The sequence below is a fragment of the Panthera pardus genome, unplaced genomic scaffold, assembly GCF_024362965.1.
Source record: "Panthera pardus isolate Hobbes unplaced genomic scaffold, ASM2436296v1 HiC_scaffold_21, whole genome shotgun sequence".
Classification (NCBI taxonomy): domain Eukaryota; kingdom Metazoa; phylum Chordata; class Mammalia; order Carnivora; family Felidae; genus Panthera; species Panthera pardus.
The window spans coordinates 48091615-48378486 of NW_026526777.1; the positions used below are offsets into that span (position 1 = coordinate 48091615).

Below are 286872 nucleotides of genomic sequence, written 5' to 3' on the forward strand. Positions count from 1 at the left end.
AGCACGAGCCAGAAGCGTTTACCATGGGATACTTTAATGCTTTGTAAACTATACTAGATAAGGAGACAGTGAGATATGTGAAATGATGGGACAATTAAGAAATTTAAAAGGGAACTTCAGGGGCACCTGGATGGCTTAGTTAAGCGTCAGACTTCGGATCAGGTCATGATCTCACGGTTGGTGGGTTTGTGACAGAGGCACCTGGGTGGCTTAGTCAGTTACGTGTCACACCAGATCAGGTTATGATCTCACGGTTGGTGGGTGCGTGGGTTCGAGCTCCGTGTTGGGCTCTGTGCTAACAGCTCAGAGACTGGAACCTGCTTTGGATTCTGTGTCTCCCTCTCTCTACCCCTTCCCTGCTCACACTGTGTCTCTCTCGGAAACAAACATTAAAAAAATTTTTTTAAAGGGAACTGCATAATCAAAAGAAAGCTAATGGTGCAGAGAGATTTAGGATGTAGATTAGATGCAAAGGTTAATCAGACTGTTTTGCAAAGGCAGAGGAATTTAGAGTAAAGGTAGGTGACAAGGGAATACCGAGAGCATTAGACACCAGGGCCACGCTCAGAGCCTGCAAACCAATAGGAGCCAACCCAGCCTGCCTAATGACTTTGAACCACTCCAAACAAGTTGAGAGGGTCACCCATGACCCTGTCAAGCTACTCTGATCAAATGGATAGGGCTTCCTGGAAGTGACTATTCTGTGAACGTTTAAACCAAGAGGACTTGTACAAGTCGCCCTTGCCACCAATGCAGGGCTTGTGCTAACTGTGAGATCATGACCTGACCCGAAGTCTGACACTTAACAAACTGAGCCACCAGGCACCCCAATAAATGATAATCTTAATGATAATTATTTCTAATAATTAATGGTTTTGTTCAAATAATAGCAAGATAAATGTTACAGAATAAATACATAATGGAATATGAATTACGTGTGTTTTAATTTTACCCTTATCCAAACATCATTAGATCACCAGTCAAAAATCTAGACAAATGGAATGTTTAAATTGTCATTTTTTACTGTTTATTTATTATTGAGAGAGAGAGAGAGTGTGTGTGTGTGAGAGAGAGAGAGAGAGAGAGAGAGAGAGCAGGGGAAGGGCAGAGAGAGAGAGACAGAGACAGAATTTGAAGCAAGCTCCAGGCTCTGAGCCATCAGTGCAGAGACCGACACAAGGCTCAAACTCACAAACTGCAAGATCATGACCTGAGCCAAAGTGGGATGCTTACCTGACTGAGCCACCTAGGCGCCCCTTAAATTTTCATTTTTGACCTTTCACTTCATAATAAAAACAATAGCATTGCTGGTATTTTCCCATTTGATTCTTATAAATGTTTATTTATTGAAGTAGAAGGATATGTTTTATTTGATAGTCTGTGTAAACTTGATTCATAAATTTTATTTTATTTAAAGATTTCATTTTTAAGTAATCTCTACACCCATCATGGGGCTCTAACTCACAACCTTGAGATCAAGAATCACATATTTCACAGACTAAGCCAGTCAGGTGCCCCTGATTTATAACTTTTAAAGGATTAAACTTAAGGCATGTGAGCTTTAATTTGTTCTTTGGTCCTCAATCCCACAAATGTTACCAGTGATCCTATACAGCATATGTCTTCTGCCTTGTTTACAGTATATAGATAACTGTAAACCACCTTCTCCAACTTCCCACATATACCGCACACACGCACAAATACACACATAACATTCTGTATTGCTTCTGAAGAACAGAGATGGTCTTACTGATTCTTGATTCCCCTATATAGTATCCATCACAGCGATTGTAGGCACCAATAAATAGGTTTTGAATTTAACTGAATCACGTGTATAGGAAGTAGGAGGTATACTTCAAGTGGTTTTCTTTAGATATGGTAGATTTAAGAAATCCAAAAGCAGGGATAGTTATGAAGAGTCAAGTCTTTTGTACTCAGGACATGTAAAGCATAAGTAATAGAGAACAAGTTTACTCAGTCTGCATCACTAATATGCATTCTTTGGCACAGTGAATAACTTCTATAGGTGAAAGTTTCACTGACTCGGAGTTGGGCTGGCCAGTGAGTGGTAATGAGACTTATGCCTTCTTGGTATGTTACTTAGAAAGAGGGGCAGGAAAACGTTAAACCTCATGCTCAGGGATAAAATCAACTCTCTAAAACTATATAAGATCCTCTATATAATATTCTAACTGTCCAGCTTTTATTTTCACTGGGAATCTAACTTTATAGAAATTATCAGTCAAAATTCAAGTAATAACTGCGGTGATTTTAGCCACCCACTAGGAATTTGACTAAGATTTCCTAATAGGTTCTTGGGGCTGAATTAATTTTAAATAATAAAAATAATATGAAACAACAACAAATTTCACTCATCAGCTATCAGTGCATGCTGTTACAGGATCAATATGAAACAATGGACGCAGGTCTTTACATTTCCTGTCAGAAGGCAGACTTGCACAAACAGAGGATTATCTCCCTTCTGCGGGAACAGAGAATGTAAATTAACATTGTGCTGGGTCTGGGCAAGAACAAATTGGCTTGTCATCTCCTCCATCTTACCAAGTCAATTTTTGGACTTGAAAGGTTTATATTGGAGATAATGGCAGGAGCAAAAGCATAGAATTCTGAAAACACACTATGTGTTGAAATAATGAGTAATCAAATAATGAGTAATCAAGATTCAGGGCTTCTCAACCTTTTCTGCCAAAAAAATCTCTTGACAGAGAAAGAATAAACTTGTATGCCCCACTCACCAAGAAATCTAGGCGTTTGTCCCCATATCCTCACCCAATGTCTTTGATGTCTCATGTGTCATCTTTAAAATTAATGAGAATTGTGCATTGCATACCAGTCTATCATACCAGTGGTTTCCTATAAAATAATGTTTTAAAGATCTGTTGTCAGAGGAGAAAACAGGTTTCCTTTCTATCCTTGGCCAATAGACTTTCTTGGAAAAATAGGTTCCTACTGGTTTTACTCTGCCTTACACAATGACAAAGGCTTTATATAAATGCATATTTTTCTAATTTTGTGAGAATTATCATAATTACAAAAGTACCTATTCAATATAGGCATATGTTTTAAAGATTAATAATAAACTAAACGCTAAGTAACTAGCACTCAACGTAAGACATCCCAGAATCTTAAAGCTTCCAATATGCCCCTTCCAATATGCCTCTTTCTGCTTTATTCTCCACTCCTGAAGCCACTATCTTGACTTTTATATTAGCCATTTCTTTGTTTTTCTCTGTAATTTGCTGGTTTACCACAAATATAGATATTCCTAAACAGTATAACAAAGTAGCACAAACAGCTTCGTTTATTTGTGACTTTAATATAATATCAATAACATGTATTCTAGAATTTGCTTTTTCAGTTCCACATTGTTTTTGTGATTAGTCCATGTCAATGGTGTGGCTAAAGTTCATTCATTTTCTTTTTTTATGTATCTATTCCAGTGTTATTTTCAGTTTTATGTAATTACAAAGTGATGTGTCTCCAGATGCTCCGGGGAAAGAATTTCCCTAGGGTAAATATCCAGAGGCGAAATTGTGAGTCACAAGGTATACACATCTTCTATCTTAGTAAATAGTGCCTAGGGCAGATACTATTTTCTAAAGGTGGCCACAAAAATATCTTCCGTCTGGGGTTCAGTTGGTGGAGTGTGCAACTCTTGATGTCAGGGTTGTGAGTTTGAGCCCCACGTTGGGTGTAGAGATTACTTAAAAAGAAAATCTTTAGGAATCTGGGGTCTCAGTGGGTTGCGTGTCTGACTTCGGCTCAGGTCACGATCTCACAGTTGTTGAGCTGGAGCCCCGCATCAGACTCACTGCTGACAGTGTGGAGGCTGCTTGGGATTCTTGCCTGCTTGGGATTCTCCCTCTCGCTCACTCTCTCTCTCTCTCTGCCCCTCCCCTGCTCACGCTCACTCCCTTTCTCTCTCAAAAATAAATAAACATTAAAAAAATTATTTTTAGGGGCACCTGGGTGGCTCAGTCAGTTAAGTGTCCGACTTCAGCTCAGGTCATGATCTCATGGTTCATGGTTCGAACCCCACATCAGGCTCTGTGCTGACAGCTCAGAGCCTGGGGCCTGCTTCGGAGTCCGTGTCTCCCTCACTCTCTGCCCCTGTCCCGCTCTCACTTCATCTGTCTCTCCCAAAAACAAATAAACATTAAATTTTTAAAAATTTTAATAAAATAATTTTTTTTTTTAAATCTTCCATGCTTTTTTTATAATGTGACCTTGACACACTTCCCATTAAGAAGTGGAGCCCATGTTCCCTTCCTGTGATAGTGGGTAAGCTTTTTCGCTGTTTCAACCAATAGAATATGGCAGAAGTAACAAGTCTAGTTCATAAAAGGCCACGCATCTTCTACATTGTTAACTCAGATACTTGCTCTTAAAAGACTTTAGCTTCTTGGGGTGCCTAGGTGGCTCAGTCAGTTAAGCTTCCAACTATTGGTTTCAGCTCAGGTCATGATCTCACATTTGGCGGGTTAAAGCCCTGCATCAGGCTCTCCGTGACAATGCATAGCCTGTTTAGGATTCTGTCTCTCCCTCTCTCTCTGCCCCTCTCTGTCCAAATACATAAATTTTAAAAAATAATAAAGAAGCTAAATTCTTTTTTTGTTTGTTTGTTTATTTTGAGAGAGACAGAGACAGGGAGCGGGAGAGGGGCAGAAAGAGACGGAGAGAGACAGAATTCCAAGCAGGCTCCTCACTGTCAGCACAGAGCCCGATGTGGGGCTTAAACGCAAGAAATCGTGAGATAATGACCTGAACCAAAATTGAGAGTCAAGAGTCGGACGCTTAACTAAGCCGCCCAGGCACCTTGAATGTAGCTTCTTTTTTTTTTTTTTTTTTTTTTTATTTTTGGGACAGAGAGAGACAGAGCATGAACGGGGGAGGGGCAGAGAGAGAGGGAGACACAGAATCGGAAACAGGCTCCAGGCTCCGAGCCATCAGCCCAGAGCCTGACGCGGGGCTCGAACTCACGGACCGCGAGATCGTGACCTGGCTGAAGTCGGACGCTTAACCGACTGCGCCACCCAGGCGCCCCGAATGTAGCTTCTTTACAAGCACTGTAGCCACCCTGAGGCCAGAGGCCACTATGCTCTGAGCTCAACCTAGCTACCCAGGAGTAGAGATCACAAGGAGGGGCCCTGTGACACCATGAAGAGAGATCCTAGCCAGCTCCCAGGGGCCCCACCCCCCAGATGTCCCACTGTAACTAAAAGAATGATTCCAGAGCTGTCCAGCCAAGACTTCCAATTTGCTGACCCATAGAACCTTTGGAATGTTATTGTCAGTCCCTAACTTTGGGGTGGTTCCTATGCAGCAACAGAATACCAGAAAAACAACAAATTATCTTCCAAAGTGGTTGTACCAATTTACGCTAGTAGTTAATGAGAGCACCTGTTCTGTGTCTTCACTACCCTTTAGTTTTTGCATGTCTGATACATGTGATATGAAATATGATTAGGGTTTAGTTTAAATTTCTCTGATTACTAGTGAATTTGAGCGTTTTCATATACTTAGTGGCCATCTGTGTTTTTTCTATCATAATATCAAGGCTTTTGCTTATCTTTCTGTTAGATTTTCTTTGTAAGAGTTAAAAATATTATGAGTACTAGAAACTATCAACAAGACTAAGGCAATCTACTGAATAGTAGATATTTGCAAATTACATATCCAATAAAAGATTAGTATCCAAAATATACAAAGAATTTCTACAACTCAACACCCAAAAAATAAGTAATCTAATTAAAATGGGCAGAAGACATGAACAGACATCTCTCCAAAGAAGATATGTAGATGGCCAACAGGCACATGAAAAGATGCTCAACATCACTCATCATCAGGGAAATGCAAATCGAAACCACAATGAGGTATCACCTCAAACCTGTCAGAATGACCCAGATCAAAAATACAAGCAACAACAAATGTTGATGAGGATGTGGAGAAAAAGGAACCCTTGTGCACTGTTGGTGGTAATGCAAATTAGTGCAATCTCTATAGAAGACAGTATGAAGGTTCCTCAAAAAGCTAGAAATAGAACTACCCTAAGATCCAATAATTGCACTACTGGGTATTTACCCCCGAATACAAAACACTAATTCAAAGGGATACATGCACCCTTACGTTTATTGCAGCAATATTTACAATAACCAAATATGGAAGCAGCCCGAGTATCCATCAACTGATGAAAGGATAAAGAAGATGTTGTGTGGGGCGCCTGGGTGGCTCAGTCAGTTAAGTGGCTGACTTCGGCTCAGGTCATGATCTCACAGCTTGTGAGTTCAAGCCCCGCATCGGGCTCTGTGCTGACAGCTTGGAGCCTGGAGCCTGCTTTGGATTCTGTGTCTCCCTCTCTCTCTCTCTGCCCCTCCCCTGCTCACACTCTGTCTCTCTCTCTCTCAAAAAATAAACATTAAAACATTAAAAAAAAAAAAGAAGATGTGTGTGTGTATACATATGTATATACACACACACACACACACACACACACACACACACACACACACACACAGGAATATTATTCAGCCATGAAAAAGGAATGAAATCTTGTAATTTGCAATGACACGGATGGAGCTAGAGACTATAATGCTAAGGGAAATAACTCAGAGATTTCACTTATATGTGGAATATAAGAAACAAAACATTCAAACAAAGGAAAAAAGAGAAAGAGAGAGATTGACAAACCCAGGAATAGACTCATAACTATAGAGAACAAATTGATGCTTGCCAGAGAGGAAGTAGGTAGGGTGATGGGTGAAATAGGTGATGGGAATTAAAGAGGACACTTATCATGGTGTTCACTGAGTAAAGTATACAATTGCTGAATCACTAAATTATATACCTGAAACTAATATAACACTGTATGTTAACTATATTAGAATTAAAATAAAAAACTTAATAAAAAATATTATGACTACTAATACTTTGTCAGTTATATACATTACAAATATCACTTCTGGTTGTTTCTTGCCTTTTGTGCTCTTCTTATAGTGTATTTTGATGAACAGAAGCAAGAAATATTTTCCTTAATGGTTTGAGTATTTTGTCTTAAATTCTTCCATCATGACATCACAGAGAGCTTCTGTAATTTATTTTAGGAGTTTTACAAGTTTTGTTTTTCACATTTAAGTGTTAAATCATCCATTCGGAATTTATTTTTGTTTGTTCAATATGAGGTATATATTTTATTTTTTTATTTTAAGTAAACTCTATGCCACCCATGGGGCTCAAACTCACAACCCCAAGATCAAGAGTCACATGCTCTACTGATTGAACCAGCCAGGTATCCCAACATGAGGTAAATTTTTAAAAATAAGTCCCATTGAGCATCTTTTCTCAACCAAAAGCCCTGTTGTACATCAAGGTGCCATAAAATGATCTGTTTCTGTGCTTACTTCTTTTTTTTTAATATACTCTTTTTTTTTCTAGGTAATCTCCACACCCAATGTGGGGCTGGAACTCATGACCCCAAGATGAAGACTCACATGCTCCACCGACTGAACCTGCCAGGTGTCCCTGTTTCTGGACTCTCTTGGCAGTTCCATTAAGTTTATTTGTTAATCCTTTTGTCAATACCACACTATTTCAACTATTACAACTGAATAATAAGGTTTTTCTTAATCTAGTAGGGCATGACGCTATTGCCTGATTTTTCTTATTTGTTTTTTGTTTTTTTATGTTCACTGATTTTCAGAGAGACAGACAGAGCATGAGCAGGGGAGGGGCAGAGAGAGGGAGACACAGAATTCAAAGCAGGCTCCAAGCTCTGAGCTATCAGCACAGAGCCTGATGTGGGGTTCGAACCCATCAACCGTGAGATCATGACCTGAGCTGAAGTCAGACGTTTAACCGAATGAGCCACCCAGGTGCCCCTGATTTTTCTTGTTCATGATAGGCTATATCTCCCTATTTATTTAGTTTTCCTTAATGTCTTTCAGTAAACTTCTATAAATTTCTCTACCAAGATCTTGTACATTTTTGCCATATTTATTCCTGAATGTTTTACACTTTTTTGTTGCTACAATAAGGCTATCATTTTAAAATAAATGCTCTTATTTGTTGCTGGTATCATCTTATATCTGAGATCTTAATAATTGCTCTTATTAAGTTATCCATGGATTCTTTTCCAGTTTTTCACGTAGAAAATCATATTATCTCCAAAGAATTTCAGTCATAGCTTCCTTTCAAATTGTTACATATTTTATTTTTTATTTCTTGCCTTAACTTACTACACTGGCTAGAGCCTATAATACATTGGGGAGAAGAATGGGCATAGTGGGCATTTCTGCCTTGTTCCTGGATTTAAAGGGAACACTTTTTTTTTTTTTTTAAGTTTTTTAAATTTATTTTGAGAGACAGAGAGAGCCCAAGAAGGCGAGAGGCAGAGAGAATCCCAAGCGGGCTCCGACTGTCAACTCAGAGCCCAACAGGGGGCTCAAACCCATAAACCATGAGATCATGACTTGAGCTGAAATCAAGAGTCAGATGCTTGGGGCGCCTGGGTGGCTCAGTTGGTTGAGCGTCCGACTTCAGCTCAGGTCACGATCTCACGGTCCGTGAGTTCGAGCCCCACGTCGGGCTCTGGGCTGATGGCTCAGACCCTGGAGCCTGCTTCCGATTCTGTGTCTCCCTCTCTCTCTGCCCCTCCCCGGTTCATGCTCTGTCTCTCTCTGTCTCAAAAATAAATAAATGTTAAAAAAAAAAAAGAAAAAGAGTCAGATGCTTAACCACCTGAGCTACCCAGGTTCCCCTAAAGGGAACACTTTTATAATGACATTTCTTTTACTTCTTTGAAGGACAGAGAGAGGGTGCATCATGTGCAAAGGAGGGGCAGAAGAGAGGGGGAGAATTCCAAGCAGGCTCTGCCCTGTCAGGGCAGAGCCCTATGAGGGACTTGATCTCACAACTGTGAGATCATGACCTGAGCCAAAATCAAGAGTCAGACGTTTAACTGACTTTTCAGGCTTCATTAAAGGAAACACTTTTAATGTTTCACCATTAAACATGATGTTGAGGGTTCTGAAAGTAACCTTTATCATATTTTGAACTCCTTTTGTATTATTAAATTACTAAGAGCATATTTTTATGTATATTATATCATTATTATGTGGTATTTAGCCTCCAAACTGGCTCCAAATCATTCTTGCCTCCTACTTTTCACACCCTTAGGTAGTTTTTCCTGTATTGCACCAGGGATGACCCACGTAATCAATAGAACATGACAGAAGTGATAATACGCCACTAGATTACGTTATTAAAAATATTATGACATAAATTTAGACATAAAGGTCAATGGAATAAAATTGAGAGTCCATAAAAAAAACCCTTGGAGAAGGGTGCCAAATCATTTAAATGAGAAAGGAATACTCTCTTTCTTTTCTTTTTTAAAAAACTTTATCATTAAACATTCTTTTTTACATTTATTTTATTTCATTATTATTTTTTTAACTTGTTTTATTTTTTATTTTTTTAAATTTACATCCAAATTAGTTAGCATATAGTGCAACAATGATTTCAGGAGTAGATTCCTTAGTGCCCCTTACCCATTTAGCCCATCCCCCCTCCCACACCCCCTCCCGTAACCCTCAGCTTGTTCTCCATATTTATGAGTCTCTTCTGTTTTGTCCCCCTCCCTGTTTTTATATTATTTTTGTTTCCCTTCCCTTATGTTTGTTTTGTTTCTTAGAGTCCTCATCATATGAGTGAAGTCATATGATTTTTGTCTTTCTCTGACTAATTTCACTTAGCATAATACCCTCCAGTTCCATTGACATAGTTGCGAATGGCAAGATTTCATTCTTTTTGATTGCTGAGTAATACTCCATTGTATATACATACCACATCTTTATCCATTCATCCATCGATGGACATTTGGGCTCTTTCCATACTTTGGCTATTGTCGATAGTGCTGCTATAAACATTGGGGTGCATGTGTCCCTTCAGAACAGCACACCTGTATCCCTTGAATAAATGCCTAGTAGTGCAATTGCTGAGTTGTAGGGTAGTTCTATTTTTAGTTTTTTGAAGAACCTCCATACTGTTTTCCAGAGTGGCTGTACCAGCTTACCTTCCCATATTATTGTTTTTTTATTAAGCAATCTCTACACCCCACACAGGGCTCAAACTCATGACTCTGAGATCACGAGCTGGATGCTCTATCAACTGAGCCAGACAGGCACCCAAAGGAATGATGTTTTTCAACAAATGATGCTGAGACAACTGGACATCCACATGCAGAAGAATGAACTTGAACATCTACCTCACATCACATACAAAAACTCAATATAGATTAACTCAGTATAGACCAAAACCTAAACATAAGAGCTGAAACTATAAAACTCTTAGAAATAAACACAGGCCTAAATCTCTGTGAACTTCGGGGCTCCTGGCTGGCTCATTTAGAAGAGCATGTAACTCCAGGCACCTGGGTGGCTCAGTCGGTTAAGCGTCCGACTTTGGCTCAGGTCATGATCTCACAGTTCTTGAGTTCAAGCTCTGTATCAGGCTCTGTGCTGGCAGCTCAGAGCCTGCAGCCTGCTTCAGATTCTGTGTCTCCCTCTCTCTCTGTCCCTCCCCACCTCACACTCTGTCTATCTGTGTGTGTGTCTCTCTCTCTCTCAAAAATAAATAAACATTAAAAAAAATTTTTTTTAAAGAAGAGCATGTGACTCTTGATCTTGGAGTCGGAAGCTCAAGCCCCATGTCGGGTGCAGAGATTACTTAAATAAACAAAAGTTAAAAAAGTAAATCTCTGTGACTTTACATCCAGCCATGGTTTCTTAGGGAGCCAAAGCACAAGCAGCAATAGAAAAAAGTAGATAAATTGTGCTTTTTCAGAAAGTAATAGTATTTAGAATATATAAAGAACCTTCAATGCAACAATAAAAAGAAAAATAACCCAATAAAAATGGGCTAGGGATTTGAATAGACATTTCCCCGAAGCCAAATAAATAGCAGGTAACACATGAAAAGATGCTCAACATCATTAGTCATTATGGAAATGCAAATCAAAACCACCAAGCAATACTATTTCACACTGACTAGGATGTTTACAATAGAAAAGACAAATAATAAATATTGGCAAAGATGTAGAGAAATTGACGTCCTCCTACCTTATTGGTAGCAATGTAAAATGGAGTAGCCCCTTTGGAAAAGAGCTTGGAAGTTCCTCAAAAACTTAAAGTTACCATACGTACGCTCATATTCTTTGGGAAGTCTCCCAGACCGAGGTTTAAAGTGCATCCTTCCTGAGCGTATTTCAATTTGTTCTGCCCAGGGTTGCTCCCAGGTGGAGCCGGAAGAGTTCAAGGCCACTTTATTTTCTTTCCTTTTTTTTCAAGACCACCTTAAACTCCACGATTAGCTAGAGCCTTTTGTTTATTTTGTTTTTTGAATCGTTGGGAAATTCACAAGAGTCATTTTCCTCCAACAAAGCTCGGGTTGAGTCAGACAAAAGTCACTGGCAAATCCTGTGGAGTAAGTATTTCTTTTCCTAGTGTATATGCTGAAGAAAAGTACCTTTTGGGGGATTTCCAGAGTCACGTAGGAGTTTCTGTCCAGTGTTCCACTATAACAGGGCAAGTCTTCATTTTCTCCCCTGCTCACTACACCTTTTAGAACTCAAGCACTAGGCCACCCATGTAGACAGATGCCTCCAGTTGCTGTCTGTATTTAAGAGACTCTTGTGGTTTGCCTCCCTCTCTGTTTTTTTTTAGTGTGTTCTCCCTTCCCTTCCCCTATGTTCATCTGTTGTGTTTCTCAAATTTCACATATGAGTGAAATCATATATTTGTCTTTCTCCGACGGACTTATTTCGCTTAGCATAATATATTCTAGTTCTATCCATGTTGCTGCAAATGGCAACATTTCATTCTTTTTGATTGCTGAGTAATATTCCATTGTGTATATACACCACATCTTCTTTATCCATTCACCAGTCAATGGACATTTGGGTTCTTTCCATACTTTGGCTATTATTGATAGCACTGCTATAAACTTTGTGGTGCACGTGTCCCTTAGAAGAAGCATTTTTGTATCCTTTGGTTAAATACCTAATAATACAATTGCTGAGTTGTAGGGTAGTTCTATTTTTAATTTTTTGAGGAACTTCCATACTGTTTTCCAGAGTGGCGGCACCAGTTTGCATTCCCGCCAACAGTGCAAATGTGTTCCTTGCCAAGATCTGCATGCATCCTCACCAATATCTGTTGTTTCCTGAGGTATTAATTTTAGCCATTCTGACAGGTGTGAGGTAGTATCTCATTGTAGTTTTGATTTGTATTTCTCTGATGATGAGGGATGTTGAGCATCTTTTAATGTGTCTGTTGGCCATCTAGATACCTTCTTTTGAAAAGTGTCTGTTCATATCGTTTGGCCAATTCTTCACTGGGTTATTCGTTCTCTAGGTATGACACATTCTCGATAGATTTAGGATATTAACCCTTTATCCCATATATCACTTGCAAATATCTTCTCCCATTCCATCAGTTGCTTTTTACTTTTGTTGATGTTTCCTTTCTTGTGCAAAAGCTTTTTATCTTGATGAGGTCCCAATAGTTCATTTTTGCTTCTGTTTCCCTTGCCTCCAGAGACATGCTTGGTAAGAAGTTGCTGCAGCCAAGGTCAATGCTGCCTGTTTTTTCCTGTAGGATTTTGATGGTTTCCTGTCTCCCATTTAGGTCTTTCATCCATTTTGAATTTATGATTATGTATGGTGTAAGAAAGTGGTCCAGGTTCATTCTTGTGCATGTTGCTATCCAGTTTTAGCAACACCATTTGCTAAAAGGGACTGTCTTTTTTCCATCGGATATTCTTTCCTCCTTTGTCGAAGATTAGTTGGTCATACATCTGTGGGTCCATTTCTGGGTTCTCTATTCTGTTCCATTTATCTATGTGTCTGTTTTTGTGCCAATACCATACTGTCTTGATGATTACAGCTTTGTAATGCAGGTTAAAGTCTGGGATTATGATGCCTCCGGCTTTGATTTTCTTGTTGAACATTACGTTGGCTATTCGGAGTCTTTTCTGGTTCCATACAAATTTTAGAATTCTTTGTTCCAGCTCTGTGAAGAATGCTGGTGTTATTTTGTTAGGCATTGCATTGAATGTGTAGATTACTTTAGTAGTATACACATTTTAACAATATTTGTTCTTCTAATCCATGAGAATGGAATGTTTTTCTCTTTCTTTGTGTCTTCTTCAATTGCTTGCATAAGCTTTCTATATTTTTAAGTGTACAGATCTTTTACCTCTTTGGTTAGGTTTATTCCTAGATATCTTATGGGTTTTGGTACAATTATAAATGGAATCAATTCCTTGATTTCTCTTTCTGCTGCTTCATTATTGGTGTATAGAAATGCCATAGATTTCCATACATTGATTTTATATTCTGTGACTTTGCTGAATTCATGTATCAGTTCTAGAACTTTTTTAGTGGAGTCTTTCAGGTTTCCCACATAGAGTGTCATGTTGTCTGTGAAGAGTGAAAGTTTTACTTCTTCCATGCCAATTTGTATGCCTTTTATCTCTCTCTCTCTCTCTCTCTCTCTCTCTCTCTCTCTCTCTCTCTCGCCTTTTATCTCTTTTTGTTGTCTGATTGCTTAGGCTAGGACTTCCAGTACTCTATTGAACAACAGCGGTGAGAGTGGACATCTCTGTCATTTCCTGACCTTAGGGGGAAAGCTCTCAGTTTTTCCTTACTGAGGATGATATTAGCTATGGGTCTTTTGTATATGGCCTTTGTGATGTTGAGGTAGGTTCCTTCTATCCCCACTTTCATGAGGATTTTTATCAAGAAAGGATGCTGTATTTTGTCAAATGCTTTTTCTTCATCTATGTAGAGGATCATATGGTTCTTATCCTCTCTTCTTTCAATGTGGTGTATCACATTGATTGATTTGCAAATATTGAACCAGCGCTGCAGCCCAGGAATAAATCACACTTGATCATGGTGAATAATTCTTTTTTTTAAGGTTATTTATTTATTTCGAGAGAGAGAGAGCATGAGGAGGGAGGGGAAGAAAGAGAGGGAGAGAGAGAGAACTCACGAACTGTGAGATCATTATCTGAACTGAAAGCAAGAGTCGGACGCTTAACCAACTGAGCCACCTAGGCGACCTGTGAAGAATTCTTTTAATATACTGTTGAATTCAATTTGCTAGTATCTTGTTGAGAATTTTTGCATCCAATTTCATCAGGAACATTGGCCTGTAATTCTTCTTTTTAGTGGAGTCTCTGTCTGGTTTTGAAATCCTGGTAATATTGGCTTCAGAGAATGAGTCTGGCTTCATAGAATGAAATCACGGTAATACTGGCTTCATAATACTGGCTTCCATTTCTATATTTTGGGACAGCTTGAGAACAATAGGTATTAACTCTTCTTTAAATGTCTGGTAGAATTCCCCTGGGAAGCCATCTGGCCAAGGACTCTTGTTCGTTGGGAGATTTTTGATAAGTAATTCAATTTCTTTGCTGGTTATGGGCCTGCTCAAATTTTCTATTTCTTCCTGTTTCAGTTTTGGCAGTGTGTGAGTTTCTAGGAATTTGTCCATTTCCTCCAGATTGCCCGGTGTGTTGGCATATAATTTTTCATAGTATTCTCTTATAATTGCTTGTACTTCTGTGCTGTTGGTTGTGAGTTTTCCTCTTTCATTCGTGATTTTATCTATTTGGGTCCTTTGCCTTTTCTTTTTGATAAGTCTGGCTCAGGGTTTATCAATTTTGTTAATTCTTTCAAAGAACCAGCATTTAGTTTCATTGATCTGTTCTTTTTGTTTGTTTCTATAGAATTTATTTCTGCTCTAATCTTTATTGTGTCCCTTCTTCTGCTGGCTTTAGTCTTTATTTGCTGCCTGCTTTTCCAGCTCCTTTCGGTGTAAGAATAGATTGTGTATTTGTGACCTTTCTTACCTCTTGAGAAAGGCCTGAATTGCCATTTTCCTCTTAGGACTGCCTTTGCTGCATCTGAAAGGGTTTGGACTGTTGTGTTTTCACTTTCATTTGCTTCCATGTATTTTTTTTTATTTCTTCTGTAATTTTCTGGTTAACCCATTCAATCTTAAGTAGGATGTTCTTTCACCTCCAGGTATTTGAGGGCTTTCCAAAATTTTTCTTGTGACCATTGCACTGTGGCCTGAAAATATGCATGGCATGATCTCAATCTTTTTGTACCTATTGAAGTCTGATGTGTGACCCAGTATGTGATCTATTCTGGAGAATGTTCCATGTGCACTTGAGAAGAATGTGTATTCTGCTGCTTTAGGATGAAATGTTCTGAATATATCTGTTAAGTCCAACTGGTCCAGTGGGTCATGCAGAGCTATTGTTTCCTTGTTGATATTCTGCTTACATGATTGGTCATTGCTATAAGTGGAGTATTAAAGTCCCCTACTATTATGATATTATTGCCAATGAGTTTCTTTATGTTTGTTTTTAATTGATTTATATATTTGGGTGTTTCCACATTGGGGACATAAATATTTATAATTGTTAGACATTCTTGATGGGTACACCCCTTAATTATGATATAATGCTCTTCTTCATCTTTTGTTACGGTCTCTGTTTTAAAATCTAATTCGTCTGGGGTGCCTGGGTGGCTCAGTCAGTCAAACATCCGGCTCTTGATTTCGGTTCAGATCATGATCTTGCTGTTGTTAGTGGGTTTGAGCCCTGCATCGGGCTCTCGCTGATGGTGAAGAGCCTGCCTGGGATCCTCTCTCTTTCTCGCTCTCTGTCTCTACCCCTGCTAACTCATGTTGTCCCTCTTTCTCTCTCAAAAATAAACTTGAAAACATAAATATCTAAAAAAAATAAAATCTAGTTTGTTGGATATAAGTACAGATATTCTAGCTTTCTTTTGACCTCCATTAGCATGATAGATAATTCCCACCCCTTCACTTTCAATCTGCAGGTGTCTTTAGGTCTAAAATGAGTCTTTCGTAGGTAGCATATAGATGGATCTTGGTCTTTTTGTGCATCCAGATACCCTATGTCTCTTGATTGGAGCATTTAGTCCATTTACATTCAGAGTGGTTATTGAAAAATATGAATTTAATGCCATTGTGTGTAGACTTGGTGTTTCTGGTGGTGTTCTTTGGTCCTTTGTAGTCTTAGTTGCTTTGGTCTTGTTTGTTAATTTCCTCTACTCAGAGAGTCCTCCTTAAAATTTCTTGCTGGGCTGGTTTAGAGGTCATGAACTCCTTCAGTTTTTGTTTGTCCAGGTAATGCTTTATCTCTCCTTCTATTCTGAATGACAGTCTTGCTGGATAAAGGATTCTTGGCTGCAGATTTTTCCCATTCAGCACATTGAATACTTCCTGCCACTCTCTTCTGACCTGCCAAGTTTCAGTGGCTAGGTCTGCTACTAACCTTACGTGCCTAGCCTTGTAGGTTAATGACCTTTTATCCCTAGCTGCTTTCAGAATTCTCTTTATCTTTGCATTTTGCCAGTTTCACTATATGTCATGGTATTGACCTGTTTTTGATGATTTTGATGGGAGTTCTCTGTGCCTCTTGGACTTGGATGCCTGTTTCCTTCCCCATATTAGGGAAGTTCTCCACTATAATTTGTTCAAATAAACCTTCTGCCCTTTTTTTCTGCTCTTCTCCTTCTCGAACTTCTATGATATGGATATTATTTCGTTTTATGGAATTACTAAGCTCTCTAAGTCTCCCCTCATGATCTAATATTTTCCTCTCCTTCTTTTCACCTTCATTATTTTCCATAGTTTTATCTTCCATATCCCTTATTATCTCTTATCCTTCTCCAATCCTCATTGTGACTGTATCCAGTCAGTTTTGCATTTCAGTTGTAGCATTTTTTATTTCAGCCTGATTAAGTTTTAGGTCTTTGATCTCTACAACAAGCGTTTCTTCTAGGCTTTTTTTCAAGCCCGGCTAGCAGCCTTATGACTGTTGTTTTAAATTCCTATTCAGATACAGTGCTTACATCTGTTTTTTTTTTACAATTTTTTTTAACGTTTATTTATTTTTGAGACAGAGAGAGACAGAGCATGAATGGGGGAGGGGCAGAGAGAGAGGGAGACACAGAATCAGAAGCAGGCTCCAGGCTCTGAGCCGTCAGCCCAGAGCCCGACACGGGGCTCGAACTCACGGACCACGAGATCGCGACCTGAGCTGAAGTCGGATGCTTAACCGACTGAGCCACCCAGGCGCCCCTGCTTACATCTGTTTTGAGCAAGTCCCTGGTTGTGATTTCTTCTTGACTTTGCCTTTGGGGAAAATTCCTCTGTCTTGTCATTTTGGTTCAGTTTCTATCTTTTGCGTGTTTTAAAAGCTTGTTATGTTTCTTGTACCTGAGAGTAATGCTATGTTAAAAAGAGGTCGTACACTGTCCAGGGCCTGGCACTCGAGGAAGTGTTTCTGGTGCATGCTGTGTGCACTCTGCTGTTGCCTTTTAGCTACTCTTTCCCACTGGTCAGGCCTCTGCAGAGCTCCTCCTTGCCTGCAGTGAGGGAGTGTTTGGACCATTAACTAGGCATGCTTTGATTTGTGGTTGAAGTTAGCCTCCTAGCTGCCATGCGGTCTCCCTCAAACTGTGGAGATCCTTCTGTCATATTGCAGATTGACTTTTGGGTGTTCCAAGTGACCTGACCTCAATACAGCTGTGCAGGGGACAAGGAAATCCCAGGGTCCCCCTACATCTCTGCCATCTTAATTCCTCCCCTCTGAGAGTCCGAGAATCTTAAGCAGGCTCCACACTCGGTACAGGGCCCAACACAGACTTGATCCCACTACCCTGGGATCATGACCTGAGCCAAAATCAAGGGTTGGATGCTCAACTGACCGAGCCACCCAGGTGGCCCAGCCATACATTTGAAAGCTATACGTACACAGACACACACACACACACACACACACACACACATCCATGCATTTATGCACATATGTCTCTATGTGTGTATGCGTGTGTGTGTGTTTTAGCATTTTTAGATATTCTATACCTAGAGGATTTGTCTAGACGCTTAATCCGCCATAACACCCAATATGAAAAATCTGACAAAACCTATTTGTCCACAAGTTCACACTCCCCATTCCACCCCCATTCTAAAAAAAAGAAAGAAAGAAAGAAAAGAAAAGAGAAGAAAAACACTTTTTAAAAAAAATTTTTTTAACATTTATTTATTTTTGAGACCGAGAGAGACACAGCATGAACAGGGGAGGGTCAGAGAGAGGGAGATACAGAATCTGAAACAGGCTCCAGGCTCTGAGCCGTCAGCACAGAGCCCGACGCGGGGCTTGAACTCACGGACCGCGAGATCATGACCTGAGCCGAAGTTGGCTGCTTAACCAACTGAGCCACCCAGGCGCCCCAAGAAGAAAAACACTTTAAATAAACACTAGTCTCTGGGAAAATGTACCATATTCATTCTGTGATTTCATTTACCCCTGGACATTCTTGCATCAATCATGGATGAAAGAACACAGAGGAGTGAAAGATAAGATTTAAAAGTTAAGCTGCAGTCACATTCAAAGCAGTCTTAAATGCAGACGTAAGAATATTTGCCCTTCTAAATTGTCACTTTTGTGATTCCATAGATTGAAATTCACTGCCAGCTGTGCTTCGAAGTGGCAATAGTTGTTGACATTGTTGTTGTTGTTGTTGTTGTTGTTTCAAATAGTTTCTTTCACTCAAAATGTTAAGTGGTTCCTGTGCATCTGACACTAGCTTCATGCTGTGAGTAGAGTGAAAGAAATTATAAAAGACAAGTTTTGCCCTTAGGTAATTCATAAGGAGCTCTGGGAAACTTTTCTTGTACACAAAAAATTAACTGTGAAAAGCAAAACATGGCAGGTGCCGAATAAATGGTGAGAGTTGAGCAAGTTAAAGAAGTTCAAAGCAGGGAACCGAACGGCTAGCGTGGAGTGGGGGCAGGGTGACCAACGGTCCTGCTTTGCTGGAAGCTGGGGGGCTTTCTGGGATGCCGAACCCTCAGAGAGAAAACAGGATAGTGCTGGGCGAACAGGACAGTTGGTCACCTTAACAAAGGCAATGTCGTAGGACGAGTCAGAGAAGGTCTCGTAGAGAACGAGAGACGAAAGTGGAAAAGGACCCTGTAAAGTTAGTTGGGTTGGATTGGCTACCCTCATAAAGTAACACCTGTAGCACAAATAGAGCTAACCCTCTTCTCCACTCTAGACAATAGGAGTTCCAGCAATCGTGTAGTGACTGTTTTCTTGTGAATACTTTGTTTTGATTGTCACGGGGATCAAAACCTTTCAGTCAACCATTGGCTTCCACTTTTGCTACTCCAACTTGAGTATCCTACATGGTTTCCTGATTTCTGGTTGCTATACCTCCCTCCGAAGCTGTATGAAATGAGAGCTTTTTGTAATGCCTACTCCTCTCCAAATGTAGTCAGTCGCGGTGGAAAATTATTTGTGGCGGCAATGTCCTTGGGTCAACAATCTGAAGGAAGGCTGCTTAGAAGCATAAAATGGATCTCCTTTGGAACACCGATTCTCATAAGCAACAGGTGGCCGGCTTTAAACTACAGAGGGGAGAAGGTATTCACCTATGTGGAATCCTGTAAACCGGTGTTTCTCAAACTGCGCTATGCATCTGAACAAGTCCCCTTCTCTTGTTAAAAATGCAGGTTCTGACTAGTAGGGCTGAGAGGGCCTGAGATTCTACGTTTCCAACAAACTCCCGGTGGATTCTGTTGCTGCTAGTCCTAGGATCGTACTTCGAGTAAGAAGGTCCCTGCTGCTGCTTGTACTTTCTGAAATTTCCCTCCATTCCCTAAAACTCTTTTACTTTGCCGCTGAATCTGAAATGTCACCAACTATCCTTTTCTGAAACGAGCTGCAGATTTGTTTATAACTTAATATTGACCCTTTCAATCCTACAGTTTTCCTCAATGTATCTGCTGAATTGGGAACTTTAAGAAGAGACATCGGTTTTTGTAAGCATGACAGAAGTTTTACAATGAGGGACCCTATCAAAGGATGAACACAAAGCCTGGGGCATGAGAAAGTTAGGAAAAGGAGGTGAGGTAGGCGTTGGGCAGCTGCGGGGTATTGAGAAAGCAGGGTCAGCTGGGATCAGACCAAAGGCAACATTAGGAGTAGGAGGAGGTGAAGAAAGAGGCGAGAGGCTACCCTGAACAAACCTCATGGTTTTAAAAGCCCCACCCGCCTCAGGCCAGTCTGAGGAAACTTGATCCTAATACAGTCCATAAATCTAATCCTTACTCTTCATAGAAAGATAACGTGTATAGGTCAGTACGATTCATGGTCACTTCTTAATTTGTGAATGCGGTGACATGCAAGGAGTCGTTTCGGTAAATGCCCACGCCAGCTGAGACTGTCGGAAAGGTCTTTAATCAATATCAAAGATTCTGGGGTAGAATTTAGAGCAAAAGGTATGACGTGTGACTGACAACCCAGGATAATAGTGCTTAAATGAGTCAGAGATCACTCAGACCTTTTATTCTAGGAGGAAACTGAAAACTAGCAGGTTTAATTAGATTGCTCAATTTCATTCAGGTTGCTAATGAAAGAGCCTGGTTTTGAATACCAGGATTTTTGTTTCTCAATCAAGCGCTTTCTATAATACTATGTAAGAGTTGAAAACTCAGGTGAACATTTCCCTAACGGCTTCACATTAAAAAAGAAAAAAAATTTTTCGGGGCGCCTGGGTGGCGCAGTCGGTTAAGCGTCCGACTTCGGCCAGGTCGCGATCTCGCGGTCCGTGAGTTCGAGCCCCGCGTCAGGCTCTGGGCTGACGGCTCGGAGCCTGGAGCCTGTTTCCGATTCTGTGTCTCCCTCTCTCTCTGCCCCTCCCCCGTTCATGCTCTGTCTCTCTCTGTCCCAAAAATAAATAAAAAAACGTTGGAAAAAAAATTAAAAAAAGAAAAAAAATTTTTAATGGTTATTTATTTTTGAGAGAGAAAGACAGAGCACAAGCAGGGGAGGGGCAGAGGGAGAGGGAGACACAGAATCGGAAGCAGGCTCCAGGCTCTTAGCTGTCAGCACAGAGCACGACACGGGGCTCAAACTCACAAACCACGAGATCATGACCTGAGCCACCCAGGTGACCCTAACAGCTTCACATTTTAATTTCAGTTAAGTTCTGTTTTTTAATGTCAAGATGCATTTTTGTGTTTAATGATCTTGTATTTAACACTTCAATTAATTCTGACTAACTTCCTTCTTTCTTTACTTTTTCATTTGTCTTTCATTTTTTCCCTTCCTTTCCTTCTTGCTTGTTTCTTGACACAAATCAAGAAAGAATCAAGAAACCTTGGCTCCATTTTTTAAAAATGGGGTCTGTTTTCATTTCTAGGAAACCCATACAATTCATTCTATTTTTCAATTTCTATTTATTCAATTGATCAATTCTCAATTTCTATTTATTCTATTTATTAAATTTATCCCAACTGAGATAAATCTGTTTATTTTCTGAACATATTCCATGGTGCCGAGAGCCCTCCTTTTGATAAAACAATAAAACCTACTTTCCTGTCCTGAAAATAAGCCCGGTTTTCTGCTGAAGTTTCCCCACCTGCTGTATACATACTCCATATCTGGATTTGAACAGCCAAAGGTAGACGTGAAACAGTAGAGCCAAACGAGATAACTTGCGAGTCCTGACCTCTGACATCACTCCGCCTACCCCTTTGGCCTACTTGACCAGAAATGTTCACACCTGGAAACATTTGGAAGGTAAACACTAAACAAATGAAAGGTAATACCACTTCACCACGAAGGTTGTCAAACAGTGAAATTTACTCCCAGAAAGGACACAAACTAATATGTTACCTTCCATATTCCCTCTTATCAAAAAGACATTACGATAATCAGACTCTTACACTCCCACATGAAGTTTACCCCAACTTACTGCATTTTCTAAAACAATTGGGATCTTACACCTCGGTGCTGCTCTGAGTAAGAGTGAGCAAAAGTGAGGTCTCCAGTCTTACCTGTTGCTGCCATTGGTTTAGGGCAAGAAAGCATTGTTTTAACAGAAAAGCTTTCCAGAACCCCTGAAATCACATTGGGTGGAGACAGACTACGCTGGCATTACAGTTATAGTTCGTAGAAATCTTAGGAAGATTTACCATTTCACAGAAGATTTGTCACTTCGTGTCCTTAGGAAAATCTGTCACTTCTTTTCTCTCTTTGATTAGCTTTCTCCCTTTAATTAGCTTTCAAATAGTGCTTATAGTTCAGAGAGTCCAACCCCCAGGAATCCTCTACTTCAGACACAGGGTTCAAATGGAAAAGAAAAATGCAGAATTCTTGCCAATTTCCAGGTAAACTTTCAGTTTTGCTTTCTAGGTATGATGAAAACGGTTCAAGTTGGCTCAGGGAGCTATTTTATGTTGATTAAAGAAATTGGATTTATTATAAAGAATTTTCTTGACTAACTTAAAAGAAAATTTACTTCGTGATACTTTAAAGACTTGTTAAGATAATTAGAATCTCACAATTAGAATCTCATTACCTTCTTGTAGTTGAAGTTAGGAAAGAAATCTGCTCACAAAACATCCTTTGGTGTCAATATTAGAATCAAAGCCAGCCTAAATGAGTCAGAAATGTTTCCATGATGGCAAATAAAATCATAGAATCATAGAGATTACCTAGTATAAACTTTTTTATAGATGATAAAGTTAACCCTTATGTTCTTGTGTACTTAATGTCCTACCATTAATGAAATAAAGAGGGGAAAATTAAATCTACACAAACCATAACAGAGAAAAAGAAGTCAGAACCCAGAGAAGTCAGAACCCAGAACGTTGTTATAGTCCACGTTTATTACATCTCTGTAATGCTTTTCACCCTATAAATTTCCAGGTAATTTTATAACCATTTAATTGCAAAGACCATTTTCAGTCTTTTTTGGAATTCAGCTTCAGCTGAGTTAATACACCTTAAAACCAAATTTGCTACACAGGACTCAGTAGTGCCTTACCGTAGCTTAAGGGGAATATAAATAAAGAAAATAATAGGGGCGCCTGGGTGGCTCAGTCGGTTGAGGTTCCGACTTCACCTCAGGTCACGGTCTCGCACTTCATGGGTTCGAGCCCTGTGTCGGGCTCTGTGCTGACAGCTCAGAGCCTGGAGTCTGCTTGGGATTCTGTGTCTCCTTCTCTCTCTGTCCCTCCCCCACTCGCTCTCTGTCTCTCAAAAATGAATAAATGTTAAAAAAATAAAAAGAAAATGATCATATGTACCTGCCGAGGCTGGGACGAGTAAGAAGAGAAGCTATAAATATTATTTACATTGAAATTCATCAGCATCTCAATACGATCACATGTATTCCCTAAGAAATCGCAAAGCATAGGATGAGCCAAAGTGTTCAATAAAAAGTGAAAAAGAATAGATCTGAGGAAAATCCATTATGTTTAAAAATCCACACTTTTTCCCAAAGCATAAGAGACTCTTAAAAAATGAGAACTGAGGGCTGAGGGGGGGTGGGAGGGAGGAGAGGGTGGGTGGTGGGTATTGAGGGGGGCATCTTTTGGGATGAGCCCTGGGTGTTGTATAGAAACCAATCTGACAATAAATTTCATATATTAAAAAAAAAAATCCACGCTCTTTTTGCCTCATAAAGGATAAAAATCACTTTTCTCTCATTGATAAGGGCTCCCTGTAATTAGTGTTAAAAAATTTTTTTTAGTGTTTTATTTATTTTTGAGACAGAGAGAGACAGAGCATGAGCAGGGGAGGGACAGAGAGAGAGGGAGACACAGAATCTGAAGCAGGCTCCAGGCTCTGAGCGGTCAGCACAGAGCCCAACGCGGGGCTCGAACTCACGGACCGCGAGATCATGACCTGAGCCGAAGTTGGACACTCAACCACTGAGCCACCCAGGCGCCCCTTAATTAGTGTTTAAACAGTGTTTATAGTTCAGAGAGTTAAATCCCCAGGAATCCTACACTTCAGACAGAGTTCAGATGGAAAAGAAAAATGCAGGGTTTTTGGCAATTTCTGGATGCACTTCCAGTTTTGCTTTCCAGGTACATCGGAAAACAGTTCAGGTTGGCTCAGGAATATATTTTGTGCAGACTGAAGAAAAGGGATTTATTATAAAATTTTCCTGAATGGTTGAAAAGGAAAAAAAAAAAAGAGTTGCTAATTTCTAAAGATTATTTTCTCTTTATTTAATCAAATCTCTATGTAGCAAAATAATTTGTGCTCCCAACCGTGTAGAGCATTATAATAATGACAACCAAGAGTGTCACGAGCCCCTGTTTTCACAGTCTTTGGCAATGCATTGTTACCTCTCCTTCCATCAAAACACAGAGTCCATCATTCTACTCTCTAGAATTGGAATAGGTCTTGTGACTTGCTCTGACCAACAGAACATGCTGGAAGTGACTTGTGCATTCTGAAGCCTCTGCCTTTAGATGCTTGCTGCTTCTGCCTTCATTCTTCTGGATCAAGGCTGCCATGGAAAGAAGCTTAAGCTGGCTACTGAATAATGAGAAACGACTGGAAGAGAAATGTTCCAGCCTTCCTGCTACCCCCTCAAGGTCAAGGAACAAATCCTATAATGAACCATGATCATGCATGATCTTTATGTTACATTTCTTGCTAAATGTGAAACAAATATATTGTAGAATACATATGTAAATAGAGAATAGATTTTTTTCCCACTCTCTTCTAGAGAATATCCGTAGTATGTTAATAAGCCCGGAAGTTTTTCTGTAAAATGACCAGAGAGTAAAAGTCAATATTGTAACACCATCACTTAAAACTGGTTAATTTAGGGGCGCTTAGGTGGCTCAGTTGGTTAGGTGTCCAACTTTGGTTCAGGTTATGATCTTGTGGTTCATGGGTTCGAGTCCTGCATTGGGCTCTGTGCTGACAGCTCAGAGTCTGGAGCCTGCTTGGGATTCTGTGTCTCCCTCTCTCTCTGCCCCTCCCCCCACTTGCGCTCTGCCTCTCTGTCTCTCTCTCTCTGTCTCTCTCTCTCTCAAAAATAAACATTAAAAAAAACTGGTTAATTTAATACAGATATGGTATAGCCAGGCATTAAAGAACTACTGACTTTTGACAACTCCAAAAAGAGACCAGAAAAGCCAGTTAGAGAGCAGGGGTTATGATTGTGCATGTAAGTGATGTAAGAAGCTAGTTTCTAAATAACATCTAAACTGAAGAGTCCCAGTAAAGAGAAAAGAGAAAATCAGTCTTTCTTAAGTTATGGTACTTGTTTTCTGGATATATTTAACTATTTTGTTTGGATATCAATGTTTATGAGAATAAAATATTGGAAAATCAGATCATATGGATAAAGCCATGCCAAAGTAAAAATTAAAGAATACAGCCACTTGATGTTGGTGACATTCTCATGTACCTATTTCTTGCAAGGTTTGGATATAAACCAAGTACCTGTACCTGAAGGTTAGTTCTTGGGTAATCAAGCACAGAGTTCACTACAGTTCACCTATAAGGTGAACGTGAAATATTAGGTGTTCTTTTCTGAAGACAATGTATCTTTTTACAGGAGTTACTCAAATATAATAGTGAGGTTTATGCTATACCAACAGGACTTTCTTTTCAGTACCTTATTCAATGGAATTTTATTTGGAATACTTCTGGATGGTAATTTATAATGCCTTTAGGATTTATGTTTGAACTGCATATTTTTAGATAGATTACCTTAGAGGCTGATGAGTTGGAATAAGAGAAATACGTAATTCATTTTTGTAAAAAATTTTTTAACGTTTACTTATTATTGAGAGAGAGACACACAGAGCATGAGCAGGGAAGGGGCAGAGAGAGGGGGAGACACAGAAGTTGAAGCAGGCTCCAGGCTCCAAGCTGTCAGCATGGAGCCTGACGCGGGGCTCAAACTCACAAACTGTGAGATCATGACCTGAGCCGAAGTCGCTCACTCAACCAACTGAGCCACCCAGGCGCCCCAGGTACATTCATTTTTTCAGAGGAAGGGTATTCGGTAAACCTAGAGTAATGTTCTTGTTGTTGTTTTTTTTTTTTTAAGCTTGCTTTTTCTCTTCCTGGCTCAAGAAAACATATTTTATAACTTTCTGAATCTCTGTGAAAGTTTGGGTATCATTTCTCTATATTGAAATTTTAAGTCAGTTTTATTGAAATGTAATTTATATACAGCAAAACTGGCCCTTTTGGGGTGTACAGCTTGATGAGGCATAATAAATACAAAGGATAATCACCACGACAATAGAAATACAAAAGAGTTCAACAGGGGCACCTGGGTGGCTCGGTCGCTTAAGTGTTCGACTCTTGATTTCAGCTCAGGTCATGATCTCACTGTGCGTGAGATGGAGCCTTGCATCAGGCTCTGGGTTGGCAGCACAGAGCCTACTTGGGGTTCTCTGTCTCTCCCTCTCTTTCAGCCCCTTCCCTGCTCGTGCTCTCTCTTTCTCTCGAAAATAAAATAAAACTTAAAAAAAAAAATTGAAAACAGCCCTACAACTTCAAAAAGGTCCCTCGTTCTCTTTTGCAGTCAATCTCCTACCCCAAGCCCTGGCCGTTGCTGGTCTGATGTCTTTATCTATAGTTTCCCTTTCTCTAGAATGCCTTATAAATGACATGGCTTTTTTTTTTTAACATTATAAAATACTCTTGAGATTAACCTATATTGTTTCATACATCAGTTCATTCCATTTTATTGCCCAGTATGTATTTTTTTGTGCAAATATGTCCCAGTTTGTTCAACCATTTACAGGTTGATAGATTACTCTTTTTTTTTTATTGTGGTAAATATACGTAGCATGAAATTTTGACCATTTTATTTTTTTTAATGTTTATTTATTTTGAGAGAAAGAGAGAGCATGCATGGTCAAGAACGCGAGCAGGGGATGAGGCGAGACTCCCAAGCAGATTCCGCGATGTCAGCACTGAGCCCAATGCGCAAACCCATGAACTGCGAGATCATGACCTAAGCCAAAATCAAGAGTTGGATGCTTAATTGACTGATCCACCCAGGCACCCCTTAACCATTTTATTTATTTACATATTTAACCTTTTTTTAAATGTTTTTTTATTTTTGAGAGAGAGACAGAGTGTGAGCAAGGGAGGGGCAGAGAGAGAGGGAGACACAGAATCTGAAGCAGGCTCCAGACTCCGAACTGTCAGCACAGAGCCCTACATGGGGCTTGAACTCATGAACCGTGAGATCGTGACCCGAGCCGAAGTCAGACACGTAACCGACATAGCCACCCAGGTGCCCCTTAACCATTTTAAAGTGTACCATTCAAGGGCCCTGGGTGGCTCAGTCAGTTACACATCTGACTTTGGTTCAGGTCATGATCTAGCAGCAGTTTGTGAGCTTGAGCCCCGCATCAGGCTTTCTGTGGTCAGCACAGAACCTGCTTCAGATCCTCTGTCCCCCTCTCTCTCTGCCCCTCCCTTGCGTGTGGTCTCTCTGTCTCTCGAAAATAAAAATTAAAAAAAAAATAAGTGTGCAATTCAGTGCCACTTAACACATTCACAATGCCGTGCAACAATCACTCTCTACTTCCAGAGTATTTTCATCGCCACAGAAGGAAACCCTCTATCATTAAGCAATCACTCCCCATTCCTTGCTCTACTTAGCCCCTCATAATCACTAATCTGCCTTGTGTTTCGTGAATTTGCCTGTTTTTGATATTTTACATAAATGAAATCATACATTATGTGACTTCTTGTGTGTGGGTTATTTCACTTAGTATAATTTTCAAGGTCTGTCTATGTTGTAGCATGTGTCATTACCTCATTCCTTTTTTATGGCTAAATAATATTCCGTTATATGGAGATATTTAGTTTATCTATTCATCAGGTGACAGACCCTTGTTTATTTCCCCCTTTTGACTACTGTGAATGGTGCTATGATGAATGTTCTTATGTCAGCTTTTGTTGGAACACCTGGTTTCAATTCTTTTGGATAAATTACTGGGATGGAATGGGCGTATCACGTGTAATTCAGTGTTCAGCTTATTGAGGAATTGCCAAACTGTTTTCCACAGAAGTTGCACCATTTTACCTTCCCACCAGGAATGTGTGAAGATTTCTCCACATCCTCACCAACACTTCTTATTTTCCCTTGTTTTGTTGTTGTCATCGTTGTCTTCAAGCGATCCTAGTGGTCTGAAGTAGTATGTCAATGTGGTCGTGGTTTGTGTTTTCCTAATGACATCGAGGACATTGAGAATCTTTCCGCGTGCTTATTAGCCATTTGTGTATCTTCTTTAGGAAAATATCTATTCAAGTCTCGCTCAGCTTTAAGCTGAGCTGTTTCTCTTTGTTTTGGAGTTGTGAGTGTTCTTTACGTATCCTGAATACAAACAAATTCTTTACAAGGTGTGTGATTCAAAACACTTTCCTTGGGGTACCTGGCTGGCTCAGTGGATAGAGCATGCAACTCTTGATCTCAGGGCTGTGAGTTTGAGTCCCACATTGGGTGTGGAGATTACTTGAAAATAAAATCGTTAAGGGAGCCTGGGTGGCTCAGTCATGATCCCACAGTTTGTGGGTTCAAGCCCTATGTCGGGCTCTGTGCCGATAGCTTAGAGCCTGGAGCCCACTTCAGATTCTGTGTCTCCCTTTTTCTCTGCCCCTCCCCCACTCATGCTCTGTCTCTCTCTCCTTCAAAAATAAATAAACATTAAAGATTTTTAATAAAAAAATAAATAAAATCTTTTAAAACAACAACAACAAAAAAGAGGGCGCCTGGGTGGCTCAATTGGTCAAGCATCTAACTCCTGATTCCAGCTCAGGTCATGATCTTATATTTGGGCTCCATGCTGACAGCACAGATCCTACCTGGCATTCTCTCTCATCTCTTTCTCTGTGCCTACTCTCTCTCTCTCTCTCTCTCTCTCTCAAAAAATAAGTAAATACACATTAAAAGAAAAAAGAAAATATTTTCTACCCTTTTCTGGATTGTCTTTTCACTCTTTTTGATAGTACCCTTTGATACACAAATGTTTCTAATTTTGACAAAATCCAATTTATCTATTTCTTTTCTTTTGCCGCATGTGTTTTTGGCGTCAAATCTAAGAAGCTATTGCCAAATGCATGGTCACGAAGATGTACTTCTATGTTTTTTCTAAGAGTTTATAGTTTTAGCTGGTATATTTAGGCCTTTGATCCATTCTGAATTCATTTTTTTTTTCTGTGGCGTGAGGTAAAAGGTCCAACTTCATTTTTTTGCTTGTGCCCATCCAGTTGTCCCAGCAAATGCTTTGTTTGTTTATATATTTATTCTTATTCATTCATTCATGCTATTAAGTGAATAATTTATGGTAATTTATGTCAAAAATATATTAATTAACAGTAATAATATATACAAATGGAAGTAGAAAGTCAAGACAAAAACAACGAACACATATACATTGTAGTAACCAGTGTAGTTATCATCCCTGAAAATAAAATTTGACTTCAAACTCGCGGGCAGTCAAGTACAAAAGAAAAAGTAATCTTCTTAATGTCAATAATTCACTTAAACCACATTTTAACCCATCCGTTCATTCAGGGCTTAAAATATCTTTTGCTATAGTTATTTAGAAAAAAGAAGTAAGGGCAAAAGATGTATTTTTCCATTCACTCAAAGCCCTTACAGACCGGGGGGGGGAAAAAAATCAACCCAAGTTTAAAATACTGCTTCATTGCAAAAAAAGACCATTTAAGGAAATAATTCTTTGTAAGGTTTACAGAGCGCCTTTGCCTCTTCTGTAATGGAACATCCCCAAACCAAACCATGAAGTAGATGTGATTGATTTGTCTTTAGAATCTCCTCTCACCTGTCTGGGTTCCTCCTCCTAAGAAGCAAAAGCTTCCCCAAGAGTCCCTCATTCTCCTAACCCAGCACTTCAGAGATGTTAGCTGTCTTGCAAATTGACCTGATAAACCAATCATTGCTAATGTTTTAACACGTCTGGATTTATCAATATGTTCCCTAATAGAATTTCGCTCTGGGAACTTTTTGAAACATTACCTCATCCGGAGTCAAGATTCTCCTAGAAGTGACTCCAAGGACATTGGCAGATCTGGGATCGGGGTATTTTAGAGACAACAGTTCTCAAAGAACTCTTACCACACAGACACTTAATTGCCCCTATGAAAAATTTCCCCGTAATAATAGAGGTAAGTGAGAATTCCCCTTTCTCATAACATAAGACCTTTTTATAGGTCAAGAATGAAATAGCATAAAACAAATCCCTTCAGTGTGAGAGCTGGACCATAGCATGTTGAAATCTGTTGAGTTTTCCTTTTTTAAAATAAGCCGCATATATTTTTACCAGAATATTTTCAAATACAATCATTTGGTAAATGCATGGATATTAACTGAGTACTTACTATGTGTCCAATACTGTACTATGTAGTTTCAAATGTGTAAGAGCATATTTCCTTATTCTTACTGTACCCATTTCTCCTTCTTATGAAGCCAATCCAGTGTTTACAGGATTCATAATCAAAACTCTAAATTTCATACATGTAAATATAGATAAAATGGTTGTATGATATATATCCATTAGACTGTACGCCTTGAGGAAAAAACTACCTGTTCACTTTTCTACCCTCTGAGCCTCTGAACTGCTCCAATGCCTGGAATTTAGTACATAGAATCTTGTTAAATCTTTTTTGAATAATTTTTTTAAGTTGTGTTTATTTAAGTAATCTGTACACCTAACATGGGGCTCGAACTCATGACCCTGAAACCAAGAGCCCTGTGCTCTTCTGACTGAGCCAGGCAGGTGTCCCATCTGTTTTGAATAATTCTTAAAGAAAATATGGAATGATTATTTGGACAGATCATTGTGATTAGTACTTCAGTGAGTGGATCTTCTAATAGTATCAGTGTTCTGAGTTACTAGGATAAAAGGGATTAATATGTGAACTTGACCTCCCCCAAAAGTGCTTTGTACATAATAGGCATTCAGTAACGATTTAATTAAATGAAAAAATTTTAAAAGCATTGTGAGGGATACAGAGCTATATATGACAAACTTTTATAAAGATAGATGTAACCAGAGGCTCCACTCCCCTAGTCTCCAAGATTGGGGTTGACTCATGCCCTACTCTTTCCTCAGAGTATACACACTGGATCCCTGTAGTCTAGGACTCTTGGAGAATCCAGGGCACTCAGTACACAGAATTTATTGTGGACCCTGCTTGGGATTCTCTCTCTCTCTCCCTCCCTCTCTCTCTGCCCCTCCCCCTCTCATTTTCTCTCTCTCTCTCTCTCTCTCTTTCGCTCTCTCTCTCTCGCTCTCTCTCTCAAAATAAATAAACTTAAGACACACACACACACACACACACACACACACACACACACACACACAAAGGCAGCTGGCCTGTACAGAGTGCTGGGCTTTGTTCCGGCTTCTGCCAAGGCACTGGTAGGATGCCTGTTATTAAAAATCTCCTCCAACCATATGCACTGCTGCCTTATGGACCATAACCTGGCCCTGGACCCAGAATCAGGATGTGTTTAGGTATTTGCCACCTCATGGACCCAAAGCTCTGGTTAATTTTTCTCTTTTCCTCTTTGGGGACCTGGCACATTACTTTCAAATTCAGCTGTAAACAAAAAGACATGTTGATTTTCTAGCCTGAATATCCAGCCAAGTCTTCTTCATCCTCAGTTATCATCATCCCCTAAGTCTCTGAGCTCCACAGAAGGGAAGAAACAGCTCCTTATTTATACTTATGGGCCCTCCTTCCCATAATTTCCTTGGTTCCTGCCATGGGATTCAAAAAATGGACAATAACTACCTCTCAGGCGGCCAAATGGGAGGGGGTCTAGCTTGGATATGGCCAGTCCCCATATTTTTTATTGTTTTGTGAACATTCCAGCCTCTGTCTTCTCTGTCTTGGATCCTTTGCTACCCATGAAGGGAGGGAGAGCTGGTATCAGCCTTGCGATCCTCTTTTCTCTGGGTTTACCCTTGTTTTCTGAAAACTCCATAACATACCCTTTGCTTCCATGTTCTTCTTTGTGCAGCCCCCTATAAAGACCCATCTTATCCAGAGTGAATAAACACATGGACATAGCTGGAAAGTTCCTTCTGGCCTTAAGAGTCTTCGATGCTTACTCTCAAAGTTCTGAGCTGTATTTAACTGTTCCTAATTAGCTGCTAAGACCCTAGGGTGGGCCTTGAAGTCTCTTTCAAAAGGATTAGATCTTCTTTTCCTCTTTTAGAATTAGACTCCTTAATTCCAGAAATCTTAGAGGCAGTTTTTATAGCTTTAACCTTCATCTCTGTCCTTCATTGAGAGCAGTGTCTGTAATGACTATTTTTCTATGACATCCATTGAGGATAAGTTTTTGGAGCAAAGCCTCTAAATGTGGGTATTGTCTTAATATGCTTTAATTTGGGAATTCTCCTTTCTCTGGAGTCTAGTCTTAAATTTTTTTTTTTAAATGTTAATTTATTTTGAGAGAGAGAGAGAGAGAGAGAGACAGAGCACGAGCAGGAGAGGAGCAGACAGAGAGGGGGACACAGAATCCGCAGCAGGCTCCAGGCTCTGAGCCATCAGCACAGAGCCCGATGCGGGGCTCGAAGTTATGAACGGTGAAATCATGCCCTGAGCCGAAGTTGGCCACTTAACTGACTGAGCCATGCAGGCACCCCTTAACGTTTTTGACTAGAGGTCTGATGATTCTCTGTACTCTGAGAAAAAAATTTAAGTTAAGGCCCCAAGTCCTAATACATGCAACAACATGAAAGAATCTCAAAAACATTCTCTAAGTGGAACAAGTCGCACTCACAACATTCCATACTATATGATTCCATCAATGTGACATTCTGAAAAAGGCAACGCCAGAGGGACTGAAAACATATCAGTGGATGCCAGAGAGTTGGTTTGGGGGGAGGGGGTGATTACAAAGGGACAGGGTAGTTTTTCGGGGAGATGGAACTGTTTCATGTCTTGCTTTTGATTTTTAAATGACTCAAAAACTCAAAGAACTATATTTAATGTATAATTTTAGTAAAGGGGGACTTTTAGTAAAGGGGGACTATATGTAATCATAGTTTTTAAAAAATGGAAAATATGGGGCACCTCAGTGGCTCAGTCGGTTAAATGCCCGACTCTTGATCTCAGCTCAAGTCTTGATCTCAAGGTCTTGAGTTCGAGCCCCATGCTGGGCTCCATGCTGGGCGTGATGCCTACTTAAAAAAAAAAATTGGAAAAAACTATTTTGCCCCAACTCTTTTAAGGACCTACAAACACTTCATAAAGGTATTTTCTAGCAAAGAGTCATTGATCACCTTTAGGTCACCACCACTAGAGCACTATGTCGATATCTGCCTTTTTTGCAGGACTTCCACAATTTGTCTGAACTTCTATTATCTTCTATTATCTGCCTCTTTTATAGGACTTCAGCAATACGTCCCAATTAAAATGTTATTTGTTTCTTTCCTGGGGATGAGAAGGTCATTCCAGATAATACCCTCAGGTTCGGGAAAACATTATTTCCATCAGAGGCTGAATGGCCTTTCCCACAGACTATTGCAATATTACATGTTGGGCATGTCTCTCTCTGATGGGCTTGCCCAGGATTGAGATAATTGGGATTTTCTTGTGCACCAAGACTTGCTGCAGTCCATGTTTTAAGAAGAGTGCTGGTGTTTTTAGAAACTTCTAGAGTCTGAGTTAGTAATTTTGGAAACTATCTTCTCTATATCTACCTTATGCAAAATTCTCCAGGGATAGGGCTTACAAAAAAGAAGTTAATATTGTCATGTCTTCTCTCCTGCATCTTCTTCCAACCACTCTCTATCTACCTGGTTTTAAAGCATAGCATAGAATCTTTCAAACTCAAGCTCACCAGAGACCGCTAGTGTCTAGCGCCCGCATTAGCAGAGACTTTTGAGTATCTACAACCCCCCTTGTGTTCTAGCCTGTCTACAGCATCATAGCCTTTGTCTAAAAAATACCAAATACTTCCCATCTGAGCAGTTTGACTGGTCCATAATACAAGGATGTGCTAAATGGAAATTTATGCGTATCATAAATAAGACCCCTGGTCATGTAACGTATCGCCTCCATGAATACATGATACAGATATTGTCCCATCTCTTTATCTTCACGAATAAATTGCTCTAGTCCCAATCCCCCTCATCAGGAAATCTAGAATATCCCCCTAGAGGCTTCCTTCTCCCCCTGAATTTGCAATCAACTCAAGGCCTTAAACAACTCCAAAGGGTCAGTCAGTGACAGAGACTCTTAGCTGATCAGCAAAGTAGGATTGCTAGAGTTAGCATATGAAAACACAGGATATCCAAATATTATATGGGACATACTTATACTACAAGATGCGTTGTTGTTTATCTGAGATTTAAATTTAACTGGTGTCTTATATTTTGTCTGGCAGCTCCTACATCAAACTCATTTCTTCTCTCTGGGCATACAGCTGTACTATACTTCCCAGCTCCTCTTACAGTTGAGTGGAATCACGTGACTGAGTTCTAGCCATAAAAATCTCTCAAACACATTCTTCCTTGCACTTTTTCTTGCTAGCCAGCTGGGGAATCTGTGTGCTAAGGATGAAGGAGTCACAAGATGGAAGGAACCTGGATACCTAGATTACTACCTGAGTGGGACTGCCCAGGAGATAACCCGTGAGAGCCATGTACCATGAACCCTGCATAAACTTATTTGAATAAGAAATAAGATTTCATTGTGGCAAGTCACTAGGTTAGGGGTTTATTTATTCTGGCAGGTAGCTTTGCCTTAACCAATACAGAACATTAATATCTTGAAATAGAGTGCCTTAGTCCATTTGGGCTGCTATAACAGAGTACCAGAGACTGGGTGGATTATAAACAACAAAAATTTATTTCTCACAATTCCGGAGGCTGGGAAGTCCAAGGTCAAGCCTCTAGCAGATACAATGTCTGGTGAGGGGCTGCTTCCAGGTGCATAGATGGCCATCTTTTTTGCTGTGTCTTCAAATAGCAGAAGGGACAAGGGATTTCTCTGGGGACTCTTGGTAGGGGGACAAATCTCTTCCATGAGGGCTCCACTCTCATGACTTAATCACCTCTCATGGGTCTGATCTCCAAATACCATCACACTGGAGATTAGATTTCAACATATGAATTGTGGGAGGGACACAAATATTCAGTGGATAGCAGCTACCTGACAAAAACCTAAAATTTGTGACATCAGCTTAGTGGATCAGCAGGGGGAGGTAAGGAAACAGATCTCCAAACCTAGAGAAATGGAGACATGTAGTATGCAAAACACTTGATAAGATGTCACCTGAAATAACTTAGAAGGATGATAATGTGTCTAAATGAATTTACAGTTCTAGGGAAGACAGGTTAAACTTTTCTTTCTTCCTTCCTTTCTTTTCTTTCTTTTTGGTGCCATGTACCCCTTTGGCAGTTTGATGAAGTGTATGGACCCCATTTCAGAGTAATGTGCTTAAATGTATAAAATAAAATATATAAGACTACAAGGGAAACAACTGTATCAACAAATGCTTAGTAATATACTTTTAAAAAGCAAACACATGAGGGGCGCCTGGGTGGCTCAGTCGGTTAAGCATCCGACTTCAGCTGGGGTCATGATCTCTCAGTTCATGAGTTCGAGCCCCACATCAGGCCCTGTGCTGACAGCTTGAAGCCTGGAGCCTGCTTCAGATTCTGTGTCTCCCTCTGTCTCTGCCCCTTTCCTACTCATGCTCCGTCTCTCTCTCTCAAAAATAAACATTAAATAAATAAATAAATAAGGGCACCTGGGTGGCTCAGTTGGATAAGCATCTGACTTCAGCTCAGGTCATGATCTCATAGTTCATGGGTTTGAGCCCCATGTCAGGCTCTGTGCTGTCAGCTCGGAGCCTGGAGCCTGCTTCCAATTCTGTGTCTCCTTCTCTCTCTGCCCCTCCCTTGCTCATACTCTCTCTCTCTCTCTCTCTCTCTCTCAAAAATAAACGTTAAAATTTTTTTTGTTTTAATGATGAAAATTTCTACCTGTCTTCAAGCTGGAACATTGGATCTTCTGATCTGGGACTCAGACCAAGACTGGAACTTTAGGTCACTGGCTCTCCTGGGTCTCAGGCCATCAAACTGAGACTAGAACTAAACCATCAGCTCTCCTGGGTCTCCAGTTTGCTGATTATAGACCTTGGGATTATCATAATTCCAAAGTAGTGATGTGGGTATGAGCATAAATGATATCTTGAGATATGTTGCAGTATGTGTGCAACTATAATATGCAAAATTGAGTGGAATCATTTTATAATATGCAAAAATATCTGTGACTTGTAATTCACAGGAACTGCTGGTACTACTATGATTTGCTGCCTACACTCAAAACTGAATGAAGTAAATGCTAAGTTTCAGCTGGGGGTTAGTAAAAATAAAGATGTAATTCATCCTCACTGTTGGTAGTCTGCCTGATCCTGTCTGATCCTTTCTAGGGCTTCATGTGCCAATCGTATGGCTTCTATTACCATTTCTTTACCAGCTCTCACCTGAGACTTACTTCAGAGGCCTGGCCCTGGGCTACTGTAGCTCTTTGTCTACTGATAAGAAAGTTTGAAAAGCATGGGTGTTTATGTCCTCAGAGGGCAGCCCATAGCCAATGACTGACTGGTGAGCATGTATGAAAACCCAGCTTCTTTGCCTTGGAATGAGGCCGAGCTTGGGAATTCGCCTAGAATTGCATCCTATCATTATTCTGCTTATCCCTTATTCCTGGTTACTCCTTGATAAATCACTTGCACAGGAGTCCTCATTTCAGAGTCTTTTTCCAGAAAACTTGACTTAATCCATGCTCCAAGTTATAGAACCCTTTCATCAAAACTCCTCGTGCTAGGGGCACCCTGGTAGCTTAGTTGGTTGAGTATCTGACTCTTGATTCTGGCTCAGGTCATGGGATTGAGACCCACGTTAGGCTCTGTACTAAGCATGGAACATGCTTAGGATTCCGTCTCTCTCTAAAATAAAAAACAGAAAGAATCCCTGTTCTAGGGGAAGTAGCTGGAAAGAGTTTGAGTGCTAGTGTGCTTGAGGTTTAAATTTCTGCTTTTAGCAAGTTATTACTAAGAGAAAGATAAATGTAGGCTACAGGTGAGCTGGACTCAATTGAAGCAGAGATTAGAAGGGATGAAGAAAACCCAGAGATCATGAGTTTTATAGGGCTGGAAAATCCTACTGCTTCTAGATTCCAAATTAAACAATTAGACAGAAAAAGCCTTGAGTGACAAAGGCTCATTAAGACTACTAAGTAAACAAAATCATAGCTATGTGGCAATTAGATTAAGGATATTCCCTTCTCTGCCAAGCCTTAAAGTAACCATCTTTTAGGTGAAACAGTAAATCGTGGGGTCAAGAAGCAAAGAAGTAAGACAGTCTTGAGAACCAGAACTAGACATGATTATCAAGTTTAGCAAATAAAAATATGGAACACTCAATATTTTATCTGGTAATTTTAGGTGAAAATATTTTGGGGCAGGGGGGTGCTTGGGTAGCTTAAGTAGGTTAAGCATTTTGACTCTTGATCTCAGCTCAGGTCATGATCTCATGGTTCATGAATTTGAGCCCCTAGTGGGACTCTGCTAACAACCCAGAGCTTGCTTGGGATTCTCTCCCTCCCTCTCTCTCTGCCCCTCCCATGACCGCATGCATTCTCTTTCTCTCTCTCTCTCTTTCTCTCTCTCAAAATCAATGTAAAAATACATATATTTTTGGCAGTAATTCCTGGCATTTGAATCTTTCGAAAGAAAACAAATAGGTGAGAAGCATCTGAGTTTTTCTGAGGGAATGGCATTGACAAAGAAGCCACAAGCCTAGTCTGTACAAACTTTTGCGTGTCCAGGGAACAAAAAAACAACCATCAAGCTGTGAAGCGGTGACGAGCACTGGGTGTTGTATGGAAGTGTCGAATCACTATATTACACACCTGAAGCTAATGTTACACCGTATGTTAACAACTGGAATTTAAATAAAAACTTTATTATATTTTATTTTATTTTTTTAATGTTTATTTTTGAGAGAGAGATTGCGAGCGGGGGAGGGACATAGAAAGAGAAGGACAGAGGATATGAAGCAGGCTCTGTGCTGGCAGCAGAGAGCCTGACATGGGGTTCAAACTCACTCGCTGTGAGATCATGACCTGAGCCGAAGTTGGACACTTAACTGACTGAGCTACCCAGGTGCCCATTAAATGAAAACAAAAACAAAACAAAACAAACAAACAAACAAAACAAAACAAAACAAAAAAAACCCAAACCAAACCAAAACAAAACAAAAAAACACAAAAAACATGGGGCGCCTGGGTGGCTCAGTCGGTTAAGCGTCCAACTTCAGCTCAGGACACGATCTCACGGCTCGTGGGTTCGAGCCCCACATCAGGCTCTGTGCTGACAGCTCGGAGCCTGGAGCCTGCTTCCCATTCTGTGTCTCCCTCTCTCTCTGCCCCTAACCCACTCGCATTCTGTCTCTGTCTCTCTCAAAAATAAATAAACATTAAAAACAAAACAAAACAAAACTAACCTCAATCCTCCAAATTTGCGTGGGCAGGAAGCACACTACGGAAAGTCACCAAAGAAGACATGCTCTACAATGCCAACTTCAGATGGGGCCATGAAGGATAATGAAAAAGGAAGAGCCTCCGAGAAGTTGGAGCCAGGGTCTCCAGAGACAATGGTAACAGGAATTCTTCCCAAAGGGCGGGACCGGGTCTAATAAAGGAGATTCTCCCATCTCAAGACAGAGGTCGTCACAATGCCTGCCCAGCTGTTTTTCACAATTGCTACGGACTAGCAACTGTGTTATTTCTCTTGTTCTCCCTTTTCCTAACACGGAGTTTTGTTTCGTTGTTTCGTTGTCGATAGTGTGTCCTAGCTCTACCATTGTATGTGCAAGAGGGGAGATGGACAATTTACAGAAAACATTTTTTCCTAACTCCAAAGTGATCAGACCACTAGGCACTATCTCCAGACCTAATGCAGAAGACTATGTCGCCCAGAGATCCTAGGTTTTGAGCTTGATGTGACGACTGAAAAAGACTGCAGGGTGTTTCTTTTGGTGGAGAAAGAGTATTGTGTTCTATGTGTGGTAAAAAGGATGAGATGTATATCTGATGACCAGGAGAGTGGGCTATGGCAGAGAACAAGCCCATGTTCTCTTTTTCCTGGGCACATGGCCGAACGGCATTTTCTAGCCTCCTTTGTCGTTAGGTCTGGCCACGTGTCTCAGTGATATAGTGACTTCTAGACCTGGTCCATAAAAACTTCCCAGGAGTGACCCTTTATACTTCTCCCCCTTTTGAATGACTAGACGATGATGATTCCCATAGCCACCTTGGGGACACATATTGAAGACGGCAGAACCAACATGATGGAAGCTGGGTACGTGAATCACCACTCAGAGAAGAGCTGCCTAAGAGAAGCACCAACCACAAACATACGCTTTGGACATTGGGTGAATGCTGATTACGTCAAACCACGGAGGTTTTGAGGGTTCACATGAGACAGTGGTTCTCAAAGTGTGGCCCCAGAGCAGCAGCATCAGTATCACCCGGCAACTTGTTAGAAATCCAAATTTTCAGTCTCTACCCCAGATCAGAACTCTGAGAGTGGGGCCCAGCAAGCCCTCCGGGTGATCCAGACACATAGTGAAGTTTGAGAACCACTGATCTAAGGAAACAGCTAGTGTTAACGGAACTAATAAAACAATTGAGTGGGGGAGCCCCTAAAGTTGACCAGTTTACCGTTCCTATTGTTTTTTACTGATAAAAGGTGATGCTGTTGACCTCTGGTCTAATTCTACCAACAGAAGATACCAACAGACTCCTGACCCTGATCTCCACACAGGCCATGATAGAACCTTGAGGGTGGATAACCCTTTTCACTTAGTGATAAGCTCATATGAGGTTGCTTTTCCAAGGGGTTCTGTTGGTGCCTGGTTTTATCAGATCCATCACGTCACCGGACACCACGGGAGCACTGTGTCAGTTGAGATAATCTACTTGTCTCAGTCTGTCCGGGACTTTTCTAGTTTTAGCACTGAAAGTCCCTCTTCCTAGTCCCAGGCCAGTCTGAGACATTTGGTCAACTTAGTGTGGGTTGAAATGTTCATCACTTGTGACCTTTTCTCTCACAAGGGTAATCCACAGCTCGACGGGTTAGGCAACTTTTTATTCCCAACTCCCAAACACAAAAGTCCTGATTACACTATCTATTCCAGATAATTGACCTACTCACCTTTGAAGCCAGATGCCCTGATTGCCTCCTGGTGTCTTCCCTTTTATGGACGTACGATGGAGGGTGAGGGAGGTCACTTTCAGGATCAATGGATAAAGGTGACCGAGGTAATTTTCTAGCACTTACTTCAGTAAAGGAAGGGAAAAGGGCCAGAGGCCCACATTTTCTGGTTAAACATTTACATATTTAAGGCTAAATAAAATGTTACCCTTGGTATGAATAATACACAGTAAAAGTTCAGGAAAAGGAAAGAGAAGGATTTCTTCTTTCCTTAATTTCCTTAGGACTCCTTCAGAGCACTGATTTTCAAAGGTGGGCCTGGGTGCCTATCTAAAGTGGGCAAAATTTTTGTTTTTTGAGGTATAAATCTCCCATTGATATATCCTGGGTGGGGGAGGGGTAATGATGTATATTTTGAGAAAAAACCTCTCAGGTGATTTTGAGCCTTTTCTTTCGGAAACCATCATTTCAGAGCAGGGTTTCTCAACTTCAGCACTGTTGACATTTCAGGCCCAATAATTCTGTGTTTGGGGGGCTAATCCATGTGTTGTAGGATGTTTAGCAGCATCCCTGGCCTCTACCCACCAGATGCCAATAGCACACCCCTCCCCCCCCAAGTGATGACAGCCAAAAATGTCTCCAGGCATTATAAAATGTGGAGGTGAGGTTGCCAGAAAAACTACAACATGTAGGACGCATGCAGGGTGCGGGGCGTACTTCTACTAAAGAAAATCATGATTTGCCTGAAATCAAAATGAACTGGACAGCCTGTATTCCTATTGCTAAATCTGGCAACCCTACCTGGAAGACCGTATTTGTCCTAGCAAAGGAGCACTACATTGGAACAAGGCTGGAAATGGTTATGAAAGCCACACGTAAAAATGAAACCAAGTACAATTTAATATCATCTCACTAGAGACACATTTTAGACACAGGCTTTAAGAAAGACACATTTCCCTTGGGGCACCCGGGTGGCACAGTCGGTTCAGCATCAAACTCTTGATTTTGGCTCAGGTCATGGTTTCATGGTTCATGGGATCGAGCCCCATCTTGGGCTCTGCACTGACAGCGTGGAGCCTGCTTGGGATTCTCTCTCTCTCTCTCTCTCTCTCTCTCTCTCTCTCTTTCTCTGCCTCTCCCCTTTTTGTGCGTTCTCTCTCTCTCTCTGTCTCAAAAATAAACTTTATTTTTTTATGTTTATTTATTTTTGAGAGAAAGAGAGAAATAGAGTGCATACACGCATGAGCAGAGGAGGGGCAGAGAGAGAAGGAGACAGAGGATCTCAAGTGGGCTCTGTGTTGACAGCAGTGAGCCCGACGCAGGACTTGAACTGAAAACCTGCGAGATCATGACCTGAGCCAAAGTCAGACACTTAACTGACTGAGCCACCCAGGTGCCCCAATAAATAAACTTTAAAAAAAGAAAGAAAGACGTATTTTCCATATGCATTCTAAATAAACAACCAGAGAAAAATTGAATGTTAGAGACTCAAGAATGTAACCAGAGCCCATGAAACAACATATAGATTCTGTGAATGCAGGGATCATTGTTTTGTTTACTGTCGTATCCCAGTTACCTTGAACACTGCCTGGCATGTAGTAACCAAACAATAAATATTTGTTCATTCAGAATGACTGAATGAAAGCATTGGTAGTGTTAGGTTTGGGATAAAAATGTCCATATGACTACATACTTCCCTGTAAATAATGGACACAGACATCCTTTCTCCAAGAAAAAGATGATTTTGTGTCATGTTCAGATGTTCTAGAAACAAACCAAAAGGACCATCATCTATTAGAACTGATCCAATCCTGGAGGGTACCTATCCTCTTTTTCTCTAAAACACAAATAGAGATCAAAGTAATTTGTTTTACTGTGATTTTAAGGAAAATAAATATAACTTTTACTTTGGGACTTTAGAATATTTTCATCAGCAAGGGAAAGAATTCAGGCAGGTAAATGACAGTTCAACCAACTCTGCCTCATTGCAAGCCCCTTCCTTCCTACTTCTCTGGAGTCCTCCCCCTTAGTGAGCTAGTACAGAGCACTGACTGGGTCTTAGATCCTGTCTTCTTCAAACTCATTAAAAAGCTGGGGCTGGTTTCCAAATGAGCTTCAGATTTGGGGATCAACTATACTTCAAATGAGAATCTTAATGTCCAAGTTTATATACAGTGACATGACATTTTGCCAATTTAAGAAAGGAAATTCTGAAAGGTGCCTGGGTGTGTCAGTTGGTTAAGTGTCCGACTCTTGATCTTGGCTCAGGTCTTAATCTCAGGATTGTGAGTTCAAGTTCCATGTTGGGCTTTGCGCTGGGCATGAAGTCTACTTAAAAAAAAAAAAAAAAAAAAAGAGGCACTCAAATGGATTGGATTTATCCACCACTTAAAGATTTAGTGACCTCCCACACCATTCTATTCCTGTATTATGACTCTGTTATTCTAAGCATACCTTTACAGAAAAAAAAAAAATGATGCCATTTGAAGGTGAGCTCCTCACTTTGTAATGGCCTGGTAAGCATCATTACGAACTGGTCAAGTCCATGGACTCTAGAGCCAAAGTAGTGTGTTCAAATCTCAGCTCTGCTACTTACTAGGTATATGACCTTTGAGCAAGTAATTTAATCTCTCTGTGCCTCCATTTCCTTACCTGTAAAATAGGGATAACAATAGTACTACCTTGCAGGTTTATGACAAAGATTAAATAAATTAATATTTGTAAAAGACTGAACACTGCCTGGCAGCTAGTAAGCCCTATATAAATTCTTATTAAATGACAAAGCTAAAAATTAAAATCACTAAAGTGTATTAAATACACTTTTGTGAGTATTTTTAGAAGCAGGATAGAAAACTTTAAGTTCCTAATAATTTAGATGAGAGAGATCATGAAGGAGGGGATGGGTACAGGAAGGTCGGGAGTCACTCTATCACCTCAGGAGTTCTCTTACAACTTGTGATTCTGTTCCATGACCATCCCACACTTGTAAAGGCATCTATAGCTAAAGGACTCAAAACTTTGTTGGGTCCCCTGGGGGGATCAGTCGTTGAGCATCTGACTCTTGATTTTGCCTCAGGTCACGATCTCACAGTTCACGAATTTGAGCCCTGCTAGGGCTCTGCACTTCCAGTGTGGGGCCTGCTTGGGATTTTCTGTCTCTCTCTCTGTCTCTGTCTCTCTCAAAATAAATCAAAATAAATCAAGAAGTAAAATCTTAAGAGAAAAAGAGCTCAAAACATTTTTTACACATAACCATTAGGTAGAGGGAGATTGTCAATAAAAATCATTCTTAAAAATGTATAATACTTCTGGGCATGTGGGTGGCTCAGTCAGTTAAGTGTCTGACTCTAGATTTCATCTCGGGTCATGATCTCATGGTTTGTGGGATCAAGCCTCCAATTGGGCTCCACGCTCCCAACGTGGAACCTGCTTGGGATTTTCTCTCTCCCTTTCTCTCTGGCCCTCCTACTTGCTATCTCTCTCAAAATAAATAAATAAAACATTTAAAAGAAATTTATAATACTTCCAATGACTGATTATTGGCATATAATTAACAGAAAAGAAAAATGTGTGCTTCCTCAGCCAATAGAAATGAGGGAAACAGGTAGTAACACTATGTGACGGGTACTCCTCTCCTTGTCCAAAGTCTCTTCCTTTCCCCAAGGACCGGGGAGCCTCGAATAGAGGTAACAGAGCAGATAGAACACGAGAATTCAAGGATGCGGAGAGCAACCAAAAAAGAAAAAGTGATATTTAAGGATGCTTTTTCAAGAGAGATGGGGTAGCACAAAATAATCATCTGTAAGGTCTCCGGAGCCAGACCTCAGCTCACATCTCAGCTCCAGCACTGCCCAGTTGTCTCATCTTGGGCCAAGGGGCCTCCTACATCTGGTAGCCAGCATGTAATGCATTATCTCACATTTCCTCACATTTTCACTTTCTCTTCTTCTGCCCTTGGCTGCCCCGGCTTTCCTTCTCCCAGGGAGAGCATGGGCGCTTAATCCTTCCCTTTGACTGCTTTCCAGGGATCCCAGGGTAAAATCAGGGCCACGGAGAAAAATAAAGCAGGGGTGCGGGGATACAGACAGCTTGATCTCTCTGGGTTTCAATTTGCTAATCTGTTGTGGGAATTACAGGATGTAATAAGCACAACCTCCTAGAACAGTGCCCGGCACGGGGCAGGAACAGTGTGCATTTTTATCATTATTAAAGATCTGGGAGGCTCTTGTTTCTGTTCTTGTAGAGGAGCTGGCCTACTTGAGGACTCTGCCCTCAGTCAGGCAGAGACTTGGGCTTGACCTGGGTTTGTGATGAGCAAAGAGTCAACTTCACTCTGATTTCATGGATTTCGCTCATGGATTTCATGCATCCCTACACTGGGCCTGTTAGTTTCCCTTCACTGCCGAAACAAATTTTAGAGGCCGTGGGGGAGAATCTGTTCTGGTCTTTTCCATCTTCTAGAGGCTACCCAAATTCTTTGCTTGTAGCTCTGCATTTTCCAACCTCTGCTTCCATCATCACATCTGTGACTCTCCTGCTGCTCCCTTATAAGACCTTTGTGATTATTTGGGGCCCTTTTGGATAATCTAGGAAAATTGCCAACCTCAGTACCCTTAATTTAATCACATCTGCAAAATCCTTTTTGCCGTGTGAGGTAACATATTCACAGGTTCCAGGGACTATGACATGGCCATCTTTGGGGAGGGGTAGGGATTATTTGCTTACCATGCTGAGCAAGGAATTTATTCCTTTTGTGGTGAGCACATTTCTCTGAATCATACATGGAGATGTAGGCCATTTTCTCACTGATGCTTTTTCCCAGAAAAGAACGGTGGGCAATCTAAAGTGCCTTGCTTTTGAGAGACAGAGGGTGGAGAGGAGAGGGAGGGAGAGGGAAGGAAAGGGAGGAAGAGAGATTGCTGGGGGGGGGGGGCAGTATACTGTGATGTCTTATATGAATGAGGAAGGGGTGACAGGAATGGCCATCTTCTAAGAACATGTAAGGACTTCCTAAAATCCTGCAAATGTTAAGGACTTAATGGCATGGAAGTCACAGTGGCAACTCCTGAGACAAATAGAATTTTGGCAAGCAGGGACCCAGATGCTAGAAGCGGGCTGCATGGCTACTTCATGCTTTCGCGCGTGCATATGCACACAGCAGTGACAAATGACCCATGTTGTAGCAGAACACAGAAGAACACGGGTTCTGCAGTTAGAAAAGCCCAGAATTCTGGCTCTGCTGATTCTGCCATTGACTAACTACAGGAACTTGGATGATTTGCTTAACTTCCTTAAGCGTCAGTGCTCTTATCTGTAAATTGGGGTTATAATAGTTCACAAGTTTGTTACTAGGATTATGTGAGATAATGTGTCCCAAATGTTTGGCATGTGCCCGACACACAGTATTTGGTTTTCATTAACTAAGTAATATTATAATAAGTAACTCTTACTATAATAAATGCAATACATCTGAGAAAGATGTGAAAGTGGAATCACACCATCTGGGACGTAACAAAACACATTACAATACCATACAAATTTCTCCCCAAAGTCTTACTCATCATAGCAGCTACCCCTCAAGTTACTCTTTCTATCTCTTCAGAAACTCCCACCTTTTCTTGGTCCTTTCTCCTCTCCTCCTTAATCACTCCTGACGGTCATCTCCCCTATGGCTCTTTTTTGTTTGGTTGTTTTTTTTAAGATTTTTATTTTTAAGTAATCTCTACACCCAACGTGAGCCTTGAACTCATGACCCAGGGATCAAGAGTTGCAAGCTCTTCTGACTGAGCCAGCCAGGTGTCCCTCTCCTATGGCTTCTTATTGAGACCCATTCTGTTCTATTTCTCTCCCCATCTAACTGAGGAGTATAACAAAGGCACAATACTGAGCAATAAAAAGGTCCTTTTAAAAAAAGGCATGGGGGTGCCTGAGTGGCTCAGTCCGTTGGGCCTCTGACTTCAGCTCAAGTCATGATCTTGCCGTTCATGAGTTCGAGCCCTGTTTCGGGCTCTGTGCTGACAGCTCAGAGCCTGGAGCCTGCTTTGGGTTCTGGGTCTCCTTCTCTCTCTGCCCCTCCCCTGCTCAAACTCTGTCTTTCTCTCTCTCTCTCTCTCTCTCACAAAAATAAACAATAAAAAAAATTGAAAAGACATGGAAGTAGGGAAAACATGTCTGTCACTACTTAACCTGGTTTATTTTTGCTCTGTCACTTTATTAACCTCACTCTCCCAGTTTGCTACCCAGTTCAGGTGTGCCCAATGTCGGGAGAACCAGATGAAGTGAGTTTATTTATGTGCTGTTTAGAATTCTGACACATTTATGAGACTCGTTGATCTACATTGACTAGAGACCAAGGAATCTCTTCAAATAGTGGCTGCTCCGGAAAAGTCTTCTGTAGAAACTAGCTACAGGTTTCCTCTGTCCAACGAGGACACCTAGAGGCTACCTGCGATGTGGTAGCCTACCCTGACATACTTTCCAAATTGTTTTCTTCACAGATCCCGAAGTTCAAGTAGAATGAATGTTAATGTATGGCTAATCACTAAGGAGAGGAAACAGACCTACAGAGGTTATGTTCATTTTCTAGGCACAGAAGTACATCATAAGTACAGGAGAACTTTAAAAGATTTTCTTTAATGTTTACTCATTTTTAAAAAAAAATTTTTTTTAACGTTTTATTTATTTTTGAGACAGAGAGAGACAGAGCATGAACGGGGGAGGGGCAGAGAGAGAGGGAGACACCGAATCGGAGGCAGGCTCCAGGCTCTGAGCCGTCAGCCCAGAGCCCGACACGGGGCTCGGACTCACAGACTGCGAGATCGTGACCTGAGCTGAAGTCGGACGCTCAACCGACTGAGCCACCCAGGCGCCCCAATGTTTACTCATTTTTGAGAGAGAGAGAGAGAGAGAGCATGAGCAGGGAAGGGGCAGAGACACAGGGAGACACAGAATCTGAAGAAGGCTCCAGGCTCCGAGCTGTCAGCACAGAGCCCGATGTGGGCCTCAAACCCGCGAACCACGAGATCATGACCTGAGCCAAGGTCGGACACTCAACCGACTAAGCCACCCAGGCACCCCAGTACAGGAGACGTTTTAAATGTGATAGGTGGGTGGAACATTCACAAAGGACATTTTAGGGACAGTTGGGGACATTTGAGTGTTGACCAAATGTTGTTTGATGTGATTGAGTTTGTGTTGATTTTCTTAGGTGTTAAGGCATTGTGCTTGTGTAGGAGATTCAGGCTAACATATAAGGATGATATATATATAGGACGATGTTCTGGCAAAAGGAAAGTGTGTATACATACGGAGAGAGACAAGTAAGATGTTAACAGTGGGTGCATCTAGGTGGGGAGGAATATAAATTTTTTTAAAATAAACAAGTTAGAATGTGAAAGCATTAAACCAAGTCATGCATAACCTTAACTGAATTTGTATCTCAACCGTTGTGATGTCTCTTGTGCTGTGATGTTGTTATGCTGAAATGTAACTTTTTTTTATATATAAATGATTTTATTTATGTTTGAGAGAGAGAGACAGACAGACAGAGACAGAGAGTGAGCTGGGAAGGGGCAGAGAGGGATAGGGAGATACAGAATTGAAAGCAGGCCCCAGGCTCCAAGCTGTCAGCACAGAGCCCGTCGCGGGCTTGAATCCACGGACCGTGAGATCATGACCTGAGCTGAAGTCGGACGCTCAACTGACTGAGCCACACAGGCGCCCCAAAATGTAACTTTTTGTACCTTACATTCCCGCCATGTTGTAATCCCTCCCATGAGTATTTGCTCCTCTTTGCATTTCTCATGGGGCACACAGTGAACACAAATATTTGCTGATGCTAGATTTAAAAAAAAAAAATGATAGAAAGCTTTGTAGCTCCCTGGTTGTGCTGTGATCTCACTGGCCTTACTCAGGGCCTGAAGGATGTTTCCTTGAGCCCTTTCCCCAACCCCCAGCTTCCCCTGGCTGACTCATATTCATCTTCCAGCTTCCCATCCTAGGAGAGGCCTTCCTTGACCTGCCTCTGTGCTCTTAGATCATTTCCCCTGCCTTAACACTTACCACACAGTGTATTGTAATATCTGTTATCTCAACTGAATACCCCATGAGACTATAGAGTTTTCTTGAGAAGGGAGTTTTCTTCTCCTTTTTATAGCTGTAAACTTAGTCCTTGATATAGTCTCTGGCACAGATAAGAACTTAGCAAGTATTTAGTGAATGAATGCCCAGTACTAGGGTGACCAACTTTTTTTTAACGTTTATTTTTGAGAGAGAGAGACAGAGCACAAGTTGGGGGGGGGGGGGGCAGAGAGAGAGGGAGACACAGAATCTGAAACAGGCTCCAGGCTCCTACCTGTCAGCACAGAGCCTGACACAGGGCTTGAACTCACGAACCATGAGATCATGACCTGAGGTGAAGTCAGCTACTTAACCGACTGAGCCACCCAGGTGCCCCAAGGGTGACCGAATTTTTAGAGAGCCAAACTGGAATATGGCCATACCAGACTCCCCCTGTCCCCAGATATATGTATATATATAATACATACTTAAAAATTATATATATATATATACATGCTGTTAGATATAAAATATGAAAAATAGGTGTTTATTTTATATCAAAGGATTTTTGTTAGGATTGTGGTAAACCAATTTCTTAGAAGTTATAATTTTGTAATATTCTTTCTCCCCAGGAAGAACTCTCTACATATTAATCTATGTATTAATCTTTTTTATAATTAATCTTTTTATATTAATCCATTATAGAGAAACATTTATTGTTTATAATATTTATATCCTTTTCATTTTTAAAGAAAAAAAATTTTAAGTAACTCTATGCCCAATGTGGGTCTTGAACTCATGACTCTAAGATCAGGAGTCACATGCTCTACTGACTGAAACACCAGGCACCCCTTTATATTCTTTTTGTTTTTTAATATGAAATTTATTGTCAAATTGGTTTCCATACAACACCCAGTGCTCATCCCAACAGGTGCCCTCCTCAATGCCCATCACCCACCGTCCCTTCCCTCCCACCCCCCCATGAACCCTCAGTTTATTCTCAGTTTTTAAGAGTCTCTTATGTTTTGGCTCCCTCCCTCTCTAACCTCTTTTTTTTTTTCTTCCCCTCCCCCATGGTCTTCTGTTAAGTTTCTCAGGATCCACATAAGAGTGAAGACATATGGTATCTGTCTTTCTCTGTATGGCTTATTTCACTTAGCATAACACTCTCCAGTTCCATCCACGTTGCTACAAAATTATATTCTTAATTATAGTTTTCCACTTATTTCCCACTTCACACATTTTGAATCAACGTATTTCATACACATATATATGTGAATGTATATATTTCTCTATTTATCTGCAATTCTATTTTGAACTTGTTGTTACTCCTGTTAAGGCAAGTTGCTAAGTCTGTAAACCCCTACTTATCCGTAGCCATTTTAACTTACTGCATCAATTCTAAAACTCTTTCATGGAACACCTTAGGTTTTCTAAGGTTATAATTATAGGTGCAAATAATCAGTTTCCCAATATTTACGCCATTCCATTTTCCTATTACATTATCCAGAAGAATGGTCTTCAAAGCGACATACACAAACCTTGGGCGTAGGCAAAGACTGCCCGTGGCATACAGGCCGGGCAGCTTTATCAGTCTCTAAATCCTCAGCTTAGGTCGTTCTTTTCCCTAAAGCTGATGATCTTGTATTTCCTGTTACCATACTTGGAAAGGTACTTTTTGGTATTGATAATCAGGATTGTAGTTAAATGTTCCAATCGTATATATATTCTAGCTGTCTAACCCATCTCATTTATAGTGCAAGAAACTGAGTCCCAGCAAGGCTGACATCTAACAGGTCATACAATTTCACATCACCTTCCTTTTATTTGGTGGAAGAATGTATGCATAATTTTTTCCAGCTTTACTGAGCTATAATTAACAAATAAAAATTATATATATTTAAGGTGTACAACATGATGTTTTGACATATGTTTGCATTACAAAATAGTTCCCACAGTCAAGTTAATTAACATGTCAGAAAAACTAAATGATTCTAGTTTTAAATCTGTAATTGGAATCAAGGAAATAAAATGAATGATTAGCATTCAGTAATCCCTTTTTCTTTGCTGTCTAACTTACCTAACTTTTTAGGATTATGGCATTTATTTCCTTATCACTGTCTTCATTCTATCTTATATTTCGATATGAGATTTCCATATTTTAATGTAGGTTATTATGCTAATCGTAGTAATTACTTAAGGAAATAATTGTGAAACTGATGGCCAATTTTCCCTTCCTAAGTTTTACAATTGACCTTTTCTGGTTTTTAAAAAAAATTTTTAATGTTTTTATCTATTTTTGAGACAGAGAGAGACAGCATGAGCAGGGGAGGGGCAGAGGGAGAGGGAGACAGAGAATCTGAAGCAGGCTCTGAACTGTCAGCACAGAGCCTGATGTGGGGCTTGAACTCACAAACCATGAAATCACGACCTGAGCCCAAGTCAGACGCATAACTGACTGAGCTACCCAGGAGCCCCAAGTACAGAGGTACTTTGAACATGTCAAATCAAAGTTGGATTTCAAATGGGTTACAGTTTTAGTAGTGAAATTGACAGTCTTGTTTAACTTGGCTATCCTTTTCTGGTGACTTTTGTTGTTGTTGTTCTGAAGCAGTCTTATTTCCAAAAATGAGTTTTTTCGTTCTTGTTGTCATTACAACTTAACACATAACAGTGAACAACTCAGAATAGTCCATTTATTATCTTTTTTTTTTTTTTAAGGCTCCTATGGCCTCTTTAAAAATCATCAAACAGAGGTGCCTGGGTGACCTAATTTCGGTTCAGGTCATTATCTCATGGTTGTGAGGTGGAACCCTACATGGCGGTCTGTGCCAAACGTGGAACCTGCTTAAGATTCTGTTTCCCTCTCTCGATCTCTCAAAAAAAAAAAAAAAAAAAAAAAAAAAAAAAAAAAAAAAAAATCATCAGTTTTGGAGAAACAGCATATAAATCTCTGTTTTACTATAATCCCTTTCTCCATTCTCATCCTTAATATATTTGCAAATTACAGGAGGACATTCCTCTTGTCCCACACTTTGAAAACACGATAACAGGCCACCATCTTTTCAATGGCAAGCAACAATGATAGTCATCTTTTTAATTTTTTTTTTTTTTGAGAGAGAATGCAAGTCAGCGAGGGGCAGAGAGAGAATCCCACAAGGGGCAGAGAGAGAGAGAGAGAGAACCAGGGCTCCCTCAAAGTGGGGCTCAAGCTCACGAACCACAAGATCATGACCTGAGTCTGATGCTTAACCAACTGAGCCACCCAGGTGTCCCACAATGATAGTCATCTTGAAGGCATTTGTTCAAGGACACTATCTCTTTACATTTCTGTAAAGCAAATATCTCATATATCTCATTAAGTGCTTCTGCATGTTTTAAAGAAACTGAAAAGTCACCAGACACTTTTACAACAAAAGCCTCAACAACACATGAAAACAAATCACTTTTTTTGTGTGTGTTGGGTACAAAGTATGCAATGAGGACACTTAGCAGGTGAACTTCTCTTCATTTTCTTTGGTAAGAAGTTTATAAACTGGGGCGCCTGGGTGATTCAGTCATTAAGTACCTGACTTCAGCTCTGGTCATGATCTCACAGTTTGTGAATTTGAGTCTCACATCTGGTGAGCACAAGCCCTGCTTCAGGTGAGTATGAGCCCCACTTCGGGTAAACAATGAGCCCTGGGGGAGCCCTGCTTCTCTCTCTCTCTCTGCCCCTGATTCGCTTATGTCCTCTCTGTCTCAAAAAAAAAAAAAAAAAAAAAAAAAAAAAAAAAATATATATATATATATATATATATATATATATATATATATATATATATAAACGAAATGGAATTTGCCAACATTTGCATTTACACTGTCTGCTGAAGATGCAGATACATGACCAAAGTGTAGTTTGCATTTAGACAAGATATAAACAATCTTTGATTTTATGTACTACACTGCTTCATTAAAATCTTCATCCAAATCGGGATGATCTTTTGAAACTCCTTGCTACAAACCAAAATGCCTAGCGGTGCCTGGCTGGCTTAGTCGGAAGAGCATGGGAATCTTGATCTCAGGGTCATCGGTTCAAGTCCCACGTGGGGGGTAGAGATGACTTAAATAAATAAGTATTGTAAAAACTCAAGATGCCTAAGAGCTAGAGAGAACATTTTTGTTGTTGCTCTGATTTGAGGCATCACTTGATAACTCTGGAGAAAGCATGACTGTTGGTAGGACCTGTCAGAATCAGCTGTACACTGAAAGGTTCCAACATATCTGTCATCAAAATTTCCCCTTGGTTTGCCAACAAGACATTTTAGTTGTAACCTCTGAATGGGAAATATGTATTTATTCAGTTTCATGAAACAATCAAAGAAAGATAGAGTAATGCATGCTAATCCAAGTTGGTTTGGGGTACCAATGCTAATTAAACATCAACTATTTTACACTGAATAATGGTGTCTTTTGAGGAGATGAAAAACTGTTAGATTTAGAAATACTTGCCTTTCTTATCCTGGGTCTGTGAGATTCTCCAAGCCATTACTTTCACTTGCTCTTCTCCAGGTTCAATCCCAAATTCTTTTCTGCAAATTGTGCAGTAGCCCTGATTTGGTTCTTCACCTCCTTAATCCTATTGTAATGGGTTCTCCTATCTGCTTCTCCTTAAAATAGTACAGGTGGTGAGCTTTCTTTTTCAACGATGTGTAGGTCTTGCTGGTGTAGGTACTATAACTGTTCTTTTTCACTATCTGAATTATTAGAAAATATAGTCACAGTATTCACAATGTTAAAAATCAAACTAGCGCTATATTGATACAAAGCACAATAGTTAATCCATAGGCAAAACCAAAACCAGATTGTTACAAGGCATTTAAATTTTCCATTTAAATTGAATCACTAGGAATAAGGCAACAATGGATGATCTGTTACTGTGAATAGCTAATCAAGGTTGCCAACACCAGCCTCAGGGAAAAAACAGCAACCAGAGCTCCAGAAAGTGGATAACTTGTGTCCGAGCCCTTAGACACTAAAAACACTGTTGCTTTCAGCCTCTACGTTTGTGGGTTGCCTCATGGCTTTTGCACCTCTCCCTAAACCTACTGCAAGAGTGGGGAACAACCGGACTTTTCATGTGTCCATGAGGGGTTTCTCATAAAGTGGGACTTTCAGTGCTAGAATCAGGACATTCCCCAGCAAACCGGGAAGGTTGATCTCTGTAGCACTGGCAGCAATCTCTAAAATATCAGAGACATAAGCAGAGACTGGCAATGATAAATTTTTAGAAATATGTCCCTTGGAGACTGATATCTCAATCCCCAACCAAAAGCTAATTAATAAACTGTCAATATACATATGTGTGTTTATATATACAGTATATATACAGTCTTTAGTAGCCACGAAAATCATGATGAGGGATGGAAGCAAAAAAATGTTCACCTTTAGCCCAGAAGGCTGAACTATAGCCTGAGCAGTTTCGATAAGGATCAAATACATGCTGGTTGCTACATTCTTAAAGGGTCTCATGACTGCCTGTATGTGTCACCCGTAGTTAATATCGAGCTGAATGATAAGCACCAGAGAAATCTTGCAAAAGTAGTTTATATATATATATATATATATATATATATATGTATATATATATATATATATATATATATATATATATATATATACATAGAGAGAGAGAGAGAGAGAGAGAACCAGCAGAGAAGAGGGACAGAGAATCCTAAGCAGGCTCCACACTCAGCACAGAGCCCTATGCGTGGCTCAATGGGGGGGTTGGAAGCAGGGCTCAACACAGGGCTTGACGAGGCCTCGATCTCTCGCCCCTGGGATCACAAGCTGAGACGAAATTGAGTCTGTTGTTCAACTTACTGAGCCACCCAGGCACCCCCCCCCCCCCCAGTGGACACAGTTATTTGTTTGTTTGTTTGTTTGTTTGTTTGTTTGTTTAAAGGAATCTCTGCCCCCCGTGTGGGACTAGAACTCATTACCCCAAGACCAAGAGTTACATGCTCTACTGAGCCAGCCAGGCACCCTGCAAAAGTAGTTTTATGAGTAGAAATTTGAAGGAACATTTATGACCACATCATAAATGCACATCTCCCCCATGAGCACTAAGCATATAACCCACCAGCTTCATAGAGCAAAAGTGCAGCCCTTTCTACCCATGGGTCCTGGCCCTTTGCTGCTTAAATAGAGGTACTAAGTTGCACTTCAACAACCTGAAGACATTTTTGGTGACCCCACAGGGGGATTACAGAGTGAATCCATGAGGCTTGGTGTGACTTGGTAAGTCTCTTATTTCCTCAGCCTCTATTTCTTACTTGTTCTTTTCTGGAGATGTCCTGAATAGTATGATCCTTCAGACATATCTTGCCTGAGTGCTCAGGAGAGAACCTCTTGCCCGTGGGTACACTATGGGAGGGATTGATTCCTGCCACATGGTTACACCACTGTTACCTTGGCCCAAGCAGCATTGGGCTCAGAAATCAGACTTTCCTTAATTTTACTGTTCTTTAAACGTGTATATTCTTGTCAGGCACAGGATGGCCACATATGTCTTTAGGACAGCCACTGATCTTAAGACTCCTATGTAAGGTTTCCTTCTAAATAACCCAGTGTGATCCTTCAATGAACATAGAATCCAAGATAGGTCTGACAACGTGCTTCCTGAAAAGGACTGAGGAGGTGGGGGGGACTATTACCCCATCGGGGCACTCACCCAACGGGGGACTGCTCCCTTGGGACTGGATCATGGATAAAGCTCAGGAGAAAGTTGCCCGGATTGGATAGGAGCTCCATACTTCATTTTCCATGTCTCTCATTTGTCCTTACCTGTGTGGGCTATTTTTGGCATTCCTGGTCTTGCTCTCAGATTGAAAGCACTTCTGGTTTAGATATATGACACTTAATATGATATAAAAGAGCTGCCCCTTCTTAACAAAGGCCGGGACCTCTGCCCCATCCATTACTATGAGGTACAGAGGCTTACAAAGGGTTTTGTTATGGGTCGTCAAATACATCAACTCCCTCAAAGTGTAAAGAGACAGCCCCAATCTCTGCCACGATTCAGTCCATTCACCAGCTCCTAAGGTAATCTGGAATGCATGAGGGAAGATGAGGGAGGTCGAGTCCCTTCCCAGGTAGTACAAAGGTGTCAGAGCAGTTGAGAAGAGGGACGCCTCCCCCTACTCTGAGCCCCAGGAAGCTTGGGCAATATTCTGATGGGACACCATTCAGAAGCTGAAGGGGATTTTGGTAACGGACTCCCAGTTAATGTACTCTCCTCATTTTGTAGGCATTAACTATGGGATCAGTTTCATCAATCCCAGAGGATTCCCTCTTGGGCTATCTTCTAATATACTGGATTCAATTTGGATTTAGAGAAAAAGCACCAGGGGTGCCTGAGTGGCTCAGGCAGTTAAGTGTCCGACTTCGGCTCAGGTCATGATCTCATGGTTCATGAGTTCAAGCCTTGCGTTGAGCTCTGTGCTGACAGCTCGGAGCCTGGAGCCTGCAGCCTGCTTTGGATTCTGTGTCTCCCTTCCTCTCTCTCTCTGTTCCTCCCCTGCTCTCGCTGTCTCTCTCTGTCTCTCAAAAATAAATAAACGTTGAAAAAAAATTTTTTGTAATTTAAAGAAAAAGCACTAAAGCTCACCTCCAACCCAAATAATAAATATTCTGCCCCCTAGTTAACAACTGTCAATAAAAGATAGAAACCCACCCCCCAGGGTGTACAGCTCTCTCTCTTCTTGAGCTCACCCATTCTCAGACCTTGAGGGTGTATTTTTTGCTTTAACAAACTTTCCTGCTTGTTACTCTTCTACTGTGCTGCCTGTCTTTTCTTGAATTTCTTCTCGTGACAAAAACAAGAACCTTCAGTGACTCCTTTGGGTCTGTCTGGGAAGAGGCTCCAGGGCCCGGGATCTTCCTGGTTCACTTAGCAACATCTTTTTGGCAGTCACAAAGGAACAAGGCAATCCATTGAGCGACCCTCTTCATCGGTAAGTCTCCAACTCCTGCTTTCTAAGAGTCGGACGTTCAACCAACTGAGCCACCCCCAGGCGCCCCTAGACTTTTTAAATTGACAATGTTGCATTAGTTCCAGGTGTATAACATACTGATTCAACAACTCTACATTATGCCGTGCTCACCACAAGTCACCATACAATGTTATTACAATAGCACTGACTTATTCCCTGTGCTGTACCTTTCGTCCCTGTGACTCATTCATTCAATAACTGGAAGCCTGTACCTCCCACTCCCCTTCACCCATTGTGTCCATTCCCTCACCCCCTTCCCCTCCGGCAATCATAAGTTTGTTCTCTGTATATAGGGGTCTGTTTCTGCTTGCTTGTTTGCTCAATTGATTTGTTTTTTCAGATTCCACAGATAAGTGAAACCATACAGTATTTGTCTTTCTCTGACTTATCTCACTTAGCTTTGTACCCTCCATATTGTATGTGTGCACACACACATACATGTTGCCACTTTTTTATCCATTCATCTATCAATGGACACTTAGGTTGCTTCCATATCTTGGCTATTGTAAATAATGCTAATGTGCATGTGTCTCTTTGAATTAGTGTTTTCATTTTCTGTGGGTAAATACCCAGCAGTGGAATTACTGGATTGTATGGTATTTCTATTTAAAAAAAAAAAAAAATTTTTTTTAAGAGGGAGAGAGCACAAGAGGAGGAGAGGGGCAGAGGGAAAGAGAGAATCCCAAGCAGTCTCCATGCTCAGCACAGAGCCTGACATGGGGCTCAATCCCATGACCCTGGGATCACGACCTGAGCCAAAAACAAGAGTCAGACCATTAATTGACTGAGCCACAGGGCATCCCTCTATTTTTATTTTTTATTTTTTTTGAGGTAATTCCACACTGTTTTTCACAGTGCTACACCAATTTACATTCCCATCAACAGGCGCAAGGGTTCCCTTTTCTCAACATCCTCGCCAACACTTGTCATTTCTTATCATTTTCATTCCGACAGGTGTGAGGTGATAACTCATTGGGTGGCTTTGATTTGCATTTCCCTGATAATGAGTGATGTGGAGCATTTTTTCATGTGTCTGCTGGCCATCTGGATGTCTTCTTTGGAAAAATATCTATTTATGTCCTTTGCCCATTTTATTTATTTTTTAAAAAAAATTTTTTAACGTTTATTTATTTTTGAGACAGAGAGAGACAGAGCATGAACAGGGGAGGGGCAGAGAGAGAGGAAGACACAGAATCTGAAGCAGGCTCCAGGCTCTGAGCTGTCAGCACAGAGCCCGACACGGGGCTCGAACTCACGGACCGCAGATCATGACCTGAGCCGAAGTCGGACGCTTAACCGACAAAGCCACCCAGGCGCTCCTCCTTTGCCCATTTTAAATAAGATGATGATGAGGATGATGGTGATTCTTATTTTGGAGTTGAGTTGTAGAAGTTCCTTATACATTTTGGATATTAACCCCATATAAGATATATCATTTGCAAATATCTTCTGTCATTCAGTAGGTTACCTTTTAGTTTTGTGGATGATTTCTTTCACTGTGGAAAAGCTTTTTATTTTGGTGTAGTTGATGTAGTCCCAGTAGTTTATGCTTACTTTTGTTTCCTTTGCCTGAGGAGACATATCCACAATTATGTTGCTAAGGATGACCATCTTGAAATTCTTTTTTATTTTTTTAATGTTTTCATTCATTTTTGAGAGACAGAGAGAGACAGAGCACTAGCGAGGGAGGGGCAGAGAGAGAGGGAGACACAGAATCTGAAACAGGCTCCAGGCTCCGAGCTGTCAGCACAGAGCCCAACGCAGGGCTCGAACCCACGAACCATGAGATCATGACCTGAGCCGAAGTTGGACACTTAACTGACTGAGACAACCAGGCGCCCCAACCATCTTGAATTTTTTTTTTAATTTGTAAAATTATTATTATCATTATTACTTTTGAGAGAGAGGGACAGAGTGTGAGCAGGAGAGGGGCAAAGAGAGAGAGAGGGAGACACAGAATCCGAAGCAGATTCCGGGCTTGAACTCACAAACTGCAAGATCATCCGACCTGAAGTCAGATGCCCAACTGACTGAACCACCCAGGTGCCCCAATGTTGCCTTTAAGAAAGGAACACACAGGGGCGCCTGGGTGGCTCAGTGGGTTAAGCGTCCAACTTCAGCTCAGGTCACGATCTCGCGGTCCGTGAGTTCGAGCCCCGCGTCGGGCTCTGGGCTGATGGCTCAGAGCCTGGAGCCTGCTTCCGATTCTGTGTCTGCCTCTCTCTCTGCCCCTCCCCCGTTCATGCTCTCTCTCTGTCTCAAAAATAAATAAACATTTAAAAAAATAAAATAAATTAAATAAAAAAATAATAAAAAATTTTTTAAAAAAGAAAGGAACACACACCCACACCCCCCCCCCCAACGGACCTATGTGAGGTGACAGATGTGTTAAGTTACTGTGCCAATCATTTCACAATATATACATATATCATCAAATCATCACTTTTAACAATTGGGAGGAGAGTTAAAGGACAACTTTCACTTTTTGATCTATGTCTTATGTTACTTTAATTCTTAAGACAGAGTAAGTTGTGTAATTTTTTTTTAATAACAAAAACTCAAATAAATGCATACGTATATATGCATAAAAGAAAAAAACTGAGAGGCAAACCACCAGAAATATTTATGGCTGAATGGTGAGATTATAGACAACATTATCATTCTTCTGGGTAATTTTCTGCATTTTTGAAATCTCCTAAAATGAGAATTTATTACTGTGATCGCTTTCCACTTAAATTTGCAAAAGAAATATTTTTGAAAAATTATTTGTAGGAAAGGTAGAAAGGAGAGATTCCTAATGTTCTATATTATTTAATAAATATTTAATGAGCACTTCGCGCATGCTAGACCTTGTACTCATTGCTGGCGTTACACTGGTGAATGAGACAGACACTTGCCCTGCCCTCATAGAGCTTAGAATCTAGTGAGGAAGACAGATACTCAACAAGGAATTACAGGAATGTGGGACATCGGTAGGGGATAATGAGTTGCTATGGAAGCTCTGTGAAGATGAGGCAATCTAACCTAGGCTAGGGGTTGGGAAGTCCTCCCAAGGACTAAGGCTAAAAGCTATTCACTTATTGGTAAAGCTTTCTCTTTAACTGTGAGGAAGGTTATTACTGATCACTTCAAAACATTTAACATGCTGGGAAAGGTCCGAATGAGGTTGCTCAGCTTATTTGCTCTACTGATAACCTTCTCCAAGTTACTGGTCATGCATGAGTAATTTGCATTAAGTAAACATGGTTATAGCAGAGCATTTACATTGATTGTATTGATTGTATCAGTAAGGATTATGAAAGTCAGCTCCAGCCAGCTGAAGCAAAAAATAGATTGCAAATATAAATACTTGGTTTTCTCCCTGCATACCCTTTTTCTCTACTCCAAATGAGGGGAAACATGGCTGCCAAAAGATTTTCTTCTTTATATCTCATGGTCTAAGTTCTTGAAGAGGGGCTGGCCCCTCTCAATATCAATGCCAAAATGTTTAGGGAGGGAAGGACTGTAATTTGTCAAACTTGGGTCATCTGGCCACCCCTAGACCAATCTCTTATGGCTGTTCTAAGAGCTTCACATGTATTAACTCCTCATACAACCCTTGAGAGTAGATGTTATTATTATTTTTTTTTTTATTTTTTTTTTAACGTTTATTTATTTTTGAGACAGGGAGAGACAGCATGAACGGGGGAGGGTCAGAGAGAGAGGGAGACACAGAATCTGAAACAGGCTCCAGGCTCTAAGCTGTCAGCACAGAGCCCGACGCGGGGCTTGAACTCACGGACCGTGAGATCAAGACCTGAGCCGAAGTCGGACGCTTAACCGACTGAGCCACCCAGGCGCCCCGTAGATGTTATTATTAACCTCATATGAAATGCGGTGGAAATGATGCTGTGAGTCTTGGAGCCTCGGCCTCAAGAAATCTTGCCCCTTCTACTGTTGCTGTCTTAAAATCTTGAGACCACCGTGCCATGAGGAAGTTCAACATTATGGGTTGAATGTTTCCCACGGATCCTTATGTTGAAGTCTTAATTCCCAGTACCTCAGAATATGAACTTATTTGGAAACAGGGTTTTTAGGGAGGTAATCAGGTTAACATCAGGTCATCAGGGTAGGCCCTAGCCCAATATGACTCACACCCTTAGAAAGGGGGGAAATGTAGATGTAGACACACACAGAAAGAACACCTCGTGAAGTTGCAGGCAGAACTGGGATGATGAAACACCAAAGATTACCAGCAAACCGCCAGAAGCTAGGAGAGAGGCAGAGAACAGATTCTTCCTCACAGTCTTCAGAAAGATTCAACCCTGCTGACACTGTGACCTTGGAGTTCTAGCCTCAAGAACTGTGAGCAAATGAATTTCTGTTGTGTAAGTCACCTGGCTGTGGCATGTTGAATACATCTCTTATTCTCCAATAGATTAGATTGTATTAGTTTGCTAGTGTTGCCATAACAAAGTACAGAAGACTGGGTGAGTTAAACAACAGATGTTAATTTCCCTAAGGTATGGAAGGCTGGAAATATGAGATCAAGGTATCAGCAAGGTTGGGTCCTTGGTTTGTAGATGGCTGTCTTCTCCCTATGTCTTCACATGATCTTCCTCTGTGTGGTTTTTGTCCAAACTTTCTCTTCTTATAAGGACACCTTATAAGGTCGTGTCGGAATAGGGTTTACCCTAATAACCTCATTTTAACCTAATCACCTCTTTAAAGATCATACCTTTGAATACAGTCATGAGCCTCAACATATGAAGTTGGGGGAGGACATAGTTCAGCCCACAAGAGGCTGCACGGAGGAGAACAGAGATACTAACGGACGACAGCACCAACTGCCAGATATGTGAATGAGGCCATTGTGAACCTTCCAACTCAGCTGCCCCTCCCTCTGTCACATGAGTGAGCCTAGGTGCCATCAGGAGCAGAATCATCCAGCAAGCCATAGAATTGCAAGAAGTAGTAAATGACTCTTGTTTTAAGTAGTAGGTTTGGGGGTGGTATGTTATGCAATGGAAACAACCCCAGTACACGTGAATTCTAAACCAGGCTCAATTTCTCTACACTATAGTTACTGATAGGCTACATGTTAAGTGGATTGCTTAGTCAGTGATTTCATTATTACCACAGAAAAGGAGTAAATACTAATATATTAATTTACAACGAATGGATGTTATTATTGCTTCTCATAACATTTATATAGCACTTTGCTAATTGTTTGAAATAGTCTCAATAATTTATAAAGTTTTTTAATCAAAGAAACATTGAATCATAGACCCTTGGGGCTAAAAGGAATCCAAGAGGTCATTTAATCCAACTCCTTATCTTCAAAGAGAATGACTTTATCCCATCTAGATAAGAATACTCCTCCTCTTCATCATCATCCAAAAAAACTCTTAAAGTGTGGATCTATAAATGGAACTGTATTTGGCACTCTATAGCCCTTTAAAAATTTAATACAAGAATGAGGCAGAGACAAACCACACATAAACAAATCCAAAGTATTGTGTGCACATACAGCTTAAAAATAATGGGTAAAGAAGATGTGACACACACATACACACACACGAATATTATTCAGCCATGAGAAAGAATAAAATCCTGCCATTTGCAACAACATAAATTGACCTGAGGGAATTATTATTATTATTTTTTTCTTGAGGGCATTGTTAAAGTGAAATAAGTCAGACAGAGAAAGACAAATACTGTATGTCACTTAAATGTGAAATCTAAAAAAGCCAAACTCACAGAAACAGAGATGAGAGGTGCACCTGGGTGGCTCAGTCGGTTAAGTGTCCTACACTTGGTTTCGGCTCAGATCTGATCTCACGGCTTGTGAGCTCAAGTCCCACATCAGGCTCTGTGCTGACAGCGCAGAGCCTGCTTGGGATTCATTCTCTCTCTCTCTCTCTCTCTCTCTCCCCCCTCTCTCTGCCCCTTCCCTGCTTGCTCTCTGTCTCTCTCAAAATAAATAAATAAACTTAAAAAGAAAAAAAAGAAATAGTCTTTTTTCTTTTTTCTAGAATGGTGGTTAGCAGAGGCGGGGGTGGGGAAAATGGGGAGATGTTTGACCAAGGGTACATATCTAGTTTGGGGATAAGCTCTGGGGATCTAATACATAGCATGGTGATTATACCTAATAATACTGTACTATATACTTCAAAGTTGCGGAAAGAGTAGATCTTAAATGTTCTCAACACAAAAAAGAAATGGTTATCATGTGACTTGATGGAAGTGTTAACTAAATCTATGTTGGTAATCATTCTGCAATATGTGTCTCAAATCAACATCTTGTACAACTTAAAGTATGTTGTATGTCAATTACATCTCAATAAAGCTGGGGAAAAAAGGAAAAAATGCTACATATAAAATGACATTTTTTTTCTTCCACTTTATCTACATAAACATTTTCTGCCCAGGTAGATGAAACCAATAGAGATAAACATAACTATACAAGCATATACATGTATACAAGTGGTAAAAGAAAAATTGGGGGAAACGAGACAGCTCTCAAATATTTGAAGGGCGGTTATGTAGAAGAAGAAAGATTTATTCTGTTCAGCTACTGCGTAGAATTAGGACCAGGGTGAAGCAGGTAGAAGTTCAAGGATGCGTGTGTCAGTTTAACTTTTGGATGAAATTTTCAACAATTAGAACTCCTCAAAATAAATGAGTTCCCTCACTGGAGTTATTGTAGAGGGAATTCCAGATTAGCCTAGGTGACTTCTAAGGGTCTTTCCCAAACCCTGTGATGCTGAGCCACATGTCAAAATTAAACACATTTATCAGCCTGGAAATGCACACTGGTAAACACAGGGATCAGTGGAGCATTGCAACACCTGCCCCCACCCCGTCACCCCCACCCTCTCCCCTACCCCCTTCTGATTACCTTAGAGGAAGGCAATTGAATGTTATAGGCAAAGAATTGTTACCAGCTGTGGTTGTTTTAGGTAGGGACTGCGAAGGGTCCAGGGAAACTGCTAAGTCTGTGGATGAGTGTGAGATTCTCTTATGAAGGAGAGGCAGGATCTGAGTAGTCCTGAGTACTGTAAGAGGCGTCACTTGGGAGCCATATTGGGGAGAATATGATTATTGGCAAAGTCATAGCTAAGAAAGAATACACCGTGAATTAGGCTAATTGGATAAAACACACATGCCTACAATAGGAGGAACAAGAGATGATGCCCATTAAGCAATTATAATCCAGGGTGTCCTGGAAAAATAATTTTGAAACATTAGGTGAAAAATGTTAACATTGTACACAATGAAGGGGAGCGGGAAGCACAGTCGGCAAAGTGATGAGAGGAAGAAACGTTTTTGTTTTAGTGAGTTGCTTGGTGCTGAAGGTCAGGAAGCTAGGCAAGAAAGGCTAATAGGAGAATCCAGCAGACATGACCTGAGTCGAAAGGAACACCGCGTTCATACAGATGTAGAGAAAGAAGTAGATATGAAAGACAATGTGAGAATGTGGCAATGGCCTGGAAATGCAGACTGGTAAAGACCGGGATCAGTGAAGCGTTGCTCCTGAGTCCCTTGCTTCTGGAAACAGTGGTATTGCTCCTATTACAGGGAAGGTAAAGATAATAAGCATCTGTCTTCAGTGTGCCTTGGTGATATGTCTGTCTGATCTTTCGTGCCAGCCCCTGGCTATTGGCTGGTTGAGGCTGGCCCTGTGCTACTATGTACCAGCCCTGCTGCTTTTTTTCACCTGGTTATTGCCCCCACCTGGAGCTCCCAGCTGCCCTCAGTTCGGTTTGAGACAGTACTACAGTACTACTTGGGATTGTTTTTAATGTTTAAAAAAAATGTTTTTTAGTGTTTATTTATTTTTGAGAGAGACAGAGAGTGAGCGGGAGAGGCGTAGAGACAGAGGGACAGCCAGACTCCAAAGCAGGCTCCAGGCTCTGAGCGGTCAGCACAGAGCCCGACGCAGGGCTCAAACCCACAAACAGTGAGATCATGACCCGAGCGGAGGTCATGGCTCAATCGACTGAGCTACCCAGGCAGTCCACAAATGTTTTAAATGTTTAAATGTAATTGTCAGTCAAGTCACTTGGCTTTTGTTATATTGAGATGAAATAATTTCCCACACCTGATGAACTAGGTTTCTCCCTAGTCTTATCACCATCCGCATTCTTAAAATTCCCATTTCACTTTGAAAATTAAAGAAAGGCAAATATCCACAAAATAAATGCCCATATCCTAAGTCTCCACTTACAGGATACTTTAGTTTAGATAGGATCTTAAGAATCAATGGTAGAGGAATCTTCATATGCAAAACAAAGGTATTACATAACAGTGCCCATGTGCAAAACCACGTAGGAATGACTAATACAGTGATATATGATTCTACATGCTTTTTGGGGAGGGGTTTGTGTGTGTTTTTGTGGCTGGTGGCAAGTGGGGGTGTGGGGGGGCTCATCTGAACAAATACTGTAGAATTTGTTTCATAACCTAAGTTATACAACTTGAAAAAATTAGGTTTGGGAAAATCTTACGGACTTTGAAAACATTCTTTTTTTTTGTACAAATAGTAAACGCTTATATGACACTTAATAAATGTCAAATACTGTTTTAAGTGTTTTATGTCGACCAATTTAATTCTAACCACATCCCTGTAAGATAGGTATTATTGTTATCATCACTTCACCGATGAGGAACTGGTGCACAAAAGGTGAAGTATTTGCCCAAGATTAAATAATTAATAAGTATCAGAGTCCAGTTTTGAACTCAGTCTGGCTTCAGAGTTCCTGCCCTTAACCACTGTACTATACTGTACTCATCTATTATGGAACATGCATGAATTAGCAGAGAGGCCATACCATTATCCTCAAATTAAAATTCTCTCAGATAGCAAAATCCAAACAAACCAAATTCTACTCTATGATAACCTTTATCCTGTGTCAATGATTTTTCCCCCTGTAGTTGCAAACACTTTGGGAATTAAAAGAAAAAAAAAGTATTTTAAACACAGGAAAACTTTGATACAAATGGAAAATTCACATTCTATCCAGTGCTAAAGCATAGTGCTTCTGTTCCCATTTGGGGGAGCAATTTCAGTCATTTCTGGTTACACCCTGGATGGCAATGGGATAATTCCATAGTGTTCTTATAGTGGTATCAGTGTCAGGGGATGGTTCATCTAAGGTCATCCTGGTTCTCCGGAAGATGCAATAAGGAAAGCTGCATCCGCCTTTCCCTCCAAACCTATCTTCCCAGTGGTTGTTCTGTTGCTTCTTTGCAATGCTTCCCATCCTGTCTGTTTTAATTTTAAGCAAAATTTCAGGGTGGTACCTGCAATAACTGACACTTTTTATCAAGGAAATACGGAAGTGAAGGGAATGGTAAGAGGGTAGTTATCAAGTTCTTTGAGAATTTAAAAAAACTGGATCAATATTAAGATGCAAGAATGTGCAGGGGCAGAATGATTAGTGGATATTTATACATACGTTGTGTGTGTGCATGGATAAAAAACACTGCTGTTTTGCGTCACCCTCTTTAGACAATATAAGCTAATGATGAGTAAGTTCTGACTCAGAAACAGGGTCAAAGAGAAACATTTTTTTCCCCCTTTGTCATCAAAAGGAGACCTGACCACGTGCACGGTATATAAAGCATACCGGTGGGAAGATTAGCTTTACTGTCAAGCATTGTTAAGGGTAACAGGAACACACATGTGGTTAGACGGTAAAGGAGCTCAAGAGGAATTCATGGTAATATGAGGAGTGGGGCCACAACTGCTTCTCCAGTGAGAGACTTCAAAGTGCAGACAACCGAGGCGAGTGCAACTTAACATCATGAAATAATTTCAAAACACTACAATAAAATAATAATGTACCTTTTTTAGTATCTTCACGTAAATTTTGTATAATCTTAGACTCTAGGCCTGCTGCTGACAGTGGTGTTGAAAGGGAATCTCCTGGGCGTTTTAGGGAGCCTCACCTGGATGGCAAGCAGCAAAAGCCTCGTGCGTTTCTGTCCCGACTGTGCCTGCTAAAGAGCCATGCACCTGGGGCGCTCACCGCAACTGATTGATTTGACAGGTGGAGGTGGGACAGGGATGGCTTTAGACCGTCCATCCCCCAAAGGAGGTAGCATGTAGAGCCGAACTTGGGAGGGATCGCTAAGGAGGATTCAGACCTGGGAGGCCCAGGTGGCGCGGAGGCCCACCAAAAGACCCGAAGGAGCTGTGGACGTGCCAGCGAGGTGGGCTCTGGGGGGACCCACCCCGCGAGGAGGCGGGGGCGGGGCGGGCGGGGCGGGGCCGCCGGGAAGCCCTCCCTCCGAGTAGCGGAGGTGACTGGTCGGGCTGGGGGCGGGAGACGCTCTGTCCCACGCTCGCCCAGTGCTCGGTGGTTTAAAGATGGCGGCGGCGGCGACGGCGGCGTTGGGGGCGCGGAGCCGCGGGAGGAGGAGGGAGGAGAATCTGTGAGTCGCCCAGAGGCAGCGCAGCGGCTGCTGTGAGGAGTCCGCGTGCGGAGCCGCCGGCGGCCCGACCGCTCGGGGCCGGGGCCTGGTCTGGGAAGGAGAGGCCGGGGCAGCGCCGGGAGCCTGAGGCCGGAGCCGAGGAGGAATGTGACCTGGGGTCGGCGGGGGCGCGGGAGTACGCGAGCGCAGGGATGGGGCAGCAGGTGGGCCGCGTCGGGGAGGCTCCGGGGCTTCAGCAGCCGCAGCCTCGCGGGATCCGGGGCAGCAGTGCAGCCAGGCCCTCCGGCCGCAGGCGGGACCTGGCGGGGCGCACCACAGAGGCCGGCTTCAATATCTTCACCCAGCATGGTGAGTGTCCGGGAGCCGGCGTGAGGGCGTGGGGGAGGCTGGGGGTGGGGTTGGGGCGGGGTGGGAGGCAGACAGGCAGCTCTAGGGGGTCGAGGGGTGGCGGGGTGCCTGAGACTGGGGGCGGAATCCGCTGCCATCTGGGCCAGTCACGGGAGGCGAGTCACACCCCTCCCCCCCTCCCGTCTCCAGCCTGGCTGGCAGCTCCTGGGGGCGGAGAAGGAAAGAGAAGTGGTCTTAGGGACCGTGGATGGACTGTGCTGTATCTTGGGACACTGTGTGGCTCGGTGAAGACGGTGGATAGTATCCCCAGGGGAGGGAAGGATGCTGGGAGGTGTGGGCTCGATCCAGTAGGTGTTAGTGTAAATCGGTCGTTAGCGAAGGGAACGGGTTGTGCCTCAAGGGATTTGGAAATAGGAACTGAATCTCAGGAGATAGTGGCGTATAAAGTGTATATGTACGTATAAGTCAGACTAAGAGCAGTGTCAGAATAGTGAGCTGTGACCTGAAATACTATTCCGTGGCAAAGATAAGGGTAGTGTCTCAGTACTTTTGACGTCCCCACCCTCCCCACCCCCGCCCCAAACTGCACATGAAGGGCTTTGCTAGACCCTCCTATGTTCTGCTTTTTTTTGAGTAGGATACACTTCTGAGAAGCTGGTAGGGGTTAGAGGTTGGTGGTCATGGTTAGGACTTTGGATGTGAACAAGAGTTTTCTTCCTTGTTCATATGCACATGTGTAACATGTATCCTGCGCTAGTCTGGAACCTATTGCTTTGGCTTCATTATCCAGGTATTTTTAGAATGGTTGTCTCCCAACTCTTTTGATCATACCCTCTTATCAGTAAAAGAGCATATACTCCAGGAACTTATGTATCTGTTAATTATATATGTACTTGTTCTGCTGTACCGATATGTTATGTAACTTGTAAATGCACACAGAAATAGAATTTAAGAAAGGATGAGATGAGAAAACAAGTATAATGAGAATTCTGATATTTTTCTACCCTGCAGCCCACTGGATCCATTTGCACTTCCTCTGAGCTGCACCCACACCACTTTTGAGACCACTTTTCTAGAGGAAGGAAGAGTGGCGAAGGGGGAAAAACAATTGAGCTTCATGGGTTATCGTGAGATATCACAAGACCTTAGGCTGAAGAGATAGATGTCACATGGATAGATGTGACAAGGACTGCATAGTTGAGGTTGGATGAGAGGTTGGAATTTCATTAAGGAGGCGTATAGAAAATAATAAAGGATAAAAGATACAGGGTGTCTAAATTGAACAATATAGGGAGGAGAAGGAAGGAAAGGAAGTGTGACTGTTAGAAATGGAGTTTTGGAGGAAATAATGATTGTATGCATAGCATTATGCAAAGAAAAGAGATGAACCTGGGGAGCTGTGGCTGCTAGCTGAGTTGTATCACAGAGCTCTGGGTTTGGACTTTGTGAGCATGCTGAGTTGTTTCTCAGTGGAGGAGATACAAATTATTTTGGGCCATTCAAGTGTTACATGTCTACTATTAAAGATGTGAGTCAGCTTCTCTTCCAGGTATATGAACATTTTTATGAAAGTGCTATATATGAGTTAGCTTTTATTGAAATCACTTTCTAAAACACAGGAGGAAAGAATGGATGAATAGTTTTCAAGGAAGATCATTCAAGTAGCCTCACTTTGTGGGAAGTGTTAGTAGGCATTAAACTTGGCCCAGTAGGGCAGCAGTGATTCTCTTCCTTTAGCATCTTACTGAGGACAGAAACTTTTCAGAGAAGGAGGAATGTCATGGAATGGGAAGAGATTTTGAAGGATGGATAGGACTTGGATCTATGGATCAAGAAAAAGAAGACAGGCTGGGCAGGAGAAAAGACTTGAGCATGAACAATGGGAATTAACATAATTTGCTGATGGGATAGTGAGGAGACACCTGTTTGGAGTGAAGCAAGTCCTCCAGGAGTAAATCTTAGAGCAAAAATGGCAAGAATCAAATTCTGGCCCTGGCTCCACCTGGCTGTGTGATTTAGTCACTTATCATCTTTGGGGTTCTCTATCTGCAAGATGTTGGATTGGATGAATGCTGAGGTACCTTCTGACTCTAAGATTTTATGATTCTAATTGAAGCAGTGGGAAGAAAGCTTTGAATATATTTGATTGGGCCTGGGTAATGGAAAATGTGGCAGAGGAGTTGATATCAGTTTACCTGATTGGCTAATTCATAGACTATATCATCAAGCCCAAGTGTGAAATGCTGAACAGTTGGCCTTAAGTGGATGCAATGGAAATGGGTGGGGGTGGGGGGGTGAGGGTGGGTAAGTTTGAGGGATATTTCATTCATTGAATAAACAAAAATTTTTTTGAGTACCTATTATGTAACTGGGCTCTGGGGATCTTGCTGTGAGCATAACAAGAGTCTCTGCCCTTGTAAAACTTAGAGGACTTCATGATTCAATATGGAGGATGAACAAGAGATCACTTTGGAATATTTATAGAGGCCATTAACTCTGGGGCCATTCTGCCTGGATTTGAAACCTGGCTCAGATGCTTATTATATATGTGACCCCTGGGCAAGTTATTTAACGTTTTTGTGCCTTGGATTCTCCTTTTGTAAAATGAGGATAAGAGCACCTAATAATAATAGTATGTAGATTAAATTAGTTAATATATGTAATGCATGATAAGAGCTAAATTTGTGTCAGCTGCTGCCATTACTACTATTATAAAAATAGGGGTGAGTCGAAGACTGTAAGGTTTTGAAATTGGCTGAGATGATGATTATTGACAAGTTTGGAAGTGAGAAGCTAATTGAAAGGTTGGGAATAGGGTAAGTTTGTTGCCAAAGTCTAGTATGAAAAGAATGTCATTAGCAAATAATACAGGAAACAAAGGTGAAGTGAGTACTGTTTCTAGACAGATCAGTGTTTATAAACTTTTCTGTAGATCGGAGTTTCTCAGCCTTGGCAGTGTCGACATTTTGGGGTGGATGGTTCTTTGTTGTAGGGGGCTGTCATGTGCTTTGTAAGACATTTGGCAGCACACTGGCCTCTACTCACTAGATGCCAGTAGCAACACTGGCCTCCAGTTGGGACAACCAGAAAGGTTTACAGACATTACTAAATGGCCCCTGAGGCAGGGGGTAAAATTGCTCCTAGTTAAGAACTGCTTAGAAATACATGACACATTCTGAATTGAACGAATGAATGAATGAGATTCAAAAGCTCCTCAATCTATCATTTGACATTTACACAAAAAATTTGGATCCTGGAACGAGTATACAAATGGTGAGTTTCACGAGATATTAGCACATCATTTCATAGATGGAGTTGAAGTCTGGCAGGCTATTGAGTTTACATGTAGGTTTAAAGGTAGATCAAATGTTGTTTTGTAGTTAATCAGTAAAAATGTACAGATGTTATAGAAATGGCTTAATCGGAGTCCATGATTTTTCTTCTGTAGGAAGAAATATTTTCTCGTTTAAAATGAGAATGGTATTTTTATTGTTTTTTCTTTTTTTATTGTTAATGTATGGGTAAGTTGTTATAACTTGTCAAAAGTGATTTTTATGAAAATAATTTAGAAGGAATAAAAATAATAGGGCTGTTTTTGGTGTGAAAGGGGTGAGTGATATATGACTTTCCTGAACTCTGCTATTGGACCTTTTTGGTGAGCTGATGTTTTGTGACTAGCGATATGGGGTTGGATACTTACTTGTCTTTTTTTTTTTTTTTTTTTGGTATATTCTCCATTTATTTTTTAAATTTACATCCAAGTTAGCATATAGTGCAACGATGATTTCAGGAGTAGATTCCTTAATGCCCCTTACCCATTTAGCCCACAACCCCTCCAGTAATCCTCTGTTTGTTCTCCATATTTAAGAGTCTCTTATGTTTTGTCCCCCTCCCTGTTTTTATATTATTTTTGTTTCCCTTCCTTTATGTTCATCTGTTTTGTCTCCTAAAGTCCTCATATGAGTGAAGTCATATTTGTCTTTCTTTGACTAATTTCGCTTAGCATAATTCCACCCATGTAGTTGAAAATGGCAAGATCTCATTGTTTTTGATTGCCGAGTAATACTCCATTGTATATATATACCACATCTTCTTTATCCATTCATCTGTCGATGGACATTTGGGCTCTTTCCACACTTCGGTTATTGTTGATAGTGCTGCTATAAACATTGGGTGCATGTGTCCCTTTGAAACAGCATCCCTGTATCCTTGGATAAATACCTAGTAGTGCATTGCTGGGTTGTAGGGTAGTTCTGTTTTTAGTTTTTTGAGGAACCTCCATACTGTTTTCCAGAGTGGATGCACCAGCTTGCATTCCCACCAACAATGCAAAAGAGATCCTCTTTCTCTGCATCCTCACCAACATCTGTTGTTGCCTCAGTTGTTAGTGTTAGCCATTCTGACAGGGGTGAGGTGGTAGCTCACTGTGGTTTTGATTTGTATTTCCCTGATGATGAGTGATATGGAGCATTTTTTCATATGTCGGTTGGCCATCTGGATGTCTTCTTTGAAGAAGTGTCTATTCATGTCTTTTGCCCATTTCTTCGCTGGATTATTTGTTTTTTGGATGTTGAGTTTGAAAAGTTCTTTATAGATTTTGGATACTAACCCTTTATCTGATAGGTCGTTTGCAAATATCTTCTCCCATTCTGTCGGTTGCCTTGTAGTGTTGCTGATTGTTTCCTTTGCTGTGCAGAAGCTTTTTATTTTGATGAGGTCCCAATAGTTCATTTTTGCTTTGATTTCCCTTGCCTCTGGAGACATGTTGAGTAAGAAGTTGCCGCGGCCAAGGTCAAAGGTTTTTGCCTGCTTTTCTCCTTGAGGATTTTGATGGCTTCCTCTTATTACATTTAGGTCTTTCATCCATTTGAGTTTATTTTTGTGTATGGTGTAAGAAAGCGGTCCAGGTTCATTTTTCTGCATGTCGCTGTCCAGTTTTCCCAGCACCACTTGCTGAAGAGACTGTCTTTTCTCCATTGGATATTCTTTCTTTCCTGCTTTGTCAAAGATTAGTTGGCCGTATGTTTGTGGGTCTGTTTCTGGGTTCTCTATTCTGTTCCATTGATCTGAGTGTTTTTGTGCCACTTATTGTCTTTTTAATATCTGACAGACCTTGGAATAGTTGAGGATTTCACTTCAGCTTTACTTTTCTCATTTGCTGAAAATACTATTAAAAATTAACCTGGGGCACCTGGGTGGCTCAGTCGGTTAAGCGTCCGACTTCAGCTCAGGTCACGATCTCGCGGTCCGTGGGTTCGAGCCCCGCGTCAGGCTCTGGGCTGATGGCTCAGAGCCTGGAGCCTGCTTCCGATTCTGTGTCTCCCTCTCTCTCTGCCCCTCCCCCATTCATGCTCTGTCTCTCTCTGTCTCAAAAATAAATAAACGTTAAAAAAAAAAAAATTAAAAAAAAAAATTAACCTTAAATTGTGACATTTTGAATAATAAAAATTTTCCCTTAAACTCATCAGTTTAAGTGAGCTGATTTGCTTATTTATTTTGGATCTGTACTTCATGTTTTAATGTTTGCAGAATGAAAGATTAGGCACCCCAGGTTGAAAATGATACTGTAGAAAGAATAGGAAGGCTGTTAAAAGGGAATTTTAATTATAGTGGCCTAGTCACTGATTGCTTGTGTATGTGTGTGTGTGTGGGGGGGGGGGGGGGGGGTCACTGATTTTTTTTTTTTTTTTTTTTTTTTTTAAAGTAATCTCTATACTCTTCCTGGGGCTCAAAGTCATGACCCTCAGATAAAGAGTTGCATGCTCCAGGTGCCTGGGTGGCTCAGTTGGTTAAGCAAGCATCTGACTCTTGATTTTGGCTCTGGTCATGATCTCATGGTTCCTGAGGTTGAGCCTAGCCTTGGGCTCTGCACTTTGGGATTCTTTTTCTGCCTCACCCTGACTTGTCCTCTCTCTCTCAAAATAAATAAACATTTTGAAAAAAGAGTTGCATGCTCTTCTGACTGAGCCAGCCAGGTGCCCACTGTTGTGGCCACTGATTCTTAAGGGAACTAAACTTTTCCAAAGAAATAAACTGTTACATTTTTGTTAATCTCCAAATCTGCAGAAGTTACAGATGCATAACTGTGACTCTGCTTATAGCAAAATGACAAAATAAGTTGTGGTACAGATTCTCTTCTCACAGCCCAATTGACAGTAAGGTCCCAGGTAAATTGTGAAGTCTGAAGTTCCTTATTTTATTTATTTATTTTTTAAGTTTGTTTTTGAAAGAAAAAGGATACAAGCAGGGCTGGTAGAGAGAGAGAGAGAGAGAGAGACAGAGACAGAACCTGAAGCAGGCTCCAAGCTCTGAGTTGTCAGTACAGAGCCCGACCTGGGGCTCAAACTCACAAACTGCGGGATCATGACCTGAGCTGAAGTCAGACTCTTAACCGAGTGAGCCACCAGGGCTCCCCAGTCTGAGGTTCCTTCTTAAACGTCTTCAGCATGCTTAAAAAGAAGGCAAAAGCCAAACAACAGAAAAACCAGCGTCTTGCCCCCTCTAACCTCCTTTCAGTGTTTTTTTTTTTTTTTTTTCCTCATGTTCATTCTTTAATCGGGAATGATGATAATTATATTTGCATAGTTTTAGAGTTTATGAAGACATTTTATGTCCTTTATCTCATTTGAACTTTATAGCTACTCTGAAATAGGTGGGAGCAGGTATTGATCTTCCCATTTTACAGATGAAGAGTTAAAAGAATTAAATGACTTCCTAAGGTCAAGTAGCAGTGAAGTTATGGGATTGAAACTCAAGCTTTTGCCTCCAAATCTTTGTTCTAGTGTAGAGATTTAGAGAACATGTGTTTTAGAATTAGAATTGGATTAGTTTTATGTCTGACATTAGTAAAGTGTTTACAGCTCCCAACCTATAAAATTATATACTAAGTACTCAATAAGTAGCAGTGGGGTTATTTACCTGGAGATGGTTGTAGAGATTATATGAGTTGTGTGTGAAAATGTTTGTTTTGTAACCCATGTAAAACACTGCTCTTGTCTTTTTTTTTTTTTTTTGCTCGTGTCGTCTTGAGGGTATGCTAAAATATAGAATTGTCTTACCATTTATATTTTAAGTCTCTGTGTTCTCTCTGTAAGTTCCTTCCCCCCCCCCCCCAATGTTTTTTGATTATTAAAGAACTTTGAGAAAGCATCAAAAAGGTAGGGAAATTTTGGGGACTTGAAGTCACATTAGGCCTTCCTTTTTCTGAAAGTAAATGTCCTCTTCCCCTCCACACCGCGCCCCCCCCCCCCCCCCATTTGAATGTAGTTCACACACAACTATGAATTAGTTTCAGGTGTACAACATACTGATTCAACAATTTTAAACATTATGCTCTGTTCACCACAAGTGTAGCTACCATCTGTCACCATGCAGTACTATTGTGATACCAGTGAATATATTCCCTGTGCTGTGTTTTTTATTCCTGTGACTTACTCACTGCAAACTGGAAGTCTGGCTCTCCCACTGTCCTTCACTCATTTTGCTCATCCCTCCTCCTACTTCCCTCTGTTGTGGCAATATCAGTTCTCTGTTTATAGGTGTGATTCTACTTTTTGTTCATTTTTTTGTTTTTAGATTCCACATATAAGTGAAATCATATGGTATTTGTTTGACTTCTTTCACTTAGCATAATAGCGGCTAGGTCTGTCCTTGTTGCAAATGACAAGATCTTCTCTTTTTTTTTATGGCCGAATAATATTCTGTTGTTTGTGTATGTGTGTGTAATGTATATATGTGTACATCTGTATACACACCCCCACATAGTTATCCATTAATTTATTGATGGACACTTATATTGCTTCTGTTTCTTGGCTATTGTAAATAATGCTGCAGTAAACATAGGGGTGCATATATATTTTTGAATTAGTGTTTTAAATGTTACCCTCTTAGAATGATTTGTCTTAGAGGTTGGTTCTCAGAGGACCCACAGTCCATGGTTATTTTTCACTCACTCTTTTCATAGGGTTGACGTTTTTTCTTCAGAGAAATTGAACCAGAAACACAGGCCAATGCAAATGTAACGTTTAGGTAGACATCTCCTAAGCTGGCACAGTTGTTTGCTGGTTAATATTTAATGACTTATCATAATGCAGCCTCCTTCATCTGATATCCTTTGAGACTTTTTTGTGCCTCTCTGTATTATTTTTACCTCTGGTTATAAAGTTTCTTATTAAAAGCATGTTTTAGTAGGACTTTTATATTGATTTTGTGAGTCATATGGGCTTTTTGTCATATACGTGAAATTTCAAAATACTTAAGAATGTTAACCTCATTAATATTAATAGGTTTCTTCTGGAATAGGTAAATTTGGAGTTTCACTGTAGATTCTTCACCAAATTATATAGAACAGATGTTCACAAACTTTAGTTTGCAGAGTTTGTTAAAACACAGGTTGCTGGGTCCCATCCCCACTGGTTCTGATTCAGGTCTGAGGTGGGGTTTAAGAATTTGCATTTCTGACAAATTTCCAGTTGTTGCTGACGCTGCTGGTTGAGGGGCACACTTTAAGAACTGTGAGAACACTTTGGGTAATGTGAGATTAAGAAGAGTAATGGATCAGCGTTATTCAAAGATTGTCAGTTGAGTCAGAAAACATAATGTATTGACTCTGTTTTACTTAAAACTGGTTCAAAAGACCATTTGTTCCAAGTCGAGTGTCCACATGCAGGTGTCCACTGTCTTTTACCATCTTTTGGTGGCAGGAAGAGAGGTCTTTTTGCTTTGGCCTTAACTTTTTTTAATCTCTGAGAGTTCATAGTTTAGAGGTCTGTTAAGAGATGCACTTTTGAAAGAACCTAGTGTGTGAGGGAAAAGAGAGGTAGGGCTAGGGTTTTGCTGACAGATTTAGGGCAGGCCTCAGTTACTGGAAGAAGTGGTGAAGAAATAGTTGCCATCTATTGAGTGAGGTGTGCCAGGCATGTTCTAGGCACTTAATATCTGTTTTTTCATTTAAACCCATAAAACCCTACTTGCCCAATTGAAAAATATTAGAGACCAAAGAAATTGTGTGTGTGTGTGTGTGTGTGTGTGTGTGTGTGCGTGCGCGTGCATACAGAGATTTTTAGGCTTTTAAATCTCTCTTGAGACCAGTGATGCAGTTTTCAGAATGGTAGGCAAGAGTTGATCTGTATACTCTGTGGCTGTGGATTGAGACTTGGATATTGTCTAACAAAGGGAGCAGTAGGCACTCATGCTATTTGGAATCTCATGGCAATGTTGAACTACTGTCCTAACTTCTAGACTTAGTGTTATTAATATTTCATCCTTAAAATTTATATTTTATATAATTTAACATATAAGTATATTAATAAATACATGTCTTATATATTTGTATAATTTTATACTTTCACCCTCTGATAGATTATAGCTCTCTTCTCTTGGCTTTTTAGACATGAAGAAGATTTAACAGGTATCAGTGATTGCCTATTAAAGGATGAATGCATTAAGCCCTGTTTCTCTATGAATGTGGAAGAGTATAAAATATTAGTCACATATACTCTCTGATATTTATAGTGGATTTAATTAAACCATACTGGTAGAAGTTCTTTAAAAAAACTACCAACTGACAATATTGTATACCAATTGCATAAATATTTGTGTAGATGACTCTTAGGTTCTAAGATACTAGGTTGTAAGAATTAATTCTTCTGCCACATAGTAGATGTCCTTGAGTAATTGTGGAATAATTTTTCTTATTCTACATTCTTTTATATATTTTTATAACAGTCATTGTCAATGAAAAACATTTTAAATGACAGTATGTCTAATTAGTAATAATTTTACTGATAAAACTATGTAGGTAACTATTTTTTTCTCTGTATCCAGATATACCCCTAGATATATAGAATATCCATATGTAAGAGCTAATACGCTAGGGTGTTTGAGTGTAAACAAATAATTTTAGGGGTGTATTATCTTACAAAATGTTAATGTTAAAAATGAAGTACTCCAGTGTTGTGGTATTGGAATATATATAGCCACTTAAAGTCATATATTTAAAATTTTTTTTTAATATTTATTATTTGTTTTTGAGAGAGATACAGAGTGTGAGCAGGGAACGGGCAGAGAGAGAGAGGGACACACAGAATCCGAAGCAACTCCAGGCTCCGAGTTTGTTAGCGCAGAGCCCAATGCAGGGCTTGAAGTCACGTACTGTGAGATCATGACCTGAGCCAAAGTCGGATGCTCAACAGACTGAGCCACCTAGGTGCCCCTAAAGTCATATATTTCATTTATAGTTGGAATATGCAATTTATAAGGAGACTTTTTTTTTCTTTGTAGGTAATATGGCAGAATTAAGAAAAAAATTTAATCCTCCAGAGTACTTTCTGTTTCTTTACTCAATTCTATGGTAATTACCTATGTTAATGACTCAATTGTTAGGTATTATTTAGAACTGCTGCCCAAAAGAATGATGTTGCTTAAATAGATGTTGATGAACATCCTAATGAAAAAAAACTATAAAACTAGTTTTGTGTGTCCGCATGTATGGAAGTGTGATATTTTGCACAATAACTCTTGGCTACTAATCGCTGCCTTTTGGGATTGGGTGCATGATTTCAGTATATAAATTTATGGTTATAACACTAATTAGAACAGTTTCTCTGTATTGTTTGTGCTTGAACTTCCACTCAAATTCATAGGTTGATACACATTAAATATAATACTATGCCAACTTTAATATTGGTTGCTAAAAACCTAGGAACCTATATTAAGCTCTCCCCCGCCCCTTTGCTTCATGTTGTGAATGTGCTGAGTCTCTGGTGGTGGGACTGCTGGCTTCTCCACAGTGAACTCTGCCAGTATTGGTTTTTGATCCAGCAGAACACAAAGCTCAGCAGGCCCAGGCGATTTATATTTCCTGGTTTGCTTTCCAAGGAGAGGGAGGGTTTAGAAACCTTTCACTTGATGTGGTCAAGGTCAAAGAAAATGATCTGTGGCTTAATATATTATGCAGTATGTACACATACAATTTGTTAACATGTTCCTCTCTCTACGCTAATTCCAGCAAATTAAAATAACAATATTGAGCCAGGACTAAAGATTGCTACTTAGCATTTTGTGGTTCTAGATAATTACTAAGACAACGTTTTCCTAAAACTAGCAGTACTAACAGGCACAGTTAGTATCACCCATCTGTTTCTTATAGGAAAGAAAGGATACATGAAGGCTTTTGTATGTGTATAACAAAACACACAAGCTTTCTTTTATTAATTTTGAAATTTGTATTTTTTAATTGTATAAAAATTTATGAAGAGATATCTCAATGTAAAAAAAAAAGTCAGTACAGAAGCATATAGACAAGACGTGAAAGTCCCCTTTGATATTCCTGCCCATGATCCTATATTCCCTTGTTGGAGGTAACTAATGTTTATGGTTTGATGTGTATTTTCCCAGAACTTTCTATATATTTACATATATATGAGTATATGTATTAATAGTTCTCTTGTTATTATAAATAGCATTGTACTATGTGAATTTTTTTCTCCCAAATTTGTTTTTTGTACTTAGTGTATCTGGAAGACCCTTCTATACCAAATGTATAGATTTCTCATTCTTTTCTGTTTTTTTTAAATGCTTTTTAAAATTTTTTTAAGTTTGTTTGTTTATTTATTTATTTATTTATTTTGAGACAGAGAGAGAGAGAGAGAGTGAGCAGAGGAGGGGCAGACAGAGAAGAAGGATAGAGAGTCCCAAGCAGACTCTGTCTTTGCTGTTGGTGCAGAACCCAATGGTGAGGCTCGAACTCCCGAACTGTGAGATCATGGCCTGAGCTGAAATCAAGAGTCGGGCACTTAATCGACTGAACCACCCAGGCACCCCTTTCTCATTCTTTTCAACAGCTCTATTGTGTTTCATGCTTCAGATATATCTATTAAGCATTTCATTTGGATATTAACCATTTTTTTTTATTGAGGAATATTTGTTTACAAGATTATCAAAGATTTCCTTTTTTCTTTTGGTATTTTTTCCCTTTCTATTACCAAATTGAACCTATGTGAAATATTCATTCATTCATTCACTGATGGTTGGAACCAATTTAATTTTCCATTGTGGAGCCCAAGGTGAGGCTTGTTCTCACGACCCTGGGATTATGACCTGAGCCAAAATCAAGAGTCGGACGCTCAACTGACTTAGCCACTCAGGCGCCCCAGTAATTTTTCCTTTAATTCTCTTCTAGGGAGGCAGTTATAATTTTTACATTAGTATCTTTCTACCAACAATTTTATTCTCTTAAAAATTTTTTTTAAGTTTGAAAAATTTTTTAAGTTTATTTATTTATTTTGAGAGAGAGACAGCGTGAGCAGGGGAAGGGTAGAGGTGGGGGGGAGGGAGAGAGAGAAAGAGAGCGAGCGAGCGCGAGAGAGGGAAAGAAAGAGAAAGAATCCCAAGCAGCCTCTGCACCGTCAGCACAGAGCCGGAAGCAGGGCTCAATCTCCCAAAACCGTGAAATCATGACCTCAGCCGAAACCGAGGGTCGGACACTTAACCAACTGAGCCACCCGGGCGCCCCGTAAAGTTTTTTTAAATTTTGATGGGGGGGTACAGAGAGAGGGAGAGACAATCCCAAGCAGGCTTTGTGCTGTCAGAGCAGAGCCCAACGTGGGGCTCAAACTCCCTAACCATGAGATCATGACCCAAGCTGAAATCAGGAGTTGGATGCTTAACCATCCCAGCCACACATGTGCTCCCTGCCCATTTTTTAATAGAATTTTTTGTACTATTGGTTTGTATAAAATTCTTCTTAAAGCTAAAGAACTTGATAGGTCTTTAAGAAGTCTGTCTTAAAAGATTATTTCTGAATTTTTTCATAATGTACCACTTACATCTTTGGATTTTGGTTTTCTTGCTAGTTTAGGAAGTTTTGACTATTTTCCTGGCTTTCACATTATTTGTCTTCTCTATTTCCTCTGATGTCCTTATATTTACATATTAGCATTCATTGATCTTTTTTCTATACCTCACCATTTTTATTATAAAATTTCACTGAATTTCTGATTTATTTACTAATTTATTTCAGATTTAATAGTGTTGAACTATTACATTACTGTAGTTGAATCTTTTACATTAGCAGTTTTCTGTGAGTGATCTGTATGAGTAGGACTCTTGGTTAAAAGTAATTAGAGACTGGGGCGCCTGGGTGGCTTGGTCGGTTGAGCGTCTGACTTTGGCTCAGGTCATGATCTCACGGTCCGTGAGTTCGAGCCCCGCGTCGGGCTCTGTGCTGACAGCTCAGAGCCTGGAGCCTGTTTCAGATTCTGTGTCTCCCTCTCTCTCTGCTCCTCCCCTGTTCATGCTCTCTCTCTGTCTCAAAAAAAATAAACGTTAAAAAAAAAAAAAAAAAAAAAGTAATTAGAGACTCCAGATTATGTAATCTATAGAAAATATTTATGGGGATAGTGGAGGCTCAAGGACAGGAATGCAGCTAGGCTGGCCTAGACAAAAGACAGGGAAGGTTGCTAGAAACTCAGGAAATATTTATTTTTTGACTTTTGTTTTGGCTGTTTGCTCACGTGATTCTTCTCTCTTAGACATTCAATTCATATCATACTTCCCATTTTTTAATGTCTTTTCTGATCAAGAGAATGGTTTATAGTAAACTTTCATTTCTTAGTTCCAAATTCTCAGGACAGTCATTGTGATTGATGCTCAGATCACCTATAACAGGGTTTCTCACGCTCCATAATATTGACATTTTAGGCTGGATGTTTTTTTGTTGTGGGGCTGGTATGTGCCTTGTAGGATGTTTAGGGGCATTTCTTGCTCCTACTAACTAAATGGTGACAACCAAAAAACTAACTAGTTGTGACAACCAAAAAATGTCTGTAGATAGTGCCAGTTTCTTCTTGGGGGTAGAATTACCCCTGGTTGAGAACGAGTGACTTAGAATGTGTTTGGCTGTTCGGGGCATACCATTGTGTGAGAAGGACTTTTTAGGAGAGGCATTGTGAGCTAGATAGGTACTCAAGACTCCTGATAAATATTTTTATGGTTTTTTTGGTAGTAATTTTAAATTAAGTGCTGTTTTCCATTATTGTTAGTCATTCCTTTTAAAAATATTTTTAGGGGCGCCTGGGTGGCTCAGTCGGTTGGGCGTCCGACTTTGGCTCAGGTCACGATCTCGCGGTCCGTGAGTTCGAGCCCTGCGTCAGGCTCTGGGCTGATGGCTCAGAGCCTGGAGCCTGCTTCCGATTCTGTGTCTCCCTCTCTCTCTGCCCCTCCCCCGTTCATGCTCTGTCTCTCTCTGTCTCAAAAATAAATAAAACGTTAAAAAAAAAAATATTTTTAAAGTATTTGGCATGAACATGTTTCTTGTTAAAATCTTCAATTGGGGGACACCTGGGTGGCTCAGTTGGTTAAGTGTCTCTCTGACTCCTGGCTTCGGCTCAGGTCATGATCCTGTGAGTTTGTGAGTTCGAGCCTTGAGGCAGTCTCTGTGCTGACAATGCAGAGCCTGTTTGGGATTCTCTCTCTCCCCCTCTCTTTCTGCCCTACCCCGCTCATGATCTCTCTCTCACTTTCTTTCCCTCTCTCTCTCGCAAAATAATAGAAAAGTCAATCTTCAACTGGAGTTGTAGAACTTGCCATTTTTGGCCATTTCTCTGAATCTCAATTTCTCAATCTCCTGCTGATATGTTTTTCTTTTCCGTGAGAGTGTGTGTATATGTATGAGGGTGTTGGTTGTTACAAGATAAAATTTATGATTTTGGTAGCCAGACAGACATAGGTATGAAAATTTAGAACTGGGAGAGACCTGGGCGCCTGGGTGGCTCAGTAGGTTGAGCATCTGGCTTCGGCTCAGGTCATGATGTCATGGTCCATGAGTTTGGGCCCTGCGTCGGGCTCTGTGCTGACAGCTCAGAGCCTGGAGCCTGCTTCGGATTCTGTGTCTCCCTCTCTCTCTGCCCCTCCCCCACTCAAGCTCTGTCTCTCTCTCTCTCTCTCTCTCTCTCTGTCAAAAATAAACTTAAAAAAAAAATTTAGAACTGGGAGAGACCTTAGAAATCCTGTATTCTAATACACTTGGTTTACAGGTGGGTAAACTATGCTTTGAGAGATGAAACAAGTTGATTGTGGACACATAGTTTAGCAGTAGAGCACAGAAAGATTCAGGTCTAACTTATTTTTCTAGGTTTAATTTCTAGTTATCTTTTGTTGGCACTTAGTTTTTGCTTTTGGTATTATTATTTATATAGTATTTAGCATTTGTATGCCAAACTCTGCTGTAAGAATCTCATTTAATCTTAATCCAGTAAATGATGAAAACGGGTCTCAAAATAAGGCATGTCTAACCCGAAAAGTTATGCTCTTAACCATTTTGCCTTAATACTAGCATAGTAGCATTGGGAGAGAATCAGGTGCTTGTGTGCCAGACACTGTATTCTGCTGTCTCACTTAATCCTCAAACAACCCTGAGAAAAAAATAAATAATCCAATTAAAAATGGGCAGAAGACATGAACAGACATTTCTCCAGAGACATCCAGATGGCCAACAGACACGTGAAAAGATGCTCAACATCACTCATCAGGGAGATACAAATCAAGACCACAATTAGATATCACCTCACACTGTCAGAGTGGCTAAAATCAAAAACATAAGAAACAAGTGTTGGTGAAGATGTGGAGAAAAAAAAAATTCTCATGCACTAATTGTGGGAATACAAACTGGTGCAGCTACTGTGGAAAACTGCATGGAAGTTCCTCAAAAAGGTAAAACTAGAACTACCCAATGATCCAGTAATTGCATTACCAGGTATTTACCCAAAGAATACAAAAGCACTAATTCAAAGGAATATACACACCCCTATGCTTATTGAAGCATTATTTACAATAGCCAAATTATGGAAGCAGCCCAAGTGTCCATCAATAGATGAATGGATAAAAAAGGTGTGGGTTGTGTTTGCACACATACACACACAGAATGGAATATTATTCAGCCATAAAAAAGAAATGAAGTCTTGCCATTTGCAACCACAGAGATGGAGCTAGAGAGTATTATGCTAAGTGAAATAAGTCAGACAAAGACAAATAGCATATGATGTCACACATAAGTGGACTTTAAGATTAACAAATGAACAGAGGGGGGAAAAAAAGACAAATCAAGAAACAGACTCTTAACTATAGAGAACAAACTGATGGTTACCAGAGGGGCATTGGTAGGGGGGATGGTGAATTGAGTGATGGGGATTAATGAGTACACTTATCATGATGGGCCCTGAGTAATGTGTAGAGTTGTGGAATCACTATATTGTACATCTGAAAGTTATATAACTAACACTGTATGTTAGCTGGAATTATGTATACTGGAATTGAAAAACAATAAAAAATAAGTATGCAATGCATGGAAAAAAAACCCTGAGAGCTATACATACTTAATAGTTTTAGCTATGATGAAGATGATATTTAGTTGAGTTAGAGAGGTTAAGTCTCCTTTAAGACCACAGAGCTAGTAGGAAGCAGAGCTTGGGTTAAGTTTTATGGTTTTCCCGATTCTCTGTTGCACCTAGCAGGAGATATCCTGTACTCGTGCTCCACTGTCTTCCTAAAGCCCTCATGATAATGTAATAAAAAGAAAAAGAAAATATAATAAGTATAATTCACTTTAATAAATATTAATAAATATTACTATTTTGCTCATTTTGTGACTAACCTTTATCTACTGTTTTTATTTCTCAGGTATTTTTTGGAATTGATTTTGAAAGAAATAATAACAAAAGAAAGCTAGATAATTACTATTAGCAGGAAAATATTTCTTTAAAAAGTTTATATTTAAGAAGGGTACCTGGCTGGCTCAGTTGGAAGAGCATGTGACTCTTGGTCTCAGAGTTATGAGTTTGAGCCCCACATTGGGTGTAGAGATTACTTAAAATAAATATGTTAAAGTTATATGAGATATTGATCTACCAAGAATGAGATTGTGTTTGCTCTCTCATCTTGATGTAAACAGTTTTTTTATACTTGGAATTCTTGAAGCATTTGGGTTTTCTAGTTGAGTGTTTTCAATTTTAAACATCTGTCAGAGCTGCAACCATTTATAAGTATGCAGTTAATAGCATAGGATTCTGGTGTTAAACTATGTGGGTTTAGAGCCTAGATTAAATTTGTGATTTTAGTATCTTGACATAGGTATGAAAAATTTAGAACTGTAAGAGACCTTAGAAATTAAGTATTTCTGGGCAAGTTACTTCTTTTCTGTGTGTTTCTTCATCTGTGAGATAGTCATGCTAACGGTACATACCTTAAAGAGTTGTGAAAATTAATTATTACATGTAAAATTCCCAGAGAGTGTATAGTGGATGATAAAAGTGTTCAAAAAGTGATTGATAAGTAACAGAGCGATAGAAAAAAGTGATAGAAAAAAAGCAACTTAAAAAAAAATAGAGAACATTTTTATTGGTTAATATATTTAAGTTTCAAAAGTTCTAAATATATTTAGTATTTAAATATATTGTATTTACGCTTGTTCTGTGCCTAGCTTCAATTACCAGATTTCATTGCTTCTGGATATATAGATAAGCATAATGTGTAGTTTTATTCTGTTTTGATACAATTATTACTTACGTTCTGACTGGACTTTTTTTTTTCTGATTGGATATTTCTAGCACTTAGGTAAATCATAATCTTTCCTCTTTCACAAAGGCACTTGGAAGTCAAACTAAAGTACTTTCCTGTTGATCTACTATGTAGATAGAAAAGCTAGCCGAAGGTGCTGTAAGAAAAAAAGAAATGGCGAACCGATGGAGCTAACTCCATAAGGTGGTGGAAAGGAGCGTTGTATGTATGTATGCTGGTGATCATGACACTCCATAGATAGGAATCATCGTACAGCGGGGCCTTAGGGAAACTGGAGCTGGTAAGCAATTAGAAATTAAGACTGCATGCTCCGTCTTTCTCTTTCAGAGGCTGCAAGGTTTTGGCATCTTTTTTTGCTGTGTACATCTGTTCGGTTTTCCTTTCTTCCAGCTGGCTTTCTCAGTTTTAGCTTGTATATGGAACATAATGGCTGTTCAGCTTCTCTTTATCATGAAAAGTCAGTATATTCTTTTGGTATATATCCCTGTTGCTAAATGGCTCAGTCTTTCTCTCTTAAAATTTAAATCATTTGTCTATTGAATGGTCAGTAACTTTACATAGTTTAAAATTCATATGGTACAGAAGTGTTTCTGCCACTTCCTTTCCCCTGGCCACTCAGATTTTGGCAATCCATTCACCAGTTTCTTGTGTCTACTTAAGAGATACATAGAGTGTGTGTGTGTGCGCGCATGGGCTATATATCTCCCCAGTCCTGTGGTTTTTTTTGTTTTTTTTTTTTTTTTGTTTTTTTTAAGACCCATCGAAGCATATTATATGCACTGTTTTTTCACCTTGCCCTTTTCACTTAATTTAGCTTGGAAATTCCTCATGTTAGTAAATAAAGAACTTGTCTTTTTAAAAATTTTATTTATTTTTTTTTAATTTTATTTATTTTATTTTTTTTGAGACAGAGAGGGACAGAGCATGAGCAGGGCAGAAGCAGAGAGAGAGAGAGGGAGATACAGAATCCAAAGCAGGCTCCAGGCTCTGATCTGTCAGCACAGAGCCCGACGCAGGGCTTAAACTCTTAGACCGTGAGATCATGACCTGAGCCGAAGTCAGATGCTTAACCGACTGAGCGACCCAGGCACCCCATTTTTTTTTTTTTTTAAATGCATAGCATTTCTTTTTAAAAAAAAAATTTTTTTTTAAAAATTTTTTTAAACGTTTATTTATTTTTGGGACAGAGAGAGACAGAGCATGAACGGGGGAGGGGCAGAGAGAGAGGGAGACACAGAATCGGAAGCAGGCTCCAGGCTCTGAGCCGTCAGCCCAGAGCCCGACGCGGGGCTCGAACGTTCCACCGAACGCGAGATCGTGACCTGAGCTGAAGTCGGACGCTCAACCGACTGAGCCACCCAGGCGCCCCCCCAAAATTTTTTTTTTAACGTTTATTTATTTTTGAGACAGAGACAGAGCATGAACGGGGGAGGGTCAGAGAGAGGGAGACACAGAATCTGAAACAGGCTCCAGGCTCTGAGCTGTCAGCACAGAGCCCGCTTTTTTTTTTTTTTTTTTTAATTTTTTTTTTAACGTTTATTTATTTTTGAGACAGAGAGAGAGCATAAAATGCATAGCATTTCGTTGTAGGGATGAATTCTATAATTAGGTTGTTTTCAAACAGTGAAAAACCTTATGTTTCATTTCAAATGTTTCATTCGTATTCAAACATATATGTAGTATAGGATAAATGCCCTAAATTGGGCTTGATGACAAGAAAGGATATAGGGATTTCAAATAACTATTTGTTGAATAAATCTCTTTTATTCACCTTTTTGTATACTAAAATCTTGTGTATGTTTAATTCTATTTGAGTTTTTTGTTCTGCTGATTTGCCTAAGTATGCGCTGGTATCATGCTGTTTTAATTTTGGTACTTTTTATAATGTTCAGGATAGCATGATGGTTAAGAATATGGACTTGTGCTAAACTGCCTTGCTTTGAAATCTTTTCTGTACCACTTTCTCAGCCGTATGACTTTTGCCAAGTTGCTTAAAATGTCTGTAATTTAGTGTCCTCATTTGTAAATTGGAGATGATAACACCTATCAAATAAAGTTGTTAGGAAGATTAAGTGAGTTTATTTATATAAAGTGTTTAGAACAGTGTTTAATGTTTAATTAATGTTATAGTTGTTGTATTAGTTTATTGTTGCTGCTATCCAGTAGGGCTAGTTCTTCATTATTCTTTATTTTCAGAATATTCCTGGCTATTCTTGCTTGCCTATTTTTTTACATTAACTTCACGGTCAGTTGGTCTGTCTGGTTAGGGTAGAGTAGGTTATGGGTTGGTAACAATAGCCCCCTCCCCATCTCAGTGGAATAACACATTAAAGGTTTGTCACTCACACTACATGTTCAGAGTGGATCATTTGTGTGTATGTTGGAGGAGCTTGGGAGGAGGTGCGAGAGGGGCTGTGCCCATCTTTTGTCATGAAGAACCCAAAACTGATAGTCTTCGACTATGTAATGTTGGCAGATGGCCATTGCAGGGGGAAAGGGAGTGAGAAATCAAGTACTAGTGGAAACTTTAAAAGTTGGAAGAGACATACATCACTTCTGCTTATTTTTTATTGGCCAAAGCAAGTTGTATGGCCTCAAATCATGACAAGGGGATGGGAAAGGTGCAGTTTTGCCATGCGCCTAGAAAGGCAGCTAGAAATATTTGATGGAGAGCAGTAATGACTACCATGGTTGGCTCTACTGTTTTGCTATATATTAATTCTGTGTTCTGTGTAACACACTAATCCCCCCCCCCCATCCCCTGTGCCCACCCTTAGCCCAAATTTCTTTCTAGTAACTGTGTTGAGTTCAAATTCTAGAATCTCTGAGTGATGTTCAGAGTCTGTTCAATTCAGAGGAGATTCATCTTGGTCCAGACAGCTGTGAGTGAAACAGGTCAATTAGCTGGCCTATTAAAAGCATCCTATTAATGTTTTCTCAGGCTCCTTGGTGGGTGGTATGAGTGGAAATGTAAAGGGAACTTGTGCTTTTAACACTACACACTGTCTATATTATTTGAATTTCTTTTTTACAGTGAGCATGTATTTTGTAGAGAGATGTTAACACAACCTACCGTAAAAGGATCCTCTTATTTCAAATTGATAATAATTAAATCATGTATAATAAGTGGTATGGCCCGACCTGGAATGTAACTTAAGACTAACACACTGTGCTTTCTAGTATACCAAGATGCTTCCTTTAATGCATGGGCTTCTGTGTATAGCTTTCTAAAAACAGTGTAAGTGTAGTTTTTTGTTATTTGCAATGAACATTAAAAAAAAACAAACTTTACTTTGAAGAGGATGATCTTTGGGAAAATAACAGAAATGAAGAATGATCTAAAAGTTACCTTAAGGACCTCAGTGAGAAGCTGCGTGATCTCTACTAATAGGATAATAGTGTGACAAAACTGGTTTCTCACTTGAAGATCTTTCCTGGAATATTTAGCTTTATTTATTTTTGACTGACTTTTAAGGGACGGCTTACAAAGCCACAGGAGACTGACCAAGTGTAATATGTTTGTATTTTATATTATTATTTGTCCAAGTATAGCATGTTTATTAAAAATAAATCCCTTCCTTCATCTTTTAAACTAGAAAAAAGGAAAAAAAGCTGTATATTTAGTACTCCTTCCTTTATTTCTTCAAAGGGAAAGGAAAAATAATTTTTTGTTATTACAAAGCATATATTTCATTACAGGTAAAAAAAGAACATTAAAAAAGTAAAAAAAACAAACCCCAAAAGCCACCTTCCTCTTTGGAGAATCATTAAAGTTTTGGTGTATATCCTTTTAAACCCTCTTTTATGCATATAGTTTATATTCTTAACCAAAACGTATACAAAACTTACATGCAATTTTTTGTTACTTTCTTCACTTTACGTTTGACCCTTGAACAATGTGGGGGTTAGGGGTACCAATCGCCCTACAGTTGAAAATCCATGTATAACTTTTGACTTCCCCAAAACTTAACTTCTAATAGCCTACTGTTGACCGGAAGCCTTACTGATTTGAGATAACACTGGTGGACCTAGAGGGTGTTGTGCTAAGTGAAATAAGTCAGACTGAGAAAGATAAATATCATATTATTTGACTCAATGTGGAATCTAAAAACCAAAAGAAATGAACAGACAAGAAGCAGAATCAGACCTATAAATACAGAGAACAATCTCATGGTTGCCAGAGCGGAGGGGAGATGGGAGGATTGTCAGAATGGGTGAGGGGGAGTGGGAGGTACTGCTCTCAGCTATGGAATGAATAATTGCTGGAATAGAAGGCACAGCATAGAGAATATAGTCAGTGATATTGTAATAGCATTACATGGTGACAAGTGGTAGCTGCACTTGTGAGCACAGCATAATGTGTAGACTTGTAAAATCACTGAGACTAACATTGTGCTCCAACTATACTCAAAAAATTAAGGAAAATATATTTACAGTACTGTTCTGTATTTATTGGAAAGAATCCACATATAAGTGCATCTATGCAGTTCAATCCCATGTGGTTCAAAGGTCAACTGTATATATTTTGAACCTTATAAATCTTAAAGGAGAAAGGGTTTTTTGGGCCCTCTTTTTAGGACTTTTGTATTTACTTCTCTATTTAACATCCACACTTTTGTCGTACAATTTTTATTGTTTTTTCCTGTTTCCTCAGTTAAGTTCCTTGGAGGCTTCTGTATTCTTCATTCTGCTGAGCACATATTTTTATTTAAGGACAGGACGTACATTAATAGAAGAGATTGTAGGGAAACAAGTAGAAGACATTTCAGCAATTATTGCAGGGTAAAGATCAATCACTAATTCACTTAGAGTCCAGCATTGTTCAATTTGCTGACATAACCAAATAAGTACAAATTTGTCTACATATATTTAAAATCCTTTCCTTTTTTTTTAAGCCGGAGTAGAATATTCCTGTGATTACAGTTTTTTACATGACCCTTTGAACAGAACGTACTTAGTCTGAAGCATTAACTCTTTTGAAAATGAAATGTGGAGGAGGACAGCAAGGTTATATTCCGTTCCTTTTAAATGTCATGAGTTGTTTAATTTCTTTTAAGAAGAAGGAACAGTGGGTTTACTGCTAGTTTTTAGGTGGTGATTTAAAAAAGACTATCGTTCTCACAATGTTAACAGCTAATTTGTAAATGTGCGTATTAACTGGTAATACGTAGAAATCTTAGGGGACTGAGGCCTACTTAAAACTTTTTTAAAAGATATTAACAGTTATTGATTCTGTTACAGTATAGATCAATAATATGTATTGCATCAAATGATGTATATGCCATTGTGCTAAGATTATTTTTTGTTGTCTTTAAATCTTAAAAGGATTTTACCACCCACAGGTATTCTCCCAAAGGATAGAATTTAAGCATACCATAGTGTGTGGCTTTTCAAACTTGGGCATAAGTAGCTGATAAGTTAGAAAAAACGTAAAATCTCAGAAAAGGAAATCTTGATTAAAATGATGAGAAATGGGGACCCATTTTGTATAGCAAATACAGATTGCTAAAAACAAAATGTTATTTCTAAAGGGAGCATCTCAGTTGTGCAGAAAAGAGTTACCTAGTGGGCTTGAGACTGTTACCTTAGAATGGCCTGCTTAATGGGGTTGGCTCTTGGCTGATATTTGGGAACTTGGGTTTTAGGAGGGTTCCCACCATTCCCACAACAGTGGCTCACTGTGCCTAAACTGTACAATGTGGTTTATGTGAAACACCTGCTTTCTATCTAGCAATCTGGAATTTTGGTATATGGTAGGCAGAGGGTACCTGCCTAACCAGCTCCCGAGAAAAACCTTGCCAAATCTCTAATGAGCTTACTTGTACACAACATTTTACGCATGTTGTTTTAATTCATTGCTAGAGGAATTAAGTGTGTCCTGTGTGACTACCCTGGGAAAAGACTTTTTGGAAGGGTATGTCTGATTTCCTCTAGACTTTGCCCCATCTGCCTTTTCTTTTTGCTGCTTTTGCTTTGTATCCTTTTGCTTTAATAATGAGTATGACAATGTAGAGAGTCCTCCGAATCTGCCTAGTGAATCATCGAAGCTGGGGGTGGAATGGGACCACCCCTCCTCAACACAACAGTGGATTGGATAAATTTATAACTGGAGTCACCATGCTCCTATAAAGCCGGTAGACGCAGAAGTACCCAATAGGTAGATGACATTTTTTAGTTTAAGTTGTGTCTAAGTTGGATATAGATTGAACAAGTGAAACTAAAAGTGAGTTTGGGGTCTGTAGGAAAGGGAAAAAAACTCTGAATTTGTGACTGAGAAACTTCTCTCTAAGGTTCTGTTTTTGTGAAACTGGATCTTGGTGTCGGGCAGTGTGCTAAGGTTCTGTACTGTATGGAACTACGTTATGCTGAGCGGAGAACTGAAAATGGTACAGATGGGACTCCAGAATGCACTGTGATGGAGAAGGACACGGTTTTGGAACTTAGGCAGATTTGGGTTAGAATTCCGGTTTCGGGGCACCTGGGTGGCTTAGTCGGTTAAGTGTCCAACTTCGGCTCAGGTCATGATCTCACAGTATGTGAATTCAAGCCCTGAGTCAGGCTCCATGCTGACAGCTCAGAGCCTGGAGCCTGCTTCAGATTCTGTGTCTCCCTCTCTCTCTCTGCTCCTCCCCCACTTGCACTCTTGTCTCTTTCTCTGTCTCTCTCAAAAATAAATAATAAACATTAAGAAAAAAAGAATTCCGGTTTAACTGTGATTGAGCTTATTTTATTTCCTCATTATAAAATGAGGATAATACCTGCTGTATAGGGTAATTTGAGAATTAAATAAGATAATATATATAAAGTTTCTGCCATTATGTCTTATGCTTGATGACTAAAAAATTATTAGTATTTCTTTTTCTGCTCTTCAAGATATAAAGAGATTGGAGAAGTTTAAAGGGGAAAAAGAGAAGGTGAAGTTTGTGTTTCTCTTTTTATTGGTTTGATGTGAGATTGTGTAGGAAGGTTAGGAAAGAAGAGGAAGTTTTAGACGTTTAGAAGTTTAAAGGTTAGAGCATTAAGTTTTGGAAAATGGAATTTTAAATTTATCTCTAAAATTGCCCAGCGGAACTTTGCCTGATTTATTTTAAGAGCTATGAATATTTTAACTAAGAATACTGGGTGATGAGCACCAGGTAATGTATTAAACTATGAAATTACCATATTATACACATGAAACTAATATAATACTGTATGTTAACTAAGTGAAATTAAAATAAAAACTTTAAAAAAAGCCCTAAGAATATTGAAAGAACAAAATCAAGAAGGAGGTGCGGGACATAGAACCTTTATGAATGTTTTCCATACCTTCTGGTGAGGTTGTCATGAATTAGCTGACAGTTTTGTGTTTTAGTAACTGACCACATCTAACATCTATTCTTTTATCATGAATACTTCCAGGTAATGGACAACTTGAATTAATTTATGGGCATTTTATCTAATTAGAATTTTTAGAATCAGTGTTTAGAAAGAGAGTGGATTTTATTTTTATTTTTAATGTTTACTTATTTTGAGAAAGCGCGTCTCTGTCTCTCTGTCACACCCACGCGCACACACACACATGTAAGAGCAGAGGAGGGACAGAGAGAAAGAGGGAAAGAGAGATTCCTAAGCAGGCTCTGTACTGTCAGTGCAGAACCCAACACAGGGCTTGATCCCATGAACTTTGAGATCATGATCTGAGTCGAAATCAGGAGTTGGGCACCTAACTGAGCCACCCATGCATCCCCAGTATAATGGCATTTTAAAACAGAATTGTGTAATTCTGGTGTGTGTGTGTGCGTGTGTGTGTGTGTGTGTGTGTTTGTGTTTAAAAATAATTTTTAGAGGTGCCTTGCTGGCTCGGTAGAGCATGTGACTCTTGATATCAGGGTTGTGAACTCAAGCCCCATGTTAGTGGGTGTAGAGTTTACTTTAAAAATAATTTAAAAGTGGCACCTGCATGGCTCAGTCGGTTAAGCGTCTGACTCTTGGTTTTGGCTCAGGTCTTTCTCATGATTTCGTGAGTTCGAACCCTGCATCGGGCTCTGTGCTGACAGGACAGAGCCAGCTTGGAATTCTCTCTCTCTCCCTCTCTGCCCCTCCCCTACTCACACTGTCTCTGTCTCTCTCAAAATAAACTCTAAAAAAAATAATTAAAAATAAAATATCTTTTATTTTGAAAGTTTCAAGATTATAGAACAGTTGCAAGAAAAACATTAAGAATCTCATTTGCTCTTTGCCCAGATTCCCCCATTGTTAATACTTTGCCTCATTTGTTTTATCATATTTCCTTCCTCTCCTTCTCTCCCTCCACCTCTCCTTCTCTCCTTAACCAGAGCGTGCATCAAAATCATCTCTAGAACATTAAAAAAAATGTTGCTACTGAACCAAATAGGTATATTCTGAAGAAAAAAACACCCTCCCTTGGGATTTGGATATGCACATCAGGTGAAGAATTACAGATGGTCTCTGACTTATGATGGTTTGACTTAGAATTTTTCAACTTCACCATGGTGCAAAAGCGATACCATTCAATAGAAACCATACTGTGAATTTTGAATTCGATACACAATATGATACTCTTGTGATGCTGGGCAGTGGCAGTGAGCCACAGGGTTCTATCAGCGATATGGCACAAGGGTAAGCAGTTGATACACACACAGCCATCTGTACCCATACAACCAATCTGTTTTTCACTTTCAGTATGTTATTCAATGAATTACATGAGTTATTCAGTACTTTATTATAAAATAGGCTTTGTGTTTGATGATTTTTTCTAACTGTAGCTAAAGTAAAGTAAGTGTTCTGAGCACCTTTAAGGTAGGCTAGGCTAAGCTACGATGTTCAGTAGGTTAAGTGCATTAAGTGCATTTTTATTTTACAATATTTCTACTTAACTGTGGGTTTATTGGGACATAACCCCATTGCAGTTGAGAGTTCATTATAACATGATGAGAGTTTATTCTCTTTTCGTGAGCGCATAGGGGCCCTTAAAGTCATAGTAGGCTAAATTGCACAGCTGTGAGGTCTATCCGATTTAGTGTTCAGCCTTTTCAGTACATTATTTTATTATCCTCTGGGTTTCATTATTGCTATTGAGAAGTTAGTTGTCAGTGTAATTATCCTTCTTGGACACGGTCTGTCATTTCTATGTACCGGTTTTACCAATCTTTTTGTCTTTAGTACTCTGCATTTTCACTACAAAGTATCTAGGTGTAGATTTCTTCCTGTTTATCCAGTAGTGATTATTTGTGCTTCCTGAAACTTCAGTTCTGGAAAAGTCTCAACAATTGCATCTTCAAATATTGCCTCTTTCCCATTTTCTCTGCTCTTTTCTTGAACATTGTTTAGACATATGTTGGACCTTTTGTTCTGTCCTCATGTTGCTTAACTGCTGTTCCGTGTTTTCATTTGCTGTATGACTGTGCTACATTTTGTGTGTTTCTTTAGTGTGGTCTTTAGCTGGTCTAATCTGCTGTTTATCAATTTAACTTCTGATTTCAGTTGCTATATTTTTCATTTCTGCATGTTCCATTTGATTCTCTTTAAAATGTCTGGTCTTTTTTAAAAAAAATTGTGAAATACACAGAATATAAAATTTACCATTTTAACCATTTAAAAATATACGGTTGAGGGGTGCCTGGGTGACTCAGTTAAGTGTCCGACTTTGGCTCAGGTCATGATCTCTTGGTTTGTGAGTTCGAGCCCTGCATCAGGCTCTGTGATGACAGCTTGGAGAATGGAGCCTGCTTTGGATTCTGTGTGTTTCTCTTTCTCTCTACCCCTACCCCGCTTCTATGCTCTTTCCCTCTCTCTCTCTGTCTCTCTCTCTCTCTGTCTCTCTCTCTCTCTGTCTCTCTCTCTCTCTGTCTCTCTCTCTCTCTGTCTCTCTCTTTCTCTCTCTCAAAAATAAACATTAAAAATAAATAAAAATATATACTTGAGTGGCATTAGTGTATTCACATTGTATATCCATCACCACCATCCATCCCCAGAACTCTTTTCATCTTGTAAAATTGAAACCCTGTACCTATTAAACAAACTAGTTCCCCATTTCCCCTTCCCCTGGCAACCATCATTCTACTTTCTGTCTCTATGAATTTGACGACACTAAGTACAGTATTTGTCTATTTATGATTGGCTTATTCCATTTAACATGATGACCTCAAGGTTCATCTATGTTGTAGCTTATGACAGAATTTCCTTCCTTTTTAAGGCTGAATGATATTTCATTGTATGTGTGTACCACATTTTATTTACTCATCTGTCAATGGACCATTTGGGTTACTTGCACATTTTGACTATTGTGAATAATGTTGCTATGAACTTAACGTTACACAGATATCTCTTTGAGCCCTGCTTTAATTTCTTTGGGGTATATATCCAGAAGTGGAATTATTGGGTCATATGGCAATTCTCTTTTTTTGTAAATTTTTTTTTTTAACATTTATTTATTTTTGAGACAGAGAGAGACAGAGCATGAATAGGGGAGGGTCAGAGAGAGAGGGAGACACAGAATCGGAAGCAGGCTCCAGGCTCTGAGCCGTCAGCACAGAGCCCGACGCAGGGCTCGAACTCACGGACCGTGAGATCATGACCTGAGCCGAAGTCGGACGCTTAACCGACCAAGCCACCCAGGCGCCCCATATGGCAATTCTCTTTTAATCTTTTGAGGAACTGCCATACTTTTTTCTATAGTGGTTGCACCATTTTACATTCCTACGATTAGTGCACAAGGATTCCAATTTTACCACATCCTCATTAACACTTATTTTTTGTTTTTTTGATGGTAGCTTGGTGGGTGGGAGGTGGTATCTGATTGTGGGATTGATTTCCATTTCCCTGATGACTAGCGATGTTGAGCATCTCTGCATGTGCTTGTTGGCCATTGGTACATCCAGTTTGAAGAAATGTCTATTCAAATCCCTTGCCCATTTTTGAATTGGATTTATTTTGTTGTTGTTGGTCTTTTTTAGTAGTATCTGTTTCCTTTACTATCATTATTCCCTTTTTTTCCTTTACTATCATTATTCCCTTTTTTTTCTTTTTTTTTTAGAGTTTATTTTGAGAGAGAATGAGAATGAGCATGAGGGGGAGGGGCAGAGAGAGGGAATCCCAGACAGGGTCTGTACTGTGAGAGGGGCTCGATGCCACAGACTGTAAGACCACGACCTTATCCAAAATCAAGAGTCAGGTGCTAACCCACTGAGGCACCCAGGTGCCCCTCTCTTTTTTCTTTAAACATATTAAATACAATATATTTATTGGTGAGTAACTAGTTACCCTGAAGTTTAACAGCTTAAAATAACCGGTATTTATAATCTCACATGATTTCTCAGTGTAAGAAATCTGGAAGTTTCAGGGTGCCTGGGTGGGTCAGTCGGTTAAGCCTTTGACTGATTTCAGCTAGGTCATGATCTCATGGTCCATGAGGTTGAGCTCCATCTCGGGCTCTGCACTGGCAGTACGGAGTCTGCTTGAGATTCTCTCCCTCTTTCTCTCTCTGCCCCTCCTCCGTGTGTGTGCGCGCGTGCTCTCTCGCTCTCAAAAATAAATAAACATGAAAAAAAAATGAAATCCGGAAGTTTCTTATCTCAGTGATTGTGGCTCAGGGTGTCTTGGGAGGTTCCACTGAACCTGCCAACTGGAGCTGCAGTCATCTGAAGGCTTGTCTGGGGATGGAAGATCTGTTTTCAGGATGGTTGCCAGTGGGAGGTCTCAGTTCCTTGTCCCATGGATCGCTCTGATAGCACTGTTTGAGTACCCTCACAATATGGCAGCTGGCTTCCCCCAGAGCAAATAATTCTAGAGAGAGAGTGAACAGAATGCCACAGTACCTTTTAGGACCTAATCCCTAAGTCACACAAGTTTTCTTCCACCTTATTCTTTTTGTGAGAAGCAAGTTGCTAATTCTACTCACAGGGTAGGGAATTAAGCTCTACCGCTTGAAGAGAGGGATATCAAAGAATTTGACAATAAAGTAGAACTACTCTAGTACTGTGTTAATGCTGATAATAAAGGGATTTTTAACAACGAAACAAAACTGAAGAATAATCTTAGATGGCAGAAGCACTATCTCGGACCAGTTTAATGGGGCCACTAATAGCATTTACATGGTGGCTGGTATTATTAAAAGGTGGTTTATACAGGTATCACTTATTTGTCACAACAACCGGGTAAGATCATAGAACTCTGTAAATAACCCGGTGATAAAATGAGCAGACATTTCTTAAATAAATCAGTAAAAATTGAGGTACATAATGCCATTAGAAGCAGAATAGTAGAATTGTACCTAGTTGGGGAAGTTAGTGTTGATTTAGTTGAGATTTGAAGGATGGGTAGGAATTAAATGGGTCAGTGGATAGGAGTGCGAAGAGTGTTTTAGATAGGGGGAACAGAAGGTGTTCTGTTCAGATGGTGTGGATGGAAGAAACAGGGTAGCATTGTTTTCAATGTGTTCAAGTATGATTGAGAAGATTTTGTATACTTTGTATTCAGTAGATTTTGCTTGATTGCAAAACATGAAATAGTCATTATTTTGTTTTCATTTGTGTATAGGGTGTTGATGCCTTAAAAATGGTTTTTTAGTCATTCTTCATATTCCGCATGTTGTCAGAAATTATATGGTATGTTGGGGCATCTGGGTGGCTCAGTTAAGTGTTCACCTCCTGGTTTCGGCTCAGGTCATGATCGCACAGTTCGTGGGTTCGGGCTGCGCTGACATTGTGGGACCTGCTTGGGATTCTCCCTCCCTCTGTCTGCCTCTCTTCTGCTTGTGTGTGCATGTGCTCTCTTTCAAAATAAATAAAAAAAAGAAAAGAAAAGAAATTACATGATATGTAAAAGAATCATTTTCAGGCCCTTTTCATAGTTTCTCAAATTCATTTTTGGCAGCTCCTGGCTCTTTAGGAAGCACTCTCCTTAATACTCATAATTTCATTGTTGACATTTAGATCAGTGAGGTAGTTTGAGTAATTTCCGTAATGACTTCCCTTATTTTAAATTATATCATCAGGATATTATTAAAGAAGATTGGAAAATACATACTTTTTGGGTTAGTATTGTTAGTGAATCTGTTAAGATCTGAGACTTAACAAAGTTGAACTTAATAAGCACAAAAACCTGTTCCTTACCAGTCCACTAGGGGATACTCCAGTACTTACAAAATCCACTTGCCACTATATGTAGTTTTAAAATTATCTCCCACTTAAATAAAATTATTACTCCCACTTGCTTACATGAAAAAAAGACTTTTAGGTCTGGTTTGATCTATTAATTTGACAATAATAGTCACGTGTGGAAGAACTTGCAGCATTTTTTTCAGCTTTTTAAAGGTATAGTTGACAAATTGGAATTGTATACAGTTGATTAGAACATCAGGTTGTATATTTATATTTTGATGTATGCTGACAGATACCTGATGTTTTGGTATACATATGCAACATAATGTTTTGATATATGTATTGTGAAGTGAATACAATCAAGCTAATCAACATTTTCTTTTTTTGGTATGGGAAAAACTCTTAAGATCTACTCTCAGCAGATTTCAGGTACACAACACTATTATTAACTGTAGTCACCATGCTGTTCATTAGGTCTCCAGAATTCATCTTGCCTGAGTGAAACTCTGTACTGTTTGACCAGCATCTCTTCATTTCCTCTCCCTCCCCAGCACAACCATCATTCTACACTCTCTCTGAGTTTGACTATTTTAGACTCCACAAATAAAGGAGGTCATGGGATTTGCTGCATTTTTAAAGTGTGGAAATTCACAGTGTGATTTTTTTGGCCAGTTTTTCTGACGGTGATGCCTTAAGCTTATTTATGTGAGCCTGTTAGAAAAACTGGTTATTTTTGTTTCTTAGTATGGGAAAGTAAGGATTCCCATTTATTTTCTCAGTTGTGTTTTTCCTTGGAAAGTCAGAGAGGCTGATATATGGTTTGAGTTTGTTAAAATTTTCTCCATTGTATCATGTGTGTTCTTTTAGACCTTTAACTTAGAAATATGAACTATGATCTTAGGTACACATAACAGGATCATTCATGCTGCTTCTAAAGGTAGTCAAGAGTTTAATATTATCTTGATTTCTTCCTGGTAATTTAAGTAGACAAAGTGCCATTAAATAATGCTTTAAAGAAAAATATATTAAAGTGACTTCTGTTTTTTAATTTTTTTTTAATGTTTATTTATTTTTGAGAGAGAGACACACTGCGAGCAGGGGAGGGGCAGAGAGGAAGACACAGAATGTGAAGTAGCTCCAGGCTCCGAGCTGTCAGCACAGAGCCCAACGCGGGGCTCGAACTCACCGTGAGATCATGACCTGAACCAAAGTCGGACATTCAACCAACTGAGCCACCCAGGCACCCCGAGTTCTATTTTTAAAATAGCCAAGTTTCAAGAAATTTAGTCTTAGGAAAAAATTCAGTCTTTTGTATTAGGAAAAGGTTATCAGACTTAATGTTTCAGAAAATACTTTGGTTGACCAAAAATTTATTCTTTATTCTAGATAAATTCCTCATTAAAAAGTTTTTGTCTACTATATGAATGTACGAATTTTCTGCATAGCATATATTTAATATCTCTCTGCACATTACTTACAGATTGGCTTATCAGATTTAACTCCTCAATTCACCTGATTTCTGCTATTTATACATACAACAAATGGCTGAAATCCTGTGCCATTGCGACAACATAATTTGGACAATGGAGAGTCAGGCAGTCTGGGATAAGAATAAGTATTTTATTGTTCATTGAAAATAAAGGTGGCATAAGAGTTACTCAGAATTTGTTTTAATTAGCGTTTAGGTGATAACTTTACAGGATATTATAGAGATAACCGTGTTGGGTGGAAAGATTCCATCTGACATTCTAATAATACATTTTTTCATCTCTGTCTCCCTAGCGAAATGGGGAAAGAGTAAAGAGTGTGTTGTGATAATTAGCTTTTTGGTTGTGCATTTGGATTGGGGGACTGGCATGACTAGGATGCTAGCTGTACATACCTGTGGTGTAGTGAGAGCCAGAATAGTCCTCTCTGCCATTTTTCATAACTAGTTCTATGACTACTGAGTCTGGTTAAGTTCCCTTCTGTATACAATACAATGACTAAATCAATAAATGAACGATGACTGGTTTGTGTTTTGTTATATTTTGACTATAGAGGAAAGGCAGAATTTCTGGTCCATAGAGTTATCACAGTTGCTGTTTTGTTTTTATACCTTTTGTGTTTGCGATAAATTATTTTTTTCTTTTAAAGAAAAGAAACAAAACAGAAGACCATTTATGGTGCTTTTGTGTAGGTCCAAACTGAATTTTATTTACTTACTTAAAGTATAGTTGAGCTTAATTTTTATATGATGGATTCCAATTGACTGTCAATTTTTTTTCTAATTTCAGTTTAGGGAGTAATTAATTGTAATTTCAGGGGAGAAGTCGTGTGTGTGTGTGTGTGTGTGTGTGTGTGTGTGTGTGTGTGTTGTGTGTGTTTGTGTGTTCGTTCAGGAGGCTCCACGCCCAGTGTGGGGCTCGAACTCATGACCCTGAGATCAAGAGTTGCATGCTCTACTGACTGAGCCAGCCAGGCACCCCTGTGTTTTGTTTTTTTTTTTATCTTCATACTAGTAGAGATGATTTAAATGATGGGGGAATATGTGTATATGGTTAAAATGATTTCATACAGAAGATTCAGCTTGTCTCATATTTTTAATATATAGGAGTTGGAAAAGTATGCAGCATTATCTGAACTTGAAAATTAAGAAGTACAGTAGTCTGTTACCTTACAGCTGGCAGAAATCAGTGCTTAGTTTTTCAAGTTGGTTTTATAATTCTCATCCTTTGTGATACAAGTATAAAATAGGAAGGGCTTTAAGTCTAGTATTGGTTCATGAAGGAGTTCATTACTATCATGCTGGCTCCCCCCTCCCTGCTTTTTTTAAGTAAGCTCTATGTCCAATGTAGGGCATGAACTCATGACCCTGACATCTATAGGAGTCACATGCTATATGGACTGAGCCAGCCAGGCGCCCCTGGGTTTCCACTTTTGAAAGTGACCTTCTTCATGTGTCCTTCATGCCCTGTTGAGAGGAGCACTGTTTTCCAGAGAACTGGGAGTGACTTCCTGGCTAAATAGGGGATTGGCTGTGATGATAAGGGATAATGGAAAGTGACTGAAGAGCTACTTCCACTTTTCCTTTTCCAGTGCTCTTCCCACCCATTCCCATTACCAGAGCTGGGACCTTAAATTCTGGATGTACTAGAGCCTCTCCTGGAATATTTGTTAGTAACAAAGTTTCTGATAACCTTGTGCTTGGCACACAACTCTGTAATTAGTTAAAGGCATTATCATACTTACTGTTTGGCTCTTTTATCTTATGTGAATGAACTAGTGAATGTAGTTAACAACTTCCTAGTGACAAGGTGATTGCTATTTAATAGAAGACTATGGGAACATTAAAGAAGGAACATATAACTTCTTCTGCCCTGAGAAATTCCTGAAGAATCTTATTAAAACATCCCAGAACAACATAAAGAAAATCATATTTTTGCTACTAGTGTTCTATATCTTGAAAATGCAGGATTGGACTGGAACATTTTTGTAAATCCAGCAGTGATATTACTATTAAATTTTAAAATTTTATTAAAATTAAGAAAAAGCACATTAGTACAGTTCAGGATTTAAGTTAGCACGTTAATACAGTTAATGAAGTTATTAGCACATTAATATAGTGTTAACGCATTAATATAGCTCAAGATTTAAGAGGTATCTATTAAATTGCCCTACACCTCTCTCCCTTCAGCCACCCACTTCTCTTCCTTAGAGTCAAACGATATTCCCGGTTTAAATGACACTTTTAACATATATTATTTAAAGGATTTCTTTAGTATTTATGAATAATTAAAGTTGACAGCATGGCTTCTAGAGTCGTACATTTCGAATTTTCATTTACTTAGCAGTTAATGAGCACCAACCAGACACTTTGTTGGCACTGGGAATATGTTAGTGAACAAATGAAACTCCCTGCCTTCGTGGAGATTACATTGTAGTGGTGGAGACAGGCACTCAGTGTTTATTTATTTACTACATCATGTGGAGAGGACTTATTTTTTTAATTAATAAGTTTATTTTTAAATTTACATCCAAGTTAGCATATAGCACAACAACGATTTCAGGAGTAGATTCCAGTGATTGATCCCCTATATACCCAATCCTCAACCCAACAACTGTCTTCTTTAATGCCCCTCACCCATTTAGCCCATCCCCCCTCCTACAACCCCTCCAACAACTCTCTGCTCTCTGTGTTTAAGAGTCTCTTATGTTTTGTCTCCCACCCTGGTTTTATATTATTTTTTCTTCCCTTCCCTTATGTTCATCTGCTTTGTGTCTTAAATTCCTCATATGAGTGAAGTCATATGGTATTTGTTTTTCTCTAATTTCACTTAGCATAATATCCTCTAGTTACATCCATGTAGTTGTAAATGGTGATGACTTCTAGGACAGACCAATAGGGGAGGTGCTGTTTTAGATAGAATGGTCAGAGAAATCCTCTGGTAGGGTAACATTTCAGCAGAGAATTGAATGATCTGAAGAAATGAGACTTAAGGCTTTCAGAACAGCATTCTAGGAACAGGATCATCAAGGACAAAGTTTTGGAGAATATTTTCAAGGCAGAAGTATCCTTCTGGAGTGGCAGAGGTTAGACTGGCTAGAGAGGACTGACCTGGTGGGAGAATGTTGGGAGATAATATATAGAAGGTAAAAGAAGGTAAAAGTTGCGGGGGGGATGAGGGAGACTGCTGAGGGCCAATTTATGGAAGGCTTGCATACCATCATAAGGAATTAGGACTTTATTCTGAGCAGGATGGGAATCTTGGACTGTGGGGGTTATATTTAAAAGGTTCAGTCTGACTTCTTTGTGGAGAATAAACTCTTGGGGACAAAGATGAAAGCAGAGAGACAAGTTATGAGTCTAAAATAGCCATAGACTATGTAGCACTGTACTAGATACAGTGAGTTTTTATCAAATCTAGTTAAGAATCATTTCTCTCTGGGATTTGACTTCTACCACTGAAGAAAGGAGTAAAAAAGTGAATTGATAGTATTTATATTTACAATTTTTTAAGATTTTATTTTTTCAATTAATCTCTATACCCAACCTGGGGCTCAAACTCATGACCCCGATATTGAGTCACATGTTCTTCCTACTTCGCCAATCACTTCAAGTATTTATATTTTTAAATGATAACTTTAGGGGGACACTTGGGTGGCTCATTTGGTTAATTGTCCCACTCTTGCATTCAGGTCATGATCTCATGGTTTGTGGGTTCAAGCCCTGCATCAGGCTCTGTGCTGGCAGCACAGAAGCCTGCTTGAGATTAATATTTATTTTCTCTCTCCCCCTCTCTCCCCCTCTCTCCCCCTCCCCCCCCTCCCTCCCCCATCTGCCCCTCCCCTGAGTGCACCCTCGCTCTCTCAAAATAAATAAACTAAAAAAAAGAAAAGAAAAAAATTGTAACTTGAGGACTTAGAGTTAAATTCTGTAATCATTTAAATTTGTTTGTATAGATCCCCTAAGTATCACTTGCATCTTAAAGAAATGTGGTAAGATCCCAAAAGAAACTTCAATACCTTTTATAGTTATAGTATGCAATGAATTTTTTTCTTAGGCCTACCAAAAAAGACTGAGTGGCAGAGTTTTGACAAATTAAATATTGGGTGCTATTTTTTCCTCTCCACTTTTACTAGGTGACATTTTGAATTTGAAACTGGTTTGGTTTCTCCAGCATGTATCAATATTCTAAAAAGTATTTAAAAGTCAAAATTCTTAGACTTTAAGCAAGCAGGTTGCTAGTGGTGAAAACACATGGAATATAAAAAATGTCAACATGTAAAATTTAAGTTTTGAATGACTGAATAATATGTGTGAATTTGCTAGCAAACGTCCTGTGTCTCTGATAGTGTGGAAATGAGTTGCATCATAGAAAATAAATCTGAAATTTGAGGATCTCAGAACTCTTAATATCTAATTAGGTGAATAGAGGCACATTTTTTTTTTTTTTGGATTAGAGGCACTTCAAATCAAAAATGAAATCATGGATAGGGAAGACATAAAAACCAGATGTAGTAAAGGTGTAGGAAATAGGCAAAATGATCACTGTGAAAGCATACTAAAATATAAATAGTGTTGGAAGGAGAAGAGGAATAGAAAATGAAAGATAAAAGGAAAGCCTAGCACACTGAGAGCTTAGGAAAACTTTTAAATAAGGAATTGCTGGATCCAGTCAAGTTTAGGGAGTGCATTAAAATGACTAACGTACTCGAAAAGAACTCTGAAAATTAGTTCTAAAGCAATTTTACACATTGTGTAGTTGTATACTAGAAGGGCATCAATAATTTACTCTTAATTTCTATTAATTTGATCTGCTTGTCTAGAGTTCCTAAAATATGAAAACAAAATATGATATGCCTCAGTTATGATTCATGGAATCATAAGACTTTTGAGCTGAAAATAACTTTAGAGTGATCTCTTCCCCGGCCCTTTAATTTTATAGGTTGGAGAAATGGGAGCACAGTAGTAAATTCACCTATCTAGTTATGATGGAGGAAAGATTAGAACTTAGGTCTTCTGACTTCCAGTTCAGTACTCTTCCACAGTGTTTTTGCCTTAGGTTTGTTTTTTGTTGTAGTTTTTTGATTATTTAAGTTATATATTAACAAAGACAGCAGCTTTTTGTTGTTGAATTCCTGTTTTGTGATTAATCAACTTGAGTGAGTGCTTTACACATTCATATAAAGATGCTCTTCTCCTTATATTGAGAAGGTAACAGCCCTGTGATTATCTGCTTCTAAGTGAAAGTCGACCTGTTATCTAAACTTTTCTTTTTTTTTTCTTTAAGGTAAAATAATATGTTTATTCGTTCCTGTTGATTATTTTAGTTCAAATTCAGGTCCACAGAGTTTGTGCGTGTGTGTGTGTGTGTGTGTGTGTGTGTGTTTTATGAAATTTATTGTCAAATTGGTTTCCATACAATACCCAGTGCTCATCCCAACAGGTGCCCTCCTCAATACCCATCACCCACCCGCCCCTCCCTCCTACCCCCCATAAACCCTCAGTTTGTTCTCAGTTTTTAGGAGTCTCTTATGTTTTGGCTCCCTCCCTCTCTAACCATTTTTTTTTTTCTTCCCCTCCCCCATGGTCTTCTGTTAAGTTTCTCAGGATCCACATAGGAGTGAAAACATATGGAATCTGTCCTTCTCTGTATGGCTTATTTCACTTAGCATCACACTCTCCAGTTCCACCCACGTTGCTACAAAGGGCCATATTTCATTTTTTCTCATTGCCACGTAGTACTCCATTGTGTATTTAAACCACAATTTCTTTATCCATTCATCAGTTGATGGACATTTAGGCTCTTTCCATACTTTGGCTATTGTTGAGAGTGCTGCTGTAAACATTGGGGTACAAGTGCCCCTATGCATCAGTACTCCTGTATCCCTTGGGTAAATTCCTAGCAGTGCTACTGCTGGGTCATAGGGTAGATCTATTTTTAATTTTTTGAGGAACCTCCACACTGTTTTCCAGAGTGGCTGCACCAGTTTGCATTCCCACCAACAGTGCAAGAGGGTTCCTGTTTCTCCACCTCCTCTCCAGCATCTATAGTCTCCTGATTTGTTCATTTTGGCCACTCTGACTGGCGTGAGGTGATAGCTGAGTGTGGTTTTGATTTGTATTTCCCTGTTATCTAAACTTTTCAAACTTAATTGCCAGCCTTATGGTTGTGTTTATTGCTTCCTTATTTATTTTGTTTTGAATTCATATTTTGCATAGTTAAATTTATTTAGAAGTGAAGTATGCAAAGTGTAAGTGGAAATTTATCTGTTAAAAGCTTATAGAACCCGGGAGCCTGGGTGGCACAGTTAAGCTCCCAGGCTCTTGATTTCACCTCAGGTCATGATCTCAAGGTAGGTAAGACCGATATTGGGCTGTACGCTGACAGCAAGGAGTTTGCTTGGGATTCTCTCCCTTTCTCTCTGCCCCAACCCTGCACGCGTGTGTGTGTTTTCTCTCTCTCTCAAAATAAGTAAAAACAAACATTAAAAAAATAATAAAGCTTATTTTTGTAAGAAGTTCCAGTTTGGTTATATAGGCTATCTGATTTATGGAATATTTTACGACTTCCATTGATATTTTTTTGAGGTACAAATAACTGGAAGTAGATGATCATGGTTTTGCTGATAAAAATCTTTGGGACACTTGGTTTTAACATATAGCTAAGGATGTTTTTAGTACCATTTTAATTTGCTTAAGAGTTTAAATTAAATAGAGAAAATGGCTTTACAACTAACTTTTAAATTTTATATAACTTTATCCCTAAAATCTTGTTGACATTATTATTTAGCAAGTGAAATTTTTACAGATGTGTAGACACAAATTTTATTAATTCATAACAAGCTACTTAGTTTCCAAAGCTTTGAGGTTATGAGGCTGTTAAAAATGGCTAAATTTTGATGCAGTAAATTTTCTTGTAAAAGCATACTTAAGAAAAAGATGACTGTAGTGGCCCCTGGGTGGCTCAGCTGGTTGAGCGCAGGACTCTTGATTTCAGCCAGGTCATGATCTGAGGGTCGTGAAATTGAGCCCCAAGTGGGGCTCCATGCTGCTCATAGAGCCTGCTTAAGATTCTCTCTGCCCTTTTCCCCCCGCTGGTGTGTGTGCGCTCTCTCTCAAAAACAAACCCCAAAAAACTATAAATGTAATATATATCCTGTGTATCTTTTTGTTTTGTAAGTTTTACCTCAATTCTGAACTTAGTGTAGTTGTTTAAAAATACATTTTGGGGGCACCTGGCAGGCTCAATTGGTTAAGTGTCCCACTCTTGATTTTGACTCCGGTCATGATCTCACAGTTTGTGAGATCGAGCTCTGAGTTGGGCTCTGTGCTGACAATGAGGAGCCTGCTTGGGATTCTCTCCCTCCCTCTCTGCCGGCCCCTCTCTCAAAAGAAAGAAAAAAAAATTTTTTGTGTGTGTGGATGTGTTTTAAATCACTGAATATATCAGTTTCCCCTTTTGTAAACTGGGAATAATACTAACACTTAAGTTACAGCATTGTAAAGATTAAACAAGATAACATGTGTAAAGTGCTTGGCACGTGGTAGATACTGCTTAAGAATGTAGATTTTCTCTTCAAGAAAACACCAAATGGTGGATGACACTCGTGCTGCAGGAGGGCCCTAAGGCCCAGGTCTCTGCATTGGGAGGTCGGGACAGGGTATCTGGGGTAGAGGCGGGCACGTGGGGCTCCTGCAGTCAAGGCCGATGACAAGGAGTCAAGGACATGAAGATAAAGTCCTTGGAGGAGATCTCTTCTCCCTGCCCATCAGGGAATCTGAGATCATTGACTTTTTCCTGGGGACATCCTCAGGATGAGGTTTTGAAGATTATGCCTGTGCAAAAGCAGATCCCTGCTGGCCAGTGGGCCAGCTTCAAGGCATTTGTTGTTATCGGAGATTACGATGAATGTGTCGGCCCAGATGTTAACGTGCTCCAAGGGGGTAGCCACTGCCATCCATGGGGCCCTGATCCTGGCTAAGCATTCCATCATACCAGTGCAGCGAGGCTCCCAGGAGAGCAAGATCGGCAAGGCCCACACTGTCCCATGTGGGGGTGACGAGCTGCTGTAGCTCTGTGCTTGTGCACCTCGTTCCTGCCCCTAGAGGCAAGGGCTTTGTCTTAGCCTCTTTGCCCAAGAAGCTGCTGCTGATGGCCGGTGTGGATGACTGCTGCACCTCGGGCAGGGGTTGCACTGCCACCCTAGGCAACTTTGCCAAGGCCCGCTTTTTTTTTTTTTTCTTTTCTTTTTTGGCCAAGACCGCTTGTGATGCCATTTCCAAGACCTGCAGCTATCTCACCCCAGACCTCTGGAAAGAAACTGTGTTCACCAAGTCTCCCTATCAGGGATTTATTGTCTTGTAAAGACCCATACCAGCATCTCCGTGCAGATGACCCAGACTCCAGCTGTGGCCACCACATAGTTTTATATAAGAAAAATCAGTGAATTAAAGCCTGGAAAGAAACGAAACAAAACAAGAATGTAGACTTTCTGAGTTAATATCCCAATTTTGCCACTTACTTAATTGTATGACCTTGTAAAAGTTATGTAGCCCTTCTTAGCTTCCTTTGTGCCGTCTTCTTGAGTCTTCCATACAGGAAGCTTATGTTTGCAGCAGAATCATCTTTTTTTTTAAGCCCGTTTCCTGTTCAGAGATGTGGGGATCCAAAGGGCAGTTTTCATTTTGCGTTGTATCTGTCTTTTTAGTTCAACCTGGCAGTATTTCTGCTAGTACAGTTTTTGTGATAGGAGTTCTAGTATTTTCATATGTATTTCATATGCTCAGGAAGTGATGTAGTAGAGACGGGGAGAAGGGAAGGAAAGAAGCTGATGATACGGTAGAGAAGAGGAGAATTTCTGGAGCTCATATCATTGAGTTGGTGGTAGGGATTGGAGCTCGTGCACGAGGGAAGGGATTGGATGGTGAAAAGAACAGATAGTTCATTTATTATAACAGGAAGGAAGGCAGAGCACATAGGTGCAGATAGATTCTGATACTGTTGGTGGATGTGATAATTCCTGGAAATCCTCTTCTGATGGCTTTAATTTTCTAGCAAGTCGTCAGCTGAGAGTGAGAAGGGGCATGGAAGAAGGCGTTAGAAGTTTGAGAAGAGAGGAGAGAACGTGTCATTGTTAAGAGAAGTGGGAGAGTGAATGGGCTTGGGAAATAGAATACCAGGCCGAATTCGGGACTCATTTGAGGTTAAAGGTCATGAGTTAAAAGTGGGGGCAGTCAGCTTGGTTGTGTGCCCTCTCCTTTAGTAGTAGGGGAATGGACAGAGAATTGAATTTAAGCAGGATTGTGGTTTTGCAAAGTGAGTATCTACGAGTGAGACAGGAGCGAGTGATGATAATGATGGATCATGGAACTTAAACTGGGTAAGGAGAGAAGAGAGGACTTCCAGGGGTGAGGGAGAGTGAAAAGATTGTTAGGTTAGTAGATTTAAGGTTCTGGTGGGATCAACTGTGATGGCAGAAGTTCATGTATGAAAAGGAAGGAGCTGCTAGTAGGATAGAACATATATTCAAAAGTGGTTGCATAAAATTGAGATTATTGAGAAAGGGGCATTGTAGTGTGTGGCTGGGGTAGGGTTACATTTATTTCTTTGATCTTCACAAAGTTCATTTAGTTCTTTGATCATACAGCAACTGTGTGATGTAAATAGTGTAAGCATCATCATTCATGTTTTATGGATGAAAAAAACTGAAACTCAGAGAGGTTGGACAGTTGCCCCAAGATCACAAAGCTAGGACTCAGACTCTATTACTCTAATTCTCAATATTCACTCCTATACCATACTATATCAATTTTCTGAAAGTTAGTGACCTGTTACCCTCTCTTTGAAACTAAAGAGCAACCTCAAATCAAGACTTTTAAGAAATGTACAAGAACAAAACTGTTTGCTCTTCAGAAATCTTTGGAGACTTTGGGATAGGGGTGATGTTGAGGAGTTCATTGCTTCTGTTATTATCTAACTGACCTTATTAAACACACATACAAACACACACACTAGAGGCTTAAATATGACAGTTTTGTTTAAAATCCCGTATATAAGGAGACTGAAGGTGGGTGGGGGACAGGACAAATAGGAATGTACTATTCTTTCAGCAGCATGCCTGGACAGACAGCTGTGCTGTCAAATGTGTCTGCTCAAATCCATGTACATTCTTTATGGTGGCAATTTGCACCATTGCAAGTCTCTAGGAAAGCAGAGCTGGCTATTGGATAATGTCCATTTGGATAGGATTGTCTCCTCTCCCCCAGCAAGATAGTAATTACGCTTTTTCTTTGTGTCCTTATACATTTGGCTTTATGTTTGTGGTAGACTTTGAAGAGTTCTTCAAATGTGAAGGAAGAATGAAGGAATTATAATTCAATATAATATGAACTTATATTTACCATTTTGAATGTTTGCCAGAGTACAAAAATAGGATGTCTAAATTTCAGATTATTTATTTATTTATTTTTTAATTTACATCCAAGTTAGCATATAGTGCAACAATGATTTCAGGAGTAGATTCCAGTGATTCATCCCCTATGTATAACGCCCAGTGCTCATCCCAAGTGTCTTCCTTAATACCCCTTCCCCATTTAGCCCATCCCCCCACCCACAACCCTTCCATCAACTCTGTTCTCTATATTTAAGAGTCTCTTATGTTTTCTCCTCCTCCCTGTTTTTATATTATTTTTGCTTCGCTTCCATTATGTTATCTGTTTTGTGTCTTAAATTTCTCATATGAATAAAGTCATATAATATTTGTCTTTTTCTGACTAATTTCACTTAGCATAATACCCTCTAGTTCCATCCATGTAGTTGCAAATGGCAAGATATCTTTTTTTTTTAATTGCCGAGTAACATTCCATTGTGTGTATATATATATATATATATATATACCACATCATTGGGGTGCATGTGCCCCTTCAAAACAGCACACCTGTATCCCTTGGGTAAATACCTAGTAGTGCAATTGCTGGGTTGTAGGGTAGTTCTATTTTTAATTTTTTGAGGAACCTCCATACTGTTTTCCAGAGTGGCTACACCAGTTTGCATTCCCAGATTAATGTTGTTTTCATGCTTTCTGTTCCTAATTTTTCTTTCTTTTTTTTTTTTTTTTAAGTTGTTTTCAATTGTGGCAAAATATACACAACATCAAACTCCTTGTCTTCTCAGATAATGCTTTAATATACTCAGGTATATTTTGTTCATATAATATTCTGTTTAAAGTAGGACTAGTTTTTTGCAACTACGTGGATGGAACTGGAGGGTATTATGCTAACTGAAATTAGAGACAAAAATCCTATGACTTCACTCATATGAGGACTTTAAGAGACAAAACAGATGAACATAAGGGAAGGGAAACAAAAATAATATAAAAACGGAGGGGGACAAAACAAAAGAGACTCATAAATATGGAGAACAAACTGAGGGTTGCTGGAGGGGTTGTGGAAGGGGGGATGGGCTAAGTGGGTAAGGGGGAATAAGGAATCTACTCCTGAAATCATTGCTTCACCGTATACTAATTAATTTGGATGTAAATTTAAAAAAAAGTTAAATTATAAAAAAAATAAAATAAAAAAAAGAAACCTGATTTAGTAACTAAAAAAAAAATTAAAATAAATTAAAAAAATAAAGTAGGAGTAGTTTCCTGCGGATGACCCTTACACCCTTCGGCCAGCAGAACTTCCCTTTCCTATCTGTTACCAATCTTCTATCTCCTACGTGCTACTCTACTGAAACCTTTTACCCCAGTAGAATGGAGTCTCATGACAGAACAGGAGGTGGAGAAGTGGTAGACCTTCGCAGCTGATGCTCCCTCCTACAGTATCTGTGAAATGTGGGTCGTATCTGTTCCTTTCTTCCTTTCGCTCTAGAGCGTTCATGCCAGCTCCTCAGGGAGAATGTGTAGGAAAGCCTTTGGCTTGAGTGATACAGCTCTGATCTTGTGACTTCCTTAAGAGATTTCATTCATTTCTTACCATCTTCAGGGTGAGGTCTAAAGTCATTAGCAGAGCATCATTCAAGGCTTTCATGGTCTGGTGCCTGCCTAATCTCATACATGTTCTCTAGGTTCCAGACATACTAAATAAAACACATGCAGTTCCCTAAATACGGTTTGTGCCTGGCACATAGTAGATAGTCCAGAAATATTTCTGGAGAGAGAGAGCGTGCGTGAGTGAGCGTGTGCGTGTGTGTGTGTGTGTGTGTGTGTGTGTGTGTGTCGGTGTATATAAGTTGTACTCTTTTACATGCTAACTTTTATTCCACAGCTACCTCTTTAAGACTCAGGCCAAGAATCCTCTATCAGTAGGCCTCTGCTTTTGTCTATACTAGTAAGCACTCCTGCTCTGTGATGTCAAAACATTCAGGCCACATCACTGTATATGATAGCTGATTGACTTCTTGGTTTCTCTCGTTAGCATGTGAGATGCTTGAGGGCCAGGGACCATGTGTTATTTACCTTAGTACCCTGTAACTCTTCTATTCTTCATAGAGTTTCATATTCATATTCTTCATTTTTTGTTACTAAAAGCCTTTAAGTTAGCTGTTGCTCTTGTTTTCTGATGTTTACATTATATAATGTTATGTATTCAATATTTCTGACCTTTTAATTTCATTTCTTAGCCTTCCCCAGTGAAAATTACATGGACGCTTAACTTGTGAAATAATCAGTATTTTATTTATTTTTTTAATCAGTGTTTTAACAAGCGTATATCATACATCATAATTACCATAATGCTTATTATAGGATTGGGATGTTGGGTAGGAAAATTAGAATTGCACACTTCATTTCCTGCAGAGGAATTATCTGAGCGCTTTGAATAGTTAAGATTATATAAGCCTTATCCTTCTAGATCAGTACATTTGAGTTTGCATGTTTTAAATTGGTGACTTATTAAATTGTTGTTACTTAAGATGTAACTATTGTTAGTGCATTTGTGTTTCCTAATTTCCACTCTTTTATCAGTGTTGCTTTTCTTTCTCAATCTTAATGTCAACAGTTGTGTCATTCCTTAGAATTAATGACTTAGTGGGTGACACATTATTTGTTTATAGGAGAAGGCTTTATTTTAGATGTTCTTCCTTTTTAGAGTCCAGAATCTTAATCATTTTACCAGAAGGTTTACTCTCTCTCATTTGGGTGAAACAGTAGATAAAGAGACTGTAAGCATACTAAATAAACATGGGTTGAATTTTTTGGGGGCATGAACCTAAGTACAATAAAGATTTATCATATAGGGGCAACTGGGTGGCTCAGTCAGTTAAGCATCCAAGTCTTGATTTTGGTTCAGGTCATGTTCTCTCACAGTTTGTGAGATCGAGTCCCATGTTGGGTTCTGTGCTGACAGCATGGAGCCTGCTTGGGATTCTCTTTCTTTCTCTCTCTCTCTCTCTCTCAAAATAAATAAATAAACTTAAAAAAATATTATATAAACACTGTGAAACCCCAAGTTAATTAATTAAAAAAAATTTTTTTTTTAAGTAGGCCCCACACCCAGTGTGGAGCCCAGCGTGGGGCTTGAACTCACAACCCTGAAATCAAGACCTGAGCTGAGATCAAGAGTTGGACACTTAACCAACTGAGTCACCCATTTTATTTAGTTGTATTAAATTAAAACCAATTGAGTCACCCATTTTATTTGGTTGTATTAAATTAAAAAAAATTTTTTTAACATTTATTTGAGAGAACGAGTGAGCAGGGGAGGGGCAGAGAGAGATGGAGACACAGAATCCAAAGCAGGCTCCAGGCTCTGAGCCGTCAGTACAGAGCCCGACATGGGGCTCGAACTTACAAACTGTGAGATCATGACCTGAGCTGAAGTGAGACGCTTAACCAGCTTAGCCACCCAGGTACCCTAAGGCCTTTCTAACAATAATTTTTTTTCCTGTTGTAGGCCGACTTTTCCATGGCAGACCTACCTGCCTGCAGCAGATAAGTTTTTATGGGATCACTCTTCTAAAACATTTTTGTATTGTTGGAACATTTATGTAACATAAAATCTGTCATTTTAATCATTTTAGAGTGTACAATTCAGTGGCATCAAGTACATTTACAGTGTAATGCAGCTATCACCACTATCTACTTGCGAACCTTTTTAAACAACTCAAACAGAAAATGTGTCCCCATTCCTCTCTCCTCAGTCTCTGGTTACCTCTAATCTACTTTCCTTCTTTAAGAATTTGCCTATTCTAGATATTTCACATAAGTGTATTTAGTTTATTCCACTAGCACAGTGTTTTCAAGGTTCACTGTGTTATAGCATGTATCAGACCTTTGTTCCTTTTTTTTTTTTAATTTAAAGTTTTATTTACTTAAGTAATCTCTGCACTCAACAAGGGGTTTGAACTCACGACCCCAAGATGAAGTCAGCATGCTCTTCTGACTGAGCCAGCCAGGCGCCCCAGAACTTCATTCTCCCTGAGGTTAACTGTAGTTGGAAGGGGATGGTATGTCATGACTATTCTTGGAACTTGATTTGGCTGTTAACTGTGCTTCTCTGGCAGAAGCCAGAAGGGTTGGGTTGGATCTCAGGGCATCTTTGGAATAATCAAGATGCTTAGGGTGGCAGCTCGGCTTGCAACCAGAGTTCATTCCTCTTACAGTGTTTTTGTTTGTTTGTTTGTATGATTGATTGATTGATTTTTAATCTCTTACAGTGTTTTCAATCCTTTTCTTCTTGTCAGGAACAGAAATCTCCTTACTAGTCTCTCTCTTCCCCTGGCCTAGGCTATGGTGTGAAATTAAAGCTTATTTTTTCTATTGGCATGCTGACTCCTAAGCTTGGCTTATCAAAATCAGAGTTTTACTTCTAAAAAATGCTCACCTGCTTGTATTTTTCTTAGGACAGGAACATGTAACAACAGTAAAAATTAAAATTGGCTGCTGTTAATAACAGCCTTATTACTTCTGTTTTTTTGAATAGCGCTTCACTCTACCACATACTTGCCCTCATTTCCCAAGTGGAATACTCTCAGGATTTTAAAAAACTCTTATGCATATAATTAAAAAGGAGTGATTATTGATCTTGATTAATTTGTTATAACTTCTTTTGATTGTAGAGACTGTGGTAGGGGTTTGTGTAGCCTGGGATCTCCTTTATTAATTTACTTCATCATTCCCTTTCGTCAGCGTGTATTTGTTACTGCCTGGGGCATGAGCTCACATTCCCACTTACTGGACTTACAAGACCGTGGCATGCCAGACAGTAGTAAAACTTCCTAGCATATCTGTCTGCTAGGAGACTAAAATTAAGAGCTAGTTGTTTATTCCTTTAGGACATCCATTTAAGGAGAATAGTTCCTGCCATTCTAGCCCACTCCTCAAATAGCTAATTCATTTCTTTTAGGTAGCTTCACACTTGTCTGTGTTAATATTCTAAATACGCCACCAAATATTTATTAAGTTTCTGCTATTGTGAAACAGTCTTAGCAGTGGAAGTCTGGTTTCTACCAGCTTCAAGTGACTGCTGATGGCTTTTCTTCTTCTGAGTTGGACAGGGCACAGGAGGCCAATTCAGCGGGGTCCAGGGAATAGGGTCAAGAAGCTAGGTGAACACCTTGCAGCCTGGACTCACATCCTGTCCCTCTTTATTTTCTCTCTCTGGCTTTGACATCCTTCATTTTCTTGCTGCTGTGGCCACGTAGGCTTTCAACTTTGCCAGTCTGTGCCCAAAACAAACCAATACAAATCCATCTCCTATCCTTTTTCATCTTCCTGAGATAAAAAATGCTCTAGAAATTTCACAGGGAGTAACAAAAGTTTCAGGCACTAACATGACAGGGATAATCTAAGAAGGTTCTAAGCCTCCTTTCTCCTTTTTGCTTAGAACTGGTAGACAAGTTGAAGGGTATGAAGTTAGAGAAGGTTTTAAGACTGCACTGTGGACTGAATGAAATGATATTCATATATGAAAGTATTTCAGACCAGTTTTCAAGTGTACATACGGATGTGGAAATTTCCGGAGACAATATCAAAGAGGAACTATAGTATTGGAAAGGCTTTGCATCTCATCTGTCTGTAAGTATAGTGATAGGGTAAACTTTTTCCTGATCCAAGGTGAGGAGGTAGGAGAAGGGGAGGGAATCCTATGTTGCCAGGGCATGCAGGGAGGGAGAGGGAAAGTCAGAGGGAAACAAAGGAAGAGAAACCGTTAGGGGTGAAGGGAGGCTCTGCGACTGTTTTTACGGCATATACATAGGTCAGTCTGTACAGAATGTGAATTTTTTTTTTCCTCACATAAAATTTGAGATGCACATACACACACACAATAAGGGGAAACTGTAATAAAAATGCTTGTTTGCCAGTACGTTTTTTTTTCTCACAGGTAACAGTATGCTTCAGGGTTTTTTTTGAGAGCGTCATTGTAGTTTATACTTAAAAAAAAAAACCATTTATTTGTTTTGCTTTTATGTAGTCACATTCACTTAGTGTTCAAATGTCATTCTTTGTCAGTTAATTTGGATTGATATCCAGGTAAGACCTATTTGTTACAATGATATATTTAATAATCGATATAATTATTTAATGATAAACTGTCTAATAGAACTAATACGTATCTCATATCTCTGATCTGTAGGTTCTTTACCTTCATTCTTTGTTTTGCACAAAGGAAAGGGTTATTATTTCTAAAAAGCCATTAAAGCCTTTTGTAGCTTTAAAATTTGTTACTCTAATTATATCAGCTGTTTCCTAGAACATGCTTTCAAAGTATTTCCTAATGGTTTTGGAAGGATGCACATGGAAATTTTTCTTAAACTTTTCTTTATAATTTATGATTTTTAATAGTTTCTAAATGTCCAAATGGGGCTTGCTATATGCATATTTTACACTACAAATTTCCTCATAATATTCTGGGTAGACATTTGTCTACCCTGTTAATTTAGTATCTTCAATGGAGATTTGTTTGCTATATGGCTAGAGTTAAAACAGAGTTAGCAGGGCACCTGGGTGGCTCAATCGGTTAAGCGTCCGACTTCAACCCAGGTCATGATCTCAGTTGTTCGTGAGTTTGAGCCCTGTTTCAGACTCTGTCCTGACAGCTCAGAACTGGGAGCCTCCTTCGAATTTTGTGTCTCCCTCCCTCTCTCTCTGCCACTCCCCCACTTGTGCTCTCTCTCTTTCTCAAAAATAAAGAAACATAAAAAGAAAATAAAACAGCTAGCCTGTATGTCTGTCTAATCGGAAAAGAATATGCTTTATGACATGATTGGAAGAAAACCAGCAGTGTTTTTCTGCCTCCTTGTTAACGCTTAAAATTCTTTGGGGAAATTTCTTTTATTTTTAACTGTGTAACCTGTTAAAACATAAATATTACTATGTAGCTTTTGGGCAGGGTGGGATTCAGTGCCATTATTCTTTGTAAATGTTATTTATCAGGTTATCTTTAAATTTCATAGATTATCTTTAAATTCTAAGGCTCTAGAGCACAGTTGTTTGGCAGACCTTGCTTAGAGGAGTAAACACCTTTAGCTCTTTATTTATTAAAATAAGTGGAATCTAGTCTCTTCCTCCTATTACTACCTTCCAATCAGAGATAAAATAACTTCAGCTCTTTGGATAGAAAAAGACTGATTTGGGACAGTCTGTATGTGCATTCATGTATATGTGCACACAGAGTAGTTACATCGTGAGGGGTTAATTAAAGTCCTTGGCAGCTGGGAAGACAGGTCGGGAAAGGAGGGTACCTGCCTGTCAAGGCCTGCTTCACCATCTTCTCTAGGATAAGACCTGGTTAAGGAGTTAACCGTGTCTTGAAGTGTAGCATATACCAGCTTTTAATTCTCATCTATTTGAAAATGCAGATTACCTATTATTATTTTTAAGTTGAATTTGTTTTTCACTTTGCCATGAAATCTTTTGAGTTTTAACTCTGTGATCGGTTTTAGTGAGGAGAAAAGTGTTTGTGGTCTCTGTTGGGATTTTTTTCTTGGGGAAATAACAGCAATCAATAAGGGGCATTTGTGACCAGTGGTACTTAGGCTGATGATTTTATTGTTCCTTTTTTAGAAATGAGAGAATAAATTATGCAGGACTTGTCTGGGCACATGAAAACATGAACATGAAAACTCATTCTTTGAAGTTTCACAGAGTTCCTTCCTGAATTTTATTTCTCTTTCATTGTAGGTAAGGTGTAGCATAATTAAGTACGTGTTGTACTTCCTAACTGTGAAATGAACTTAGTCTGTATCATCCTCTATGAGTGTTGTGGAGAAACTTAAGTCTTGATTGCAGTAAACTATGAGTCAAGGAGTTTATTAACCAGCTCAAGATTGATCGACTTGAATATATTATTTGGCCCACAGAGTAGATTTTACTATTGTTTATTGGATATTTTGGGCATTATTAGTATTACTAAATGAACTTGAATTTGGCTAAAAATTTGAAGCCTCCATAACTGGGGTAGTAAGTCATGCTAGTTAGTGTCATAGTGGTTTTCTTCAAACTTTGGTGTTCACATATTTCCTCAAAGGCTTATGAAAGATCTAGGTGAGAAGAGGATGTGGCCATGAAGGGATAGCATGAGGGGGATGATTGTTCTGTATCTTGTGTGTGTGTTCTGTATCTTATAGAAACAGGTGTTGATTACATGAATTTGTACATGTATTAAGATTCATAGAACTATACACCAAGAGAAAGAAAGTAGCTGCTCTCTTGCACGTGTTTTGGGTCATATCAGAAACCAGTTTCATCATAAGTTTAAATAATTGCAAATTATATAATTTTTTGTATTTTATAAATAGCTACATTTTAAAATAAAACATCATTATTTATTACTTATTAGTTACTTATGTTTCAGAGAGAGAGAGAGAGAGAGAGAGAGAGAGAGCATGTGAGTGAGCACGTGCATGGGAGAGGGGTAAAGGGAGGGAGTGAGAGAATCCCAAACAGGCTCCATGCTCAGTGCTGAGTCTGATGGGGGGCTCGATCCCACAACCCTGGGATCACGATCTGAGCCAAAATCAAGAGTCAGATTATCAACCAACTGAGCCACCTAGGTGCCCCTAAAGCAAAACATCATTTTAAAAAATGTATCTAGGAATCTAAATACTGTAGTGATTCATCATTACCATTATCCATTATTAGCATTATTTTATGAAGTATATAAACAGGCTCTTTTTTAACAGCTGAAAGTTGGAAATTATTCCTGTTGTTCTTTGAATTTGTGTTTCTATTCCACTTTCCTCATGGAAGTTTATCCTAATGTATTTTGACCACCTAAATACCATGTCCTAGTTCTCTTCACCTACGACAGATACATAAATTGAAATTATTTTCTTTTTAGTTTCTCTGTTTAAAACTTTTTATGATTGATTTAGGATTTTAACCTACTGGCACATAACCACAAAACAATGTAAGTATATATTTTGATAATTAAAAGTAAAATTTGGTTGGAAATACATTATATCAGTCATTGCTGCAAAAATGCTATGTAATAAATAATCTGGATCTCAGTAGCTTAAAAACGGCATTTCCTTTTTTTCCTTCTCATCAGTGTCTGGGTCAGCTGGGATTTTGTTGATCCCAGCTGAGCTTGCCTAGGTTCAGTGAGATTTGGCTCTGTGCCCACAGGTCTGCTCTGCATGTCCCACAGTCATCTAGTGCAGACAGCAGGAACACAAGAAGGGTGAGAAACAAACACACATGAAGGCTATTAAAGTCCCAGCTCCAAATTGGCATACTGCCCACACTGTTGGGCAGAGAAGGTTACATGACCAAGCCCAGCATCAGTGGGGAAGGGAGATCTACTTTGCCTATTCCAGTGGTAGGTAACCGCAAAGTCTTTAGCCAAGGATATGCATTATAATTCTATAATAGTGAGGAACTGAAAAATTTGGAACAATAATCAACTTCTTTTGTGCATTTTTTAATGAGATGTTTTTCTTGTGTCTGTGGATGTTATTTACTGGAACGAGACACTGGATTGAGATCTGAAGCAGTTGGAGTTAGCCAGGCAAAGTGGGAGTGGGGACAATGGGCAGAAAATATTTGGGGTCAAGGGAATAGTATTTGCCAAAATAAGAGACAATCTGTGAAACTAGAGTTGAGTATGTCCAAAGCATAGTGTGAGAGGCCAGGTGTTTATCAAAAAAGAGAATGGGCAGGAGAGGTAAGGCCTCAGTCACTGTGAAAGAGCCTTTTATGCCATGTGAGGGAAATTAGGCTTTAACTTGAATGCAATGGAGAAATCATTGGAATCTTTTAAACAGAGTATGTTGTGATCAGATTTTCTTGTGCTCAAGAAAAAAAAATCATCTTGGTTGTTTATGCATACTATAATGATGTTAGAGAAGTCCAGAGGTGGAGAGACCAGTGAGGAAACCATTGCAAAGACCTACGTGAAAAATGAAGATGGCCTAAACAAAAGGAGTGGAGTTAGGGCTGGAAAGAGATGGTAAGCCATAGAAGAACTAATTTGAAGTATTTTCAGCCAGTGAGTACATTGGTCACATTCTCTCATCTATATATAATTTTGATGTTAGAACAAGGGCAATGTTTCAATTAACCTATGTCATCATTTTTTAGTTTATGAAACAGTGAATGTTAGCAATTTTTGTTTAAAATAATGTGTAGGGGCACCTGGTGGCTCAGTCAGTTAAGCGTCCGATTCGTGATTTCTGCTCAGGTAATGATCTCATCACGGTTGTGAGATCGAGTCCCATATTGGTCTTCCTGTTGGACACAGGGTTCCACGTTGGGTGTTGGGCTTAGCCTGGGCATGGAGCCTGCTTAAGATTCTCTCTCTCTTTTTTCCTCTGCCCCTCCCACGCTCTCTCAAAAAAATAATAAAATTTAAAATGATTTGTAAATAGTAAAGTTACAAATCCCAATTATTAATATTATGCAGGATGTTCTTTGAATAAGAACAGTATTTTGGGTTTTTTAAAGGGGGAGGGAAGGGTAGAGGGATAGAGAAAGAGAATATCCCAAGCAGGCTCTGCATGGACAGCGTGGAGCGCCACATGGGGCTTGAACCCACGAACCATGAGATCATGACCTTAGCCGAAACCAAGAGTTGGACCCTTAACTGACTTGAGCCCTTAGGTGCTCTGATAATATTGTTTTATTGAGGCTAGAGAAGCACTATTTATTATCTCTGACCTAGTGTGTGTAGTGTTTTTTTTAATTTCCTTGGTTTAACTATTTTCCCCCTCCCCCATAATCTGGAAAACTCAAAACACCTATTTGTCTGAAAGAAAAACTCTGGAAATTGTTACTCTTCAATGGTTTCTAATTGCCAGCAAGATAAATCTGAATTTTTTGTCATGGCATTCAAACTTCTCTAAGATCTGGTCCTTGCTTACCTCTCCTACTTTAATTTTCTTAGCACTTCATTTTATGCACATGTCCCCTCCGTTCAAAAAAAAACAAACCTTGGGCCATAATCCTTTTTTTTCAGTTTGTAGAATGTACTATGCATCTTATTATCATTAATCACACTTTACTTGGAATGTCTTCATCTCATTCACTTCACCTGCTTCAGATGGTTGATATAAAAATGACTTGTCTTTAAACTGGAGGTGATCGTGAGCACCAGATTTCTGAGGTGTATACATCTGAGCCAGATTTCATCTTTCCACTTTACTGATCTATTCCTGGTGCTTGTTACTAGTACTTGGTACAAAGTGGATGTTCAGTAAAGATTTCAATAGTAATTCATCAATGTATTAGTTACTTGGAGTTAGGCATTTCAGAATTTCTTGTGGATTGCGTTATTTTGTTCCTTTATGGGTACACAGACACATTCATAAACATTCCGTGCACAGAAAAGTGTGTGTGTGTTTGTGTGCATGCGTGCGTGAGCAGTTGTTGCATACTTCTAGTCTCGAACAGCTGACTGCTTGGATTACAGAGGATTGTATTGTAGATCTTTAGGAATGATGTAGGTTTATTTGTGAGTCCCTTCCTAGGAATGTCAGCTCTGAGCTTGCACTGAAGTCACTGTACCAGGTGCCAGCTACATGGACTTTGAGAATTCCACGAGGGAAAGAGGATTGGCACATTCCTTTCATCCCTGAGATATTTCATTATCTTTTGCCTTAACAACATAGGCAATGATGTGTTTCTGCTAAGATGCAAAGATCTTGGAATTCTAAATTCCACAAATCTTATGTGTTTAGGAAGGCCCTTTCCTCTCAACTTGTGTCACGATTATGAACAAAAGGATATTTTTATCTAAAAATAAGTGTGGAAATTTTAAGTTCTTAAGCTGCAAATTCTTATCTGTAGGTATTGCTAAATTTTAGTGTTCTGTACATGTGGGAATGTATATGTGGCATGGTTATGATTGTTTTCATTTAACTGGTGTGAAATGTGTATCAACCTATGTTTTGCCTTTTTTCTCTTTATTTTTAAAATTACCATACAGTAAAATTGTTTTTTTTTTGTTTGTACAGTTGTATGCATTTTAACTTCTGTAGTTTTGTGTAAGCTCACAATCAGCAGAGCAATTACATTATCCCAACAAACTTTATTGTGCGTTCCCTCTGTATTCTCATCTTCTCCCCACCTTTTTAAAAATTATTTTGAGAGAGAGAAAGCGTGTGCATGCACACATGCGTGTGCAAGCAGGAGAGGGGCAGAGAGAGGAAGAGAGAGAATCCCAGGCAGGCTCCACTCTCAGCACAGAGCCCGACACGGGGCTCGATCCCATGACCCTGGGATCATGACCTGAGCTGAAATCGGCTCATTCAACCAACTGAACCACCCAGGTGCCCCTGCAGCATGTAACTTCTTGAGACTGGCTTCTCTTGGAAACTAAGAATATAATATCTTTGAGACTTATGCAAGTTGTTGTGTATATTAATAGTTCATTCTTTTTTTATTGCTACTTGTATTCCATTGTGTGGATGTACCATAGTTTGTTTATCCGCTCGTCTATTGAAGGACATTTAGGTTGTTTGCAGTTTGGGACAGTTAGAAATAGACCTGCCGTAAACATTTCTGTACAGGTCTTTGTGACTATAAGTTTTCATTTCTCCAGGGTAGATACCCACTAGTGGGATTGGTGGGTCATATGGTAATTGTGTGTTTTATTTTATAAGAAACTGCCGAACTGTTGACCACAGTGACTGTATCACTTTGTGTTCTGCCTAGCAAAGTATGGGAGTTCCAGTTGGTCAACATCCTTGTCAGTGTTTTTTTATATTAGCCATTCTCATAAGCATGTAGTGGTATCTCGTGGTTGTAATTTGTATTTCCTTAATGTTTGTTGTCGTTGAGCATCTTTTCACGTACCTGTTTGCCATTCATATAACCTCTTTGGTGAAGTATTCAAGTTTTACCTTTTTTTTTTTTTTTTTTTTTTGTTTTAAGTGTGTTGTTTTCTTCGCGTCTCCTCCCATTTTTGTTGGGCCTTTTTATAACCTCATAAGTAATGTTTCTTGTTTTCCCGTCATTTTTCTTATTTTCTCATTAAAAGACTGTGTCACAGGACTTTGGAGACAGACCAGCACCTGGGTTTTAAATGTGGGTTACTCTGCAGGTCTCCTTGTGATCTTGGACACATTATTTACCTGACAGGATTATTATGAAATTAGAAGATTCAGTTGATGTGCATGAAGTGCTCAACATGTAGCTATATCCATGCCTTTCTTTCCCCTCTCAACTCACATCTCTGCGTGCATTCCCTAGAATACTAGTCTTTGAGATGCTCAGTGAAAAATCTGAGATCTGCTATGTGATGTCGCTGCTTTTTGGAGGGCTACTGTGAACGTGAGTGTATTACTTGCTCTAATAAGACATTTCTTGTAGAACTAGTTTTATTTAGTATTTTCCAATCTTATTTAACTATAGAAATATTTGTCCTATGACATCTACTTAACCTACTCTGATGGAGCATGGTTCAGGAAATACTGACTTAGCATGTTATCCCAGAGTGTGGCACATATTAAATATTCATTATTTATCAACTACACACACACACACACACACACACACACACACACACACACACACACATACCTACACATAATTCATTTAGTTTTAAGTCTTGAAATCAGTATTTAAAAATATATTAATCTTAGGTTGGGTTATGTAGATTATCATATCCTCTTTTTAAAATATTCTGTTTATGACTCCTTATACCCATTTCTTTTTTTTAATTCCAGCATAATTAATACACAGTGTTAAATTAGTTTCAGGTGTACAACAGTGATTCAACAATTCTGTACATTCAGTGCTCACCATGAAGGTGTACTCTTAATTGCCTTCACCAATTTCACCTATCTCCTTATCCCCGTTTCTTTTTTTTTTTTTTTTTTAATGTTTTTATTTATTTTAGAGAGAGAGAGAGAGACAGAGCACAAGCAGGGGAGGGGCAGACAGAGAGAGAGAGAGAGAAACATACACACACAGAATCTGAAGTAGGCTTCAGGCTCTGAGCTGTCAGCACGGAGCCCAATGTGGGCTCAGACCTGTGAATTGCGAGATCATGACCGGAGCTGAAGTTGGACGCTCAACTGACTGAGCCATCCGGGTGCCTCTCCTTATCCCAGTTCTGAGAAAGTTCTGGGAAATGGTTTGAAAGTTTGATTCATAGACCATTAGTATCAATATTACTTCTGGGTGATATCAGAAATGCATATTCTCAGGTACCCACCCTTGGCCAGCTGAATCAGAAACTCAAGAATTATGCCCTATAATCTGTGTTTTCCAGCTTGTCCTTCAGGTGATTTTCGTGTATGCTTACGTTGTAGAACCCACTCTAGGGAATCATTCAGTTTGGGTTTTTGTTGCAGAGCAACAAAATCTGAGAAAAGATTCAGATAGATCATCTAGATGGGACTTGGATTAACTAGAGCACCTTATTGTACTATCTCTTAATGTTGAAAAACTTTATAAAACACAGTAGAACACTAATACAACAGATTGGCTCATTTTATTGCCTTGGATAGTAGTTTTCCGATTGTAGGTTGTGAAATCAATTCACTGGGAAGCCACCAGCAGTTGAGAAGGTAGACAGGGAAGGGAGACCGAACATAAAAATGCATCACCTGTAGTAAAAATGTTTTATGACTCTGTCACTTGTACATGTTTGTATGCAGGGTCACACTATCACATATTTTCTTTACTGTTGGTTATGGGTGGGTGGATTTTCTTTACTGTGGAAGGGGAAGCAGATGTGGTATAGAGAAGGGTACATTGGCTTCAGAGTCTGAAAACTTGGGTTTGTATACGACTCAGTTGCTACTTTTGTCAAAGGTTTGTGTATCATACAAAGTTTTGTGTAAAGGTAAAATCAGTGGTTCTCAACTTGCCCTCCATGAGACTTTTGATAACCTTTGGAGACATTTTTGGTTGTCACAACTGAGGATAGAGTAGAACTGATGTTCAGTGAGTAGAGGCCAGGGATGCTGCTAAACATTCTACAATGCACAGGACAGCTTTCCAAAACAAAGAATTAGCTGACCCAGATGTCAGTAGTGTCATGGTTGAGAAATGCTGGATTAAGTGATTACATTTAAAAAATTGTGAATTGTCACATAAGGTACCTAGTACTTTTTTTTTTTTTTTTTAATTTTATTGTTTGTTTATTTTTGAGAGAGACAGAGACAGAATGTGAGTGGGGTGGGGCGGGGCAGAGAGAGAGGGAGACACAGAATCTGAAGCAGGCTCCAGGGTCTGAGCTGTCAGCACAGAGCCTGATGCAGGGCTCGAACTCAGGAGCTGTGAGATCATGACCTGAGCCGAAGTTGGATGCTCAACCTACTGAGCCACCCAGGCGCCCCCCTAGTACTTTTTATTAAGAATACATTTAAGTATTTAAAAAAAAAATTTTTTTTTTAATGTTTTATTTATTTTTGAGACAGAGACAGACAGAACATGAACGGGGGAGGGTCAGAGAGAGGGAGACACAGAATCTGAAGCAGGCTCTAGGCTCTGAGCTGTCAGCACAGAGCCCGACGCGGGGCTTGAACTCACGGACCGCGAGATCATGACCTGAGCCGAAGTCGGCCACTCAACCGACTGAGCCACCCAGGCACCCCAAGAATACATTTAAGTATTTTTAAAGACCTGTATCTCAGTATTATCTTTCAAAGATGAATTTTTATAATGAAATATAGCGTGTAGGGAAGATGGAGGAAATTGGAGCAAATCTGTGTAATCTTGGCTCTTTACCTGGTAAGATTATTATGAGAATTTGACAATTAGATATATATCAATTAGATACACATTAATATGATAATTAGATATATACTGGTACATGTTTCAAAGCCTCATAATTGATTTTTAAATTTAATTAAATTTAATTTATTTTCATATTTAATTTATTTTCATATTTCATAATTTAATTTATTTCATATTTTCATATTTCAAATATTTTCATATTTGATTTAAGTAATGTTTATATAGGAGTGGTGCAGAAGGTAGAGTACTTGTATAAGAAGTGATTTTGTATCAATACAAGCAACTTCAGAGAAGCCTACATTTAAACATATTACATCAATTCAATTTAGATAATTTGAGAGATTAATATAACTCTGTGTTACTCTATGTTAGCCAAGTATTAAAAAGTGTAACTACCTGTGGCTTTTAATCAGATTTCCAGGAAGGCTGCAAGGTAATGATACAGAAAAAACCAATAACAGCAAATTTTGAAGGGATAGACATCGTTCCTGCTGTATTTTCTAGCACTTTCTAAAACAAATTAGTCTCTTGGGGTGCCTGGGTGGCTCAGCTGGTTAAGCGTCTGACTTCAGCTCAGGTCATGATCTCGCGGTCCGTGAGTTCGAGCCCCACGTCGGGCTCTGGGCTGATGGCTCAGAGCCTGGAGCCTGCTTCTGTATTCTGTGTCTCCCTCTCTCTCTGCCCCTCCCCTGTTCATGCTCTGTCGCTCTCTGTCTCAAAAATAAATAAACATTAAAAAAATTTTTTAAAACAGATTAGTCTCTTAAATTCATGGTCAGAAAATCAAGATAATCACCTGAACCAGAAATTCTATTATAAACAGTTGTTGCTAATAATTTATGAAACATCTGTCAGTATATTTGAGCCACTGTCTTTCTAGGACTACTTAGCACTCCTTCACCAGCAAGATGTGATAATCTTCATGTGCTCTGTGACTATTTTACCATTCAGGAAAGGATTAGTATAGACCCTCTCTGTGAATTGAAAAATCAATTGATCTTGGACATCAGGTTGTTAAGAGTGTGCATATTATCCACATTAAATTGGAACAAGGTTTCATCCAAGCATCCCACGCAATATGGTAGTTAGAAAAGGCAGAAACTTCATTGTTAAGGTTTGAAAGTAGGGCTTGGTGTACATTCCTTCTGTTCAGCCTTTTTGTCTTCATCAGCTAAATAACCAATATTTTATATAGCTCTTTATATCAGGCACTGTTTTAAGGTTTTTACATACAATCAACATTCAATTCTTACATCATTTCTAGAGGTAAGAATCTAGGTACTATTCTACTCTTTTTGGATTAAGAAATTAAAGTGCAGATAGGTTAAGTTGATCAAGGTCACACAGTTAGTAAGTGGTAGAACTAGGATTCAAACCCAGGGAATCTGGCTCCAGAGTCTGTGCTGTTAACTACTGTGTCCTTCCAGTTTATACTCCTGTAACAGCTACCTGGCAGGGTGGTTATAACTAAATCAGATTTCATGTACTGAACACTTCACATGTGTTAGGTACTCAATAATTAAGAGATGATATTAATATATTCTTCTGTTAAACACAACTAGGAAGAGTATTGCAAAGCATCACTTTTAAACATCTCTTTTAAAAAATTACATATCTAAATCAGAAATGCATGCTTAAAAATTTTTTTCCACATAATGAGTTATATTGAGAGGATCATAGCTTTTTTCCCCTTCATTTTATTAACTTGGTATATTACATTGATTTTCGTGTGTTGAACCAACCTTGCATTCCTGGGATATATCATACATGGTATGGTGAATAGTCTTTTTATTTATTTTTTTTATTTTTGAGAGAGAGAGAGAGAGAGAGAGAGAGAGCGAGCGAGTGCCAGTTGGGGAGGAGTAGAGAGAGAAGGAGACACAGAAACCGAGAAGCAAGCTCCAGGCTCCAAGCAGTTCAGCACAGAGCCCGACACAGGGCTCAAACTCACAAACCTTGAGATCATGACCTGAGCTGAAGTCAGGGGCTTAATAACCCAACTGAGCCACCCAGGTGCCCTGAATAGTCCTTTGAATTACTCCTGGATTTGGTTTGCTAATAATTTATTGGGGATTTTTGCATCAATGTTTATAAGAGATACTGGTCTGTATTTTTCTTTTCTTGTGATATCTTTGTCTGGCTTTATTTCTTAAAGTCATTCTCCACCCTCTGTGCCCTCATCATAGAAGAGGCCTTACTTTACTCACCCGTTTCTAGCCTTAGGTCAGAGGTCAATTTCACAACATAAGTGCAGAAAGCCAAATAATCAGGCAGTTATGGGGGCCCTTAAAACCTTGTGGCTGTGATGGTTTAAGGCAAGTGATCCCTAGCATAGGAGGGTATTTAATAAGGTACATACGCTTTTGCAAGACTATTATGGTTCCGTTGTCCCTTGCTGGTAATAGGATGCCTTTGTTTTTAGGGTTATTAATTACCCACAATTTCAAGGCTTAAAGGTACCAGAGACAGAATTTCAAATCTTACTCCAAAAATGTTTGTCTGCATTATAGCACATGCCTATTCATGTGAGAAATGGGGTAATAGTTATTTACATTTGAGAGAGAGACAGAGACAGCATGAGTGGGGAAAGGGCAGAGAGAGGGGGAGACACAAAATCTGAAGCAGCCTCCAGGCTCTGAGCTGTCAGCACAGAGCCCAACGTGGGGCTTGAACCCATGAACCAGGAGATCATGACCTGAGCGAAAGTTGGACGCTTAACTGACTGAGCCACCCAACACCCCAAAAATAGTTTCTTTCTATCAGTGTTAAGATGAGAATTAGTGATAATTTATGTAAATTCCCTGGCATATAGAGAAGCAAGTATTCAACAATTGTTAGATGTTAATTTTCTATCTCTGACTTCTATTCTCTACTAGATGGTATGGTGCTCAATCAAAAGTCCAGACTTTAGTCTTGCTCCTATGGGGTTAGTATAACATTCCCCACCTGCCTCTTATTGATTCATTTCTGTCCTTTACTCCTTTACCTCACAATCTCGTTCACCATTCATGAAGAGTTTTGATGTCTGATTTATGTTCTTTCTTAGTCTGTCCTCTAAATGTTGTTACTGGACACATTTTGCCCTTCTGCCATAACGATAGAATAAGTGAAAATCTAGCAAAACTGAAAACAAAATTGAAATTAGTCGTACTTTTGGGATAGTTTAAATACACAAAGCCACTCATTTCTTGACCTGGGCCCAGCTATCTTGATAAAGAAACTTTGCTGGCTCCTGTTCTTAAGGATTTTGTATTTTGGGAGGCACCTGGGTGGCTCAGTCAGTTAAGCATCCAGCTCTTGATTTTGGCTCAGGTCATGATCTCACGGTTTGTGAGATTGATCCCCACCCCACATCTGTCAGCGCAGAGCCTGCTTGGGATTCTCTCTTCCTCTCTCTGCCCCTCCCCAACTCATGATCGATCTCTCTCTCTCTCTCTCAAAATAAATAAACTTAAAAAAGATTCTGTATTTTTATCTTTAGATACCTCTGAAGTATTCATTTTCTTTCTTTTTAAAAATCCTCTATAGCTCTCACCCGATACTTGGACTAGTGGTCTAGAAAAACATTATTGGTAGTTGTGGTCATGTTAATGGTTTTTATCCCACATCATAAATTAAGCCAGTGATAATAGTGAACTTTACTATGAATCATAGTACACAGTCATGTAAATATATAATATACATAATAATGTGAATAGCATGTGTTCATATAGTACTAGGGATTCACAGTTTGATACTGACAGATGTCCAAAAAAAACCACTTTAATAGAGAGCTTTATCAACAAAGATATTTGGTTAAAATTTTTCAGTACTTTTGTAATTTTGGTGATAGTCTTGTTTTAAGCTGGGGATATAGAGTTTTGCAGTGAAATCACAGAAGTTAAATCCTGAGCATGTATTTTATAGATTATTTGAACAAAAAATATATATTAATATGAGCACTAAGCCAAAATAATTTTGTAATTTGAACTATGACTTTATCTTTTTACCTCTTAACACTCATCCCGTAGGGAGGATTCTATTGCTTTGGACAGCTAATAGCTGCCAAAATAAGAATAATGAGTAAAGTTTTATTTCCCTCATTTAAGGCAATTAGAAATACCTGAGTTCAGGAGGAAATAGCTTACAGCCAGGACCCAAGAATAGGGAGTGTGTGTGGTGTCTGCACATAGAAATGCCTCCTCATAGATATTAGAAAACTAACTCCATGGATGTGAAACAGGAAAAACAGCTCTTTTGATGTTTTTTTTTTTTTTTTTTTTTAATCATTACATGAAAGGATTGTCGCTGAATTATCTACAGCGCAGTGACAGGTGTTCTAAATGGTCAGGTTAGAGAACTTTAAGATCTGTAAGAATCATTTCCTAATGAATACCCATATGTACATTACTTTTTGTGTGTGATGTTTGTGAGATGAGCCATATATTAAGGGAAGACTTTTTGTTCAGCTCTTCTTTTCTTTGAGGACATATCAAAAGAAAAGACACCATCCATTCCATTTTGGTCTAAATAAAATTGTTCAAAGAAGAGATGAAAATTGCCCAGTCAGAGCAGAGGTTGTATTTTTGCATGCCTTCTAGATTCTGGCATGATCTATACAAATATTTAGAATTCCTCCCTGAGTTATTGTGCATTAATTCTGGAAAAATCTGTGATTATTCTGCTGGGAATAAATGGCAGAAATTTCGAGTTTTCTGTGATGGAATGGACTAGGTTGGTAAGCACATGTATATTGCATTCTAATTAGTCTCTCAGGTTTGACCCTTAAATGTCATTTTATATATGGACAGAAGAATCAAAGTCATTTCACTTGGGGCATCTGTTTTGAAATTCTCTTCCAGAAGGTTAGAAGGACCAGTTTTTGTATCACTTTCTATGGAATGAGTGAGGCATCCTGAAATTGTGAAAGGAGCATGGGCTTTGAAGTTAGATGAGAGCTAGAGGTTTGTATAACTGGCTTCACCAGCTCTGGAACTTGGGTAAGTTACCTGACATTTCTGAGCATTTGTTGGTGACGGTAATGCCTGTCTTCCAGAGCTGTAGGAAATCATATTACAAATTATAATACATCAAAGTCTGTAAAGTGCCTAGTACATATGTGCTCCATAAATGGTAACTTCATTATAGTCCTGTAGAGAGGGCTAGAATTGTTTTGAGTCTTATTTATTTATTTATTTACAAAAAAATTTTTTAATGTTTTATTTATTTTTGAGAGAGAGAAAGAGAGAGCAAGCAGGGGAGGGGCAGAGAGAGAGGGAGACACAGAATCCAAAGCAGGCTCCAGGCTCCGAGCTGTCAGCACAGAGTCTGATGCGGGGCTTGAACTCACTAGCCGTGAGATCATGACCTAAGCTGAAATCAGACCCTTAACTGACTGAGCCACCCAGGCACCCCAACTTTGAGTCATTTTTAGTTTGCCTGGAAGCTGCATGTTGGTAGAGATTTGTGCACATTAATTTAAAAATAATTGAGTGCCTACTATGTACAAGATACAGGGATTAATACAGACAAAATTAGTGATCATATTGTTGAATGCAAACAGCTATCTGTTTAAAGAGTCTGATCTGACAATGGCCAGGTGACTCTTTCCCAAATGCATGTATCTTAATGTTCTCTCAAGACAGCTATACATTCAGGGATGCCTTGGGTGGCTTTGTCAGTTAAGCGTCGGACTCCTGGTTTCAGCTTGGGTCATGATCTCACAGTATATAGGATTGAGCCCCACACTGGGCTCTGTACTGACAGTGTGGAGCCTTCTTGGGATTCTCTCTCTACCCCTCCCTAGCTTGTGCTCTCTTTTTTTCTCTCTCAAAGTAAATAAATAAATTTTAAAGAAAGGACAACTTATACCTTCAAAAAGAGGGTTATTATTATTATCATGTAATAAATAATGAGAAGTGGGTGCTTTTTAAAAATTTTTTTTTTAATGTTTTTATTTATTTTTGAGACAGAGCATGAGACAGAGGGGCAGAGAGGGAGACACAGAATCTGAAGCAGGCTCCAGCTGTCAGCACGGAGCCCGATGCGGGGCTCAAACTCACAGACTGTGAGATCATGACCTGAGCTGAAGTCGGACGCCCAACCGACTGAGCCACCCAGGCGCCCTGAGAAGAGGGTGCTTTTAGAGAGATGATATTAATGAGGTGCTCTTAGAACACAAGAATTCCTGAGTCCCCCGTTCATCTCACTCCCTTCATACAAGATCCTCTTTCAAGAATGACACCTGCACGTGGAACTAAGCAAGGCAGGATAACACTTTCTGTTAGCAAGAGTTTGGGCTTCAGACCCCATTGAAGAAATACAATTATCTAGGACCAAATTATAGATCTTACCTCTAGCTGCGTGAAAAGACCATACCTTCTAATAAGAAACAGGAGGAAAATGCAAAAGATATGGGAAAAATGTGTCTCACTCATGTCTCTGAATATAATAAATTATAACATGTCTTCCATTTCCTTGAGGGTGGAGTTGAAAGCCAAACTTCTGATTCAACTTTGTGAGGAAATGAAGCTCTGAGAGGGAGTGGGGAGATTTCAATTTCTGTTTTATAAAGACCAGCACATGATTTAGCATGCCATTTAAAAATAAAATTATAAGCTCATTAGAATAAATTTCTGAAACACTTAGAAAACTCTGCAATTTAATTTTGGCAACCTGTGGGGACAGTTTATATTTTTGGGCACTTGGGTATTTTGGCCATAAAATGGGTAAAATACTTGAGGAATGGATCACAATGTGTGTTTTAAATTTTGTTCATCCTTGAAAATTAAAATTGTTTTATAAATGTATAAAAACTAATTACCTAGGGATGAAGTTTGCTTTGAAATTTCTTAAAAACGTATCACTTCTGCTGATCTTGGATCTTAAGAGATCTGAATATCTAGAACAGAAATCTAAATGAAATAAATCAAATTTGCACATTTCCCAAACAAATCCAAGGACTAAATTCCTTCTGTTGCCAAATTCCAAATCTTAAATTATAGGAATTGGTAGGTTATATTTTAATATTGGCCTCAAGGCTAAAAATTGCTGTAAAAGTATGTATGAGAGAATATCTTTTTTTTTTTTTTTTTTTTTTTTTTTAGATTTTTAAAAAAAGTTTATTTTATTTATTTTGAGGGAGATAGAGCACATGTGAGGGAGGAGCAGATCAGGGGCAGTGAGCAGGGGGTGTTGCTGGTAGAATCCCATGCTGTCAGTGAGGAGCCTGATGTGGGGCTCCAACTCACAAACTGTGAGATCATGACCTGAGCCAAAATCAAGAGCCAGATGCTTAACCAACTGAGCCACTCAGGCACTCCAGTATTAGAGAACATCTTTAAGAACAAGATAAAAAGACTGGATAAAAATGTTTGAAAAATAGGTCAGTAATTATTTCTGGATGATGGGATCATAACTGCTTTTAATTGTCTTCAGTACTGTGTCTTTTAGTCTAGAAAATGAGCAAGTATTGTTTCTATAATTAAGAAAAAATGATGTGTCGACAAATATTTATTGAATACATGTTCTAGGCAAATAGATATGAATAAGACATAATCCCTGCCCTTAAGTGGGGTGAGGCTGGAGTCACACATTATAAATAATAGTACTTTGTATGTTTCTGTATTATGCAGTATTTCTCCCTCACAAATAACTACTAATAACAAAAATCTGTGTGATTATGACTTAGTGTAGAGTTATAAACTTTATTTTAGGTGAGAGAGAGTACTTTTGAGAACATTGAACAGAAGAGGTATGAATTGTGTTAAATGAGTTCACTAGGTACCTCGAAGGGAAGAATATTGTAGGAGAGAGTTAGCATGTACAAAGATCGGACAAAGTGAAATGTTCAGAGAACTACTGGGAGAGGTATAGATGAAGCATAAGATACAGGGAAGATGGGAGAAGAGAGGCTAGAGAGGCTGACAAGTGCCATACCATGGCAGATCTTTCTCATACCATGCTGAGGAATTTGGAATTTAACTGTGCAGTAGAGAGCCCAGACCCTTAGAAGTTTTAAGTAGGAACATAACTTGAGGTGGTCTTGCCCCTTCAAAACACCAATTTAGAGGCAGTGTGGGAATTAGACTGGAGCAGAGAGAAACTCAAGTCGGGAAGATCAGATAGATGAATATTGTAGCAGCTTAGGAAAGGAGATAAAGAGGGTGTAAAGTAAGACAGTGATAATGGAGTGGAATACATGGATTTGAGAGAGATTTGGGAGGTGGAATCTGTAGAATAATAGTGATAGAGGGAATCAGGGAAGGAAGAGGTTTCTAGAGTGCTGATGAGGTTTCTGGGTTGGATGCCTGGGTGAATGGGTATGCCATAAACAGCTATAAGAGTACACATATGCACGCATGTGAACACTACACTGAAAAATAAATGAAAGCAGAAGTAGAAACAGCGGGTTTTCAGTGCTCTCAGGGTGTCGAAGTGTATATACGATAGGCTATAGGCTGTCTCATGTATTTATCATAGGCTATAGGCTATATATCAACTGATCAGGAGAGTGGTTAGGGGTTGGTGGGATTTGGGAGCTTGTGGTAGGCTGAAAAGTGCCCCTTCAAAAGATACGGATGCCCTAATCCCTGGAAAGTGTAAATGTTTCATGGCAGAAAAGCAGGCAAGGGAGATATCTTTATAGATGGATGGGGAGATTATTTTGGAGTATCTCAGTGAGCCCTAAGTAGAATCACATGTTTCCTTATAAAAGGGAGATGGGGAGGTTTCACACACACAGGAGAAGATGATGTGAAGAGAGAGCTGAAGATGCTGGTCTCGAAGACTGCAGTGATGTGTCCACAAGCCCAGAGCGCTGGTAGCAACCAGAGACTAGAAGAGGCGAGGGATGGGTCCTCCCTTAGAGCTCTGAAGAGAGCCGAGGCCTTGTCACCACCTTGATTTTGTCCCGGTGATACCAATTTCTGACTTCTGGCCTCCAGAGTGCATATCTGGTGTTTTAAGTCATCCAATTTGTCACAGTTTGTTAATAGCAACCACAGGAAACTAATACAGGCGCCAGTAGCCTAGAGTTTATACTTAAAAGTGGTAGATGTGAATGATTTCACCTAGGGAGGATGCATGGAAGAAGGAAAGAGGAATGAGGATAGAAGTTTCTGTTATCTGGTACCATCCAGAAAGAAGTGATTTTGGATTAGAGAGTATTTAGGAAACTGAATACAAAACCCTGTAATTATTGCTACTTTTTTCAGTTGATAAAAAAATGTCTTGATGGAGTACTCAGAACTTTGTTCTTTGTATAAAAGATTGAACCAGTTTGATAACTCCTAAAGTAATGTCTTTAGTGAGTATACCTCATTGATATTCTAGTCTTATAACTCTGTCTTTGAAATCTGGATGTTACTACTTTATATTCATTTTACCCCAAACTAAAGAGAGACTTACTAGTTTCCTTTCCTATATCTACTTGGTTCCTAGATAATTATCAACTTTTTTCTTTAAAAGATTTCTTGGGGTGCCTGGGTGGCTCAGTCGGTTAAGTGTCTGACTCTTGATTTTGGCTCAGGTCATCATCTCATGGTTTGTGAGCTCAAACCCTGTGTTGGGCTCTGTGCTGAATGTGCAGAGCCTGCTTGGGATTCTCTCTTTCTCCCTATCTCTGCCCCTCCCCTGTGCTCACTCGCTCGCTCTCTGTCTCTCTCTCTCTCAAAATAAACATTAAAAAAAATTAAAAAAGATTTCTTGGGCAACCTGGCTGGCTCCAGTTGGTAGAGCATGCAGCTTATGATCTCAGGGGTTATGAGTTCAAGCCCCATGTCGGGTGTACAGGTTACTTAAAAATAAAATCTTTAAAAAAAGGATCTCTTGAATCGTCATTGTCCATTCCATGACCATGCCCTTATCATCCCTGCTTATCAGACTTTTAGTTATTCTCTTTAACTGCAGGGAGGTCCATCAGGAGCATTGGAGACCAGTCTTCTTTAAATACCACAATCAATGTGTTACTACTTCTCACAAATGTAGAATGATTACCTATTGTATCCCAATACAGTCTGAATTCTTTTGTCTGGATGTCCAGGTTGTCTGTCGTTGGGCCCACAAATATCTCATGTTACCCGACTAAGACACACATACATTTCCAGGCTTCTCTTCTCTTGTAATCAGGCCAAGTTTCTCATGCAGCAAAATCACTGAACTGGATTAAGGAATGGGCCAGCCAGGCTCCTCTCCAGTGTCACTTTCTAAAGGTTCACTGGAAATGTAACAGGGTGAAGAAATTGTTTTCTAAAAAGCCTCTTATAAAGAGTATTATCTGTGGTGTTGGGGAATATTTTTATAAGATGTCTGGGCTAGAGCCTGAGACCACCAAAGGGCATGGGAAAGTGCCTGCTGAGGTGGGTAATTCTGATTCGCTGCAGGGCCTTTTGTGGAGTCAGGACTTGAATTATTCAGGACCACTTCTTCCTTTCTGCTTTCCCTTCTCCCTCAGGGCTAACTTCAGGCCTCTTGCTGAATAAATGTTGAACACATATTTAAGGAGTGTTTTTTTGAAGATGTATTAGTTATTAGCCTACCCAGGTTCCCCCATGTCTTAATTGGTCTTGTAAAACACAGTATTCAATCCTTTTTCTTCTCTTTGTTTAGAGTGTGTGTGTGTGTCCCGCTGCTTAGAAACTGTGCTCTTCCTTTCTCTGTAGTAGAAAATTTTGAATCCAAGTCTGTTGACATCTATGATTTTGTAATTAGAACAAGCCCCTACTCTAACAGGAACAAATGAATCCTCTTGGGACCTTCCAAGTGTTTGGAAGATTTGTCTAGGTGTAGAGCATGCGTTCTCAGCAGGGGTGATAATAACTTAGGTATTTACATTGGTTTGTAATCCTCCAAAGCTCAATGCTACCCTACAAAATCTTATCCTTTCAGTTTTTAATTTCTCTTGTTAGGGAGAAATTGAATTGAATTAAATTAAACTAGTTAATTTAAGTTAAATTTAATTTTAATCCTTGGAGTGGTGATAATGAAAAAAAAATTTGAGGAACACTGGTGTAGAGAAAGGGAAAAGATGCTGTTATAATAGGTTTTATTTTTGTGACAAGTCTCACACTGAATTTTGAGTTATTAAGCCTTGTTATTAATCACCCTGTTACTAATCCTTTCCCCTCAGCCTCCCAACATAGCAGCTGACTAGAAATCTAAGACAGCAGAACTCCAGTTCCACGTTGTACTACTTTACTCTTGGTATTCACCCCTTTACCTTTCCTTTTGTGAATGCAAGGCTTTAGTGTTAATCCTTTTTACCAATCATTATTTATTTGCTGGGTTTCATTGGAGAGAGAAACATAATGGTTCTGTACCTGTAAAAACTTAATCTTATTGGAGGAAAAAAGACACACAAAAAAGGAATGAATAAATTATAGTAACTACACTATAGAAGATGTCCCATTATAGTATGACAGTTGCTGTTTTAGGCAAAGGAAGAGATTACTTAATTAGAAATGGTCAGAGGTTGGGTCCAGGGAGAATCTAGGAACTTGAACTACATTTTGAAAGATGATACAGGATTTGAATAGACAAAGGAAGAGCTTGAGCATAGTCCTGATTAAAACACCATTTTGATTTTTGTGACTTTTTGTGATGTATTCAAATGTGAGCTATATGGGAGCCAAGAAGATAATCTATACCTACTATTACTAACTGACCTAAAGAGAGTTACTCTTGGAAAAGTTTAGAGACCCTTCAGTTGCTTACTTTTATTTCTGTACCTTTTACATCTTGTTAGCCCTACAGATCTTTTAACTCGAGCCCAACAAATTTTTCTTACCTTTTAATAGATTTATTTTCCAAGCAGGAAGGTGCCCCTTTTAGACTACAGAAAGAACTAGTGTTCAGTTATGGTGTCAGATTCTCCCCCAAGCACTCTACATGAATTTAATCTCGTGTGAGAACTCCATAAAAGTACTTACCATTTTTCCCCTGTTGTACAAATGGAAATTGTACTCTCAAATATTTAAATAACCAGTGACACCTCACTTTTTGAATGGCAGAGCCCAGCGCTACTTAATATAGAGCCTGAGCTCTTGGATTAAAAAAAACACTAAAAAATATTAGGGATTGATTTTTGTAATGAGAGGCCACCTTTTTGTTTCTAAAGCCTTGAGTTCACAAAAGGAAAGGTCAAGAGGTGAATGTAGGAGCAAAGTAGCACAGTGTGGGAGTGGTGTTCTCCTGTCTTAGAATTCTAGTCTGCTGCTGTGTTGGGAGGTTGAGGGGCAAGGGTTAATAATAACAGGCAGGGCTGGGGCAGCTGCCATCCTAGAGATCATCTGGTTCTGACACTAGCTTTGTTTCTTCAGCTCAATAATAATGGAATTGAACATGTTTAAAGGTCTACCATTAGATCCCGAAATAGTCGTTGAAAGACCCCTTTCAAATACTTCTGTGTGTAGGACTCTGTGATGCTGTTTCATGCTGATAGGAAAAAGGGATAGCGGTCTGTTTGGGGATAGGTATGGCTCTCCACTCCGAGAAATACATGCCGTTATAAAAACGACAGCTCCGGGAGTGCGTCAGTGGCTCAGTTGGTGAAGTGCCCAGCCCTTGATTTCAGCTCAGGTCATGATCTCATGGTTGTGAGATTGAGCCCTGCATCTCGTCAGGCTCTGCACTGGGCGTGGTGTCTGCTTGAGACGCTTCCTCTCCCTTTGCAGTAGTTCATTCCTTTTTTATTTGCTGAGTAGTATTCCCTTGTATGGATGTGCTGGAGTTTGTTTATCCACCCATCCACTGAAGGATGTTTAGATTAATTTCCAGTTTGGGGAAGTTAGGAATAGAGCTGCCATAAACATTCACATAACAGGTGTAGATATGAATATAAGTTTTCGTTCCTCCAGGACAAATCCTTAGGAGTGGTATTGCTGGATCATATGATAAGTGATGTTTTACAAGATTTTGCCAAATTGCTTTCTAGAATGGCTGTACCATTTTGCATTCTACTCAGCAATTTATGAGAGTTCCAGCTGGTTTGCATCCATAGTTAGTATTTGATATTCTTAGTATTTTTAGGTTACTCACTCCTAGTACATGTTTAGTGGTATCTTATTGTGGTTTTAATTTGCATTTCTTAAATGGTTGCTGATGTTGAACATCTTATTTGTTATTCCTGTATTATCTTTGGTGAAGAGAATTTTTATCCATTTTTTTAATTGAGTGATTTGTTTTCATACTTGTAAGTTTGAAAGTTCTTGATGTATTCTGGCTGTGTATCCTTTGTTAGAAATATAATTTGCAGGGGCACCTCGGTGGCTCAGTCGGTTAAGTGTCTGACTCTTGATTGTGGTTCAGGTCATGATCTCAGTTTGTGAGTTCAACCCCCACATTAGGCTCTGCCCCAACAGCGTGGTGCCTGCTTGGGGTTCTCTTTCTCCCTCTCTCTCTCCACCTCTCCCCTACTTGTACACATGTAGGTGCATGCGTGTACTTTCTCTCAAAATAAATAAACTTAAAAAAAATGTAATTTGTAGATGTTTTCTCCTGTTTATGACTTATCTTTTGATTCTCTTAACAGTATCTTTCAGACAAAAGTCTGATTTTGCTTTTTGTTTATTAACCTTTGTGCTTTAAGAAAAACAGCTTTATTGAGCTTTTATTTGAGTTTTAAAAGATGTACAATTCAGTGATTTTTAAAAATGTACATCGTTGTGTAACATTCACCACAATCCAGTTTTAGAGCATTTTCATCACCCAAAAGGTTCCTTGTACTGTTTTATAGTCAGTCAGCATTCCTACGCGAGTCCCAGGTAACCACTAAATTGCTTTCTGTCTCTGTGTATGTGCTCTTTTGGGTATTTCATATGAATGGAATCATGCAATATGTAGACTTTAAATCTGGCCTTTTTCACATAGCATAATGTTTTTAATGCTTTTATAGAGATATAAATCCACATATAAAATTCACCCATTTGAAGTATATGATTCAGTGGTTTGAGTATATTCAGAGTTTTTCAATCATCAGTACAACCTAATCTTAGAATATTTTCATCACCTCAAAAAGAAACCCCATAGCCAGTAGCAGTCATTCCATATTCCTCCCCACATCCTGACCCTAGGCTACCACTAATCTGCTTTCTTTCTGTATGGATTTACCAATTCTAGATGTTTCATCTAAATGGAATCACACAACATGTATTCATTTTGACTGACTTCCTTCTCTTGGCATGTTTTTAAGGTTCATTTGTGTATTAGTGCTTCTTTCTTATTGCTGAACAATTTTTATTTATACATTAATTAATTGATGGACATTTCAGTTAAAGTTTTCACTTTTGGCTATTATGAATATTGCTATAAATGGTCATTTACAGGTTTTTGTGTAAACATATGTTTTCATCCTTTCATTTTTAACCTACTTCTGTGGTTACAGTTGAAGTGGGTGTCTTTTAGATAGCCTGTAGTTGGATCAGACATTATCTATTTTGACAAACTGCCTTCTAATTGTATTTAGACCATTTTTATTTAATGCTAATCACTGATTTGTTTGGATTTATTTAGGTCTACCATTTAATTTTTTTCTGTTCTTCTATTTCCCCTTTCCTGCTTTCTCTTGGATTATTAACATGTTTCGCTTATCTGTTGTTTTTGGTTGTATCTCTTTGTATAGGTTTTCCAGTGGTTGCTCTATGGATTTCAATATACATACCAAACTTTTCACATTCTCCTTAGATTCAGTATTTGGCCACCTCACGTGAAATATGAAACCTTACCATCATAAGAGTTTTCTTTTCCCTGTGTTGTAGTTGTCATATATCCACGTGCATTGACAAGTCCCTACAGATTGCATTACACTGTTTGCTTCCAACTGTCAAATATTAAGAATTCAAGAGCAGAAGAGTGTTCTATTTACCATTTTTATTTCTCTTTTTTTATTCCTAATATTCGAAAATTTCCTTTTGGTATTATTTCCATTATGTCTGAATGGAATTTTTTGAGAGCGTATCTACTGACAACAAGTTATTCCCTTTAGCTGAGGATGTCTTTATTTCACTTTCATTTCTGAAGGATGTTTTCTGTGGACAGAGAATTTTGGGTTGACAGTTTTTTCTCTAAGCACTTAAGATCATGTTTTTTCCCTTCTTTGTAGCCTCCATGTTTCAAATGAGAAATCTGCAGTATTGAAGTCATCGTTCCCCCTCTAAGCATGATCCTGTACTTTCACCTAACTCTTGATTCCCTAAGTGATCTCATCCAGATTCATGGTTTTAGACACCATCTATATGCTGATGTCTGACACCCAAGATCTTCTCTGAGCCTCGGATTTGTAGATCAAGGTGCTTAGTTATATCCCTCACATTTACTTGTCTACAATGGAACTTTTGATTTACAGCGCTCTTGGTTTCGAGTAAATTACATAGCCATCTGCCCACTTATTCAAGCCTGCAACTTTGCAGCTTTTCTTTATTTTCACCCTCATCTTACCTCGTATCTAAGTGATCTGTGAGCCCTGTCAGTTCCATCTGTAAACTGGATCTTTAAATTCTTCCACTTTTGTCTTCATGACACCGTTCTTTTCCAAGCCAGTGTGAGTCCATTCTCGAACTGTTGCATATTTACCTATTTCTGATGTTATTTCTTATCTAATCCATTTTTTTCCCCGCCCGGTAGCCAGAGTGTTTGTCTTTTACAAAATGGAAGTCAGAACATACGACCTCCTGGCATAAAACTATTCAGTGAATTACCATTGTATTTGGAAAAGAATCCTAAACCCTTATGGGCTTGATCTGGTCATCCAGCCAGTCTACCCTACTAACTTCTTTTCATGCTTCTTTTCTGACTTTCTCAGTTACAGGCCACACTTTTCATTTCCTATAGGTTCTTTCCTACTTTTAGGTTTTTGCACTTGCTATATTCTCTCTGCTTAGATTCTTCTTTTGCTTTTGGCATTTACTTAAATGTCACCTTCTTTAAAGTAGTGAAATTCCTCCCCTCCCAGCCTGTTATCTTCATCTCTCATGGACTTTATTTCTTGCTTAGCATCTAATAGATATTTCCTGTCTAGTAAAGTGCTTTGCACTTAGTAGGCACTCAGTAAATATTGGCTGAATGAATGAAACACTATGCAGATTAAAAGAGCCAAATGCAAAGGTATCAATGTTACTTTAATAATTCAACAAATGAGGATGTAGAAGTGGGTGATGTGCTGTTGCCTTTCTATTTATATATAGTTCTCAAATCTCCTATAATGAGCTATATCACTGTTATAAACTGAAAAAGAATTTTTAAAATGAGAACATGTCTTGGGGTGCCTGGGTGACTCAGTTGGTTAAGCATCCGACTTTGGCTCAGGTCATGATCTCACAGTTTGTGAGTTTGAGCCCCATATCGGACTCTGTGCTGATAGCTCAGAGCCAGGAGCCTGCTTCAGATTTTGGGTCCCCCTCTCTCTCTACCCCTCCCCTGCTCATGTTCTCTCTCTCTCTCTCTCTCTCTCTCTCTCTCTCTCTCTGCCCTTCCCTCCCTCCCTCTCTCCCTCAAAAATAAAAACACATTAAAATTAAAAAAAAAAAACGTGTCTTACTAATACTTTTGTTGAGTTTAATTTTCTTAGGCTTTCATGTATCATTTTTTGGTGATTAGTTTTGTATGCAGTCTTCATTTTATTCTTTAAAACGTTTAAAAGCTATTACATGGGTTAGATGGAAGCAGCATAGCAGCACAAAAATATTCGTTTTCTTTACATTATGCTTTTGTAGTTTCTTAATTTTTCTAGTTTCCTAAGTTGTAACTATTAATTATTGGTAAATTGAAGAGCAGATTTACTAACTGAATAGTAAATTACGTGGTATGGAATATAGATATGTTTAGAATATGGATTATGGAGCTCCTTTCTCTTATATTTTTTATAATCTAGGGAAGGAGAAATTCAACCTGGTGTTTGAACACTGAGTCATTAATTGAGGTAACCATTAGTCATTTAACTCTTGCTTTTTCTGTGATGTTAACAATACTGGTTTTATAAAGGGTCATTTTATTGAAAGTATAAGCTTTGTTTTTTTAAGCTATTAATAATTACCTATGTCAGAGACATTCTTTCTCTGAGGTGACATTATAATTTGTTTCAACTTCATGGAAGGCTATTTCAGTCCTGGTATCTTACAGTTTTACCCTGTTTCTTTTGTTGACCTGAAACCTAGCACAGTGGCTGGTACATAGTAGGTACTTAGTAAATGTTGATCAATGAGTGTTCTTAACTGTATAGTTACAAAAATTCTTGTGTTATTTTTGTAGATGACACCACTAAATAATTTAGTGTATTATTTGCAGATTTTCCTAGCTTAATTCTCAACAAATTACTCTTATTTTCAGATTTTTACATTTTACTTAACTTTGTTCCTTATATTAATAAAGGCTAGCTTTTTACTTTTACAACTTTTAAAAGTTTGGGGGGGCCTGGGTGGCTCAGTCGGTTGAGCGTCTGACCTCAGCTCAGGTCGTTTGTGAGTTCCAGCCCTGCATCAGGCTCTGTGCTGACAGCTTGGAGCCTGCTTCATATTCTGTGTCTCCCTCTCTCTCTGACCCTCCCCTGCTCACTCTCAAAAGTAAACATTTAAAACAATTAAGGAAAAAAAAAACTTATAAGTGTTAACACTCAGAAGTTTTCAACATTATCGTGTCAGTTTTTTATTTTTTTAATGTTATTTTTATTTTTTTATTTTCAACGTTTTTATTTTATTTTTTGAGAGACAGAGCGCTAGTTGGGAAGGGGCAGAGAGAGAGGGACACACAGAATCTGAAGCAGGCTCCAGGCTCTGAGCTGTCAGCACAGAGCCCAGTATGGGGCTCGAACTCACAAACAGTGAGATCATGACCTGAGCCGAAGTCAGACGCTTAAACTGAGCCCCCCAGGTACCCTAAAATGTTATTTTTAAATTGAAGTATACTTAGCACAATGTTGTATTTGTTTCAGGTGTACAGACATAGTGATTTGACTGTGCTCACCATTAAATGTAGTCACCAGCTGACACAGTGCTGTCACAATACCATTGAGTGTTCTCTCCTTATGCTGTGTCTTCCACCCCCATGACTTATTTCTTCCACCACTGGAAGCCTGTGTCTCCTACTCCCCTTCATCCAAATGCCCATCTGCCCACCCCCTTCTCCCTGACAACCATTGGTTCTCTGTATTTATGGGTCTGTTTCTGCTTTTTGTGTACTCATTTGTTTTTTAGATTCCACATATAAATAAAATCATGGTATTTGTCTTTCTCAGTCTATTTTCACTTACCACAATACCCTCTAGGTCCATCCGTGTTGCAATCATGCCATATATTTTTTTCATGCTGTATTTTTAACCGTATTAAGCTGTAGAGCCGAAATGTTAGTGAAGGCAGTCATTTCCTGGTTTCTTTGTTCATGAATCAGATTGTAACTATTTCTTTCACTTTGGATTTGTGGTTACTTGAGCTAATTTAAGTGATGCAAAAGATGAGTCTCCTTAGGGCGTTTCCTCTTTTAAAAGTGTATGTGGTGTTTTATTGTAAACAGGTTTCTTCCGAGGAAACTTTTCTCTACAGGCTTACTTCATCATCCATTTAGGAAAGAAATCCCATCTATATATACTAATCCCTACATATTTTTGTATTTGTTACTCATGTGTATGTTGGTTTTTACTTATTTTTCAAAACATTTCCAAAGGTTCTTCTGAAGTAACTCCGATCTGACTCAGTCTTTGCTGATTACTAGACACTTTCCTTTGGGTTACTCTCCGCCCACTTTGGGACTTGTAAATGCTTACCCTTCTATTGGTTTCCTCTGGCCACTGAGTATATGAGTAAATGTCACATGCATGTGGTATTGCTTGTCAGGGAGTGGAATTCTAAGACTTCCTCTACATAGAACAGTTTAACTTCTGTGCTTCTGGGCAGAGGAATGGTCCTTGGAACAGTCCTGCTTCCACCCAATAGTTATGGCAGAGATCAGGACACATCGCTTTGCTGCCTGTGCAGTAGTGAGGCCTCAGAAACTGCTCTACCCAACGTGACAGGTATGGTTCAAAGGTGATAGTTTGGGGGAGGGTTGATACTCACAATAATCAAACATGAATGGAGATTTCAAAAAATTTTCTCTACTCCTGTTACTGTCGTCAGTTTCGACCAGTGAAGTTAATTTAAGTGATGCAAAAGATGAGTCTCCTTAGGGCGTTTCCCTCTTTTAAAAGCGTATGTGGTGGTTTATTGTAAACAGGTTTTCTCCAAGGAAACTTTTCTCTGCAGGTTTATACTTCATCATCCATTTAGGAACGATTTGCTTTTTTTCTGGTATTTCATAGTAGGATCTCAGTAAGTACTTACTGAAGGAAAGAATAAATGAGTGATATGTAGTATTTTGTGGTGTTAAGATACATATGGCTTGAGATGAAGTACTTAAGTTACCTTGAGAACTGTTGAATGATTTTTCCAACCACCTTACATAAACAGTATTAAAAAGTATTAGCTTTGGGGGCACCTGGGTGGCTCAGTTTGTTGATCATCTAACTCTTGATTTCGGCTCAGGATCCCTTAAGATTCTCATTCTCTCTGTCTGTCTGTCTCTCTCCCTCTCCCCCACTCGCATGCTCTTTCCAAAAAAAAAAAAAAAAAAAAAGTATTAGCTTCTCAGAGAATATGCAGTCAGGTAAAGTAGAATTCTGGCAAGATAAGGGTTTGTAAAATGCTTAGAAATGCCTCAACTGAAAATTTTGTATATTTATTTCTCCAGTTACTATCTGACAAGTTTCTTAAAATTTTTTTTTACCGTTTTATTTATTTTTGAGTGAGAGAGAGAGACAGTGTGAGCAGGGGAGGGGCAGAGAGAGAGGGAAACACAGAATCCAAAGCAGGCTCCAAGCTCCCAGCTGTCAGCACAGAGCCAGACATGGGGCTTGAACGCATGAACCGTGAGATCATGACCTGAGCCGAAGTTGGACGCTTAACCAGCTGAGCCACCCAGGTGCCCCACTATCTGACAATTTCTAATTAAACTGATAAAAGTTATTGAACGACTGATTGGTGAAAAGTGTTTTTTAATAAAATTAAACATTAAATTTAGGAATTTTCTCTGAATTTGAGTCTGAGTTTTATTCTAGATTTTAACTAGTTTAATCCTGATAATTTACTTTTTAAAAACTGCCGTTTCTATGTTTTGCCTTATTTTTATTGTCTTCTGCAAGTCTGTCAGTAGAAAAAAGTAATAAAATCAACCTTTACTTAACAACCCTATTTCTGCTCCCTGGGTCCTATATCGTTCTCTCATCTTAGCTCCATAATCTACCTCAAAAACCGTGATTAACGAAAAATTAACCCGTTATGTAATATAATGCATACCTAATATATAGTAGTGATTTCACATTTTTCAAAACTATTTCCAGCCTTCACACTTGGATTTGTATAGGCTCAGTACATCTGAATCATCCAGATGTGTCTTTTTTAAGCTGACGAGGAAAGTGACATAGACTGCGACCCGCTGGATACCACTGTTATTTACTTGCTCTTCCTATAGGCTTCCCCCCCCCCCCCCCCACTGTTCCTTAGCTTGTTCTCCTGCATTTAGTTCTTTATGATTTAATACGTGTTCATTCTTGGCCTCAGGAAAATGTTAGGATGTTTTCTGTCTTTGGAACATTTTTCCTTTTGTTTGATGCTTAGCGGATAGGATGGCGTTTAAATGGATATCCTGTGCAGACGGATTGTACAGGAAATTGACCCTTATTAGTTCTATGAGAACAAAAGAGTGAGGGGGAAGAAAGAAGAAAGGAAGGAAATAAGATCTTTGACTTGACCAAAAAAATCATAAAAGTAGAGATGGGAAGAACCGGGGTGGGGAGTGAAAAGGATTGTTTTCCAAGTCATGGTTCTTTTAGTACTTTGGCCTCAAAAATAACTTTTATCCTGTGTTTGTTATTTTGTATATTTGAGAAAGGTACAGTATTGTTTGGCCTCTATACATCTTATTAAGTTTGCATCAAATTGTGCTCTTTGCCATTTTTCAAAGAGTGTGATTTTGAAGAAACTGAACTTCATGCCTTTAACAAACCTTTCAAGCTTGATGGAGCTTCTCTTCAGTTCAGATGAATCACATGTCATAGACCTGTCCTTGCACACTGACAGCCTGTGCACTGTGAGTGCACAGTTCCTGTTCACCTAATTTAAGTGCTTTCTCTTCTCTGAAACCTTTTCTGATCCAGAGTTTGGTTTTCTGTTCTGTCCTCTCATAGTGGTACAGTATGTGAGCATAACAGTACCCGTGATTCATTTATTCAACAAATGTGTTTTGAGAGACTCTTACATACATGCACTGTTCTGGGTGCTTGGAATTTATCAGTGGACAAAACATACAAAAATCCTTGTCCTCATAAAATTGATACTCTAGTTGGGGGCAGTTAAATAATATATATGAATGTAATAAGTATATAGTTTGTAGTAAGAGGAGCTCTGGAGAGAAATAGGGAAGGAGACATGGGGAGGGGGGTATGTGGGAGTGCTGTCAGGAATAGCTGCATTTTAAAATAGAATAGTCCGAGAATGCTGTACCAGGAGGGTCACATTTGAGTTAAGTGTCATGTGAATGTCTGGGGAGGAATGTTTTAGACAGAAGAAACAGCCAGGACAAACGTCCGGAGGCAGGAGTGTGCCTGCCTTGTTCGAGTAATAGCAGGGAGGCCAGTATGCGAAACGAGGTAAACTAGGGAGGAGTGTAGGCAGATGAACTGGGCAAGACAAGTTGCAAGGGACCTCGCAGGCTCTTGTAAGGACTTTCACATTTCACTCGAAGGTAGGGAGCTATCACAGAGTTTGGAGCAGAGGAGTCACATAATCTGACTTACGCTTTAAACACTGGCTGGTGTATTGAGAATAGACAGGAGAGAATAAGGATAGAGGCATGGAAATCAGGAGTGTGGGGAAATCTAGCTGAGAGATGATGGTGGTAACAAGGAAATAGTGGAGGGGGTGAGAAGTGGATAGATTCTGGGTATATTTTTGAAGGCAGCGCCAATAGGATTTCCTTATGGTTTGGTTGTAGTATGTGAGAGCAAAAAGGAGTCCATGGGGATTCCAAGGTTCTCTTCCCCCAGCTTTATTGATATAATTGACATTTAACATTGTGTAAGCTTAAGGTGTACAGTGTGTTGATTTGATACACTTACATATGGCATAGTGATTACCGCCATAGCATTAGCTGTACCTGGGTCACATGTAATTATCATTTCTTATGTTGTGGTGAGAACATTTACTGTCTGCTGGCTTAGCAACTTTCAAGTATATAATACAGTATTATTAACTATAATCATATGTTAGATGCCCAGAACTTATTCATGTTATAGCTGGAAGTTTGTACTCAAACTTGAAGGCTTTTGGCCTGAGCAGCTGAAAAGAAGGAATTACTGTTGACTGAGACAGGGAATTCTTTGGGAGAGGCAGATTTGGGGGAAAGAACGGAGAGTAGTCTTTTATAGTAAGTCCAAATGGTGTTATTAGTGATTTATAATCTTGATATTCTGAAGCTCAGCATGGTGTATGGTAGATGTTCACTAAAATTATTAATTTTGTAAACCTTAAGTGTTCATATATTGGGTTTTACAAAGTAAGGTATAATTGTATGGTTTTTGCTGGTTTTGGCTCGCTAGGATTTAAGAGTTGGCTTCAATATCGGCTTAATTATTATTTCTAAGTTGGTCACGGAGAGTACACAAGTTCTTGTTAACCTTGATTTTGTTCCTCTACCCTTTATCTCAAGCAAGGGGACTTCTATACAACAAGAAGAAAATGAACTTGAACTGTTTGATAATAATTAAACAGAATAATAGAGTAATAATCACAAAGCATTCTAATCTTGTTACCACCATTACTGGCAAGAAACGTTTGTCAGTGTGGATCATGTAGTACTCGCTATAGAACCTGATAAATATTACAAATATTCTCTATACTTTTCAGCAGTTCTTTTCATTTTAATAAAGGATTGGCATTTTGTAGCCCGATGGAAATTCCGCTAGAGTGGATGATTTCTTATTAGAATAAAGGAAACCCTAGTACATGTGATCAGTTTGAAGGATGTTTCATAGAATAGGGTGTTTTATTTGTTTGGTAATCCTAATTGGTTACTTCAGTACAGCTGTTTCCATTCCTTGTAACTGCATGTAAACAAGGAGCAATAATACATCCGATTCGCATTAACTTTTCAGGACATCTGGACATAACTTCAGATTTGTCATAATCTTAATGTGGGACAAAATTTAATTAGCTCTGAAATTTTAAGGAGACCTTCCTCTTAGGAGGAAGGAATGTGAAGAAGTGAAGTAAACTCTAAAGCTATCAGGAAAATTACAGATCCAACCTACTACAGGAATTTCTGTAGACAGTTATGAAGCCATTTTTAAAACATTGGTTAATGCTATTCTAAGATTAAAATACATCTCACTATTTCCCGTCACTTATAGTTTTGTATAATTTGGTCATTCATTCAGTTAAAAGTTATTGAACACATCCTATGTAACTCTTGCTAGAAAAAGAGTTTTAATATCAAGGAATACATTGTAAAGTTTGGGATATAAAAATCAATTGAGGATATTATAAAGATAAAGGGTACAAATATAGCAAGTGTAATGCTTTTGAGAGTACGGGGAGGGGGAGCACGTGAGGCTTCCTAGGGGAGGTTATACACTGGAACTGAATGTTATAAAATGAGTAGAAGGCAGGCAGTCAAAGGAAGGGTGGGAGGAGATCACAGTCCAGGTAACCAGGACTCTGTGAATAAAGGCACAAAGAAGCAGGACGCATCTGTGTGTGTGTTCATGTTTAGAATTTGAGGTATGGAGTGGGGAGAGGTAAAGCTGGAGAAGTAGGTAGAGACCTAATCATAAAAGACCTCGGAGGCCATTGAGAAGATTTTAGCTTGATGGTGAACTGTTAAAGAATCTTAAGAAGAGTGACATGGTCAAATTTTTGTTTTAAATAGATCACTTTGCCAGCTGTGTGGAGGATGGCTTTGAGGGAGACAAGACTGGAGGCAGTAGTCCAGGTGAGAGATGATGGGGATCTGATCTGAGGCATTGGCAGTAGAGATGGAGAGGAGGGAATGTATTTGAAAAGAAATAAAACCACAGATTCCAGGATTTTTCTTCTTCAAATATAAGAAAGTCAACTTTACATGAAAAATGAGTAGAAGGAGAGAGAGACATAATAGAAAAGTGTTGTTATGTCACAATAGGTAGTTGGATAGTGGCAGACAGCCACTAAAAATAGTTTCTGTGATCGAGAAAATCACCTTTGAAGGCATAGTGTATTTTTTGTGTAAATGACCTGGGTTGTGAGAAGCAGGTGATCTTTGTAGGGATCACCTGTTTGTGTAGTGTGACTAAATTTAGGAACCATAAAGCCTGAGGAAGAAACCAGGTCTTACAAGGCTTCAACCATTACACGTGGTAGAAACTCAAATGTCCTTTGTTGGTGATATTTTCTAGAGCCTTCAATTAAGTTCTCGATTAAGATACTTACAGAAACGTACCATCTAAGAAAAGCAAATAAGATAAAACCTTTTTCATTAAAACAACGAACAATTGTTTGCTATTATATTATAGACAGTGCACAGTGATACAAAGGTATTTTGGAATGCCAAGAGTGTTTTGTATTAAACCAAAATATTTTTCTATTGTTTAACAGATATTGTTAGTATTTTTTCTTTCTGGAAGCACTGTTTCTATAATTTTTCTATATGTAAATGGAGATCTGGGTTTATGCAATATGTACATATTTCTTAAAGTCTGTTATCTTTTCCAGAATTTGTTTTATGTGTAAAGAGCAAGGGAAGAAGAAGGGTAGTTTGGGAAGACTTATAAAACATAACTGTACTTTCTTAAAACCACCACCACCACAAAATATCTGATATGTTTTATGAAATGAATTGCCATTTCTTTTTGAGATTTCCTTTTTTCATTTTGAGAAAACCACTTTTTCTTTCTATTTCTGATTTTGGTGAATATGGATAAATTACAGCTAAATGCTCATTTTGGGATCTTTTGTCTTGTTATATTTTCAACAAATAGACTTTTCTCATACTTAGGAGACCATGCCATTTGCTCATTCTTCATGACTCCATATTATACAGTTCTTTTCCACCTTGGAACTTTCACTATACATATAGCCAGCAGCTAAAATACTATGTATGTACTGAATTCAAACGAATTTTTAATGGTTGAACTTAGTGTCAATTCCTTTCTCTTTTTATGTCTTTCAGAAGCCTTGCACCGCCCCTATGGTTGTGACGTTGAACCCCAGGCACTGAATGAAGCCATCAGGTGGAGCTCCAAGGAGAATTTACTTGGAGCTACTGAGAGTGACCCTAATCTCTTTGTTGCACTTTATGATTTTGTGGCGAGTGGTGATAATACACTCAGCATCACTAAAGGTGAGCTTCTGTGTAATATCTCCTCACTCTTCAGTTTTCATTAGTGCTTAAGAAATAAAGGGGTCTGTTCTAGATTCTGCCTCTGACTAAAATTAGGTGATTTAGGCCCAGATATTTTTGGTTCACTGGCTTGTTTATTTGTTTAAGCCTGTACATGGGATAATGTCACTTTGTCTACTTTATAGGGTTTATTAATGAGAAGCGGAGATAAGGTACTTTAGAAAAAGCACCATGTAGGGGCGCCTGGGTGGCTCAGTCGGTTAAGCATCCGACTTCGGCCCAGGTCATGATCTCACGGTTTGTGGGTTCGAGCCCCGCATCGGGCTCTGTGCTGACAGGTCAGAGCCTGCAGCCTGCTTCAGATTTTGTCTCTGGTTCTCTCTGCTCCTCCTCCACTTGTGCTCTGTCTCTCTGTCTCTAAAATAAATAAACATTAAAAAAGAAAGAAAGAAAGCAAGCAAGCAAGCACCATGTGGTATATACATAAACTTTTCTCATTCTCAGAATTCAGTTCTATATGTAATATGCAGCATTCATGTTAGGTGGCACTAGGTTTACTATCCATCTCTTCTGTTTGAACTGTGGCTAAGATGAGTCATGTTGGCAGAGCCTGGTGCTACTCAAAGTGTTGTCCGTGGGCTGACTGCTTACCTGAGAATAGTTCATTACCAGTCCACATTGTTAAGATTAAGAACTTGGTCCCGATATGTAAGCCAACTATGTCACTAAGTATACTACATATTACTTAGTTCAGCTGACATTTTCTGGTTTTGGAGCAAGACTTTCCTTCTTTTCCCCTTCCCCTTCCCCTTTCCTTTCCATGTTTATTTTATTTTTGAAAGAGAGACAGAGTGCAAGCAAGGGAGGGGCATAGAGAGAGGAAGACACAGAATCTGAAGCAGGCTCCAGGCTCCGAGCTGTCAGCACAGAGCCCGACCTGAGATCGAACCCACGAACTGTGAGATCATGACCTGAGCCGAATTCGGACGCTTAACCTACTGAGCCACCTTGGTGCAAAGCAAGACTTTGAACAAGAAGGAAGTAGTCCAGTGATTCACATTCCAGCACAAGTGTCATATCTTATTGTGGACCTGCTTTGAGTAGCACTGGCCTAGACAAATCTCTCATTTGTGTTTATATGGGCTAGTGAAAGGAATAGTAGGAAGGATTTCTATTACAGTAATACTCTCAAGAGAATAGTCATTTATTTTAGTAGAAAGTTTATAAAAGGGAGCACTAAGAACATGACTAAGTAAAATCATTCATTATTAGTTTTTTGAATAAGGACAGAAAATATGGACCTTCTATGAGAAAGAGAGGTGCCTGGGACTCAGTGGGTAGAGCATGTGACTTTTAATCCTGGAGTTGTGAGTGAGCCCCACGTTGGGTGTAGAGATTACTTTAAAAAATAAAAAAAAATAAAAATACAAAAAAAATACAAAAAAGTAAAAAAAAGAAAGAAGCATGGGACATTCTTATTGTGTACATGAATTAGATTACTAATCTACCTAAGCTTGTTCTTCTGAATTTATGAAAGCCTCCTACTGGGAAAAATATATTTCAGGATAATTTTTTTTTAATGTTTATTTATTATTGAGAAAGAGAGAGCATGAGCAAGGGAGGGGCAGAGAGAGAGGGAAACACAGAATCTGAAGCAGGCTCCAGGCTCTGAGCTGTCAGCACAGGCTCAAACCCATGAACCACGAGATCATGACCAGAGCCAAAGTCAGACACTTAATTGACTGAGCTACCCAGATGCCCCAAGGATAATTTTTAACTTAAATGAAACTAATTTAAACGATAATTTGCCAGACATACAGTTTTTATTTGTAAGGTTGATAATAAAACTTTAAATGGGAGTGAATAAACCAGATTAAGGCAGACCTCCACTCAGGGAATGTTACCCTTTTATAAAACTTTTACATGCATCAGTTTTTTAAATCCAGCCAGATTAACCAAAAGCAAAAGAAACCCTTAACTCAAACCTGGGGTATAGATGTGTCCCTGAGTGGGTGTAAGGGCACATTTATCTGTGCCAGGAGGCTTTAGAGGCATAGAAAAAGTAAAGCGGGTGATCTAGTGTCAAGTTACTTGAAGACTTTAGGTAGTTTTTGGGGAAGGGATGGTGATAATATTTCTGTGTGTATGAGGTTTATGCATGGGGGGAAACTTTTACATGAACTTTTAGGATAAAACAAAGGATTTCAAAGAATTTTATACTGTGCAGTAGTCTCTTCGGGCTACAACACACTTTTTTTTACCTTTATTTTATGGATACTTCAGTGGAGAAGTTGGTGAAGCAGTGACTCAGAACATTCTTTCTAGATAGACTTTTCATGTGAGGTTTTTCTAAGATAGTTCAGTCACCAAGGAAACATCGATAAAGAAAGTCTGTTGACTCCTCAGTTACCAGTTATGGCAATCGCTAGAGTGCAGCTCAGGGGGTGGGATTCTTGTTATCTCATGGCAAACAGGGATTTCTCATGAAACCCATGAGAAGCCAGATTTTTCTGTCAGGTTCTTATTAATATAAAATGATGTCATGCTAAAGCTATTTTATATTTTAAAGGAGAAGAAAATATATTTTAAAAATAAAATAATGACAACTTATTATAGTTCCTCCTTTGAATATTGTTTTTTGCTTGAGATAAAAAAACAGTTCTCCCAGCATTCCTCTGTCAGTAGAGCTCATGTTTACATCCCCACTAGTCCTATCGTCAATTTCCCTGGTGCTCAAAACTTGCAGAGTAGAAAATTCCCCTCCTAACTTCTAAAAGAGAGGAAAATAGACAAAAACAGGGTTTTTGACTGTATCCTGCTAATGATGACCCACCGTTAGCAGTTATTTGTAAGGAAGCAACAGTAATATACTAATTCTTTACGTTTCTAGTTCTTGTGGTACAATAGAGAACAGCTATAGAGGAACAAGTTCTATTTAGCTTTTCTAGGAGCACTGAGGTTTTTTACCTGCAGATATGGTTGGTGAGTATTTATCTGCGCATTCCCACCACCACACCACATGCTCCTATCTACTCATGTGTACATATGTATATTTTATGAGTACATACTCCTGTTTTTGTCATTGAATGTCACTTCCAGGTCAAAGATGAGATCGTAGGAGCTAATAAAGTCATCCTATGGTAGACGTTTCTGTGGGCTGCTGAAAATGTTCAGTGACTGCCAGAATAATGATTTTGAGTGTTTCCTCAGTGGCCTTTGCCTGATAACTAGTGGGCCATGTGCATGATCTCTCTTTCACCTTTCCTGTTTTGTCTGAGCTGTAAGTTTAGGGGCAAAATGTATATTAGGGAGTTTAAAGCTGAGGTTCACAACTTTAGTAGAGAAATTAAGGACATTGACGTTGACAGCAAAGACATTCTGAATAACTTGTCTTGGGTTCTGGCTTCAGTGGCGGCTTCCCTTCCCACACACTAATTTTAGAGGAATGAGTAGGACTGACTCATCTTCATAAGGAATGGGAGGGAAGTTGGGAAACTGTAACTGGTAAAACTTGAGTCCCAGACAAGATTGTGCTTTGGGAGTCCTAACCGCCCGCCTGCCCCCCAAGCAGTTTTTTTTTTTCTGAAAACAGAAAGCTCTGTGGTTTGTGCTTCTATTTTGTTTTGTTGTTTTTTGTTTCTTACGTAGATGGTCTTGCTGCTTTGGTGCCAACTGAAATTTCAGAGTGACTTTGTATTTCACATTTCTCATCCCTAATCCTTGATTGTTGTTAACATTGAACCATATATAAGATACATTCCTTGACAAACTGTTTTGAGAAAAATGAACTTTTCTTTGAAGGGTGAGACTGTGTCATTTTCCAGAATAACCTGTCTTTTTTTAATTCAAGTATAGTTGACACACGATACTGCATTACTTCCAGGTGTACAACACTGTGATTTGCTCTATTTGTTGTGCTGTGCTCACCACAAGTGTAGCTACCGTCTGTCACCACACAACTCTATTACGATGCCACTGACTGTATTCTCTGTGCTGTACCATCTATCCCTGTGACTTGTTTATTCTCTGTAGGGAAGCCTGTATCTCCCACTCCCCTTCACCCATTTTGCACAATGCCACACCCTCTCCCCTCTGGCAATCAGCGGTGTATTCTCTGTGTTTATGGATTGGGAACCTTTCTGTGTTTGTATGCCACCATACTATACCACACGTGGAGTTTCCTAATGGCATTTTTTTAGTTGGTGTGAAAACCTTTAGTAAATACCAGAAGGTTATTTCTAACTGTGCTGCTTGTCTTTAAGCCACGAGCTAAAGAGATCAATCACGATATGATGAGCAGCCAAGTTTGTTTTCATTATTTTTTTTAAATGTTGGCATAAAATTTCCTGATTGATTTTTCAGAGTTCAGAGTTTGATAATAGACTGCTGATATTTGAAGTTAAGTTCTCTTGTCTTGTCTTGTCTTCTCTTCTCTTGTCTTCTCTTCTCTTGTCTTCTCTCTTCTCTTCTCTTCTCTTCTCTTCTCTTCTCTTCTCTTCTCTTCTCTTCTCTTCTCTTCTCTTCTCTTCTCTTCTCTTCTCTGATGATGTCATGGCCAGGTGAAAAGCTTCGAGTCCTTGGTTACAACCAGAATGGTGAGTGGAGTGAAGTTCGCTCTAAGAATGGCCAAGGTTGGGTGCCAAGCAACTACATCACCCCAGTGAACAGCTTGGAAAAACACTCCTGGTACCATGGGCCCGTGTCGCGCAGCGCTGCGGAGTACCTGCTCAGCAGTCTGATCAATGGCAGCTTCCTGGTGCGGGAGAGTGAGAGCAGCCCTGGGCAGCTGTCCATCTCGCTCAGGTACGAGGGCCGTGTGTATCACTACAGGATCAACACCACCACAGACGGCAAGGTAAGACTGGCCGGTACCACCTTGGGCGTGGATGGGCTGTTCTTTAGAAAAAACACTCAGAATGACTAAAAAATAAGTTTTTATGACTCATATGAAATAAAATAATCACTGATGTGAATTTGGGCTGTTTGGCACATTAGAGCTTACACATAAGAATATGGTAATGGAAATGAAAAACACTATTATATCAATAGTTTAATGAGAGATTTGAAGGTGAATGGAAGAAACTGCTATTTAAGTTAGCTGTTCTAATCACCACCAGTGTACGGATATATATATATATACATCCAGTGTGTTGTACAGAATTGCTAGATTAAGCCTTCTGTCTTTGAAAATTGTAATAATCTCTGCCACAAAGTTCACAAAGTAAGAATCTGGGCTTCTGAGACGGAGACTGAGTATGAATGTGTGTTGATAGAAATAGGTCAGTCATTGAGCAGAGTGCACGTTGGGAAGACCAGTCGTTTCAGGGTGGCTGTCTTAGGAGTGGAACTGTTTTACTTCATAAACTGTGAGGCCTGCCTTTGTGTCAGTTCTGCTGAACAGTGAATTTATATGGAATCATTTGTTCTGCTCTTTCCCTCTGTGTGATATGCAGAGTAGGGGAAAGCCCAGGCTTTGGAGCAGGCAGACCTGGTTTGGTGCATAACTCCAACATGTCTATTTACTAACTTTGTGACCTTACATAAGCCTGTTTCTCATTGCACTTTATTGGGTCATCGTGAGGATTAAATGAAATAATTTCCTTAAAACATAATGGCTGTTACAAAGTAGGAAATAATTATGAATTCTCTCTTTTATATCACCGCACAGACCTACTGTCTCTTGATGAAACCAAATAGAACCAGATGAGTGGTAATGTGGGAGAGATGTAGCAGCTTTGCTTCTGGTTTACAGAAATGAGTGCATGTGTTGTAGACATAGGAGACATAGGAGACATAGAAGACATAGACATGTACAAGAATGTTCACAGTTGCATTATTTATAATAGCCCCAAGCTAGAAACACTTCATTGTCTAACAACAGAATGAATTAGTAAATTGTGGCATATTCATAAAATAGAATTTCATACAACAAAAAATGTACTGCTGTGCACACTCTCAAGAAAATCTGTGGGCCCACCAGTTGCCTATTTTTGTAAATAAAATTGTATTGAAATACAGACACACCCATTTGTTTATATGTTGTCTATGGCTGCTTTCTCCTTGTTATGGCAGCTTTTAATAGTTGTGACAGAGGCATTATGGCCATAAGCCTGAAATATTTACTCTCTGGCCCTCTGCAGAAAAGTTTGTTGACCTGTGTCGTAGGTGAGTGCCACACATGGAAAACTGAGTGAAAGGCATTAGTGACTGTCAGGGATGGGCGTGAGGGGGTGGCAGTGTTATGGAGTCAGATAGTGGTGATGGTTGGACAACTTTGGGAATATATTAAAACCACTGAATTGTATCCTTGAAAACGCTGGATTTTATGGTATGCAAATTATATCACAATAAAGAAAAGTTGAGTGAAAGAAAGCAGACACAATAATACCTATTGTATGACTCCATTTGTGTAAGTTCAGAAGCAGACAGAGCTAATCTAAGGTGTTCTAGAAGTCAGCAGAATGGTTATCTTCAAAGGGGTGAATAGCTTATTTGGGAGGGTGCTGGTAGTGTTACAATTCTTGGTGTGGGAGAGGTTTACATGGGTGAGTTCACCTTGTAAAAATCATCAATTCTGTATATATTGTGTATTATTCTATATACACCAAAAGTTTCATTAAAAAAAAAAACTATAAACAAGCTCCTTTGGAAGATAGGGCTTGAAGACTACTCATCTTTTATACTTTTATTATTACAAATTAACTACTGTTTTGTTAACCACTCTGAAATAAAATTGTGGCCCTTTTTTTTAACTTATTTTTTTTAATGTTTTTTTTTTTTTTGAGAAGGAGAAACAGACAGACAGACACGGAGTGCAAGTGGGGGAGGGGCAGACAGAGAGGGAGACACAGAATCCGAAGCAGGCTCCAGGCTCTGAGCTGTCAGCACAGAGCCCAGCGTGGGGCTCGAACTCAGGAACTGTGAGATCATGACCTGAGCTGAAGTTGGTCACTTAACCAACTGAGCCACCCAGTTGGCTCCTATTGTGGCCCTTTTTTAGTGGCCTGGATACTCAAAAACATATCCTGATTAAGTAAAAATTATAAGATACTTAAATACTCTCTCCCTACCAAAAAAATTGAACTCTGTGGTTCTCAGGTTTGGTGCTGTGCAAGATTCTGATGTGGTATTTCATAACCTTTTACAGGAGGCCAAGTTTCCTCTTGCCTCCTTTAATCAGAGCATCTCTGCTGCTAACATATTTGGGTTTCACAGTCTTGTTGCTTAAAACTACTTGAAGACCAATGATCTTGATGATTCAGAAAGATACGTTGGAAGCTTTTCCCCCAAAACTAGAGCTTATTTAGGAAGCCTAGGAAGAATGGTTTAAGGAGGATTAAATTGAAGTTCTGTTTCTCCTTACCATCATCATTTAATTTACCTCAATAAGATAGCCTCCTGTCTTTATATCTTCAGACCAGTGAAATAATGGGCTTTGAAAACAATTTTTCTGACCCTTTTCAAGTTGATGGAGCTTTTCTCCTGCCTTTCTCCTCAGGTGTATGTAACTGCCGAGAGCCGCTTTAGCACCCTGGCAGAGCTGGTTCATCATCACTCCACAGTGGCGGATGGGCTGGTGACAACATTACATTACCCAGCGCCCAAGTGCAATAAGCCAACAGTCTATGGCGTGTCCCCCATCCATGACAAATGGGAAATGGAACGAACAGATATTACCATGAAGCACAAACTTGGGGGTGGGCAGTATGGAGAAGTTTATGTCGGCGTCTGGAAGAAATATAGCCTTACGGTTGCTGTGAAAACATTGAAGGTGGGTTGCTAAGAATTACAGTTTCCAGGCATTTTTACATTTGTGCTGAATCACTTGGAAATATGAGCATGCCCTTCTTCAGCTTTGGAGCACTTTCCACCCACTGATGCCAAGCACATCAGCAAATTGATGATTAACTTTAGTGCCATTGCTGACAGCGCACGGGCAGATTATTCACTGCAACACAGCGAAACCCACATGTGGGGAAGGTTTGTCTCTGGAGGCTGTTGATGTAAGTCTTAGTGAAAGGTTAGGAGCAAATTATAAGTTATAAAGGCAAGACAAGCTGCTTTGCTTCCTGAGAAGGACCGCTGCTGGGTGGAATTGTTGGTGCAGTGTACAAGAATCATGGGCTGTCTCGTCTGTCCTTCAGCTTTCTGCCTCATGCTCCCCCCATCTCTATGAGATTAAATCCTTTTTTCTTGTTCCTAATAGTCCCAGAAATCTTCCTCATGCTGCTGTCTTCTTTAAGCATCCTAGTAACCAGTTGCACAGTTGTCACTCATTCCGTTCTCTGACGGTTCTCCTGTTTGCCTCCATAGCTCTGGCATATCACTTATAAGGGCTGCTCTGGCTATGAGTAGTAATCCATTCTGGTTAGCAAGCACTTATTAAGCCTACTGTGAGTGTGAGACAATATGCATGGCTTTGCACATGTGCATTGCTCCTTAAGGAATGTGTCAGGAAGACAAATGTGTAAACAGCTAACCCTTCTGTCTCCTGTTTCAAAGGCTGAGATGTGTAAGGAAGTAAACTGAGAACTGAGTTACCATCCAGGTCTGCCGTGTTTCCCTTGTGATGGGATATGGGATAGGATATTCCGTTGCTTGCCCTGCTAATTTTCACTTTCGTTTCAAATACTGGATACATTTTAGGGACATTTTTGTTTCTAATTGGATGTGTCTTAGGTTCTGATAAAATTTCTTTAATATGCTAAAATATTCAAAAATATTTTTGAAAGAAGTTTTTTTAAAGCTGTAGGTTTAGGATTGTGAGTTGACTCAAATGATTAAAATGGGGGTTTGTCCCTCTTCTGTTTTTTTGTTTTGTTTTCTTCCCCCACCCCCGGCCTTTCCAGGAAGATACCATGGAGGTGGAAGAGTTCCTGAAAGAAGCTGCAGTGATGAAGGAGATCAAGCACCCTAATCTGGTACAGCTATTAGGTGAGGGAGCTTCTGAGCCATGGGTTTCCTTAGTGATGCTTGTCTCCCAACCCCATTGTCTCCACATACTCCTTTTGAATCACCATGGCAGAAGCTCCAAGTGCAAAACTACTTCAGTAAATAGTTGTCATTTTGGGGCGCCTGGGTGGCTCAGTCGGTTGAGCGTCCGACTTCGGCTCGGGTCATGATCTCACGGTCTGTGAGTTCGAGCCCCGCGTCGGGCTCTGTGCTGCCAGCTCAGAGCCTGGAGCCTGCTTCTGATTCTGTGTCTCCCTCTCTCTCTGACCCTCCCCCACTCATGCTCTGTCTCTCTCTGCCTCAGAAATAAGTAAACATTAAAAAAAATTAAAAAAAAAAATAGTTGTCATTTTACTCAACAGACTCCTTAAAAATTGCCCAGCGGGGCGCCTGGGTGGCTCAGTTGGTTAAGCATACAACTTTGGCTTGGGTCATGATCCCGCGGTTCGTGGGTTTGAGCCCCATGTCGGGCTCTGTGCTGACAGCTCAGAGCCTGGAGCAGCCTGCTTTGGATTCAGTATGTCCCTCTCTCACTGACCCTTGCCCACTCACACTCTGTCCTTCTGTCTCTCAAAAATAAACATTAAAAAACAAAAATTTGCCCTGGAACGGGGTGCTGGCCGACTCAGTTAGTAGAGCATCTGACTCTTGATTTTGGGGTTGTGAGTTTGAGGTCCATGTTTGGTGTAGAGATTACATACATACATACATACATTAATTAAAATTTTTTTTTTAATTGCCCAGGAGAGAGTGGCCTAGATTGATTACAATATATAAAACTGCCCAGCTTGTGGTAATTGCCCCAGATTCAAGTTCAGAACCACTCAAAATGATGCCAAACCAAACATTGTCACAAAATATTTTTACAAGGTAGAGACATTAAATGAAAAGCTGTTGAAAAGAAGCAAATTAAAAATTGTGACCATACTCATCAGTTTACCTTGCTAAGCAGAATGTGCTATGCTGTGATAGAATGGCTATTCAGGTCACAAAGAAATTATTGCCTGAACTCTTTGCCCATTTTGAAGGAGGGCCAGTTTCTTTGGGTGTTCACGTTAAGATAAACCGTCCCAAAGGAAATAGCTTCTTGTTGATTCTTTTTTTTTTCTTAATATATATATATGGGGGCGCCTGGGTGGCTCAGTCGGTCGGGTGTCCGACTTCAGCTCAGGTCACGATCTCGCGGTCCGTGAGTTCGAGCCCCACGTCGGGCTCTGGGCTGATGGCTCAGAGCCTGGAGCCTGCTTCCGATTCTGTGTCTCCCGCTCTCTCTGCCCCTCCCCCGTTCATGCTCTGTCTCTCTCTGTCTCAAAAATAAATAAACGTTAAAGAAAAATTTTTTTAAATAAAAAAATATATATATGTATTTTATTTATTTTACTTTATATTTACTTATATTTATTAATATATTTTATTGTTTGTTTGTTTATTTGTTTGTTTGTTTGTTTGTTTATTTATTTATTTATTTAGAGGGAGAGGGGGGAGAGAGAGAGAATCCCAGGCAGGCTCCGTGCTGTCAGCACAGAGCCTGATGTGACGCTTGAACTCACGAAACTGTGGGATCATGACCTGAGCCAAAACCGACAGTCAGACGCTTAACCAACTGAGCCGTGCAGGTGCCTCAGCTTCTTGTTGATTCTTTGTGAGGAATCTACCCTGGGTCAGTGAAATCCTTGACTATGGAAGCAGTCTTTTTACCAAGCTTTATACAGGCTGAACTCACACAGTTTTCAACATATACACAATTGCTGTTACTTTCAGATAAACATTGTTAGTGTGCAGGTGAGGCTCAGAATCTGGGGCACATACAGAACTCCAGAAATTTTGGTCTTCCAGACCCCTTATGGAATTAATGTAAGTAACTCTGCTTTTGCCCAAACAGGCAAATGCTCAAATGCATGTGGATTTCCAGAGAATGATGTAATGGAAGCTGAGACTCCCTTATCAACCAGCAACTTACCTTTGCTGTGTTACTTTCAGAGAATGTGATGGCAAGAAGGGAAAAGATTACTGCTGAACTAGACTTTAAAATTTGTCAACTATTCTTGACGAAGTGGTTTGGAATTTTTGAATCTATCCTAATAAAACAAGCTCTATTCTTGAACTACCAGGTGTGTGTACTTTGGAGCCACCATTTTACATCGTGACTGAGTACATGCCCTACGGCAACTTGCTTGATTATCTCCGAGAGTGCAACCGAGACGAAGTGACTGCAGTCGTACTGCTCTATATGGCCACTCAGATCTCTTCTGCAATGGAGTATTTAGAGAAGAAGAATTTCATCCATAGGTGTGTAAAGCCCAATCATTGCTATTTCTAACCGTGAAGCTACCTTGCTTGATGTGCAAATGAAGAGAAGAATGTGAGGACCTTCCTGGAAATTTCCAGATGACCCAAGAAAGCAATTTTCTCTTTCACAGGCCCCACCCACTATAATATCATTTCCATCTTGTAAACCTACTGTATTCTGGCTAAAGTATTAATGAGGAGCCTTTGCCGTTCTTAAAACAGAATGCTCTTTATTTTGCCCAGGATTATATCCAAGAGCCTTTTGCTCCATCTAATGGCTTAATTTTAAAAAAAGCTTTCCGTCTCAGTTAAGAACTTAAAGCCTTGTAGAAAAGCATCTTTGCTCACCTCTGAAACCTAGCCCAGTGTACTTACAAATAGGAACCCATTTTCTGAAGTCTGCTTTCTTCTAGTATCACGTAACTGCCTCTTGATGACTGCTCTCCAAGTGGTGGATAATTAGTGGCTTTCTACCATGTTAGCAGCTATCATAAAATACTACAAGCAGAGTTGATAAGTCAACTCTGCTTGTAGCACAAAGAACTAAGAATAGAGCATTTGTTCGTGACCATTTTCCTCACTGAGTGGAATCACATTAGGGTTCTCTTTCCCACAGAGATCTTGCAGCCCGTAACTGCCTAGTGGGAGAAAACCATGTGGTAAAAGTGGCTGACTTTGGCTTGAGTAGACTGATGACTGGAGACACCTATACTGCTCATGCGGGAGCCAAATTTCCTATTAAATGGACAGCACCAGAGAGTCTTGCCTACAATACCTTCTCAATTAAATCTGACGTTTGGGGTAAGGTTTGGAAGGGACTTTTTCTATGTCTTCTTTTTTTTTTTTTTTTTTTTTTTTTAGGTTTATTTTGAGAGAGAGAGACAGTGCATGCAGGGGTGGGGCAGAAAGAGAGGGAGAGACAGAATACTAAGCAGACTCCACACTGACAGCACAGAGGCTGACACAGAACTTGAACTCCCAAACCGGGAGATCATGCATGACCTCAGCCGAAATCAAGAGCCGGAAGCTTAAACGACTGAGCCTACCAGGCTCCCCTGTCATTTTATTTTTTTATAAATGTTCTTTAATTCTTTGGAATTTCTCTTTTATGTGACCAGTAAACTCTGCCTTACCCCCATCCTTTATCAGTCGTTCAGCAAGCATTTATTAAATCTCTACTGTCTGCCAGGCATTGTGCTAGGTACTTAGCATAGAAAGAAGTGTAGAGAAAGGGGTTAGAGCCCCACATTGGGTGTGGAGCCTACTTAAATTAAATAAATTTTTAAAAAGTGTAAAGAAGAAAGTGAAAAAAAAAGTCCTTTCAGAGAGCTCACAGTCTAGATCTTGGACTGCATTGGATTTTACTGATCCTTTCTCTGTAAAGTTTCCTGTTTTCCTTATTAGATTTTATTGCTTATTTCCAGAGTATCATGACGCAGAGTCACCTTCTCTTTTCAAGGAAGCGTGATGGAATTGCATCTAGAATTTGCTCTTGTAACTCATCTTGTTTCTGTTGCACTGAAAAGAATTCTGATTTAGTGGATGCTCAGTGGACTGAACAAGTCTAGAAATTTGGGTTGTAGGCCAGCAGAAATAGTTGTCACTTTTTATCTGCAACCGAGACGAAGTGACTTTTTATCAAGAATCTCAAACTCAGAAATAACCTGTGACCAAGTCCAGCAGTTTTTTTTTTTCTAGCGTAATTTCTTTTCTGATTTTAAATGAATCCATTTTTATTTTACTCCCCTAATATTAGCTGATCTAAAAACTGAAACTCATTAAATAGATCATAGATTGTTCTAAGAGTAGTTCAGTTATGTCCTAGGCTTTTTATGATCATAATTTATTCTCCCTCACTGCAGTAAAGGAGATCTAAATAAAAGTCCTGAGGTTATACCTGAAGCATTCTTGTGGCAAATATCTTAGAAGGACAAATTCAGCTGTAAGAATCAGAATGCTAGAAGAATTAGAAGAGTATACTAATGTAACAGTGTGAATGTTACGCAGAATTTGAAAGAGAAGTTACCTGATGGTACATAATAAATAACAAATCAGAGAAGAAACATTCAGCTATTTATTTCTTTTATCCCTTATGCAGCTTTTGGGGTACTGCTGTGGGAAATTGCTACGTATGGAATGTCACCATATCCAGGTATTGACCTGTCTCAGGTCTATGATCTACTGGAAAAAGGATATCGAATGGAACAACCTGAAGGATGCCCCCCTAAGGTTTATGAACTTATGAGAGCATGTGAGTGGTTTTCTTTTTTTTTCTTTATTTTAATTTTTAAAGGTTAAGGCAGTGATTTTAAAGGTTAAGGCAGTGATTCTTAGTGATACTAAGAAATAGTTTTCCTCTCAGTATTGTTAGAGTGACCAACCTCATGGCATATAAAGAGTTGGTCATTTATCAGCTAGTTGGCATATATGACAAACCATTGAGTTTTTTTTTTTTTAAGAGAATCTATCTATCTATCTATCTATCTATCTATCTATCTATCTATTTATCTATCTATCTTAGAGAGAGAGGGAGGGAGGGGGAGGGAGTGTGGGAGGAGGGGCAGAGAAGAGAGATAGAATACCAAGCAGGCTCTGTGCTCAGTGCAGAGCCCAATCAATGTGGGGCTCGATATCACAACCCTGAGATTGTGACCTGATCCGAAATCAAGAGTCAGATGCTTAACCAACTCAGCCACCCAGAAGGCCCAACCATTGTGTCTTTTTTTTTTTTTTAATTTTTATTTAATTTATTTTTTAAATTAACATCCAGGTTAGTTAGCATATAGTGCAACAATGATTTCAGGAATAGATTCCTTAATGCCCCTTCCCCATTTAGCCCATCCCCCCTCCCACAACCCCTCCAGTAACCCTGTTTGTTCTCCCTATTTGAGAGTCTCTTATGTTTTTGTCCCCTCCCTGTTTTTACGTTATTTTTGTTTCCTTTCCCTTATGTTCATCTGTTTTGTCTCTTAAAGTCCTCATATGAGTGAAGTCCTATGATTTTTGTCTTTCTCTAATTTCACTTAGCATACTACCCTCCAGTTCCATCCACATAGTTGGAAATGGCAAGATTCCATTCTTTTTGATTGCCGAGTAATACTCCATTGTGTATATATATACCATATCCATTCATCCGTCATTGGACTTTTGGGCTCTTTCCATACTTTGGCTATTGTCGATAGTGCTGCTATAAACATTGGGGTGCATGTGCCCCTTCAAAACAGCACACCTGTATCCCTTGGATAAACACCTAGTAGTGCAATTGCTGAGTCGTAGGGTAGTTCTATTTTTAATTTTTTGAGGAGCTCCATACTGTTTTCCCAGAGTGGCTGCACCAGTTTTCATTTCCACCAATCATTGTGTCTTAATTGGAATCCTAAGAATAGTTTTCCATGGCCCACTTGCATATTTAATAGGATAATAAGCACTTGGGTTTGGAGATTAGATAGGGGAAGGCTGCTTTCAACTAGATAAAAACGATTCCTAAAGACTCTGGAGAATACCTGAAAGTAACCTCTGATGAGTAAACAGAAGCCTCTGACTTCTTACAGATGAGAGAGCTGGAAGGTGAGTAATGAATTAAATTGCATTTGTGTTTAAGCATAAGTCTTGTTATTTTCCTTACTGTCCTGTTTTTGTCAAAGTGGACTCTAAGTTCCTCCTGTCTGATGGCCTGTTATATTTCTGAATATGGATAGCTGATTTTAAGGTTAGAATGAGTTTGAAGACAGGTTTTACTTTTTTCATTTTTCCAGTAGAAGAAAACTTTCCATTTTAGAAACCATCTCCCCACCCCTCTTTATCCTTGTAGTAGAAAGGACAGAAGCTAAGGCTACATGGAAGGACCAGCCCTAGGATGTGGGCTCACTACACCTGTGAACATACTATGCCTCTGCTGTTGCCATGATGCACAGCACTCCCTCTCAGGTGTGCCACTGCATGGTTAATTTATAAAGAGCTTTCACTAGTTCCTTCTTTTGTTACATAGGCTGGAAGTGGAGCCCTGCTGACAGGCCGTCTTTTGCTGAAACACATCAGGCTTTTGAAACCATGTTCCATGACTCCAGCATTTCTGAAGGTGAGAATCTGGTGATTCATTGTTGGTGGCCAGTCATGGGTGGTGGTAGGGGTGGTAATAACATTAAAAATTATAGACTCCTGCAGTTTGGGACTCCATTTCAGGATACTGAATTAATTCGTGGCTTCTGTTATTCTTGTTTTGCTTTCTTTAAATGTGTCTTTATGTCTCTAGCTCATTTTTAATATTGAAATTTGGGGGCATCTGGGTGGCTCACTTGGTTAAGTGTCCGAGTCTTGATTTCGTCTCAGGTAGGTTATGGTCTTGTGGCTCATGAGTTCAAGCCCTACATTCTCTCTCTCTACCTCTCTCTGTCTCTGCTTGTGCTCTCCCTCTCTCTCTCTCTCTCAAAATAAATAAACAAAAAAACCTCCCAATATCCAGAAAGTTATTTTCTGGGAGTAGATCTTAAGGAAATAAATAAGAGTATGAATAAAGACTTAGCTACAAGGATGTGTAGTTTATAATATTGAAAAATTAAAAACAATTTAAAAATCCAGTGGGCTGTTAATTACTATATGCTTATAATTGAATGTTTAAAATGACATTTTTAAATATGTTGACATGGAGAATACTTTAAAATGAGGATGTTAAGCTATGAACAGTGAGAGCCCTTTTCTTATCTGAAAAACAAGTGTATGGGTACATACATACATACATACATACATACATACAGGCAGTTTCCTGCTTTGGTATTACAGTGCTTCTAAAATTACATGCAAGAGTCAAACAGTAAACACTTGATATATAGTGAAGCTATTCCTAGAGAGCTAAAAACATAGAATTCTTAGTTATGTGTTGTTACTAGGTTTTTCAGTATAGCTCCAGAATTTCGTACGTTTTTCAGATTTTTCCTTTCCTTCATAATTGAACATAGAGCTCACTACTGAAGTTCAGGTTTCAAAATATTAGAAGAGGAAATCAGGCAAGTTGAATTTTGTCTTCTTCCATTAGTGACTTATCATTTCAGATAAAATCAAAGGGAAAAGTAAATACTGAGGTTGAAAGCAAAGTATTTTCATCCTACTCCTTTGTAAGCTGAAGCTTGTGCACATACATCACAGAGCATACAGGCAGCCCTTTGGGCCACACTGAGCAGCTCCTTGGCCAGCTCTCTTCTTCTTCTGTGTGCTTTCCTTCGTGTGGAGTTGAAGTGGTAGAAGTCATAGGCTCCCATTTCTTTGGTGCTTTTGTGTCGCCTTTTAATTTCTGTTGAATCCTTAAATAGTTCTGTTTCCTTTGAAAATGTTATATCCTTATAGAAAATCAACCATTATCAATTTTTGAAGTTAACTGCAGTTGAGAGTTGCTAAACCAGAAATTTAAGATTCTTTTAATCCACATTTTATTAATCATAGCATCTAATCTGTGGCTAGCATATCCTGAAGACACAGAGCTAAGACACAGTTCCTACCTTAAAAGGATGTATTCATTAGTTAGTTGTGAGTGGAGGAAACCTAACTCAAACTTTCTTAAGCAGTGAAGGGAGGATTTATTGGCTCAAACCATGGGAAAGGAGGGATGGTGCTAACTCAGAGTCAGTAGAAGCCACAGAATCAATTAGCTTCAGGACTTCCTCCTTCTCACAGCCTCTCCCACCCAGTATCACTTTACTTTTGCTTCTAGGTTGATCTCATCCTCAGAATCTTCCAATAGGTATGGGACACAGTTGCTAGCCTCCTCGAGGTCATATCTTCACAGCTAATGTCTGTCTCCCAGCTGCTGTAGGCAGCAGCGTAAGAAAACAGTCTCGCTGGCATGACTTGGGTTATAGGCCATGTGCCCCTTCTTGTGGGGGAGTTGATTTTTTAAATAGTTACACCAAAATGTTGTAAAAAAAAAAAAAAAATCACAATATTTCACAGTTTAATCAGTCCTGCTTGCTTCATTTTTGTTAAGGGGTGAATAGTAAAGTATGTCTTTGCCCCATCAGAAGCCCCAAAAACTCATAGCCACGTTGAATCAGCCGAGGCTTACTGATACAGTGAATGTTTTTTCAGGAGCCTCATTTGTTTTATGAATGAAATGCAGCATGACATGAAATGTGTCCACCCTCCTTCTTGGTGCAAGGTGCAATGTAAAAACTAAGTGCAGAAATCTGCTTTATAAAGCCTCTGAACGAGCACTCAGTAAACAAGGATATCCAAAATATGAAAGCATATGAATCCATGCTTACCATCATTACTCATCATCAGGGAAGTCCAGAATAGAACAGTAAGATGCCACTACATACCTACACCAGAATGGCTAAAATCAAAAACAAAAAGCCTGATAATATCAAACTTTGGCAAGCATGCAGAGTAATCAGAACTTTGATACAAGGCTAGTGGGAGTATAGATTGCTACAGCCATTTTGGGAGAGAGTTTGAGAGGACCCAGCAAAGCTGAATTGATGTGCACCCTGTAACCCACCGGTCCTGCTCCTAGGTATACACCCAGCAGACGTACATACAATTCTGAAGCAAAAGACATGTAGCAGGGTGTCGGTAGCAGCATATTCGTTTCCAGCCCCAAACTGGAAACAACCTAGATATCCACCAGAAGAAGGATGGGTTAATTTGGTATGCTCACACTTGGGAGAGGGAGCCTCTGCTACATGCAACAGCACGGAGGAATCGGCCGTCACAATGTTGAGCAAAAGAAGGCAGACGTAAAAGTACTTGCTCTGTGATTCCATTTGTATATTTTAGTGCTCTTCTCTCCAGCTTCTTCCTCCGTTGTATACCTTTTCTGAAACAAAAACCTCCTTTTCTGTGTCATGAAATTGTTTTTGATCAGTCCCCTTGTCTTCCTCACAGAGGTAGCTGAGGAGCTTGGGAGGGCTGCCTCCTCCTCGTCTGTTGTTCCATACCTGCCCCGACTGCCTATACTTCCTTCTAAGACCCGAACGCTGAAGAAACAGGTGGAGAACAAGGAGAATATCGAAGGGACACAGGATGCCACAGAAAATTCTGCCTCTAGTTCAGCACCAGGTATGGATCCCTAGGCAGGTAGAATTAAACTGCCTTGTTTCAAGAACCTTGGGGTATGATGCCTTATTTCCGTTTTCCTGTCCGTGTTCCCTGAGGAGAGAATGGCTGGCGTCTGCTTTAGCTCCTGCTCTGGTCCGGGGCTCTGCAGTGCCAGCGTTGTTAGTCCTCATCTTTCCGTCTGCCATACAGCTCTGCCTCCCCCACCGTTTTCTCAGCTCTCAAATCCCGGACCATTACCATCTGTGTAGTTCTGGCAAAAACTGCTTCCATGAGCCTGATAGTTGAGGCCAGCGTGTGCTATAGCGTTTAGAGAAAAGACGAATGCCGAGGTAGAAAGTAGGTTATTGCTTCCTATTTATTTCCCATGTTGTATTGGGAACACTCAGCAATGTGAAACGGTAACGTATTTATTAGTTTCCTCTGAGTCCTGCTAATACCTGATATCTAATAGATGCCGACAGAACTCTTGCAATTAAATTAAACCTTAGTATTTCAAGTGTAATGGAGTCACTTTTTGTCTTTCACGTTAGTGATTGGCCGTTTCTCTTCAGGGTTCGTTAGAGGTGCACAGGCCCCCAGTGGGTCCCCAGCACTGCCTCGAAAACAAAGAGACAAGTCACCCAGCAGCCTCTTGGAAGATGCCAAAGAGACATGCTTCACCAGGGATAGGAAGGGAGGCTTCTTCAGCTCCTTCATGAAAAAGAGAAATGCTCCCACACCCCCTAAACGCAGCAGCTCCTTCCGAGAAATGGAGAATCAACCCCACAAGAAATATGAACTCACGGGTAACTTCTCATCTGTTGCTTCTCTACAGCATGCTGATGGGTTCTCTTTCACTCCTGCCCAGCAAGAGGCGAATCTGGTGCCACCCAAGTGCTATGGGGGGAGCTTTGCACAGAGGAACCTGTGTAATGACGATGGCGGTGGGGGCGGGGGCAGCGGCACTGCTGGGGGTGGGTGGTCTGGCATCACAGGCTTCTTTACACCACGCTTAATCAAAAAGACACTGGGCTTACGAGCGGGTAAACCCACAGCCAGTGATGACACTTCCAAGCCTTTTCCAAGGTCAAACTCTACATCTTCCATGTCCTCAGGGCTTCCAGAGCAGGATAGGATGGCAATGACCCTTCCCAGGAACTGCCAGAGGTCCAAACTCCAGCTGGAAAGGACAGTGTCCACCTCTTCTCAGCCAGAAGAGAATGTGGACAGGGCCAATGACATGCTTCCAAAAAAATCAGAGGAAGGTGCTGCTCCAAGCAGGGAGAGACCAAAAGCCAAACTTTTGCCTAGAGGAGCCACAGCTCTTCCTCTCAGAACCCCCTCTGGGGATCCAGCCATTACAGAGAAGGACTCTCCGGGGGTAGGGGTGGCTGGAGTGGCAGCTGCCCCAAAGAGCAAGGAGAGGAATGGCGGAGCACGACTTGGCATGGCTGGAGTCCCAGAGGATGGCGAGCAGACAGGCTGGTCTTCCCCGGCCAAGGCTGCAGCAGCCCTCCCAACCACTCACAACCACAAAGTGCCAGTCCTCATATCACCCACTCTGAAGCACACTCCAGCTGACGTGCAGCTCATTGGCACAGACTCTCAGGGCAATAAATTCAAACTCTTATCTGAGCATCAGGTCACATCCTCTGGAGACAAGGACCGACCCCGACGGGTAAAACCAAAGTGTGCCCCACCCCCACCACCCGTGATGAGACTACTGCAGCATCCGTCCGTGTGCTCAGACCCCACGGAAGAGCCGACCGCCCCCGCTGCAGGACAGCCCACGTCAGAGACACCGGAAGGAGGGAAGAAGGCAGCTCCAGGGGCAGTGCCCGTCAGTGGGAAAGCTGGGAGGCCAGCGATGCCTCCGCCTCAAGTGCCTCTGCCCACCTCTTCCATCTCGCCGGCCAAAATGGCTAATGGCACAGCAGGTACTAAAGTGGCTCTGAGAAAAACCAAACAGGCGGCTGAGAAAATCTCAGCAGACAAAATCAGCAAGGAGGCCCTGCTGGAATGTGCTGACCTACTGTCCAGTGCAATCACGGAACCCGTGCCCAACAGCCAGCTGGTGGACACCGGACACCAGCTGCTCGACTACTGCTCAGGCTATGTGGACTGCATCCCCCAGACTCGCAACAAATTCGCCTTCCGAGAGGCTGTGAGCAAACTGGAACTCAGCCTGCAGGAGCTGCAGGTGTCTTCAGCAGCTGCTGGTGTGCCCGGGGCAAACCCTGTCCTTAATAACTTATTGTCGTGTGTACAGGAGATCAGTGATGTGGTGCAGAGGTAGCCACTGTTAGCCTAGTGGGAAGGTGCTCACATTTCTGAGGGGAGAGGGAGAGGGGCTTGTTTTCCTGTGTTCTTGTTTTCAGAGAATGAAAGACTGATACTTGAGTGCGTTTATGTGAAGTACCTCAGATCTCTGAGTTCTCACGTTTACAGGTTCATCTCAAAAATAACAAAAAGCAGACACATAGGACAGGGAAGTCGGGCGGGGGCGGAGCAGCGGCAGACGGGAGTGGAAGCTGCGCTGGCGCGTCAGGGGCGCGTGCGGGTCCCACCACGAAGAAGCGAGTGACGGGCTGTTCCCGGCAAGGCCGCGGGACCGCGCCAACACGGTGGATTGGCTCTGGCTCTCGCTCTGCACCACACAGAGGGGAATGGACTTGGGGCCCCTGGAGGTACTAATGGTGATTCTGCTCCAGCTCACCTAATGAGTCGGGTGGGACAGAAGAGAAAGTTGGGAATGTACCAAGAGAAGTTTCGCCGAGGCTGTTGGAAGCCGCTCTTTCCACAAGGTCACTGCTGGAGTAAGAGCTGCAGACCCGGGTGCTGGAGCCTGCTCCGGTCCTGTTTTCCATTGGTGCGTTAGTCGGGGCAGGAAGTAACAAATGCTAGGAAGTGGTCAGAGTGAGACCTCCTCCTCGTGGCTTCACACCAATGAGAAGTCACTTCTCCCAGTCCGGTATGTCACTCCCTCATGGACCACGAGTGGCTTTCTGCTTGTTGGCGTCTGTCTATCAACAGCAAGGCATAGGGGGCTCCTCAGTGGTTCTTCTCTGCTCTCTGCTGGGCGGGCCTTCTTCCTTCATCTCTGGCAGCATTCAGGGCATTAACCAGCGTTGGTTTTGAAAACAGCGGTCACCAGGTTCTCTTGGGAACCCTTTTCTGATACAGTGTCCCTGCACACCGACACCCCCACCACGGGATTGAGCAGCTCTGTATTCCTTCTCCGGCTAAAATGCCAGGAGAGAGGTCTCTTCTTGGAATTCAACCGCCAGGGCCAGAGGTCTGTGACTGAACGGAGAGGGTGGCTTGGTCCCAGTGGCCGTTTCTCTGTACCTTTCTCCTTCCTTATCACCTTAGAGCCAGGCTAGGTAGAGAGCAGGAAGAAACAGTCTCTCACTCTCTGTGGATTTCTGGTGAATTACCCCAGATCGCTCTCACATGCTTTTCTCCTTTCACATGCCCCCTCCCCCTCATTGTTGTGCTTGTTTATAAATATCATATTGGGACTATTCTTTGATATTTATTTTGTCATTTCACCTCTATTTGAAGAATGCATAATCGAAGGGGCAGGTCATTCCCAGGAAACACTGATTAAATCCTAAAAATCTAGTGACTTAACCCTCCAATATGTTTTGCCCTTGAAAAATAAGCCTGTTCCTTCCCTATTCAGTTATAATCATGGAAGCTAATAGGATCATATGGTACCGAACCTAATTGATTAGAGGTTAATATTCCTGATATCAGGTCTAATTTTAATTAACATTTCATTCTTGTTTTAGAGCTTTATGACCACCACCCCCCACCCGCCCACGGAGAATAAATTTTTTTCCTCCTAAAGGAGTATTAACCTAGGAAGATAGGAATTGAACACTGATGAACTGTGAGTTCTCTTCCTAGCTCTGCGATCTGTCCACTGTCAGGCCACAGCCCCATCTCTTAATCTGTTAAGTGAAGGTAATGATACATCTTCTCAAGGGTGTTTTGCAAATAAGTATATAGCTATCCCCTGAGAGCCGCGTCAGTGCAGTGTCGTTACGGTGAATGGTCTTTGATTCTCTTTGCTCAGTGGCAGATAATGGAAATTTAGAACTGCTGAGAGTATGCTAACTGGGCTAGAATACTGAGGAGGAAAAACTATGTTTTGGACAGAATTTGTCATCTTTGACCGAGGAGGAAGTTTAGTTTTCATTAGGAAGAAAGAAAACTTTGATTTTTACTATGGCTGCTCCAAAGGAGGCCCAGGTCACGAGAAGGGTAAGGAGGGAGGAGACAGTCCTGGGCCTCCCTGGCTGGCTTGCGTGAGCCCCTTCTGTGTGTTACCTTCAGGTGCAGCGCAGGCAACTGGTGATCTGGCTCATCTTCTTGTAGTGGCTGGATGTGAAGACAGGGTTCCCTGTGGCCTGGATGGAGGCCCACGGTCCCCCCACCTTTTTCGTTGCCACTCCCCTTCATCGGTCATTTCCACAAACTTGAAATTGTTTTAGCAATTAGCCTTTTAAGGGTGGGGCAGGGAAAGCTAAAACTTTAGAATATTATGCTGCTTTTTAAGTTTATCCGTCATTGTGGGATGCAAGTTGAGGGATTAATTATGTAATTGTTCTTTCAGGGGATTTTTATTTTATTTTATTTTTTTAAAGCAGGGGGTCTTTCCTTGAGAGCTCTGAAAATAAGCCTTGGAGGAACACTACTGAGTGTATGTAAGCTCCCCGGTTTCCTCACCGCAGAACAGTCTTGAGGGTGGGGACTGTGTCTTACTCAGGGGCAGCACCTGGCTCTGTCTTGCCTACGGTCGGTGCTCGACAAGTTCATGAAATGGATTGCTTTTCCCCAACACTGTCAGGAGTAGCATTAACTATTGTAGCACACCCCATCCACACGGTGCTTGAACTGTGTGACTTCAGGAGTTGTGGGCTCAGGGCTCAGGTTAAAGAGGCACTGTCAACTTACTATGAAAGTATAATTTAGATTTTGTTCCTCTTTCTAATTGAAAAGGACCAGGTTTTAAAAATAACCTTACATAAATTTAAAAGTTTCAGTTCACAGCAGAGAAAACTGCTTCTAGAAACTAAAAAACGTTATCAAGTTTAAAAGCAAAGCAGGGGAGCGAGAGCCCTTCTTCAAGGTGTTGAAAACTTTCTAAAGTGGTTATATATATGCATACTTTTGGGCTGTCACAGCTTGGATCCTTTCATGTACAGATAATATGATTTCAGCTTAGATTTCTTACATTAAAATGCAGTGTTTTGTGTAGAATACATCTTGATTGTGCTTTACATGAAGTATTTTCTTAAAAGGCTTTGTGTAATATTAAAGTGTGTATATTTTCCTACAGACTTGCATTGTGAATTTCAGAGATCTAGCCTTAAAAAAGATTGGCCCTACGAAATTCATCCAGTGTTTTTCCAGATGACCGCTATACATGGACGTCATTATAGTAGAGACCCTTTCCCAGCTCTAATTATGGGGGTTAAATTAGATTTTTTCTTACAATTCAATTGAAAATTGGCTAGTAAATAGTGCCCAGTTAATAAAACATGCTGACTGCTAAGGCACAGTCTGTGTTTATTTAACTAAAGTCATGGAGCTTTTGAGTTTTAAAGGATACAGTATAGATAGTGATTAAGAGTTGAGACTCTAAGCCAGTCTAGAAGGCAAGTCATTTAACCTTCCTGAGCCTTAGTTTCCACATTGGAAAACAGGGAATAATAATAGTAACTACCTCAGGGTTGTTTGTAAGGATTAAATGAGATAATGTGTGTAAGATACTTAGCTTGAGTGCCTGGCACATAATGAGCACTCCATAAATGCTAACTGCTACTACTATTAACAAACATTTAGTCCAGTCGAGTCTTAGCCAGGGATGTGTGGCAAAATCCCTGGGATTTAAAAAAGAGTCTGATGCATTGGCTCACCCCAGATCAGAATTCCCAGTGGGGCGAGGTCTCAGCAAATGTGCTTTCCAAGAATCCCTCCGTGTGTCTCAGATACCCAGCATTGCCTGAACACGATCAGTACCCCAACCCTTTTCTTCATAGCTTAAGAAATTGGAAGAGAGGATGGTTAAGTTCTTTGCCCATTTCCTCAATTAATTAGTGACAGAGCCTAGGCTAGGGTTCAGGTCTCTTGACTTTCTGGTTGTGGGGTCTTTCCACCATTCCTGCTGCCTTGTGAGACACTGCAGAAAAAGTGGCTCAGATAGACAATCAGCTTGCACAGTGCTGCACACGTTCTAAAGCACACGCTCCTGGCACTCTCTGACCTTAAGGGGCTTGAATGTTTAGTAATGACAACACTAGCAAAGCAGGCATTCAGTAGAGCTCAGTAATTTAAAAAATTACATGGGGTCGTTCTTTTGGACAGACCTCAGCAACACAGCAGTAGTCTGCACTTTGTAATAAATACCAACTTAAGTTTCAAAAAACCTAGTCCTACATTCCTTTTTCTTCAAAACAAAACAACTTTATTCCATATCATTTTAATGACTATGAGATAATGTATATGAAAGCACTTTGAGAAAAGTATCATATGTAATTTAACTGTAAGGTTGTATTGTCTGTTTAGAAGATCAAACAGTCGGTTAGATGCTGATTGACTTAATAGGCTTTTACCTGTGGGGGACCTGAAAATGCAAATATATAAATAATCACCCCTATAACTTATCGCATTTGTAAATATGAAACTGCTAAATGAATTATGTGCAGGTATAGTGAGTGTTTTGCTAAAATTGTAGCTCAGTGCCGAATAATTTCAGAAAACTACGGACCAACTTTCTGGTTTAATTATACTCATTAAAAAGTAGTAATGTATACTCCAGAACAAAGCAGCTCTTCCGGGGACCTTGACTCAGGAAGAATTGAGGCCCTCTTATCTTTGAACATTTCTCCACTACATGTTCAGCCATTTAGCATCCTAAGTGTGGTGGGAGCAGACTCGTTACCTGTTGATGTTGACAGTGTCTTTTTTAACCCACGTCCAGTGTGGTTTTGTTGTTTTTGGGGGCTGGGTGGGGGTCGGGTGGGTGGGGGTAGGGTGGGGATCAGACGGCCGTAGAACCAGTGCACTTTGGGAATTAGTTTTCTAGGATTTCCTGCCAGTTAGAAATGAGCTTGATATTCATCTGTGTGTGGTTTTTCTTTTTCTTTTTTTCTTTTTTTTTTTTTTTTTGTCTAAAATGAGTAAACACTACTCTCCTGTTAAATCATAAAATACCCAAGAGGAAATTCCATTGGTGGCCACTTTTGAGTTATAGGCACACTGCATTCTGACCTCTCCTGTTCCCTTCCAATTTTTGCTACTGACATCATTGTTACTATCAGGATAAGCCTCCACGAGAGTTCACATTGGGTTGACAGGGTTGTCTGCATTTTTATTCATAATGATTTTGGGGTTTCATCATCTTGTTTGGCATTAACTTGTTCTACCTGGATTTGGGGTCCATCTCTGTGTCATAAGCATTTGTTTTCTTAAGTAGATGAGTCTCTGGATGTAAGTTTCTTATGAATTAATAGACCCCAGCTGTCTGTGTCTCGGGCTCAGCTTCTGTCAAGCCAGTAGCTCAGTTCTTTTGTAAATGTCTGCTTCGGTTTGGAATGTGTGGGAGCAGGAAAGAAATAGGGCAAGGCAGCTCCAAGGGAGCTGATACACCCTTCTGACAAAGGCAGGCAGGGGTGGCATCCGTACCTTACGCATGACCACCCAGGAAATTGCTGCCTGCCATAGCCTCACTAGACAGGGGGAGGCCGTGGGCTGGTTCTAAAACCTGTCCCGCTCTTAACAGTCAGGATATTTAAATCTTTTGGCTAGAGTTCCAGTTTTCCAACTACCAGAATTGAAAAAAACACATGCAAGGCTTGCTTTTGGTGAGTGCCTGGAGTAACCATTATTGTTACACCTGCTCTGTTGAAGCCAGAAGGTCACTGCCATTCCCTGCCGAGTAGTACCGGGAGGTGTGGGTGGATTTCAGGGCTGTGGACCCGGCCACTGTGCAGAGCATCTGCCCAGGTGACTGTCTTAGCTCCAGTCTCTCTCGTGTGAAGTTTATGCAATGTACAAAAAGAGGAGTTTCTGCTCTGGGGCTGCTGTTTTTCATGCCATACCTGAGGTGTGTGTTTCATGGTGAGATGACACGCGTAAGATGATACTGCCTTCATTTCTGACTCCGTGTCCTAGATCCAAAGGAGAGGAAGTTAGGGAGGGCTCCACCCTGGGATAACCAGGGTGGGAAGGTTGCATGCTCCTCCCTGGGTGAGGAGGCCCAGGCAGGTCATCTTGACTCTAGGCTGGCTTGGAGTGGGAGAGGTCACTCTGAGGATTGTGCTTTCAGAGATGGGTTTTGTGTGTTTTGCGGAGGAAAGACTCATAAGCTGGGTTGATGTCGCACGATTAGTGAGCTAGAACTGGTAGGTGGGTGGCGGTGGCTGAAAGCCCCACCAGCAGCCAGAGTCCCTGCCTGAGATGTTCTCTCCGTACCGGGCGCTGATGTGGCGGACTGCACTTTCTCTGTTCCGCTTGGTGAGCTGGGGGAAGGTTGCTCTAACTGGACCCTTCCTGCCCCCAAGCGCACTTCTTTGCTCCTGTGTACAATTATAAATTTGAAATTGTTTACCTCTCTTAGAAAAATTACATCCTTTAATTTTCCCATTGCCGAGTAATCTACAGTAGCAAGGCCTGGTTAACAGCCCAAGGTCACAGATGGCGTGCGAACAGATCTAACCTGCAGACCATCTAAGGGAAAGAGGGTGTCTGCTTTAAGTCACAAGTTCAGGCTCCACTTTGTCCTCAGACCACACCCCATATATCCTTCTGTGTTTGTTTTGTGAAATTCTCTGTTCATCATGTTACTCATAGGATCAGATTTCTGGGTCCTGCATGTTACTCCAGGCTACTGAGCTGTTCACACAGGCCTTGAGGTCTTGGGAGCATTCCAGTTAACTCTTTAGGACATGGTGGAGGTGAACTGTCCAAAGCTAGCAGGTTTTAAGAAAGGAAATGGATGGTGTCGTTGGAGCTTGATTAGATTTGTTTCTGAGCCTTCGGATACAAGTTTTAAACATGAAATTAAGCCATTAAGTTCAACCATGAACTTCATTTGGAGAACGGGACTTCTGACTAATAAAATTTTCACCTATAAGGATGGTTTTCATCAGCTGTAATAGCAGTAACACAGGTGTGCCAGATAAGTTATTCTCGATTAAGAAGATACTGTAGGATCCTGCAGTGCTTTAGTGCCATCCCTGGTGAATCCCAGATACTGCTCTGTATGGTTCAGAAGTACCATTCCATGCGTCGAGAGTGGCAAGGATGCCAAGAGACTGAGATGTTTCTGGTGGTTGAATGAAGGCCCGGTAAGCCAGCCTTCCTCCACTTTGACAAGCTGTTTTTCACTGTGGCCACTGTTCTTGGGATTCTGTTATGAGAAGTTTTCTGAGATCTGGAGAAATCACCTTGATTAGGGTGATTGTCTTTCAGAGAAATTAGGATTCAGACACTAGAAAGGACAATGAGGTACTCATCTCAGAGTTCATTAGGGCCTATGTTTGAAAACCCTCGTATCTCGGATCTATATAGAGGGTATGTGTTACGTCCACATTATGTACAGACCCCGTTGCCGTGCTGACAAAGGAGGGGAGTAGGTGAAAGAGGAGTTACTCAGATCTTTCCCTGTGGTGACTAGAAGCAGTGCCCTGGTTTGGTGTGTTTGCCGTGAACAGGCTGACCGAGCTGTTCATGCATACTCAGAACCCCCCCCCCCCCCCCCGTCTCCTGGGTGGACCCCACACTTCCTTTTTGCAATCTGATTCTGTAATGACTATCAGTGGAGGAACCCAGTGCTATGCTCGCTTGGCAAAGATAAGTTTGAACCTTTCACGGTGGTTGACAGAACTTTATCCTACAAAATATGATTCCAAGTCTTTAAAACTTGTTTAACGTTTATACCAAAGGTCCCGCCCTACAGGTGTATGCGTGGTGGGTGCACAGAGAGTGAGGTCCAGAGGGCCTAGGGCTGTGTGCGTTGCTAAGGGGACACAGTGAGACAATATGGGATTTAATCGAAAACACATCAATCATGGGTCACACTACCAGTGTTGTCAGGTATTTGTTCTTGTAATATATTTTCAGGTGTTTTGTTTTTCTAATTTAATTATCTCACCCTGTTGTCTGACTGTGAACTGCTAACAGTGTTAAACTTGATGTAAATAAATGAGGCCCTTGAAAGGGGAATGCTGTCTGCCTGTTGTCTCACAAGGCTTGCCAACTTGTGTTTTATTTTAAATAAAGGTTGCAATATTTTATTGGCAAAGTAGGCTTGTGATTGGAGTGTTTCTCCCACAATTTTACCTGAGCGGATCTGCGCAGAGTTTATCCTTCTCTACAATAAAATAGATGTCTGTAAGGTAAAGAAGCCGATTTTAGTAACCTCCCTCTGGCACATTCTTCAGCATGTCCTCTCTGGGAGTGAATACTCATTCTTTGATGGATTACACTCTTTGGAAATGGCCAGAGGCATCATCTGGAGCCCAGCAGGTTCATAAGGTGGGTAACGTGTGTCCGTGCGTGCGTGTATCTAACATGAGGTGACCGTAAAGTGAGTTGAGCCTTCATTCTGTCAAAGTCCATTTTGAGGATAACTCCAAATAAATTCGAAAACGTCTTTCACAGGTCGTGTGGAATGTCACAGGTCTTCAGGTTTATTAAAAACGCGAGTCCTTGTTTGGATCAGGTAGGAGCAGGCTCGGTTCAAGGGGTGCACGTGTGGGGTCCGGGTACCGCGGCTGCTGAGCCTCTGCTTACGCGCCCTCACGCTCCGTCTTCAGTCCTTTTCTCCTGCCCAGTTTTGGTCAAGTTGGGAGATCTTGTTTGAGAATCCCAAGGAGAATCTTCCATTGGGATTCTTCCCTCTTGTGGAAGTTGTCACATTTTGCACAGCCGAAGATGTGGCATTGGCTGAGGAAAGCCGCTTTAGGGATGAGTCACGAAAGCATAGGAGCTGGAGTGGGACCGCCTGGGCCAAGCCCCTCCGGCGCACCTCTGTGCCCTCTCAGGGCCCGCGGTCCCCGTTTAGTAAACGAGGACAGCGGTCACTTAAGTTGTGGTATTAAAGATTACGAGAGGGAACGGCTCCGAAGTGCTTAGCATAGGGCATCGTGGGCTGTTCTCAGACGTGAGTTTCCTAAAACTAGGACTAGGACCAGGCAAAGGCCCTGCCGTGGCTTTCAGTGTGGTGCCAGCTGATGGTGGTTTATTAGATTTTACTTTATCATTCTTAAACAGCAAGGCACTGTGTCCTGAGCACTTTATAAAGATTAACTCGTTTTATCCTGACAGCAACCCTGTGAGGTAAGTCCGGTTATGCACGTTTTTACACAAGTAGAAGCCAAAGTCTGACTGCAGTTCTCAGCTTTGTGTGGTCTCACGGTGGTGAGTGGCTGAGCCGCCGCACTCCGGCCCGGCCAGTGGCTCCAGAGAAGTGCTCAGAACCACCGCGTTCTGCCACCTGTCGTGGTCCCGGAGGTAGAAGAGGGTCAGAGCCTGTATCTACGACACCACGTGTGGCTAGTGTGATCCGTTCTGTGGCTCCAGAACCTGGAGAGTATGGCTTGTAAAGTGTAGAGCTGGGCTGCCAAGTCATCAGGTCGCCTGCATCTTCCTCCTGAGGTTCCAGACTGAGCCAGTGAGCCAGGGTGAAAACTGACCCCCCCCCCCCCATTTTGTGCAGTGAGGTCCAGATCACTGCGGGCCCATAGGTGGTGAGAAAAAGTGGTTTTAGTCGTGTATTGGAGTACTGAGATTGTGATGTGGCTCAGGCTGGGTACTCCCGAGCCTTGAGTAAATGAGTGCAGTAAAGTGTTAAAGGGGAGAGAGACAGAAGCCGCCTGTTTCTCCAGGGCTAACGGTAAGACGGTTGCTGGGGGCTTTAAATAAGAGGGGCTACTTGAGGTGATGACAAATGTAAGAGCAAAGACCCGTGTGCAATTCCAGAAAAGCAAAGGAACCAAGAGAAGGGAAGAGACCCACAACTCACAGCCCCTGGGTGTCTAGAGGCACAGTGTATGCGTTTATACGTGGCCATTCAAACCTCAAAAAAGACTTTTTCTTTTTACAGCTGGGAGCCTGGGAGTGACGTTTTCATACACAAGAGCAAGACGCTGTGAAAGCGTCTTCAGTGAGAGGCTGAAGTAACTCGGTTCAGCTGACCAGGCAGTCGCCCTGTCAGCTCCGTGAGCACCAGCACGTCTCTATCAGTAGGACCCGGCTTTGGGAATGTTGCTGGGTGAGCATGATTACTAGGTCTCAGTAAGAAAGCAGGCTGAGGGTTCTAGAAAAATACAGAATTTTAATTTTTATATATATGACAGGCATGTCAAAGCCCCTAACTTAAATTTTTCTTTTAGATTTACAAGAGAATTAGTCATAACCTATGCTGACATGATTTATATATACATATATATATGTATATAACTCTATGTACTTTTTCCTTTAGCCTGAGGCTCTTTGCTCATCTGCTCACAGAAGCTACCCAGCTTCCCTTGGGGAACAACTTGAAAACTAAGCCGCCCGTCCCGTAAACCTGAGCAGCTCCATTGTTCCATTCCCTGTCACCAGGAGTCCCACAGCCACAGGCGTCTGCAAGCAAGAGCTGAGATGTATCTTCCATGTGGCTTTCTCCGACCACCTGGCCCACATTTCAGAACGTGGCTTTTTAAGGCACTAAGTGACTGAAAGAACTGGCTCTGCTTCCGATTTGAGGCCTGCCTTCTTCCCACACCTTGTGTGGGTGAGTGACTGCGGGAGGCCAGCCTGCCCCGATGGGCCCTGTTAGAGGAGGGCAGGCAGCTTCAGGAAGTCCTCCTCTTGCAGTCAAGGCAGGAAATAGTTAATTCTCTGGGAAATAGATTTGCAGCCCTGAGAAGAGAAGAGTTGCTCCTCCTTGGGGACGTACACCATCATCTTGGCAATTTGGTCCAGTGCCTCTTCTGTGTACGGGAGCTCCTGGCTCAGGAAGGCGTCGCGTGCACACAGCCTCACGTGGCGATACTCCAGCGGCAGGAAGGGGACGAAGAAGTCAATCAGGTTTTCTTTGACAAGACGGCTCTGGCCAAAGCCACTGTCTGAAATCAAGACCAGAGTTACATGGCGTCTACCTGGGGCTGTCCCCAACCCTAAAACCTGTGTCCAGATCTACACAGCTGCATCTTCTTTTAGGGAAAGTGTGTCCCGGGTGAAGGGGGCCCTGGGGCTAGGACTGCAGGTTTATAGTTTCATCTGACAGCAGAAAGCAGAAGGTGGCTGGAGGCATGAACCACTGAGCTCACAGACTCTTGCTCAGGGTCCACAGGCTTCTACCACTGCCTGGATTCCCAGGGCTGGGGGGGCAATTACTCTCTCTCACAGCATTTTCAGAAAAGGAGTTGGGCTTTCTTAGGCCCTCTTGTGCCTACTTGGAGTTGACAATGAGATGATTACAGCGTGTCCTCTGTGCCTTGTCAACCTCAGAAGCCCACATTCCCATACATACAGCTTCTGTGAGGCTGGGGGCCCGTTACCTGTGGACTTGGCAATCTCGGCCTCGAGCTGGGGCACCAAGTGGTCCAGCTTAATGTCTTCCCGGGACCATCCGGCCATAAGCAGATTCAGGACAGCCTCATTGATGACACTGCCTCCAAGGTTACTGGAAGAAACAAGGACTTGTTAACAAATACTAGTATTTTTATATTTATCTTCCAAATGGAGAACTTGATCACTGAAGCCTACGGGACTGGTGACTGGAGGTCAAGGAGCGTCTCCCCCTCCAAGGGATCTTGTCACAACCCAAAGTCTAAACAGAGGACCTTGTCCTGCTTTTCCAACCACCCTCCCTGTCTTGCTCCCTTTGACACATGCTCCCTGAGGCTGTGCTAGGTGCAGGGAGCAAAGCGATTGTGTGATGTGGTCCTTCCCCTTGACCTCTGTGGGGCAGGAGAGGCCTGTATGATGCCGGGACTGCGGCGCCAGTGCTGAGGGAGGCGCACCTAACACTTAAGAGGGAGCATGAGGCTTCTGAGCCCAAGCAGACCAGACGGGAAGGTGTGTGTCCAGGTGTGGACCAGAGGGCTTGCGGGCTTCAGGTTCCAGAGGAGCAGAGGCACGAAGGTAGGTGGAGGCTCGCGTGAGGAGGCGTCTGCCACACACACGGAACTTGGCTCGTCGGCCGAGGAGAACCACTAAGGGGTTTGCGCTTGGGAGTGTAGGGTGGTGCGGTGACCTGATTTGCTTTCCTTCCTAATAAGATCATTCTAGGGCCACGGAGGTCGAATTGAAGACACATGGGATGGTCGCAGAAAGGTCAGGGAGCTGTTTGCGGTAGAAGGGTTTAAGAATTAGTTTAGGAGACCCAGCTGTCAAGACCCTGTGACTGACGGATGTGAGGGAAAGGAGGCCATCGAAGAACACGAGCATTTGCCGAGAGCTGCTTGCTATCCGCAACCCCCCCAGCTGCTGACAAGTGGAGTGAATGTGGGAGAAGGGTGGCGACAAAAGCCTGGTTCTACACCCGCGAGTGTTTTATATTCACCCTTGATCTCTCCAGGGGTTGGGATATCACCAGGTAACTGGAATTATGGGTCTGAAGCGGACTGGGTTAGAGAGATGAGGAAGGGAGGAAGAGGAGAGGATATGAGCACCACTGCCAGGGGAGCTGGGAGCACTTTCTCCGATCCCCCCAGCCCCGTGCCTACTTCCCTCCCCACGCACTCTCCCTTTGCTAGGCCGCAGCTTCCCAGGCCTTCCAACAGCTCCTTAACCCAAGCTCTGCCCCTGCTTATTGCTCAGGCCCAGCAGAGGGAGGGAGTGGCTCTGCCCCTCTCGCTCGCAGCCATATTAACCCCTTTGTTTTGCATTTGAGTGTGGCTCCTGTGCCAGGCTCCATGTGAGGCTCTGCGACAGAGGAGGAGCTGCCTGCTTCTCTCCCTGCCTGCCTCCACCCATGGGTAGGCCAGGACTGCCCAGTGACCCAGTGCCTCCTTCCTCAGAGGGCCCAGCAGTCCCTGAGTCCCAGGTGGAGGGCCCGGCAGGGACAAGGGTGGTCCCCACCCCTTGCTCAAGGTCAGACACAGCCAGACTTCCCCTGACCCCTTCATGTAGGGAAGCTGCCGCCCCACACCCTCCGGCTGGAGGAAGGCCTGCCAGGCAGGTCATCTACACACGCAAGTGATCACGATTGCATCAGCCAAGGCAAGAGCTGTTCCCTGCCAAGGGATTGCCCCATCCTGCGCTCCCCATGTGAGGCGAAGGCAGGTTTACACGTGCACGGGCTGGAGGGCAGGTACTGGGGACAGGAGTGGGATTTACTCACGGAGCCCCTGGAGCATGGAAATACCAGGTGCTCAATAAAGGTGTATTAACTACATGGACGTCTGTGCACATTTGTCTACACTGTTCCCATCTACCTTCTGAATTTCTCTTGTTTTGTCCCATAGCCAGTGTTGTCTTCCTCTGTGTAACAGGCTTTTCTGTCACCCACCAAGATGTGACATGGGCCCCTTCTCTATGCACCATGTTCTCCCCTAGGCTTCAGCTCCTCAGGACCCACTCTGGCACCAGGATTGCACCGTTAGAGAGATGCTGCCTTCCTGGCTCGCTCCAGTTCTCTTCCACCTCCTCCCAGGCCACCGGTGGGCCCGTCCTCTCAGCTGGCTCAGGGGCAGGACAACAGGCCCTCGTACCAGCTCTCAGCTCTAAGGCCCCTCCAGACCATTCCACCAAACCTAATTGCTAATAGGTCTTTCTTAAAGACGAGGGATAGGGGCACCTGGGTGGCTTAGTCAGTTGAGTGGCTGGGTTCAAGCCCTGCATCGGGCTCTGTGCTGACACCTCGGAGCCTGGACCCTGCTTCAGATTTTGTGTCTCCTTCTCTCTCTCTGCCCTTCCCCTACTTGCGCTCTCTCTCAAAAATAAACATTAAAAAAAAAATTTTATACTAAAAAAATAGAGATATAAACAATTATTTATCTCTCAGAGCCTTAGTTTCCTCACTTGTGAAATAAGAGAATTGGACCAATTTAAGATTGCCTCCTTAGGTCACCCTAGATTCAACAGTCAACAAATACACATTTCTACAAGCATCTTCTGTGCACTGGGGTACAAGGCGCCTTGATTCCATGAAAAATTCACATTCTTTTAATTCTTCAAAAAGCCCTTTCTGTTCTTTCCCTGAGAACAGACGTTAACTCCCCTTTCACCTCACAGCATCACCGAGAAGAGGCCAAGAGCTCCCATTAGAGCGCCATGACCCCACTCGAGGCGCGAGCTCCACTTGGTAGAAGCGAGTGAGAGTCATCAGCCCGACTCCAGCCTACCACCCAGGACACCCCGCCACCGCTCCCGCGGCCTCCCTGCTGCCGTCCGATGCCACCATAGGGCAGCCTGCAAAGCCACTGGCGCCTTGCTTCAAACAGCAGGCTGAGGAGTTTTTTCAGGATTCGGCTGCTGGCCTCAAACAGTGTAACTTGTCCCCACCAGCAGTTTGAATCAGCTGTGCCTTTCTGCCAAACCCAAGAGCCCTCAGCACACCGGTGAGGCCACTAGAGAAGTCAACTCCAGAGACTCCCATGCTGTCCCGACCCATCCCTGGAACACAGAGGGTCCCGGACTTCCAACTTTTCGACTTTACAATGGTGCAGATGCAGTAAGCATTCAGAAATCTTACTTTGAGTTTTGATCTTTCCCTGGGCTAGCGACGCGTGGTACGATCCTTAGCTGGGATGCTGGGCAGCAGCCACAGCTCCCAGCCAGCCACGTGATCATAAGGGCCAACGACCGATACCCTTACTGCCATTCTGCACCCACACAACCACGCTGTTTCTGTCAGTACGGTATTCATCAATCACACGAGCTGGTCAACGATTCATTGCCACGTGGGCTTCACCTTCGACGGTTTTCCCCATTGTAGGCTAATGCTCGTGTTGTGAGCACATTTGGTGTAGGCTGGGCTAAGCCACCATGTCCGGCGGGTCAGGTGTGTCAAACGTGTTTTCAATTTACCACGAGCTTATTGGGACATAGTCCCATCGCAGGCTGAGGAAGATCTGTGCCTGAAAGCCTTCAGGGTGTAGAAGGGCTGCTTTCTGGACCCCCAGGGGCAGGAGTGGGGACGGCACTGAGCTGCGCTGCCAGCCTGGCTGACCTGAGGGCTCCAGGTGGTGAACGCCCAGGCCTGTCAAGGACCACTGACTCTCCCAGTGGGACACAGGCCGGCACCAGAACCGCTAGAGCTGGAGACCACGCCCTTGTCCCAGGTGTGCGCCCTCCTCCCCAGAGGGTTCCCTGATGGCCGGCATGGCCTCTCCATCCCCCAGCAAGTGGGGGCCCACACGGGGCTTTTCCCCCGGTGGCTCTCTCCCCAGGCCCCGCTGCCACCCCAGCATTACGTCCATTCACTGGTGACCGCATGGCCTCGGATGGTGCGTAAAGGCCAGGTCACTAGGGGAAAGGGCAGGGCTAGAGGGGACTGGGGCACCGCTGGTAGGTCAATGACCAAAATACTATGAAGACAAATGTTTGCCTAGAGACTGCAAGGTCACTTGGGTCGTATGAGGAGATCCTAGCACTGGGGAGGGTTGTCCAGGCAGAGAACTGAGTGGGAAAGTCAGTGCCCTGGCACTGTGGCTCAGGTCAGAAAAACGTCCGCTTTTCTCTCTGCTTTTCTTTTAAAATCACCTTGGGAGCACCCACCCCCGGCTGCGTTTCTTCCCAGGGCACTGTAGTGTCCCATAAGCCTGAATTATAGACTAGGAAGGAAGGACTTGCCACCAACCACTGAAATCCCAACCTGGCGGCCGTTGCAACTGGTTCCATCTTGCCTTGCGGGTCCACAATGAAACAAGAGCTGCCTTCCACACCTTGCTCCCTGACATGCTCCAAGCAGGATGAAAAACCAGACTCCCTAGTTCTCCACCTTTAGGGTGCACCCAAAACTGAAGAAAATCCCCTAGCAAGCATGTACTGGCCTGCTGAGGGTGAGAAGTACCTTGTGCCTTGTATTGGCTGCTTGTGAAGCATTTCGGGTTGGGCCAGCAGGGACCCAAACCTGACTTCTAACAGACCTTGGGCAGGACTTTCCCAGCTGGAGCCACCATAAAAAGATAGGATCGAACAAGCTGATTTCTCAATTCTTCTTACAAAGCCATTTCCAGAGCATAATGGCAAATCAAACAGGAAGTGCAGTGTAATGGTCAAGAGTCCTGCATGGCCACGCTGCAAATCTCAACCAGGTGTGAAAGCGTGAGCTTTTCATTCAACCCATCATACCCCGAATTTCAAGCCAGCGACTTCCCCTCGTGATCACAGAAGAACCAGACCTTCCAAAGCTGGAGAAAGAGCTAGCCATACTGGACTTGGTGGGAAACCACCCTCCACCTGGGTCTACCTTGGGAATTTTCAAAGGTACTTTGTACCTAATTTTCAACAAATGTGCTGATTTGAAAACATAATGCTCTTTTAAGAAGGGACTCGCAGTGTGTGAATTATATTCCAAGCTATATTACAAGGCCATAGTCATCAAAACAGCATGGTATTGGCATAAAAACAGACACATAAATCAGTGGAACAAAAGAGCCCAGAAATAAGCCCATACATATATGGTTAATTAATTTATGACAAAGGAGGCAAGAATATACAATGGGGAAAGAACAGTCTCTTCAATAAATGGTATTGGGAAAGCTGAACACCACATACAAAAGAATGAAAACTGGATAACTATCTTGCACCATACCCAAAAATTAACTCAGAATGGATTAGATGCAGCGTGAGACCTGAAACCATCAAACTCTTAGAAAAGCTCTCGAACGTCAGTCTTGGCAATGATTTTTTTGGATAGGACACCAAAAGCAAAAATAAGTGGGACTACATCAAACTAAAAAATTCTGCACAGTGAAGGAAACCAACAAAATGAAACAGCAACCTACTGAATGGGATAAAGTATTGTAAAGTTATATATCTGATAAGGGTTAATATCCAAAAAATACAAAAAGCTCATACAGGAGTACCTGGATGGCTCAGTCGATTAAGTGTCCAACTCTTGATTTTGGCTCAGGTCTTATGGTTCTTAAGATCTCATGGCTCTTAAGATCAAGCCCCGTATCAGGCTCTACACTATCAGCACAGAGCCTTGTTGGGATTCTCTCTCTCTTCCTCTCTCTCAAAAAGTAAACATTAAAGGGGCGCCTGGGTGGCTCAGTCGGTTAAATGTCTGACCTTGGCTCAGGTCATGATCTCGTGGTCTGTGAGTTCAAGCCCCGTGTTGGGCTCTGTGCTGACAGCTCAGAGCATGAAGCCTGCTTCAGATTCTGTGTCTCTCCATCTCTCGGCCCCTCCCCTGCTCATGCTGTCTCAAAAACAAAAACATTAAAAAAGTTTAAAAAAAAAAGCTCATACAACTCAACAGCAAAAATAATCTGATTAAAAATGGGCAAAAGAACTGAAAAGACATCTTTCAAAAGAAGACATACAGACAGCCAACAGGTACATGAAAAGGTGAATGATCACTCATCATCAGGAGAATGCGAATCAAAACCACAACGAGATGTCACTTCACATCTGTTAGAATGGCTATAACCAAAAAGACAGGCAATAACAAGTGTTACTGAGGATGTGGAGAAAAGGGAAGCCTTGTGCTCTGTTGGTGGGAATGTAAATTGATGCAGACGCTACCAGTAAACATGAGACTCTTCAAAAAGCTAAAGGTAGAATTACCATATGATCCAGCAATTACACTTCTGAGTATTTATCCAAAGATAATTAAAATACTCAAAAAGATATACATGCCCCCATGTTCACTGCAGCATTATTTACAACAGCCAAAATATGGAAACAACCTAAGTGTCCATCAATGGATGGATGACGAAAATGTGCTCCGCCCCACACACAATGGAGTATTGTGCATAAAATTCCATAAATTTCCTAATGAAATCTTGCCGTTTGCAACAACATGGATGGACCTTGAGGGCATCATGCTAAATGAAATAAGTCACAGAAAGACAAATACCGTATGATCTCACTCACGTGTGGGATCTTAAAACAACAAGAACAACAACAAACCAAGCTCACAAATACCAAGAACAGATGGGTGGTTGCCAGAGGTCAGGGGCAATTAGTTAACAATGCTGCACTGCATATCTGATAGGTGTTGGCGTTAGATCTTGAAAGTTCTCATCAGGAAAAAGTGTAATTGTGCATGGTGACGGGTGTTAACTAACTGCAACCATTTTGCAATACGGATATATACAAACAGCGAATCCCATTGAGCACCTGAAACTAATGCTCTGTGTCAATTATACGTCAAGAAAAACAAATCCCCAAAATGCCCTTCTGAGAGGGGATCCCCTGTGAGTGGTCCCTCCCTGAGGAGGCCATGTACTAACCGGGGGGTCGGAGGGGAGCCTCCCCACCCTAACACGGCCATGGGAGAGGACAGATGAGCGAAGGGTGGGCGCCGGCGGTGGGGGTGAGGGTGGGAGGCAGAATCCCTCCTCAGCGGTAGGATCAGGGCAGGACCCGGGAGACGGAGGGCTCCCCACCCCTGCCCCCGCCCAAGAGGCTGGGCTTCTGTTTTCTCCACTGGGGTGTGTGGTTTCCCTTTGCGGAAAAGGGTCTGCAGCCTCGGAGAGCATGGAAGCCGCTCCCGCCAGCCAGCCGCTGGAGGAGCCTGGCAGGCGCGGCCCGGGGCCGAGCGCTCTCCCTGCCCTTACCCGGCCCTCCTGCCCTTGTTGCTCACACCTCACCTGAGAAAGAGAAAGACGGTTCTCGGGGACTCGACTCTGTGATTCTCGGGGGCCTGGCCTTCCAGGTGTGACCGGAGGGCCTCCAGCAGTCCTGGATGCAGCTTCTCGGCCTCGTCGAAAATGAACAGGGTCTGGGGGCAGCGCTCCTGTGTCTTCCTGATCTGACTTGTTAGCTGCTCCTGCACGGAATACGGGGAGCTGCTGGGAGCTGGGGAGCCGGGAAAGCACATCCCCACCCTACAGCCGCCAGGGCCCCAGGGAGCCCATCTGCAACGCATCACCATCACCGGCTTCCACCCCAGGCCTACCAATCCAAACCTCCGGGGGCGGGGCGAGGGCCTACACCTCTAGGGAGCTTCCCAGGTGATTCTCATGCACCCACGGTTTGTGAAGAGGAATCAGGCCCCAGCCCTAGTCCTGCTCCATGTGCTCCAGGACGAGGTCCCGTCCCAGCACGTCCAGGCACCCTCCCTGGGGGTGGGAGGCAGGCTCTACCATAGGAGAGATGGGCAGAGCAGGCTCAAGTGCCCAGTGTTGGCCACAGCCACCGGTCTTGAACTCCCAGGAGCAAGTGCTCATTGGTCCTCAGGCGAGGCTGACCTCTCAGAGGAGCCGCCCTGCAGGGCTCACCAGGAGAGCAGGGCCGGTTCCTGCCCGGGGTGGGTGTCAGCAGAGCCCACACTCAGTGTCCACCTCTAACATCCCTGGATTCTGCCTTCGGGCCCCTGTCACTGTGTGTGTGTGTGTGTGTGTGTGTGTGTGTGTGTGATGTGCACGGTGTGAGAGCAAGTGTGCACATGTCAGTTTTCACAGCGGAAAACAGATCCATAGCAGTTCTGCTCTTTCTGGGAAGACCTGGCCGACCAGCCACCAGTCGCCAGCCCTTGGGACACGTCACACCACCTCTGCCCTCCAAGACTGAGCTGAAGCTGCCAGGTGACTCAGGCAATCTCTGTCCGCAGAGGCTTACATCATCTTCCCAGGTTAACACACTGCAAATATAGCAACTAAAAGCCGAAAGAGATGTAGTAATTAGTAATCTCTGTCATGCTGCAATGCGGTTTGGGTCATCGTCTGGCTTATCTGAAATCCTACGTGTCTGAATGAAGAAACCCAAATCAGAACGGCACGGACAATTTTTGGCCATCTGCTTATTGGTGTGTGATGAGCGATTTGAAGAAGACGTGGAAAATCTTATGTGATGTGCCTCTTTAAAAAAAAAAAAAAACCAGTATCTGCGACTTCCTGTCCAATATTAATCACAATGACATAAAACAGTACAGACGAAAGGCTACAAGAAAGTACACCAAAATGCCGTGGTTGCATCTGGGTGTGGAGATTACGACAAAGCTTTTGCTTTTCTCTGCTGCACGTTTCCTACATTGCCACTATTTCTAGAACAATTAACACGTGGGTTTTCTGTTCAAGCTTAGCGTCTGGCTGATGAGACAGCTCGAGACAGGTGGTGTTTGGGACAGAAGCCTTCCTTCCACGTGTCCAGGACCTCACCTGTGTGGGGGGGATGTCTGTGTGGCTTACAGCTTCTGTCACGGCGGCCACCTGCTCCCACACCTGGGCTTCTCCGAGGCCCACTTCCCGGCAGGGGATGGCTGGCTTCAGGGCCTCCCTCCCCCCCACGGAGGCCGGCCGCTCGGGCTGTCTGAGCGTCTTTCCGGCCTCCACCCGGCTGGCGAAGCTAGCCCTAGCACTGCCCAGCCTCACCTGGTACAGGTCCACGTACTTCGGGTGAGGAAAGTGGAAGGTGGCGATGAACACCTTGACACAGTCGCTCCTCAGCCCATCCCGGTAGAGGTTCTCCGCCAGCAGCCGCGCCACGAAGTTCTTGCCTGTGCCAGACCAGCCGTGGAACGACAGAGCCAGGGCCTTGTGTGGCTGCGGCGGCTCTAAGTAGCCCCTCACGGCTGTCAGGACCAGCTCCCGGGCCAGATGCTGGCCGTGCAGTCGTACACTCAGGTCCGATGCCAGGCCTGGGGACAGGACAGAGGGAGCCATGGTCAGGTGCACGTGGGCACGGTCCCTGGGAGGCTGAGCCTCTGAACATCTCTAAGCAGGGATCACCCATCCAGACTTCCTGGCCTCAAAATAAGAAACCACCGTGAAGATCTTGCACCCCAAGGGATTCAAGGGCTATTTTCTGTTACAAACACTTTACTAGCTTGATATTTTATGGATGTGTATCTTGGATCCCTTTTTTTGTTTGTTTAATGTTGAGAGAGGTAGGGAGAGAGCATGAGCACGCCAGCAGAGGAGGGGCAGAGACAGAGGGGGGCGGCGGATCCAAGAGAACTCTGCACTGACAAAGGCAAGCCCGAATCGGGGCTCGAACTCACGGTCAGATCATGACCTGAGCCAAAGTCAGACACGCAACGTACTTCGGGTGAGGAAAGTGGAAGGTGAGCCACCCAGGTGTCCCTGTAATTTTAGTTTGTTTTATAGACTATTAGTTGAATTGCATTTAACATTTGTGAGTAGCTGAAATTAACTAAATTTATAAATCCCCCCTCCTGCTCCCCCCCCACTTGTGCTGACCTCTGGCCAAGAGCACCAATATTAACTGCTGATTTTCTGCAGGAGGTGGGAGAACGAGCTCAAGGGCTATTTTCTGAAGAGCTGGAGAAATCAAGATTGAATTTAGGGAGAGAAGGAATCACCCTTTCTGAAGGCCCTGAAGACACCCCAGAATGGTTGGCAGAGTCCTGTCCGGAGGAGGGAATCCAGCCCCTAGGCCCATGAGGCTGCTTCCGCCCAGAAATTTCAGGACCCCGCCCCCCCCCCAATACTTTATGGAGACACCCTCAAATGAATAAATTCAATTCAGCAAACACCTGTTGAGGGCAGGGAGTGTGTTCAAAGTCCTCTGCTAGGCCTTAGTTCCTTCCAGCCATGAGGTTACAGGGTTTGGGGACAGGGGCTCCCGGGAGTCGGGGTGGAGCCAGGGAGGGTGTGCTGTCCGCCACAGAGAGGATGACGAAAGGTACCCTGCGCCCTAGCCGCTCCCCCCTCAATCGCCTCTCCTCCCCACAGATCCGAGCCCCTTCGCCCCCGCGAGGTCCGACCTGTGAGGTTGTTGGAGATCCTGCAGTCACCGCTGCCGCAGCAGTCCTGGAAGCTGCAGTACCAGGAGGTCAGGATGTCCAGGTACTGCCGGCCCAGCAGGGGAAGGCTCCAGCCTGGAAAGGGGGGCCTGTGAGACAGGCACGGGGCCTACGGCTTGGGGAAGGCGGACACTGCCTCCCTGCAACCAAGCAGAGCAGTCCTTCCGGTCCTCTGTCCCCGCTCCGGAGCTACCCCTCACTCCTCCCTGGGCCTTCCTTGCCCCTTTTCAGGGCATGGGCCGGAGTGGGCACCCCGTCCACCCAGTTACCACCCAGCGGGGATACTGCTCCAGCAAAGGCTCAGTTCACTCAACAGATACGCCTTAAGCACTGGGTGCCAGACCTGCCCACAAGGAGCTGGCAGTCTCGGAGGGAGTCAAGCAGTAGCTGCTGATCATCATTCCTCCTGCTTGCTTCAAGATCCGAAATCATGTGAACCCCAAGGGCCTCTCAATTCCTTTGCCAAATGTCAACTTGAATACACCCAGCACGAGCAAAAACAAACCGAAAGCCACTCACTGGGATTTAGAAATCTTTTGATTTAAATGAAAGCTGTTTAGGGCACCACTGCAGGATTGCCATTACAATCGTTATTACAGGACCCAGAAGGATCTACATAGACTGCAAGGGGCCTCAGAAGCCATCTCGTCCAGGGCAGTGAAGTGACAGCCCTGCCCCACGACTTGTCAGGGCCGGAGCCGGAGGGGGAACACAGGTCCGGGACTCCCGGCCCAGCTCCGCCCCCGTCGGCAGCCGAGGAGAGAAGGTGCTGGGGTTGGGGCCGACCGGGCGTTTTCCGTAAAGCCAAGACGGAGGTGGGAAAGAGCAGCTCCCGGGATGAGCCAGGGCGGGCTGGCAGACTCCAGGAAGTGTGAGCCGTCTGGAGGGGTCAGGGACGGGAGGCGTGGGCAGGGCAGCCAGGCCCTCCCGAGGGCATCAGGGGGCCGCGCCGGGGACAGGGGGACGGGCCGCCCGGTCCCCGGCGGCGCCCAGCTTCCCAGGCCGGCGCTCGTCCGGCCCCGCGGAGCCCCGGCGGCCGCTCTTACCCAGGGGCCCCGCGCGAGCCTCCTCGTCGCCGTCGCAGTCCTCGGGCCACACGCGGCAGCGCAGGAGCGCCCAGTAGCGCCGGGACAGGGCGGCGGCCTCCCTCAGCCGCTCCCGCAGGCCCGGGAGGGGCTCCTGCGCCCCGTCCGGCGGGCCCGCGTGGCTCGCGCCCGGGCGCGGCGGCAGCAGCAGCAGCAGCGGCAGCAGCGGCAGCAGCAGGCGGAGGCGAGGCATGGCCCTCCCGCCGCCGGCCTCGCCCGGCTCTCGTCGGTCCGGGGACTGGCGCCGGCGCGGGAACCGAGGCCCAGGGCCGGGCGCCCGCAGGGCACCCCGAGGCCGCCTGCAGGCGCCGCCCACCGCGGGGCTCGCTTCCGGCCGCGCGCTGTTCCGGGGCGCCCGCGGTCTCAGAGCGCCGCTGGTACCGGCGGCAGCTCTGGGGCCCCTCCGAGGCCTGGCAAGGAAGGGCGCCCGCGTGTGCGCTGTCCCCGGCTGCACGGAGGCCCCGGCAGTCGTCTCACCGGGAGCTGGAGGCGGCCGGGTCCGCTGAGCGGGGACAGGCCCCGGGACGCCGGGGAAGTGAAACGGCGCGAGGAACGGCGGGTTTCCACAGCTGGGAGCACACCCACGCAAGAGGAAGCCGGAGGGCTGCAGTCTGGAGATACTTGGCTTTTGGAAACTCCCGGTCGGGGGAAGAGCAAGTCTCATTACAAGGAAGTTAGGCTGAAGACTGTGGGCTCTCTCTTGGCTACGTTTGCAACTTTCAAGTGCTTGTGACACCCAGCGGCTTCTCGGACACCACTGGCAAGACTTGAGAGCCCCTTTCCTTTGGGGCCCCTTTTCCACGACGTGAGAAGGCAACAAGCTTGTTAGATTTCGGAAGAGCTTGATGCGTTTTCCAAAATCACTGGAGTGACTGAAGCCACTGGCCTAATGGGAGACATCTTGTCCTTGTTAGAAAGTGCGGTCTAGAGATCCGGGGCCTTGGCTAATGGCCCAGGCTCACTGGCTTTGAGGGTGGGCTCAGCAGACAGTAAGGGGAGCCCTAGCACCGGGTCTCACAATGCCGCAGTCTCTTAGATCACACTCAGTGCCACTTCTGCTCCTTCCTCGACAGCTGGCCAAATGCGCCCTTTCGAACAGCTGCAGAAACCAGGGAAGGACCTTTGTTAGGACACCACCACGGTTAAGCTGGAAAGTGGTTATGGTATGCATATTGTATGTCTTAGCCTCATGAGGTCAACACTGAACCTAAACCTCCCACAGAGCGGGGCCAGGACACCGGCACTGCCCCTCCTGCAGTCAAGCTCAGCCAACCTTTCATGGAAGGAACACACCTTTACTATTTGGAAATTGAAAACGTGAACTCGTTCAGTAAATGGGCATGAATGGCAACCCAGTATAGGGATTAACTGAATGGCCCCTCCCATTTTCTATGTATGAGCTTGGGTATTAGCTGCCCTGTGCCTCAGTTTCCCCACCTACAGAATGGCATATTAGAAGTCGCTTGACAGGGAAGCTGTGAGTGTTCGTGAGCTCATTCAGCTACATGTTAACTGTTATTACATATGCCCCAGCCTGGTTGAAGCTGTGGATGGTTTATAGGGGAGGCTTGAATGATTTTATTTATACTAGTGATGTTTGTAAGTGGATTTATGGTGATAAAATTACTAATATTAACACTAGTTTCTTTTAAAAAACCCAGGTTTTAAAACAAAATAACTCTGTCTCTGCTTGTAACTTTCATGTAGGACTAACTGCTAATTTCTGCAGTGTTTTAAGTTTAGCATTTAGTGGTAAATAAAGCAGGTAGCTGGAAAGTTCCTGGACAAACATCTTAATTTCAAGAAGACATTTTTTTCCTGAAAGGTAAACATTTTTCCCCCGCCTTTGTCAGTTCCACGTAGAAGCAACGGATCCAAACGCCGGTTTTTAGACAAGCTTCCAGTTTAAATAAATTGCTGACATTTTCTCAGGGCTTGGAGGCGGTTTGGGGGCCAGCCTAGGAGCACGGGATCTCATAGTTGCCGGTGACATCTAGAGGCTGTTGTGAAAACTACAGGCAGCCACGACAAGTAGTAAGCAAACTCCTGCTTGGCTACTCAAGTGTGGTCCAGGGACCAGCAGCACTGGTGTCGTCCAGGAGCCTGTTAGAAATGCAGACTCAAACCTACTCAACCCAAATCTGCATTTCAACAAAGTCTAAGAGAAAATGGGCACTCAACACCTATACTGAGGTCACTGAAATGGGACCAAGCTCCCGACCCTGCTGGAGACAGAACACGATCTGTCCCGAGACAATCTTTGAGTAAAACTCAAGCCTTTATCTCCAATTAAACTTGCATGTAAAAAGCAAACACTGAAACCATAAAATCGTTTCAGAGCTCACCTGTGCACCGATGGCTCCTCCATTTAAGGTCTATACTGAAGAGCACGTGACAACACAGCGGACTCAGAGTGTCCTCTCCAGAGACGGAGTGCACCTGATGAAAACCACAGGAAACCCCGAAACGGATAAAACAGTGCAGGCCCAGGAGGCTGTGCACTTCGGAAGTCGGGGTTGAACACACACGGGCTAGCCTGGATCAGTCTCCACTTCCGCAGTGTAGGTTCTGCCTACCTCTCACCCCCCGCCCCCCGCCCCCGCCCCTCTGGGATTCGTTCCCGCTCCCGTTTGTCCTGTAATTCATTTCCATCGTTCCCGACACGCTCGAGGGCTTCAGTTCTCTTCTGTTGGGACTGTGAGTTCTAAGGGGTCACCCACAGCCCAGATGCCTGCCAGAGACCAAATAAAGCCTCCCTACTCCCAGTCGTCTTTTTCAAGCTTTAACACCAGTCTTTCTGACACGCTTGAGAACGAAGCCTGAATCTCACCAGGAAGAGGATCACATGCGGGGGGGGGGGGGGGGGGGGGGGGGGGGGGGGCAGTCAGTGACCGGGCCTCCCACTGCTATCCAAATGCACATGACAAAAACTGGCGCAAAACTGTAGCAAAGCAAGCAAAAAATCCTTAAAGCGTCTCCTCAGCTAGTTGAGGTTTATGATGCTGGATTTCTATTTCCCAAGTTAAAAACCTGGGTGTCCTAAGAATAATAATCAGGGGCCCTGGCTCTTCTCCGTGCCTCTATGGTACCATACTGACAAGTTCTTCAGGGTTTGTGATTCTTTACTTCCAAAGAAGCTGCAAGAGTGGACTGAACTACTAAGTATACAAATAGCGCCTACGAATTATCTAATGGGACCTTCTGGTAGAGTCACAACCTGCTATGGGCCTTCTGAAGACTGGTAAGGAAGTGCACAGGTCTCACTCGTCGGATGTCGTGCAACAGCCCCCGCGGAAGTTTCCGTGGGTGTAGAAGATGTAATCTTTTTCTGTCCCCTAACAAAACAGGAAATTGGAACAGAAAAACACTGAAAGTATCCTGAAACAAGGGGAAAAAAGGAATCAGAGGAAAAGATGCTACATCAATACTTAATAAAATCTTTATTTCTTTCTTTTTCAGAATTGAAACCCATAGAACACATTAGAAATTTAGGTGCATATCTGTCTTGTTTGGTGTCTTCCCAAGCCCCACCTCTGTTTGTGCAACAGCTCTGAGAGGAAATCCTTGGCAGATCAAAACGGAGGGTACTGGTTCCCACACCTCCTCTTTAGCAAATAAATTAGCTTCCCAGTAAGTTATTCCCAGTTCCCCGCCCCCCCACCGCAATCATTTTGTACTTGTAACACCTTGGTTCCTTAGAAACCTGTGGCAGTAGAGTCCCCGGCCCCTGCCTTTGCAACCCAGACTTGAGGAATCGAAGGGAGAAAACCTGGCCTTCCCCGGACAATAGGTTTCACGAAGTCAGGTCTGTGTGGCTCGCTCGTGTGCCTAGCCACGGCTGGCTCAGCGGAGCGGCTCAGCGGGCGCCTGCTCAGTGAATGGTCTTTGTCACTTGGGGTCCACTCTCAGAGACTGAGAAGAGAACCTTTCACTAGCTTCAAGTTCTTCAGCAACATAAGTCAGTGCTTCCCTGTGTCAAAATAAATACATTTTTTTCTTGCTACAATACATCTACGATTATATACATACGTACGCCTTTACTCATGTTTCCTGAAGCTCCAGCTCATAAGGTAACTCTTACCAGACAGCTCCCTGACAGATGCTGTTTTCCTGTCACTGGTCAAACAAGAATACAGGGACCATTGAGAACGGAAGCTGAAGGATATGGTGGATGGGAAGGGAAAGCCGGAAGTCTTTTTTTTTTTTTTTCGTTTCTTTTAAGAAAAAGAAAAGATGAATTTCCTTGGGAGAATTCGTTGTTCAGGTGACACTGGAAAATTGCCACGTACACAGGATTCATCTTTTCTAAAATAATATGCAATGGATGTACCTGAATTCTTCCATTTCCTCCTTAAATTTCATTTGACACATCAGTCCTCAGTGCAACAGGGAGAAATGCCTTATTAATATATTATTGAACAAAACTCTGAGCAAATCAGATCCTATTAATTTGTTTTGCACAGACAATTATTTACATCCGAACCCACAACATAACCTCATATTAAAGAATAATTTAGAATGTAACTTCCATACCCATATTTCCCCAAACTCTGGAAGAAACGTATTTAGGAAGTGGGAGGAGGTAAGGAAATGGCAGGCAGTCCTGATTCTCCTCGTCTGACAATATTAAAACGTACCCATGTCTACCTTTTACACGTTCCCCCAGGCACGCTCAACCTCGGGCTGTCCGAGAACACTTCCAGCAACTTGTCTGAGTATGATAGCGCTAAATAAACCACAAAGAGGACAGGGTCACAGAACTTGAAAAGATATCTACCTCCATTTTCAAAGAGAATTTAGTTTTTCTGAATTTTAGGGCTATAAGCCTATGCTTGGTTTTTTCCAAGATGTGCCTAAACATGCTTTCCTAGCTTAATCCAATCCTGATTAGAACATAAATCTGTTCTAAGAGTCTTGTCACGACCACCCTATTAGCATATGACTTCAACCACGATAGATCTGAACACCTCTTAAGATCATGAAGTTTAAAACAGTAGAAAAGAGAATGAAATTAAACATTTCTGCAATGTTTTGAAAAAAAAGGATGTGACATTTTCAAAGCAGCTCTCCCTCCTGCTTTTTTCCTTAGCAGTATCTTCTACCCTCAGCATTATGAATGAAGTTCCCAGTTCGAGATCAATTCTCGCCCATCCCACTGGGACACACTCCCGGTGCCACGTGTCTGCAGGAGCACCGATCCGTCATTTAGTTCGACTAACATTCACCCACGCGGGCGGCGCCGGCCTCCTCCTGCCATCTGCCTCCGGCCAGCTCCCTGATACTCTGGGTCAGCACTACCCAAGGTGTTCTCAGGCTCAACTGTGAATTTCACTTGATACACACTGTAAATGGCCTTAAAAATCGGAATCTAAGGCCTCCTTTTGTTGACCCGACTTCAGTGTTTTGTGCTAATACCTGTCTTCTTAAATTCCTTTTTTAAGGAGCCCAACCCATTCTTGTGTCTGTTTCGAAACGTACATACAAAGCACAAAAGCATCCTGACCTCATGCTGTTAAGTGGTGACAGGTTACTTAGCGGCCTTTCAATGCGAGAAAATCAGGGCATACATTCTAGGCCGTTTTCGAAAGGGTGGCTGCTTGACACCGGTCTCCGATGGCTGGCATTAAATCGGCTCGCCCACACGCTTTAAGTACCAGTCCCTGCTTGACAGAAGTGAGAAGCTGGACCGGCACCCGGACAAGAGGCAGGAGAGATGGGTCCCCCGGTGGGCGGGCGCACCGAGCCTGTCCCCCTCGGGCCCTGTGCTTTACTGCAACTGCTTACGGGTCCAAGTCGCTCTGCAGGAACACAGACCGCACTGAGCCTGGGTCTTGGGCAATGAGAGGACATGGGAAAACGATCCTACACCACCGGTTTAGAACGCCCGATGAAATGAAATGAGGACATTAGGGCTTGATATAAATCAAAATCTTAAGGCCCTCCCTGGTGACCTCCTTAATTTTAAGGCTCAGAATGCTTAAAATTTTTGTTCCCAATCTTCTGCAAGGCCCAAGTCACAGGACAGGTCCAGCCGCCAGCAGGACGAGCACCGTCCGCTCCGGGAGCAAGCTGGTCGTTCTCATGAGAAAGGCACAAACAGCATTGCCATTCTCTCGGGAACAGAGGCTTCGGTGACCAAATGCCTTAAAGGCTGAGGTGGAAATTCATTTCCGAAAAGAAATCAGGATGGCAGAGATCACAGGCAACTTCACTCTTATTCAAGGTATCACCTCAATTCGCTTTGTTAATTTAGAAAAGATGTGCCTGCTTGGGGCAAAAGGGAAAAAGAAAGTCTCCGTGAGAGAATCACGCCTGGACAACTTCCGGGTTAACTGGGACACCACTGTGGGAATGCGGGTCTCGCTGAGGTTCGAGTCACGTCTGCGTTTACGCACCTGCCAGGGGGGCTTCTCCGATTCTGATTCTGCCCCTCCTTCCCTCCTCTAAACTATCCCGAAGAACACTACCACCCAATCACTTAGGAAGGAGCCCGAGCGTCTTTCCTGCCTTTGTCTTTCCCACTAATTCTATCCTAAAAACATACCCCTCCCAGGAGAGCATGCTATTTGGGCTCAACAGAACGCCAGGTCTTACTGGCTGCTACTCCTCAGGAGGCAGGAAAACTCCCAACTGGACTAGTCCTGGTTACAAAAGGACTCAAGAGATTATAAGGTGGTCTCAGAAAATCCACAGGTGTGGAGAAAGGGTTAGAAGATGAACTCAAACTACAGGCTCCAGAACCCACCCCAGCATCAACCCATCCAGGCGCCACACCTCGATCCACCCTTTGGCACGTGAGTTAGGACGGACCAAGCAGGAGGCCCACCGCGGGGGTGCGCAGATGCCGAGGGGGTCGGGTGGTCTGGCGGGAAGGCTCCTGGGGTCTGCAACCTGTCGTCTCTGCTTTAGTTTCTCCTACAGAAATCACCAAAGGAATCCAAGGCCACCCTGTCCCCTGTCACCCAGAGCTTGCCGCTGGCCGTTTCCAATCCATCTCATACCATTTGGAAGTGATTGTGCTGTTTCTCTAGCTTTGTAAAAAGTAGTTTCACTTATTTTGTGTGGCGAATTACAAGTGGGAAAGAGGCATCCTGTCTTCCACCAGCACAGCGTCCGCCCCAAACTGGTCAGTGCACTGCTTCACGGTGGCCAGGATGCTCAGGAGCCGCTGGTCCACGGCGTCCAGGTGAGGCTCAGACAGCACGGGGGAGATGGGGTCATGGGCCATGGCGGATTTTAAGGCAGACTTCAGCACACCATTCTTTAGGTAGTTCAGTCTGTTCCAGGTAGAAACCCGAATGCTGCAAGAAAGTTTTAAGGCAGATTACATAAAACCGCTTACTATCAAAAGGAGTTTAAAGCTGGCTTGGTAGGCAAAAGTCAAGAAATAACTGGGGCGCCTGGGGGGCTCCGTCGGTTGAGAGTCCGACTCTCGGTTTCAGCTCAGGTCATGATCTCGAGGTTTCGTGAGATCGAGCCCCGCGCCGAATTCTGCACTGGCAGCGCGGAGCCTGCTTGGGATTTTGTCTCCCTCTCTCTGCTCCTCCCCGACTCGTGCTGTCTCTGCCCCTGCCCCTCTCAAGGTGAATAGATAAAAATTAAAAAAAAAAAAAAATTATGTAGAGACACCTGGGTGGCTCAGTCAGTTAAGCATTGGATTCTTGATTTTGGCTCAGGTCGTGATCTCATGGTTGGTAGATTGAGCCCTGCATCAGGCTCTGTGCGGACAGCGTGGAGCCTGCTTGGGATTCTCTCTCTCTCTCCCCGTCTCTGCGCCTCCCCTGCTTGTGTGCTCTCTCTCAAAATAAATAAATAAACTTAATAAAATAAAATAAAATAAAATAAAATAAAATAAAATAAAATAATAAAATAATACCAGCAATAATAATCTGAAATGGAGCTCTGAGAGCCCGGTTCTTTCTTTCATTTTGATTTACCTTTTAATTTCTTTGTTTTCTAATACAGACTTAAAAAAAAAATAAATTACTAAGTGACTATGAAAAAGTTACTTCTGGTTTACACAACTTCAAATCGAGATTTGCAGGGGCGCCTGGGTGGCTCAGCCGGTTAAGCGTCCGACTTCGGCTCAGGTCATGATCTCGCGGTCCGTGAGTTCGAGCCCCGCGTCGGGCTCTGTGCTGACAGAACAGAGCCTGGAGCCTGTTTCAGATTCTGTGTCTCCCTCTCTCTGACCCTCCCTTGTTCATGCTCTGTCTCTCTCTGTCTCAAAAATAAACATTAAAAAAAAAAAAAACAAATCGAGATATGCAAACTTCAGGTGGTCTGTAGTGAGGAAGTGAGAGGACCTCAAACCCCAAGGTAAACAATACAGCAGCCAGGGATGCAGACTGTACTAGATTTTTGCTGGACAGAGGACTATTTTCTGATAGTAAAACAAATGTGAATATATATTATTGAACAGACTGAAAATTTCTATTCATACAAAATTTGCAATGACTTTTGAATTCCAGGGGTTCTGGGTTGGAAAAGCATAAAAAGCACTTGGTCAGGTATTAGGAAGTCTTAAGGCCAAGGAAATTACTGTACTGTTCCCTGAGCCTGGAGAGGAAGACAACACTGGCCGATGTATTTGATGTGTGTAACTTACATGCAACACTGATAGAGGGGGGCAAGAATGCTTCTCTCATCCAGAGACGGGTTCCCAAAGCTGAAAATTAAATTAAAACTTAGTGAATTAGTTAGTGGCACCAGTTCCCCGCTCAGCATCAGGGCAAGAGCAAATTCTCTAAGAAAACCCAAATGCGATCCTAGATAATTTCATGCTCCCACGGCTCAAATCACTTAAATTAAAAATAAACAGGGCATGACCAATTAGACATGGGATCCCTAACAGCCTGTACCGCAGTATCCAACAACAAACGCGCTCATTTACAAGGCTCCTCTCTTCTAGAAGCCAGCTACGGCAAGGTGCTGAGGCATAACCACATAACACAGGGTGGAGCCCGGGGACCAAAGGGAGGGCCTGAAGACCCCGAAACCTAGAAAGGCTTTAAGGGTGGGAAGAGAAATAAATGCTGGTCACATGATTCCCACTTGCTCTACTTCAAATCACCAGTCAGAGCAGAGCTGGCTCATCTATTCCTACAAGAAAGCAGATGGCCAGATTCAGACAGGAGAAGCTGCTCGGAAGGCTAACAGTGATTCCAAGCAGATGTAAAAATGATCTTAGCAGTAATTCAGAATGAATGAGAAGTGGTTCTGGAAAAACCCCCCTGTTGTCCCGCAGTCTGTGTTGAGAATCATAGTCTTTGCCTCCTACGGAAAAACCCCACTTCTCCACTTTTTAAAGCCCTCAGACCCCTGAGGGTGGAGGGCGTACAGATGGAAGGATGGGCGCCAAGGGCGAAGACCCTGACCAAAAACGGGAAGGACGCCTTCTGGCGACCGCGTTCCGGACGTTTTCCAGGGCACCCGCGAACGCGCCCTTGTACGCGCAGACTCCCCGAACTGATGAGGATAGCCGCGTGGCCCTACCTTTTGGCATTATCGAGAAGGATGAGCATGCTAGCGCCTTCGTCGTCTTGAAAACTCTCATAGTGATGGCGGTCAGCGTTGCCGATCAGGTAATCGAAGACTGCGGTGTCGATGATGTCCAGGAGGCGCGGGCCGGAGTCGTAAGGGGACGTTTTCTTCACGGCGTCGCAGTAGCTCTCGTCGTACTCCCACCTGGAGGCGAGGGGCACCGCCGGGGGTATTTACCGGGCGCCCGCGCTCTACCTGGCACCGTTTCAAACACAGAGAAGAGACGTCCCCGCCTGGCGGGCTGCCCCCAACCCTCACCTCCCAGCCCTGTGTGGTCCTGGACGGAAGCCCCGGCTCCTACACGGCGCGGCGGCTGGCCGGGCACAGGCCAGAACGAGGTGGCGGCCCGGCCACAGGAGCACGCACCTGGCCAGTTTGCCCTCTCGGTAAGTCCTGCCCCACGGGTGTCGGTGTTTCTGCAGAGGCCACACATCCGGAAGCCACAGCGTGACAGACCCCTCCATTGTGTCTCCATCGGCACAAGCTGGCTCTGTTTCTCGGCAGTAGTAACACTTCCCGTAGAAACAAGTGTTATTTCCTAAAGCGGAGAAAGGAGGCAAATACACTTAAGGAAGAAAGGAAGACTCCAAGTTCTCCCCGACGATGTCAAAGGGAGCAGCTAAGTGAACAAATACTGTGAGAACAATGATCCTGAATGATATTTAAACATCGATTTATTTTCTATACAGGTAATAAAGGCACACGGTGAGAAAACAATGTCGGAAGGCACAAAAGGACGTCTTTGAAACAGTTCCTTGCCCTCTGTGTCCCTGCTAGCCAGTCCCTCTCTCAGGAGTCAAGTGGTGTCACAAGTATCTTTCCGAACTCACTTTAAGTAAAGAAAAGTCACGCCCTCTTCTCTTCGGTCAGGGCTGACACTGGCCGGAGCGCCCAGGGGAGGGGGAGTGGGCCTGCACGGGGTCAGGCTATGGGCTGGGAGTCTGGGTACATGGGGGTGGGAGTGGGGTGTAGCACAAATAAATACACTGAGGATAATGGGAACCAGGATTCTCAGATGGAGAAGGGAGATTAACACACAGAAAGGGAGAAAACCAGAATAAATCTTGTGGTGTTGAATCAGAATTGGAACTCCTGGTTTGAGAGCTTTAACACACAGGTATAGAAAAACACACAGATGTTTGTGAGTGTATACATGCATATTTACACAGACGTGTGTGTGTACACAGCTTTCCGACCTCTGCCCCTCAAGAGAAAAAACCTGGAAACGATAAGCAAGCAGTAATGAGCACACTTAGCACTCCCATACTAGTTTCTAAATACCATTTTACTACTATCTTAAAAGGACCAAGGGCTCCTTGGAGAAACAGGTGACTCTAGGGTGGGGGCAGGGAAAGTACGAGACGGATCTGGGTCATGTTGCTATGCCAGGTGTAAGGAAGCACTCAGAGAATGATGGGGACATTCCAAAACCCACTGGTCAAATCTGGGACAGTTGGAGCATCAAAGAAGTAACAACAAATTATAACTCTGAGTAAATTAAGAGTCTGAGAGTTCATAGTAATATCAACAAATAACTAAATCAATGTTGGTCACCGGGGGAGAATTCTGCCCTTTAACAGAATGGAGACTATTAAGTCTAGAAAGAATGATAAAATTAGCAAATAACTATTTGACAACTATCACAGTAGTAACTGATTCAGGCAAGAACTATCAATGAATGTCAAACAAAACTGGTGGGTAAAAGTTCGATGAGGATAGAATATTTACAGTTCTAGAGCACCTCACAATAAAGTATTCAGTAATTGCTAATAAGTATAAAATACTAACTTTACACTGGAGGAAGCTTACAGATGCCTACCATCAAGTGATAAAAGTTAACATCACCGGGGCGCCTGGGTGGTTCAGTCGGTTAAGTGTCCAACTTTGGCTTAGGTCATGATCTCACGGTTCGTGAGTTCAAACCCTACCTCCGGCTCTCTGCTGTCAGCGCAGAGCCTGCTTGGGATCCTCTATCCCCCTCTCTCTGCCCCGTTCACACATGTTCTCTCTCTCTGCTCTCTCAAAAATAAACATTAAAAAAGTTAACCTCACCTGTAATGGGGCACAGCAACAAATCTACATCATGTGCCTCCCGATACGATGTACCGAGAAGAGCACAATAGCACCTCTCTGGTATTCCCACCCAAACTTTTAAATCATGAGGAAATATCAGACAAACTCAAATTAAGAGATACTCTATAGGAACACCTAGGTGGCTCAGTCAGTTAAATGTCTGGCTCTTGATCTTAGCTCAGGTCATGATCTCAGGGTTCGTGAGTTCAAACCCCGCATTGGGCTCTGCGCTGGAGATGCGGAGCCTGCTTAGGATTCTCTCTCTTTCTCTGTCCCTCTCCAGCTCGTGTGCGTGGGTGCTCCCTCTCAAAATAAATAAACAAACATTAAAAAAAGAGAGAGATTCTATAAAGTAACTGGCCTGCACTGTTACCAAATGTTCAAAGTCATGAAAAAACAAGAAGAGTGAAGCTAAAATGACAACTAACACAACACACGATCCTAGACGGAGTTCTGGACATTACAGGGAAAGTGGCGAAATGTGAACAACGTCTGTGTGTTAGACGCTGATGCCGCATCAACGGCAAATAACCTGATGTTGCCGACTGAATGCAGCTGTGTAGGAGGGTGTTCTGGTGCTTGGGAAATACTGAAGTCCTCATTCACTAGCGTATTCATGTCTGCACCCTATTCTCCAATGGTTGAAAAGTGTTTAAGGAATCTGGGGGACTCTGGACCATCTCTGCAACCTTTGTATAAATCTAAAATTATTTCAAAATAAGAAGTTTAGGGGCACCGGGGTGGCTCAGTTGGCTAGGCGTCTGACTCTTGACTTCAGCTCAGGTCATGATCTCATGCTTTGTGAGTTCGAGCCCCACATCAGGCTCTGTGCTGAGCGTGCAGAGCCTGCTGGGGATTGTCTCTCTCTCCCTCTCTCTGACCCTGCCCCACTTGCTCTCCTTCTCTCTCTCAAAATAAATAAACTTAAAACAAAATTATTAAAAAGTAAATAAATAAAAAGTTTAGGGGCACTTGGGTGGCTCAGTCAGTTGAGCGTCCGACTTCGGCTCAGGTCATGATCTCGCGGTCCGTGAGTTCGAGCCCCACGTCGGGCTCTGTGCTGACAGCTCAGGGCCTGGAGCCTGCTTGGGATTCTCTGTCTCCCTCTCTCTCTGCCGCTCCCCTGCTGGCACGCGCTCTCTCTCTCCCTCTCTCTTTCAAAAATAAGTAAACATTAAAGAAAATATTTTTAAAAAGTTTAAAACACCAAATCTAAAAGGTAAGTGATGTTTTCTTGGCCCTCCATCACTATTAAATATAGCCATCAAATGAGCTAATTTCCTCCATGTAGCCCCTTCACATACTTCTTCAATAACTGTTCATGTTCTCACGCACACGTGTCCCTAAAGAGATGGAAAGCAATCAAACGTTCTGGTAATTCCAGCCCCCAGCACAGCACACACTCCATAGAAATAAAACCACTCCACGCCCACCCACAAAGCTGATTATATCACTCTTGTACCTTAAAAACATCTCTAGGTAAAGAATAGTTGAATTAATTGAACAATATACCACATATATAATGTTTATAATTATAAAAATATAAACTTATAAATTTAACTTGATCCCATCAGAAATACGAGCAGATCAGGGCACCTAGGTGGCTCAGCTGGTTAAGTGTCCAACTCTTGATTTTGGCTCAGGCCATGATCTCACGGTTCATGAGATCAAGTCCCATGTCGGGCTCTGTGCTGGCAGCCCGGAGCCTGCTTGGGGTTCTCTCCCTCCTTCTCCCTGCCCCTCCCCCACTTGCATGCTCATGCTCTCTTGTGTGCTCTTCTCTCTCCAAACAAAACAAAACAAAACAAAATAAGGAAATACCAACAGATCTTTTAGAGGGTAACTGGATAAGACGATTTTTAAGGTAATAAGGAAAAAGAAAAAAACTATTAGCAAACTCTTAAAATAAATCTCAAAGAGCGGGACTAACCCTCTCAAAACATACCATGACACCTCAATAATTAAACCATAGATCAACTCATGAACAGACAGGAACAGAACAGGAAGTCCAGAAACTGAAACACATACAAACGAAAATTTATTTCGGGGGAAAAAGACCACCGCTGTAGTAAGCTGGGATAACTAATGGGACAAGTGACAGCCACCCAGAAAGATGACACAAACAGCTGGGGCCATACTTCATCCACACACCAGGGTAAATTCTAACTATGTCAAAAAGTTAAATGTGAAAAATAAAACTATAAAAGTACTTAAAATTAAAAAGGCGGAATTCTTCCATAATCTTCGAGCAAGCAAGGCTAACTATGATTCAAAATCAGAAAATCTGTAAGAAAAGATGGATCGATCACATTAAAAACAAACAAAAAATTTCTATAACGCAAAATGATACCATAAGCAAAGTCAAAAAAAAAGAACTGGGAAAAATATTTATATCTCGTATCACAAAGGGCTGTCTTCCCTATGTATGAGCTCCGATAATTTGGTAAGAGCAGTGGCAGAGCTGAAAATGAGCAAAGGATACACAAAGACAGCTAAAAGAAAATACAAACGGCTCTTAAGCAAATGAAAAGATGACACACAAGCCAAAGCTCGGTAACATGCTGTTGCTGATGCTAATGGAAAAGAGGGGTTCTCACGCATCACTACTGGGAACGTAAACTGGTCAACATCTATGTAAAAGTACATGTGCCCTTTGACCCGGCGCTTTCGCTTCTGGATATATTTGATCACGTATGAAGTTATACATGTGTACATGTTAATTCTGGGCAACACTGGTTGTAAAAAAATACTGGAACTTGTATGTCCAATAAAGGTCTGCTTAAATGAGTCATGGCAGATCCATACAACAGAGCACTGTACAGCTGGTAAAGCAACAAAAGAATGAAGAAGCTCTTTATATGATAATAGATTTCTAAGACATATCAGGTAAAAGAAGAGGATGCAAAAGTACGTACAGTATGACATATGTATTATAAAGTGGCAGAGTTAAATAAAAATATACATTCGTATTGATACAAAAAAGGACATAAAGAAATTACTAACAGAGATGACCACTGGGAGGAAGGGGAAGGAATGGAGAGATGAGGGGGAAACTTTTCTTATAATCTTTCTAATATTTTTTAAAAATTGTGAGTTGTGTGAATGTCTTACTGATTTGAAAATTTTTTTAAAAACAAGCAGAACACTGCAGCAAAGCCTGCTTGCCTCTCTGACAAAACCCAAACTCCTGGGTTTGCTAAGACCCTTTGTAACTGAATGGAGTATGGTGTACTGGCTGAGTGCGAAGTAGGGTCAGGTTTCTGGGGTTAAAATATGGACCGCAATTAGACGTGAGACTTAGACGTCATTAGACGTGAGACTTTGGGCACGTAATCTCACCTCTCTGAGCTTCCTCTGTAAAATGGAGAGAGCAGCCCTCTTCCACTGGGTTGTGAAAAGTAAATGGGATAACCCACAGTCATGCTCACCACGGAGCCTGACACAGTGTCAGAGACCAATCAATGTCATCTACTTGTTATTAATAATCTGCCCTCCAATCTACCTTTCCAGACTTCAATATCCCTGTTCACTGCCATGAACCTAGGCTCTGAATCTTTTACTATTTCCTGGATGCATCGAGCTTTTACAACTGGTTTTCTGATCACCTTCGTCTCCATGTTCTCCTTGAATGAACCTGTAATAATCAAATCCATACTTCCGGTCCATACTTCTCTCCTAGGCTGTAGACTTCAGCACCTAAATGACCGGTCAACATTTACCCCTGGATGTTCCTGTCAAGGTAAGACTTTGTATCAAATTCCACTGTGTAGAACTGTAATTCTTGGGACACTGGCTGGGTATTCTACAATTCAACTCAGTTCTGACACTATCTACCCAGAGACAGCACCAGACTCCAAAAGTTAAAGTCTCAGTCCCACAAGAACGCAAACTTGTGCAGCCACTCTGGAAAATGGTATGGAGGTTCCTCAAAAAACTAAAAATAAAACTACCCTACGACCCAGCAATTGCATTTCTAGGCATTTATCCAAGGGATACAACTGTGCTGTTTCAAAGGGACACATGCACCCCCATGTTTATAGCAGCACTATCAACAATAGCCAAAGTATGGAAAGAGCCCAAATGTCCATCGATGGATGAATGGATAAAGAAGATGTGGTGTGTATATACACACAATGGAGTATTACTCGGCAATCAAAAAGAATGAAATCTTAAAAAAAAAAAAAAAGAATGAAATCTTGCCATTTGCAACTACGCGGATGGAACTAGAGAGTATTATGCTAAGTCAAATTAGTCAGAGAAAGACAAATATCATATGACTTCACTCATAGGAGGACTTTAAGACACAGACAGATGAACACAAGGGAAGGGAAACAAAAATAATATAAAAACAGGGAGGGGGACAAAACATAAGAGACTCTTAAATATGGAGAACAGAGGGTTACTGGAGGGGTTGTGGGAGAGGGGATGGGCTAAATGGGTAAGGGGATTAAGGAATCTACTCCTGAAATCATTGTTGCACTATATGCCAACTAATTTGGATGTAAATTTAAAAAATAAAATTAGAAATAAAAAAATAAATAAGAAAGATTAAGGGAGCCTGGCTGGCTCAGTTTGTACAGCATGTGACATCTTGATCTTGGGGTTGTAAATTCAAGCCCCATATTGGGTATAGAGATTACTTAAAAATAGAATCTCAAAAAAGTAAAATAAATAAAATAAAATTAGAAAGATTAAAAACTTAAGGGGAAAAAAAGTCTTAGTCCCACAAGACTGTGCTCCAATTCACATGCCAGTTGTAAGTCTAGGTGGTCACCTGGGTTTCTCATGGACTGGCTTAAAACTCAAGAGGTTTCTATAAGCCCTTCCTGGGGTCTGACTAATTTGCTAGGGCAGAAGAATATACACTGTGGAAAGGACAGTCTCTTCCATAAATGCTGTTGGGAGAACTAGACAGCCACATGCAGAAGAATGAAACTGGACCACTTCCTTTTACCATACACAAAATTAACTCAAAATGGATTAAAGACTTGAACCTAAGACCTGAAACCATAAAATGCCTAGAAGAACAGGAGGAGAAGAACATATAGGCAGTAAGCTCCCTGACATCAGTCTGGGTGATGATTTTTTTTGGATCTGACACCAAAAGCAAAAGCAACAAAAGCGAAAATGAACAAATGGGACTACATCAAACTAAAAGCTTCTGCACAGCAAAAGAAACCATCAACAAAATGAAAAGGGGCTGATATCCAAAATAAATAAAGAACTCCTACAATTCAATAGCAAAAAAAACCCCGAATTTAAAAAGTGAGAAGATCTGAATCAACAGCTTTCCAAAGAAGACATACAAGTGGCCAATAGGTACACGAAAGGTATTTCACCAATCAACAAAACTAAAATGCAAAATGGGAGAAGACATTTGCTAATGACATCTCTGATAAAGGGTTAATACCCCAAATTGATAAAGAACTTAACAAACTCAACACCCAAAAAACAATCCAGTGAAGAAATGGGCAAAAGACATGAATAGACATTTTTCCAACGAAGACATCCAGATGGCTAACAGACACATGAAAAGATGCTCAACATCACTTATCATCAAGGAAAATACAAATCAAAACCACAATGAGATACCACCTCACACCTGTCAGAATGGCTAAAAAGAACAACTCAGGAAACAACATGTTGGTGAGGATGTGGAGAAAGGGGAACACTTTTGCACTGCTGGTGGGAATGCACACTGGTGCAGCCCCTCTGGAAAACAGTATGGAGGTTCCTCAAAAAGTTAAAGTAGAACTACCCTACGATCCTGCAACTGCACTACCAGGTATTTACCCAAAGGATTCAAAAATACAGATTTGAAGGGGCACATGCACCACCCCATTGTTTACAGCCGTGCTATCAACAATAGCCAAACTATGGAAAGAGCCCGAGTGCCCATCAACTGAAGAATGGATAAAGAAGATGTGGTATACATACACAACAGAATATTAGTCAGCCGTCAAAAAGAATGAAATCTTGCCATTTGCAACGATGCGGATGGAGCTAGAGTGAAGTCAGTCAGAGAAAGACAAATACCATGTGACTTCACTCATATGTGGAATTTAAGAAACAAAACACATGAACATATGGGAGGACGAAAAAAAGAGAGAGGAAACAAACCATAAGAGATTCTTAAAGATAGAGAACAAACTGAGGGTTGATGGAGGGAGGTGGGTGGGGAATGGGCTAGATGAGTGATGCGTACTAAGGAGGGCACCTGTGATGAGCACTGGGTGTTGTATCTAAGTGACGAATCACTAAATTGTACTCCTGAAACCAATATTGCACTGTATGTTAGTTAACTAACTAAAATCCAAATGAAAATCTGAAAAGGGGAGCCTGGGTGGCTCAGTCAGTTGAGCATCTGTCTCTTGACTTCAGCTCAAGTCATGATCTCATGGTTGTGAGACTGAGCCTGGTGTTGGGCTCCATGCTGGGTGTAAAGCCTGCTTACAATCCTCTCTCCTCCCTCTGCACCACCCACCCACGCCACCATTCATGTTCTCTCCCTCTCTCAAAAGAATTTTTTAAAAAGAAAAAAGGTGTTTCACATCATTAATCACGAGAGAAATGCAAATCAAAACCACAATGAGATATCATCTCACACCTGTTAGAATAGGTATAATCAAAAGACAAAGTGTTGGTGAGGATACGGAGCAAAGGGAACCCTTGTGTACTGGGTGGGAATGTGAACTGATGTAGCCACCACGGTAAACACTATGGAGGTTTCTCAAAAACTTAAAAAATGGAACTAACGTATGATCTAACAATTCTGAGTATTTACTGGAAAAAAAACCTCACCAACTTGAGGGGTTGGCGCCTCAACGTTCCCTGTGGCATTATTTACAATAGCCAAGATACGGAAACAACCTAAGTGTCCACCGATGAATGACTACTGCTGTATGTGTATGTATATGTGTGTGTGTGTGTGTGTGTGTGTGTGTGTGTGTGTGTGTATGTATATATGTATATATATATACGTATATGTATATATACGTATATATGTATACATATGTACATACATACGTATGTATATATGGATGTATATGTATATATGTATATATATACATACATGTATATATGTATATACACACACACACACACACACACATATACATACACACACACACACACACAAAATGAAATATTATTTGGCCATAAAAAATAAAGAATGAAATCTTGCCATTTGCAACAACATGGATGGACTTTGAGGGCATTATGCTAAATGAAAGAAGCCAGACAGAGAAAGACAAATACCATCTGATCTCACTTACGTGTAGAATCTAAAAACAAAACCAAAAAACAATCCAAAACTAAGTTCTCAGATACAGAGAACAGACTGGTAGTTGCCAGAGGCGGTGGGGTGTACGGTGGGCGAAATGGAATAAAGTGGGTCAAAAGGTACAAACTCCCAGTTATGAAATAGGTTGTTCCTGGGGGTCTAAAGCACAGCATGGCGACTATAGTTAATAATACTATAATGAAATTTGCTAAGCGAATAGATCTTAAAAGTCCTCGTCACAAGAAAACATTCTGTAACTACGTATGGCGATGGATGTTAACTAGACATTGTGGTGATAAAATGTGAAGCCACTGCGATGTATACCTGAAACTAAGATAAATGTTGTATGCCAATTATAGCTCAATAAAAAAAAAAATTCCTGGAGAGGCTCATAGGAAACCAGTTTACTCACTAGACTACTGGTTTATTACAAAGGATACAAAGCAAAAACCTGATGGAGATAAACAGGGCAAGGTTTCCAACAAAGGAGCTTCTGTCCTCATGGGGCCCGGCCAGTGGCATATGGAAGCATTCTGGTTCACTAATCTGGAAATTCCCAAATCCCATACTGCTGGCATTTTCATGGAGGGCTTTCTCAGAGAAGAATGGTCAATTATTAACTCTATTTTCAACACCCCTCTCCTCCCCGGAGAATGGGAGGTGGAGGGTCGGGTGGTGGTGAAAATTCAAGCTTCCAATTGTGGCTTGTCTCTTTGGTGACCAGCTCCCGTCCAGGAGGCATCCGGACGCCCACGTGGCGTCACCTCAAGAGAACAAGAGACACCCCTGTGCTGTTATTGCTTAGGAATCCACCAGGGTTTTAGGAGCTCTGTGCAGGCACTGGGGGCAGAGCCAAATATACCTATTTCTTATTATTTCACACAAGGAAACGAAATGTCCAAAATTTGATTCACTGTCTTCCTCCTCTTCACCTCCCCAGGTCTGCTCCTTTGCATACATTCCTACGACAGCTAACAGCTTTGTTATACCCTGAGTCATCCAATCCAGGAACTTGGGAGTCATTCTTAATTTTTTCTTCTCTCTCAATTGTCCCACTCAGCCCAAATGTTCACAAATCCGTTCCATTTTAATTCTCGAGTGTGTCTTAACTCTTCCTCTCTGCCGTCCTTGCTCCAGCTCTGGCTCGTACCACACACGCGGTTCGTACACAGCCTCTATGTGCTCTCATCGCTCATCTCATCCCCTTCCCAACCTCATCCCCATCCTCCACGAAGCCGCCACAGTTGGGTTTCCAAAATTACATTCCGATCTTCCCGTGCTCCAGCTTTTTTAACGGCCTCCCACCGCCTAGGCAAAACGTCACCACTTCTAACCCTGGTGCGCAAGGACCCTCAGCGACATCGTTCGGATCACCTGCCTTCCCCCTCACCGGCACCACACCCCCCTTCACTTTAGCTAAATTACACAGTCTCCTTAGCTTGCCACAGGCTTCTCTCACTTCTCGTCACCTTGTCCATGCACCGCCCGCTACTTGGAACACGGTTAACTCAGGGAGCCCGTGCACCGGATGGGAACAAAACTACATTTTTATTTTCATTAGCTTCTATCTGAAACTTAGCATTTCCGTCAGTTATGATGGCAGGGAGCAAACCAGGGTGGTATTAGCATCACCTGTGACTTTTTCACAGAAGAAATTAGACTTTTTGTTTCATATTAGCACTGTTGCAGACAGCACAAAGTATCATTCATACACAGTCTGAGATTATGATTATGATCTTGTTATTTCGTGTGTTAAGTAATAACAAAACACATACTAGTATATCACAAACTTGCTTTTTCTAATTTTTGATAACAAAACTATATTTCAATATTATTGGTTTCATTTAGAATTCTGTGTATCCTAATTTATGTATTTAAAAACATTGTTTTGAGAAAAGCTCCTCTCTAGCACGCCAAGAGTCTATAGTACAGAAAAGGTTAGAGTCCAGACACCCAGGATGTGCCTTCCCACTCTGCCTTCCTGGAGGATTGCTATTCTCCCTATGAGACTTGAATGAAATACCACCTTCGCTAACGGACTGTCACCTTGACCCTCACATCTGCCCTTCCCTTCCACACGCTCACAGGCCCTCTGTACGTGTCTGGCTTCCCTGTTAGACGAAACTCCTGGAAGACAGGAAGGTGTCATTCATTCTTGTATATTCAGCACCTGGTTCAGAGCCTACCACACAGAAGTGAAACAGAATTTTGTTGAAAGAATGTCATTTTTTAAATGTTTATTTTTGAGAGAAAGAGAGGCAGCGGGGAGGGGCAGAGACAGAGTGGGGGACCCAGAATCCAAAGCAGGCTCCAGGCTCTGAGCTGTCAGCACACAGCCCGATGCGGGGCTCACAGCTTGTGTCACAAGCTGCGAGGTCATGACCTGAGCCAAAGTCAGAAGCTTAACCGACTGAGCCACCCAGGCACCCCTGAAAGACTGTAAAAGAATATAAGTGGATGAAATATTTGAGAGTCTGAAAATCCGGGTCTGAGTCCTGGCTAACAAGTAGTAGCTATGTGACTTTGGGGAAGTCCTCTAATTCCTTCCAGCCTCTTTCTCAGGTGTGAAATATAGGTAAATCTCCCTTACTTACTTCATTCTTTTGTCAACACGATCAAAATAAGGTAACTGTGTGTAAGTGCTCTGTCGAGCTGCAAGGGTCACACAGAACTTAGTTGCTATTATATGAAGTTATCTAATAACATATTTTTAAAAATTGTGCTAAGGTCAGCTCATTATTTAAAATCTACCTCCAGCCAAATCCGTCTACCTGCTGCTACGGATTGAATGTTTCTGTACCCCCAAGTTCATACGTTGAACCCTTAATCCCCAGTGTGCTGGCATTTGAAGGTGGGACTTCCAGGAGGAGCCCTCATGACGGGGTTCACGCCCTCGTAAGAAGAGACAGCAGAGATGATTCCTCTCTCATTCTCTCTGCCGTGTGAGGACACAGCAAGACGGTGGCTGACTATAAACCAGGAAGAGTGTCCTCACCAGAACCCAACTGTGCCGGCACCCTCATCTCGGACTTCCAGCCTCCACGACTGGGAGAAACAAATCTCCACTGTTTAAGCCACGTGGTCCATGAGATCTTCCGGCAGCGCCACTGAGACGCTGCTCTGTGCTGAGGGTGCGTCCAGAAGCTCATTCCCCAAGTGTGCCAACCCCACGCACTGGCCCGTCTCTATGCCCTCGCTCCGTTCTTCCTTTCTGTTACTTCGCCTGATGCCCAGCGAAGACGCTGCCTGGGCGGCTCCTACCGATGCTTCAATACTCAGTCTCAGTGACAATAACCTCCTCTACAAACCTTTTTCTGGCCTCTCCCTCTCCCACCCCTCGCACCGTGTCTGAGAGTTAACCTTCTGTGAGTCTCCAGAGAGCAGAGGCTCTGGCCTATTCTTGACCTCCTCTCATCCAGCAGGAATCTGTGTTTGCCTGAGCATAAAATTGGACAGGCAAAGATGATTAGAAAATATATGAAACAAATCATGACACTGTGTGTTTTTGCTTATTTGTAAGAACAGTGTAGCTTGGCCTTCTATGTTTAAATTCTGAATGATGAATCTGTCATAAGCCCTTTAAATACTCAATTTCACCTCACTGGAAATATAAATCCATTCATTCTAGCCAAGCAAGCTGAAATTCATCTCGCAATGCTGTTTCGATAGTCATATCATAATGCAGAGCACTGTGTCATTGAAAATGTCACCACGATGAGGCTGAAACGAGAGCCCCCAGCACCTCTGAATCCCTCCCGTTCTCACTGTGCCCACAAGGAGAACTGGAGTGAGAATTTAGCTCAGATTCCTCACCCTGGAGTGAGACGACGGAGAACGGAGACCAGAGGGACCACAGCCAGTTCCATGCACAGTGAGTTATAGGCTGACCCTTTCAGAGCTGAAGGCAGCGGTGATCTTTCAGGCCCACACGCAACCCTACAAGGGCATTTCTGACCCTCTTACAGGCTTGCCTTAGGGTTTCCTCAGTTCTAAGGAGATAGTTCCCAAGAAAGGACATGTATAGGAAAAACACCGCCAAGTCAATAATACACATTCAGGCTAAAATTTAAGTTTGAGATTTACTTTGAGATCAAGCAGAAGGAAGTTATCACCTGCTTACACTATCAGTAAACTATGTCACTTCCTACTTCACAGACACAACAAAGCACACATCAGGGAAAACTTTCGCCTTCTGGCCACCTGCCGTTAGATCCATTTCCCCCAGTGACCTGAGAACAAGTTACCTGATTTGGTTTTGTGCTCCCTTGAGTTCCTCAGTTCCTGAAAGTCACAAACCAGCTTGCGCCATGATAGTTAATAACTTATTAACTACTCCTCTATTTAAATGTCCTCTATAATCTTCTTACCTACGGTTAGGAAGGTGCTCAACAGCTGCTCCGTGGCAACAGGCTTGATCTCTGTCCGCAGATTAACAAATCTGCCAACCACTAAGGGCGCTCGGCGGAAACCCAGGATCCTGGTTTGGGAGGTTGAAGAACAGAAGAGAAAAATCTGTGGGGGTGTATTTGACAAAGTAGTCTTAAAAAGATATTGTTGTTTCATAGGTAAATATATATATTTTGAAGATTTTATTTGTAAGTAATCTCTACCCCCAACATGGGATCGAACTCATGACCCCAAGATCAAGGGTCGCACGCTCTACTGACTGAGCCAGTCCAGTGCCCCTGCGGGTCAGTCTATTTTAAAGGCACATATATTTATGAGCTTAATATCAAGATGTAGGTCATTTACTTTAATATGTACTTCAGCAAAAGGGATAAGGCAAATCTGGCCAAATGTGAACAATTGCTAAATCGGGGAAATAGATAACACGGGTTCACTATACTGTTCTAATTTGTTAGAAATTTTTCATAATAAAAAATTTTAAATAAATTTTAACAAAGCATTAAAAAAATGGGCTTAAATCCATACATAGGTTCAAAGCTTTGGGTAAAACAGCACACTGGCAGGAAACTATCAGATTAATCTGAAGGATTAACCCATAGGACAACTTAAATACAGATACATGCGAAGGTAACTTCTCTCTAATGGTCTAAAGTATAACCTTATGGTTGAGCAAAATCATTTTTTAAAAAATGAAATTTACTGGCAAAAAAATACACACTCACTGAAGAAAGTTGGAGGGACAGGACTTGGAGCACACAGAATCGTTATGATGAAGAAAATAAAGATCACCCATAATTCCACAGCCCAGAAATAACTATTGGACTTTTGGCATATGAGCATTTTTTCCTTTACACATATATAGAAAAACATATACACTCTTGTGTATATACACAACGGAGATTATACTATACCCAATTTTGTATCCTGCTTTGCATTCATCATTATACCATGAGCCTTTTCTCATGTCATTATAAAACTTTTAAAAACAGCTGTGTAGGGGAGCCTGGGGTGGCTCAGTCGGTTAAGTGTCCAACTTCAGCTCAGGTCATGATCTCACAGTTTGTGGGTTCGAGCCCCGCATCAGGCTCTGTGCCGACAGCTCGGAGCCTGGAGCCTGTTTCGGATTCTGCATCTCCCTCCCTCTCTGCCCCTCCCCCACTCGCACTCTGTCTCTGTCTCTCTCAAAAATAAATATTGAAAAGAATTTTCTTAAGTAGCTGCGTAAATAAAGAATCCACTGTTTGGGGTTGCTGACTGACTCTGTCTTAATCTTAGAAAAGCCGCAAAAGCAAGTTAATCAACTGAGGTGTCAAAATAACAAACATCGAGAGGACCTCCCAAGGCCAGAGAAGGTGGTCAAATCCTAACGTAGTAGAGAAATAGCAACCCAGAGCAGAGACATGTCGGGAGCCATGGATGGGAAAGAAGAGTTGGAAAGTACTTTTCCTCCCTACTGACCAGTGCCAGGCCAAAGAACAGCAGCCAGTTTAGCGCGGAGGGGCCACATCACAGCAGCAGTTAACAACACGGGTGGGGGTACTGGCTAGAGAATAACTTGCAGGCTTTGAGGTAGGGAAGGACTTTTAAATACAAGGCCCCCAAAGCACAAGTCATGAATTGGAACATTAGTGTATTTAATTAACACCAAAGGCAGTGATTTCTGCACAAAGACAACTTCACTTGAAGTTAACATACAGGCGGTTGTGCCGTGAAAAGGTAAGGAGACGTTCAATTTTGCTGATAACTGGGGAAAAACAAAAATAAGTAACAATGATGTACCACTTTATTTGAGTGGATTAACACAAATTAGTGTGTTGGATGCTATGAAGTACTGGTATAGATATGGGAAAATGACCTTCACACACGGCTGGTGTCCATCAGTAGGCAAACAGGAAGGGGTTTGGGAATGAAGAAAATGGAAACAAATGAGGTCTTGGAAAGACTGATTCCAGAATGTCATTTAGTGAGAAGCAGGATTTACCTAACTCTCTACTGCTAGGTCTTAAAAGAGGCAGTGAAAATTCATGGTGTTGTGAACATTTATTTAACCTTTTCCGTATCACTGGATGTTTGGATTGCTACCAGTTTTTCACTACTGAAAATGCTCCAGCTAAGATCGTGGGTATAGGTCTTTGAATTTCATTACTTCTCCACGGTACTTCCTAGAAACACCTTCCTAGAAATATCTTAGATAATTGCGTGAAAAGGTAGTTATGTTACTCATCCAAAGAATAGGAACATTAAGGTTTCTGATACATGACAGAGTTCCTAAAAAGAAAAACTGAACCGATTTAACAATGCCACAAGCTGCATATGAATCTCAATCCATTCCTGCCAATAAAGTACTACCCTCTTAAAAAAAATACTGGCCATTTTCAGCAGAAGAAAGTAGTATCCCATGGTTTCAACTGGATTTTTTTTTTAAGTTTATTTATTTATTTTGAGAGAGAAAGAGACAGTACAAGTTGGGGAGGGGCAGAGAAAGAGGGAAAGAGAGAGAATCCCAAGCAGGCTCTGCATGGCCAGCGCAGGGCTCAATGCAGGGCTCGAACCCATGAAGCCACGAGATCACGACCTGAGCTGAGACTGAGTCAGACGCTTAACCGACTAAGCCACTCAGTGCCCTTCAACTGGATTTGCTGTTACTGGTGAGGATGACCCCCTGCCATATTTATTAGCAACCGATCATTTCTATTCAGTCAACTGTGTCCTTAGACCATTTTCTATTAGGGTTTTAGCACATATTTGGATTTGTATAAACATTTATAATATTAAGGCTATTAATGCTTGGATTACATTAGGTTCAAGTATTATCTCCTAGTTTGATTTTAAATTTTGTTTGATGTTTCCTGACATATGAGTTAACTTTATTTAGCTGAGCCTACCGAATAGCTTTTCCTTTGCGATTTTTCGATTATTGCTTTTGTGCCTAGAAAATCCTTCGTAATCCAGAAAAAGACAAAAGTCCATCTTTGTTTTCTTCTGGTTTCCTTTACACATTCGTTTAAAAAATACTGTGAATATTTCTTTTAAAGTCTGTCAATATGCCCTGAAGAGGGGCGCCTGGGTAGCTCAGTCAGTTAAGCATCCGGCTCTCAGTTTTGGCTCAAGTCATGATCTCGCGGTTAGTGGGTTTGAGCCCCGTGCCGGGCTCTGTGCTGACAGCTCAGAGTCTGGAGCCTGCTTTGGATTCTGTGTCTCCTGCTCTGTCCCTCTCTCTCTCTCTCAAAAGTAAACATTAAAAAAAAAAAAAAAAAAGCCCTGAGGAAAGAGCTGATCAGAAGAACAAGTGAGATACAGGCAGTTCAGTTACAATACTCCTAAACTAGCTACCTGCTGAAAAAATATTAATTTTCCTAGTTAGCTTATACCTTTAGAATTTACATCTATTTTTCTTTTAGAATTATTCTGGTTATTGAAGCCATGTGTTTTTTGTATGAAGGACCATAAAATTCATTATATATGTCATGCTATGTGCTTCAAGCATATGGGGATAAGTCAGTATTACCTACTTTAAACAAAAATAAGACAAAAAACCAGTACTGTCAGGTCTAATTAACAATCAATTCAATTTAGGGACTTGAGTTCCAACTCTGGTTTTCATCCTGCCCTCTTATTTACCAAGAACACCTGCGCTCATGACGACAGGAGGCATACCAGAATGAAATGATCTTAACAAGCGTAGAGTGAAGATATTTACCCTGGTATTCCTAGAACCAACCAGGTTATGAGGGACTCATACAAATTTAACAGACTCTGTCGGTCAGCTATCTAAAGTAGGTACCAAGTCAAAGCCATTAGCGTTGCTCCCTTTAGAAGGAGGCCACGGGCCCTCTCCAAGATATTTTTAAAAGGAAACAAAACAAACGTAGCCCTCCATGATGGCACGTACCTGTCCAAATGAAAGGCTGCGACCTCTGCATTGTGTCTATCATAGCCAGCATACGGCTCCCCTTCTACCACATAGTCTCGGTTATACCTGCAGAGTGAATGGGAAGCACACACGGAGACGTGAATTACATCAGCACCAGAGGAGACAGCACAACAGAAACTTCAGCAGGCCTGATTCTGCTCTGCAGACACGTTCTCAGTCAAAGCTGAGAAGAGCTGTGGATTAGGACAAATCTCCGGTAGGTAGGGTAAAGATAGAGAAGGAAACTGGAATTCTCTCCCTGCCTCAGCAATCGTTCTATGAATAAAACACGGAAGAGGTTATTTCTACCCCTCTGAAATACTTCCAGTGTAGTTTAAGTAACACTACAAGGTCATTTTCTGGAAGGCAAGGACCATCTCTGTATCTCTAGCACAATGTTAAGCCTATAGTTGGTGCTTAATAAACGTTTACTAAAATGTTTACTAGACTGAACTAAAGAAATGAAGGGAAACGTACAACTAAAATGTCTCTTTACCGGAATGACTATGGCAAGGCTTGTAAGAGAAGTTTAAATTTCTTGGGGAAAAAAACGGTCTGGATGTGCCTCAGCTTTTGTTGAGGAGCAGGCAAAGGTGCATATGAAAAGCGTTGTTTGAACAACCATCCTCTTTTTCTTTTTAGGTTTATGATGACGTGTGGAGGGAATACTGGCCTGGCACGAGAGCTACATATATAGTTCTGTCATTACCTTCTGGGTAACCTTCAACAAAACCAGTCTCTTCTCTGGGTCTTAGATTCTTCATCTACAATATGTGAGGAGCCGGACCAGAAGGCAATTTCCAAGATATCATTCATCTCAAATTCCATTCTGATTATTTTACATTACATGCATGACATAAACAAAGGACAATAAAAGCTAGAGTATTTCTTTCGACGAATCATAAAAAAAGATACCATTTAACTGTTAACTAGGAAGAAAGGGACACTAAATTCACCTATAACCTCTACTGTTTGCATGCATTTCCTGAGTCAAAAGGCCTATTTATTAGGCTTTACAGGCAATAGTAAGATAGAAATGAATGGAGACTGAAGCAGAGTGGAGCTGTTCCACCGAGGACACTTGCATCGGGGAAGTGGGAAACACTGCGATAAAAAGCAGTGAACTTCAACATAAGTGACCTCAGAATCTAAAGGGAAACCATATCCACAGAACACATTTTCCAGGCAAAGTACGGAACATACACGCCAGAAGACAGCCATGCGTCACCACCCGGTTGGAAGCCAGTTTCTTCTTGGCCTGGTCAAAATACTCACATGTAGTTCTTACGTTTCTAGCGTCAAAGCATTATTCAGGCTACTTAGGATTATGCGGCTACCTCCCAAATAAGTCTCCAATTTTATTATTATTTTTTTTATTATTATTTTTTTTAACGTTTATTTATTTTTGAGACAGAGAGAGACAGAGCATGAACGGGGGAGGGGCAGAGAGAGAGGGAGACACAGAACCGGAAGCAGGCTCCAGGCTCTGAGCCATCAGCCCAGAGTCCGACGCGGGGCTCGAACTCACGGACCGTGAGGTCGTGACCTGAGCCGAAGTCGGACGCCCAAACGACTGAGCCACCCAGGCGCCCCATGAGTCTCCATTTTTAAATAGAACTGCAGTAAAAGCTAACACTCCTCAAGCACTTCTCTCCCCGCTATAGCCGCAGGCCGTCCATACAGCCGGGGGACAGTCCTGGAATACTTTCTTTGCTGGGGCCCCAGTCGGGCCTCCACACACAGGGAGGTACGTGCAGTCCACTCCTCCCAGTGAAACGTCAGAGACCTTTCCAATACATGGAAAGGCTGCTCTAAGTGAAATGTAAAACCCTAAAGGAATCCAGAAACATCGGGGGTGGCCTGGAGAGGAAGGGAGGGAAAGAAAAGGGAAAGGAGTAAGAATCACAGAGCTGCCCGCAGAGTCAGGAGGTCTGAATCCCTGGCTCACGTTTTGGCTGTGCGAAACACAGCAAGCCAGAACTCCGCGTCTCACCCGTCCAATGAGCAGTTGGACCGGGTGTTCTCCGAGGTCCCTGCCAGCACTTCCTAGGACCACTCACTCACTTCTACCCACTCCTAGGCTCCTGCCACCTTGTTGCTTTCCCACCAGAACTGCAGCCTTCGCCCGGGGAAAGCCAATTTACTTCCAGAATGGGTAGAGCTACACTGAAAAAAAAAAAAAAAAAAAAAATCACATTTCTAACGTAAGGCAAAATGTGCAAATAAAAGCATCACTGTCTTCCCATAAATTGCATCCACCGCACATGTGTCCTATCTCTGACAGGAGGACATGGCCAACCAGGCTCCGGAAGTGCGGAAACCACAAGTGGCTGTTAAAGAAAGGTGCGTGTGTCGCCTTAGCAGCAGGGGCGCAGAGCCTCCTCTCAGCAGAGAGCGATCCATCTTAAGTCACTGACAGAGCAGCAAAATTCATAGAGTAACTGCCAATAAATCACTCCTATCCTTCTGGGGAAGGACATCAGAGTCTGACCAAGGACATTAATTTGCGCTTACACCAGGACTAAATAGCCTCTGAGGCCCCCAGGGTCAGAACAGCAATTTGCTAGGCATCTCGAGACCAGAGTCAATTTCCACAGGCACTTGAACGTACACCCACGTTCCGCAGCCTGCGACAGTGCCAGGTGTCACCAGCACAGGTTGGGTGCGTGCAGTGACCGAGAGCGGGATCCCCCAGGGCAGGTGGGGCCCAGGCACCTTGCAGGTGGGGGAGGAGAGTCCCCGGGGGCTGCGAGTGGACAGGGGCAGTTGGGGGTCGGGGACTAGTTTGGCAGGAATAAAGAGCAGGGTGCAGAGAGGAGGGCCGGACGGCCAGGGGTTGACCATTAGGCTGCGGAGGCTGCGCTTTGCCCGGTGAACAATGGGACGTCCCTGAATGTTTTCAAGCTGGGAACACCGTGCCAATATGGGCGTCTGAAGGAGGAATGACAGCAGCCTTCAGGAAGGTGAAGGGAAGGCTGCAGTGGCGGTAGAGAAAGGGGATGAAGCACAGTGACTAGGTGAGTTGGTGCGGTTATCGGCTGCCACCTCCCCCAGTCACCAGCCGGGCGGCCCCTCCCTCAACTTCTACCTTGGGGCGGCCCCTCCCTCCACTTCTACCTTGACCGAGCACCTCGGGCCTTCCTGCACAACACCTGGACCAACGCTAACAGTGCCACTACCAGGAATACCTGCTCCTCCCACTTCCTGCTGGCGCATCTTACCCCCAATTCCCCAGTGTGGGAACGGAGGGCTGGGTACAGAGGGGACATCCTCTTATTTAGACGTGAAATGCTCACAACTCACCTCTGTACACCAATGTCATTTGTTTTTAGTCTGCCTTTTTTCCATTACTCTGCTCACAGTGCTGATCACCCAGGCCACAAACCAAGAGGTCGAGGACTACATTTCAAAACTAAACTAGGGATTTCTGCTGACGGGTGCTCAGGAAGGCAGGCAAACAGAAGAGAATCACACGTGCGTGGCAGAACACCGCCACTCTTACTCAGATCCAAACGCCAGTTACTGCGAGGTGACCTTGTCAAGTCAGTTACTCTCTCTCAGCCTCAGTTTCTTATTCTAGAAGTAAGAAGTGTAGGGACATTTGGGTGGCTCAGTCGGTTGGGCATCCACCCCTTGGTTGCAGTTCAGGTTTATGATCTCATGGTTCGTGGGTTCGAGCTCTGTTGGGCACTGTACTGACAGCATGGAGCCTGCTTGGGATCCTCTCTGTCTCTTCCTCTCTGCCCCACCCCTGCTCGCACTCTCTCTCTCAAAATAAATAAACTTAAGTGTTACTGCCCACAGTCGTGGTAAAAGCTAAAAGCATTGACAGATACAAAAGTACTTAGTGTAAAGCCTGGAGAATGGTGTGCATTCAATGGAAATTATGTCGCAGGGTCCACGGAACCATACTTTTTCCATATCACCTGCCAATCAGACTTTTCTATTCTCCAAAGGCATGCCCTATGTTTCCCTTCCTAATTGCCACATCTTCCATACATCACACTTCCCAGTTCCAGGCAAATACAGATTTCTTCCATTTCTGGGATCCCAATGTATTTGTTCTCTGGCTGTATGTTATCTATTGATGGTTGGGTCATGAAGACAGCTAGGCTAACTACTCTTATCACAGTTGAATTCTGTACATCTTTACCCCACATTTCTCCCACCGGCAAGAGACCCAAAGGTATCGGTTATAATTCTCTCAAAAGCCCTATTAAGGAATGAGAAAAATGTTTAGTACATAGAAAATTCACTGGTAACTAACTCCTGGCAAAAGAATATGAATCACCGTCATGTTAACCTATTTCAAAATCATATACTCACAGGAAACTTTTAAAAATATTAATTATAGGGGCGCCTGGGTGGCGCAGTCGGTTAAGCGTCCGACTTCAACCAGGTCACGATCTCGCGGTCCGTGAGTTCGAGCCCCGCGTCAGGCTCTGGGCTGATGGCTCGGAGCCTGGAGCCTGTTTCCGATTCTGTGTCTCCCTCTCTCTCTGCCCCTCCCCCGTTCATGCTCTGTCTCTCTCTGTCCCAAAAATAAATAAAAAACGTTGAAAAAAAAAAATTAAAAAAAAAAATATATTAATTATACTATAGAATTGCCAAACAAATGATCTCTGTAGAGCCTTGGAGAAGTCTCCAAGGGATCATCATCTAACGACATATAATTCAGCCCACTTTTTCAGATTTTGGACTGAAGTAACTAGAATGGCCCAGTTCTCTCCTTAAAACAGGTAAAACACACACACACACACACACACACACACACACCCCAAAACAATGAGGCATCACTACACACCTATCAGAACGGCCAAAACCCCCAACACTGACAGCACCAAATGCTGGTGAGGCACCTAATGCCGCTCATTCACTGCTGGTGGGAATATAAATAGCACAGCTACTTAGGAAGGCAGTTTGGCAGTTTCTTGCAAAATTAAACATCCTCTTACCATATGATCCAGCAAACGTGCTCCTTGGTAGTTACCCAAATGAGCTGAAAACTTACTTCTACACAAAACCTGCACATGAACGTTTGTAGCAGCTTCATCCATAATTGCCAAAATGTGGAAGCAACTAAGATGTCCTCCAGTAGGTAACTGGAGAAACAAACTGTGGTACAACTGGACGATGGAATATTACTCAGTAATAAAAAGAAATGAGCTATCGAACCACAAAAAGACATGGAGGAAACTGAAATGCATTTTGCTAAGTGAGAGAATTCACCCTGAAAGGCTACAAAGGTAGGATTCCAATTATATGGCATTCTGGAAAAGGTAAAACTATGGAGACAGTAAAAAGATCAGTGGTTGCTAGGAGTCTGAGGGAGGAAGGGGAGGATGAACATGTGGAGCATGGGATTTTTAGGATGGGAAAGCCATTCCGTGTGATACCGTAATGGTGGATACTTGTCATTAGAGGTTTATCAAAATCCACAGAATGTACCACACAGAGCATGAACCTTACTGCGAACAGTGAACTTTAGCTAATAAATTCCTACTGGCTCATCAACTGCAATAAATGTACTACACTAGTGGAAGACGTTAATTATAGGGAAACTGAGGCGGGGGGGCGGGGGGACAAACTCTCTGAACTTACACCCTCGACTTTTCTGTAAACCTAAAACTGCTCCAAAAAATAAAGTTTATTAATTAAAATGAAATCAAAACAAAACCCATGTGAAAGAATCACAGCTTCAGTCCTTAGACTTCAGTCACCTGTCCAAACCCACTCCAGCTGTGGGTAATTCCTACTCCACCACACCCCTGGTGTATGCTTGGTTATCCGGCCTCTAACCGCACACTTCTGGTGACAAGTTGCTGATTTCCCAACCAATTCATTTTGTATCTCTAACATTTGGCACACAGAACATATCTGATAAATTTAGAAATCAAGGAGAGCTCTAAGTGTAAAACGCTCAGTTTTATACAGAGCCAAAATATGTTCCTACAAATCTTCCCCAGAGAATCACAGAACACTAAGAGCTGGAAAATACTTCAGAGGTCTTGTAGTCTATTCCGCTCATGTTGTTGGAGAGAAGACTAAGAGAAGGTGATGAACAGTCTTCTATAAACTTCGAGCTACTTGAATTGACCAACTAGCACAATATAACTAACTCCTGAGAAGGAGACTTACCGCTTAGGTTTGAAGACGACTTTCTGTCCTCCTTCAAGTATCAGTAAGGCTTTCAGTTGTGTCCCTTTATAACCCACATCAGCTTTAATGATCTTCTTGGTGGCCATGGCATGCATGATCGCCCCCAGCTCTGGTGTCTCTTCCGGGTACACTTCCCGAGGAACCACCCACTGGGCTGCAATCTCCCAGGGAGATTGCAAGGTGTGGTCCAGCTTGGGCACCAGCTCTACCCGCAAGCCAGCCATCATTCTATGAAAAGCCCTCTGGTCCTCTCGGTTTGCTGCTGATGTGTCTAAGTTGTCAATCAGGAAAACTTTGGTGAAGATAAAGATGACAAGAAGAATTGCTAACAGCACGACTCGCTGCTTTAGCTTCATGTTGACCTCTCTTCCTTCTCCCTGACCCACTCTCTCTCTCACTTCTCAAGGAGAGCAGGTTAGCAAGGAGATTCCATGATTACGCACACTGGTCCATTTCTTCACAGGAGCGCCTCCCACAATTCCTGTAAGCCCAAGTATAAAGCAAAATTAAGTCAGAAATTCTGTCCTTCCAGCCCTGAATGGTTTGCAAGCCTCAAATATATAACTCACCCTTTTATCCTTGCTATTCCTAAAGCCTGAGAAGACCCAATAATTTCAAATCGACTGGTCTGGGGGAGGACCTCACAAGTAAACACCAGGTACAATGAAAATTTTAAAGCAAATACTCCCGTCTTAAGAGGGTGCAGACCCATCTAGGAGCCATTTGAATGGCTACAAATGCCAAAACACCAAAACAATGGGAAAGAGCACAACAAAAGTAAAACACTAAGATATGTGTAACTCCTTAACTTTCATTTTTACCTTTCAAAATCCATAAAGGATTTCTGAACATCCAAAACCACCAGTATTTGGTAACTTTCCAGTCCTCATCTTCTCTAAATGTAAGTTTTATGACATGTTATAAGTCAGGAACTCCTAAAAATGCCAAAGAGGATACAGAGGAGAGCAGTAACTCCTCCGAATCCAAACCCCCAGCAAGCCTGGATGTGTCATTATCTGTTGCTCACGTAGTTAAACACAACGCCCAGGCACGCATCTCTGCTTCATCAGTCTTCCACTAATTATTTTTCAAAATTAAAATCCCTGTAAAAGAGGGATAATGAAATCTGGACAAATTAAGTAAAGGAAAAACATATCCCTATGCCATCTGGCTATTAGTAGAACATGACCAGAAAACTAATGAAACGTGGTACTATGGCAACATTATGAAGTCTGGACCGGTCGGGCATGTAACAAAGAGATGGGCGCCACAGATATGGACAAGCACTGCTTCCGGCATGGGGCTGACCACGCTCTGGTCGATCCCCAGTGAACAGATCCCACACACAAGATTTCTGCAAGAACATACAGTGCGGTCTCATTTGCATGCGGACAGGTTGCTTTCCACTCCACGGGGCCATTTAAAAACACGCGCAAGCCTGCCAGCTGGACGCCTACTGACAGCACAGCGCTGGCTAAGACAAATGTGACAAGAAGATAGCAGGGTGTGGCTTCACCCTCCAATTCATCTAACAACTCAAACCATCAATCGAAGAAATCACGCCAATACAAAAGGGCGAACGTCGGGCTGAGACCCTCCCGCCGAAACTGGAGACTGCTCTCCTAGGAACAGCTGGAAACCCCTCCAAACACAGTCGACCAGGGCAACGGCGTGTTCTGAGGGCATCACCTTGCGGTGAGCCTGCCGCCAGGCAGTTCATGCTTGGTGATTAACCTCCCGTTTGCGGTTCGTTTTGGTGACGAAGAGGAAAGGGAGAATCAAATTCAAATTCTAATTAACTCCAGCCACCTGTTTTGTTTCAGCATCCTTCTCCCAGGGAGCACGTAACACTGTCAGCTGAGGCAAAGGCAATTCAAGTGCATCCAAAATGTAATTGTGACGGTACGGAGTTTGGTGTGAAACTCAGTAAGATGGTTCTCTGTGATTACGGTGAAGAGCGAGCGCTAGTCTGAGAGCAGGTTCCAGAGACCGCTGGTTCCAACACGACCCACGTACCACACAACTCCTTCACTGATTCTCCGCTCCTCCAGTAATCTGTTCAACGGCACCCGTCTCGGCTGCAGTGACAAAAGGGAACGTGGAAATCTGGCTGTGTCAGCGACCGCTTCCTCAGCACCTCCAGCCACAACCACCCACGGGCCTGGCACCACTGGCACGAGGGGCAGGCGCAGAGGGGCAAGCAGGGCGGCTGTCTGCCAGACTGACTCTGGTTAACCCCCAAACTTCCAGGGCCGCTGCTCATTTCATTTGGGCTAAGTTCCTCCCTCGTGCTGTATAAACCTATCATATCTAAACATTCGGCATAAAGGCCACGGATATTGAGGTGTGTTTGTTTTTAATCACTAAAGCAACAGGAAGTTCCAGCAGCTCCAAAATTCAGACCAAACGGTCCCATTCCACAGTCTTTGTGCGCTTTTAAAATGGGAAATCTCATTACCTTTTGAATAGGCCTCAGAAGCACCCGTTCAGCAATTCGGGGCTGCAAACAATTCACCCACTCAACTAGGAGAGGGGTTTACGTGAAGTACACGAAGGAAGAGTTCAACTGCTAAGTTATTTCACCATTTACCTCTGCAGATCGGGAGTGAGCACGGGGTGCAAGAGGCCAAACAAGTTTCCGTGTTTGTGATCAATCACCAGCCACATCCTGGCAGAGCAGGAAAGACAGGTGCCCTTCGTTCCCACAGCCACCAACGTAACCTAGTGCTCATCCCCTTCTGCTGAATCACGGAAAGAACTGTGTTCCAGGCCTCCAGGTTCTCCAGCGCAGACCAGATGATGCGCCACAGTCGCCCGCCTCATCACACACCGCTTCTGATTTCCCCACGTTCCTTAGCCAGGCATCAGAGCCGCCCTCTGCATGGGCTTCCGAGGTCTGCTCTGCCAGGCGGCACCGTTCCTCAGTTTCAACTCAGACGGACCATGACCAGGCTCTGCCCTGGTGTGGGGCTGACCTCTGCCCTGTCATTCCTCACACGGGGACTCCCTCAAAAGACCTCTTGCTCTTACCCTTTGTCCCCATTTTCTGCTGTTTAAAGCCTAATCTATCTTTCAAGGGCCATCTCCGAGGCCATTTCCAGCCCCTCTTCACACCCTACAGAAACCTCTGTCCATTAGAGCATGCCTTCACCACACTCTGCCTTGTCCAGTATCTTCTGCTACGTAGTTCTCAACTGCCCTCTCCGAAACTTGGCTCCTTGGTGATCTTAACTGTCTTTGCGATCCCTACGGTACCTCGCATAGTAAGGTGGATGCTTTATTCACCTACACTGAACAAACCACTACAAAGATCTTGGGACTGTGGCGTTAATCTCCTTTGACGTTCAGAATCACGTGAGTGTGCGGCACTTAATGCTGGCTCTCCTTTATCTGCTTATCCTCTTTGGGCAATCTACTTCTCTAACGACACGACACTCTGCTCGGTTTAGCTGGTAGTTTCAGGGTATTGTTTCTTTTTCTGAAGAAACATGGACAGTTCAGAAAGAGGTTTTCTTTAGCTGGAGAGTTGCCGTTCCTTCAGTGCACAGGGTAAGCCAAAGATATTTAAGAAATCGACAATGTAGAGATCACAGTGGAATTTCTACAAAAAAGTCTCTCCTATTCCAGAAAAATCTATGAGATGCAGGATACGGTATCATACCATCCTCTAGTGACGGCATACTTCTTAGTCTTTAAGATGATCCCCTTTATGCCTGCATGCTTGAGAGGGTAGGAGACCCAAGACAGGGTTTCCGTGCCGTATTATCTTCTTCTCTTGCTGGAAACAACGGCACACTTACCATACTCTCCGCAAACTGGGTTTCTAAGAAGATACCCCATTTCGAAGGAAATTAAACCAAACTCACTGGCTACATTCCAAATTATTCATGAAAACTTCACTTGCATTCCCAGAGGAGTCTGCCTGCTCTATTTTATGCCTTCACCTCCTCTCAGAAATGCTTCCAACAGAGTAACACTGTCCAGTTTATATTATGGTCATTTATTTTAATGGTTCTGTTATGTGGAACAGAGCCTACCTCACAGAACAAACAGACTCAAGGCAATAACATAACTCAAAAAACGTTAAATATAAAAAAGGCAATGTAAATGGTCGTCTTCACACTAAAAGCTGGCATAAGCTCTTAAATTGGAGTTCTGGAAGGTAGACCTTTATAAGAAATTTTCCTCCTGAACCCTGGTTTCATCTGCAGCTCCATCAGCTAAATGAGGCTTGCTATGGAGGCTCATTTACTTTCATTCTTCTCTCTCTCTCTCTCTCTCTCTCTCTCACACACACACACACACACACACACACATCATCCTACATATGTGACAAGTGTTTTATAAGGACAAACTCAGGACTATTAAGTTGCTTGGGGGAGAAGAGATACAGATTCTGCAGAAAATGCAGAAAAAAAGGGAGGTCTTAGTATGAAGTCTTCCACTCAAGAATCTAGCTGATGTCTGGAGGGACATATGCAGAAAAACATGGCAGTGCACAGGTCTAACTCATGGTGTGATAACATTCAATTTATGCAGCTGCTGAGGAACCTGTGAACACCCGGCCCCTCACTTACTACTTTAGGAGGAACTCCCACAAGCCACCAGTGAGGTTCCAAGTCTCACTGGCAGCTGTGCACCCTAGAATCTCCCTTGGATCAACTGACATCCTTACACTATTTCTCCTCAAGTCATGGAGAAGAAATCCCAATGTTTGTGCAGAGTAACTAAAAGTGAAAGTTTCAGTAAGAAGTTTTTCTTATGTTTTCAATTCAATGGTCAAATAACATTCTTTCCACATAAATGGAACGTAACATGCCTGTGAGTATAAAGTGCTCACAATGTTCAGTATGAACATTTCATGCAGAAGGCTATTAACAAAGGAGATTTCAGGCAAAGTAGGAGGAATTTATTATATACTTTATAATCATAGTTACTCACATAACCCCCCACCCTTGATCCTGAGTAGGACTTACAGGGACCGTTTTACGAACTTCTTTAGTAACTGGGTTTCAGCAAAGCTCTGAAGATCTGGTGGGGATAAGAAGAGGTAAGACCTGAATCTACTTAAGAGTTTTTGGTTGATTATCTACAAAGACAGATACCAACAATTCCTCCCATCACAAAGTAGAATCTATTTTTTCTCCTCCTGGAACCTGGGCTGGCTCTGTAACTTGCTTTGGCCAACAGAATGCAATGGAATGACTGTGTGCCAGGTCTGGGCCCAGCCCTTAAAAGACCTGGCAGCTTCCGATTGGGACCCAGCCACCATGCAAAGAAGCTTGGGCTAGACTACTGAATGAGGAGGGACTGAGATGGAGAGGGGCCTGGCCAGCACCTACCCATTCTGGCCACCTCAGCTCAAGTGCCCGACACAGAAGTGAAGCCACCCCAGTTCTAATAGAGGTCCCAGTCAAATGGGGTCACACGTGTGATCCCAGTCTATAAACCATTTGGGCAGAACAACCAACCAGCTGAGCCCAGCTGACTTACACAATGGTGAGAAAGAACAAATCACTATTTTAAACCACTAAATTTTGGGGTGATTTGTCAAATACAACATTTTCGCATATAGTCTGCCCTTATCAACTATTTTGGAGACATTAAAAATATTGAGGGAGAAGACACGGAAATAAATCATGTGACTAAAAACAATTCTCTCAGGAAGAGGGAAACATTAAATTAACCATTAAATATAAACACTGGAATAATCAATTGTTAGGTCATATTTGTAAATAATTACTAATGCCTTCCACAGAGCAGTAAACTCACTGTGAAATGAAATGTTACACACCATTTCTGTCTTCATGGTAGACGCTTAGGAAGATAGAGAATTAAGGTCCCTTTAAGGTAGCACAAGAAAAAACGGACTCTGAACTGGACCATTTACTAAAATCCATTTACATACTTTAGAACAATGGAGACTAACCTCACACCCTCACACAACTACATATGCCCAGTTTATAAAACCTGCCATTCATACTTCAGCCAAAGCCTAAATAATAGCAAAAATCACAACCTTTTAGTACAAAAAGTATTAGAAACACACACACTTTCACCCTGAGCTAAGTCTGATATAATGTCCTTTTGTTTTTTAATGGGTAGCGGCATCAGAGCATTGGGCTACATTATTATTACCCACCCCCTAGAAATAAACGCAGTTTCTCCTGCTGGTTACTGGCAATTCTGAGGAAAATCAAGAGCATTCAGAAATCATCCCACCTAGCACTGTGTGCTTCCTTCTTTCCAGGAAGTCAAAACCACCAATACCAAAGAGCATCACGTGTTTATTACCCGGCTAAATCCTGAGTATCCCCCAGGAAACCAGCCCATTCTTGCATTGCCATGCACTGCCTACCACGAGAGCATACTCTTCTTTTTCACCTTCAAATAGCAGTCTTCCACGAAACCAAAAATATCAAATAATATTAATCAGTATCTACATCTAGTTTTCCTTTTCCTGCTAATTCTCTGCTTAAGAAATAGCTTCTTAAAGACAAATACCCTACGATTTCACTTGGATGTGGAATTTAAGAAACAAAACAAAACAAAACAAAACAAATGAATGGGGAGGGGGGACAAAAAACCCAGACTCTTAACTATAAAGAACAAACTGGTGGTTAACAGAGGGGAGGCGGGTGGGGGTGGGTGGGTGACACAGGTGATGGGGATTAGGAGTCCTTATCTTAAGGAGCACTGAGTAATGTATACAATTGTTGAATCACTATATTGTATACCTGAAACTAATATAACACTGTGTTAACTACACTGGAATTAAAATAAAATAAAATAGGAAATAGCTGCTTATTCTAAATGTAAACTCTTTTGAGGCAGAAAGGTTAAGAGTTTGTGGTCTGGATTCTGACTACCTGCTTTACCACCTACTGTGGCTCTTGGGAAAGCGATTTAATGCCTAACCTCCCTGGGCCTCAGTTTTTTCATATGAAAAGTGAAGTAAGAACACTATTGCCTAACTCACAGAGTTGCTAAAAATGAACATTACCACATTCACTGTGTTAAAGTTAGTGCCTGGGCAACCCATAGTGATCACTTGTTAGTCATTACTATAAGATCAAAAACCCAAAGATGACCTCCTGAAAGGAGAAAGAATGACAAAGAAAATAATCCTCAATGATTGTATTGTCTTCTGAGCCAAATCCTTTCCTAAGTTTGAAGAGCAGCGAAGACTATAAGCAAGTAGGTATCTTCAAAGTGGGTACCATGTGAAGTAGAAGACTGGGAGGCCATGTCACTAACTGGACCCACCTATTTCTCTTCTCTACAAAGTTCACATCTACCCCGTTCAACAATGGGAAGCATTAAGTGATTCTATTCTACAAAAAAGGTGCAAATAAAATGCCTTCACAATCCTTTTTTTAAAAAAAAATTTTTTTTTAATGTTTTATTTATTTTTGAGAGAGGGAGAGACAGAGCATGAACAGGGGAGGGTCAGAGAGAGGGAGACACAGAATCTGAAACAGGCCCCAGGCTCTGAGCTGTCAGCACAGAGCCCGATGCAGGGCTTGAACTCACGGACCGCAAGATCATGACCTGAGCCGAAGTCGGCCGCTTAACCGACTGAGCCACCCAGACGCCCCTTCACAATCCTTTTTAATTTGGAAAATTAGCTCTCTGTTTTAAAGACAATAGCTTTGGGGGCACCGGGTGGCTCAGCCAGTTGAGCATGTGACTCTTAATTTTGGCTCAGGTCGTGATCCCAGGGCCATGGGATTGAGCCCTGTGTCAGGCTCAATGCTGAGCATGGAGCCTGCTTAAGATTCTCTCTTTCTCCTCCTTCTCCCCTTCTCCCCCACTCATGCCCTCTCTCTAAAAATTAAGGGGAGCCTAGGTGGCTCAGTTGGTTAAGCATACGACTCGATTTTGGCTCAGGTCATGATCTCACAGTTCATGAGTTCAAGCCCCGTGTTGGGTCCTTTGCTGTGTCAGCATGAAGCCTGCTTGGAATTCTCTCTCCCTCTCTCTCTACCCCTTCCCCACTTACGCGCGCTCTCTCTCTCAAAATAAATAAATAAACTTAAAAAAAAAAAGGATGATAGTTTTACACGTCCTAAAGCTCTTAAGATAGGCCTTAAGAGTAACTTAAAAGCTATAGGTATAGAAAATCCAATTCCCACATAGTCCAAATTACTCTGAGTATTACTTTTCCCCCCACTGTTCTCACTTCAACATTTGTTCAGATCTATAAACTCACAATCCCTTACGTGATTGTGTCCCATGAAGGAAGGTAACTAAAAATGATCACTAGGCGTTAAGGAAATGTTAAGGTAGCCTTTCTTCTGGGCTGTAAGAGCAAAAATGAAATAGGCAATAGAGAGTGTTTGTGCCCTCCGGAAAAAATTCAATTCCTGCAAACCTGTGCCATTTAAACCTTGATCTGGGGCAACTCTTTAACCCTATTCCTTGAAAAAGGAAAAGAAAAAAATCTTTAGCTCATACTGCTAGTGAGCTTTGTTCTAAAAAACCAACTCAGGCAGTGTTCCCTGATCCAGAAACTCTGGAAATGCCTGAGAATTTGCATTCTGTTTCAAGTGGGCCAGGTAAAACGAAACTTCCCAAGTTCTAGGTATTTATTTCACTGCTCAATTGTCAGTATATAACCACCATTGAAAGCTATATTATAGAACGTAATTCCCAGAATAGTGTGGAAATATGGAATTTCAAAGAATATAATATTATCCTTCAGATTTTCCTGTTTTCCGTCTATATTGCTCCTTTCACTACAGTTCTGGAAAGGTATATTAGCTTTATGCAACAATAACACCTCACATTATTAACCTTACGCTCTGGGTGTGTCAAGCTGACGGAACACAGATCACTCTAGAAACACCAGAACCCCAAGCAGGTCTGGGGTGAATTGAGGCTGAGTGGCTCCAGGCATGATCCCTTTGTTAAAATATGAATATAAACACACACACACACACGCACACACACTTTTGGGCATGCCTATCTCCTCTCCTATTCTGTGAGCTCCTCAAGGAAAGGGGATGTATTTTACTCTTTGTACTTCCCCATAAGCTGGCACAGTGCAGGGTGCGGGAGAGCCACTCAGTAGATGCCCACCAAATAAAAGGAGTGAAGAACAAGGGAGGGAAACCTGCATGGTTATAAAAATGTCTTCAGCTCCTTGGTCTAAAGATGGCCTCTTTTACAGACACAGAGAAACTAGGTCCTGTGATGAATTCAGATACATAGCACAGTAAAACAATGCAGAAATATCAAATAGGTATACGTATACGTATTATGCACCCAATTTTAAATTGTTGCCGCCGTGTGCCCTACTTCCACCTTTCAAGGCCACTGCTACTGCCAAGCCTGTTCCTACCATTGGCTGGGACTGGGAGCAAACGCGATCTGCAAATGCTAAGAGGAAGACTGGAGACGGCCCAAGACACTGCCCGAGAATGACACCAGACAGGGCTGGAGCCCGATCTTCAGGTGTCACTGGCGAGGCTTTCCGAAATGAGAACCACCGCTGGTACCTTCCTATCGTTTTCTCTTTTCTGCCGAAGAACTACACAAACATAAATGCACCTCAACAGGGTGCACGTCTGTTATCTAAACCAAGGGTAAGAAACGAGGCGTCCACAAAAGGTGTTTGGGCAGCCAACTCATGGTTCCAAAGTCCATCCACTAACGGAGAGGCGTGGCAGACCCTCGCAAAGCCCACCTGGCTGCTTCATGTCCCATCGGGAAGCAGAGTTACCGGGGCTGCTACTCCACAGAAGACCAGAAGCCGCTAATGTAAAAGAGGGCGGCAGGGACACGAACAACAGCAAAAGCACGACTTCCCCCCTGTGAAAGAAGAGGCAGGCTATTATTAAAGGCAGAGTCAGGAATTCAAAAAGCAGAGGACGGCAAACATACATATCTCAATCGCTTCGAAGCCCGGCTCCATCACGGTCAGTAACGGATGCCAGTACCACAACCTCAAGTCAATAAAAGAAACACGAAACTATATTGTTTAAAAAGCAAACAAAGCACAGAACACATTATAAAAATTTCCCCACAGTAAGTAGAAAACAAGAATCTTCACAGGTAAGACTTATTCCCTAAACAAATAAGATAAGGGAGGCACTGCTATGTACATACGACAGAAAGCATTGGAGGGAATGGTATGACGGACTCACCCCTGTACTTGGTTCTGTTACACGTTCCTAATTTCATATGCCCTCACCTCCTTTTATCACGTACCCAAATTAGTATCCTCCCCTCCACTGGACTGTCACCTTGCCAGAAAGGACAGACCTCTAGACACACACCAAAGCTATCTCTTTTCTGTATCAGGCTCCACTTCTTATCTCATACTGGGATGACACCTGCAGCCCCAAGACTCATCAAGCCGGGTGCTAGGCCTCTCTCTCCTCTTTTGCTTTTGGGTAGGAAAGACAAAATCACAAGTCAGATCTCTGCATTATATTCTCTCCTAGAGGACTCCAGCAGTCCGGCTGGCATCAGAAGCTGGTCAGAAGCTGCCTTCAGTTGCAAAGTAAGGTCTTCCATTCCCCAGGTCTGTGCTAATGAATTCATTAGTCCTTAGGGGTCACAGAGGCAGCTCAAGGAAGGAAAAGAGGGAGAAATAACATAGGTTTGGAATAAGGAGCTGCTGGAGAAGCACTTCCGGGAGGGACAGCTCTCCTTTCCCGTGACCCTCCGTAAGGGATGAGAAGGATGGGACAATCAGGATCAATGATAATGGTGAGGCCATCGCCAAGAGCTCCAGTTCTTCCATTAAAGCAAAAATACTGACTACCAATCCCACTGCTCCGTTAGTCTAGCCAGAGAAGGCTGCAGGAGCAAGTCTGCGAAGCTGCACCTGACCAGGGCACCAACGGCTGCCCGGAGGCTGCAGGTGGCCTCAACAGCATACAATCACAGAATCAAATCTCAAGGCCGCTCTGGCAAGTAACACCCTGTACAGATACCCATCTTCACGGCAATTTTCAACAGTAATCTGAAACACACTTTCTTGTCTTTTCCTTAACAAAAACAGGAACTCAACAATTTATACACTAGAGTATTTCCCCTTCCTTCATACTGTTTGCCATTCATTCGTTCAACCACCAAGTATTTCTTGCACATCTACTGCGCGCTGTTAGGTGCAGAGAGAAAAGTATGCCAGTTATCATCACTATTACGACAAACTGTAGTGCCTCATTGTAACTATACTTCCTACCTCAATCTACAAAACCACATGGCACTTAGTCCCCGGGTGACCAGACATCAGCTTCAGAAGGCTGTCTCCTTTTTATTGTTTGCAACTGTGGCCACGGAATACAAAGAGCGGCCTCTGCTTCTATTATGAGACTGCACCAATCATCAAGAGACAACCACTGTGGCTGCTATTTTTAAAAGTTATCAGTTCAAGAGCTGCAGTATCTGACTTCAGGGTTTACACCATGGAAATGATGGTCACACCAAGTGTGGGAAGTTCAAGTCTGCCCTGCAAACAAACAAACGAACAATTTCATTTAGAAATTCAATATTCAAAAAAGATAAACAGAAGAAGCTTTAAGGGCATGTGAGAGAGCTGGATTCTACAGATGCAAATCAAGAGAATGGACTAAAAGTCAAAGAACTAGGAACTCAACATCAAATAATGAGAAGACATCTAAGATTAGATGATAGAAACAGTGATGTTTGTTCCCTAATTCAGAGTACCCAGAAAGAAAAGCAGGACATGTGTTTTCAAGTTTTCACTCTTTAACCCAATAGTAGCTATTTTCCTACTAGGTTCAGAGAAACAACAGAACAAATCAATGACACATTTTCACAAGGCACACTGAAAGAGAAGCTGTGAGCTCCGAGATTTCCTGATCATCTTTTGCCATGACCATTCTATCACCACACTTTATCGTGAGCGAGGTTGAGAATCTGAATTACTTGCTTGTGCTTTTTTATTCTCCTCTGATAAGCACTTTGAAATCTGGAAACCCTTCCCGTTGACTGATTCCATTGTATGGTTCCAGGGATCAAAGTCCAACAACTTCGTAAACTTCAGAAAAGTTATCAATTTAACACAGAACATTAATTTCAAATCTACCTCAGGCTGGCTCTGAGTCTAGGCAAATAATTTAGCATTTTTAACACCTGTACCTCAGTTTCCCAAAGACATGTCTTGCTGATAAATAATATATGTGGAAGTGCTCTAAGGCTTAGCTCAAAGGTTCTGCATAAACTCAAGGATTATAAGCACACTGAGGTCTCTAACTCAATTTTTAAAAGCAACCCCAATGAAATTTATGCATTAATTTATAACACGATAGGAAATATCAATCTTAATCACCCGATTCATGTATAAACGTATGAAGTCCTACAATTTAAAAGCTAAAAGATCCCACGTTCCTCTTCCCCTTTCAAGGTGAGAAATCAAATCTCCACAGGGAAACTGGGTGGAGAGGATACTGATACCTGGCCCTACCTAGCCTCAAAGTCGCAGTGTCAAGCATCTCTAATTTTCCTAAATTACATACTCCTCACCCATCCAAGTGATAATATAGCCATTTAAAGGATTAAAATTCCATAACGACCAATCATGCCCCATCGTCTCCACTTTCCCTCCAACATCCTTCCACCCCTTCTCTTCCTACCGGAAGACTTGCAGACAACAGAAGCCTGCTTAGAACGAAACTCTTTATCAGATCCCACAATCAAGGGCGCAGCTTGACAACTGCTCACATCCATCAAGAAAGGCAACGTTTAGGTTCGCTTTTAATCGCGGGGCCCACACACCGGAAATGAAATCTCAAGCGCAACCCACTTTGGACTACCGTATCATTTCGTTAAAGTTGTGCCCGAGTGCGAGTGCGGGGTGCACGATCCCGAGAGACCGCGGAGCCCCGGCACGGTTACCCTGCCTCCCGCCTCGGGCCTGGTGGTCACTTGCGCTTCTCGGCCACGAGGTGGGCCCGCGGGCGCGCGATCCTCCCCGGGCCGCCGCAACGGGCGCTCGGCGGGACGCGAGGGCGGCACTGGCACCAGTCTCCTCTAGGGACCGCGCCGGGGCGCGAGGGGTGGTCATTAGAAAGACCCCCGGCGGCCCCAGGTAAGGCCGCGCCTCAGGCGGGCCGAGCGGGCGCTCCTCCAGCCGCGCCCGCCCGCAGGAGTCCGCCGGGGGGGCCAGCAAGGCGGGGCGCGCGGCCCGGGTCGGTCTCCAAGGCAGCAGTGGGGCCAGATCCGGGACCCGCCAGCGGCCGCTCGGGAACCGCTCCGGGTACCGGCGCCCGGCCCCTCGGGGAGGCGCCCCGCCCCCAAGCGGCCCCCGCCCGGCGCGCGCCACGCACCGCGCCCCGCCCGCGAGCCAGCCCGCACTTTCCCGCCCGCCGCGCCGGGGGCGGGGGTCGCGCGCCCTCCCCGCCCCCACGCCGCTCACCTGCCGAGCCCTAGGCTCGCTCCATGGCCGCCCGCGCGGTGCGGTGCGGTGCGGCCCGGCCACCCCCGCCGCCTCCCGGGAGGGGCAGCCCCACGCCGCGCTCACCGCCCCCAGCCTCCGCCGCCACTGCGGCTCCCGCCCCACCCCCGGCCCGGCCATTCCCTGGCCACTCTCCCCGCGCTAAGCCGGCGGTCCCACACCCACCCCCCCCCCCCCCCGCCTCCGCAGCCCCCGACTGTTGGTACCGTCCTAGCGTAACGCCTTCCCCGCGACCAATCCAAGGGCTCACTCTGAGAGGCCCCGCCCCCGCCCTCCGGTGGGCGGGCCTACCGGGCTCGCCCCGGACGGCCCCCCTTAACCCTTCCCTTCCCGGGTCGGCCCCGCTTAACTCCCTCGGCGCCGCCTCCCCTCTGTCCTCCGCCTCCCTACCGCCCGCCCCACTTGCAGAAACTGACCTCGAACTTCTCTCTTGCCTTCTCTTTTTTCTTTCCTGATTTTCACAAGCAGGTAGGAGGCCAGGCAGTGGGACTGGAGAGTTGGGGTCCTTTAGGTCCACTTCTACTTGTGAGAAGCAATTTCCCTACGCCTTTTGCCCATTTGATTTGCCTCGACTGATGCTTCTATCTTAAGTGTATCCCCCTCGCCCAAAAGAGGCCAACCTTCCTACATCGAGCGCCAGTCGCTCTTCCTTGGGACCAGAGCAACCCCCCCCCCCCCCCCCCCCCCCGCTACATTTAGTAGCATTTAGCAAAACTGTGCTTAGTTTACTGTGGTATTAGTTGTTTAACGTCTATCTCCTGCAGTGGACTGTAGGCGCCATGAGGGCAGAACAGTGGCGTCCCTGTTTTCCAATACCCGACACCCAGTAGACTCCCTGTAAATGGTTTGCATGAAAGATTCTCCCTCCCCTTAAGTTGCTTCTTTTCCATGGATTGCGTGCAGATCATCTGTTGTATAATGCACCATTTCATTTATTCAGCATAGACTGAGCTTGGACTTAGTGTATGTCCAAGGCACGTTGTGTATATAAGGCAAGTTGATTTGCGGGATAAGATGTGTGAGATGGGGAAAGACTGAGCCGATGCTTTGTTCAGGCTGTATAGTTCATTCAAGCAGTAGGATGCAGTGGAAAGAACTCCTTACTGACTGTGACATTGGGCGGGCCAATATCTAGAAAATGCCCTTATCTGGAAAATGGGAGTTAATCAAGGTACCTTATTTCACAAGATTGTTGTGAGGACCAAATTAGTAAAAGTGTGGGAAAGTGCTTTCACGTTATTGTGTAATGGTAATGATTATTCGTTTGTGTATTTACTGAGCACTTGCCATCAGGACAGCCTGAAGAAATAATGATGCCGGACACCAGCCCCAGACAATCTAGTGAAGGAGGCAGAAAACAATCAGTGCCAGAAGGAACACACTGTCAAATACAGAAGGAGTTGTGTCAGCTTTTTACTGGATGTAGTCGAAAGGGTTTGGGGTCGTTTTTCTGACCACGGGATACATCATTCTTAGGAAAATGAGCTGGATGGATACAGGGGTCTACTTAATTTCTCTGACATCCATCTGCCTGCAATTGGGTAATCTTGAACTTTGTTTACTACATCAGGAGACCATTAAACAAAAGGGCAAAACAACAGTTCCTCTAAGATACTTTACCCCAAAGGACTTTCCTTTCGTGCCTAGAACTCTCACAAAGATAGTGAGGGTAGATTGTCCGTCACTGCTCAGGAGAGCACATCCTGTAGCTTCAGTTTCATGCTGATCCCTTCTGTCATTAAGGACATTCACAAGGGGGGGGGGGGGGGGGGCTCATGGCCTCTCTAGGCAATCCACTCCAGTGTTTAATTTCACATCCATCAGATCCTTCCATCCACCCCATATGCTGCAGGACAGACACACTTTCTCTAATTCTGTCTTCAGAGATGAGAAGCCAGGGATTCAGGGCCTTCATGCTTTCAGACAGCAAAATTCTCCCCCACCCCCCCACCCCCGGCCGCCCCATCTTCCCCTCGCTAGACCACATTATTCAGGCTCTTTGTGACTGTATGCACAGCACCAGCACAGTCCTGATACAGCACGATGTTAGTATCTGCCCTCTTCTTCCTGCAGTGCGCCTTGCTTCCCAACCAATCAACAGTCAATATATTCTAGGTACTGTGGGGGATGCAGTCATTTAAGAAGGGGATTCTGCCTTCAAAGAGTTTACATGACTAGCACGAAGCAGCTGCAAGAGATACGGGGGACTTAAATTATGCAGCACAGAGTCTGTGATCACTGAAAGAATCAGGGTCCAGGAAGATAGTGTGGGCCAGTATTGCCAGCGAAGGAGGATTAAAGTGAGCAAAATATGGGTGGGAGAAGAGACGGACGATATGAACCAAAGTTAGGTACTGCCGTGTGCACTCAACGACAGACGTCCTCAGCCAATGATACACGGTGGGAGACTTCTGTCTGTCCTTCGGTGAATGTCTACCAAGTGCCACGCACTGAGCTAGACCCAGCTCATGCAAAGGCCAAAGAAAGCCTGGTTCTCATGCTTGAGAAGCTGATAGTCTAGTATTGAGAAATAGAACGGAAAGTCAGGCAGAACCCCCATAGGAAGGTCTGAGTCCTTTGCCAAAGTCCTAGGCATCCCTGTCTAATCTCCCCCTTTGCCCCTCTCTTCCCTGTCCCCAAACTGCAAGGCCCTTAAAGACACAGACTGACTTTATTTCATCTTTCTTTCCATCTGTGGAGAGCCTCCCGGAGAGTACTTTCTCTGCATTGACGTGTTGAAGTGCATCGAGGTTAAATCGGAGAACAAATTTGGCCGTGTCCCCTCTAGCCAGGGACAGTGCCCATATGTCCTCAGTGGAGGAGTCTTTAGTAGCCCAGTGCAGCATCCCCCAGTGGCTTGTCCACGGCCTGCAGAATTCAATAGCAACTCCTCTGCTTGGCATTTCCAGGCCCAGTCCACCTTACTGGGCCCATTTTCTGCTAATGTCTTACCTTCTACCCTAAATGATTCACTTGCTCTGAGGACATCCCCTTTTCTGCACCCCTGGTTGTGATCATACAGATTCTTCCTCTGGGACTCCCGCCTCGCCCCATCCCCCTCTCTACTTGTGAAACTGTTGTGTATCTCCCAAATACCATTTGCTCATGAAGCCTTTCCTGACCTCTGCAGCTGTGCATGTACTCCTGGGCCTCAAAGACTCAGAACTTTCTACCTCCTTTGCGGTATGGTTTGCAGTGATATCTTTGGGGATATGTCTGACTCCTTCTCCTGGATTGTAAACCCTTCATGGTCAAGGACAGTGTTCTATTCACATCTGCATCTTCCTTAGTGCTAATACTGTGCCTGGCCCATGGTGAACACTCAACACTTGAAAGAGAAGTTTTAGAACAGGTCCTGTAGGCATGAGAAATCAGAGATCTCTTTCTTGGCCTCCTCATCATTGTGTTTTCCTTTACCTGTTTCAGAATTTCCAGGTGCTTGCCAATTTGCCAAGCCCCAGGACTCAAATAACAGTCCAGCAATGCGAAGGTATAAGGGGAGGATTGTCTTAAGGTGACTATACACCAGCCCCAGCAGAACACACATGCTCGCTCGTTCTCTCTCCTGTTAAGAGAATACACCCACAATGATGGATCGATCCTACTGAAACTAATTAAGTTATTTCTACATGAAGAAACTTGAAGGGAGCTGGAGGAGAGCTCTCGCTGTTCCAAGGTGCTGGGAGCCAGGGAGAGGGAGATGGAAGGATTATTGAGTGAAGGAGCATAGGTGTCCCTGCCAGGGGCAGGGGCAGGGGCAGGGGCAGGGGCAGGAGCTCTGCCTCCGCTGCCTCCGTCTCTGGGCAGGATTGTTCTTTGCACGGGGCTCTCTGCCGACCTGCCGCTTCTGCACTTCTTTCCCGGCTGGGCAAACTCTTTTCTCTCATTTAGCCACTGGCTCTCCACAGCTGCTCCTAGTAGCTCACACCCCTTGCTCCCAGCACTGGGACTGCCCACTTCACCCCCCTCGTGGCACATGTGGCAATGCCATCTGAACAAAACTTGCAAGTCCCAGGGACGCATTATAAACCGCACACAGCACCCACTCAGCCTCTCTGCCAAGGAATTGTCCGGGATGCATGTATCTGAAAGTGATGGAAACCTTTCAGTTATTTCTTTCCATTCTCATTTTTTTTTTAAAGCAGCTTTATGGAGATATAACTTACATACCATAAAACTCACCTGCTTACTTTGTACAATTCAGTGGTTTTCAGTATATTTACAGAGTTGAACAATTATCACCATAGTCTAATTTTAGAGCATTTCATCACCCCCAAAAGTAATATGGGCTATTTTCTCTCTTATTCTGAAAATATGTTTGTCTATTCGTTTCGTTTTGGGTTTTTTTTTTTTCATTTGCTTATTACAGGCAAAAAGAAAAATACCTCAAGGGGACAGTGAACTCCTAGAATTACTAAGAATGCAAAGGAGTTATAGCTCTCAAAGCTGCATTTCACTTAACTTCCATGGATGGCTGTAGTCGTTTAATTAGCCACTCCAAGATGTACACTTTGTTGTGGTATATCCTCCGGAGTGAATGGCCAGGGCCACGTCTTTGGACATCTTCCAGCTTGTTGTGCCTTTCTCTGATGCCAGTGGGCTCTCCAGCGGTTCTGGCAGAGACAATATTGCAAATTCCAGATTGCTAATTCCCACAAGGCAGTCATTGTGTAATAAGCTCAGGATGGTACCACATGCACATGGGTATTTAATACACATTTTTTTTTCTTTTTGCCGTGATGGAAGCTCTTTAGTTTTTATTAGCTCAATTTAACGCATGAAGTAATTGCATTGATTACTGCATGTGGTAATTGCAGCCACCTGGAAGTTCTGGGGTCCTCAAATTCGGCTCCCCTCCCCCACAGGTAATGTGCAAGAAGTTAAGCGGGAGGCTCTCTGAGCCTCTCTCACGACTGATCCAGGGGTGTGCGCTGACTGCACAGGGACTTTCAAAATATCCCTACGCCTGCCCCACCTCCTCGAAGACTTGAGTTTAATTGTCTAACGGGGAAGGCCTCGCAAGGATATTTTTTCTTAAATATCCTTGCGGTTAAAATATTTTTTATTTATTTTCGAGAGAGATAGTGCAAGCTGGGGAGGGGCAGAGAGAGAGAGAGAGAGAGAGTGGGAGTCAGAGAATCTCAAGAAGACTCCACGCTGTCAGCGCAGATCCTGACACGGGGCTGGAACCCACGAACCGTGAGACCGTGACCTGTGCCGTGAGACGATGACCTGAGCCAAAATCAAGAGTTGGGCGCTTAACCAACCGAGCCACCCGGGTGCCCTTAGCAAGGTTTTTTGTTTGTTTGTTTGTTTTTTAACAAAGCTCCCAGCTTATTTTAATTTGCAACCCAGGCTGAGAACCACTCCTCTCCTAGTGACTAAGCCAGGATCGTGTTGAACCATGTGTAATTGCCATCTTAGTAAGGCAAAAAGAGTTGAATATTGGCAATTTCATGTGATTCGATCTAATATTCAGGTAATTCGTTTTTACTTTTATTTTTTTAAGTTTATTTATTTATTTATTATTTATTTATTTATTATTAAGTTTATATATTTTGAGAGAGAGAGAGCAAGAGAGCATGCAAGGGACGGGGAGAGAGAGAGAATGAATCCCAAGCAGGCTCTGCACTGTCAAGAAGGAGCCTGATACAGGGCTTGAACCCACAAACAGTGAGATCATGACCTGAGCTGAAGTCAAGAGTCAGGCGCTTAACTGATTGAGCCACCCAGGCGCTCCAACTGGTTTTTATTTTTGAGTGGGAGGAAAGATTGGTCTTTTGGAAGGTATTCCACAGGAAACCAGTCATTTCTCTACAAACCCCTGATCTGCAGCGCATGAGGGTGAGAAAGGTGTGGCAGGGAAGCCAATGACCTCTGTGATCAAGGTGCTGCATCTGGGTGGACTAGACCCTCTGCATCTCTTTTTCCAGTGCAGCTGAAGCATTCAGAAGCCCATGGCTGCCATGCAAGGAGGGAAACGAGCAGGGCTGGCCAAGGGTGAGACAAGCAGAAGTGTTGAGGGAACGTGACAAGGAGAGCATCTGGTCCTCCTTCAAAGGCATTTACGGTTAAGAATATATACAGTTTAAATACAGGGCGGGCCAAATGAAACGCTTGGATAAAGAAAATCTAGTGCTCAGGCCTGCAGCTTGTGACCCTGACCTAGAAGACAGATGTTCATGGCACAGAGAGGTGGCTCAGAACAGGGGAGGACAAGACATGTGACACGGTAGAACTAGGAACCCAGGGAGAAAGGAGCCAGCACGTCACAGCCGTCCATGTTGTATATAGATCATTGATTTGTGTTGATGAATAGAATTCCTTTGGGAGACCATGTCATGATTTATTTGTCCATTTCTACTCTCAATGGACGTGTGAGTAGTTTCCAGGTCTGGGCTGTTACAGATAGCGTTGCATTCCTCTACCATGATGGGTGTTTGGGTTTACCTAGGAGTGGAGGTGCTAGGTCATGGGGGATGCTTGCGTTCAGCATTAGTAGAAAGTGCTGGTTTCCCAAAACGTGGAACCAGTTTACCTATATCAGCAGTGCATGAGTGGCGGCATAGCTCCACATTCTTGCCCCCTGAGTGCTTTCTGGGCCACTGAATTAACCAAACCTGGAACTGTCTACTTCCAACTTAAGTGTTTAAGCGACGACTAGTCAGAGTTTCTGTTACGTGCAGCCCAGAGCTTCCGAAGGCACTCTACAGGGGCAAGTCAGGGTGCTAAGCTCTGAAAGGCATCTTTCCTTTAAAGGCCAACCATTTCCTGGCGTGTGGGTCCCCCACCACCACTGGAGCAGAGCCTTTGTCTCTCCATAGGGAGCAGCTCGTAGGTTCCCTCATTGTCGTTACCGGTTCCACCACTTATCTAGGCCTTCCTCGTTTCTGTCCTAAACTCTGCTAGTGGGTGTTCTCCTCTGAGTCTCTCCCACTCCAGTCCATCCTTCCTACACGTGCAGTAGACTTCTGAGGTCTTCTGGATAATCCGGAAACAACTGAAATTATTTTCTTCGATATCCCATTTGGCTGCCCAAGAATATACCGAATGGCTTCTTTGCTAACAGCTAACTTACCACCCAGCCTAGCAACTATCGTTAACTGAGAACTCCTTTTGTTTGCCAAGCCTGGGGCTAAGAGCACCACACGTTATCTCATTTTATTCTCACAACGATCTCAAGAAGATCTTTGTGCCAGTTACAGTGGATGGCCTCTCAGCTCCAAGCCACCCTTCATTGCCTGCTCTGGGAAACACAGACTGGACCTTTTAAAGATTTTTCTTTTGCTGGTGGCACACTGTCGAGCCTCGTCAGTAGAGAGCGCTGGCGAGGCACCTCAAGGTGGCAGGGCTTTCCTTCCCGGTGCTGGTGTGCCCCATTCAGATGGCCAGACTCCTGTAGAGCAGCGGGGCCAGCCGCTTCACCCAGCGCGGCTCCTGGTGGCCCCTGCATAAATGACAGCATCCTAGAGGGTGGGTTTTGAGCAAGTTAAGAGATTTCTAGCAAGTCCTCCATTGTAGCACCGCCACGACTTCTTTGCTGCTACCTCATGAGCCACAGCAACACCCCAGCAGTAGAGTCTGGATCTCAGCCCTGGGGGAGGAGGGGCTTCCCTGGCGCTCTGGCTCAGCTGGACAGGGTGGTGGCTACTCTTCTTGTACTCTTGTATTCTGTAGAGTTCTGTTCACATTTTCCTAGCCAATCCCTCCTCACTCCAACCCACTGTCACAGTTCATAATTCTTCATGTTAAACTTTCTCTGCTCAAATCCCTGTGTAGTTTCTACCCCTGATTGGACCCTGATGGATATATCCCCTCTCTGATTGCACTTCTGGGTTTGTTTGTTTGGTTGGTTGTTTTGGAGTTAATGATATATAGTTTTTCATTTTCTTTAGTTTTATCTACTATTATTATTTCAATCCAAATATCTCACCAGTATACTCAGTCTCCTCGTTGTAAACACAAACATGTTGGTTATTCTAAATTTCATCTTCTTTAAGAAATCTTTCCTTAGAATTCTCTTCCTCATTCCCACACCACCTTTCGCCCTTTTTATCTGGTCTGTCTGCAACATCATGTTGGGAATCTCCCATCTCCCTGGACCGTGTGTGTGGATCACTCAGCCACATGCTTCCAAATTTTGTCATTTTGTCTGTTTCTTCCTCTCTGTCTTTGCAGGTATACGTCTTTCAAAACACCCACTGAGGCTTTCCTTACAGGCCCATGTTTATGTTTCTTTTGTCTTGCTTTAAAGCAGATTTTCGTTTTACTTGCTATCCTTTGTACAGAGTTTATGTTTATTAATATCACTGCTAAGGTTCTAATAAAGAGCTTATTTTATTCAGGAAAAAATCCTTTCAGTTGTTATTGTAATAGGGTTGGGGGAAACCAAACAAGCACACGCGTGTTTATTCTGCCATCTTTCCCCAGACTCTTTGCAGATATTCTTTTGAAGTCTGTTTTTTATTTTGAACTCCACAAGGTATCATGAATAGCTTCCCACATTATTACATATTGTTTTACTACAACATTTCCTTAAGTTACTACAATATCTTAAAAGATCTTTGGTATTCCCCACTGAGGATATACTGTAATTTATTTAGCAGGCCCCCCCCCTTGTGGGATATTTAGGCTGTTTGCATTTGTGACCAAGAAATGTTTAAAAGGTTCCTGGAGCCTAACAGAGATTGGAGGTACGCACCCAGGACCCTGACAGACACAACACAGAGGCATCCCTTCACGTAAGCAATGCAGTTCCACTCCCTGGGGCTCTCGAGAATCTGTAAACAACGAGCATTTTCTTTGATGGCCATCCAGCTCCCAAGGACAGGACACCCCAGTGCGCCTTCTTAGCTAGCTGCCTGCTACTCAGCAGCTTACCTGAGAAAGGGCAAAGTTCATTATTTTCAACTTGTTTTCAGTTTTTCCTTCTCCCCTTTCTCCTCTATTTCTCATTGAACTCCTAACTTTGCCTTCAATATATGAAATAAATGTATTACTGGCTTCCCTTGCATCTAAGGAAACAGTGTGTGAATAATTTAATGTCTTTGAATTAGTCTTTGACACTAACACATACAATGTTCCTAGCTAAATCAGTGCGCGTGTCCGGGGTGGTCTTCCACGGATAAATTAGGCCCTTCTAACTTCTGGTGGCCTCTGGGCCGCCATCTTGGCCCATCGGACCTCAGCACATAATGTGGGGGAGAGAACTTTCAGCATCTCCAGTTGGAAAATGCACCAAATAATGGCACAATTGCACAGAAATAAATACAGGATGCTCAGTGAAAAGCGAAGTTATGGAGAAACTTGCAAGGAAAATGAAAATAAGTTTGTTCCTTCAAGTTTTTACCCTGCTCCGTACGCAAACACAGACCAGCAATTCACAAGTAAATGCAAGGTTTTCAACATCCAACAGTTTGGAGTAATGAAGGAAAAAAAAAAGTCAGAAGTAAAACACTTTATACAGTGCCTTTCCTTGTCCTTTTTTAAAACTCAAAAGAGGCTCAAGCAACAACATTCTTCCTCTGGGTTGAAACCAGCAGGGGCTGGGGCTGCTCTGGGACACTGCTCCTTTCATGAACTGGGAGTGAAGACTGGGCTCATTCATAGAACTTGCTGGGCAGTTAGACCACTCACTCCCTTGTGGGCTGCTGTGTGCACCAGTGCCTTAGCTGGGCCTCGATGGTATTGCTGACCTCCAGAGGGCAATATGGTGACTGCTTCTAGAGTAACCTTCCCGTGGTGGGCGGTGGAAGCTTTAACGTCCGCCCTGATCTGTTGCTCTTGATAGTTAGGCTTTCGGCCCACATTTCCTGAGTTGCTGCCACATGCTGGGCCTGGGAAAGACAGAGGGCACCAGGGTGGTGGGGAGAGAGACCTGTACATCCAGAATCACAAGGCGGTCTGTGCATGCTGCCCGCTCCTGTAACAAACACTGACCCTCGAGCCGTTTGTGCCCAATCTCAACAGAGGAGGGGTTTGGGGGAGCCCGTTTGGTTGGAAGCGGTAGCCAGGGAACAGGAAGGAAGACTGTCTTTTTAGAGCCCAAGCTACACACTAATAAACTTAGCAAAGATTTCCAAGGATGCTTTCGTGGGCCTGAGATGGAAAAAATGTTTGTTTTCCATATTACATATGTCCCCACCTTTAAAAATGTTTTTCTTATTTTGTTATTCCACGGGGAAATAGAGGCACTGGTGCAAAGTGTAGGAGGCAGTGAAAGCCCGCCGAAGCCACCCCCCGGGCTGCTTCCAGCCAGGCCCTGTGTTAGAAACGAAGAATGGCATCCGACACTGTCCCCATTGCAGCTGCTGAGTGGGTTAACCTGTGGCAGGGAGTCACCATGCAAATAAAAAGATGCAACGCAGGGTAATGAGTGCTGCTCATAAATCCATTTACTGGATCATTCTTTCATTGTTTATGGAGTACTCGCTGTGAGCCAGCTACAGTGCTGAGTCCTGAGGATACGAGAACCTAGGAACTGGGTTGCCTGCTAAAACACAGGTGGCCAATTACATTTGAATTTCAGATCAACAAAGCACATGCTTTTAGTGTAAGTACGTCCCGTGCAATAATTTGATTTGCTAAGTCTGGCAGCCCTTCCTGGGAGAGGCCAGAAAGAACGCCAAGTGCTCAGGAGCACGGAGGGGGAAGGACCTCCTTTGGGCCCCTGCGGCTGAGGCGTCTCCTGGTGAGGCCTCCGCGACCAGCCCGGCACCGTCCCGCCCGGCACCTTCGTGCCTCTGACACCGCAGTGTGCCTGACTGCAGTGCTCATCGGTCTTGCCCAGGAAGCTCCTCCAGGGCGGGGTCCTTGTCCGGCCTGTTCAGTCCTAATGCCCAGTAAGTGGGTGTGCAGCAACTTCTTGTTGAATCCAGGAAATGTTCTCTGGAGATGGAAGGAGGGCATGGTGGTCTGGGGACGCCTCATGGGGGAGGCGGTACTGGAGTTGGGCTTTACAGAAGTGCATGCTCGGGGGGCGGGTGATAGGCTACAACCTTGTGGGCAAGGGTGGTGCTCTGTATGACCAAGGCAGACTGACCGTGAGGGCTCTGCCCTGTGGTTCTCTCCGTGGGGATGAGTGACAGCTCATGCTTGCCCCGCCCCACCAGCTGGGAGGAGGCCTGCATCATGAGCAAGATGGATCCAGCGGCAGATACGTTTTCCTTTCCCCAAAAGGACTCTGTGTCGGCCATGACCTCAGAGAATAAATTCTCCCTTAGGGAGGCATGGAGGCAGCCTAGCAGTTTCTGAGTGGTAGGGTCTAAGCACTAAAGAGCAGACACATAGAGGGGCATCTGGGTGACTTAGTCAGTTAAGCATCTGACTTCGGCTCAGGTCATGATCTCATGGTTCGTGAGTTCGAGCCCCACATGGGGCTCTGTGCTGACAGCTTGGAGTCTGGAGCCTGCCTTCGATTCTCTGTCTCCCTCTCTCTCTACTCCTCCCCAACTGGCACTCTGTCTTTCTCTCTCTCTCAAAAATAAACATTAAAAAAAATTTTTTTTTAAAGTAGACGCATAAGGATGGACAGTAAGCTAATGGCATTTCAAAGGACAGTGATAATTCTTTTTTTTTAAATTTTTTTTAACATTTATTTATTTTTTGAGACAGAGAGAGACAGAGCATGAACGGGGGAGGGTCGGAGAGAGAGGGAGACACAGAATCGGAAACAGGCTCCAGGCTCTGAGCAGTCAGCACAGAGCCCGACACGGGGCTCGAACCCACGGACAGTGAGATCGTGACCTGAGCCGAAGTCGGATGCTTAACCGACTGAGCCACCCAGGCGCCCCTTTTTTAAAATTTTTAAAAAAAAAATTTTTTTTAACATTTATTTATTTTTGAGACAGAGAGAGACAGAGCATGAACGGGGGAGGGTCGGAGAGAGAGGGAGACACAGAATCTGAAAACAGGACAGTGATAATTCTAAACCACATGAATGGTAGGATAAGAAATTAGCTCATGAATGTCTGCTCTAAGTCAGGCCCTGTGCTAGTCCTTGAAGGCCTCTGCCCATCTTTTTTTCTTTTTTAAGTTTATTTATTTTGAGGGGGGTGAGGGGGAGGGGGCAGAGAGAGAAGGAGAGAGAGAATCCCAAGCAAGCTCTGCACTGTCAGCTCAGAGCCCAACGTGGGGCTCGATCTCACAAACTGTGAGATCATGACCTGAGATGAAACCAAGAGTTGGACACTTAAACGACAGTCACCCAGGTGCTCCCCCCCGTTTTTTTTTAAAGGGAGAGGGAGTCTCAAGCAGGCTCCACACTGTCACTGTGGAGCCTGATGCTGGGTTCAAACCCACAAAACCGTGAGATCAGGATCTGAGCCAAAGTCGGACGCTTACCCTGAGCCACCCAGGTGCCCTTATTGTGGGCTTTTCTTGTTTGGTTTTTGTTTTTGCTCCTGTTAACATTTTTTATTTACATGTAATAAAAGTCACCTTTATTTGGTGTACAGTTTATGCTTTTTTGCATACATATATATTCTCATAACCACTGCTTCAGACTGGACACAGCTCCCTTCCAACACCCTATGTCTCCTATGTTGCCCCTTTTGTATTCGGACCTTTTCCCCTATCCCTCAGCTCTGGCCCCTACTGATCTGTTCTCTGCTCCTACATTTTGTCTTTTCCAGAATGTTCTGTAAATGGAATCATGTAGCATGTAACCTTTGAGACCGGGTTTTCACTCAGCATAACGCACTTGAGATTCACCCATGTTGTCGCATGTGTCCGTAGCCCATCCCTTTGTATTGCTCAGAAGTATTTCATTGTGTGGATGTAACAGTTTGCCCGTTCGTCATTCAGAGGTATTTTGTTGTCTCCAGTTTTTGGGCATTGTGAATAATGCTGCTATCAACATTCACATATAGGGTTTGGTGTGAAATAAATTCTCATTTCTCTAGGATAAACACCTAAAAGTGGATTGTTAGGTCACATGATAGGTGAAGGTTCAACTTCTTGAGAAGTTGCCTGTGTTCCAGAATGGCTGCATTTTGCATTGGAGAGGGCAGCGTTTAGATGATCCTTCCTTCATTCATCCCTTCTTTTCTACTTTCCTTCCTTTGTTTTTTTCTTTCTTTCACATTTTTCCTGAAATGTAACTTACATGCCGTCTTTGGTGTAAAAGTAGATACACAGTTACATTCATGTAACTACCACCCAGATCAAGATATGGAACATTTCCAGCCTTCCTCCCTGTAAATACCCGCCAATCCCACAAAGGAATTGCTATCCTGACTTCTGTCATCACAGATTAGCACGGCTTGTTTTAGAACGGCACTTACGGGGCACCTGGGTGGCTCAGTCGGTTAAGGGTCTGACTCCTGATTTTGGCTCAGATCATGGTTTCATGGTTTGTGAGACTGAGCCCCGTGTAGGTTCTGCAGGGGCAGTGCAGAGCCTTCTTGGGATCCTCTCCCTCTCTCTCTTCCCCTCCCCTGCTCATGCTTGCTCTCTCTTTCAAAATAAATAAATAAACATTTTTAAAAAAGAACTGCATTTACATGGGATCATACAGTATATGATCTGTGACTGCCTTCTCTTCACTGAACATTATCTGAAATTCGCTCAGGTCCACGCGTGGTGCAGCATCTGTCTTTTCTACAATGCTGCGTGATGTTGCATTGTATGAATATGCTTCAAACATTTACTCACTCTCCAATGACAGACATTTATGAGTGATCCAGTTTTTGGCTGGTAGGAAGAAAGCTGCTCTGAATATTCTTGTCTGTACATTTCTATGTTGCTGGTGGACACAAGCACTCATTTCCGTTGGGTATATACCCAGGAGTATAATGATTGGGTATGTGTAGTATTCGTAGAAACTGCCAAACAGTTGTCCGAAGGGTGGACTTATTGACAGTCCCAGCAGCAGTGTGGAAGAGTGGCTTGTGTCCTGATAATTGGCGTTGTTGGGTCTTCATTTCAGCCATCCTGGGGGAAGGACGGCGGGATCTCATTGTGGGTTTAATTCTCATTACCCTGATGACTAGGGATGCTGAGCATCTTGATCTGTTTATCTGCCATTTGGATTTCCTCTTTTGTGAGATGCCTGTTTAAATCTTTTGTCTATTTTGAAAATTAAGTTATCTATAGGGCGCCTGGGTGGCTCAGTTGGTTAAATGTCCTACTTCGGCTCAGGTCACCATCTCACGGTTCGTGGGTTCGAGCCTCATATCGGGCTCTGGGCTGACAGCTCAAAGCCTGGAGCCTGCTTCGGATTCTGGGTCTCCCTCTCTCTACTCCTCCCCCATTCGTGTTCTGTCTCTGTCTCTGTCTCAAAAATAAACATTAAAAACTTAAGTTATCTGTGTTGACCTTTCTTTGCAGGAGAAGGGAAGCTGTATAAAGTATCTAAACTTAGCTCGTGATTACCTCAGAAAGAAAATTGACATTGGTCCGGGTGCAAATGATGCTTTTTGTGGTGAGTGGAATTACCACCATAGATGAATTTTGCCTGTTTTTGAACTTTATATGCAGATATGTAAGCGGAACCATGCCGTTGTCTTTCTCCTCCGTCTGACCTTTTCACTCAACACTGTATTGACTAAGTCATCCACCTGTTTGCATGTGGTTGCAGATCATTTATTCTTCTTGCGGGTAGAGCACCCCTCCGAGTGACTACGCCCCCGAGTTGTTATCCTACTGCGGCTGGACATGTGGGCTATTTCCAGTTGGGTTCTTACAGAAAGCGCTGCCGTGAACCTTCCTGCACGCGTCTTTTCACACACATATTCACGCACTTCATATGGATCTGTAGATCCTCGGCGCACCGAGGTGTGAGATTGCTGGCTCATGAGGTGTGCGTGTGTTCACCCCCCATGAATACGGCCAAAGGGTCATCAACGTGAATGTCCCAATTTACCCTCCGGTCAGCGGAGGTTCACGAGCGCTTCTTTTGCTCCTCTTGCCACGATTAATTTCCAAACTTTAGCTATTCTGGTGGGAATCGTGGTTTTTAAATTTTTTTTTTTTAACGTTTATTCATTTTTGAGACAGAGAGATACAGAGCATGAACAGGGGAGGAGCAGAGAGAGAGGGAGACACAGAATCGGAAGCAGGCTCCAGGCTCTGAGCTGTCAGCACAGAGCCCGATGTGGGGCTCGAACTCACGGACCATGAGATCATGACCTGAGCCGAAGTCGGACGCTTAACCGACCAAGCCACCCAGGCGCCCCGAATCGTGGTTTTTAAACATTCCAATTGTGACAACTAGTGGAGGCGGGTCAGAAGACCAACCCAGATCCATCTACAGAGGGTTCTTGAAGATAAAGGTGGGGCTCAGAGGAAGGTAGCTGGAGCTTTTTTAAATGTTTACTTATTTTGAGAGACTGAGAGAGAGCAAGGGGCAGAGAGAGAGGGAGACAAAGAATCCCAAGCAGGCTCTGCACTGTCAGCACAGAGCCCGATGCAGGCCTCGAACTCATGAACTGTGAGATCATGACCTGAGCCAAAACCAAGAGCCAAAACCAAGAGTTGGCTTAACCGACTGAGCCCCCAGGCGCCCCATAGTTGGAGCTCTTTCAAAAGCCACTCCCATGGTACTCCTCTCCTTGGTTCTCTTCTCTCTGCAGAAGTTGTGGGATGTTCAGGCTCACTTGTATTAAATATCATCTAGCTATTCCAGCTACCAATGAGCAGTGGCCTTGAAATTGTAATTTATAAACACAGCACAACTATAAGTAATACAGCTAAAAACATTGGATTCAGAGCTTGGCAGGCTGTCTTTAAAGTCAGGTTGGCCTTTTCCAAAGACAACATGTAATTCATATTTAAGGGGGCCCAACACAGCGATTTGAACGTAGGAGATGGTCAGTATTGGTTTCCATGAGCAAAAATAGCATCTTAAATTATTCTAGAAGGGATATGATAGCTGCTGCAAGTAACTGACACTGCCCCTACAGTCACTAAGCAGACTAGTCCCAACAACATGGTCATCAGCCTGTCACCTGAGTGCCTTTCTCTCTTCCCAGCTTTAGGAAGAAGGATTAGCAAAGGCCACGGAGAAGGAGATGGTGTTGGCCATGAGTTCTGGGTGTAAAGCTCGAGGAACATGTGTGCATCTGTGCTTCTGCACACACACACACACACACACACACACACACACACACACCCACCAGTGGTTTAGGATGGAGGGGAAGAAATTGGGCCATCAGTACTCTCCTCTCTCCCTCCTCCCCCCTAGAGCATTTCTTTCACCATTTCAGCACTGCACAGCATCTCTTGATGAGATAAGTTTCCTTTTCTGTGCCTGGGAAGCGGAGCAGAAAAGCAAATACGTGAGTGCTGCCTCCAGGCTGCTCAGGTTCAAATCTCAGATCTGCCAAATGCTAGTCATGGTTATGGTGGTTACTATGGCAGTGGCTCACATGGATCAGGCTTCACCTGCTTAATGTTGCTGGTGAGGGGGGGTGCTGGAGTAAATGCTCTGCTTGTAGGGATGCACCTCTCAGTGCACGCTGCTGCAGAAAGTTTGGGGCATGCTCATTTGTTCAGCAATAATACAGCATCCCCCCCACTGGCACGTAAACTGTATGAGGTTGGGGATTTCGTCTATCTTGCTTACTGCTCTACTCCCAGTGCCTAGAACAGTGCTTGATAAATATTTGTTGAATGAGTGAACATCTTTCTAAGGGCACCAGTCTGTCACTGCCCCTAAACGTGAAGTCCATAGACCTGGATGTGGAGTAAAATCACATGGCTGGGAGTCAGATGAGCGAACAGCAAAGCCCAGAGAGGAATGAGAGCAAATCGGGACCAGAGACCCCAGGAGGCAGCACGAAGAGAGAACGGAGCAGCCGGCCAGGCAGATCCCAAGCCCACATCGGAAAGGCCCCAGACAGGTGTGGTCTCCGAGGTGACGTTCACACCTGATTCCCACTCCTCCTTCTAGCCCCAGGGTCTCCCCTCACCCTGACACAGCCTGACCCAAACAGCAGGAGTCTCTCACTGCCTCCCTAAACCAGAGTCCTAACCAGAGTCCAGAGGGGACTAAAGTTCCTCTTAATGGGAAGACGGGGAGGCTCCGTTTCTTTAAGGTCTGGACCTAGCGGGCAGAAGGAGAAATACAAAATCCCACTGGCAGTGAGGACTCCGCACAGACCACCAGATGTGAGCTGAGGCTGACTTCCCACAGAAAGCCATCAAGTGGAGGTTTCCCTCATTCCCGGAACTTCAACGTCCCTGAAGTTTGGGGGAACAGGGGAGTTATTGGATGCTATATATACACGGTAACCAGGACAATAATGACAAGGAATACGAGTGAGCTCAATTGATCATTCTAGCTTGGAGGTGGAGCTAAAGTCAATACCATTCCAAGCGCATTCCTGTCAATCACTAATTTTTCAAACATTGACTCAGCACCTACTTTGAGGTAGACATTGTGCTGGGGCTTGTTGTACAGAAATGGATAAGACATTGGGACTGGCCTCAAAAATTGCATGGGCAGCCAACCAGCTTCCAAACACAAGATCTTTTTTTTTTTTTTTTTTTTTTTAATTTTTAATGTTCATTTGTGAGAGAGAGAGCACGCCAGGGGAGGAGCGAGGAGAGAGGGACAGAGGATCCGAAGCTGTGCTGACAGCAGAGAGCCCGATGTGGGACTCGAACCCATGAACTGCGAGATCATGACCTGAGCTGAAGTCAGACACTTGTCCAGTGCCTTTCTTACTGTCTACTTCTGAAGTTTTAAACTTGCGTTGAATGCATCCTAATTCCCCTAAGCTCTGTCTCTCCTGACTCTTGGATCCACCCACCTTTTGTGACTCTGTTTGTAGCCCCAGCCTCTGACCCTGCCTCTCAGGGTGATGAGTTGTGGAAGCTGGCTCCTTGTTAGGGAACCAGGTAAACTCCTCTCTAGGTCCCCCACCCCCAGCGTCCAGGTGTGGACTTGCCATGTTTCCTTCAAGCTTGCTCTTCCCACTGTGTTTCTTGTGCTTTTGAATGAATGGCATAATTCACCCCGTTGTTCAAGCCAGAAAACTGAGGTAATGCTCCCCTATTGACCCCTGCTGCTAATGGCCGCCATGAGACCTCAGAGTATTAGAGCAGCATTGGGTCTGAGCAGATGACTACAGGAGATGGAATGGAGGAGAATGGCTCATCAGCTGTGCTGACACTCAGCGTCCTACAAAGACAAGTCTTCAACCTCCAGCCCTAACTTACTCCTTTAGTCTGATTGGAATGGGGCCCAGAGATCCCACCATCCACCCCCGCCCCCGCCATTTTCTCTTCTTTCTTTTTAGGTTCCCCTGCACAAAACATCACCCCTCCTGCCTCCAACACCCCCCGCGCCTCCACATCTGCCTTTTTCATTCGGCCAAAACACAAGCTTCTGTTAAAAACAACAGGCTCAAAATGGAGTTGCGTATGCCAAGCCCGACATCACCAAACTGAGACTTAACTACAATTTCACCTCTCCCAGAAATGGAATCTTTTTTTTTTAATGTTTATTCATTTTTGAGACAGAGACAGAGCACGAGCGGGGAGGGGCAGAGAGGGAGGGAGAGAGAGAGAGAGAGAGAGAGAGAGAGAGAGAGAGAGAATCCCAAGCAGGCTCCACACTGCCAGCATGGAGCCTGATGTGGGGCTCGACGTGAGGCTCAAACTCACCAACCGTGAGATCATGACCTGCACCAAAGTCGGACGCTTAACCCACTGAGCCACCCAGGCACCCTCAGTTGATTTTTTTTTTTTAACACTTCCATTCATATAAACTCATGTGAGTCGGTTCTTTGGAGAAGAGTGCCACCAACATGCAGACACTCTGACACTGAACTAGTATTTGGGATTGAATAAATGAACCTGTACTGTTCATGTTGCAACAGCTTTGAGATCCATGTTCACACTGAAGAGCTCCAGTGTCCACATTTGCTTTCTTCTTCCCCCTTTAAATGGATTCTCTCGAGTGCTGTTAAGTTGTTCTCAGCCTTCACAGAGGCCTCCCGGAGCAGACGGCAGGCTCTACATTAGGCAGAACAATATGCATTGTTCTGTTTCAACATATATTTTTTTTAACAATTTGCTTCCTTTCTGCCAACTAACACAAACTGGCAGGATTTTCCGGTCATTCGACAAAAGTATGTTGAGAATTGATGCACAAAAGCGAACAAAACCCAGCCCAATCTCAGCCCTTGAACCAAGTATGCAACTGACAATGCAATGCAGCTGGCCGGGTGTGGACTGGGGAACGTGGCCAGGCAGGGGCAGGAGTGGGGAGGCAGAGGACAGAGCCCCCTAGCCCAGGCCTTGTTTTTTAAAACTTTCCTTTTTGGGAACTTCCAAACAGGTACAAGGGCTGAGAGGACGGTACAATGAGCCCTCACGTATCCATCACCCAGCTTCAACAATTATCAATATTCTGTCATTTTATTTATTTATTTATTTATTTATTTATTTGGGGGGGAGAGAGAGAGTGGGGGAGGGGCAGAGAGAGACTCCCAAGCAGGTTCCACACTGTTGGTGCCAGAGCCCCATGCAGGGCTGGAACTCACAAACTGTGAGATCGTGACCTGAGCTGCAGTTGGACACCCAACTGAGCCACCCAGGTGCCCCAACACTCTGCCATTATTTCATCTCCTGCCCCTACTTTTTTTCTTGAGTATTTTAAAACCAATCCCAGATATCATATCATTTCACTTATTTCAGATTTCTGTTTGTAGCTTGAAAGAGCATGAGGCACGCCTTACCCAGTCTCAAAGGGAGGCTGGAAAGCTTCCTGGAGGTGGTGGCATCTAAACTGAGGCCTGGAGAAGGAGGCGGATTAGCAGCCAGGTAAAAGTGATAGTGGGGAGGAAAGGTTTGAGACCCCCACCCCCCCAAAAAAAAAGTTTATGTAGAGGTTGAAGGTAAGAGGTCAAAGGTACAGTTCACAAGTTCGAGCCCCACATCGGGCTCTGTGCTGACAGCTCAGAGCCTGGAGCCTGCTTCCGATTCTGTGTCTCCCTCTCCCTCTCTGCCCCTCCCCTGCTCATGCTCTGTCTCTCTCTCTCTCTCTCAAAAATAAACAAAACATTAAAAAAATTTTTTTTAATTGTTTATTTTGAGAGTGTGCATGTGCTCACACATACACACACACAATCAGGAGGAAAAGCAGGGGAGAAGGAGAGGGAGAGACAGAGCATGGAGTTAGATGCATTGGAGACCATGACCTGAGCCGACATCAAGAGCCAGACACTTAACCAACTGAGCTACCCAGGCGCCCCCAGAATCTGCATTTTAATCAAAATCCCCAGGTGATTTGTTTGCACATCCAGATCTGAGAGGTGGTGGGTTACAGGGCTGCCTGAGGGCTCTTGCCGCTGGGAAGAAGGATGGAGTGATGTGGCCAGAGCAGGGGACATGGGAAGAAACGCAGACAAATGCTCAAGCTCTCCCCTGACGCCAAGGAAGCGTTGCCAACCATTGGACAATGGACAATGATCATTGGACAATGATCACATGAGTGATGTGAGAGTTTCACGGCAACTCTGCTGCAATGGAGAGTGGATTTTTTTTTTTTGAAGTTGTCATTTTATTTCCAGTTAGTTAACAGTGTTATAGTAGTTCCTGGTGTCCAGTATAGTGGGTCAACATTTCCGTATGTCGCTGAGGGCTCATCACAAGCGCACGTCTTTATCCCCATCACTTGTTTTACCCATCCCCCCCCACCCCCACCCCCCTGGTCACCATCGGTTTGTTCTCTATAGCTAAATGTCTGTTTCTTGCCTTGCCTCCCTCCCCTTCCTTGTTTTGTTTATTAAATTCCACATATAAGTGAAATCATATGGTATATGTCTTTCTCTGACTTATTTCACTTAGCATTATACTCTCTAGCTCCCATCCATGTCATTGCAAATGGCAAGATTTCATTCTTTTTTATGGCTGGAGAGAGTGGATTGAGTGGGGGCGACAGAAGCCGTGGACACCAGTTAGGTTCTTGTTCTCGTAGAAGCTACAAGGTGCGGGGGGGCTGGGCATGGACCCAGGAGCCCAACAGCCTCGCCTGTGTTGTCTTTTTATTGTATTGTGCAAACCCCAGCGTGACTGCTTACAAACGGAGTGGCTTTGACTTTAGGAACAGCTCTTCAACTTTTCTGAGCCTCTCCTTCCTCGGCTGTCCCACACATGGCACTTTCTTTTTATGGGCCCTTGATGGCGGTGTCAGTGAAGAATGAGTGCCTAGAATTAGAACCTCACTTGGATATATTAGGATGCAAAATGGAATCGGAGAGGCTACAACTGCCGGGTTCTACACTCATCCGCCCGCCTAACCCAGATCGAAGCACCCAGGCCCTTTGCCCCCCGGAGCCCTTCGCAGAGATGCAGTTCACTGGCCAGGCTTCCAAGCACGTTCCCATACCTGCCTGTCTGCCTCAGCTCAGGCCAGTTCCCGCACCTAGAATGCGAGTGTACACGCGTCTGTGGATTCCACATTACTAAGTGAGCACTCGTGATGTCTGGGACATTGCTCGGTGCTTGGGGCCTGAGGATGTGAGATACAGGACTCTCTGCTCCCCTCCCTCTGTCAAAATTCTCCCAGTTCTTTGGGCTCATGCCTGCCCCCTCGATGGCACCCCCAGCCCCCTGCTGAGCTCAAGTGGTCCACGAACACAGCCCCAAATAGCACAAAGAGAGTGCCTCGTGGGGACATGTCACCAGAGGAGAAGAGTCAGGGGGTCCTGAGAAGGCCAGATCCCTCCTCGAGGGTCCTGTGCTGCGAGTAGAGACAGGGAGGGCATCAAGGGGTCCCTGCTGAGGTCAAAGGGCCACAGGACCACATTGGTGCCAAATCTCCGCATCATTTCTCTTCTGGTGCTGCACCTCCACAAATGGCCACACGGGGTCAGTGTCCTTTCATGCTTGGGTTGGCGCAGCTGGTCTGGGACATCGCTGGACACCATAGCTCTTCTCTCTGCAGTCTTTCTGCAGAGTTCTGGCTAATTGAGAACATTTCCCCGAGGCTGAGAGCAACCTTAGGTGGCCCATTAGGCTAGAGGGACCCCATGGTCTGGGTGAGGAGGAAGAGCCGCAGATTATTTCCACAGTCGCATTGTTTCACTGAGAGGCGACGAGGGGTGGGGTGGGGTGGGGGTGGGGCGCTGCCCAGATACCGGCCCAAGCTGGCTTGGTGCTCATTTATGAACAGTAAGTGCTCATTTGGACTGATGTGAGGGCAGGAAGATCTGCGAGAACAGGGACGAAGTCTGAATTACTTGAGGTTAGAAAGATAGGGTATCATATGCCCCTCAGGAACACTGGGAGATCTAATCAACTGCAGACCACCTCTGCTGGTCCTGCCCTTACTAACTACAGGACACTCAGGCCAGGCCACAGGGCCCACGATTCTCACCCTGCACCAGGAGGGTGGCTGACCACCGTGCCGGGCAGGGTTGTGCTGGGGGCAAACCCCCAGGGATCGAATCCGGCAAATGCACGTGTCACTGGCTCATGTACCTTCCCACTCCCCAAAGGGATTCCTTGGCCTCAGCTTGTTGATGGCTCCCAGGGCCTAAGAGATGAATGGCAGGATGGAGACTTTGAGGGTGGGAGTGGGTCAGGGACCCCAGGGAAGCCTGAGGGCCAGGACTGGCCGGTATAAACCTCTGAGCCCCAAACCTAGACCCAGGCCCAGATCTAGGTTTTTTGTGGCCTGAAGCTTATACCATTTGAAGATCTTTTCAAGAAAAATAATATAAAATTACAAATACAGTAAAACCTTGTACTGCTGTGAGTAATTTGTTCTGTGAGTGTTCCACAAGACAAGCAAACGTTTCTAATGAATTTTAACTTGGTGAACGAGCGAGGTCTTGGAATACGAGTAGTACCTGGCACCAAGTGTCACATGATCACAACTGAGCCAATGGCTCGTTCGTTCTCTCTCTCTCTCTCTCTCTCTCTCTCTCTCACTGAGGGATTGTAGGATTGTGGGTGATCGTCTCCATGCTTGGACGCTCGGTCTCAGGCTGCGGTGTTTGGCAGAAATCAGTGATTTTTCAGAACGTTGGAAGGTGCCCACAACTGGTTACTAGTGTATTTTTTGTCACTTCAAAGCACCTATGGACAGTCCTTTGCTTTTCCGTACAAGAGTAAGCTTAGGAATTCTTTGCTTCACGGTAGGTCAGGCTGCATGCATTAAGAGACCCTTTCCTCTGCCGCCTTATTGCCGGTTACATTAAATACAGTAGATGACAAGAGTTTATTAATACTGCACTGTAGTCAACATCCGTTAGTGATAGTGCAAGTCGTCCTACACAATAGCCCCCCTCTCTCTGGTCTCCCTCACTCCAGCCACAAAGGTTTTCAAAGGTAAGTGCAGGTTAATTGATTTTTCTTCAGATTTTGTATTTTCTTCGTTATTTTGTATTATATCTTAATACCGTAACCATTAAAAAATTTTTTAATGTTTATTTATGTTTGAGAGAGAGAGACAGAGCATGAGCAGGGGAGGGGCAGAGAGAGAGGGGGAGACACAAAATGTGAAACAGGCTCCAGGCTCTGAGCTGTCAGCACAGAGCCCGACACAGGGCTCGGACTCGGGAACGGTGAGATCACGACCTCGGCCGAAGTTGGACGCTTAGTGGACTGAGCCACCCAGGCGCCCCTGTAATCATTTTATATGAATATTTTTGGGTTGTGGAATGAATCATCTCAGTTTCCATTATTTCTTACAGGGAAATTTGCTTGGATATACAAGTGCTTTGGATTACAAGCATGTTTCCAGAACAAATTAGGCTCGCAAGCCAAGGCTTTACTGTATAAAATTTGGAACAAAAGTAACTATTTACTAAGAATGAGAAAATAGGTCACATCAAATAATAAATGTTTAAAAACTGACAAATAGTACAGATATCACAAAACCCGGAAAAATAACATTTTCATTAACCACCCGACACACCTCTAGAATATTTTTCCGGGTGTGCCGGGCTGCAGGGTCTTTGATGACCATTTGCCAATGATTTGGTGACACCATTTCCTCTAGGAAGAATAGAAAGATAACTCAGCTGTTCTAGTATGGGCATCCAAAATTTCATGTACTGTTGCTACAGGCCTGTGCTTACAGACTCGGGAATTTGCTATATTCTATTTTGTCAATCCCAACAAAGAGAAGAGAATATGCTGTGCTTATAACTGTACACGCTGCGTTATGAAGTCTGCCCCTGACAGGAGAGAACCTCCCGGCAGAAGAAAACGGGGACGTCAAAGGGCACGACCCCTGCTTGTACATTTATGGTGATTGAAAGGAGTTCCCCAGACTAGCTTCTGACTCTGGGCCTGTTAAGCCTTTCTTCTCTTACACTTCCCAACTACTTTGGGGGCCAGGTGCCACAGGTCACATTCGTACTGCCATGTGACCTCTGGTCATGAGTTAGTGCAGGGGATGGTAGGGATGACTTTCTTTTTTTTTCTTTTTCTTTTTAAATTTCCATCCAAGTTTGTTCGCATACAGTGCAATAATGATTTCAGGAGGAGATTCCAGGGATTCATCCCCTACCCGTAACTCCCAGGGCTCATCCCAACAAGTGTCTTCCTTCATGCCCCTTACCCATTGAGCCCGTCCCCCCACCCATAACCCCTCCAGCAACTCTCTGTTTGTTCTCTATATTTAAGAGTCTCTTATGTTTTGTCCCCCTGTTCTTATATTATTTTTGCTTCCCTTCCCTTATGTTCATCTGTTTTATATCTTAAATTCCACATATGAGTGAAGTCATATGATATTTGTCTTTTTGTGACTGACCTATTTAGCTTAGCATAATACACTCTAGTTCTATTCACGTCGCTGCAAATGGCAAGATTTCATTCTTTTTGATTGCTGAGTTATACTCCATTGTGTGTGTGTGTGTGTGTGTGTGTGTGTGTGTGTGTGTGTGTATACCACATCTTCTTTATCCATTCATCCATCGATGGACATTTGGGCTCTTTCCACACTTCAGTTATTGTTGATAGTGCTGCTATAAACATTGGGTGCATGTGTCCCTTCAAAACAGCATACCTGTATCCCCTGGATAAATACCTAGAAGTGCAATTGCTGGGTTGTAGGGTACTTCTATTTTTAATTTTTTGAGGAACCTCCATACTGTTTTCCAAAGTGGCTGCACCAGCTTGCATTCCCACCAACAATGCAAAAGAGATCCTCTTTCTCCGCATCCTCGCCAACATCTGTTGCCTGAATTGTTAACTTTAGCCATTCTGGCAGATGTGAGGTGGTGTCTCATTGTGGTTTTGATTTGTATTTTCCCTGATGATGAGTGATGTTGAACATTTTTTTATGTGTCTGTTAGCCATCTGGATGTCTTCTTTGGAAAATTGTCAATTCATGTCTTTTGCTTATTTGTTCACTGGATTATTTGTTTTTTGGGTGTTGATTTTGATAAGTTCTTTACAGATTTTGGATACTAACCCTTTATCTGATATGTCATTTGCAAATATCTTCTCCCATTCGGTCGGTTGCCTTTTAGTTTTGCTGATTGTTTTCCTTTGCTGGGCAGAGCTTTTTATCTTGAGGCAATCCCAATAGTTCATTTTTGTTTTTGTTTCCCTTGCCTCTGGAGTATCTTCTTCTTTTTTTTTTTTTTTTAATGCTTATTTATTTTAGAGAGAGAGAGAGAGAGCACACAAGCAGGGGAGGGGCAGGGGGGAGGTACAGAGGATTCGAAGCTGGCTATGCTCTGACAGCAGAGAGCCCGATGAGGGGCTCGAATTCACAAACCTTGAGATGATGACCTGAGCCAAAGTTGGACACTTAACCGATGGAGCCACCTAGGCACCCTGGTAGGGACATCCTAAAGCCATTCCTACACTGGAGGAAGGGTTGTAGAAAGTATTTAACTGTACTAGGAAGTGACTGAAGATCACGTATATATATGCACTCTTAACTCGGTTTCCCCTCAGCCAGACTATACTCATAATGCCACAGCCACTCCAAACACTACCCAACATGAAAGGAAGTGTGACCAAAGAACGTCAGAGTGGGAAAGCACTATTGTCTTAATTATGGTTTATCTATGCCACACTTTTCCCAATTTTCCCAATTTTCAGCAATCGCTACAGGCCTCTCCCAGGAACTTGGATGAGGTCCTCGCCAGTGAGGGGTCCTAAAGCTTAAGTTTTGTCAGTTTCCTGCTAAGCTCACCCTTGTCTGGAACCCATCACTCTTTCCTCCCTCCCTGCCTCCTTTGCTCTCCCCACCCAACTTGTATCGCTTCTGGTGGAGGAAAGTTTCCCTTCCAGGTGGAAGGCAGGACAGGTCTCAGTCCCCGGCCTTTCTGGAGCCTCTCTGGGGCCTTCTCTTCCTTCCAGTACACACACAGCCCTTCTAAGCTTTCCAGTGACTTGACAGCTAGAGACGACAGACATGAGGAATAAAGCAGATTCTTCAAGCCTGACTTACCTTCTCTCCACTGGCTGCCCCAGAGAGACAGAGCCCCACACAGGTGTGCTGGTGCACCTGCAGCTACGGCCAGAGGGCTGAAGTGAGTACTCCGATTTCCAAGGAAAACAGAGTTAGGATCTCCTGGGGGCTTTTATCCCTGGAGGTAGGGCTGAAGCTCTGGATGGACCAATGGGATAGAGGCTGCAGCAACTGATGGCCAAGGCTGGGGTCACTGCCACCTCCCCCGCTTGGCTTCACCAGACCCCATCCCTGAGCTGTCTCCTGGATGACAGCAGGCCTCCCGAGGGCAGAGGCTGTGTCTCCTGCACCTGGCATAGTTCTTGGTACACAGTTGGTGCTCAACGAATGCCGAATTTGAAGAGCAGAATGGGGCTGGGGGCTCTGACTGCTCCCAGGTGGCCCTGAGGGAATGACAAAGGCTGCATCAGGCATGAGTGGCCAAACTCTCCGTGTTCCCTCCTTCCGTGCATGCTCTCACTTATGATGCCATTTTGTTGAACAAGGCTCTTCCTCTGGAAATCAGGCAAAGACCAACTGCAGCCTGGTGTTTGCATGCAGGGATTTCTTCTGGACATTCCTTGGGAGATCAGCAGGTTTTTCCAAATCATGAATCCTGAGGAAAAGCCATCGGGAAAACAGGAAAAATGCTATCGTTCTCCCGTGAGAATCGAAGTTTAACAATCAACATAGAGACTGACTGGTTTGAAGGGTTCCATTGATGTCAAGCGAAACCAGGAGCGGAAAGTGCCGACAACACCAAGCTGAAGTTAAGGCTGACGTTTTGGAGAACAGGAACAGGAAGACAGAGGAGGGGTGTGCTCATCATATAGCCGCTCTTGCTTGTAGTTGTTTTAATAGGTTGTGTGTGTGCGTGTGTGTGGCCCTGTTCTGGTGCTGAGCTGTGTTGCCAACAAAATAAATATTAATAGGTCAGTATACCTCTTACAAATCTTATGAGTGGTGTTCCAAGAAAAAACAAGATTTGAAAGCAAAAATAAATCCCTAAATTGGCAATTTCCACACATGATTGTGTGTCACGCTATTCACTTCGCTAAAAGATCTGAATGTTACATATCCAAATGTTACCCAACAACACGCACCGGCGTTTTCCAGTGTTTGAGTATTCACTGTGGGCAGTGGTGCTCTGTGAACACCACCAAACTTAGCATTTCTTATCTGTTAAACAAAAATTTTAAGATGTATGTAATAACAAGTACAGAATATGAAGAAAGTTGGAAGTGTTTTAAGAATAACTTAGGATTGGGGGAATTTCCAAGAATTCCCAGGGATTCCAATTTCTTATTCCTGAATTCTAAAATGGAACATCTGTTCAAAAATCTGGAAACACGATTCCAGCCTCAGGGAGGATCCAGGGGACTGAGTGGGTCAAGTTTGGGGGGCTAGGATACTGGTGGGGGAATTGTTAGGTTTACGTCGATGTCTCTTTGGTCCGTATCACTCCGGGGAAAAATCTCAGCCCTGGGTGCATGATATGTGTTTGGGTTGGTGGGTTGCACAGAATTAAAGAATTGAGAATCAGAAGGCATCTGAGTGGTTCTCCAGTGACCTCGCATTGGTAGAGCACCCATGACAGATGACCATTTACCCACTGTCTCCTTTATGTGACCCCCCAGAGTCCCCACTGTGCCTACCCTGCAGAGGGCAGTGCTCATCTTTTCTCTGGGGGAGTTAAAGTTTCTCTTGTCCTGTCCAAGTCAGAGGCTTGCAAGGCAGTATATGAATCTTTAACTTGGCCTCTTGTGTGGAAAGAGCTCTGGGTCTGATTCAAAAACCCAGATTTGAGTCCTGCATCTATCGATGACAAGCCTTATCAAGTTGGCCTCTAACTGGTCTGTTTACATGAGTATTCCACCGGGCTCTGTGGCTGGGGTGGGGCACCAAAACCAGACAACAGTTAAATAAACAGATAGATAAGTAAATGGATGGGGAGTTGAGAAGGCTTTGGGGAAGAGGCTGGCACCGAATAGGCACAATCTCGCGATTGCAAAAGACCAGTGAAAACTTTCAGTTAAACCAGATGGACTCAAAACATTTGTATCTCTCTCTTCCTTCTCCAAACTGCATTTAAGAAGTTTTATTAAGAGGGGCTTTAAGAAGTTTAATTAAGAGGGGCACCTAGGTGGCTCAGCCGGCTAAGTGGCTGACTCTTGGTTTCAGCTCAGGTCATGACCTCACGGGTTTGTGAGTTCAAGCCCGAGTTGGGCTCTTTGTGGAGTCTTGCTTGGGATTCTCTGTCTCTCTCTCTCTGCCCCTCCCCTGGTCGAGCTCTATCTCTCTCTCAAAATAAATAAACATTTTTTTATTAAAAATTTTTTTGAATGTTTATTTTTGAAGGAGAAAGAGAGAGAGAGAGAGTGAGTGGGGGAGGGTCAGAGAGGGAGACACAGATTCCGAAGCAGGCTCCAGGCTCTGAGGTGTCAGCACAGAGCCCAACATGGGCTCGAACTTATGAGCTGTGAGATCATGACCTGAGACAAAGTCAGATGCTTCACCGACTGAACCACCCAGGCTCCCCAACAATTTTTTTTTTTTAAAGAAGCTTTGTTAAAAAATACAAAACATGTACATTCCCAAGGACAAAGATAAGAGTACCCCTGACAGACAACCTTAGAAGACTGAATAATTGGAATTGTCCTGTCAGGGCCTAGGAGGCTATAGTGAACACAAGCTTCCTCAGAAGGTCAGGGGAGAGGTGGCACAGAGGACACAGGGACAGTAAGAACCCATCTTCCTTCCCCTCACCCTGCTAGGAGATAGGAAGTTCACTCTCTGCAGAGACAGACCAGACAGACTCAGATTCTAGGTCACCAAGCCCAGCAGATGGGGGACAAAGGCACACAATGAGGTCGAGGCAATGGAGTTGGGAGTCCCAGCCTGTACCCTGAGACCCCGGGGGCCCTTTTCCACCTGATCTGAGCAAGCCTGGCGGCTACCTCCCAGATGAGCAATTGGAGGATTCTTCGCTGGAAAAACGGACCAGCTCAAGAGAAATGACCTACAGTTACTGAAATTTGGGCCCTCCCATCAAAATATGCAAGTCTCAAACTGGTCCCTCTGTAGAGAAGCTCTGCAGTCCCCATGCCCAGAGGTGCCCCAAACAACCACCCACAGACAGCCCAGGGTCATCAGAGTGGGAGAAAATCATTGGTAAGCCAAACACACACAAACTCTGCCTTGTGTTCAACTTTTAGGGAAAATGCTGAGAAAACGCTATCTTTAAAAACAACCACCCCTCTACTGCAAAAGAGAACAAGTAGAGAATTATTCTTATCTGCTAGGGGTTTGTGCTGAGTTTGGAAAACTTTGTTTCTTATGAAAAAAGGCTTACATCAACTTTGAGTTGTGAAAATAAAAGGGAACCTCATTTGAAATGAAGTCAGGAGGCCAGAAGGAGGAGCTCTCACACCCAAGTATTTGTCATCAATTGTGAACCCAACAGGAAGAGAGGTGCCTTGTAAATTGATACTGCTTAAGCTATTTCTATACTACCCCAGGGGGAGGAAGGTTTTTCTCCTCCCCCGGCAACAGCCCAGCCAATGAGAAGCCACTGTACTTGGAAGCCCCAGTGGCTCCAATGGATTTTTTGTCTTTCCTCTATGAAAGACATTTCCTCTTTGTTCTCCAGACTTGCCTCTGGTCTGGCCACAGCTTGCTTGTCCCAAATTGCAATTCTCTGCTATTTCTGAATAGACCCATTTTTTTTCTGTTAAAATAATGGATGAGGTTTTAGTTTGGTTTGGTTATTTGAAAGAGAGATTGCACCCGCTGCGAATCAGGGAGAGGGCAGAGGGAGAGAGAGTCTTGAGCACGCTCCACACTCAGCTCAGGGTCCAATGCGGGGCTTGAACCCATGACCCTGGGAGCCACGACCTGAACCGAAATCAAAAGTTGGATGCTGAACTGACCGAGCTACCCAGGTGCCCCCAGGACAGTTTTATTTGCAGGATTAACAGCACTTGGTGATCTAAAGTTGGATCCAGAGAAGACTCCCCTACCCCCAACAACTTCAAGGCTGGTAAACAAACAGTTGCTTGCACCCCTACGGCCAGTTGAGCTCACTGCTTCTTGTCAACACTGGGGTTTGAGAGTTAAGTTTTCTCCTCGGTTTTAAGCCCTACTTTGTGTTTTGAGCCTCTAGGCTTGATTCAGAACCTGTCTCAGTTCTTGTCCTTCCCGAGAATACTTGTTTGACCTTTGGTCTGATTCCTTTTGAGATCAGGCTGTTCCTATTGAAACTGTACTGTTTAGGAATTTTTCCTTTTTACCCTGGAGAAAAATCCCTAAGAAATGGGATACCAGTCATCGAAATGCTTTGAGAGTGTACCCCCCCCCCACCCCCTCTTCTGAGGTCCAGGCTGGTTTTATGAGTAAAAACTGTGGTCCTTACTCAAGCACATTTTTTTTTTCAGACAAAGTAACATGTTTTGTTTTAAATAACTAAGTAGAAGACTAACGTATTATATTTACCCAGATAGTTACCATTTTGAATGCTCTTTAATTTCTGATATCCAGGTTTCTTTTCCAGTATCGTTTTTTTCAGTCTATAGAACTTCTCTTAGTATGTTTTGCTTTTTGCTACATCTTTTTTTTAATTTAATTTTTTAAAATTTACATCCAAGTTAGCATATAGTGCAACAGTGATTACAGGGGTAGATTCCTTAATGCCCCTTACCCATTTTGCCCATCCCCTCTCCCATAACCCCTCCAGTAACCCTCTGTTTGTTCTCTTTATTTAAGAGTCTTTTATGTTTTGTCCCCTCCATGTTTCTATGTTATTTTTGCTTCCCTTCCCTTGTGTTTATCAGTTCTGTGCCTTAAAGTCCTCATATGAGTGAAGTCATATGATTTTTGTCTTTCTCTGACTAATTTCACTTAGCATGATACCCTCCAGTTCCATCCACGTAGATGCAAATGACAAGATTTCATTCTTTTTGATTGCCGAGTAATGCTCCATTGTATATACATACCACATCTTCTTTATCCGTTCATCCATCGATGGACATTTGGGCTCTTTCCATACTTTAACTGTTGTTGATAGTGCTGCTATAAACATTGGGTTGCATGTGTCCCTTCGAAACAGCACACCTGCATCCCTTGGATAAATGCCTAGTAGTGCAATTGCTGGGTCGTAGGGTAGTTGTATTTTTAATTTTTTGAGGAACCTCCATACTGTTTTCCAGAGTGGCTGCACCAGCTTGCATTCCAGCTCAAGCACATTTCTTTTTTTTTTTTTTTTTTTAATTTTTTTTTTTTTTCAACGTTTATTTATTTTTGGGACAGAGAGAGACAGAGCATGAACGGGGGAGGGACAGAGAGAGAGGGAGACACAGAATCGGAAACAGGCTCCAGGCTCTGAGCCATCAGCCCAGAGCCTGACGCGGGGCTCGAACTCACGGACCGTGAGATCGTGACCTGGCTGAAGTCGGACGCTTAACCGACTGCGCCACCCAGGCGCCCCGAGCACATTTCTAACTAAATGGACCAACTTAACCAAAAGCAGTTCAGAATTTCATAGTTCATGTCCATTATGAGACGTTTTTGATCTCTCCAAGTTTGTTTTACTCAAAAGTAAATTAGAAAGCCACAGCTCCAAAAAAGCAAAAACAAAAAACTGAATGGGATGCCTATTTTAATTGGTACCTTGAGGCTTCCAAACGTTTTTAGGATTCTAAGTTTGCTTCTTTGCAAAATACTATTTTAAGTTTATTTATCTTGAGAGAGAGAGAGAGAGAGAGAGAGAGAGAGAGAGAGAGAATCCCAAGCAGGCTCCACAATACCAGCACAGAGTCCAACATGGGACTCGAACCCATGAATGGTGAAATCATGACCTGAGCCCAAAACCAAAAGTGAAATGCTTAGCCAACTAAGCCATCCTGGTGCCCCTCTTTGCAAAATACCCTTTCTGACTTATCTGAGGCAAACAAACAATTGAAATAAATAAAAATGGCTTCTGAGACCTCTTTTCCCCTCTCCTGTCCTCTTTGTCTGCTCGTGCACCGCTGCCTTCTATTCAGGCCCCACCTCCAGGCACCATGTTCCTCTTTTCCCTCTTCATCCCTGCCCTCTTTGCACCCCCCCCCCATCTTCTCATTTCTCCTCTTTTCACCGAATTTCCCTTTTCCTCTGAACCTCTCCCCACTCCCTCTTCTCCTGAATCTATTAAAACCTGCCTCTTTATTTTTATTTATTTTTTTTTTTTTTTGAGAGAGAGTGTATAAGCAAGGGAGAGGGGCAGAGGGACTGGGAGAGAGAATCTTTAGTGGCCTCCACGCTGACTCTGGGCTCCATCTCGTGACCCAGGGATCATGACCAGAGCCAAAATCAAGCGTCCGATGCTCAACCAACTGAGCCACCGAGGCACTGCAAAACCTGCCTCTTTAAAGTTAAGTCTACTGAGGACTCAAATAAACCCCAAATTTCTTATGTTCTCTAGATTAAGGATGAATTTTGAGCCACAGTTTCCTAAACGGAGGATCCCCATAGGTTTGCTGAAGAATTTAACTTATTCAAATTTAACGACCTGGTTTCTCAGATTTATATCCATTAGCCCACATGGGATGGTTGATGAGGAGCAGGTCAAACACTGCATGAAAAGATCCTGATGGGAACATCCTGAAAGGGATAGAGAGAAACAGACTCCCTAACTTTTGGCAAGATGCTAGGACACTTGCTGGAAATCTCCACCAAGCAACTGTAGTAGCTTTTTCTTAAGCCTGTTGATTGGACCAAAATTGAGGCTTGTATACAAAAGCCTGATGAACCTATTCGTGACTAATATTACTGACTCCAAATTGTCTTCAAAGAAAATTCTGGTCTTCCTTTAGATATTGAATTCACCTGGGTAGCATTTAACTCTGTTTATTAAATGACTGAACCAGGATCTGTCTCTGTTAAAACAACAACAACAACAGAAACAAAAACACCCCAAGAAAACCCCAGGATGGAATGGGAAGCCATGTCCACTTCAGATGTAGTTAATTTGGCCAGCAAGCTCTCTGGCACCCTAGATGGGTCACCTAAAAGAAAGACTGCTAAAATTCTCAACTTTCAACTCCAGCAAATAAAGCTCCCCAAGCAAAACCAAAAGTTTCTTCTATTACTGCAAAGAGCCAGGGTGGCAAAAAAAAAAAAAAAAAAAATCATACAAATTCAAGCACTCAGACACCTCCGGCCCTCTGGCCAGCCTTTCCAGTGTCCGAGAGAGATGGGGCTCTGAGGAGCTACAGGGGCTCCTCCCAATCTTCCCTCTTAACCGGCTCAGAGAAACCACTCCCCAGACTGGGAATGAACTCCTTTCCTTTCATTGAAACCAGAGCTACGCTCTTGGTGCTCAGCCCGACTGCCATAAAGTAGCCTCTGCCTTGAAGTGCTAAACCAGTTCAAGAGGTGGGAGTCTCTAATAAACCTCAGCAGATTCCTGTCTCTGAACCTTTTCCCAGAATCCACAGGGCATCGTCCATCAGGATTCAAATAGGTCCCTCAAAACCTCTCCCCAGAACTAATCAACACCCTCCAAATAAAGAAGCCCTTCAAGGCATCAAGCCCATAATAGACGATTACAAGGCTCAGGCCCTCGTTACCCCCTGCCCTAGTTCCTGTAATACCTCTCTTTTACCCATGAGAAAACCCAATGGCTGAGGATGGAGGTCTGTCCAGGACAAATAAATAATGCTGTTACCCCTCTGTATCCTGTTGTTCCTGTAACCCCCATGTGCTACGGGACACCCATTCTCCCTGGTAGCAAATTTTTCACTGTAATGGCTCTAGGCACTGCTTGTTTAGTATTCCAGTTGAAAAGGATGGTCGATATCTTCCTGCCTTCACTTGGGAAGAATGGAAATACACCTGGACAGTAATGCCCCAGGATTACAGAGTCCTCACTTTTCACAAACCTTAAAGGCTGAAATGGATGGGGACGCCTGGGTGGCTTAGTCGTCAAGCATCTGACTCTGGCTCAGGTCATGATCTCAAAGTTCGTGAGCTCGAGCCCTGGTTCAGGTGAACATGAGCCCTGGGTGAGCCCCTCTTCTCTCTCTCTCTCTCTCTCTCTCTCTCTCTGCCCCTTGCTCACTTGCGCCCTCTCTCTCTCTCTCTCTCAAACAAACAAACAAACAAACAAACAAAAAACAACACCGGAAATGGTTGATATGAAAGAAGTTTTTCGGTAGGTTCTACTTTGTTAGAATATGTAGATGATTTGCTTCTCTGATCCCTTCTCAAACCTCTTCACAGGTGACAGCATTCATCTGTTAACACTTTTGGCCTTAAAGGGACCTAAAGTCTCCAAATATGCAGTTTGCTCATATGGGTGTTCAATACTTAGGACATCTGATCTGAGAACAAGGGCTAGGAGGATGCACATGAAATCCCTCCCTACTGCTTAATGCTGACAGATCACCGTTTGACCACCCTGAGGCAATTCAATTTTTTACCGAAAGCTCCCCTACCCAATGCAGATTTTTTGTGGTTTCCCAATTGTTCTTATTTAAAGGACAAAAGTGGTAAATAAGTGCTGGATGCTACTGCAACTCCTTTTGAAGTCACTGAGATAGCAGTTTACCTCTGGCTACTCCTGCTCAACAGGCTGAGTCAGCATATGCCCTTACTTGAGCTCGTACCTTAGCCAAGGGTAAAACCACAAGCATTTTACTGATAGTCAGTATGCCTTTGGGGTAGCTCATGACTTTGGAAGATTATGGAAACAACTAGATGTCTTTACCTCCAATGGGGATAAAATTTAAAATGGCTCCTATGTTCAAAAGTTAGTAGATGCCATAGTTTTGCTGGCTGCTCTGGCTATTATTAAAGTCTCTGGGCATTCCAGACTTGACTCGCTGGAGGCCAAAGGAAACCACCTTCCTCATATTTCTGCCAAAAAAAATAAATAAATAAAATCCTGCTTTCAAGGGACCCAATAGCCAAACCTCTGTCATGTTCCAAAGGGATGTTCTCCCAAAAGGTAATTAGGAAAACTGAACAGAGACACCCAACAATTGGCCCCATTAAAGGAAAAACAATATGGGAAATCTAATCATTGTTGGTTTAATAAAAAGAGAGAACTCTGGTTTAGATCAAATAACAATCTGGCCTTCTCAGAAATTCTAAAATTCCCACCACTTATGACTGTACATGCATTAAACCATTGGTCTGCTGACAAAATGATAGTGTTCATGAACCAGCATCTTTACCTGGGGGTCCCTCTTGCACTTCCTTAGTGATTGGGGAACCTATTTCGTCACTCAGGTGCTTCAGTGAGTCTGTGCTGTTTTGCTGGCTTTACAACATTTTCATCGTGCACACGATCCTCAGGCCTCAGGGTTAGTTGAATGCAGTAACGGCAATATATTGTGCGACTTAATTGGCAAGATTTGTAGAGACCTGCCAAATACCTTGACTGAAATCATCACTCTTAGTCCTTCTAAATCTCAGACCCACCCCCTTTGGAACTCCTAGGCTGTCAGGCGTTGAGACAGTCACAGGACATCCAATGCACTGGCCTCTGTCTCCTTTGATCCACAGTTGATAAAAGGAGACATACTTAATATTGTGAAGGCCTAATTGCTTCTATCAGAAATAACCATGTTTTCGTAGAGCAGTCTTTTCACACTGCGTCCGTGGGGGACAAAGACCCTATACATCTCACTTTGCAACCTGGAGAGTTTGTCTATTGGAAGAGACACCACCAGAAAGACTCCCTTCAACCTCGCTGGAAAGGCCCTTATCAGGTACTGCTAGCCAACCCTTGTGCCTCCAAATTCCAGGGAATGGACTCTTGGGTTCACATGACACCTCCAAAGAAAGCATCAAAACCAGACCAGACCTGCACACCATCTGGTGACCTGAAAGGAAAGATTTCCTGGAATTGAAGCAGATGACATATGAGGAGACAGCTTTCCCAAGATGTCCGGACCAGGCCCATGTAACTTTTGGAATTACGGTCTTCTTCATGATCCTGTAAACTTTTTGAAGGGTTAGAAGGTTCAGAATTCAAAAAAGTCTTTCCTTCATCTGAACTATTAACTGACTTTGGATTCTTATCCAAAATCATGGTCTCTGAATTTGCAACCTGGTAGGCAGTATTGTTGGTAACATTTGGTTCTAAATGGTTCTTTTGAGGTAACGGTGCTGTTTCATTTTATTTTAGAGAGGGAGAGAATGTGTGAGCAGGGAAGAGGGGCAGAGGGAGAGATAATTTTTTTTTTAAGTTTCATTTATTTTTGAGAGAGAGAGAGAGCACGCGTGCAAGCTCAAGCCGGGGAGGGACAGGAAGAGAGGGAGACACAGAATCCAAAGCAGGCACCAGGCTCTGAGCTGTCAAGTGCAGAGCCGAATGCAGGGCTTGAACCCACAAACTGCGAGATCATGGCCTGAGTCAGTCAGTCGCTTGACTGACTAAGGTCCCCAGGCACCCTGAGGGAGAGAATCTCGAGCAGGCTCCACACTCAGTGCAGAGTGACACAGGGCTCCATCCCTGGGATGGACCTGAGGATCATGACCTGAGCTGAAATCAAGAGTTGGATGCTCAACTGACTGAGCCATCCAAGCACCCCAGGAGCAGTGCTGTTTCAAAATACCTTTGAATTTTGCTGTTTGACAAAAAGTTAATCAGGTATCGCTTCATGTTTATACCTGCACTGTATCTTCCCAAATGCACTTGATTAACTCTTTCAGTGTGCTCCTATAGTATTCACTATTCTGCTTTTGTAAGTGGGGACTTCCAGGAGGCGTATGTGACTCTGGGTTTGCCTCCATAAGGACAACTTTTCTCCCCAAAGGTAGAATAAGTGACAGTAAATATTTCAGTTGGCTACTCTCAGACCTAGGGTCCTGGTTTAGAACCATCATTCACTTTGGAATTGTCTTGTTATTTCTTCTGTCTCGTATAATCATTTTAAGGTTTGCATTTTATTGCCTGTCAAAACACTTTTGCAAAAATGACGTACCCAGCAAGATGATCTCCAGTGCTTACAATCTTGTATAAGTGGGAAGTGCCTGAGAGTTTTCCCTCTCCTAACCTTCTCTGTTACTCAAATGTGGCCTTAAGTGATTCCCAACTGCCTTGTACTTGCCCTCCTATGCAGGACATGACAACCAGGAAAGGTCCTTCCTCGCACCGAGAAATAAAACTACTAAATACGGAAAACCTGAGTCTTGATCAGTGATGTTTTCAAAGACAGATCTTGATCAAAAGGGGGAAATATATATTTCCCCTTTTTAAAATAAAGTTGATTTATTTATTTTGAGAGAGAGAGAGCACAGGCAGAGAGGAAGAGAATCCCAAGCAGGCTCTGCACCATCGGCGCAGAGCTTGATGTGGGGGCTTGAACTCACGAACTGTGAGATCATGACCTGAGCAGAAATCAAGAGTTGGATGCTTAACTGACTGAGCCACCCAGGCATACCTATATTTCCCCCCGTTTTGATCAAGATCTTTGAAGAATGAAAGGAAACCTCACTTAAAATGGAGTCAGGAGGCCAGAAGTGGGAGCTCTCACACCCTACCACTTGTCATCCATTGCAGACCCAAAGGGAGGAGAGGTGCCTGGTAAGTTGATATGACTGTACTGCCTTAGCAGGAGGAAAGGAAGGCTTTCCTTCTGCCCCAGCAACAGCTCAGCCAACGAGAAGCCACTATACTTCGAGAAGCAACTATCCTTCAAACTCCCCGTTTACACCAATGAACTTTTTGTTTACAACAGCCCCTCCCAACTTCCCTCTTTCCTCTATGAAAGCACATCCCTCTTCTTTGTTCTCTGAACTTACCTATGGTTTAGCTGTAGCTTGCTTGTTCTGGATTGCAATTCTTTGCTATTCCTGACTATTGCTATTAAAATAGCTGACAGTTTATTTTTAAGGTCTACAGAATCATTAATATTATTGACATAGCCTGAGATGTATGATTAATGTAATAATTATCTAAAGTTTCACAAATCTGGTGACTGATTCAAGAGTAGGAAGTGTTTTCTGTGCATTTCTTATATTAAAAATAAGTTTTAATGCAAATTCATTTTCTTATTTTTTATTCTTTGGATGTCAGGAGTTTTTAAGAAGAGGAAATATAGTATATAGCAAAATGCAATCTAATTTGGGATTGTAAATTTTACACTAGTGACTTTACCTAGCAAAGCATTTTGTTGAATAAAAACCCAGTATTTTTTCTTAACAGGGGAGCTTATGTTTTTTATTATATTTCTAAAGGGAGGCTTTTTTTTTTTTCTTAAGTAGTTTTCATCCATACCAGACAACCCCCAACATTAAAGACTGAGCCAAAACTAAAAAAAAAGAAAAAATTTAGGAAACCAAGATAATGTATGGAAGAAAAAAACAATTATAATGATTTTCAGAAAGATCCATAAAAAAGGAGGGTGATACATATATAAAAGAATACTCAGAGAGGAAGAAACAGCTCTTGAAAATTTATAATGGTCATTAAAAATTCAGTAGGAAGGATAGAACATAAACTCACGAGTATCTCTCAGAAAATAGAAAAAGAGATGGAAAATAAGAAGGTAAATATACTCATGAAGTTTCAGGGACAGGGGCACCTGGGTGACTCAGTCGGTTAGTGTCCAACTTTGTCTCAGTAGAACTCACGGATCTCATGGTCCATGGGTTCAAGCCCCACATTGGGCTCTGTGCTGACAGGCTCTGTGGCTCAGAGCCCAGAGCCTGCTTCAGATTCTGTGTCTCCTTCAGCACTGAGGATGTAAATTGCCGGTTTGAAAGGACCCACAGTGTATCAGAAGAATGAAAATAGACCCACACCAAGGTACTTAATCTTGAATTGTCTAAATGTCAAGAATAAGGAGATGATCTTATCAGTGTGTGCAGCAGAGGAGGAAAGCCACAAACAAGGATCAGTAACAAGAGGGGGATGAGGTTTTTCACCGGGAGCGCTGGCAACTCGAAGACAAGGAATCGTGCCTCCAAAATAATGGGAGAAATGACTTTCAATCTCAAATTGTCTTTCCAGCCAAACTCTTCATCTTGGGAGGGCAGACTAAAGGCACTTTTAGGCGTGCATGGCTTTAAGACAATTTACCTTTCACACACCCTTTTCTTAGGAAGCTCGTGGAAAGGGAGCGCCACCAAAATGAGGGAGTGAACCAAGGAAGAGAAAGATGGGCATGGAAGGAACCCAGGAGAGAAGGGACAGGAATCTCCAGGCTTAGGTTGAAAGAAGCCGTGGAAGAGTGCTCTGAGCTCTCCCAGGCTCAGATAAGAGCAGGAGGCTGAGCTGGGGGACCGAAGTCTCGGGGAAAAAACAAAAAGGGCCCATTACCTGGATCACACACACACACAGAGGGGTTCCGGAGAAAAATTAATGATAGGTATGTAGAGAATAAAACCAACAAAACAAGGCAGTTGTTAACGTGGGGGTGAGACAGAGGCAAGGAAGATGCACAGGGAGAGAAATGTAATCTGGTGCCAGGATGCTCAGCTGGGAACAGCATTTACCTACTCATAATACAAATACTGAACATTCTGTTTTATTTATGAAAAAAAAACTTTTTAATTTATTTACTTAGAGCACAAATGGGAGGGGCAGCAAGAGGGAGAGAGAGAATTCCAAGCAAGCTCCACACTGTCAGTGCGGAGCTGGACACAGGGCTCGAGTTCATGAACCCCGGGATCATGACCTGAGCCGAAATCCAGAGTCCGATGCTCAACCGGCTGAGCCACCCCTGAGTGTTGTGCTTTAAATGTCACTGTACAACTCCCTGTGAGGTGGGAGAGTGGAAGTATGTGTATGTGTGTGCAAGAGAGACCAATCCTTATCTTGCACAGTGGAAGTCAATAATGCCTACAATGATATTGAAAAATAGTACTGTAAATATGGAGGTAAATTGTTATCAAATAGCTAAAGGAAATAAACGTGGTTGCCCCTGGGGTTGGGGCTCGGAGGACAGGAGCCTTGAAGTCCTATTGAACTTTGAAAAACACATACCCCGTATTATGATGTTAAAAACAAAAATGGCAGTTCCCCAAAACTCTGCCTCTGTAATTTTCCACTGTTCCCACCAGGCCCCCTGCACTCAGAAGCCAGTTCACCAGGCACCCAAGGAAGGGCCGAGCCCCCAGACCCCACCGGGGTCACCTAACTGCAGAAGCCGGCCCTGTGCTCGCTCCTGAGAAACCCAGCCCTCGGCCCACCGGCGGGCCGACTCTGCCCCTGTCCCCCCACCTTCTTTCCAGGCTGTTGGCCTCCCGCCAGGACTCCGTGCTTCACGAAATCAAAGCTGCAGACCCTAAATCTCCTGCCCCACCCCCACCCCAGATCCCGCCAAACTGACTCTGCGGGAGGATTTATTAAACCGGAGGAACCTACAAAGGAGGAAAACACACCCCTCCTCCCCCAACCACAAGACATCTTCAGCTGCTCTGTCCTCTGGAGAGAGCCGAGGGGGTGGGCTGCCCCGGGAGACCCGCAGGCGGGAAACTCGTTACAGATGTGAGCTTCGGAGCAAGAGGGGCACTGGAGACCTGCACGTTTCAGGGGTTTGGGGGTGCTCATGTGTTGCCTGGAAACCAGAGACCAAATAGGAAACAGGAAGCCCCAGGAGAGAGGCTGAAATATTTCAGCATCATTTCCAGAGGCGAAGGCTCCTTGCCAGGGCCTGGGAGCAGCTCTGGTCCTTTCTCCTCTCGCTCAGATCATCGGAACCCTCCCACCCCACCGCAGCCCACCCCACCTCACTCTCACCGCTTGGGGTAGAGGTGGCTTCTTAAAGGGTGCTGGGGTCCGTGTACACAGGCACACACACGTGTGCACACACACAGCCGCGAAGCCAGTTTCTGGCACTGATTTCTGATGAAGCTGACAGTTTAACAGAAATATCGTCTCACACCTCCGAGTTTCCTGCAGCTGCAGTGGCTGCCTGAGCAGGGCATTGACTTCTTGCTTCCTCTGGAGCGACCGTGGGTGAGGCTGGGACTGAGCCCGTCCTAGAATCTGTAGCCGGAGCTGAGTCTGGCCAGGCCAGGAGAGCTCCTGGGACATGAGTCCAGAGCCCGAAACACAAGCGGCTCCCAGCTGAACACCCCAACCGTGTCTTTCTCGGCTGCAGACACAGGTCTGGCCACAGGGGTCCCCTTTACCGTGCCCTGCTGGGGCCCTGCATCTCTGTCTGTCACTGAGAACTTTCTCACCGGGAACATGTATGGAACCTGCTCTTACTTGTCCCCTGATGATGTCCTGGGAGGCCCATGTTTCTGTGCTCACCCCTCCTCTACGCCCCATATCTCTCTGACTGCAATTCTCATTTGGCACTAGCATCTGTGAACTTAAAAGTTTCGGGCATGTGTATGCTGTGAATTTCAGAATTAGACAGACCTTGCTTTCCATCACCAATTAGATTTAGGGCATCCTAGCCTCTCTTAGCCTCGGTTTCTTCATCTATAAAAACATGGATGTCAAGAAAAAAAAGACAAAACAAAACACAGACGATCCTTTCCTCTCAGTGGTGTTGTAAGGATTGGGGGCTAAGAAATATTTGGGCCTCGAATGGTCATTTCTTCAAAAAAGATATATAAATGGCCAACAAGCACCTGAAAAGATGCTCAACATCATCAGTCATTCGGGAAATGAAAATCAAAGCCACAGTGAGGGGTGCCTGGGCGGCTCAGTCTGTTGAGCACCCGACTCTTGATTTCGGCTCAGGCCATGATCTCACGGTTCGTGGGACCGAGCCCCCCATCAGGCTCGGCGCTGACAGCATGGGGCCGGGTTGGGAGTCTCTCTCTGGCTCTCCCTCTCTCCCTGCACCTCCCCGCTGTGGGCCTGGGTTTGACGATGGCTGAAGATCTTTGGTTCTCAAAGTTGGCTGTACTGATGCCTGGGTTCCACACTCAGAGATTATGATCTAACTGGCACGAGCAGTGGCCTGAACGTCGAGACTTGTGAAAGTTCCCCCAGGCGATCTCAGCAGCCAGGTTTATCTTGAAGGTGCCTCACTATAACTTGGGTCAGCAGGGTCTGACCTGTACTTGAGTGTGGGAACGTGGAAGAGGGTGAACAGTCAGATATGCGTGTGAACGCATGAGAAAATCTACAATACCCTCGGGAGCTTGGGAGCGTGGGATCCGGCACCCTCTCGGACACTTGTCTCATATGTGTATGACGAAAAGTGAGGGTGGCCAGCCATGCTCTGAAAACCTTTTACCTTCGAGAAGGTGCTCCAGGTATTTCCGACACAAGTCACCTGTGTAGCCAACCCCAACATGTTACATTAAGCCAAGGAGGAGGGGTGTCTAATTCTTATAAAAAGAGCACTGGGGAAATTCTCAGCATGCGTTTCCAAGGTTGCCTTCAAGGGCAGCCGCTCTAGACTTGATTCTGGCCAAGCACCAGAAACTGGGAAGTACAGATGGGGGGTCTTGGGAGGAGGTGACGATCATCTTAGGGTCCATGATAACCAGATGGCCAGGGAAGCACTGGAGCCACAAACTCAGTGTCTTCGTTGCCTTGTAATAACAAACTGACTCAGAACTTAGTGGCTTAAAACGAGAACCATACACCACAACGAGGTAACACCTCACACGCGCTGGGATGCCTGCTATCAAAACAACCCCCAAATCCCAAAACCTAAGAAACAAAATACTAAGGTGTGGGTGAGGGTGTGGGGAAATTAGAACCCTTGCACACCGTTGGCCCGGATGTAAGATGGGGCAGCCACTGGGGACAAGAGCATGGCAGTTCCTCAAAACAATTGAAAATAGAACTGCCACACTATCCAGGAGTTCCACTTCTGGCTTTATAACCAAAAGAATTGAAATCAGGACCTTGAACAGATATTTTTACGTCCATGTCCGTAGTAGTATTACTCCCAATAGTCAAGAGGTGGAAGCAATCCAAGGGTCCCCTGACGGGTGAACAGACAAGATGTGGTGTATAAATACAAGATTATTGTTCAGCCTTGGAAAGGAAGAAAATCCCGACGCCTGCTATACCACGGATAAACCCTGAAGACATCACGCTGAGTGAAAAAAGCCAATCACAAAAAGACAGACGCTGTAGGATTCTACTTATGCGAGGTACCGAGAGGAGTCAAATTCATAGAGACAGAAAGTAGAGTGGTGATTGCCAGGGGCAGAGGGGAGAGGGAAATGGGAGCTACTGTTTAATGGGTACAGGGGCTCAGTTTAAGAAAATGAAGAGAGTTCTGCGGATGGGTGGTGATAGGCACTTAATGCCACTGAACTGTATACTTAATAGTTAAGATGGTAAAGTATATGTACCTTATTATAATTTTTTAAAAAGTTTGTATGAAAAAATCCCCCCACCTCAAACACCGTCTTATTCTCTCTCAAGACCCTGTGGGTTCACTGGGCCTGCCTAAGAGGTACTTCTGCTCTGTGTGGTGTCAGCTGGGGCTACAGACACCTGGGGTACCTGGCTGGAACATCCAAGATGGCTCCCTCACATGGCTGGCACACTGATGGGAATATCCGGAAGGTGGGCTCATCCGAGACCCTGGGACGACTGGGCTTCTCTTTCTCCTTGCAGTCGTAGGGCCTCTTTCTCTCCAAGTGGCCTCTCCAAATGGTCACTCCACTTGGTCACTCTAGCAGGGTAGCCAGACTTCTTACATGGGGGTTCAGGGCTCCAAAAGGTACAAAAGACAGGCGCTTCCAGGCTTTCATATGACTCAGGCCCAGCCCTGGCACAGCATCATTTCCGCCACATGCTATTGGTTAAAAAGAGCCCCAGGCCCAGCCTGGATTCAAGAGGAGGGCACTACACAAGGCTGTGGATGCTGGGAGGTGTGGGTCATTGGGGGCAATTTTTGTACACATTTCCAGAACTATGGTTAATCACCCCCTCCCCATTCTCCTCTACTCATGTCGCTGGCTCCCCAATCTGCCTCTCTTTTGGGGTTCCTCATCTTGAGGAGTAGCACAACTATCCAGTCCCCTAACACTGAACCCAGACACTTCCCTGAGATCTTCTTCTTTCCTTACACCTCCCCCCACTCTGTCACCAAAAAGGCCTGTGTGTCGCACATCCTAAATATGCCCACTCTTCCCCAACCCATTGTCATGGCCCTCCTTTAGGCCACAGCCATCTTACGTGTGGGCTACCGCAAGCACCCCTCTGACCGACTAGGCTCCTGGACTGGCCCTCTCCTGCCCTTCCTCACCCTCCCTCCAGAGAAAGCCAGAGTGGGGTCCTGTCCTCGACGTCTGAAGTCTTCCCCATCTCCCTGAGTCTTTCCAGGGTACAAGCTCCTGGATGGGACACACCAGTCACTTCCCCTGACCACCCACTCTAGAGTGGTCCCCAGGTGCTCTCCATGATGGGGCTCAGTTTTGTTCACAGCACTTCTTACTGTTTTCTTCTTCTTCTTTTTTTTAATCCCCTTCACCAGGACTCCTCTTCTTGTTCCTGCTTCTTGTTGTGTATTTCTCACACTGGTAGTTCCTTACGGTCTTCTCTCTCCTTAAGTTCAACTATACGGGATTATTACAGACACTTCGCCTTTTTTTTTTTTTTTCAAGATCTAAAAAAAAAGGCAACTTCATATAATCTCACTCAATAGATATGAGCTACTTGTAAGTGAGTGGCTTTGTGTCTTGATGTCTTCGGCACCTCGTACAGGGCCTTAACTAGTCAGTCACTTGTACTAGATTTCGGAAAAAACTTTAGAAAGTCCAAAGGAAAGGCAGGTGTGACCCTAGAGGTGTGAAAAAGGATTATGCCAGAGGGACGGGAGGTTCTAGACAAGAAAGGCCTCCGAGTATAACCAGGAATGAACTCACTGAAGAAGGGGGACATGTCTAAATAAACAGAATAGAGCGCTCCTTAAAAAGCTCTTGATGTTGGGGGGCCCGGGTGGCTCAGTCAGTTAAGCATGCGACTCTTGATTTCAGCTGAGGTAATGATCTCACAGTTCATGAGTTCAAGCCCTGCATCGGGCTCTATACTGACAGCACGGAGCCTGCTTGGGATTCTCTCTCTCCCTAACAAAGTAAACTTTACAAAAATCTTAAAACAAAAACAAAAACAAAACTCAGCGTAAAAGAACACACATCCCTCCTGGACTGAGGGGCAGAGAAACAAGGACAAAGAGAAGGCCAAGAACTCCTGAGTAGTGTCAGGAAAGCTAAAGCTTTGCAAAAACAAGTGTTTTTGTTTAATTTTGTGTTAATGGTGACCGCTGTTGTGTATTTGTTTTCGGCTGCTACTCTAACAAATGACCACAAATAGAGTGGCTTAAAGCACCACAAATCCCTATTTTACAATTCTGGAGGTCAGAAGTCTGACACCGGTCTCAACGGACTTTATAAAATCAAGGTGTCACGGGTCTGCGTTCCTTCTGGAAGCTCTCGGGGGGAAGCAGTTTCCTTGTCTTCTGTGGCTTCTAGAAGGTCGCCCACGTCCCTTACCTAGTGGCGCCTTCCTCCGCCTCCAAGGCCGAGGATGTTCAGCCATGTCTTTCTCACGCCGCCATTTCTCTGCCTCCCTCATCCAGTCCATCGTGAGGATCCTTGAAGTTCTCTTGCCCGCCCCCGCCACCCCCATAACCTACCTATTTTAAGAGCGGCTGGTTAGCAAACTTAAGTCTACCCACAACCCTCCGTCCTTTAACCCACCCACGTCCTCCTTGCCACGTAGCGTCACACTCACGGATTCTGAGGCTGACGATGGCAAGGAGGACATCTGTGAGGGGACCATTCTGGTTTTACGGGAAGATGGGAAGTTTGGGATGGGGGAAGATTAATAAGAAAGGAGAGTAAGAA

At 42.6% G+C, this 286872-nt stretch overlaps 3 protein-coding genes and 1 pseudogene across 16 annotated transcripts; 2 read left to right on the plus strand and 2 right to left on the minus strand.

Moving 5' to 3' along the window:
* Positions 1 to 66580: 66580 nt before the first annotated feature.
* On the plus strand, positions 66581 to 179280 carry ABL2 (ABL proto-oncogene 2, non-receptor tyrosine kinase). 8 transcript variants are annotated; one of them, XM_053909219.1, is made up of 13 exons: positions 66582 to 67032; positions 149247 to 149309; positions 150525 to 150695; positions 155255 to 155550; positions 158194 to 158466; positions 159545 to 159629; positions 161759 to 161936; positions 162553 to 162737; positions 164035 to 164187; positions 165925 to 166014; positions 168813 to 168986; positions 169538 to 169771; positions 170081 to 179280. In XM_053909219.1, exons 1-13 carry the CDS (start codon positions 66876 to 66878, stop codon positions 171259 to 171261), a joined length of 3240 nt encoding a protein of 1079 aa, XP_053765194.1. In that variant the 5' UTR covers positions 66582 to 66875; the 3' UTR covers positions 171262 to 179280. The 8 variants fall into 8 exon arrangements, with proteins under 8 accessions (XP_053765192.1, XP_053765193.1, XP_053765194.1 ...); XM_019426373.2 differs by lacking the exon at positions 66582 to 67032 and adding an exon at positions 144126 to 144300; XM_053909217.1 differs by having other exon boundaries at positions 66581 to 67032; positions 169538 to 179280.
* On the plus strand, positions 105662 to 112590 carry LOC109253454 (40S ribosomal protein S2-like; annotated as a pseudogene).
* A 2014-nt stretch (positions 179281 to 181294) lies between the features above and the next one.
* On the minus strand, positions 181295 to 196471 carry TOR3A (torsin family 3 member A). Of its 2 annotated transcripts, XM_053909221.1 has the most exons (7): positions 196283 to 196471; positions 193899 to 195036; positions 192814 to 192927; positions 191459 to 191724; positions 189737 to 189915; positions 182525 to 182649; positions 181295 to 182089 (listed from the first exon to the last, which is right to left on the minus strand). In XM_053909221.1, exons 2-7 carry the CDS (start codon positions 194599 to 194601, stop codon positions 181839 to 181841), a joined length of 1638 nt encoding a protein of 545 aa, XP_053765196.1. In that variant the 5' UTR covers positions 194602 to 195036; positions 196283 to 196471; the 3' UTR covers positions 181295 to 181838. The 2 variants fall into 2 exon arrangements, with proteins under 2 accessions (XP_053765196.1, XP_019281844.2); XM_019426299.2 differs by lacking the exon at positions 196283 to 196471 and having other exon boundaries at positions 193899 to 195677.
* An 891-nt stretch (positions 196472 to 197362) lies between these two features.
* FAM20B (FAM20B glycosaminoglycan xylosylkinase) lies at positions 197363 to 240872 on the minus strand. Of its 6 annotated transcripts, XM_053909223.1 has the most exons (9): positions 240705 to 240872; positions 237003 to 237127; positions 227294 to 227795; positions 221135 to 221221; positions 217203 to 217312; positions 203847 to 204018; positions 203433 to 203624; positions 202546 to 202605; positions 197363 to 201238 (listed from the first exon to the last, which is right to left on the minus strand). In XM_053909223.1, the coding sequence occupies exons 3-9, from the start codon at positions 227668 to 227670 to the stop codon at positions 201007 to 201009; spliced, it is 1230 nt and encodes a 409-aa protein (XP_053765198.1). In that variant the 5' UTR covers positions 227671 to 227795; positions 237003 to 237127; positions 240705 to 240872; the 3' UTR covers positions 197363 to 201006. The 6 variants fall into 6 exon arrangements, with proteins under 6 accessions (XP_053765198.1, XP_053765197.1, XP_053765200.1 ...); XM_053909222.1 differs by lacking the exon at positions 237003 to 237127; XM_053909225.1 differs by lacking the exons at positions 237003 to 237127; positions 240705 to 240872 and adding an exon at positions 240185 to 240533.
* Positions 240873 to 286872: the final 46000 nt, after the last annotated feature.

Coding starts and splice junctions, on each gene's coding strand:
- TOR3A (XM_053909221.1), bottom strand. CDS start 194,601: ATGAGACTTGCTCTTCCCCCGACCGGGAGTTTCCAAAAGCCAAGTATC. Junction 191,725..192,813: donor GATCTCCAACAACCTCACAG/GTCGGACCTCGC, acceptor TCCTGTCCCCAG/GCCTGGCATCGGACCTGAGT. Junction 182,090..182,524: donor CGAGATTGCCAAGTCCACAG/GTAACGGGCCCC, acceptor TCTTGATTTCAG/ACAGTGGCTTTGGCCAGAGC.
- FAM20B (XM_053909222.1), bottom strand. CDS start 227,670: ATGAAGCTAAAGCAGCGAGTCGTGCTGTTAGCAATTCTTCTTGTCATC. Junction 221,222..227,293: donor GTCGTCTTCAAACCTAAGCG/GTAAGTCTCCTT, acceptor TTCACTCTGCAG/GTATAACCGAGACTATGTGG. Junction 217,313..221,134: donor GCAGCCTTTCATTTGGACAG/GTACGTGCCATC, acceptor CTCCCAAACCAG/GATCCTGGGTTTCCGCCGAG.
- ABL2 (XM_053909217.1), top strand. CDS start 66,876: ATGGGGCAGCAGGTGGGCCGCGTCGGGGAGGCTCCGGGGCTTCAGCAG. Junction 67,033..149,246: donor CAATATCTTCACCCAGCATG/GTGAGTGTCCGG, acceptor TGTTTTAAATAG/ATCACTTTGCCAGCTGTGTG. Junction 155,551..158,193: donor ACACCACCACAGACGGCAAG/GTAAGACTGGCC, acceptor CTTTCTCCTCAG/GTGTATGTAACTGCCGAGAG.